This window comes from Nuphar pumila, chromosome 15 (assembly GCF_984573655.1).
Source record: "Nuphar pumila chromosome 15, dmNupPumi1.hap1.1, whole genome shotgun sequence".
Taxonomy (NCBI): domain Eukaryota; kingdom Viridiplantae; phylum Streptophyta; class Magnoliopsida; order Nymphaeales; family Nymphaeaceae; genus Nuphar; species Nuphar pumila.
The window spans coordinates 62,897,009-63,185,366 of NC_143263.1; the positions used below are offsets into that span (position 1 = coordinate 62,897,009).

Here is a 288,358-nt window from a genome sequence, read left to right on the forward strand (position 1 = left end):
CGGGTGAGCTTTAAATGATTGGTATTCTAACTGTTCTGAACTGGCCAACGAGCTTGGTTGACTCCGACTGACTGGGGTCTGGGATGACCTAGGGGTAAAATGGTAATTTTCCTAATAAAAATGGGTGAAATGGTGATTTTCTGAAACTGACTCGGGGTTTGACTCCTACACTGACCTAACAGGGTTGGCACTGCATGAGGAGGGTTGTTTGAGAATGGATGTAGAAAATTTGGGGTGTTTACACACGTGCATATTTATTGCAAACTGACTATATCTGATTTTTTCATATATATTCAAAGCAATGCAACAACCAATACAAGATGCGTCGTTGTGATCATCGCAAAATTTTTCCTCTCGTTCCTCTTTTCCTTTCTCTTCGCCTTTCTAACCTTTGTTCCCTTTTTGAAGGGGAATAAAAAAAGATAGAAAAGAAGAGAGAAATGAAAAAAGGAAGAAGAGAGAGGAATTCTTTTGCAAAGCCTCACTTGACCTTAATTTTGAAAATATTTTAGGAAATTACTCGCCTCTGTTTTGAAATATTTGCGGGAAAATTAGGAGACGGGATTCGCTCGTCGGTACGAGGTTCGATCGTTCCTGGTGCCTTTACCAAGGGTAATCAAACCAAGGATCGAATTTATGCCTTTTACCTCTCTAAAATATTGTCTAAGAATTTATTCTAAGTCTAAATGCACAAAGAATCATGCTTGTGCAATGCAAAAAATACAAAAATGTATGTTTTTTGAGAAAATACTTTTGGAAATCAGAGATTTTCTGAAGTAAATGTGATGAAGAAATAATTTCTAAATAGTTGAATCTAACTTAGAACTTGAGATAGATCATAAAAGATATTTTGAAGTTCAAAGTCTTTGAAATAATCAAAGTTTGGGAAAATAAATCTGGACTTTGAAAGGAATGATTTGAAGCTGAGATAAAAGAAAAGGAAAATGAAGTTTCAAAGTCAGAAATGGACTTTGAATTTAGACTTTTGAACCTGGATTTTAGGAGAGGAAATAAAATTTGAAATGGAATTGAATTCCAGATTCGAAGTTTGAAATTAGAATGGGACTCGAGAAATCCAAATTGAGTTTGAAAGATAGAATTGGTTTAAGAAGGCCTGACATGATTTGAAAATGGAATAGGTTTTGAAATCTGGAATCCTACATGGAATTGGATCCGAAGTCTGAGATCTAAAATGAAGTTTAATTCTGGGATCTGGAATCCTAAATGGAATTGGATCCGAAGTCTGAGATCCAAGATGAAGTTGAATTCTTGATCTAGAATCTTAAATGGGATTGGATCTGAGGTCTGAGATCCAAAATGAAGTTGAATTCTAGGATCCTAATTGGATTCAGAATATGAGATCTGAAATGAAGTTGAATTCTAGGATCCTAAATGGAATTGGATCCGAAGTTTGAGATCCAAAATGAAGAGTAGATTTGGAAATCTGGACCTACAGTGGAATTGGATTCTAACCAGAAAGCCCAAATGGGACTTTTGAAGATGGGTCTGGGTTTTGAAAACCCAGATTGAATTTAATACTTTGAAGAATAATCGAATTTTGAGATTCAGAGTCAAACTCAAAACTTTGGTTTGAATTTTGAGAATCAAGACTTAATGAGAAATAAAGGATGATCTTGATTTTAAAACATGAGTTTTTGAGATCAGAAGATGAATCAGAGATTTTCAAAGTTAGATTGAACTTTGAAATTTAGACTTTGAGATGTTGATCTGAATTTTGAATTTGGTTTTTGAATTGAATTTAGAATTTCAAAGTCAAAATTGAACTTTGAAAAATTGGATTTGAGATGTTTAATTTTAATTCGAATTTGAATCTTGAAAATGAATTTTGAAATTTCAAAGTTGATTTGAACTTTGAAATTTGACTAGAATTAGAATTTTGAATTTTGTATATACAAATGAATTTTGAAGTTAAACTGGACTTCGAATTTGAAATTTGAATTTGGAATCAGAAGAGAATTTTCTCTTTTCCAAGCAGGAGCAGGCTAGTGGATGTTGTTATCATCGCAAAATTTTTGCTTTTGCAAGTCAAACTGACCTTTGAAAAAGATTTTGAAAATAACTCGCCTCCATTTTAAAATGCAGGATAATTCCGAAGAATGGGACTCACTTGTCGGTACGAGGTTCAACCGTTTCTGGCGCCTTTACCAGGGGTAATTGAACCAAGGATCAAGAGTGTGCTTAGCTTTGCTCAACTTGTCTAAATCGTGTTATATTTCCTAAATGCACAAAGAATCAGACATGTGCTATGAATTTTCAGAAAAATGCAGATTTGAAAACATGATATTTTCTTCTGAGATTTGAAATACTTGGAAAATTCTTAGAAAAGATGTCCTTTGAAAATCGTGAATTATGATTGAGAGAATGTTTCTGAGAAAGTTGAAATCACTTTAGAAAAACTTGATTTCTTTGAATTCAAACTTTGAAATTGAAAATATAACTTAGAAAATCGAATTTTGAACTTGAGAAACACTTGAAATATCCTTTGAAAACTCAATGTTTTTGAGAAAATCGATTTATATATAAAACTGATAAAATTTTGAGAAAATCGATTTCTTGGAATTAGAATTGGGATTTGCAAATGAATGAAATGAATGAATATTGATTTGAAAGACTTTATTTTTGAGGAATTAAGAAAATCCTTTTGTATTTTTGAGAAATGTAGTGCATTTTGAAGTTAGCCTAAGAGTGTAGGTTGAATGTGGCTAATATGAAGATCACAAATCTGAGTCTCATTCGTATTCTGACTATGGCCATAAATATGAATTTCACTGAGTTTGTCAACTCCATAAGAGCTAGTGCACGTTCCATTTGGGTTGACCATAGTGAATTTATAAAGAATGTGCATGAATTGGCATACATAGCAGTTATATATCAAAGTTTAAAACTATATGTAATGTAAATCCTAATCTAAGCAGAAATTGAAATTCTTATTCCAAATTTAATTACAATTTACATCACTAATTGAATTTAAATACAGGAAAATAAAGTCTTCAATGTCCCTGTAAAACTAGAAAAATGGATTAGTGAAGATATGTTGGCTTTTCTAGGTTTATCCAGCAATATCTGGAAATTCCTGGATTTTGCTAGATATAAGCCTTTTCCCATGATTTCTTGATATAAACTTAATGAAATATAAAATAAAACTAAATAAATAATGAAGATGAGATTTGAAAATTCGAAATTGGGGTCAAAATGACCAAAATACCCCTGATAGCAAGACTATGGCCTTGAAACCAGGGTTTTCAGAAAGATATTTTGTAAAATGCAAGTTTTAAAATTCAAATAAGGATAAATTGAACAAAAAATGATATGGTATGATTAAAAATATGAAAACTAGGTTTTAGAATTTCGAAATTGAGGTCAAATGACCAAAATGCCTCTGATAGCAAGACTATGACCTTGAAATCAGGGTTTTCTGAAATAAATTTTGGTAAAAACTTTGGGTTTAGGGTTTAAATGAAGTCAAATAAGCACAAAATTAATCATGAAACATCCTAATATGATTCTAAACATGAACAAACCCTAAAAAAATGAACTTATACACGAAAAAAAAAATATCATGAAAATCATAATTTTTTCAGTGTTTCTAGATCATGCAGGTACCCTATTTTGTAATTTGATCCATTCAAGCATCAAATGGATTCCAAAATTCAGAAAAATTGACACCTGCACTTATTATAACCCTAAAATCAGATTGGAATTGTAAAAATATATTTTTATAATTATTCCAACTCGAAAATTGCATTAAAACTCTAAAATAAGCTATTTTTACCCATGGTCACAGACCAGTTTTAGTGTTAGACCCGAATCATGGGTCAAAGCACCATAGAAAATTCTAAAATTTTATACAGATAAACTAGACATAAAAATAAAGAATGTCCCTTTTATATATTGAAAAAATCATCTTTGATGAGGAAGAAACCCTTCCGGCAATCCAGACTAAAATTTAATGAATATAAAATTGGTTAAAACAGTTACTTCTGATTTAAAATACAGAAATAAATATCAAACTTAATAAAAAAATTCTGAAATTTCATAAGTGAATATTATACATAAAAATAATGAACTTCCTTTTTTACAGATCTTGAATCGGATCTACGGTTTGAGATCTATGATCAACACAAGTCAGATTAGGGTTTGGTAAACCCTAACGAGTTTTAAATTTTAAATCTGATTCTCTGACAGAGTAAAAATACTAAACAGAAGCAAAAAATTATCAAAATTTTACAGTAAATAGTTCACATCAATATGAAGCCACTTCACTTTACGGATCTTGAATCAGATATCGGATGAGAGAAATAACACAATTGAAAGTTACCTATGAATTTCAACAACGATTCTAAATAATTGAAAATTACGGTTTAATCTTTTATTTTTTTAACAGGGTTTCCGAATCTCAAAACATCTGATTTTTTTACAGTAGTTCACTGACATATCCCTGTATCACATATAAAAAAATCAGAAATTTACAGTGAGTACTTCAATACGAAATAACATGCTCTTTATTGATCTAAGCTTAAAACACACAGAAATTTAATAAAACTTAATAAAACATGCATTAATCAATGAGAACAAATAAAATAATATCCAAACAGTAAAAGAAAATTAATTTCTATGCTGGAACACATGTAATAAACATGAATAAGTAAAAAAATAAATAAAACACAGAGAATCCATGGCTGGAATTAATATTTACCTTTGAAATCATGGATTTAACCCATTTAACGAGTAAATCTCATGTTTTCATGGTTAAGAACATGAAAATCAATGCAATAATCAATTCTAACGGATTAAAATCCCTGAAAAAACAGTAAAACAGGGTTAGATTACCTTCTTGGACCGTTCTTGAGGTTCTTGAGGTTGAATCCATGGTTTAATCCAAGCAATAGAAGGCACAAATGGCTAAATCCATGTTAAAATATGAAAAAGCATTAAATAAAACTAAAAAAAATTAAGAAATTATTACCTTGAGGTTGCAGCAATGAAGGAAGGGCTGGAGAGGAGAAAGAGGCTCCAAGAATCCAAGAGGATAGAGATATAGGGAGGTCGACCCCCTTATAGAGATTATTTATAGAAAAATTTTTAGGTTTAAAAATTAAGAGTTTTGAAAAATTTGGACTTCGAAAGGGGGGCGATTTTTGGGTAGAGTTACCTATATACCCCTAACCTAATTAACCCTAATTGACCTCTAATTAAACTCCTAATTAACCCTAAAGACCCCCAAATGTGGCACCCCAAATGGTAAAACGAGTTAGAAAATACAGTCAGGGTTAGACTCCTAACTCGATCAGAACTCTGAAATAGAGTCCTGGATTAACTGGACTCTACAAAATGACCTAATTTTTGAAACCAAATAGAAAGGAACAAAAATGAAAGTAAAAACAGACTTCAAAACAGACTCTTGACTCGACTAGGACTCTGGGACAGAGTCCTGATCGAACTGAAACTCTAGATTTTTTTTTGGTATTTTCTGAAAAACAAACAAAGAACTTGTGAAAACAATAACAAATATTGAAATAAAACAAAGTTCTGATTCAACTGAGACTCTGGGACAGAGTCCTAATTAAACTAGGACTCTCAGATTTTTGGATTTTCTGAGAAACTAAATAAGAGAATTTTGAAAAACAGTTAAAAACAAGATAAAATTGAAGTTTTGGTTTAGAGTCCTGATCTGATTAGGACTTTGAGAAAGAGTCCTAATTCGATCAGAACTCTAAGAATTTTTGGTTTTTCTGATAAGCAAATGATGAAATTTAAACAAAAATTTTGAAAATCAGTGAAAATGGAGTGAGAAAACAAACTTTGGATAGAGTCCTGATTTGATCAGAACTTTGAAGCAGGGTCCTGATTCTATCAGGACTCTAGAATAAAATCCTAGAATTTTGAAATTCTTTGATAAAAGTGTAATAGTTTTGATAGATAAAAAGATTTTTGAAAGATTCTCTAAAAATTGAAATCAGGATCAGAGTCCTGATCCAACTAGGACTCTCTGAACAGAGTCCTGTTTTGACTGAAACTCTGAGTTTTGACTCATTTTGAAAGATTTGGTTAAAAACAGGTAAAAATAGTGACAAAATACAGAGTCCTAATCCGACTGAAACTCTAAAGAAGAGTCCTAATCTGACTAGGATTTTTAAAAAAGAGTCTTAATCCAACTATAACTCTGGGATTTTGGCCAAAATAGAAGATTTTGAAAGGTTTTCTTCAAAAACAGGTAGAAGAGGTAATAAAAAGTAGAGTTCTGATCTGACTGGACTCTGGAAAAAGAGTCCTGATCCAACTAGGACTCTAAGATTTTGGCAAAAATGGAAGAAATGGACAAGGGATATGACCATAACTCGTTTAAAATCAAAATGGAGTTTTGAAAATACTTTAAAAGGATAAAAACAGATGAAAATACAGAGTTCTGATCCAACTAAAACTCTAAATTTTTTGAGAAATTTGATAAATGAAGGAATACAGAAGCGACACTATTTAAATGGGTCTCTTCTGAGAATTAAAATTAGTTGAAAATTGAGTTTAAAATGAATCCAGATTGTTTTCTAAGAAAATATTTCAAAATATAAGGTCCTGAGGGTTGACAAATGACAAAATGTCGATTAAAAACCCATGTTTTAAAATTGATTTTGAAAGAAAAGTTTTAAAACTTGAATCTGGATTAAATATTTTGAAAACAAGAGTGCTGGATCTCGATAATGAGATGCAATGACATGCAATGCAATGAAATGATATGTCAGATACATGCAATGACCTGCAGTGAAATGTAAGTACTGGATGAGGGTGAAAATTTGGGGTGTTTACAGATGTTCCACTGAACTCCTACTTTTGTCTCCACATGCTTCAGGTAATCTGGAACACCTGACTGCTGCATATATTTTACACTTTCAGCGGCATAAAACTTTGAAGTCCCCTCAAGAAATGGTTTCTCAAAGCTCTCAGTGTAGATTCCTAATGTTGTAAACATCCTCAATAGATGGTTAAGAAGACTCTTGTCGATAGCCTCACCTAATAAGGACACAATTCACACTTTTAACACCCCACTGCAACTTAAACCCACTTATGTAATTTTCTCCTTGCTGCTCATACTTGCAATAAAAACATTCACAACCCCACGGTTCACAGTTGCAGTCCCACAGTCACAGCTAGCCAAAAACAAAACTTGATAGATTAGCATGGAGCTTTGTCACTGACGAAAATACCCTTAAAAAATGTTGTTGATAATGATTAATATTACAAGCAAGAAATCGCCAGAACTTCTACATATATGCAATATAAACAGGTCAAATGTATCCAAAATAACTTTAAAATTAGAGTAACATATATCTTACAAAACATCTTCCTTATTGTTCTCATAAGTATGTTTTTTATTAAAAGGTATGCCTTTACTAGTAGCTTTCTGTTGATATCTTGGCATTTGAATTAACTATCTAAGAAAACAATAGACAACCTAAATTCTCAGAATAAAAAGCAATGCAGGAATTGAAGTTTATGTATCCCTCACAGCTGCAGTTACAAACATCACTGCCACCAACAAGAAGATGTCACCACTAAATGATTGCACATAAGAACTTACTTAGTGATTGTTCCATCAACATCTGAGATGACTATCCTTGTGTTTCATCTCCACAGATAAATTCTAGCATCAACCTGCTCAATAGAAAACTATATGTAGACATACCAGGACACAGAAACTCAACAGACTAGAAAAAAAGGGGGAATAGCTTACCATCAAAGGAAGGAATATATCCATTCTGCTACCGTAGCACTTGAATTTCCATATGTAGGCTTTAGCGTTTGAAAGAGAGCACAATAGAATTTTATCTGTTCCCATCATGGCACCAACAAGACTTGCAATGATGATTGAATGTGAGGAATGTTATTAGACTGGCTGTTAGTATGGAATTCAGAATCATCTTTCATATCCGTGCTAGCATTGCATCAAAAGTAGGAAATTAATCCCATCAAATGAGAATATATTACAGAACTTGAGAGAAAGAGACATAAAATGATGATGATAGCATTGCATCCAAAGTAGGGAACTGTTGCTGCAAATATAGAAAACAAATGTTAACATGAATTACCCATCAAATGAAAATATATTACAGAACTTGAGAGAAAGAAAAATATAAAATGATGATGATAGCATTGCATCCAAAGTAGGGAATTAATCATCATTCGTTGGAGCATTTTGCATAGAGTTAGCAACATGATTAGAGAATATCACTTATCTGGGCCTGAACCATCTTAAAGAATGACAAATTCTGAATATTTCTTTAAACAGGCACCAGCTCCAGCTCCAGCAACATCAAACTTGTCAAGCAAAAATAAATGAGGCGGACCACGACAATACTTATAAGAATCTGTTGTAAACCCAGGCAGATCACCCCGAGTCAGGTGATTTTGTTTTGTTTTAACACTCTAAATGTTGTATGTGGGTCATCATATCCTAGCCTCTTGTAGCAGTGACCGTCACTTGGGCATACAAATCTTGAAAAGTTTCAGCAGCAAATCTTTTTGCGAAAACATAAAAACAGAAGCCTATGCTTTCAAGAAAATGGTGGGAGAGTCATGCCATTTCATGAGTGGACCCTCAGCCATGAACATATAAACAAGGATCATTTTAGAGAGCTTTTCACAGTATCCAATAAGAGATGTGAATGATGAACCTTTGAGAGCATCTATAGCCACAACCAGCATCTCCCTGTAAGGAAAATGTCAGCTATTGGAGTCACATCTGTAGTGGTTGTTGTGCATATCTTCCACTATGTAATTCCCGAGTCTCTAAGGTACAACCCATGTTACAGAAATCATTTATAAAAGAATTGTAATAAACAAGATCAAATGACACCACCTGAACATTCCAAACAGATCTACAGAATTACTGATATGGCTTCGATGGTAAATCAATCAAAAATGAAGATGGAGATTATATACTACATAAATTGCAGTCACTGGAATAACATTGATAATCAGAATGAGCAGTAAGTGGTTTTGACGATGCTCTGATTGGGTTCCTGCTTGAAGTGGCAATGGTGTAGAAACCATAATTCCATTTAAGACCTAATCTAGCAAGATATGATCGAGGTTTCTTATACTTACCTGCCGGTCTCTCTAGATCTATGGTACCCTTTGACTTTAACATTGCATAGGGTAATGAAGAAGGCTAATTTCAATCCGACAGACCTCAGGTTTCTATCATAATCAGAAGCTCTGGTTATGAGCCCACAGGACACCCGACTTCAGCTCCCTATGAAAAACAATCCAATGTGAGGATGTATCTAAATTCAAACAGAGAGATTTGATACAAAGAATAAACAATGACCAATGTAACAATCAAACCACTTACCGAAGATGTAGATTAATTGATTGAACTCACTAGTATGAACTATACATAGGAAATGATAATTCCAGAGATCCAGAATTAATTTCATGGCAGATACAGATAAAATCTGTATCACTGGTGAGTATCTGCAAGCGCATTTCCTTGGGGAATGATCATTCACCATCCTCAAGAGGTAGAATCACGCCTTATGATAGGCACACCTGTACCATATTCTGTATTTACAAAAAAAATCTCTTGCCCACCATGGTTCAAGCATATGATGCTGATTGGAATCTGATCCACATTGCTGAGATACTGAAATCTTACTTCAGCTAGAGATGGTTGAGTGATTGACGCAGGGGAGGGAGAGATTGTTGTAACTGATAACCAATGCTAGATAGAGAAGGAAAATGTGCATAACAAAGACATTGTACCAACACTACTAAAGCTCCCAGGTACAGAACATGCACGGGATGAGTAGCACAATAACAAAACAAAGTGGAAGAAATAAAATGGGATACGCTGAAACACAGTACTGGAAGTTGACAAATGATAACAGGTGCAGCAATATGAAGCTATGTAGGTGAGGTTGTAGCAAGGGTCTTGGTTTAAAAGTATGAATGCTCAGTTACACAGAAACAGACACAACAACTTGTATATAATAACTATTCAATCTGCATATTAATACAAGAAAGCAAAACAAAAGCCAATAGCCTTCAAAGAAAAGACATCAGAACATGATGACAAGAGATCTTACCATGGATCCGAAGGTGGACCAATTTGTTTTGCAAAATATGATCAGAATCTTTGGCAAATAACATCCACTTCATGTTTGAAAATACAAGGTTCTAACTGATCCCAGAATTAAAGCTAAATCTTGACAATGGCCTAGGATCCACTTCAGTGGTCAAGACCACAATCATCAACCAGGGCAATTGAACAGAGAGTCTGTTCATAAGGTGGTGATATCTCTTGCTGTCATTTTGTGCTGGCTAGAGGCATGCAATAATTCAGAAGATTATCCTTAAATCAGCAAAGCATCTGATTTTTTTTTTACTTAGCAAATCCCATACATTTTGATAGATCAGGAAGCTTGGTTTTGGGCCTACTGAGCCTCTGATCTTGACTCATCAAATCGCATGCTTCACCAGCCAGTCGCAACAAGACTTTATAGTGACCAAGCGGGTATCTCCCAAAATCATTATCTGGATTCGTATATTTTCAAGGCAAATACGATTTCTGACCATTGAACCAAAATCTTTCACAATGACGATCAAGTTAATACAGGCAAGTATGAAAATGAGAAAGTACATGACATTTTACAGTATAGTTTGCATGTTGACTTGAATACTGCCAACAATCAAGTCTCAACAATTTCATCGTGACATAGACAGTCAATAATGGAGATAAACAAGCAAATGGATTAGAGCAACATAGATTTCGGATGTCATTATACATAGGATATAGCAGAGAGTTAATTCAGATATAAGCACTTACCAGGATTTTAAGAAGATAAACATTGTATTGTTCATTTAGCCCAAAGCCTGTAACATAGATAAAATACAGAGAATTCTATCTGAATAATTCTAACTACTTGAAGCATGTAATCGAATCGAACACAGAGGGGAGAAGCAGGTAAAGAGATTAGATGATGACTTCACGTGAACTCCAGTACAAATGTTGGATTCATGACAGCCTATTCTAATTTCGCAGTGTGATCTAAAGAAGTAGAAGGAGAACCTTAATGCTAAGGAGTCAAACAAGGATGATCCGATTACTAACCTGTAGCAATCCCAAATCACAGAATCTCAAATAGATCAATGAAAAACGTTCACCAAAACAGATGTAAATCCAGAGATAAGTTAAAAATCTAAAAAAAAAACTACCAACAGTATTATATCTGAACATCGAAAGGGATAAAAAATAGATATGTTGTACAATAGATATAGATGCAGAACATAATCGGAAGGGATAAAAAATAATTGTAAAAACTAAAATCCAATGCCAAAGAGTGAACCGACACATTAAAACCAATATGGAGGTTGAAAGAGAAAATCTGGAATATGCTTTATTGAATAAAAAATGCTCAAACATTAGAATGAAAGTAAGAATATACATGATTTTTAAAGCTATCAATTAAATACAAACAAAATCAATAAAAAACAGATGCTAATGCCGACCTCCAGAGGAGGAAAACATATAAAAAATGATAAGGCATTTGTGATCATCGCAAAAAAATTTCCTCTCTTGTGGTTTCTCTCTCTTCCTTCTCTTTTCCTTTCTAATCCCTATTTTCTTCCTTTTTGAAGGAAAAACAATAAAAGACAGAAAAGAAGAGAGAAGAAAAAATAAAAGAAGAGAGAAGAGGAGAGAGAAACTCTTTTGCGGGGTCTCACTTGACCTTGATTTGAAAAAATATTTAGAAAATTACTCACCTCCGTTTTGAAATATTTGCGGGAAAATGGAGAGACGGGATTCGCTCGTCGGTACGAGGTTCGACCGTTCCTGACGCCTTTACCAGGGGTAATCGAACCAAGGATCGAATTTATGCATTTTTACTTTGCCTAAATGTTATCTAAGAATTTATCCTAAGTCTAAATGCACAAAGAATCATGCTTGTGCAATACAAGGATGTATGCTCTTTTCAAAATGGTTTTCGGAAATCTCCAAGTGTTCCGAGATAAACTTGATGATAAAGTGAAGAAATGGTTTCTGAAGGGTAAAATCTAACTTAGAACTAGAGAAGTTTTAAGTTTTTGAAAAAATCGGAGTTGGGAAATAAATCTTTTGAATTTGAAAAGAATGGTTGGAAGATGAGTGAAAAGGAAATGAAGTTTCAAAGTCAGAAATGGACTTTGAATTAGAATCGATTTTCAAGGATCGATTTTGAATTTGATATCAGAATAGGAACTTGAATTTAGACTTGAGAAATAATTTTGAAATTGGCTTTGAGAATAGGAGATGGAATTAGATTTGAAATAAAAAACTAATATCTGAGATGGAACTGGATTTAAGATTTGAGATCCGAGATAGGGTTGGACCCGGGTTCTGGAATTCTAAATGGGATAGATTCGAAGTCTAAGATCCGAGATGAAGTTTGAATTCTGAATCATAAATTGAATTGGATCAGAAGTCTAAGATCTGAGATGAAATTGGATCTGAAGTCTGGATCCTAAATTTGATTTTAGATTTGGAGTCTAAGATCCAAGATGGATTTGGTTTTCTGAATCCTAAAGGGAATTTGATCCCAGATCTGGAATCCAAGATGGGATTAAACTCTGAATCCTAAGATGAATTTTGGATCTTAAAATGGTTTAGGATCTGAAATCCAAGATCCAAGATAAAGTTGGACTCTGGACCCTAAGATGGATTTTGGATCTGAAGTCTGAGATCCAAATAGTGGAATTGGATTCTGGATCCTAAAATGGAATTGGATCTGAAATCTGAGACCCAAAGTGGACGTTGAATTCTAGATCCTAAATGGATTGTGGATCTGAAGCCTGAGATCCAAAAGTGGAGATTGTACTTGGAAATCTGGATCCAAATTGGGATTAAGATCTAACTTTGGATTTTGATTTTGAAAGTCCAAATGGGACTTTGAAGATGGATCTGGGTTTTTGAAAAACCCAGATTGAATTTAAAATTTAGGAAAGGTCAAGCTTTTGAGATTCAAAATCAATCTCAAACTTTGATTTTTGAATTTGAAGATAGGAAGATAAACTTGGTTTTGAAGATGAATCAGAAACTTCAAAGTTAAATTGAACTTTGAAATTGAATTTTGAATGGAGTTGGAAATTTGATGCTTGAATATAAGATGATCTTAGAATTTCAAAGTCAAATTGGAATTTGAAATTTGAGATAGAATCGGAATTTGAAATAGAAAATTTGAAGAAAAAGAGGTTCAAAAATCACTTGAGTTTTTGAAAAAGATTTTGAAAATATGATGCAATTCTATCTTAAATGATGAATGAAACTGAATAGTTTTGAAATTGGATTTTGAAAATCATATTTCATTCTTTAAATGAATCAAAAAATGAGATTGAAGATATAATACATCCCTGACTATGGTCATTGAATGTATTATATAACAACCACATTTAAATTCAAGTGAAGAATAAAATACATTCAGGTGCTTTTATAGAGTTGAGAGTGAAATTAATTCTCAATATATCCTGACTATGGTCATTGATATATGTATTGAATCAATTTTAGACTAAGCTCTGATAAAAGAGAAAAAACATTTAGGAAAATATGATAAATTTTGGAAAGGATCCAGTGTGGATCCAGTGTTATTTTATAAAAGATAAAAATACTAAGTTTTGTTTACATGACTATGGCCATTGATGTAAATCATCAACTTAGGATTAATTACCGCTTACGAAATGGTGCATGTGCCATTCGTGTTTCACCATTCGTGAAATTTTGAAAAAAAAAATGAGATGAAACACATGATTTATGGGATGCTCATACATTCTAATCTAATGCAAGGAATATAAATTCTCATTATATCTAGCTATTATGATACATGAAATCAAATTCACAACTCCAAATAATGACCTTTTCCACATATTTCCTGCAAAACAACTGGGTTAATGAAAATAGAGGAAAAATTGTTCATATCACATGGAGGTCAATGGTAAAATGCTCATACGCCAAGATATATATGATGGAAAGATGAAAAATGATATATATATATATATATACGTATATGTGTATATATATATGGGTATATATATATATATGTATGTATACATATATGTATATAGACATATATATATATATATATGTCTATATACATATATATATATATATATATATATATATATATATATATATACAGAACATCTAGAATCAATGAGAACCTATATATGAAAAGACATTCTGAATTTTGCCTTGAATGAATGATAAAATGAGCATTTACACAGTTTGTTTACTGTATGGTGAATGATATACTATGCATATGCATAGTGATTCAGCAAATGTGTAAAAGTAACAAATGTGCAAGTATTAGAGAAGATGCCTGGGCATTAGTGGTGGATGAGGGTGAGCATGCAGGTGAACATGCAGCTGTGATGGATGCTGGTGGCAAATGTGTAGAAGTGTATTGATAGGAAGTAATGGTTGGTAAAAGAGCGTGTGATGTGCTGAAAGAGGTGTTGTGATATGGCTGGGAAGGAAGTGTTATGCTGTGAGGTGCGTATGAAAGAGGTACAAGAATTGGCTGAGGGAGACCAAAACAAGTGGTAGAGTTGCAAGGGGTATGATTTACATCAAGGGACAAGTGCGTGAGAGTGTTGTAAAGGGGAAGGTGAAAGTGGGCTACAGCCAATAAACATGATTGGTAACTGTGGTTTATATGCATTATGGAGTGAAATGGAGGTGTCCTACCGCAGATTATACACAAACCTCGCGAAAGTAAAAGCAACAGCTTGTCATCCTGTTTCAATCCTATCACTTGAACTATACACGTCCGCTTTGATTTTAACAAACCGATTGACCGAGGAGGTTTACAATGGTCAGTGATGAAGAAGGCAGTGTGAAGGTTTCAGCAGATGGTGATTGTGCATAACCGTTACAGGAACATATGTTATGCAGAGGCTTGGTACCTTTTAAGGTGATTGTAGCAGCAGAGCAAACATTACCTTGCGTGATATGCCATCAGACTTATGGCTTAAAGCAAGTGACACTGATTAAAAAAATCATTTGACATAATAGAACATCCAGAGCTAGACTTTTGTGATTTTTCATGAGACCTAGAGAAAGCTAATAAGCGACATCTGAAGTATTGAATACACTCATCCCCAAACAGTAGATGTGCATCTTTCCAGGAGACTAACCAGGTAATCGAGGTCAGTGAGTTGAATTTATAGATTTTAGTGAGGTGCCAGACCCACATGCCACTGAACTTACATAAATTTGATAAAATATAGCAGCCACAAGCTTTCAACAAGTGTAAGGATGTGGAAATGTGAATGCTAAATACAGTGGCTGAAGGTGAATGTATTACTGTTGGGGAAATGGAGCATCAAATTAACAACTTCTACAGCCATAACAGATTTTTCATGTCCCAATCTCTACATAAAAACGGCTTGCTGAGGCTATCACTTATAAGCTTACCTCCGGCATCATAGGAAATACCCAACAAGCCTAAATTTATCAGAATTCACATCCAGTGCATCAGCTCTAACCGAGGTATTTCATCCCTTTTGAGTTGCCTCAGCAGTCTGGAACCAAAGACCGATACTGATGGGTCATAATTGGCTGCCAAATGGAATCAACTCGCCGGACTCCAGTGATTCATCATGGAGTGACCTCATTTCCCCAGGTCCGAATGATCCATCTGCAAATTCCCACCTGAAGGCTAAAACCGAAAAAAAAAATTAGAGAAGACCATCATGAGAATCGTAGCCTTCACCAACAGATCACTTAAAATTATATGATATCGTTGGAACTCTATATTCATTACTGATCCAAAATGCTAATGACTGCCATTTTGAGCTATCTGAGCTCATCACCGGTTTAGGTTGATTTTGAGTCACTAACCGGCTAATCACCAATGAAAATCTGACCATATTCCTGCGTGATGCATCTACCTTCAAATATCATTTATAATAAACTAGTATAATGAGGCTTGAAGCAACATATGTCAAAATAGACGTAATTGCATGAATGACTGAAGTGGAAAGATTCATGTAAAGGGCCACATATATATATATATATATATATATATATATATATAAAAAGAAAGAAAAAAAAACAGAAGAGGAAGAAAGCACAGGCATTCAACACCATGCATAAGTGATTTACCAGTAAGGTGCACAAGGTCTCAGGATAGCTAAATACTCATCATCATACGGACTCCTTTTTAAGGTCTTCGTTGGGGAGCAGAAGTGAGCAAAGACAGAATTATGCTTTGATATCGAAACACTGCAACCCGTAGTCTGGGCATAGGACGATCGGTTTCCTTCAGTGGTTTAGGGGAAAAACCGGGAGAATACGAAGAAGATGAAGAGGAGTAAACGAGGAAGGGGGAAGTCTTTCTTCACACTGCTATGGGAATCTCCGATTGATCGTTGATACTGGCTGCAAGATGCTGCCAAGGTGTTGGCCGAATGGAGCTCTTCCCTTTTGCGATGGAAATCCTTGGCTATCGAGGAGAAAGAGATGCTTACTTGCAGGAGTTTCGGAAAGGGGAAGTAGGCTCGGGGAGGAAACCGAAGGAAACAGACCCACAATGAGGACCAGAGCCGATGGGAAAAACTCGATGGTTGATGTGCAAAGCTCAAGACTGCATATGCTGTGTTACTCAAAGAAGGTCGATGATCTGAATAGTCTCCTCTCTCTCGATCATCCTACGCCCATTTTAAAAAAGGGTTGGAAGGGTTTGGAAGAGGAATGGTGGTTTGGCATCGACGGACTGGGGCAAATCAACGTGATCGAAGGGCTGATGATGGGGGAAGGCCTGCGAGGCCGTTGGGGAGATCCTTCCGGAAGAGGGGTGGTGACCATGGAAGCTTTCCGAGATCGTTGAGGATCAAGGGTTTAAGAGTTGGTGAGGGTGGATGGGCGGTGGAGAAGGCATGAGAGAGCCTTCGTAACCCTAAAGAAAACACATTTTTTTCGTTAAAACCCTCCCGTTTTAAAGATTTTCAAAAGGCCGGTTCTTTTTCAAAAGTTTTTTGCAGAAAACTGGTTTTAGTTAAAAGAGTTTTCAAAAAGAGTTTTTCAAAATCCGATTTTGTTTCCTTTCTATATTTTTATTATTTTTTTGTTCTTTTCTTCATTATATATATATATATATATTTGATATTTTTGGAATAAAATCCTAAAATTTATGAGAAGACAAGGATTTAAACTAATAATTTTTTTTTTGTATTTTTGAGAAATATTTACAAAAGAAGGTTTTCAAGGCTATTTTGGGGAAATTTCTTCAGAAAATGGGTTTGGACCCAAGTTTTGAGAAAATATTCAAGTTTTAAACCTCAAATTGAGAAATACAATTCGATGGATCCAAATGGATACCGGACTAACTGTCTGAGCTTTTCAAAAAGTTATTTTGGAAATTTTGAGAATTTGATTTAAAAATTGGATAACGAAGCTCAGATTTGGATCTTGACAATGGATTCGGATCCGAAATTGGGTCAGATGTATAAAATGATTTAATTTCAGTAAAACCTGAGAAATAAACTGGCATTTTAGATTTAAAACTGACTCAATGACCCCGAAAATGGGGTCAAAGGGCAAAAATGGAATATTTACAAAATTTTGAAAATTTTGAGGTGTTTACAGATGCCCCTCTTTGCTACTAAGCCGGTTGAAAGCCGAGCTTAGTGGCAAAGAAACACTCCAAATTTTGAAAAATGCCCCAGTTAGCAAACCTGAACTGGGTGTGGAAGAATTACTTCGAAAACATGGCTTTTCAGGCTTAAAACCTTATCCTGAATGGTTCTGGGGGAACAAAATCCTCGACAATGATATGACTGAATAATAGAAGTGAGGAAATCGTGATGGGACTTTGGGCAAAGATCCCGAAATGATGAAGGATAAGAGTTTTGATCAAGTCTCATGGGTGAGACAAGATCAACCTGTTGGAATGACTCAGGTTTAGCCCTTAACCTGTATGGGACGAAGATAGATCGAGGAGATTTGGATGGGGAAAGGAATATAAGCAGAGCTCGATGGGACATTTTGAGAGAAAACACCTTGTGAGATGAAATTCAAGTATGATCCTTTCCTGGATGGATGTACAGAGCATGGATTTCTTTGTGGGGAACAACCATGATGGGACATGGGAGGATTGCCTTGTCGAAACGAGGCTTAGGTTTAACCCAAACCTGAACGGAAGGTACCTCATGGAACGAGGTTCATGCTTCACCCTTAACCTGAAAGGGGATAACCATACAGAATCCTTGGATGAGGAAACCGTGATGGGATAATAAAATGCATCGCTAAAGCGAGATTCAGGTTTAGCCCTTGACCTGAGTAGGGGGGAATCACACGAAGTCTTCAAATGAAGAAACCGTGGTGGGACTAGAAAGGATATCTAGTCGAAATGAGACTCAGGTTTAACCATAACCTGAATGGAAGGATACCTCGCGAGGCGAGGTTCAGGCTTAACCCTTAACCTGAAAGGGGCAACCATACGAAATCTTTGAATGAAGAAACCATGATGGGACCTTCAGAATTTGGACGAACAAATCCGAAAGGGGTTTTGCGAGAAGAGAAAAGCAAGGGATTCCCTAAAGCTTGGAAAATGGATGATCTTGGGCGCCTCATTGCTGAGACTAAATCAGCTTTTAAAAACAGACGACCTCTCACAGAAGGTTTGGGTGATACCTCGAGGAGCGAGGTAACAGGTTTAATCCTTAGCCTAAATGGATACAGGATTCTCGAGGAGCGAGAAAAACTGTGATGGGACCTCTAGACTTCGCACAACAAGTCCAAGAGGGGTTTACAAAAGGATGAAAATGGGGGTCCCTAAAGCTTAAAAAGGATTGTTCTTGAGCGCCTTATTGCTGAGACTGAAAATAGCTTTTGGCAATAACAGACCTTTTGCAAAAAGTTCAGGTTTAACCCTTATCCTGAGCGGGAACTGTCTATGGCGGGACAGTGGGGATCGCAGGGAAGTGTGTGTAAACACCCCAAATTTTCCACATCCATTCTCAAATAACCCTCCTCGTGCTGTGCCAACCCTGTTAGGTCAGTGTAGGAGTCAAACCCTGAGTTAGTTTCAGAAAATTACCATTTTACCCATTTTTATTAGGAAAATTACCATTTTACCCCTAGGTCATCCCGAACCCCAGTAAGTCAGAGTCAACTAAGCTCATTGGTTAGTTCAAAACATTTAGAATATCAGTCATTTCAAATTCATTTGAGCTCACAGATAGAAAGTCATTTTCATTTCTGATCATTCCTGCCAAAATGGGATCATTTCTTCAGAAATGAGCTCATTTCTTGCTCAAATTCAAGCCAATTGTCTCTGAGTCAGTCATACTCCCACAGTCTAACTTGAGCTCACCAGAAGTTCAAGCACTCCAGTTTTAGTTCAAAATCATTTCCAAGTGTCCAGGAGCCCATTTTAGTCCATTTCAGCTCTTTCAGCTGAAATTGAGCTGAGTTCAGCCAATTGAGCTAGTGTTTGAGCTTCAATTTTAGTTCATGTCAGTATTATTGACCTTTTTTTTTAGCTCAAAGTCAGCTCAAGTTCATAATTCACTTCACCCCAGTGACCATTCCGTACCCTTTCTCTAAAAATGGCAGCTTTTCTTGAAAATTCAGTCGGAAAGGTCAGTTGAGTCAGTGCCTGGTCAGTTCATTTGAGTTCTGAAACTCTAAAACCCAGCTCAATCTAGCTCATCTCAGTTCAATCTAGCTCGAACCCCAATTTTCAGTGTCACTCTGACCCAGTAGAGTCCCGAAAATCATTTCTTGAGCTATTTTGCAAATTTTATCAATTTTAATGCTTTTTAAACTGATACAAGTGTCAATCGGGGTCTGACATCCAAAATTCTTTAATCAAGGTTAGCATTTCACATAGCATTTCATGGCATTTCTCACCATTTCATATAATTTCTCAGCATTTCATAACATTTCATCACATTTCATTTCATTTTCGAAGTCCAGAACTCCAGTTTTATAAATTTCAATCTAGATCGAGTTTTAAAAGCTTTCAGAAATCAATTTCAAACCCTGGGTTTCCAAAATTGACATTTTTACCCCCAGGAGTCTAAATTTGGAAATATTTTCTCAAGAAAAATAATATGGATTTATTTCAAACTCAAATTTTTGAATTCTACACTGGATTTGCTTCGCAACGGGGTATTGAACTTCAAAATCCGAGCTCATTTCAAAAACTGCCAAAAATAACTCATTCGTTTGGAAATATTTTCTCAAGAAAAACAATCTAGATTTCTTCCAAAATTGAATTTTTAAATTCTACATTGGATTTGCTTCGCAACGAGGTATTAAACTTCAAAATCTGAGCTCGTTTCAAAAACTGCCAAAAATAACTCGTTTTGTCTGGAAATTTTTGAAAAGACTATTTTACCCCTTTAATCATCAAAATGAATTTCAAAAGTGGAATTTGGATCCGCTCTGAGATGTCCCATCCATTTGAATTTTATTGTTTTAATTTATAAGAAAAGAAAAAAATTATCTTTTTCTTTATTTTTTTGTTTGTTTTATTTTATTTTTTTTATTTTATTTTTCCTAAGGTGGGACCCACAAGGGGGTCAACCACCCTAGCCCTCATTCCAGCCCACTTCCTTTCTTTTTTCTAGTTTCTTTTTTTTTTATTTCTTTTCTTTCCCTCTTTCTTTTCTTTCTTTCTTCTTCCTTTTTCTTTCTTTCTTTCTTTCTTTCTTTCTTTCCTCCTTTTTCTTTCCCCTCTCTCCACTTACGTAAGCTTCTTTTCCAGCCCCCTCCTTCTTTCCTTCCTTCCTCCCTTCCTTTCTTTCTTGCCCAACCATTGACGTAAGGGCTTTCCTTCCCTAATTAAAGCTAAAATTTAGGGAAAGATGTGATCTTCCCTAAGTTAAGAAAATGAAGAAAAGCCACTTACGACTGGCCCTTTTTCTTCAAGCAACTCACGCCTCTCTCTCTCTTTCTCTCTCTTTCTCTCTCTCTCTCCCTCTCTACCTTAAGCTCTTCATCCCCATTACACAGTTCTCCCTCACCTACGTGCATCAACTGGGCCTCCATCACAGCCACCTTCCACAGCAGCAGTTGGGCCTCCATCGCAGCCACCTTCCACAGCATCAGCTGGGCACCTTCCACAGCTCCACCTCAATCTCCAAGACAACCACCTCCTTGGCAGCATCTCCCAGCCACTGCAGCACCCTCAAGTTGGTGCAGACACCAAGGTGACTCTACCACCATAGCTGCAGCCTTGAAGCAGCACCTCCAACCGGCGTCACCTCTTCCAAGAACACCTCCAGCCTTCATCACTGTCACCTCCTCTGGCCGTAGTATTTCCACAGCAGTAGCCTTACCTCTACCAGTGATACTTCCTCCAAGAGACATCCAGCAGCAACAAGGCAGCCTTCTCTGTTTTGTGTAGCAAGCCTTCTTCATTTGGCGTAGCAAGCCTTCTCTAACCATTGCAGCGGTTGATTCACTTGCTTATCATCAAAACCTTGTACTTGAAATATGATGTACGACTTCATTATCGTAACAATCTCCCCCTTTTTTATGATGACAAACTAATCAAAGATGAAGCATTTAGATGCATAGATGGAGATTTTACTCCCCCTATCAATATGCTGTAAAACATTAAAAGTTAGTACATTCAAAGCACATATATCACATATTGATTGGTTTGCATTTCCATTGTTACTTCATGCATTTTTAAAACTTTTTCATAAATGCAATTTTCAATGCTTTCACATGATGTAATTTCCATGTCATAATGCAATATGCAATTTCTATCTTTTTCTCTTAATTTCTCATGCAAGTTCTATCTTTATGCAATTTTTCATGTAATTTCCGTCTTTTTTCTCCTACAATTTCCATCATGTGTCTACCAAGAGACACCAAGTTCTATCTTTTTCTCCCCCTTTGTCATAATCCCAAAAAGAGTAAGGGCAGTCATAACATAAGCAAAATGTAAATTCAAGTTCAAAATATTACAACCCATAAAGTATCAAAGTTCAGTAAAGATAGAAAACAAAGATCAGAATAGTGAGTTGAGCAACTCCTTAATTGCAGTAATATCTTTCTGAATTGAAGAAAGTTGTTGAGTCACATCTTCACGAAAAGTGTGTTGATGCAGCTTCAAAGCTTTCAGTCGCTGCAAAACTTCATCATTGTCTTGACTAGTAGAAAATTTCTTTCATTTTGCTTGAGATGAAGGTGTCACAGAAGATGGTGAGGGTTCAGAAATTTATGGTTCAGTTTGATCAATATACCAGTTTAAAGTTGGCAAATATTTGATTTTCATACGTTTAAAAATAGTTTGATCAAAGAACTCCTTTTGTTCAATATATTTTTCATTGGTTAAGGGTACTTTGAAATATCTGAAAATACGAATAAGAAGACATCCATACGAAAGAAAAGGTTTTTGTTTCCACAAATTAGTAAAATACACATTGGCCCAAATTACAGAAATATTTCCAAATAAGACATAAAGAGCCGTAGATAGATCTGTGGAATAGTAATCAAAAGATTCAGTTTTAGGTAGAACATTGTGGGCAAGAATTTGTCCAGCAATGCGTGCACGAGTTTAAAGATTGGTTTTTTTTAAAGGAGGGCAATGAGGTGCACCGGAAAGAAGAATTTGTTTAAAAATTCTTTCATTATTAAGTTCAATAGTATTGAAAAGAGTGTCTGAAGGTGGAATACCTAGAATTTGTCCAAGCAGTTTAGAATCAAACTCAATTTCAACATCGCGAACAAGAGAGAAAAGAATTTCAGTTTCATGATCAATTTGTAAATTTGTGTAAAACAAGTGGATCAGAAAAGGATAATGAAGGGGGTCTGCTCCGACATAAAAAAGATGTGAAATACCTGGAAATAATTCTTTGATTTTGTAACGAGAAAACAGGTGAAAGAGGACATTTCGGCCTGGTAAAATAGGAAGTGCATAAATCGATCCAAAAGTATCATATAAAAGAGAATTTCAGAGTAATTTGAGAGAAAATCCATGTCTTGCTGGAGGTGTAGTTGAAGGAGAACCTTGTGCGAATGCAGTCTTCTCACGAGGCATGGTTGAAACAGATTCACCCAAAAAAAATTTCAGTTGTAGAGAATGATTGATCAACACAGTCGTTGAGAAGAACAGTTGAAGATGGTGTTGATGTTGGCTTACAAATGACGTTCGGTGGAGGAAGATATACGTCGTCATGCAACAGAAACACTTTGTGCAAAGTGAATGATGTGCCTTCAAATTCGTTGGTAGTGGCCAAAATAATCAACAGTAACAACCCATTGAAAAGGGATGTCGATTTTCCGCATATTTTAGGCAAGAGGGAAGAGACGAGGAGGAGTCCGCGGTGGATGACGGCAGGTGAGAGGAGGCTGCCACAAGGGGATTCCGGTGAGGACTGAAGAAGCACCGGTCACGGTAAGAGGATTCTGGCAAAAAATCAAGAGACTCTCTGTCACGGCCAGAAGATTCTGGCAAGGAGAGGTTCGAACGGCACTCCGAGGGTTTTTCGGAAGAGAGAGAAGAGAGAGAAGAGAGAGAGAGAGAGGGTTTCGTTTTTTAAAGGGTTTCGTTTAAGAAAAACGAAAAGGTGCATAAAAATGAAACGATGCGTTAAAAACCAAGGGGTATCGGGTCCTTTAAAAAAAATTAAAAATATCAGTCGACTAGATTTTTATCGGTCGACTAATAAGGTGCGACTCATTCCGTAAAATTTTTAAAGCATCAGTCGACTAGAAATTTATCGGTCAACTAATATGGTGCGATTTTGAGATTTTGTTCAAAAATCAGCATTTTATAAATCCAAAAATAAGCAAATGCCTAGTTCTCTCCTAATTCTCATAAAATCTTCATTTTTAAGTGGTTTAGTGAAGATATTGGCATGTTGTTCATTAGTGGAAATAAAATTTAATGAAATATCTCATTTTAACACATGACCTCTTAAGAAATGATGTCTAACTTCAATATGCTTAGTTCTTGAGTGCTGAACAGGATTTTTCGAAAGATTTATAGCACTAGTGTTATCACAATAAATAGTTGTTGTGGAGTAATTCAAACCAAAATCTTTTAAGGTTTGTTTCATCCATAGTACTTGTGAACATGCTAAAGTAGCCGCTATATATTCTGCTTCAGTTGTTGAGAGTGACACTGAATTTTGCTTTTTACTAAACCAAGAGACTAAGGAATTTTCTAAGAAATGACAAGTTCCGCTAGTACTCTTGCGATCAGATTTACTTCCTACAAAATTTGCATCACTATATGAAACTAAATCAAAGGAAGATGATTTTGGGTAAAACAAACCAAAATTTGAAGTATCTTTCAAATAACGAAGAATTTGTTTTACTGCAGTTAAATGAGATTCCTTTGGATTAGCTTGAAATCTAGCACACATACAAACGCTAAACATAATATCAGGTCAACTAATAGTTAAGTATAATAGAGATCCGATCATACCTCTGTAGAGCTTAGTATCTACATTTTTACCATTTTCATCTTTATCAAGAGAAATAGTTGTACTCATAGGATTTCTTCTTGATTTCGATGTATGCAGGCAGGATCAAACAAATCTCTCATTTTGCACGCATGTGCACCCATTTACATTCATTTGCATTTGCATGCATTCATTCGCATTCATCTGCATTCGTCTGCATCAATTTGCATTAAAATTCCCATTTAGGATAAGGGATAAAATCCTGAGACCCCGGCAAGTCATCCGAGTCATTGTCAATTTTTTTTAAAACCCAGTGCTCGTGCTGGTAAACTTTCAACATCCAGTTCTCGTACTGGTAACCATTTAAAATCCAGTGCTCGTACTGGTAATCTTTCAAAAACCAGTGCTCGTGCTGGTAATCTTTCAACATCCAGTGCTCGTACTGGCAATTTTCCAAAATCCAGCGCTCGTACTGATAGCCTTTTAAAGTCCAGTGCTCGTACTGGTATCCTTTAAAAATCCAGTGCTCGTACTGGTAATCTTTCAAAATCCAGTGCTCGTACTGGTAATCTTCCAAAATCCAGCGCTCGTACTGGTAATCTTCCAAAACCCGGTATTCGTACTGGTAATTTTTCAAAAAATAATGCTTGTATTGGCACATTTTCAAAATCCGGTGTTTACACTGGTTAATTTTAAAATTCAGTAGCCCCATTGATTTAGTTTTCCTTTGGGATTCGAGTTCCGACTCGAATTTCCTTTCCTTCTAATTAATCTAGTTTTTTTCAAGAATTCGAGTTCCGACTCGAATTTCTTTTCCTTCTAACAGACTTTTTCTGGATATTTCTCATTTTCAAAGCCTGGAGGTTGCTCTACATAAACTTCTTCATTGATGTGTCCATTTAAGAATGCACTCTTAACATTAATTTGATATAACTTAAAGTTCATGTAACTAGCAAAAGCAAGCATCATTCGAATTGACTTCAATCGAGCCACTGGTGCATAGGTTTCATCAAAATCTATGCCTTCTTCTTGATTATACCCTTATGGTACTAGTCTTGCTTTGTTTCGAATGACTTCACCGTTTTCGTCCAGCTTATTTCGAAGACCCATCTTGTTTCAATTATTGTATGATCCTTTGGTCTATCAACTAGATCCCATACATCATTCTTAGTAAACTGGTTAAGTTCTTCAGACATGGCCAAAAGCCAAAATTCATCATCACAAGCCTCATTGATATTCTTTGGTTCTATTTTAGATATGAAAGCAATATTTGCAATATATTGCAATTGCCTTCTAGTTTGGACACCACTCTTTATTTCTCCAATAACTTGTTCATGTGGATGATTGGGAACTTCTTTCCAAACCGGTTGAAGAGGAACATTTTCTTGAGAAGTACTCTCTATCAAAGGTTCTTCTTGAAGTATTACTTCTTCTCCTTCGCTTAGAGGTATAACCTGCTCACAATTCTCATCAAATGCAACATGTAAAGATTCTTCAAAGCAAGATGTTCTTTTATTAAAAACACGATAAGCTTTACTTCTAGAAGAATATCCAAGATATATTGATTCATCTGATTTTGAATCAAACTTATCAAGATTATCTTTGGTATTTAACAAGAAGCATTTACTACAAAAATTTTGAAATATGAAATCTTTGGTATATGATCATAATACAATTCAAAACATGTTTTATGTAAGATTGGTCGAATAAGAACACGGTTTAAAACATAACATGTTATATTTATTGCTTCAGCCCAAAAGTATTTTGGTAATTTTTTATCTTGAAGCATGGTTCTAGCATATTCTTGCAAAGTTTTATTATTTCTTTCAACAACTCCATTTTGTAGAGCCGCTCTAGGAAAATCAAAGTTGTAAGATATACCATGTAAATCACAATACTTTAGAAAAGATTCATTTTCAAATTCACCACCATGATGAATACGAATTTTAATAATAGATGTAGATTTTTCATTTGTAATTCTTCTACAAAGTTTGGAAAATTCAGGAAAAGCATCATTTTTGCTTTTTAGAAAAATTACCCATGTAAATCGAGAATAATCATCTACTATAACAAAAGCATACTTGCTACCATTCAAACTTTGAATTCTAGATGGTTCAAATAGATCTAAATGTAAAAGTTCAAGAGGACGTTTTGTTGAAACTATATTTTTTGCTTTAAAAGAACTCTTGATTTTTTACCCATTTGGCAAGCATCACATAAAACTCCGCCTGTGTAGTTATACACTGCCGGTCCCAAGCCCGGATAAAGGAGGAGGGTTGCGGTAGGCCTGTGACAGCCATCATAAAAACTTTGTCATATCCTATGAAAATGAACCAATATGAGAATTTCGTTGGGACGTTCCCTACTGAGCGACGCGTTGTACTCTCTAGGCCCGGAGGCAGTGATAAATGTGCAAGGGTTGCTAGGTCGTCGCCCAGAAGCGACGCGTCACATCGGCGCCCGGGTGTGGTGTCAAATAGGCAAGGGTTCCCTCACTTTGTTGGACGGGTGGGGGTAAAGAAGTTAGTCCAAGACCATAAAATTAGGTTAGCCACTTGGAACATAGGGTCTTTAACTGGTAAGTTGGTAGAGTTAGTAGATGTTATGTGTAGGAGAAAGATTGATATTTTATGTCTTCAAGAGACCAAATGGGTAGGTGAGAAAGCTAAAGTGATAGAACCTTGGGGATATAAGATTTGGTATACAGGAATAAATTGGAATAGGAATGGAGTAGGGATTGCTATGAGTCGTCAGTTTATAGATAATGTAGTTGAGGTCCGTAGGAAGGGTGACAGAATTTTACTTATTAAATTAGTATTAGGTACGGATATTATTAATATTATTAGTGTTTATGCACCTCAAGTAGGTTTAGATGATTCCATTAAGCATCAATTTTGGGAAGATTTAGATGGAGTAGTACAAGAGACATCTTATGGAGAAAAGCTTTTCATCGGCGGTGACCTTAATGGACATGTAGGCATTAGTAGGGATGGATTTGAGAATATCCATGGAGGCTATGGTATAGGAGAAAGAAATGAAAGTGGAGAAAGGATTTTAGATTTTTGTTTGTTCTATGATATGATCTTAGCAAACACTTGGTTTAGGAAGAGGGAGTCTCACCTAGTAACATTTAAAAGTGGGGTTAATACGAGTCAGATAGATTTTTTCCTACTTAGAAAGAGAGATAGGGGTTGTTGCATCGATTGTAAGGTTATACCAGGAGAAAGTGTAGCTACACAACATAGAGTCTTAATTTTAGATCTTAGAATTAGACAATGCCGCAAAAGGGATAGACATAGGATAGATCCTAGAATTAAGTGGTGGGCACTGAAAGGAGCTAAACAAGGAATGTTTGTAGAGCAGGTAGTTAAGGAAGTTGATTGGTGTCTCGATGAGGATTCAGAATCAATGTGGAATAAGATAGCGGGTGGTATGAGAAAAGTAGCTAAGGAGGTATTGGGTGAGTCTAAAGGCGGTGCACCACTAGGTAAGGATACATCATGGTGGAACGAGGATGTCAAATTAGCTATTAAGGTTAAAAGAGAGTGTTATAGAAATCTAAGTAAGAGTCGTGATAATGAGAATTTGGAGAAGTATATGATAGCAAAGAAGGAAGCTAAAAAAGTTGTTCGAAACGCGAGGGCTAAGGTATATAAGGAGGTTTATGACAAGTTGGATACCAAAGAAGGCGAGAAGGATATTTATAGGCTTGCAAAGATGAGAGATAGGAAATCGAAGGATTTGGGTATGGTTAGATGTATCAAAGATGAAACGCAAAGGGTTTTAGTCAAAGATGAGGAGATTAAGGAGAGATGGAAAGATTATTTTGATAAGCTATTTAATGATAGTCATGCTCAAGATCTTGGAGACTTCTCCATTCCTTTTCATGAGATAAATCGTGACTTCATGCGCAAGATTCAAAAGAAAGAAATTGCAGAGGCTTTGAAGAAAATGAAATCAAGAAGGGCAGTTGGCCCAGATGGTATACCTATCAAGGCTTGGAAATGCTTGGGAGAGAAAGGTTTAGAATGGTTGACAAATCTTTTTAACTTGATTTGGCGAACAAATAAGATGCCTAATGAGTGGATGAAGAGTACTTTGGTGCCTTTATATAAGAATAAGGGTGATATACAAGATTGCACAAACTATCGTGGTATAAAACTCATGAGTCATACTATGAAACTTTGGGAGAGGGTGATTGAGTCTAGGTTGAGGAAGGTTGTCATGATATCGGAGAATCAATTTGGTTTTATGCCTGGAAGATCAACTATGGAAGCTATACATCTTCTTAGACAACTTATTGAAAGATATAGAGAGAGGAACAAAGATTTGCATATGGTTTTTATTGATTTAGAGAAGGCATACGATAGAGTACCTAGGGACGTTCTCTGGTGGACAATGATGAAGAAAGGTGTTTCTCTCAAGTACATTAGTATAATTAAAGATATGTATGAAGGAGTTGTAACCAATGTCCGCACTTGTGGAGGGGTGACAACCAATTTTCCGATAACGGTTGGGTTACATCAAGGATCTGCTTTAAGCCCTTTCCTATTTGCGATAGTGATGGATGAGCTTACGAGATCAATTCAAGAAAATGTACCATGGTGTATGTTGTTTGCTGATGATATTGTTTTGATTGATGAGTCTAGAGCTGGGGTTAATGCTAAGTTAGAATTATGGAGACAGACATTGGAAGCTAGAGGTTTTAAGTTGAGTAAGAGTAAGACTGAATATATGGAATGTCGGTTTAGTAAGCAACGAAGTAGTGATGGGAGTGTAGTGAAGCTTGGTGAGCAAGATATACCGGTGAATGATTATTTCAAATATTTGGGATCCATCATTCAAAAGTATGGAGAAATTGATGGAGATGTAAATCATAGGATAAAGGTTGGGTGGATGAAATGGAAAAGTGCTACTGGAGTGCTGTGCGATCGTAGAATGCCATTGCGGTTGAAGGGAAAGTTTTATAGGACGACTATTAGACCCGCTTTACTATATGGTACGGAATGTTGGGCTGCCAAGAGACATCATATTCAAAAAATGAGTGTAGCTGAGATGCGGATGCTTAGATGGATGTGTGGAAATACAATAAAAGATAAGATTCGGAACGAAGAGATACGTAAGAAGGTAGGTGTTGCACCCATTGAAAATAAGATGCGAGAGAATCGTTTACGGTGGTTTGGACATATTCGGCGAAGGCCTAATGATGCTCCAGTTAGAAGGTTGGAGAAATGGGAAAATATATTAGTTAAAAGAGGTCGGGGTAGGCCTAGGAAGACTTGGATGGAGATGATAGGAAAGGATATGAATGCTTTGAACCTCACCGAGGACATGGCGTTGGATAGAAATGATTGGAGGAAAAGGATTCATGTGGAAGACCCAAAATGAATTTCTTTTTTGGTTCATATCGCTGACCCCAATTGTTTTGGGATGAAGGCGTAGTTGTTGTTGTTGTTGTTGTTGTTTGGCAAGCATCACATAAGTGATCCTTCTTATATGGTATTCTAGGTAGGCCTCTAACAAGATCATTTTTGGATAACTTGGAAATAATTTTAAAATTAACATGTCCAAGTCTGTTGTGCCATAACCATTGAATTTCATTTGAAACAATAAGACATTTTTCATTAAAAGTGGGTAACTCATCTAGATAAAGTTCATACACATTGTTCCTTCTTTTACCTTTAAAAATGATATTTTTAGATTGAAAATCAGAAATTAAGCATAAATCATGTTCAAAAGAAACAAGAAAACCTTTATCACATAATTGGCTAATTGATAATAAATTATGCATTAAACCATCTACTAAAAGAACATTTTCTATCAAGGGAAATTTTGGATTACCAATACCTATTACTTTTCTCTTGTTATTGTCACCAAAGGTGACGGTTCCTCTATCCTTATTTTGGAGGGTGAAAAATAACTCCGGCCTTCTAGTCATATGTTTGGAACAACTGTTGTCCAATATCCATTTGCTTCTTATTTTGTGTACCTACAACAAAATTAAAAGACAAAGCATTTGACCCATTTCTATTTTCGGGTCTATGAGAGTTAGTCTTAGGAACCCATGTCCATTTGGATTTTGGTTTCTTTTGATAAAAAGTATTTTTTCTATAACAAGATTTAGCATTTCTAGAGTAATCATGTCTCTTATAAGCATTACAAGTTCTATGATTAGATGCATTTCTATTATAACTAGAAAATTTAGTTCTTTGAACAAATGGTTGAGAATATTGTTTTTGATTCTTCACCACATAGTTTGGTCTATTTTGAGTATCAAAGAAGCTATATCCCAATCCGGTTTTATTAACCGAGCATCTTTGAGAACCAAGAAGTCTTTCTAGATTCTCTTGACCATTTGTGAATTTGGTCACTATAGAAAGAAGATCATTTGATTTTTTTTTAGACTAGTTATTTCTTTTTGTAAAAGATTAGTTCTAATTTCAATTTCTTTTATCTCAAATGCTTGACAAGAGTTTTCCTTCTTGAGATCTTCTATCTCTTGAAGTAACACTTTGTTTTGAGAGTCAAGAGTTGAATTTTCAGTTTTTAACTCTTTGTTTTTAGAAGTAAGACTCTTAAATTTAGCATATAAATCATTAAATGCTTCTAATAAATCATCATACTCAAATTGACTTACCGAGTATTCTTATGCTATAAAGCACATGTTGGCGACTTCTTCATTTGATTCTTCATCGGAAGAGGAGTCACTATCATCCCAACATGCTTGAAATGCCTTTTTCTTCTTGAATTGGTCCTTGGGCTTGATTTTGAGAAAAGGACAATCTTTCTTGATGTGTCCTGCCTTTTTGCAGTTAAAGCACTTGACTTCATTAGGATTGGAAGAATCCACTTTCTTTACCTTTCTTTGAAATCTTTCCTTTTTGATGAATCTTTTGAATTGCCTTGTGATAAGGGCAATATCTTCATCTTCATCTTCATCTTCATCTTCTTCTTCTTCTGAATTTTCAGAGTCAGAAGTAGCCTTAAAATCAAGAGATTTCTTCTTGGGTTCTTCTTCTTGTCTATCTTGAAGTTGGACTTCATATGCCATTAAGTTATCAACCAAATCTTCAAAAGTGAGAGTGTTTAAATCATTTGCTTCATCAATAGCAGTGGTTTTTCTCTCCCATTCAGGAGTTAAACACCTTAGAATTTTGCTGACTAAATCCACTTGTGAATATTCTTTTCCAAGGGATTTCAGAGTGTTAGTGATATCGGTCATTCTTGTTACCATGTCCGATATAGATTCATTTTGCTTCATTTTAAACAATTCAAATTTATGAACTAAAGAAGCGATTTTAGATTCCTTTACCTTTGACGTACCTTCATGAGTCACGAGAAGAGTATGCCAGATTTCATTTGTTGTAGAGCATTGAGAGATGCGATTGAACTCTACCTTGTCAATGGCACAATGCAATGCATTCATAGCCTTGGCATTAAGTGAAGCAGTCTTCTTTTCTTCATCGGTTCATTGACTAAAATCAGTTGATGGCATTTGATATTTTTCTGAAACAACTCTCCAAATTTCGAGATCCATGGATTGTAAAAATATTGTCATTCTCACTTTTCAGTATCCATAGTTTGTTCCGTCGAAGATAGGAGGAAGAACAGATGAGCATCCTTCTTTGTGCTGAGATATTGTAGTTGTCATGCTAGATGATGATCAAATCAAAATAATAGCAAACCGGCTCTAATACCAAATAAAAGTGTAGTAGGATCGAGGCAACGAGCACTAGAGGGGGGTGAATAGTGCTTTTAAATATCGTCTGCGGAATTTTGATGGATTTTGCAATTCGCAAAGCAATCACATAAAGAACACAATAATTTATCATGGTTCGGTCTTTCTCGACCTACATCCAGTCATCAAGCAAAACCAGCTTGAGATTTCCACTATCAACCTTGTGTAACTACAAGATCATATAGACCAAATCCGGTCCCACTTTCAGTAACACACCTACTGAAAGCAAACAACTCCTTTAAACCAAGGAGTTCTTTCCTTTTACAGAAAAATAAGTAACAACTTACAAACAACCTACGAGCCCTTCTTATGAATGTAAATGAGATGCAATTGGCTTTTGAGATTGTTGAAATACTCTACTCACGAATTCATTGTCTCTCAAAGGAATTTGAGTGAAAAACTGAAGTGAAAAATATCACGTGAGTGAGAAAATGAATATGAGTGAAAAGCAAAGAGTAATTGATTCAAATTGATTGAATTGCAGTGCTTTTGAGTGTAAAATGCACTCATATTTATAGTTGAAACATTTCATACGTTGAGGGTATGAAAGGGTGTCAAAACAGTCCATTTTAAACGATCAAAATGTTTGAAAAATGAAAAGACACGCCTTTTTAAAGTTTCAGGAAAAATGGTAAAATTAGTCGACTGGAATAGTAGTTAGTTGACTGATAATTAGCTATTAGTAGACTGACAGTTATCGTCGGTCGACTGATCTGTTTATCGAACTGTTTGAAAAATCTAAAGTTTTAAAACTTAGTCGACTAGAGAAAAAATTAGTTGACTGATAATATCATCAGTAGACTGAAAAACCTTTCAGTCGACTGCTGCTAAACTTTTCTGAAAATACATGTTTCGTTCGGTCGACTGATAAAATCATTAGTCGACTGCTGCTAAATTTCCAGAAAACAGACATTTTGTTCGGTCGACTGATAAAACCTTCGGTCGACTAATTTGACAAAAATGACATTTTGTTTAAAAAATTTGGCGCGAAAGGATTAGTCAATTGGTGAGTCTATTGGTTGACTAATAAACATGAAAATTTAAGAAAAGAGTTTTCTAAAAAGATTTTCATAAAGGGTTCTTTTAGAAAAGTTTTTCTAAAGACTTTTTAGGTGAAATGCAACCGAAATATGCACTCTAAGTAAAACTCTTACAAGAATCTAAGACATTAAACAAAATTTTATATTTACACATAAGTCTTCAAAGATTCTGCATCGAGTTCTTCAATGCTTGTCATATTTCTTCATTGCCTTAGCTGAAATGCGGTTGATTCACTTGCTTATCATCAAAACCTTGTACTTGAAATATCATGTACGACTTCATTGTCGTAACAATTCTATGGACAATCAATGACTTCCCTACATATGGTATGTTATCTGGTTGGAGCACACATAGGAGGTTGGCATGTCCGTACTGCATAGAGGATACAAAATCTTTTAAATTGACGCATGGAAGGAAGTCGTGCTGGTTTGATTGTCACCGTTGATTTCTACCTAGCAACCATTCGTTCTGACAACAAAGAAATGTGTTTCGAGTAGGCGCAATTGAAATGGAAGGTTCACCCACAAGATTGTCTAGCATAGAGATTTTAAGAAGATTGTGATACTTTTTATATGGACTGACAGATGCCCGTAGCTCGATGCCCTTCCTTAGATTTGGGAAGGATCACAATTAGACAAAGAAATCTATATTTTGGAAACTACCATATTGGTTGACCTTATTGATATAACATAATTTGGATGTGATGCATGTGGGGAAAAATGTGTTTGATAATGTGTTCAATACAGTAATGAATATGAAAGAAAAAATGAAGGATAATTCGAAGGCCCGTATGGATTTAAAAGTAATATGTAAAAGACCAGATTTGGAACTCAAAGAGTACAATGGTAAAGTACTGAAACCAAAGGCAAGGTACGTGCTTAGACCAGATCAAGTAAAGCAAGTATGTCAATAATTGAGACAGTTGAGATTTCCATATGGATATGTCTCTAACATTGCTTGGGCTTTGAAGATAGACGAGAGATAATTATATGGGTTGATGTAATATCCCGGATTCTCAAAACAAAGTTAAGTTAAAATTTTCATGAATTTCTTTTTTTTTTCTTTGCAGCGGAACTTAGAAAAAGCTTTTAACAGCGGAATCAGACGATAATGAGTCATCAATTTTAGAAAACTCTAGGCACATTACAGGTGTGTGGCCAAGCAACTCATTGACCACCAAAGTGTTCCATTTTATCGAAAATTGCATGTTTATTATAACATCACTGCTTGAAAAAGCAGCATAGGTTCAATAAAAAGGAAGCAGTACAACTCTGTCTAGAAAACCCTGAAACTTGATGTCGCCTTGTTCCGTATATCGCAATGTAGATCCAACATCTGAAATCCCTATTAAATGGGGTCAGAACCACTAATGGTCTGGTAAGCAAGCATTATACATCCATTCAATTCAAATAAATATGTTGACCACTCAGGGTCGCAGTTCGCAATAACGACGCTCAAGTCCCCCTGACTTAGCGTATATCGCAAGAACCTCCTAAGGGCTATGAGTTGAACATCCGCTCAAGTCTTCAAGACTTAGCGCAAGCCTCTTCAGGACTGTGATTTGAATCTCTCACTCAAGTCTTCATGACTTAGCTCAAGCCTCTTTCGGGCTGAATGTCGTGCTCAAGTATTTATACTTGGCACATCTGTATCCCACATATCTAAGGACAGCTCCTCGAGCTTCGCTTAATCGTGTGGATACAACACGGATATTTGTCCAGTCGTATACCGATCATGATACATTCACAAAGGTTATGCAGGACTTGACTCAACAACGTCCATCCACTCATACATTCAAGCATCATTGAACCTAGAGCTAATGCATTATTTCAATATTTAACCTCTTCCACCCTTGGTACATGGGCAAAGCATTGTTCTGCCATCAACTCAATGTTCTGAGGGTTGATTATTCCATGAATTTTAGATATCTCAGAGGCCTGTTGACTCTATCCATAGTAGGGCGGTGTATTTCAACCAGGAGAACCCTACTAGGCCCATATTCAGATGCATCATCTACTTGAGTTGTTAGGTTCAATCCTTAGATCTTAAGGATAACCACGACTTTAAAACCCATGAGTGACTGAGGCCATCGTGGACTCTATCAAGTCCAAAGTTAATATGTGTCACTCAAGGTTATATCATCTTTGTCATTCCACAGTGAGCATGATTTCTGTACGGGTCTACCAGTCTTACGATTACTTGGTCATATATTGCATACCATTTTAGGCAGCCCGTACCTCAACACTATAGAGATATGTACCTGACCCCATTCAGTATGCCCCAATCACGGTCATCAACCGCGGGGTATATGCGACCTTAAGTTTTGTTCATATGCATGCTTAACTCTGCTCTTGGCACTGCGGCCATCATGAGCATCTCACCTCTTTCGGGTGGAAACAACACACTCTGGCTCTGCGACCCTTACGAGTCTGGTTGTATAACAGTTTTCAATGGACATGCATATGACTCGATCTCAATGGATCGGTCACTCGACATATTTTTACGCAAGGAGCTCATAACCTAGTTAAGGTGCAACCACTACTCTGGTGCAGCGACCCTTACGAGTAAGGTGCCCTTACAAGTATCAGGGAGATGAGTCATTCTGGCATCATTCCAACAACGGGCATCGTTGTGTCATTTAACTAGTTTTGGCAGCTCTTCTGCCAACCATTTCGCCAGCACCTCTCCTCCTCCAATAGTAGGAGTGTGACGATCCTTTCTACATTGTAGAAAGTGTTCAACGAACTGGGTAGCAACTCCTCTGTATGACGGAGTGACTAGCTACATTTTTTATGAGCTATTTCTAGCTTCTTTAGAAATTCTAGCAGCACTTCCTCTCTTTGATGGAGAAAGTGTGTGTTTCTTTTAACCATTTCAGCAGCATTTCCCCTCTTTGGCAGAGAAATTGCTACGCTTAACTCGGAGATAGATGCACACTATCGTGCTTACTCCGCATCCATCAAGGTTGATTGGAACCTTGGGCCATAGTCAGATCATACGTAAATAACTTAGTCTTTACGAAAAAGCAAATTTGCGCAAAAGCAAAGCCTTTCCAATAAGGGTTTTATTCGTCAAGCAAAATCTTGATCGAGGAGCGGCAAGAAAATCGCATCGGCGATTTGGACTTGATCTCCATTTGAATGCTCATTTACGTGCCATATATGTAATATAAGCAGAAACTTGTGCTTTATATGGCGGCGGCGTAAAGGAAATACATATACTTATTATTCGGGGTGTGTAACTGAACGAAATATTCTACATATATATTTGCAGAAATCAGGAGCCTTTCGTCATTCAATGCGACAATGTAAGTTAAATGCATAATTGGAAGTGCATAATCATAAATTGTAGAAAGCAAGGAGCCTTGGCATCATACAATGCGACGACAAATGGTAAATTACACAAGCCTTGGCGATATAAGATGCGACGGCCATTTTCAGATGATATACAACATGTTTGATATCCAACGATAGTTATAAGGCGAGTGAGTGAACATCGAAGTGTCCTGAAGGGCTCAACCAAAAACTAGGGCGAGATACCATTTTTAAGAATGCATATATTGCGTATTCAACATATATATCTGACGATAGTTATGAGGCGAGCGATTGAATACCGAAGTGTCCCAAAGGGATCAACCAAGAACTCGGGTCAGATACTACTTCAGAAGGTATATGCTATATACAAACAAGCAAATACTTGAGAGAGATGGATCAACGAAGCGAACTTACTTCAAATCGCAAAAGAAACGGCTCTGAGGTGCTTCGTCTGCTTTGAAGGCTTTGATCCTCCTTTCGAACAGTCAAACCAGGTCAGATGAGGTCGACCTAGTTGAGAAAAAGGTAGAGCAGGTCAAGCTGCTCAACCCAAGTGGTTTGAACCAAACTGGGTTTGGTCCAAGTCAACTGGGTTCAGTAGGTTCAAACTTAGCCCAAGCAGGCTAGGTCTGGGTTTAAAAAATTAAACCAAGATTCAGGACGAAAAGGGACTTTGACTTGACTTTAAACCCAACTAGGTTCAAGTCAAGTCAACTGGGTTTGGATCAGGTCAAGTGGGTTCAGACCAGGTCACGGGAGCTAGGACCAAGTCAAGCAGGCTCAGACCAGGTCAGGTAGGCTCAGGCCAAGTCAAGTGGGCTAGGCTCACTAGGGGAGGTTCTAGAGAGAGAAAGGGGGCGGGGGGACGATTCTTATAAAAGGAGAGAGAGGGCACCTCTATTTATAGCCCATGAAACTTGCGCCCCAAGTTTTCCTTTTTACCATTTTGCCTTTTTCAAAAGGAATATTCCATAAAATATGTTTTTTCAAAAGGAATATCCTATGGAATATACTGTAGAATATTTTGTGGAATATTCTTTAGATATTTTTTGAGGAATATTTTTGTAGGTCCCACCAAGATTCCTCTGGGTCCCACAAAAATATCAAGTTTTCGGTGATTTTTTTTCTAAAAAAATCTGAATACGCCATTCTCTTCGTATCGACGTAACTAAGAAAGTTGGCTCATCGAAATCTCTTAATTTTGTTCAGGTAGGAAGTTATGACTTCCTGACGGTTTGAGCATATATTTGCGAAGATACAAATATCCTAAGCATATCTGGCTCGCAGGAATCGATCGATTCGCATTTTGAGTATAAATACTATTTTCACTTGGAAATGCCGCATGAATTTTATTCAGGAATTGTCTAAAAATTTGTGAGTCTTACAGTTGAAGAGCCATGATTGTCATGTCTTTATGCAACGGTTGATACCCCTAGCATTCCATGATATGTTAGACAAACCTATATGGGGGGTATTATCCAAGTTGAGTAGTTTTTTTAGAACATTGTGCGCATCAAAAGTCGTAGTATCTGAGGTAAAGAATCTTGAGAATTTTGTTTTTACTACTATTTGTCAACTAGAGAAGATATTTTTGCCAGTATTTTTCGATGTTATGGAACATTTGATCATACAATTGCCATATGAGCTAAGGGTTGGTGGTCCTGTGCAATATCGGTGGATGTACCCATTTGAAAGGTATATGTTTTCTTATATTTTTCTCTTTAATGCTATTAAAAAATTTATTGTAATCCGAGATGTATATTGTTGACAGATGCATGTTTGACCTCAAAAAAAAAAAAGGTTCAGAATAAAGCAAGAGTAGAGGGCTCTATTTGTGATGCATACACTTTAGAAGAGATTTCAAATTTCTCATCTATGTACTTTGAACCTCACATTCCAACATGTTATACATGTCCACCTCATAACGATGATGGAGAACAATTTATTGTAGCTGACAAACTGTCGATATTTCAACCACTTGGGCATGCCTTTGGTAGTTGCCAGTCAAGACTCTTGGAAGATTGAGAGCAAGACGCAACACAAATCTATATCTTTTTAAATTGCTCAGCAATCGACCCGTACATCGAGTAAGTATTATGCTTTTAGGTCCGCCATGGTGATGTTAAAGATCAAGGAATATATGATTTACAAAATGGTTTGACGAAAGTTATGCAATGTTACAACGAGTACATCGTAAATGGTTATCGATTCTATACAAAAGACTACAGTGTAAACAAGTCAACGATGAATAGTGGCGTGTGTCTCAAGGGTAGCAGTTACGATGAAAATGAATATGACTACTACGGTGTTATAGAAGAAATAATGGAGTTGACTTACTTAGGCATAAATAATAGGGTAACTTTATTCAAGTGTCATTAGTTTGATCCCACTACAACAAGAGTCGACAAAGCCTCAAGCATTGTGGAGGTGAATCATAAATCAATATTCGGAACATATGAACCATTCATATTAGCCTCGCAAGCTCAACAAGTTTACTATACTTCATATCCGAGTACAAAGAAGTCAGATAGAAATGAATGGTGGGCAGTTTGCAATGTGAAGTCCAAACTATACCCCGAGTATGATCAGTTGCAGGAAGACAAGTTAACTGAAGATAGTGATTACTATCAATCATATGATATGTATGACTTCTCTTATGGTCACGATGTCGCACATGGTATGCATGTCATATCTCCATTGGTCGATGGAACATTCATGGAAGAATGTGATCCAAATGATATACCAAGTGGATGGGTGGCCAATGAAGATGAAGAATGTATTGTATGACATTTTTTATTCTTTGATTATATATCTTTAATACATATAGAGTTATGATTTGAATGTATTGTAACGTGTTTGAATGATTTGAATGTATTACAATATTTGATGTGAATGATTTGAATTATTTGAATGTATTGAAATGTATTGTAATGGTTTGAATGATTTGAAGGTATTGCAATGTTTAAATGTATTGCATGGCATTTTTTATTCTTTGATTATGTATCTTCGATACGTATAGAGTTATGATTTTAATGTATTGTAATGTGTTTGAATAATTTGAATGTATTGCAATATTTGATGTGAATGATTTGAATTGTTTGAATGTATTGAAATGTATTGCAATGATTTGAATGATTTGAAGATATTGCAATATTCAAATGTATTGCATGACGCTTTTTATTTATTAGAATATGGTTTGTGGAGGTTACAGTGGTCGATCACCCAGTGGTAACCAGTCTCAACCTTCATCTTCATGGGCTGCTTTGATAGGTATATCATTTAACTAATTGTATACTTGATTAGTTTAAATGCGCATTATGTGAATTTCTAACTCATTTAACTACATATGATGTTTTGCTTGCACATGACCCACCTACATCAATTGTTTATATAAGTCACGAGATAATGTTGGATGCAGGGTCTTCTCAGTCTGACACAAGAAGACTCATTCAAATAGTGTATATCGATAATTGACCGTAAGTATTTTATTTTTATTTATCCTATACTTATCTTATAAATATTATATATTGATAGTTAATGTGTACCAATTCATGTGCAGTGCGAGGTTTGAGCCACAAGTAATACGAGAGATTAGGCATTAGTTCAACATCTACCAGGACCGGTCGCTCAATGAAAAGAGTACCCGAAGGAAGTGTTGGACAGATTGTGGTCCTCATTCATGGTATATAATTGTTTCTCATGGTTAATGTGTTTCATATTTAATTTTTTGTTATAGTCATGTCTACTAACTTTCTGAAAGTATTTGTAGGCTTCGAATCGCTTTGCGACTATGATGGAGGAGAAGGACGCAAGAAAGGTGTGGCAGAAGGTGTGTCAGTCGATTTGCAGACATGCTGCACAATATGAAGACTGCAGCAAGAAAAGCATCTGGCGGGATAGATGATCTACTGCAGTGGAAGGGCCATGGACCTCCAACTATCAGGTCAGATGTTAAGTATGCAATGTGCGACAAGTTGGTGGGGCATGAATTTTGAAACCGCTCAACGAAGGCTGCACAAAACCGAGCGAAGATGCCCGATGCCCATCTACACACAGGTGGATCTCGGACTTTTGGGAGTCACCTGAAGAAAATGGTAACTTATCAATATATATTGTCAATTTTATAAGTATTGTTGCGTACATGTTAAATAATTTGTTTATTATTTAACTTCACAGGAAGCAGAAAAAGGAGGCATTGTGCCATACAAGGATGTATTTATTGAAACACATAAACGTAAGACCACGAGAGAGTTTGTATCAGAGAAGGCGAGAACGACAACAGTAGGTATTTATTGTACTAATAAACATTATAATACATAAGTTATCATAAACATTTTAATTATTAATTCATACTGTAATCTTTACTTTGTAGGAGTCATATGGGCAACATATGGTAGACCGATATGGCGATGACTCTACTCAACGTCCATCTTTTGATCCTGCAGCATGGATGACTGCAACAGGTGAACCCAAAAAGGGTCGTGTGTTCGGGTTTGGGAGTAATATGAACACCTTACCAGTCATTGCCTCCTCTAGTCACGACTCATAGAGTTCTCCCACCAGCATAAGCTCCAAGCATCCGACTGACCTACCTAATTCTTAGGATGGTGTCCGCCTGCTTGTTAAGGACACAATGCGTGACTATTTACATGAAGCAATTTTTGATGTTGTCCGTAACAAGTTGTGCAGCTTTTTTCGGGACAGGGAAACTTCGTCTGCAGGTGCCTCTCAGGTATGAAAATTTCATGTGATTTGTTTCATGTCGTTAGATTTCAAGCTAGTATATGCATGATTAAAACACATATTTGCATGATTGAATCATTATGAATTTTTTATGTCAGCCTTAGAACACATCTGAATTCTGTTAATATCCTTCACTTTATTGCTAGCTAGATTATGTGTAATTCACTTATGTTACTTTGATTGCCTTAACTTAGGTGCATTTCATATAATTTATTTCATTATATTTTGTTTATCAATACTAACATTTCTTTTCTCTTGTAGGATGCTAGAGATAATCAGCATAGAGGAGCTGAAGGGGCAGATTGAGACAATGAAGAAGATGATGCACAGAATCTTGGGGATGATTAGATTCATGTGTTGAATTTATTGTACCTTCTTGTTGTTTCAAAAGAAAATCTTTGTAAATGTTTACTTGTAAATAATTAGAACTTGGCGAGGATTATAGTGGATCACTAAATTGTTTTAGTTGCTTTTTATATGTATTTTTTATGTGTACTTTATTTTTTATACATAGAAAATATAAATTGTACAGGAAATATAAATTGTATCACAAGAATTTTTTCTTGATATTTATGTTTTAAACAGTTATTTTAATTATTTTTTTATTGTTTGCAACATATTAGCGACGAATATTATCCGTCGTTATTTAGTATCGGCGTCCAATTTAGCGACGGATTAAGGATGAATATTTATCCATCGCAAAAGTGAATCGGCCAATGTTTTTTAGATGGATTTTAATTCATCACTAATTCTGTCGCTACAATAGCGACGGATTTTAATCCGTCGCCAAACCAAATCTCTGCATATTAACAATGACCTTGCGATGAATCATGGCATTCTCTAATTCATCGTAAATTAGCAACGAAACTTGCAACAAATAGTTTTCATCGCTAATTAACGACTAGAATTTTGCGATAGAAGTTATCCGTCACTAAGCCGATGCTAATCCATCACTAAACTGTTTAGCGACGGATTAACTACGGATTAAGGTCGTTGCTAATCCACATATTTCTTGTAATGATAAAAGGAGAGATCATTGTTAGCCTGCTCCATTGACAGTGAATTGCTTCAAAAAGTGAGTCCAAAGAAACACTTGTGATTATGAACATCAGTTTTTTAAACTAGCAAGCCTAACTAGTTTGGCTTTAGAATGTTTAGAATGTAGCTACTACCTTAAGAGTGTAACAATCATTGTCACAAATATTGGCAATATTTTGAAATATCACAAAAAAATGCTAGACATTATATAGCCATTTTAAACTTCAAAGTATCACGGTATTTTTGGAAATTTTAAACATCGCATTTTTATCATAATATTTAGGATTTAATCACGATATTTAGAAAACCAGAGAGATAGTTAAAATTCATTAACAATGTTATCATTGGGTGAATACTGTCCTTTAATGCATCTCTCTCTCTCTCTCTCTCACACACACACACACACACACAATACTATTCAACCGCCCTCTCATCTAAGAAGAACACCTAAAATTGATCTTGGAAATTAAATGCCTTAAATGTGCTGAGAATAGAAAGGTTTCCTAAAATCTATCCAGCCTAGAAATTAAAAGTTTTGAATTATTTAATTAGAAGTTGATTTTTTTAACAATACCTTAAACATATATCATTTTTTAAGATTTTTATTTTGCCTTATTTTTTAAAAACTTGATTTATTTATGTTAGCCGATATTTTCCCCAAAATACGTGAGATAAATAAAATTTTTCAAAATCTCACGAGAAAATTCATGGCGATAAATTGCCTTTTTAAACTTTTTGTCACTATGGTAACAATAAATTTATAGGTTACGAGATGCCCCGAGTATATTTCCACGACTAGGTATAATATATTTTAAAAGTCCTTTTTTTCATCAGAATCTTGTTAATAATATAGCCTAAAAACTCAAGCTTGCATTGTTGTCCTGCCACCTGTTAGGAAAAAGATGGAAAATTTTCACTTAGATCCAACTTTTTGATTGATATTTCAAAAAGGTCTCATTTTTTAAAGACATTTGACGACATAACTTTTGATTTAAACTATCAAGTAGAAACCTTAGTTAGGTATAAATCATGTTTAACTGTAGGTTGTCTATAATAAGCTCACTAAACTGCCCATGTTGCATAATAAAATAAGCAAAAAAGTACCTTTTCAAACGAGAGGTTAAAAATGATGTTTTATATGAATCTTAACCATCAAATTAACTTTTGGTCCTTATTTGACAGTTTCATTGAAAAGTTAGGACATCAAATATCTTTTCAAAAAAGATGAGACTCTTTTTGAATAACCAGCAAAATCCATGTCTCTAAATGGAAAATCATTCAAAAAGATGTCATGCCTTATTTTGGAACACCTATTAGTCATGAAATTAATTTCTAAACTCTAGGATGATCTAATTTGGTACAGTTAGACAGACTAAGAGAAAGAAAATCACCACAAATACTTGAAGGGAGGTGCCATAAGGTTGTAGCAAGAAAGATCGAGATTCGCTTGCAGTATGAAAGATATAGAGATGGCACAATCATAATGATTAAAGTTCAATTTCTTGTAAAAATTCAATTTATTTTGCAAACATACATCCACAAAAATAAATGAATTAAAAATGAAAGAGTAAAGGATTTTTTTTTTAAAATGTAAGAATATACAAAAACCATTTTGCCCCCCCCCCCCCCAAGATTTCACTTATAAAGTAGTAAGAACTCATATTCATATAATGTGGCTTGAGTTTCATGGCCCTTATCTTTCTCCTTTATCCAGGAATATCATTTAAATGCCTGATATTTTAGATTAAACATGTCAGGGTTTTCTTAAAATATAAAAACCTACTTTATTTTGTATTTAATATGGGTGACAGGATATTGTGATATCTAAAAAATATCACGATATTTGGCTCAACTCCAACTCCCCCGTTTGTGTCATGCCATATATGAGGTTAAAAAACAAGCGAAATTTCCTGATTTGGACCCACCTTTTACCTGAAATTTCATGTATGCTATCAACTTTTCAACAATTTCAAATCTATGACAAGGTTTTACAAAATTGTTAAATAGGTTGGAAACATTTAATTTTTTTGTAAACTTTTTATTTTACCCTTACTAAAACGAATGTTTGCCCTTAATATTATTTATAGTGGGAAAGGAGAGAATGGTAATTTCATCATTTAAAAGTACTTAATTGAGGTTAAGTGTCAGGTCACGGTAGGTCTCTATTTGATAATTGTTAGAAAATACCAACTGGGTCTCGGCTTGTTTTGTAAGAGCTGTTAGTGCACGTCACCATGTGTTGGGATGTTGCAAGTTCAAAACCTAATGGTATTATGTAGAGTGTAACTGGTGGGGTCTGCCTAACCCCAGCTTGCCTATAAAAAAAAATATTTACGTCCATATTAGGAAATTTGAAAGTGACCAGTCTTTGAAATTATATGAATAAAAGGTCGGTAGCTAAATCAAAGTCTCTTCAAATAACCACCTAAGTCATATCAACAGCTCCAACTGTTCTCCATGCCTTTGATCACGTCTATCCAACGGCTAAAGAAAAGACTAAAAAGAAGAGGAGGAGAGGCGATTTAGTGCCAAGCATGATGTCATCCCTTGCATAGCTTAGACAAAGTTGTTTGTAATGAGTGAAGACTTAAAACTTATTGGTGTTTCTTTTTTTAAGTTGCTAGCGATATTCCAACTCTTAAGAGGAGGGGGAGAGTCATATTTAGTGCCAAGCATGATATCATCCCTTACATAATGTAGGCAAAGTTGTTTGTGGTAAGTGAAGACTTTAAACTTTTTTTTTAAAGGGAAGCTGGGAATATATATATATATATATATATATATATATATATATAGAGAGAGAGAGAGAGAGAGAGAGAGAAAACATTCTTGACAAGGAATCAGATCCCTTCCTTTCACAAGTGGTACCACATTCCACAAATTTCTCTCTCCCAAAAGTTGAAAGAGAAAAGGGTAAAAGAATAGTTTTACAATATGAAGAAGAGAAGAACCACAAACACTACCTTATCAAGCTGACCAAATGTCAGAGACTTTTACTCATTTTAGTAAAAAAAAGGTCATTTCAAATCAATCAAAAAATGTGAAAAAATAATATGCTTTATGATTTACATAAACTTACTTACAATAAATATTCTACCCTAGTCAAAATTAAAAAAGAATGCAGAATTGAAGAAATTCTATGGTTTATAAAGTTTGAACTGCAAAAGAAACTATATTTTCAGTCATATACAGTAGGGGAGCCTGCTATTTAATAGATGACAAATTGGTTATTTCATTACAAATTCTAAAGCTAGTATTCAAGCATGTTCAACTTGAACATTTCTACATATTAACTTATAAAACATGTAAACAACTTAAAATCGACCCGAGGGATTAGCGTAGTTGGAATGGGCCTTGGCTGTCACACGGGCAGTCAGGGTTCAATTCCGGTAGGCGTTATCAGTAGTAAGCCAAAGCTACTGGCTCCCTAGAGTCGAGGGGTGCACCCGGGTTTACACCTGTCATTTAGGAAAAAAGTAAACAACTTAAAATCAATATATAAAACTCCTCTTGAATGAACATTATGCAAAAATTGGAAATACCTTTCAGTTAACACCAAATACCAAGAGCCAAGCTTATCCTTCATCGGGAAAAGGCTATGTGCACCCTTTACTCTATCGATTCACGCAACTGCAAGATTCGCAAATCAAAATACATTTATTGTCAAGTATTTTTAGTAACTATGGTTAGCACATGAAGGCGTAATCATGTAACCATAGTTAATGAGTGGTTGAGATTTTTCTTCTCCATAAATAATAAAACATATGAAAAATTTGATACCCAAAGCCCACAGTAGAGACTATGACATAGGGGAGTGCAGCGCCTCTCTCTCTCTCTCTCTCCTCTCTCTCTCTCTCTCTTATCTTTGTCATTGGGAGCTTTCGTCCCCCTAGTCCCAAGGCATCGGAATGCTTGTAAGAGAGTTTGAAACCGGTATGTACGAATCAATCTAATGGAAAATACTAGAAATTTCCACCACAATCTGAAGAAATCCGACGTAATTCCTCTTGTTTTCTATCCGGTCATCTCTTTGGATGATTTGGGTGCCGGAAATATTGGAGAAAGATTGATGGGTCGATCTTAATTTTGTCGGATTTACGTCAGAATTGGAGTATCTACCTCGCTTCCTTGTAGAATTTTAGTATATTGTTCATCGAGTTTGATTATTGTATATCCTTCATAATTTGTTGGTTGCAGGCTTTTCTTATCTGTATTTTGATTAATGTTGGTGTTCGTAACTAAAATTATAGTGTGTGCTGTTAATTTTCTGCTATTTTGTTTTATTTATACTCGATTTTGTTCGTGGGTCATGCTGTTTCTTGTGGATTTTGACGTCTGATTAGTCATCTCTCTCTCTCTCTCTGTGCTTTTTTTTCGGAATTTTTATTGACCAATCGTGTTTTTCATCAGAACTAGAAATTGGGTGGTGGTGGATTTGAGGATTTGCTGAGAGCTATAAGAACAGGGCATATCCGATTTTGTGATTTTGAGTATAGAAATGGCAGCGATGGTTGCTAGAGGCAGTCAATTATCACCAACTATTTCGGTTCAAGAGAGAGGGAGTAGGAACAAGCGGAAATTCCTCGTTGATTCCCCCCTTGTTTCTTGCACTGACTGTTATCCCAATGCTGGTAACTATGTCAGCAATCCTACTAAGTGTTCGTCGCCGATGGTGGAGGTTCCAAATTATGAGATTCTTGACGGAAGGAATGTGAACGACCCTCACATTGATAAAGACAGTTGCTGCAATTTGTGTGGCTTTGCTCAGCAGCAGATTGACCTTGTTAAATCTGCTTCGGAAGCATCCACTGCAAGATTAGGTTTAGTTCATAATGAATTCTTGCAGGTGGAGGAGTCTCGAGAAGAATTGGAGAAAAATGAATTCCAGGATGCGGATTGGAACGAACTTACTGAGGCTCAGCTCGAGGAGCTGGTCCTTAGTAATCTCGACGTAGTTTTCCAAAGTGCAATTAAAAGCATAGCTTCATATGGATATGGCCAAGATGTTGCAAAACAGGCTGTGTTGAGGTGCGGGCGTTGTTATGTTTGTAAAGATCCAGTGTCCAATATTGTTGATAATGCACTTGCTTATCTTAAGAATTGGCAGGAGTTGGATTCCAAAGATCAGTTCTTTCAAGACTTGCCACAGTTGGAGAAGTATATTTTTTATGAGATGGTCTGTGTCTTGAGGGAAGTGAGGCCGTTTCTCAGCCGAGGGGATGCTATGTGGTGCTTGCTTATTTGCGACATGAATGTTGCCCATGCATGTGCAATGTATGGTGATGCCTTGGGCAATTTTGGTACTGATAATTCCGAAGGCTCTTCTGTTTCAACAATTCCACAATCAAAGGATGAGGAGTCTGCGAGCTTGCCCGAAACCAGTTGTTCAAAATCAAATCATTTGAATGATGATTGTGCTCCACCATCTGTGATGCATGTTTCAGGTGGAATCCCCAATTTACCACCCACAAAGTCTCCCTTGTCAGCCAATGCATCTTCCACTATTCAAAACACTGAAAAATTGTGTTCTTTAGATCGGCTGTCCAATGAGACAGCAAGTTCCTCGTGCTGTCCTTTTTCTGCAATGTTAAAAGATGAAGATGTTGTTTCTAGAATTTCTTCATCTTATCTTCCGAAGGAGTCATTAGCTATTGGCAAGAAGAAATTTACAACACATGTATCCACACCAGATCCAAAATCTGCATTGGAAGCATTGCAGCTGGACTCCTTTGGAAAACACCATTCAAATAATTTCGGAAGAGTACATTTTGGACCGATATCTGATCAAGCTGAAAATAGACACCGAAGGAATGATGCTAAGGTTTCTTCAAGAGCAGCCAAAAGCAGTAAATCTGGTGTAGCCTTTGATAGAAAACGGAATTCTGGTTCTAGTTCTGGTGTCATGACAACAAGAGGTTCTACACAGGCATACACTTCCGCAAGCACAGGAAAGCCAAACTTGTTGACAAGTGCTGGAGTGTCTGTTGATGGAGGATGCATCCAAAAGACCGTGAATGGCCCACCAGCATGTCCTCTGACAAAAACAGACCTTTCTTTATCACTCACTTGTAAGGGAAATGAGGAGCTAGAATCAAATCTAAAGCTCCCTGATATTCAGGAGGGGGCTGAAAGTTATGATTTCTCACACCTTTCAGCAAACCAAATCTTTGGCCACAGTGCTGTACCTGATGCAAAGGATGAAAAGCTACTGAGATTGGTATACCATGCACGAGATTTACAAACTCAATTGCAAGAGTGGACCGAATGGGCACATCAGAAGGTAATGCAGGCTGCTCGAAGGCTGAGCAAGGACCAAGCAGAACTTAAGTCTCTGAGGCAAGAAAAGGAAGAAGCAGCTCGCTTGATGAAAGAGAAGCAAACACTGGAAGAGAACACCATGAAGAAACTTTCAAACGTGGAAACAGCATTGTTTAAGGCTAGTTCACAGGTTAGGCATGCTAACTGTGCCACACATAGGCTAAAGTTGGACAATCTAGAGTTGAAGAAAGAGGTGGAGGCTGCAAATCTGCATGCTGCAGAGGCAGCTGCAAATTGTCTGGAAGTTTCAAAGAAAGAGAAGAAAACCTTGGAGAAGATCCATTCTTTGGAGAGGCAGAAAGAATTGTTTCAAGAGGAGCTCACAACTGAAACACGCAAACAATCTCAGTTACAGCGCCAACTTATGCAGGCTAAGGAGTGTTTGACGCAGCTTGAGGTCAACTACTCACGATTATTTTCGTTTTTGAAATATTTTGTTTTAGCATGCATTTATGTTTACAATTCACACCCGATATTTAAATTCTAGTCTGTAAGGTTTTACCAGAAAAAAGTTATCACATCAGGATATTACATATGATGTCTTATTTGTAAAACTTACAGGATAGGTGGAGACAGGAAGAGAAAGCAAAAGAAGAAGCACTCAGGCGGGCCAAGTCTGAAAAAGAAGAAAGGAGGCAACTTGAGTATACGGCAAAGTCAAAGGAAGATGTAATACGATCAAAGGCAGAAGCAGATTATCAGCAATATAGAGATGAGATTCGGAGGCTTGAGAGTGAGATCACTCAATTAAGATTGAAGACTGATTCATCAAAAATTGCTGCACTTACGTGGGGTGTGGACCACAGCTATGCCTCTCGTGTGGCAGACACTAAAAGTGTTAAACATCTTAAAGATGGCAATCCTCATCTTGCTTATCATGTAGGTTTCCAAGAATCACTAGATGGAGATGTACAACGTGAGCGGGAATGTGTCATGTGCTTGACTGAGGAGATGTCTGTCGTTTTTCTTCCTTGTGCACACCAGGTCGTGTGTATGAATTGTAACGAGCTTCATAAAAAGCAGGGCATGAAGGATTGCCCTTCTTGTAGGACTCCCATCCTGCAAAGAATTTTTGTGCATTTTTCTGACTCTTAGTCTAACTCCGCCTGTGTAGTTATACACTGCCGGTCCCAAGCCCGGATAAAGGAGGAGGGTTGCGATAGGCCTGTGACAGCCAGCATAAAAACTTTGTCATATCCTATGAAAATGAACCAATATGAGAATTTCGTTGGGGCGTTCCCTACTGAGCGACGCGCTGTACTCTCTAGGCCCGGAGGCAGTGATAAATGTGCAAGGGTTGCTAGGTCGTCGCCCAGAAGCGACGCGTCACACCGGCGCCCGGGTGTGGTGTCAAATAGGCAAGGGTTCCCTCACTTTGTTGGACGGGTGGGGGTAAAGAAGTTAGTCCAAGACCATAAAATTAGGTTAGCCACTTGGAACATAGGGTCTTTAACTGGTAAGTTGGTAGAGTTAGTAGATGTTATGTGTAGGAGAAAGATTGATATTTTATGTCTTCAAGAGACCAAATGGGTAGGTGAGAAAGCTAAAGTGATAGAACCTTGGGGATATAAGATTTGGTATACAGGAATAAATAGGAATAGGAATGGAGTAGGGATTGTTATGAGTCGTCAGTTTATAGATAATGTAGTTGAGGTCCGTAGGAAGGGTGATAGAATTTTACTTATTAAATTAGTATTAGGTACGGATATTATTAATATTATTAGTGTTTATGCACCTCAAGTAGGTTTAGATGATTCCATTAAGCATCAATTTTGGGAAGATTTAGATGGAGTAGTACAAGAGACATCTTATGGAGAAAAGCTTTTCATCGGCGGTGACCTTAATGGACATGTAGGCATTAGTAGGGATGGATTTGAGAATATCCATGGAGGCTATGGTATAGGAGAAAGAAATGAAAGTGGAGAAAGGATTTTAGATTTTTGTTTGTCCTATGATATGATCTTAGCAAACACTTGGTTTAGGAAGAGGGAGTCTCACCTAGTAACATTTAAAAGTGGGGTTAATACGAGTCAAATAGATTTTTTCCTACTTAGAAAGAGAGATAGGGGTTGTTGCATCGATTGTAAGGTTATACCAGGAGAAAGTGTAGCTACACAACATAGAGTCTTAATTTTAGATCTTAGAATTAGACAATGCCGCAAAAGGGATAGGCATAGGATAGATCCTAGAATTAAGTGGTGGGCACTGAAAGGAGCTAAACAAGGAATGTTTGTAGAGCAGGTAGTTAAGGAAGTTGATTGGTGTCTCGAGGAGGATTCAGAATCAATGTGGAATAAGATAGCGGGTGGTATGAGAAAAGTAGCTAAAGAGGTATTGGGTGAGTCTAAAGGCGGTGCACCACTAGGTAAGGATACATCATGGTGGAACGAGGATGTCAAATTAGCTATTAAGGTTAAAAGAGAGTGTTATAGAAATCTAAGTAAGAGTCGTGATAATGAGAATTTGGAGAAGTATATGATAGCAAAGAAGAAAGCTAAAAAAGTTGTTCGAAACGCGAGGGCTAAGGTATATAAGGAGGTTTATGACAAGTTGGATACCAAAGAAGGCGAGAAGGATATTTATAGGCTTGCAAAGATGAGAGATAGGAAATTGAAGGATTTGGGTATGGTTAGATGTATCAAAGATGAAACGCAAAGGGTTTTAGTCAAAGATGAGGAGATTAAGGAGAGATGGAAAGATTATTTTGATAAGCTATTTAATGATAGTCATGCTCAAGATCTTGGAGACTTCTCCATTCCTTTTCATGAGATAAATCGTGACTTCATGCGCAAGATTCAAAAGAAAGAAATTGCAGAGGCTTTGAAGAAAATGAAATCAAGAAGGGCAGTTGGCCCAGATGGTATACCTATCGAGGCTTGGAAATGCTTGGGAGAGAAAGGTTTAGAATGGTTGACAAATCTTTTTAACTTGATTTGGCGAACAAATAAGATGCCTAATGAGTGGAGGAAGAGTACTTTGGTGCCTTTATATAAGAATAAGGGTGATATACAAGATTGCACAAACTATCGTGGTATAAAACTCATGAGTCATACTATGAAACTTTGGGAGAGGGTGATTGAGTCTAGGTTGAGGAAGGTTGTCATGATATCGGAGAATCAATTTGGTTTTATGCCTGGAAGATCAACTATGGAAGCTATACATCTTCTTAGACAACTTATTGAAAGATATAGAGAGATGAACAAAGATTTGCATATGGTTTTTATTGATTTAGAGAAGGCATACGATAGAGTACCTAGGGACGTTCTCTGGTGGACAATGATGAAGAAAGGTGTTTCTCTCAAGTACATTAGTATAATTAAAGATATGTATGAAGGAGTAGTAACCAATGTCCGCACTTGTGGAGGGGTGACAACCAATTCTCCTATAACGGTTGGGTTACATCAAGGATCTGCTTTAAGCCCTTTCCTATTTGCGATAGTGATGGATGAACTTACGAGATCAATTCAAGAAAATGTACCGTGGTGTATGTTGTTTGCTGATGATATTGTTTTGATTGATGAGTCTAGAGCTGGGGTTAATGCTAAGTTAGAATTATGGAGACAGACATTGGAAGCTAGAGGTTTTAAGTTGAGTAAGAGTAAGACTGAATATATGGAATGTCGGTTTAGTAAGCAACGAAGTAGTGATGGGAGTGTAGTGAAGCTTGGTGAGCAAGATATACCGGTGAATGATTATTTCAAATATTTGGGATCCATCATTCAAAAGTATGGAGAAATTGATGGAGATGTAAATCATAGGATAAAGGTTGGGTGGATGAAATGGAAAAGTGCTACTGGAGTGCTGTGCGATCGTAGAATGCCATTGCGGTTGAAGGGAAAGTTTTATAGGACGACTATTAGACCCGCTTTACTATATGGTACGGAATGTTGGGCTGCCAAGAGACATCATATTCAAAAAATGAGTGTAGCTGAGATGCGGATGCTTAGATGGATGTGTGGAAATACAATAAAAGATAAGATTCGGAACGAAGAGATACGTAAGAAGGTAGGTGTTGCACCCATTGAAAATAAGATGCGAGAGAATCGTTTACGGTGGTTTGGACATATTCGGCGAAGGCCTAATGATGCTCCAGTTAGAAGGTTGGAGAAATGGGAAAATATATTAGTTAAAAGAGGTCGGGGTAGGCCTAGGAAGACTTGGATGGAGATGATAGGAAAGGATATGAATGCTTTGAACCTCACCGAGGACATGGCGTTGGATAGAAATGATTGGAGGAAAAGGATTCATGTGGAAGACCCAAAATGAATTTCTTTTTGGTTCATATCGCTGACCCCAATTGTTTTGGGATGAAGGCGTAGTTGTTGTTGTTGTTGTTTCTGACTCTTAGTCTCTCTTGCTGTACGAACCCAGATGCATAAAAGAATTTCAATAATGATTGTGGGGTGTTGGAAGTGGATAATGAAATAGAATCATTTCCTCCCTCGGTGAAAAAAGGAAAGAACAAGAGATTAAAGAACTCTAAATATCTAATTTGATATTTTAATCTCAAGTAATATCATTACATGCTTATTGTTTACTAGAAGATTTCATTGTGTGGCTTCGTTGTTAATTGTGATGTTTCTATATTAGGGGATACCGTTTTGTTATTATGCTCCTTGGGGTTCTTAACTTTTGAACCATGTATTATGTCAGCTTCTTTACTGCAAAGGCTTCTATGATTTAGATCTCCATAACTTGATGATTATTCTTTCTAGCTTCTTAGTGTAGCTTATAACTATATAATAAGGATATGCCATATGCATTGCCCCATGAGAATCTTCCAGAAGGTCCAACTAACTTCTCATAGAAGGGCACTTTGGTTGAATAAAACCATTGAGATGAACATCAGTTTTGATGCAGGCAATTTCAGATTTCAGCCCTTGTATCCTCTGTTATTTTTCGACTTTTATGTGATGCAAATTTCTTTCTGAATTGTTAAATTCAGTTTGCATTGTTGCAATCTTTATCCCATCAATGTCATAGTAGCAGATTGGAATGCTTAAGGTTCATAGGTTTTGGGTGTATTCAACCCCCTCTCAGCAACATAAGATCATTTTTCTGCGGAGTATCTTTTTCTCCTACTTTCTAGCACTGTTGTTCTAATCATCACATCCTTGCTTCTTTTGGCTTTACTATCTCCACATATTTTGGCTGCTTCATATTTTTTATGAAAATACGACTATGTTACATGTTAAATTAGCATTCCAACTCTCATTCCTAGTATCTAAAATGCAGAACAAATAGAAAAAAGCGAGTTTGATATAATTATTTTTTCTATATTTCTAAGTATTGTTCCAAAACCATGAAGAAGAATTGGTTTGTCTTTGATGCCTGTTAATATATATATATATATTTCTGTTATTGTAATAAGGATTACCCATTAGGGGTATTTATGTAAATTACCTCAATGTAATAGGCTGTGTTCATTAAGAGCACAAGAGTCTTTTTATTTTTTTGTTTTTTATTCATTTAATGCATGTCCTTTAGCCATAGCTAAAGGGCTGTTGGGCTAGTCCCAACCCATGTGCATTGTATTGTGCCTATTTAAAGGCACCTTCTCCCCTTGTAAAGTTAATGTTTTCACTAAGCATTTTGCATAATAAAGATTATTATTTTTTATGTTCTTGGCCCTTGAGTGGCCACTTGTGAGTGTTCTTAGTGATTGACCCATAAGCGGTCATTGTTCTTATATATTGTTCTTGCCCATAAGAGGCACCTCTTGTATACTTTTTTGTGTTTCATTACATGGCATCTGAGCTTTGATGCTCTATTGTTGTAAGCTAGATTGGAAGGCTTCTTGGTGGATAGTGAGTATCGAAGGAGCATCGGTTCATTGCCTTGGGAAGTATGCCACGTCAACTTTCTTCCTTTTATCTATCTATCTTTTTATTCTTCTCTCCTCTCTTTGTGTATTCATAAAGGATGAACGGGAATTGATCGTCACCATACCCGTGAGACTAAACAACTATATGACGTAGGCATCCATAGTCAAGCACAAAATTTGAAAAAAAGGTCTATGGAGCTTGGTGGATGGATCTTTCAAAGAATCAAAACGACAAAGAAATTGCGCTACAAGGAATTGAGATGAATAAAGCCGTTGCCGATTATGAGAAAAAAATGAAAGGAGTGGAAAATGTGTCATTTCAAAATCATTGGATGGCTCATTAATAATGTAGACATCAAATAATGTTCTAGCTTAACAAAGTTCGGAAAAGCTAGTGATGCTTAGAAATATCTACAAGATATGTATTCTTTAAAGGACATAGTGCATACATGTAATCTTCAAAAGAAAGCAAAAACTATGACCCAAGGCAAGATGAGCATTAGAGATTACTACACTTCCATCTCTCTCATTTGGGATGAGTTAGCTCTTTTAGAACCTAAGTGGCATTGTCCACTTGATATTTATCTTCGAGAAAAACAAATTAAATCATAGTACTTTTATTATTTTGTAAATGGTCTTAGACTCAAATTTGAAGAAACCAAATCAGACTTTCTTCATAGAGGAGTTCCCTCAATAGTAGAAACTCTTGAAGAGTTAACTATGGAGGAAAATAGGTTGAAAAAACCTTCCTCCATCAAAGACGAAGAATTTGTGCTTGCTATGTCAAGACTCAGAAATCACAGGACATACAAACATCCTTATTTTGGAAGAAGCACAAATGAATACAAGTATAAGTCTAAGAAGAAGATCATTTGTCATTATTGTAACGAATTGGGTCACATCACGCCATTTTATCCAAAGAGATAAAAAAAAGGTAGCTTCCGTAGGACCATTGTATGAAAGAAATGGTGTAGATGGAAGCTCCAAAAGCATTAGAACGATGACATTAGCTCAACTAATAGACGCTCTACAACCTATGTTCAAGAACCAAAGTTCTTCCCTCTCTGATGTGACTGTATCATCATGCATTGATCTTGTTAAGACTTCTTGGATTCTTGATTCTGATGTTTCTTTTCATATGACTCAAAATGAGTTAAATTGATCTATGCTTCCATCCGCCTTGTACTTAATTTTGTATACCCAACAACAACTGAACATGTTGCCGCTAGACATCACATGAAATAGGCTGTTGTTGAACATTACCTTCCAACTAAAGATTAGTTGCTCTTCTTGAATAAAACTATGAAAAAAACTGAAAATCCACCGATAACTATTGGTTATGATTTCAAACTGTGACTTGAGGAACTTCATTAGAATGAACAGATTGAGATTGAGAGGGTTCATAGATGTTCCTCTCATTTTGGACAACATGATCATCATGTTTTAAGGGAGCATCACTTGGCCAAAAAGACTTGAAGTCACCCTCCTTTACCTGTTTTTCTGAATCAACATTTGACATGCACTCATCCTCATGAAAAGTCACGTCTCGAAATCACCAGCCTTTGAGTTACAAGATTAAAGCATCGATAGCCCAAATATTCATTGTCATAACCAACGAACTCACACTCTTGAGCCTTAGGTGACAACTTATTTTACAATGATCCATGAATATGCACAAAGCATCTACTTCCGAAGGTTCACATAATAGAGTAATTAAGATGTTTTCCAAAAGGCAAGGAGTATGGTGATTCACCTTTTAGATTCAAAACTTGTCATACGATTAATGCAATACTCGGCTGTGTGAAATGCTTCGGTCCAAAGATATTTTTTAACTTTTGAATCAATTGGCATGGTCAACCCTATCTCAACTATATGTCGTTGCTTCCTTTCAACCACCCCATTTTGTCAGGATGTCTTTGGGTAAGACATCTCTCATAATATACCATTCTCGTGCAAGTAATTAGTAAAGGTCACATATACATATTCACCACCACCATCACTACAAAATTGTACATTTTTTTTGAAAATCTGGGTTTCAACGTAATACTTGAATCTTCGAAACACTTGGAATACTTTATCCTTGTGTTTCAAGAAATATCTTCAAGTATATTTAGTGAAACCATCAACAAAAATTACATAATACTTGGATTTAAACATAGACAAGGTTGGGGCTGCATAATGAATCAACTCAAAAGGAAACAAAACTCTTTTATTAGAGGAATCAAAAGCGAGTTCATGACTCTTACGCAAATAACAGTTCAAACATAAGAAAGATACTTTGAAAGTCTTGCCTCATAATGAGATAAGACATTCATTACATATAATTTGAATAAAACTGGAATTATAATGACCAAGCCTAAGATGCCAAAGTTCAGTTTATTTATTAACTTCATAGATTTTGATGAATATTTGGAGTAAGAAAAGTGTTGGAAAGACTAAGACAACCATGACAGATAGGAACAATGGCAATTCCTATGTGTGTGATGGGATAATGTTTCCCATCACCCGTGACTATTCTACCATTACCACAATAAGGCATTAGACTCGAGGGTTTACCAGAATCCTCCGTAACGTGGTGTGCAGCCCCTGAATCCACAAATCATGTATTGGATGCTCGTATTGATCTTTATCAGTGATGACTCAACTGTTATTTGCTTATGACCATATTCGTCCTTATGGATTAAATCTCGTAATATTACAAAATTTATTGTGTTTGCCTTGATTTGAATATTATTTTCACTATCACCGATATCGGCAATATTTTGAAAATATCGCAATAAATATTGATATTTTAAGGTAGCCGATATTAAAGGTAATATATCGTGATATTTTTAAAATATCGCCAGAGGACAAAATATCGTAATATTATTACAATATTTTTGAGAAAAATACCTTTTTTTTTTAATTTTAAGTTTGTATTTTCTGTTTTTTTGTTTCTTTTATATTTTAAAACCTTCAAAACACATTTCTTTATATTTTTGAAAGAAAAATAATACAAAACATATTATTTTCTTAACTTTTTTGTTGTTATTCATATTTTTTTCAATTTTTTAAACTCCCGAGATATTCTCAAGATTTTCTGACTTTTGAAAATCTCTCTGAGAAATACCCTCACCGAGAAATTACCTTTAACGATACAGGTGACTATGATTATTTTAAATCTTCTTGCTTATTGACATCAGTTTGATTTCATTACAATATTTTTGCCTCTTGTTTTTCCACTTTTCTCTCTTATTTGAGTGTCATTTTTCTTTGGACAAACGATCTTATTTTTTATCAATTTACAATCATGGTTGTGGTGAGTTATCTGCATCAGTTGTACCTTATGGTATTGTTTGCAATTTTATAATCATTTGTGAGGTGAGGTATGTGCATCTCTTGTGGTTGTAGCTGATATTCAATTGTCAGTTTAGATAGCCGGTATTGCTGGTGCATTGTCACTAGTATGGTTATTGCTAACATTTGTTTTTGATCTCTTGTGCTATGTGCCGATACACTCGAATTTTGAGGGTGTTGAGATGGAAGTCAAAGAGGTGAATTACTTGTGGTGAGCAAACTATTGTTAAAATTTGCAAATATCATTTTTTTTGCTATGATTTGTTGTTATGGGATTTTTAAAATCTCTCTATATTTTTTCTAATTTTTTCTGCTACCTTTTTTTGCCCTTTTGTGGAAAATGGTTATTCATTGAAAATTTTTCATGAATTATTATGTGCATTAAACTTGCCTTAATTGCATGTTGGATATATATGTTGAGGATATTTAGATTTGTTCCATGATGGTTATCTTGCATTTTTTTTGTATGAATTTAATTAATTAATTCTTTCTTTTTTGTGAGCTCCTTTGATCTCTTACATTTAATATACATGGATTTTGTTTAGTATAATCAATGAATCATACCTTTATTTGAAATGTTTACCTAAGCCTCTAGAACTTTATTTATGCATAATTGTTTATATCTTCTTGACATTTTATGTCTAATATATGTTTATCTTTTGGACTTTAGTGGTCAAAATTCTACTATGTTTAGTATTTTTCTTGAAAAATATGCTGATTTTATGGTTATGATTGTCTAAACGCGAATTCTTAAAAAATGTTCATTGTGTCTATCTTAATGGCTATTGTATCTTACTTGAAATGTTGTTGTTTTTTCTAAAATTTTAAAATTATTGCTTAAATTTTTTTGATACACACTTTTAAAAATGTTTAGTTTATATATTACCTTTATGTTTTATTGGTGTGCTTAACCATCCTCTCTCTCTCTCTCTCTCAATATATATATATATATATATATATATATATATATATATATATATATATATATATATATATATATTGTAATGAAGTATGCAGAAGAATCAAGAATGCAAATATATTCACAATGTCCAACAATGGACTTAGCACAAAGAAGAAATTCACTAAGGGATAATACAAAAGGCTTTGTAACAAGGCTACACATATAAAATAATACTCTTTTTATTAAAAGAGGAGCTCACAAAAGCAATACAAACACAAGAGGGGAAAGCCCCTATTTATACACTTCAAGGGGGCTCCCATAGAGTCGTTAGGAGCCCTCAATGGTCACATTTGTGACCGTTAGGGGCCCCAACGACTCTATGGTGGGGCCTCCTATGTGGCTTCAAAAAAGAAAAGAAAAGAAAAGAAGAAAAATAAATACCCCTATCAGGTATTATGTGAAAGACCATAATACCCCTATCAGGTATTATGGGTATTTGAAGAAATACACATATATATATATATATATTGATACATATATTTTAATACCCCCCTCAAACTTTATGGGGGAGATGGCCGAAAGTTTGCCGAGGAGAAACAAGAAGCGGGGAGCAGGAAGTGCTTTAGTAAAAAAGTTTGTGAGTTGATATTCGGATGTGACGTATGGCAGTGTAACTGTCCCATGAAGATACTCATCACGAAGATAATGACAGTCTATTTATATATGTTTGGTCCGCTCATGGAATGTGATTGCTGGCAATATAGATGACACTTTTGTTGTCACAGCAAAGCTTCGAGGCACCGAAAATTTCAACTCCCATATCTTGAAGAAGACTTCGAAGCCACACAAGTTTCATTATAGTGGTTGTCATAGCTTGATACTAAGCCTCAGTAGATCACAATGAGACTTTTTATTGTTTCTTGCATCTCCAAGCAATTAGCGAATCTCCTAAAAAGACACAAAAACCAGTAGTTGAGATTCTATCATTTGGGTTTCCTCTTTAGTTAGCATAAGTATAGGCAAGCAAATTTAATGAAGAGAGTGATGATAAAAATAGCCATTTAGTTATAGTGTTTTTTATGTAGCGAATAATCTGAAGCACGACACTCATATACACAGTTGTAGGAGCATGTTGGAATTGGCTAGCAGAGTAAACAACGTGAGCGATGTCTAGTCTGGTGATGGTCAGATAGGTGAGAGATCCAATGAGTTGTCTGTAGGGTGTAGGGTCATCCAGAAGAACCCCATCCTCCAACCGTAGTTTAGCATTGATAACCTCTGGAGTCTCCACCTTTTTGTCATCTGAAATTTCAGATTTGGAACATATATCTGCAGCAAGTTTCATCTGTGATAATATATACCCTCGAGAAGAGTATGCAACTTTAATACCAAGAAAATATATGAGGAATCCCAAATCAGACATATCAAAGTTATCTTTTAACATATTTTTAACATTAATAATGCCACTTTCATCATTGTCTGTGATGATCATATCATCAACATAAAGCAAAAGAATAACAATACTATTACCTGCACTTTTAATAAAGAGAACAGTGTTAGTATAACAAGAATGAAATCCCAACTTGACTATGATAACACTAAATCTATCATATCAAGCCTTAGAAGCTTGTTTAAGATCATATAAAGCTTTTAATAATAAATAATTTAAGGGTTTGACCTTGTTCAAGAGTAATTCTCGGCGGGGGGTCCATATATACTTCTTCGTTTAATTGACCATTAAAAAAGGCATTTTTAACATCTAATTGGAATATAGGTCATTTCTTAGATGATGCTACAACATTGAGGGTTCGAGCACTAGTCATTCGAGCAACATGAGCAAAAGTCTTCTCATAGTCAATGCTGTATTCTTGTGAGTGTTCCTTAGCCACTAATCTTGCTTTATATCATTCTAAGGAACCATCACTTTTTGTAATAACTTTGTAAACCCAATGGCATCCAATAGCTTTTTTATTTGGAGGAAATTGAACTATTTCCCAAGTTTTAGCCTTCTTTAAGGCATCTAGTTCTACCCTCATTGCTTCAATCCAATGCGATATATTTTTTGCTTGATTATAATGAGAAGGCTCATAGTATGAATGTAAGGCTATTAGAGAAGCTCTATAATTTGGTGAGAGATTCATATGAAACAAACCTATTAGGTGGGATTGATTCTCTAGAGGAGCGCCTAAGGAAAGTTTCTTCTAGAGGTTCATTAAGCCGCAAGAATTTTTCTAAAGTACTAATAGGTTTCTCTTGCTCACGCCGAGTGTAAACATGTAGATTGTCATCATTAGTTGGTGATGTTTCAATATTATGTGTATCTTCTAATATTTCTTAATGACTAGAAGTTTCATCATGTGTATCTTCTAAAAGATCATTTAAAAACATATATTCAATTTCATTTTATTTGTCTAATATTTCAAATCTGTTCTCATCTTCTATAAATGTCACATCTTTTGAGATATATAACTTATTGTTTTTATAATTAAAACATCTATATCCCTTTTGATTTTCACCATATCCCAAGAATACACATTCAATAGCCTTTGATGATAATTTATCTCTTTTATGTAAAAGAACAAAGCATTTACTTCCAAAAATACGAAGATGATTGAAATCAGGTATAATTTTAAAAAAGTTTTTCATAAGGAGAGATATTATTTAATTTTGAGGATGACATTCGATTGATTAAGTAGAGGTTAACACAACTTCAGCCCAAAAAAATTTAGGAATATTTTTAGAAATAAGTAATGATATAGTGGTTTATGAGATATGCCTATGTTTTCTTTCCGCTAGACTGTTTTATTGTGGAGTTCTTGGACATGATCTTTGATGGCAAATTTCATGTTATTTTAATTATGCGTGAAATTCATTTGATAGGTATTATCCTCCAGAGTCAGATCTAAGAATAGATATGTGACTTTGAAATTGATTTTGAATTTTTGCATAAAATTCTTTAAAAAAGGTGAAAACTTCTTTTTTAAGATTAAGAAAATAAATCCATGCATATCTAGTATAATCATTAATAAAGGTCACATAATATGAGTAACCACCTTTAGATAGAACTAGAGATGGTCCCCATACATCAAAATGCACCAATTCAAAAGGCCTAGTTGAAATAAAGGTTCTTGAAGGAAATAGAGTAGGCTTCATTTTTTCAAAAATACAATATTTGCAATTGATATCTTTTTCTTTACAAAACTTGTTTTCAAAAGGAAAACGATATATTTTAAAATAACTTGGATGTCCAAGTCTTTTATTCCAAGTTTCAATACTTTTATCTTGGACATAAGTACAAAAAGAGTTTGTAGGGAGTGTCAAGTGATCCATGTAGTAAAGATCTCCCTTTCTATGGCCTTGCCCAATCCGCTTTCCGGATTGGAGCTCCTGCATAAAGCACCCTTGAGATGAGAAAGAGATTTCACATCCATGGTCGACAATTTGGAAAACAGAAAAAAGGTTGATATTTATTTTAGGAACTATTCTTACTTTTGGAACAAAAAAAAACTAAAACTTTTTAGGATCTAGAGTTCCAATTCCATTTATTTTGAGAAACGTTTCATCGTCCGTAGAGACACAAGATATTTTTGAATTGGTGCATACATTGGTTAAAGCATTTTCATGGGGAGTCATGTGGAAAGAAGTTCCGAAATCTAAAATCCAAGAAAACGTACCAAGAGGTGATGAAGAGGCAATGGCGGCACCGAAGGTGGAGGAAGTAACCTTTAAGATTTGTTAGAGAGCCATGGATATTTGACCAAGAGTGTCCTTGAGATCCCGGTTTTGCCTTCATCTTCTTTACTGAAGGATTCATCAACGAAAGCCACCTTAGGCTTGAAAGTCCCATTTAATGATGACATATTATCATCTTCCTTCCACCATTCCCTTGTTTTCCAAAATGAGGTGGCTTGTATATTTTAACATGATTGTCGGGTTTAGATACGGTAAGAACTTCATCCATGCTTTTACTCATGCCATGTCAAGTTCCTTCTTGAGTAATTTCGGCAATGACATCTTCTAATGGAGGAAGAACGGACTATGAAGGAGTGAAGATCTCACTTGTTCAAATTCAGGACGAAGCCCAAATAAAAATTAAAATAATATATCTTGTTTTATTTGTTTTTGTCTAAACTCAATATCCTTTATAGCCACCTATTTAGGCTCTAAAAGAGCCAATTCATCCCACAAAGGGTTTAGAGCACTATAGTAATCTTGGATGCTCATATCCTCTTGTTTTATAGTTCTAACTTTTTCTTGCAAGAAACAGGCTCTTGCAAGATCTTTTAGGGTATACATACCCTTCATAAAAAACCAAGCTTCATTGGCTCGGCGAAATTTAACAATATTAGCACATACCTTTAGTTCAACATTATTCATAAACCATATTAGGATTTTTGCATGGTTGCTCTCCCGATCTTCCACTTGTCGTTGATGGTCTTCTATTGCTTTGAGGTGAGCATCTCCCTCAAGAGCTTTTTCTTGACCTCCTTCCATCTTTGTGAGCTTAAGTTGAGGTTCCAGAACGATCCCCATTACATAACCCCAAAGTTTCTTTCCTTTGAGATTATTTTTCATTGTGGATGCCCACATCATGTAATTTTTTCCATTGAGCTTGAATGATAGGTCAATCTTGGTCTCCATTGCTTCAATAAGAGAATATATAAAAGTGGAGAGAGCGACAAACTTTCACCTTGAAAGAATCAGATGACTCTGATACCATGTAATGAAGTATGCAGAAGAATCAAGAATGCAAATGCATTCACAATATCCAACAATGGACTTAGCACAAAAAAGAAATCCACTAAGGGATAATATGAAAGGCCTTGTAACAAGGCTACACACATAAAATAAACACTCTTTTAATTAAAGAGGAGCTCACAAAAGCAATACAAACACAAGGGGGGAAAGCCCCTATTTATACCATTCAAGGGACCACAAGGGGGCTCCCCATAGAGTCGTTGGGAGCCCCCAACGACTCTATGGTGGGGCCTCGTATGTGGCTTCAAAAAAAGAAAATAAAAAAGAAAAAAGAAAAAAAAAAAGAAATACAAAAAAGAAAAGAAGAAAAATAAATACCCCTATCGGGTATCATGTGAAAAGACCATAATATCCCTATTAGGTATTATGGGTATTTGAATATATATATATATATATATATATATATATATATATATATATTGAAACTATATATAATCTATAGTTATTCTTAAGTTTTATCGTGTTAAAACTCATTTTTGTTTAAAACTATTTAGTTAGGATGTTTTGTTTTGTGTAGTTGGAACCTTTGCCTTTTGTTCTCTCCATAGGTTCTTAAAGATAAGATGGGTTGAGAAAGTAATCTCTTTCATATATCATATCATGAAGATGGAGATAGCTAATGAAGGCATTTAGTGATAATCACCAATGAAGATATTCTAAGACTTGTATTTGCAGACTTCTAATTATCACACTGTAAGTTTAAGGGAGAGTGTTAAGTTGTACATGTAAGTATATATATATATATATATACATATATATATATATATATATATACATATATATATATATATATATATATATATATTAGGGGCACATCAGTCCTTTTGTATTTTTTAATTTTTTTCCTTTTTTGTAATTCTCTTTTAATATAAGAGCTTTATGGTCAAATGACCATAAAGTCATTGGGAGCTCCCAACGACTATATGGGGCTCCCTTGGCCCCTTTTGAGATATATAAAAAGGGACATCTTGTCCCTGTTTTTGTGAATGCTTTCCTAAGCATTCTAACTCAATAAAGATTTATTATTTTTATGTTTTGTATTCTTTTGTGTATGCCCATTGGTGGCTCTTGTGATCTTATGTATTTTTCATTGATTGGCTTGTAGGACTTGTGCTTGTGCACTCTATTTTGATCATTGTACACCCTTTGTGGCTCTTTTGTACTTCTCTAGCTTTCATTACAGACTACACCATCAATAGATGCTTAATTTTCAATTTTGAGAGGGAATGTGTTATGTTGCCTTCTATGAAGTCTTTGCTCTAGTTTTAAGAATTATGTAGCTTGATTGTTGTACATACTCCTAGGGCTTGAAACTATGTTTGATTACACCTGTAATTGGAGGGTGTTTTTGTCATCTGTGTATAGATTTTTGCTCTGTAAATGTGTTTGTGCCTGATATTCCTGTGAAATTTCTCTGACATATCTAGCAGCACTGTTTCTATTTGGTTTGTATCTACTAGTCCTTAATTTATAGTCAAAGATCACCAATCTTAAGGGTGATTACCAGTAGCAACGTTCATCTCTTTTTCTGATGTCAAACCAGCAAACACCTCAACTATTTTATGTCTTCTCCAAGATATAAACCTTTTTTTGGTCAAAATAATGATTGTTTAAATTAAAACAGTATCTTATGTTGAGCTGGAGGGATGTTGGAGGAGCCTTTTGGAATTGCAGATGTTTAGGAAAGGGTGTTCAGGGTCATGGGAATGACTTTGACTAAAGGACAGAGGCCACAAAGTTAATGTCTGCATATGAAGGTTCCAGATCTCTGATTATTCAATCATATGTTTTGCAACGTGAGATTGATTGGGGTGTTGGGAGGGAGGAATACCATCATAAGTGGGGCTAGATATGATGATGGCAGTGTGATACTACTCCAGGAGAATAGATACTGGATTCATTTGCAGGAGGCCGAGATGTCCATCTTAGTCTTGAGTCTCCAAGGATATCTCAGTTATGGTATATTGACATTTAATCACTTTATTGTTGTGTTAGGTGGCTTTGCGCTTGCCATTGAAGAACAGTTCAGGCTTTGTGTTTGAATGACTTTGTGATCTTTTAAAGATTGAAGAACAATGCTACATTCTAAGGCTTTTAAACACCAAAAAAATTTTGTAAGCATTGTGGATGCCCATCGCTTTATTCTGAAGTTTGATCATCTGTCACTGCATAGATTTTGAAATGAAATCTGCTAGTGATTTTTTAGAATACTAAAAGTTACAGAAACGTTTAAAGAAAATGTTTGGCTATATCAAATGTGAGCTTTCAAGGAGGCAAGGCAAGCTAATCCTAGCTATTAAGGACCTTGATGATAATGAAAAGGAAAATGTCATCAACAACGAAAATTAGTGCATGCAATTCTAGACTTCTAGTCCATGTTCTGGCTTTTTTTGTTCTTTGTTCAATGTGGTTCTTAGGTGTAAATATTACATTTTTGTGCCTTGATCTGGATGTTGTTTGAAGATCGATATATCTTATCATAAATCCGTTGTGACATCCTTGATGCTTTAAAACTCAAGTTGAAATTTTCATGTATCATCTGATTCAATAGATGAACTCCAATCTTACATTTAGGGCAGGCTGCGAAAGTCATACACATGTTAATTAGTTTTAGATGTTATGACAAGACTAGCTTTTCAATGGTTGGTTTGCATCTGCATGAGCTCGCATTTTCACCTATTAGTTTCATTATTATCATCTCCAGAGCTACATATGGTAAATGAGGCCCCTTTTGTATTCTATTCGAGGAAAAGGTTTGATTGTGGTATAACTGCTTGTTGGGGTCCTTGAAACATTTATTTTTTGAACTTCCCTTAAATGCTATCACTTTCTCATTTATTCATGTAATCAAGTGTCAGTTTTTTCTCAAACTTAACTTAAATGTTCACTTTCTCGTTTTATTCATGTAAATCATGTCTTTTTTCATTGTTTCCCCATATTATTAGATCACATATCTCAACTTCATCTTAGATCTTTTCCCTGTGCACATACATTAGGAGAGAATCAGAGACATACATGGGAGAAAGCCATAGTCTCCTGCACATAATCCAAATAAATGAAGAAAAAATCCAAATAATTTCATCTTATATAAACATATTCTGCATGGACCTAACATGCATATTAAAGGAATATGAGTTGGAGGAAGTAGTACCATGAAAATGACACTAAGGAATGTAGGTAATTTAGAACTTGGAATGAATGATGAACATAAGTTGGGAGGCTAAGCCATGTGACTGGGACAAGATGACGAAGACCTCATGTCCACTATATACGTAGAGTGGAGAGGAAGCAGCATGGTAGTCCTCTTATTTAGATGCAACAAAGTGTGATGCATTTAATTGAGTACCTACATGTATATACTTATGCTTTTGTACAAACACATGAACAGATATTTGGCACAGTTTACATTATGTATTTCTTCCCTGTTGTAGTTATCAGATAAAGCAACAAGAATAGGTATTGGTTTCTCTATTGATCATTTTATACAATATATATAATTTATTAATATTAATTATAGCCCACTTATGCATATGTGAGTTGGTTCTCTCTCTCTCTCTGGACCCTACACGTGATCTGCATGGTTTGTTTAGTAGTAAATAGGTTTTGAATTATGTGATTATAACATGTAACCAGGCTTTTCATGAACCTCAAAAATCAATGGTTCACAATGTACCAAAACTTCGTCACTCAGAAAATGGAATTCTTAAACAAGGTTGCCAAACTAGGAAGTAGGAAATGATACGGAAAGTGAAAGTGAGAAACAAGGCATTTTAAAATTTATAGAAAGCGGGAGGCGAAGTACCAATTTGAAAGCGAAATATGAATAAAAAATGAAACAATATGGTAACTGAATAAGAATCAAACAAGAAACAAATAAAAACTAAAATAAAATTGATCATTTTTATATTTCATAATTTTTTAGTAAAAGAGTTAATTTTTTGTTAAAATTTAAGTTACCAATTTAGAGAAACTACATGGAAAGTGAGTGGAAGCGTGAGAAGAAATACATGAAAAGAAACATGAGAAATGTAATGACCCCAACTCATACCCCTTGAAAATGCAGATTTTTTTTTAAAACCATTGCGAAAATCTTCCCAAAAACCTGGGGCCTTTACAGTTTCACTCCTAATTGGATAAACAACCAACCATAATAGAGCTTACAATTATCATTCATATCAAACCAAACCTTTATTGAAAAAATGAGTAATAAGTTTTAAGACAAGTGCATAAAGGAAATGTGCAGAGTGCAATATCAACTAAATGAAACAAAAGGAAATAAAAAAAACCTGAGTCACATTGTCCATGTGTGATCTGTCTAGTAAGTGTGTGATACCCGTGACTCTCCCAAAAGCCAGTCACTTCACTGAACACTTGCGACTGCGAAAAAAATCACAGAAAGAGGGGGTCAAAAATTCAAAGAATTCTGCGTACAGATCCCTCTAATGAAATAAATGAGCATAAAGAACACATATACGATTTCATACAATAATTCAGAAGAATGCAACTATGATAATTATATAATTCAGCTAAGCATTCATGAAACATGAAACATTTATTAAGCATGAAAGAACATAAATCTTTAGCAGGAATTACAATTTAAGTAAGCAGGATGTTTCACATGCATTAGAAATTAAACATTATGTATCCACCAACATATAACAATTAAAAGAACAGATAAAATATGCATATCCTAATGCATAGCAGGATTATGCATGATTTATGTGAAATGCATGAACATTTTATTATTTATCATTGAAGTTTTCTTTTCCATATGCATGACCTGTTAAATGCATACAATTTAAGTTCCTCTTTTTTAATTACCGTTGCCCGCGGATACACCACACAAGTAAAATCTCTGAGGTCAAGTTAGGTTTTCATGGTAGCTTTACACACAAGTTGTATTTTATTACTGGGTTCCAAACTTAGCTCTCGATCGAATCACCTTCGAAATATTAGACATTCATATCTAATGTCGGGGATACTAGAGACACTCCACGCTCACAAGTGCTACTTCCTTGGTATACCAAAACAACAACTGTATCGAACATACCACTCTTAGGTAAAGTGACGGACTCTCCCTAAAACCGTGGTCAGGAGAAAGAACCTCAAAATCGAGTTCAGGGGTCAAAGTAAAACACACATAGTTTTTGTATCCTTGTGGTCCCCTAAAACTGAACCTCTAAGATGCCCATTCTTCAGATAAGAGATCTCAGTCCATACAATACATTGTTTCTTTTTTATTATCTCTTTATTAAATGCCAATTATTAAGTTTTTCAATTCAGCATGCAAAGATAAGGGCAAAAACTCGCATCCACCCCTGCGAGAACCATCATGGGACTCCCGCCCATTGAAACACATACAACAATGTGAACATAATGCAATAAAAATAAGTATGATTTTCGTGATGCATTTGAGATGATTAAAGAAAGAGCAACCCAAAGCTTAGGGCCTGCCAAGCTCACGGTGACTCATTACGATCATCAATGAACCTTAAGCAAAAACCATAACAACATGCCGCAATTCACATGCTTTCTAAATGCACATTCATAAATGGGGTTCTCAGTTGTGTGTATGGAACAAAGATATTTAGAAGCATGTTTAAATTTAATTCATGTGATAATGACAAGTGCACACATTCATTTAATGCACGTTTACATGTTTTCATCGTGTACATATTTATGTCAATACACATTTTCTTTGAGTGTACACATCAATGATAATGCATGTTCCCACTTATTATTCACATATGTGCACATTTACGCAACTACATAACCGTATGACCATATAAATCCCATGTATACTCATGCACCATGAGTAGGCTCCCTATTCAATATTATACATAGGCATGACACATGAAAGGTTATGCCCATCCCTCAGATCAAAATCAAAGTACATGCTTTCATAATAAAGTTCAAAAAAAAAAAAATCTGTGTACACATGTGATTCAATAGATTATGCCCATCAAAAAGCATACACTCAAGAAAAGGAAGAATGTATACCTGTTTGACTAAATTTCCTGGACTTAACACACACACACACACACATTTTTTTTTTCAAACATGTCAGCATTGGGCTCGGCTCTAGCCCAACCGAGCTGAGTTGACTGGGTGACCTGAACAGGCCCCCATACCAGCCCAACTACTCGGTTGGACATGTCCCTGGCAGGTCCCAGCCTGCTCCAGTCCAGCCGAGTGGCTGGACTGGGCTTGATGGGGCCCAAATCAAAGCCTAGGGCTGCCAAGCCAGCCCCAACTTGACTGCCGATACACAAGCCCCAACTCGGGCCTGTGTGGGAGGCTATGCCAGGGCCTGGCAGTCAGCCAAAGTCCACTTGGCTGGCTGCCAGTCAGCCCAAAACCCGCACCCAAAAAAAAATTATCCTTATTATTTGTTTTTAAACAAACTGCCCACATAGCTCGGCCTGTCAGGCCTACCGAACTGGGTTCGACTAGTCTGACAGCCGGCCTACAGACAAAGAAAACTCTTCCCTTTTTTTTTCTTTTGTAAGATACTGTCAAGACCCAACCAACTGGCTGGGTTCTGATCCAGTCCAGCCGGCTGGGCCTGACAAGGCACAGCAGGTCGTAGTCCGAGCTTGCGCATCACTTGCTAGCGTCAGGCAGTCAGCTGAGTATCACTCGGCTGGCTGCCAGCCAACCTGTGCCCCAAGACACATTGTTTTATTTTTTATTTTTAATGTACTCTTAAATAACTTTCAGAACCCCAAGCATGCTTAACCCAATACAAACAGATTTCAGTAAGCACGTACATAAAAATTAAACATAAAGAACCCATGCCTAGAACGAGTATACTCAAATTTATAAGACATACCACATGGATATGCAATAAACATCTTTTATTTCATAAAAGAACATACAACCAACATGCTTATACAAAAATTATTTCTACTCATAATACTTGTACATGCATCTATTATCATATGCATATTATGCAATAACCTAGGAGTCAAATTCACCATATAACAAGTGCTAAAAAGCTCACTTAACATGACCTAAAATTCTGTTTTTGTTTAAAAAATCCATACAAAAATTTTTTTTATATGAAAGGGATCGAAAATACCCATGTAAAAGAGGATCTATGGATCCTCATTCATGTATTCATGAAAGAACACATAGATTTAATTCTTAACCATGTATTTAGATCATGGTATAGCATGAGAATCAAATCGGTATTCGATTTCTCACTTATGACAAAAGAAGAGACCTGTACCTTCGATAGAAAATGAAAAATAGAGAAAAACCAACAGTGAAAAGGGCTTGAATGGGTTGTAGAAGAAGATCCTTTTCTTCTTCCTCCTCCTTTCTTTCCTTTCTCTCTCTCCCTCTCCTCTTTTCCCTCTTTCTTCTCTTTTTTCTTTCTCTCTCTCTCTTTTTTTCTCTCAACAAAGAGTGGGAGAGGGGGTGACACCCTCCACCCCCCTTTTTCTCCGGCTCTCTCTCTAAGAGAGAGTTCCCAAGAGGTGGAACTCTCCCTTAAGTTTCCTAATTTTTAGAAAAGAAACTACCAAATGTTGACTTTTCTACATTTGGTAGTTTTCCAATTTGTTTAAATCTTTTAAGACTCTATTAAGTAGGTATGAGGGCCCTCTCTTAAGGAGTCTCACTCAGCCATAAACCAAAATTCAGAATTAATATTATTTAATTAATTAATTATTAAATATTAATTAATTAGAAATATCTAAAAATTACCAAATTAATCCAGGAGGCTCCCTAACCTTATTTAACCACAAAATAAAGCTTGATATTCAATTTAAAGCTACAAAAACGTTGAGCTTGGATTTGGATTCGGATTCAAGATCCAAACCCATACCCAAAAAAATTGGAATAAGACCCAGATTAAATCCAAATTTACGTAGAACCCATATAGAACCCAAATCCATAAAAAATTAGATCCTAGGCCTTGGATCCAATCTGATCCAACTCCGGACCCAATTCAACAAATTGCTCAATTTTTAGAAAAATGCAATTTTTGAGCCAACCAGAACTCGAATTTAAAAAAGTAGAATATCATCGCGCTCAGAATTTTGAGACGCATCCAATGATATATTACACGAGTACCAAAATCTGAATGTTGCCTAAAAATAACCTGAATTTCGCTTGAATTTAAAGATCAAATTTAAAACTCTTTCTCACGCTTCGTTTGGCTCACCTTGACCTTGTCAATGAGATCTGGGTCAAGCCCAGACTAAAAGGCTTCACCCTAAAAAATCGTGCTTCAAACAATTTTCTCCCAGAGTTAGTTAAATTTTTGTCAAGATTATAAAATGACTAAGTACTAAAATACGAGATATTACAAGAAAAGCATATAAGAAGCATAGACCATGCATATAGGAAGCATAGAAAAAGCATGGAAAATCAAGATTCTCATGAAGTTTTGGAAGCAAGGACTATCACGCTTCCGAAGTGGATTTTCGAGAAACGAGCTTCCCACTTACCTAAGAAGCTTCTGATAACTCTGTTCTTACATCAAAAAAACACAATCCAAGGTCCTATCTTTAGGAAACAAATCATGCTGATGGCATCTGTGGTCGGATAGAGTTGATACAATCTGCGCCTATGATTTCTAGCTCAATAGTCATGTTCATTAGTACCAAATATTAACCCCTACACTACAAGAAAATTGTTAATTAGCGACGGAAATTAGCGACGGATTTTTTCCGTCGCTACTTAGCGACAGATTAGCTAGAGATAGAATCTGTCGCTAATTCACGACGGATTAGCGAGGAAACGACTTTTATCGCTAATCTGTCGCTACTTAGCGACGGATTCGCGACTGCATGTTTTTGTCGCTACTTTTTATTACAAGAACACCATTTTAGCGATGGATTTAGAGAGGGAACTCTGTCGTCGCTAATCCGTCGCTAATTAGCGACGGCGTAGCGACAAAATATATTCCGTCGCTTTTTTGGTATTTTGGTTTAGCGACGGAAACATTCCGTCGCTAAGCCATCGCTAAATGTCGCGTAAATCCCTAATCCCATCCCTCTTTCTCTTTTCCCTGTTTCGCTGTATTGCTCCCTCCCGCCGCCCGTCGGCTCTCACCACCGTCCGGCCGCCGCCGCTCGCCAGCCGCCGCTCCCCGTCCACCGCTCGCCAGCCGGCGCTCGCCAGTTGCCGCTCCCCGTCAACCTCCCGCCACCGTCCGGCGACGCGCAGGTAATCTTCTTCTTCTTCTTCTTCTTCACGCTGTACGCCCCTTCCCTGCCGGAAACGCAGGGGGTTTAACCCCCTGCCGTGCTTTCCGGCAGGGGGGGTCGACCCCCTGCCGGAAAGGCATGGGGGGTCGATCCCCTGCGTTTCCGGCAGGGGGGGTCGACCCCCTGCCGGAAACGCAGGGGTCGACCCCCCCTGCCGTAAAGGCACGGCAGGGGGTCAACCCCCCATGCCGGAACTGCCTTTCCGGCAGGGAAGGGGGTTAAACCCCCTGCCCTGCTGGAAAGGCAGTTCCAGCATCTAGTTAGAGTAGTTCATAAATTTTTATCGATTTGTTAGTTTGTTAATGTCTACTGGTAGTTAGTTTTACTTCAATTTGTTTTCTTGAAATCTGGTTAGTTAGAGTATTTCAATCTATTAGTCTTTTATAATTATATTTTTCTTAGATAGATTGGTATTTAATGTTCTCACAATCAGTTAGTTAGATTAGGGCTATTTGAATTCTTTATGATAGTGGTGGAAATATCAATTTGTTGGAGTTCGGAGATCATGCTGAGCATGATTTTAATGTAGGAATATGGAAGTGTTCTTATTTTTGGAGTACGGAGTCCATGCTAAGCATGGTAGTAGTTAGTGAGATATTGAAGTGTGTTTGCTGCAGGTACATGTTTGCCATTTATTTGATATGAATGATTATGATGTATTGCAATGTTTGATGTAATTGTATCCATGCTTGCATGTAGTTACTTTCAATTTGATTTTGACTTCCATGTGAAATTTTATAATAAAAGCATGCTTCAAATGATTGTATCGTGTCATTAATAGTTTGCACATGAAAATATTAAGTTATCAATGCATGCATCAAAATTCTTGTTATTGTTTGACATAGTATATTGCATGATAAATTTGATATTTTCTTCATCGTAGCATTCTGATTGTTTTTTTCTTAATTCGTTAGGATACTATTCGTAACATCATACGACAGAATGACTGCAAACCGTGAATGGATGTACCGTAGGATAGTGGACAATGAGTTATCGCATGAATATATGGATGGTGTCGATAGTTTTATTGAATTTGCAACGGCGAGTGTCAGTACGGTAGATCCCACAGGTCGGATTAGGTGTCCCTGCAAGATTTGTAAGAATAATCGATTTGTAGAACCTCATGGCGTTAGACATCACCTATACAGGAAGGGTTTTGTGAGTGATTATCAGAACTGGACGTTTCATGGAGAAAAATTTAGAAACGATTTTGATGCACGGGTGAATGTGGTGCACGATAATCCATATACGAATTTGATATTTGATGCACCAAGTGGATGGGCAAACAATGAAGAAGAAGAAGAAGAAGAAGAAGAAAGTCAAACTAGTGACGAGGAAGAATTCTCAAGCTAGTGAGCAAAATCTTATACTACAAACCTCTATTTAAATACATTGTAATACTTGATGTGAGTTGTATTGCAATACTTGGTGTGAATGATTAAAAATTTTATTTGAATGTATTGTAATACTTGATACGAATGATTCGAATGCATTGTAATACTTGATGTGAATGATTTCAATTATCTGAATGTATTATAATTTATGCAATTAACGAATGATTTGAATTAGTGCAATACTTGATGTCAATGATTTGAATTATTTGAATGCATTGCAATGCTTGATGTGAATGACTTGAATGCATTGTAATACTTGATGTGAATTATTTGAATGTATTGTATGACATATGTTATTTGTTAGAATATGGTTCATGGAGGTTATAGTGGTCGCTCATCTAGTAGTAGCCAGGCTCAACCTTCATCTTCACGGGCTCCTGTGATAGGTATATCATATAACTAATTAGATGCTTGATTAGTTCAAATGCACATTCTGAGAATTTCTAATGTATTTTTTTACAGATGATGTTGCGCCTGTACACGACCCACCTACACCAGTTGATCACACAAGTCAACAGCCAACACAGGAAACATGGTCTTCTTAGGCTGGCACAAGAAGACTCATTCGAATAGTGTATATCGATAATCGACCGTAAGTATTTTGTTTTCAATTATTGCATATCTTTTAAATATTTTATATTGATATTTACTGTGTAACAATTCATGTGCAGCACGAGGTTTGAGCCACAAGAAGTAGTACGGGAGATTAGGAATTCACTTCTTCAACATCTACCAGGACCAGTTGCTCAATGGAAAGAGTACCCAAAGGAGGTGTTAGACAGATTGTGGTCCTCATTCATGGTATACAGTTGTTCCTCATAGTTAATGTGTTTCATATTTAATTTATTTAAGCAATGTCTACTAACTTTCTGAAAATATTTGTAGGCTTCGAATCGCTTTGCAACTACGGTGGAAGAAAATGATGCAAGGAAGGTGTGGCAGAAGGTGGCTGCCAATCGATTTGCAGACATGCTGCACACTATGAAGACTGCAGCAAAAAAAGCATCTGGCGTAGTAGATGATCCATTACTGTGGAAGGGCCATGGTCCTATTACTATCAGGAGAGATTACTTGGATGAAATGTGCGATAAGTGGGCGGGAGATGCATTTAAAAATCGCTCTGCGAAGGCTTCACAAAATCGATCGAAGATGCCCGAAGCCCATCTACACACAGGTGGATCTAAGACATTTGGGAGCCACCTAAAGAAAATGGTAACTCATCAATATATAATATTAATTTTATAAGTATTGTTGCAAACTTGTGTACTAAATCTTTTGTCATTTAACTTTGCAGGAAGCAGAAAAAGGAGGCAGTGTACCATATAAGGATGTGTTTGTAGAAACACATAAACGGAAGACCACGGGAGTCTTCGTATCAGAGAAGGCGAGAACGACAACGGTATGTATTAATTCTATTAATAATCATTGCAATATATATGCAAGTTATCATAATGTTATCTTTAATTATTAATGAATACTTTAAACATTATTTTGTAGGAGGCATATGAGCAACAGATGGTAGAGCGATATGGCGAAGACGCTACTCAGCATCCATCATTTGATCCTACAGCATGGGTGACTGCAGCAGGTGAACCCAAAAAAGGTCGCGTGTTCGGGTTTGGGAGTAATATGAACACTTCACCAGTTATTGGTTCTTCCAGTTACGGCTCACCGACTTCTTACGCCGACATAAGCTCCAAGCAGCCGACTATTCTTTCCGGTGATGATGTACGCGAGATCATTAATGAATCACTGAATAACTACTTCCAATACACCGTCGCCCCCTTTCTCCGAAATGAGATCAAGGCCGCTGTTCAGGATAGGGGATCTTTGATTCCAGGTCCCTCTCAGGTATAATCACATATATAGTTTTTTTTACTGTCTTAAAGCACATCTGAGCATGGTAGAATCACATATAGAGTTTTTCTAGATGCCTTAGAACACATATGAACATGCTATAATCACATATTCAATTTTTTTACTGCCTTAGCACACATATGAGCATGATAGAATCACATATAAAGTTGCTTTGCCTGCCTTAGAGCACATATGAGCATGCTATATTCACATATTCAATTTTTTTACTGCCTTAGCACACATACGAGCATGATCGAATCACATATATAGTTTTTTGCCTGCCTTAAAGCACATCTGAGCATGGTAGAATCACATATAGAGTTTTTTTACATGCCTTAGAACACATATGAACATGCTATAATCACATATTCAATTTTTTGACTGCCTTAGCACACATATGAGCATGATAGAATCACATATATATATATATATATATATATATATATATATATATATATATATATATATATATATATATATAACTTTTTGTCTGCCTTAGAGCACATATGAGCATGATAGAATCACATATAAAGTTTTTTTTATTGCATTAGAACACATATGAGCATGCTATAATCACATATTCAGTTTTTTGACTGCCTAATAACACATATGAGCATATTATAATCACATATTCTGTTTTTTGACTGCCTTAGCACACATATGAGCATGCTATAATAACATATAGAGTTTTTTATCTGCCTTAGAACACATATGAACATGTTATATATCATTTATGATAGAATCACATATAAAATTTTTGGCTTTGCCTGCCTTAGAGCACATATGAGCATGCTATATTCACATATTCAATTTTTTTACTGCCTTAGCACACATACGAGCATGATCGAATCACATATATAGTTTTTTGCCTGCCTTAAAGCACATCTGAGCATGGTAGAATCACATATAGAGTTTTTTTAGATGCCTTAGAACACATATGAACATGCTATAATCACATATTCAATTTTTTGACTGCCTTAGCACACATATGAGCATGATAGAATCACATATATAGTTTTTTTATTGCCTTAGATCACACATGAGCACATGATAGAATCACATATAGTGTGTAATTTATTTCATTATATTTTGTTTATCAATACTGACTGTTCTTTTCTTGCGTAGGCTGCTAGCGATAATCAGGGTAGTGGAGCTGAAGGGACAGATAAAGACAATGAACAAGAAGACGCACAAAATCTTGGGAATGATTAGAGGACTGTGTTGAAGAAGTTCTATTTTTTTTATTTTTCCTAATTGTAATTGTTGAATTGTAAATAATTAAACTTCTTAATTTTAAGGTGGAACGATTAATTATTATAGATACTTGTTATATGATTTTTTTTGTGTGGTTTGTTTTTTATTTACAGGAAATATAAATTGTACAGGAAATAGAAATTGTACAGTTCTCGGTAATTAATTTTTAAATAATTTTTTTTTGATTTTTTTTCGTGTTTGCGACGGATTAGCGACGGATGATTCCGTCGCTATTCATATTAATCTAGCGACGGAACCATCCGTCGCTATTCATATTAATCTAGCGACGGAATTAAATCCGTCGCCAAGCCGTGGTCGCCGTTTAGTACCGGCGGATTGGCGACAGAATATAGCGCTCGTTATTCCGTCGCAATTAGCGACGGACCTGGCGACAGAATTATTCCGTCGCCAGTTAGCGTCGAAATATTCGCGACGTAAGCATACTGTCGCCTCGTTGTCGCTAATCCGTCACTAACATAGTTAGCGACGGATTCGCGACGGAATGTGGTCGTCGCTAATCTACTGGTTTATTGTAGTGCTAGAGGCTTGTTTTATGCGTCAGCAATGTTCTGCAGTTTGGTTACAGTGGATGCAGATGTTGTCTTTTTTATTCAGACTTTCATTAGAGTATATTTTTCTGCTTCTGATGCCAACTGCACCCTAAGAAACTTTGATGAGGTAGACTAGATGAGTCGCTCATAGCTTGGCTCGTCCTTTCCTGTTAAAGAGCTTGTCCTAACTCATGAAATAGTAGTGTAATAAACATATATTTGGATATATTTTGCGTCACATAATGTAGTCTAGAACATGGTTGATGATTTTGGCCTGCAAGCTTCTAGGCTTAGAGTCAAAATCCTATTGTTTTAGCTTGTAAACGATGTGCCTGCCTCTCTCTCTGTGTGTGTGTGTGTGTGCGTGTGTGTGTGTGTAAACAAGCCAGCTTGAACTTAGCTTGTTTGACTCAGACTCATCATGATATCAAGCTGGGCTTGGCTGATCGCAAGCCAGACCGAGCTTGAACACTTCAAGCTCAGCACATTCGGCTCATTTAGCATCACTAGTTTCATCTAGTATGGATCTGACAATGGTAGTTGAACCTCATAGTTCTTATTGGAAATATGCTGAACATAGTCTAAGCTGAATCAGAGTAATCCTTCCAGCTTGTGCAATTCCAGTCACCTTCATGTCTTGACCCAGATGCAGTCAAAATTTAGGTAAGTTGAGTAGTATCTAAACCGTGCTAGGTTGTGGTCAAGCAGGATCAACTAATTTTTGTGTATGTGTGTTTAATTAGGAGAGCACATAGGGCTGGCTCAACCTGAACTAACCTGAACCGATGTTATTAGGACCCGATAGGCGCAAATCCAACATCAAAACCCAACAAGACTTTTATCAGGTTTGAGCTCAGTCTGGTCTTACAAAGATCAGATTGAATTAAGAACATTCTTGGGCTAGGCAAGGTTGGGGTCCATTGAGATGTTTTTCACCCACATGGTGATCGAATGTGCTTATCGCTATGGAATCCAACTAGATGGGTTTGGATTTTGTGGGATATCCGAACCAATTTTGAACTGTTGACATCCCTTTAACCCTCTAAACAGAGCTTGGTGGAGCACAATAATTCTGTGGTGGTGACTTGATGAGGTACCAACTCTCGGTGATGAGTCATCTGTGACCATGATTAAGCCACGTGGCCCAACCAGAACGTTCGTTACCTATCATAGGCATCAATCTTTGGGTCCTACAGTACATGAGAAAAAAGAAAAAGTCTCAAATGTGCTTCTGTTTTTGGTCAATGACTAAAATGGATTTTTTTTCTCGTCAAGAGCTCTTCGACTTTAGGTAGCAAGCAGACTTGCACATAAGGGCCTCACTAGGGTTTCAATTTTCAAGTTTCAAGACTGATTTTTTGAAGTGTTCGCTGAGACTAGCTAGCTTGTGTTAGACTTGGTTGACTTGGGCCGTCTGAATTGGTTCAATCAAGCAAGCATGACTTGGCCGAACCATGCCTAGTCAAAACATGCACGGTCAAAGGCCCTCCTCGAGCGTTGCATACTTAGCCAAGTCATGTAGTTTTCTCTCCTGATTTTCAGCTACTTGATTGTGAAGTTAAAATATGACTTAACACAATCTATGGCTTGAACCAAGCCAGTCATTTTGAGGAGAGCCTAGCTTTTATGCAGCCAGGTTTCATTTAGCTCGGTTCATTCAAATGCAACAACTCTCATACAACCAAAATGCCGTGATTCAATCGTTGGCTAGGCTATGATATGTACTCAGTACCATGTTCAGTGAGCCAATATCTCGGCTAGTTTGCCAAGTCTACGTGGACTTGCTCTGAGTTGCACTGAGCCACTAGAGAACCAAGTTCTAGCCAGCTATGGACCCATTTGGGTATTCGATTCTCAAACTTTGCTACAAAAGGGCATGCTCATAGTAGCTAAAATTAAGACGACGAGGAGAAGAACAAAAGCAGAAGTTATGCAACATTAGTTTTTTGCTTGCGACTTATCCACATGGGCCTTTTTCATAAGTTGGTTCTATGACGCACAAAATTCTGAAATATTTAACGTCCTAATGTGATTTTTTTAGGATCTTCCAAAGTCGTGATTTGGTGAAGTTTGGCCTCGACCCAGGCTAGGATGAAAACTGGACCTGGTATGGGTATCAGAAGTACCGAACCTACCTTCCGGACCATGAATGCTCGAGCATTGAGCATAGCTCTAGATGGACTGAACCTATCAAGAGTCCACACCATATGAGAAAGGCTTTGTTCGACCAGGTCCGGATCTGTATTAGTCATTGAGGGGGAGTTAGGATGCTCTGCATCGCTGGGAGATCGCGGGGACAAGCAGATCAAAGCATGGGCTCCATGACTTCATCTAACTCGCTTTCAAACGATCTGATGACCCAAGATCCTTGTTTTAGTCTGAAAGACCCACAAATCCATGGATCTCTTAAGAATGGATCTTGTGTGCATGGATCAAATATGCTACCGATTGGACCCTCATTAACATACTCAAATGGTGATTTGATAGAATAGTTGGATGTGCAAGTGTGCATGTCGTGTTGAATGTGTCCATGAAAGAGAAAAAAAGACCACATACCAACCCAAAGATCAATATAGTCAAATTGAGAATACTACCTTGGATCAAGTTATTGTCTTGTTGGGCACTCTTAGAAGTTGCATAAACACGGTTAACTGCCTTCTTTTGCTCTCCTGATTTTGAGGTTGCTTGCCTTGCTTAATTGTTTTCTTTTTATAGTTCTGTTTCAGTTCTGAATGAAATGGCCACCCTTGCCACAGTAATGACAATTTGTTGAAGTTGTGGGACACAACTTACCCATATGAATACGAGAGTACCTATTGCATCTCTCATTATTAGCAGGCTGCCTCTGAATATGTTGCTGCTTACCTCTAGCCCTCATAAAAGGTTTATTTGCAGGAAACATGAAACTTGGTCTGCCATGAAAAATTTTCTTCTATTGATACTGTCCTCCCTCAGACCGATGCCCTACTACCTTGCCTTGGACCTTTGAATTGGTTGTCAGTCCTCTTTAAGCACAATAGCCACCTCAATAGCTTTGACAAGGGTCTCATGTCCCTTGATAAGTATCTTAGTTCGAAGTGCAGACTTTAAACCTTGAGTAAACTTTGTCGCTCTTTTTTCATCAATGATATACACATGTGGGCAGAATCGCTCAAGTTCTCTGAACTTGAAGATATAATCTGTAAAGGGCATAGCTCTCTGCTGGAGCTTTAGAAATTCTTGCATTTTTTTGGCCTTCTTATGTTTCAGGAAGTAAGCTTTGAAAAACACATATGTGAAATGTGTATGTTTGACTCTCCAATTGGACCTGGTGGACCGTCTCTCACCATCACAAAGCTTATTCCTTCAATCAATAGGTGATAAAATTCACCTGTCGATCCTCCAAAACTCAAAGAACTCAAAAAATCCTTTCCATTTTTTTTATCCAGTTCTCAACCGCAATAGGGTTCACCTTACCCTTGAAAATTGTCACCCGGAGAAACTGCACCCGATACGAAGACCTGATCATGATGGCTCAGCCTGCCATACCTACGATGGTCATGCCTACAGTGTAAAACTTTGAGGCTAAGACCCCTGCCCCCGATACCTATGCTACGCATTGGCTTGCGTAGAGAGGCGACACTCATGAGAATCGAACCTTGACTGCCTGTCTAACAGCCAAGGCCCCACCCCACTACGCCAACCCAACTTGGGGCATGTCTTTGACACTTGATCCTGTATTATAGTTGATAGTTAATACTTTTAATATTATAGTGTAGCATAGGATGGGATTATATTGGTAACCTCATCACCTAATCCTAATAAAACATCTCAAGATATTCATTGCAACATTTCTTATGTTTCCCATGCCCAACCAACAAATTTCATGATAGAAAATATGTCTGTGTTCATTTGCACTTTGGACATTTTTTTTCACCAACGACATGATTAATGCTCACGAGGGCTTCGCACACTTGACTAAGCAGTTCGGTTTAAGGTGTTCAAGTTGCAAGACATCACAAGTTCGATACCTAAGGTCTGCATTTCTTACCATAAAATAAAAACTAATGGGAAACTACCCAAGTGCATGGGCGAAAAGTACTCGTAGAGTTTTACATCACAAACAATGAATGAGATCATGATTAATGTGGCGCATCTCAACTCGTAAGTGACCCTCCAAACAGTAACAATGGTTTCTTGAAAAGTTTAGCATCTCCTATACAAGAAATTCTATTACAGCTAGTGCACGTCACCTTGTGTTGGGATGTTGCAAGTTCAAATCCCAATGGTATCATTGTATAACTGGTACGGTCTACCTAACCTCAGCTTGCCTTTCAAACAAAAAAAAAATCTATAATACATTTTAGGTTGTATGGAAATTCTAACACTCAAGTATTACTGGATGCTTTGGATAGCCAATGGCAAAGTATCTTTGTAAAGGTTATTTTAGTAATTTACTTACACTTATCATGGCTTGACAAGTGGTCCAACTGCATGAAATTTTTTAATGTTCACAAGCTCCCACAATAATCTACGGCCATAAATAAATGCCACAAGTTAGGAAAAATTAACAATTTAAGGGCATTGGTGTTCATATATAAAGCAGCTGCTATTGAATTGTGAGCGACCATACTTGCTTCGTGAACTCTTGGATAGCGTTTCATCACTTGTCCTGGATTTCTTGGTGCCGAATTTTGGAGGTCTCGCCGGAAAGATTTTCCGGCAGTGCCACGCGACAAGTGTTTCTATTGCATAAGGTACGATTATGCTTATATACCAAGTAAAATTTATCAACGCGTACTTAAAAGAGTTTCACTCCCTGTCAGGCCCTCCTACTTTGGATTTCTATACGTTTTGATCTTTGTATAGGATTTGGTAGCAAGCGAAGACGTGTGAATTGTGTTTGGTTATTGGATCATTCAAATGATGAATGAAGAACGTATCCTGATCACAGTAATTTGCTTCTCCCTCAGAATTTGGAGTGTCAATTCAGGTTAAATTGAGACAGATATAGCCAAATCATCTGACATTTTGCCTATTTGTTTGATTCTAGAATATTAATTCAACTTGAAGTAACTGAAATATGTTTACCAACCAAATATGTTTACTGGTATGAACCAAGATTTTCATAGTTTTTTTTTTCAAAAATTCCATCATACATATGTGATCTAGATGCTTGATTTTATAGAAGGAGACTCTTGGATCATCTAATTACTAATTACTATGTATAAGAATCATCTAATTACTCTGTATAAGAAGGATCGTTTAAGGATGGAAAATCAATGACTTAGAATTTTCATAAATATTCAAGCATAAAAAATCATATTTCTTGATCCAATTACGATGATTCAATAGCCAATTCCTAGCAAATGAACTACACCGAATGCATCTGCAGGGTTAGATTTGCAAAAAAAACCCTAAAAAAATCTCAATTCATATCAGCAAACATATTTGGTTGGTTAACATATTCCAGTTTCCTTATATACATAACCATACCGTAGTAGTCGTGTACTGATATCATGTGATCAAAATCGGGTCTGCTGATTGGATGTCTAATCAAGGTGATGAAAATCCCTTTCTCTCTCTTTCTTCTGTTTTTAACCTAAGAAAATCTCTATTCATACCAGCAAACATATTTGGTTGGTAAACATATTCCAGTTTTCCGTATATATATAACCATACCATAGTAGTTGCATACCGATATCACGTAATCAAAATCAGGTCTGCTGATTGGATGTATAATCAAGGTGATGAGAATCCGTCTGTCTCTCTCTCTCTCTTCCATTTTTAGCTAGTGCAGTTGCTAAACCCTTGAGGTCCCTCCTGCCCAGTTAAAGTACATCCAGCTTCAACCTTGTGGCAAAAGATGTCTCTTATGGGTTTCGAACTGCTGCCATCTCATATCAGGCGACTAACCATGATTGCGTCTAATTAGCTAGGAAGACAAAGCCCTTGTAAACATTGAGAATCCTTCTTTTGATTTGCCCAATGTGCATAACTCGTATAAATGGGTTGAATGCTAGATGAAAAGAAGATATTTTGTGCTTATCCAAAAATGGGTTACATGTGTGTGGTTGTAGTTGCACCTAGCTAATTGGCAATGCACACAACATTAATGAGGGCAAGCTAGTAAAAGAACTATGGTCACAAATGTCGACCATATTTTGAGAACACCACAAATTTATTACTATATATTCAGAAAAAATAAATTCTCGATAAAATGATTGTATATTCAAGGTATCAACTATTTTCAAATTATTTTGGTTTTATCAAAGGGTTAATGATTTTTCTGATTTACAGTTGTATATATTTTCTAGAGAATTGTCTCGAAAACCTGCTTTTTTATTTTATATCAAGAATTTTCCTTGTTGACAACAGCTTATGACATTAAAAAAAACCCTAACAGTTTGACAAAGTCATCCATTTTTAAAATAAATAATGGACTAAATAAAAAAAAAAGGAAAAGCAGGAAAGAAGAAAATATCAGATATACATGGTTTAACCAAAAGCTTATACATCCACTAGAAAAAAAAGCTGGGGTTTATCTTTTTGTTCAATCTCTCTAGTTACTTATTTATAGAGGTTTATGATCTAAATGAGAAATTCAATTTATAACAGATAAGAGAATCCATCTCAAATAATGTGATAGGATAGAGATGCATGAAATCTCATCTAATCCATCAAATCTTGAAAAAGACTGTAACTGAAAATCTTGGGAGGGATAATTTTAACACATAAAAAAACGATTTTTAAGCTTATGTTTGAAAAGATTTTTTTTTTGAGAGAGATGAAGAAAAATTTGCAACTGTTTTGTGCCGTCACGTGTAAAGTTGACTTTGTCTGTCCCCGACGTGTATGGGTAAGACATATTGCAAACAGAACAAAAAAAAAAAGGACAAAACTGACAACTAAAATTTGTCAGCAACCAATCAATCACCCGCCAGAAGGGGGGGGGGGGGGGGTTGGCGTAGTGAGTTGGGGCTTTGGCTGCTAGACGAACAGTCAAGGGGGGGGGGGGGGGGTTGGCGTAGTGAGTTGGGGCTTTGGCTGCTAGACGAACAGTCAAGGTTCGATTTTCATGGGTGTCAATCGTCTGAGTAAGACAACACGTAGCATAGGCCCTCAGGACAGGGGTCCTAGCCTCAAAGTTTTATGCTGCTGGCACGACGACAGTAGGTATGGCAGGCTGAGCCAGCACGGCCAGGTCTTCTTCCTGAGTGATGTTTCTTCGGGTTATAAATCTCCCAAAAAAAAACAAAACAATCATTCACCATTACCTCCATCGATGGATATCGGATCTAATAGGACCCTGTTTTGGCAATAAACAAAACTCTGATTTGGAATTTGGGTTGGACGCATAGGTTTGGATTAATATTCGGAGTCCAGTATGGTTTATAATCAAGTAATCCACGCCCAACCTAAGTTTCGATTAAAATATAAAAATTTTCAATGTAAAACATATAAAGAATATTATTTCCCAAGTCTGATTTATATAATTCTTGAAGAACTCCTGTATGGTTTTGCCAATGGTAGGTCTGCTCTAACACAAATCCAGCACCTCAAAGTCCAAACTAGGTTCAGACCCAACTAAGTTCAGTGAGAGTCCGACCGGTTGGCAAAGCATTTTTATTTTTCATCTTCGACTTGGTATCTTTTGATCAACATTTCCAAAGCCCTTTGGTTCACCACTTTATTCTTCACAAGGGTTTGCCTTCATACTTATGAATGGTAACCTAAGGATGCGTTTGATTCACCAGATGAACCTGGATGGGGTTGTCTCGGGCGAGTTCAGACTCATGAGTCACACCCCTAGGGGTGCAACTTAGAGTCCTAAACAAACATTGGTCGAGAAGTTCGGGGGTGACATTTGTCCAGGCAATCAAACGTTCAGACATAATTGTGTAGAACAGAGGTGTCTTTGGATAAGCCAAGTTTTTGTTTTAAGTGTTTCGTTCTTTTTTTTTCTTTTTTGGTCTTAGGTGTTCCGAACACCATTGCTTCAGATAAAGGATGCAATAGGTGTCCGGCAGAATGCTTGGGATGCTGTTTTACAGCTGTCCCGCACGGCTGCTGTTTGCGTGAGACACGTACAGCAGCAACCCGCGGATGCTGCTGTCCGCGCAATCAAACGCCCCCCAAATAGAAAAAAGTCAAGTCTCCCTTGTCCAGGCTTTACAATCTTAACACTTGGCAGGAACAATACTTGGACCAGCAGAACCATGTCTCTTAAGCAAATGGCCACATGTTCTGGTTCTTCCCCTAACTTGGCCCATAAAAAGAGAAAGAACAGTAAATAGAAAATCAATAAAACCTGGATCCAATCTCACTTCTCTCTAGGGCTGGTAAACGAACTGAACGAGCCGAGCCTAACCTGTTCAAGCTCTGCTCGTTTACTATTTTTGTCAGCTCGATCTCGAGCTTAGCACTGCCAAAATAAGATTTGAACCTCAAACCTCATTCTCACTGTAACCAGTTGTATAAAACTAGTTTTTATAACAAAAGTTTCACTTAATTTCTATATGGTATATACTTAAACCGAGCACCCTTGCTCGGTTAGTTTTTGGCTGCTCATGGCTTGGTCTGCTACACGAACCAAACATGAACGAGTTTATGACGAGCCAAACCGAGACGAACAACGAGCGGTTCGGCTCGTTTCCCAGTCCTCCCCTCCCCGTGGTCAGTACTGAAGTTTGAATCCTATTGGACAATCGGTTCAAATAAGAATGGGTTTGGTTCCGGGTCCGGGTCCGTTTTACATCAAGCCCGATCTGTTACGGCCGCCAACTCTTTAAAAGGCCCGACCCGCGCAGCGGCGCCCGCGCGACGGAACACGTTGTGGACAAGTGGAGGAGGAAGAACTTTTTGCGGTTACTTCCTCTCGATTCTCTCCCGCAGCAATGGAGAATCCACAGGGTAAGCGAGATCTCAAAGCCCTAATTCTTCTCTCGATATTGTTTAGTCGTGATTCGGCTGAATCTTATACTCCTTTTGCGATCGCTAAACGAAATGCATGAATCAAGAAAAAAAGCAGAAAGATAGAAGAACTAGGATCTTCTTTGGAATAACAGTTGGTTTATTTCTCTCGAAGATTTGTCATTCATGCTTGGCAAGTTGAGGTTTCGGTTGAGTGAGTAATTCGCTAAATTTTCGTGGTTTTACTTCTTAATTTCGGTTATCCCAGGTTGTTTTTCTTCTTCTTTGAAGAAGTATGTTTTGAGGCTACTTAATCGGTTTGATTTACTACTCAATGTCGGCCATTGAATCGTGGACAGTCGTGGAACGTGAAATGAGAATTCGATGGTAGTTATTTAGATACATCATACATGGATGGGTATGAAGAGTTCTAAGACCACTGCTTGGGAGCCGGAGATGGTATTTAATGAGGGTGTAATTGACACCACCTACGGCCACTGGTGTTTGGGAACCCTGTTTTGGGAGATGAGAAAGGTGTTGAGAGTGGAGATGGGTCATGTTCAACTACATCATCACAAGGATGTTGTTGACAACTCCAGCCTCATCTCCCATTTTCATCTCCACTCCCATGACCCCTCTCATTCTCCTCAACACCAGCTTCCAAACAGTAATATGATCCGGTTTTCAACGGTTGTGAAGTACACCTAGTAACACCTACATTACCCAATTGCTTTCTCATACAAGTCCCACTGTCATTAACGTCCAGTGTCTGCATTGATGAACATTAGCTGCCACCTTTAAATGGGCACTCAAAATTGGCTTAACAAGTACTGCTTGAACACTACCCCGAAGGATTTAAGTAAGAAGCCACCTCACATCTTAGGCAGGTCTTTCCGTTGGCAAACTCTATTAGAGAGGAATTTTGTGTGAACTTTCATAAGGGTGACATAATTGGCAATACAAAAGAATCCTTCTTGTTGATCTTTGTACTTATATTAAGTCATTAGCGTGCACCTGAGATTCTAACAAAAGCTGCAACAACTAATTGTTTTCAAGGTGGGAAATGGGAAGAAGCTTGTAACGAGAAGAAATGGTTTCTCAAAGAAAAGATTTCTTTGTTTGGATACCCTAGAAATGGAAATTTTTTTGTAAGGCCTTGTGGATTTGCCTACCTTTATGGACTGCCTTCCGATTCCCATGTAGTTTTGAGGTGCTCCCTGTTCAAATTTGACAAGCTAGATGTTTTGGATCTGATGCGTCTGATTGGTAAAGTTGATATGATGCTTCTTATCGTAGTAATTGACTAGGGTTTGTGTAGGGACTATGTTTTGTGTATATAAAATCTCGATTACTTTATGGAAATAGCAACTATAATGCACATTTTCCTTATTTTTTAAATTTCTTAGTCAAGGATCTGTTTCCCTGGAAAAAGAAAACGCTATGTTTAGAAAACAAAGTTGTGCAATTTGAAGCTATTATTGACAATGCAAGGAAAATGACTGTTTTTAATATAATCAGTGCCATATTTTCCATTAATTTGGTCACTTTGTTGAAGAATCATGGAGGAATTTATAGTTCTATTGATTCTTGACTTTCTCCAATATTTCACATGTTGGCCATCCAAAGAGATGGAGAGTTCATTGATGCAAGTTGTATGATCTGTAAAAGAAAAGAGTAATTGGGGATGTTGAAGCTTATTAAATGGAGTACGCCCTGATAATGTACAATGATTTTTGAAGGACTAAAAGGAGGTTATGCTACGAGTGCAGCACTCAACTAGCTTGAAAGGAAAACCAAAATATGTGCATGACTCTCTCTCTCTCTCTCTCTCGCTTGCTTGCTTTATGATGCCAACTGGTCACCATTTGGGCGATGATGCTAAATAGGCTGCTCTGTATTGGAACTAGGACAATATGCCTTCAGCATTAAGGAGCAGTTTCACACAATCAGCATCAGAAGTCTATGAAAATCAGCTGCTGAAGGACACACTTCCAAATCAACTTGGCATTAATGAAGTGAAACAACTCAGTGGCCATATTTCTCAGCAAGGCTCCAATGCAGCTACAACCCGTAGTATATCCACACAGGCAACACTTTATTACATTCAGAAAGGCTATTTGGACTCGACACAAAGAAAATCATTGTCGAGGCATGGCCAGACTTCTGGGACCCTCCATGCTGTTGCTATCCAAGCTCAGAAGACGAAGGTATGACCTTTGGAATTCTTTTTCTAGGATTATTATTCATATTTGAAACATATAATGCAACTTCTTCCCTTTTACATCCAGAGAGTATTCACCTTTGGTAAAGGAAGGAGTGAAGGCAACAAGGGCATGAAGTCTTTGGTGAGCTTGCTTGCTTTTTTTTCACTTTTTTAGAATAACATTTATAAAGGCTTAATTTTATCCTTGCATGAATTTCTGAAAATGAAAGGGGGCTCATAAAAATTCAAGATCTAATGATCCAAATAATTCAAATGAATTTCCAAATTAAACAGTCTTCGGTTCTTGAATACCCAATTGACCAATTAATTCCCTACAATGCACTCAATTTTTCTTTGATAAATAGAAATTTCATTAAGAAATAATCTTTATGTAACCTTTTTTGTTCACGTCTTGTGGAAGATCTTGTTATCAATCCTGAGTAAATCAGTTTTAAGACATTGCAATTGTTACTAGGTTTAAAAGATTTGAAAAAATAGCAACTCTTTATTACTTGTGAGATACAGGTAGTTGACAAAAATGGTTTGTAAGTTATTCTACTTGCAGAGTGCATGTCCTTTTGCATTGTATGCCTTTTGTATTTTGTACACACCTATTCTTGTGCACATGGTTGCATTTAAATGTGTAGATAATTATAATTTATGGAGCTATTTTTTATTTTTCTTGTTTTTCACTATTTGAAAATTGAAACTTATTGGATTCCATGGATTTGCATTTATTCCCTAGTTGGGAGGAAAAGGAGCAAATCTTGCTGAAATGGCAAGTATAGGTTTATCGGTTCCACCAGGATTAACAATTTCAACTGAGGCTTGTCAAGAATACCAGGAAAATGGTAAGAAACTTCCAGAAGGCTTATGGGATGAAATATTGGAGGGCCTGCAAACAGTTGAAAAGGATATGGGTGCTTTCCTTGGTGATCCTTCGAAGCCATTACTCGTGTCAGTTCGCTCGGGTGCTGCGGTAAGGACAGATCAGTTCTAACATGAAACCTGTCAAACCATAAAACTTGTGTTTTGACAAAACCTTTTGTTGTTTAAAGCATGCATCCTGTTTATTGAAGGTGATTCCCATGTGCAGAAATTCCAGTTCCCATGTTTGTCTAAGCTTGCTTCCAATGACTCTTGGAGTGGGCTTTGGGAGTCTTTTTCAAGGATATGTAGAAGCTTTTGGTAACTGTCGTCCAGATCTAGCGCTTATGCAATTGATTGGACAAGTCATCAGTTGTAAAGTCAATATCAAATCACATTATTATGAAGAGTAACTTCATGCACAAAGTGCCCATGTGCTTGCATGAGCCTGTCATTTGATGTAAATACTTATGGTCAGAACTTTAATAGAACTTGCATATCCATTTGAAAGATGATCCAAAATACAAGGTGATAAGTCTGTCTGATTTTGAAAATTGGATGTATATAGGCTTATCAAGGGACATGACCAGAAGCTCATGAGATCATTTTAGTTTCTATTTAATTAGCAGAGTTACAACTTTTTAAATGTGGCAAATGATACAGTTATTTTTACCATTGTATGCATGTCAATAATCATGGATCTTTTAATTAGCTTTATGATCCAGTTTTAATTTTGTTCTTCTTATTCCTTGTATTTAGATCTCCATGCCTGGTATGATGGACACAGTGCTGAATCTTGGCCTTAATGATGAAGTTGTCAGTGGATTGGTTGTGAAAAGTGGTGAACGCTTTGCATATGATTCATACAGACGTTTTCTGGACATGTTCGGCAATGTGGTATGCTGATTTGAAGTTTTTTTTTCTTTTTCTATGAAAGATTTGGTGCTTCTGTGTGCACAGACAGGTCGTTGGCAGTTGACACACTCATGTACTTACAATTTATAAATGCCCTTCACTTATTTATGATGAGAAATGCTACCGTGCTCCAGGGGCACCTACTCCCACATACTAGAAATCATAGTTGTAGGCTATGTCACATGGGTGTGGGTGCGGGTGCGGGGGTGCGGCAAAAATATAAAAAAACTATATATATATATATATATATATATATATATATATATAAAGTCCAAAAGTTGAACATAAATGACCCTGGGTGCGTTGACTGCACCCAGGGTCAGGTTGACCGCATCAGGTGTGGGTGCGACACGGGTGCAGCACCTAGTTGGAGAATCCCTGTGACATACAGGGCAAAAAAAAATTTCTTGGCAAATTTTTTTAAGTCTGAAAATTGGACCAAAATGACCTTGGGTGCGTTGACCGCACCCAAGGTCGGGTTGACCGCACCTGGTGCTGCACCCACACCCGCGTAGCGTCGACGCGGGTGCGGCACCCTGCTAGCCGAATCCCTGTGACATAGGTTGTAGGTTTTAACTTTTCAATCAGACCTTATAGATGTACTTAACATAGTTTATTTGATAGGAATCATGTTTTGGATAATGTTTTTTGGACATAAAAATAGGTTTTTTTAAGTCATGAAATTTTGGTACATTATGAGCCATTGATTTTTGAAGATCTTAAAAAACCTACATGTATGCCATAATCACATGATCCAATTTTTTTTTTCACTAAATAATGATTGTAGATCATATCCTATGTCACCTGGGTACAGGTACGGAGGGTACGACATGGCAATTCCAAAAAATGTGGGTACAGGGACACAACTATATATATATATGTATATATATATTAAATATCATATAAATACAAAATAAACTGAATATAATCTAAATATATATGTTATATCTAAAATATATATAATATACTGAAAATATAATTATAAATTATAAATTGAATGCAAACTTGTATGTACGGAGGAGGGTAAAATGGCATGTCTAGGTGTCGACGCATGTCGACACGGGTACAGGAGGGCAAAATGGAGTGTCCAGGTACCATAGATCATATATATAGGGTCTGATCAATGAAAAAAGCTCAAAGATTTTGAAATTTTGAAGCTTCTATTAGGTGGGAGTAGGTGCTCCGGGAGCACCCTATCATTACTAATTTATGATTATCCATGCTTTCTGCATTTTGCATACATGCTTAAAATTGAATATCTTAAGTTTCGGTGTTTTCTGCTGAAGGTAATGGGGATTCCTCACTCCTTGTTTGAGGTGGAATTAGAAGAGCTGAAATCTGCGAAAGGTGTAAGCCATGATACTAATTTGACAGCCAGTGATCTTAAAGAGTTGGTTTCAAGATATAAAAAGGTGTATCTTGATGCTAAGGGTGAACAGTTCCCATCAGGTACATGAGCACTTCTAGGAAACTATTTTTGTTATTGGTTTGTTGCATTACTTTTTGCCTGCTAGTACAACTTTTTTAGGGAATAATGACAGGCTCCTATAATCTGCGGGATCTGTGTGTGTTGGTTGCTTTATGACTTGAGATGCTAGTCAACTTAAACAACTAGGTTTCAGAAAACTGAGACTTAGCTCATGGCTCATCTAGGACAATAATTTGATTATTTTTGTTCACTGAGTTTACAAGTATCGAACAACCATTTACCAAAACTTCTTATCCTCAGTACTCACTCACTCGATGCCTGACGAAGAAATAATTATTTCCAACATGTGATAGCTAATTGAACCATCTCTTAGTTTTTCTCAGGGAAATAATCTTGACTCTTAGAAAGAAGGGCCTTAATGAAGCAAAACAGTTAGATTTTTGTTTTTTTTGATAAATCATTTGTCATGGATGATATGATCCGTTTCAAGGTAAACAAAGGCAGGAGGAATGAACAAGGAAAGAATTGGTGATAGAATGTCAAAAACAGGGAGCAAAGAAGGATACTGAAGACATGAAAGAAGATGGTGCTGGTAGATGGTAAAATGAGTGGAAACATGGCAAGAAAATGAGAGTAATGTGGAAAATGAGGAAGCAGTCAAGTGGTGGATTGCCTATGATAAGCCAATGTGTAATTTTATGATCTAATGTTCTGGTATTATAAAAGAAATCCAAAGTGTAGATGACTTCTATGTAAGGAGAGCGAAAAAGGGTACCATAATTCATCAGGCTTCATTTATTTGCTATAATGTATACTGTTTCTAGACTGGATAATCTACTTGATGTGTAACTACTGTGTATTTAATGATTAAAAGAAGTATTCTACCTGACACTCATCAGATCCCCGGAATTCATAGGGCTGGATTAAGGCCTTATGACCATCTTTAATAGACAAACTGTTGGTGATTTCTTAACATGTATATATATTTTAACTTGTAAGCAGTGGAGGGTTGTGGAAGTACCTAAAATGCATACTTGTTCAACGATGTCCTTTTATTTTGATATCACAATGGATGTATAAGCTTGAACAAAACTTCATGAATTTCATAAGGTAATGAAATGCACATTAGATAGTGAATCATATGTGCATTCGAGTAACAAAATCTTTCTATTTAAGTACCAAGCATCACCTTTCATATGTACTGTAGGTTGGCTTGGTTTATTTGTGGATAATAGTTTTTCTTTTTTCTTTTGTATGTTTTTAATTTGCAGACCCAAGAAGACAACTCTATTTGGCTGTTTTAGCTGTTTTTAATTCATGGGATAGCCCTAGAGCAATTAAATACAGGAGCATCAACCAGATAACTGGGTTGAAAGGGACTGCTGTTAATGTGCAGTGCATGGTGTTTGGTAACATGGGAAATACTTCTGGCACTGGTGTACTATTCACAAGGAACCCTAGTACTGGGGAAAAAAAACTCTATGGGGAGTTTCTAATTAATGCACAGGTTTGTTCAGTTGCTTTCTTCTTTGTTTCCTTTTTTTTTTTGCCGCCTGGAGGTGCTGACTGTTTCTTCTTTTTCTTTGCTTTATGATAATGTTTCACTTCCAAATGCCTATGAATTTTCTGTACGAGGGTTCCATATTTCTGGCTATATAATGATGCTGCAATTTTTTCCATAGATATCTCCTCTTTGCAAGCAAAATTATGTTCTCCTTTAGGTCCTCCATGTGCATTCAATATCATTTGAAAGACGTGGATATAGAAAATGTGAAAATTGCAGATTTGGTGGTTGTGAATGTAACAACCCCAACTCATCCTCGTTGAAAAGTGATTTTTTTAAACAATTGCGGAAACCAAAACCCAATGTTCCGAGGCCTCACAGACTTAACAACTTCCAAACCACAAGGGATCTCTACATTGAACCATTCAAACAAAATAAATAACTTTATTAATAAAAAATCGAATATGAGAACAGAAGTAAATTAAAGTTTAAAATCATAAAGCCACATTGTCCAAGAATATTAGTAGTCATGTAGGCTCGTAGGCTTCCTGTGACAGTCGTCCTTATTACTGAGCTTCAGATCTTGTGAAAAACATAGGAAGCACTAGGTACGAATCAAAGATTCCTTATACGAATTCCTCTAAAAATCCAAATAGGCAAGAAAAAGCATAAATCAAATTCATGCAAGTTTTCAGAATAATATAACTACAACAATCTTATAATTCAATTATCATTCAAGCATTTAAAAACAATTATCATACAGTAACAATATCTCACATGAAACAAAATAAGTACAAATACATAAACTAATACAAAAGAGTAGATATGCATGATTCCAATGCATATGCATAAATAACTTATTAAGTTATTATCAGAGTTCTCTTTTGCATGCATGTCCCTATTAAATGCACACAAGTTTAGTTTCACTTTTTATTAAACCCCGCGGATACTCAAAACGGGCATAACAAATTTCTAAAAATCAAGATAGGTTCCCAGTTGTAGCTTACACACAATTTGTATTTTATTATTGAGTTTCACACTTGTTCCTCGACCGATATCAAGAATCAACACCATCCATCAGAATATTAAAAATCAACATCTAATGTAGGGACACCAGGGAAATCAACATCCACTGATGTCATTTTCTTGGTATACCAATAACAACAGTTGTGTCTACAATAGCACCCCTAGGAAAAGTGACGAAAAACTTTTTAAAACCGTAACTGAGAGGTGAACCACCATATCGGGTTCAGGGGCACAATCACACACGTAGTTTTAGTATCTTCACGGTTTTCCCAAAATCACCATCCAGTATTTCCACACTATGGAAGGGACATTTAAGAAGAAAAACATTAATTACATTGTTTATTTCTTTTATTTTTTTATCAAAAGTTAAATTCTTTACAAAAGAATCATTTTGCAAATCAACATGCAAAACACAACACAAGACCTAGTCTACCACAATTTTTAACAGTGCAATTAATTTAAAAGCCAATAATTTCAGAATTGATTTTGCAATGCATAAAACAAACCTTGGAGCAACACATGCTCCTGGCTCACATGACTTACACTGGTTCACATCTGATCACCAATGCATCTTATGCAAAATTCTTAGTAAACATGCACATATACAGTTATTCAAACATGTTCACAATGCACATTCATTCACACACAACAAGAATGTACATATAAAACAATTTACATATGCATATGAACACTTGCTTACAACATGCATTTTGCTTTCATGATTTATCTCATGCATAATATCCAAACATACATGATCATGTTAATGCAACGCTAAAATAACTTTAGAAATTGCGTGTTCATGATATGCACCTTTATGCCAACATAATATTCAATTCCATAAGCATATATAACCAATAAGCACCTTTGCCAATTCGGGCATACTCAGGATATATAACATAACTACCGAGCAATAGATATGCTGCCTCATACACAGGACAATACTAGCATGCTATTGGCAACATGTTTCTTATGCATAAACATGCAGCCAATGGTATTGGATAACAGACAGTCTTGCACAAAAATGTGCAGCACTACCTGCCCTATAGCAACCCACAACTCATAAATATAACACTTAACACCATTATAACAGATCATATGGCAACATTTAAAACCAATTCGATATTCAACTCATATATATATCCTTATTTCCAAATGTAAATAATAAATCATGACATGTATAAGGTACACTTCCATGAAGGTGCATGAGATGCAAAGTATATCACAATCGATGCCTGCTGAGACCCCAATGAGCGCTTACTCAGTATTAGGAAGTGAGTTTCTATTTTTGCATAAACTTGTGGAATTAGGGAATTCCCTTGAGGCGTCAATGGGCCAGGTTCAGGTAGGTCATGGTCGGTCCTAATTCCCTAATCCAACTTTCTTAGTCGGGATTCTGGTTCAAATCAAATTCAAATCAGGCAGGGTTGCTGATACATCATATAAATTTTGTTGCTTTTCTTTAGAAATGTCACTAGAAACTGACCGAATTTTACTAGAATTTAGTTTTAAAGTGAGATATCTGAAATGAAATGGGGATCTTCGAAACACGAGCTTTGATTAACAAGAGCAAGTGTCAAGAATGACACTAAAGCATAACCCTTAAAAAGGGTATAACTGGAAACAAAATAAAAATAAAAATGTATTCTTTATTGATATGAAAAACCAATTGCTTAAGAAGCATTGGAGTAAAATACAAGAGGGGCTGCACCCCTTTATATACACAGCTGAAAGAGGACTCAATAGAGCTGTTGGGCACAGTCCAACAGCTCTATTTAGAGCTGTTGGAATGTGTCAGTCCAACAGCTCTATTAAGAGTTGTTGGACTGTGTCAGTCCAACAGCTCTATTGCTAGTCAAGTCTGGACAGGACTTGACTAGCAACAGTCATTCTAGTTCAAACTGAACTAGATGACATAAAGACAAAAAATAAAAATAAAGGAAAAAAAATACAGAAAAGAAAGAAATTAAAATGTATTTATATATATATATATATAATAATATAATATTATTATATATACATATATGTATAGTTTTACATTTTAACACTCCCCCTCAAACTTACGGTACAATGAGCGAAAGTTTGTCTAAGAGAAAGTGAAATCGGGGAGCAGCGAGAGGCTTTGTAAAGAGGTCTGCTAACTGATATTCTGAAGTGACATATGGCAGATCAATTATCCCGTGTAGATATTCCTCTCTGACGTAGTGACAATCCATTTCGATGTGTTTGGTGCGTTCGTGGAATGTTCTGTTACTGGCAATGTAGATCGCACTTTTGTTGTCACAACACATTTGTGAAGCCTTTGTTGCTTCAACTCCCATGTCAGCAAGCAGTCGTCGGAGCCAAACTACTTCCATGGTCGTGGTTGCCATGGCTCTGTATTCAGCTTCGGTGGATGAGAGAGATACCTTCTGCTGCTTTTTACACCTCCACGAGATTAATGATTCCCCTAAAAAGACACAAAAGCCAGTGGTTGAGTGTCTGTTATTGGGATCACCTCCCCAATCAGCATCAGTATATGCAATTAAATCAAGAGAAGAGGAGGAAGATAAGAAAAGTCCTCGTGAAAGAGAGGACTTGATGTATCTGATAATACGCATGACTGCTCCCATATGAACAGAAGTAGGAGCATGTTGAAATTGACTTGCTGTATGAACAGCATGTGCTATATCTGGTCTGGTAATGGATAGATAGGAAAGTGCCCCGACAAGCTGTCTGTAAGGAGTAGGGTCTGCAAGAAGTTCTCCATCATCAATCTTCATTTTAACATTAACAACTTCTGGAGTGTCAACTTTCTTATCATCAGTAATACCAGACCTGAAAACAATATCAAAAGCAAATTTAGTCTGAGATAATAAATATCCTCTAGGAGAATAAACAACTTCAATGCCTAAAAAATATCTTAACAAGCCCAAATCAGTCATTTCAAAATGAGATTTAAGAAGTGTTTTGATTGTTTCAACTCCCTGTTTATCGCTTTCGGTGATGATCATATCATCCACATAGAGAAGAAGCACAATGATCCCTGCATCAGAATTCTTAATAAACAAAGCAGTGTCAGTTAAACAGAATTGAAAACCAATATCAATCATAACACGACTAAACCTATCATACCAAGCTTTTGGTGCTTGTTTAAGTCCATAAAGAGCTTTTTCTAAGCGAAGGACTTTACCCTTAGGAATACTTAGACCAGGAGGGGGTTCCATATATACTTCTTCAACTAGCTTTCCATTTAAAAAAACATTTTTGACATCCATTTGAAAAATAGACCATTTTTTGATAGAAGCTAAGGCAATTAAGGTTCGGACAGTAGTCATACGAGCCACCGGAGCAAAGGTTTCTTCATAATCAATCCCATATTCTTGGGCATAACCTTTGGCTACTAAACGGGCTTTATATCTTTCAAGAGTACCATCACTCTTGGTTTTAATTTTATAAACCCATCGACATCCTATAGTTTTCTTCCCTGGAGGAAGATCTTGAATATTCCATGTAGAAGCCTTTTCAAGTGCATCTAATTCAACTTTCATGGCTTCTATCCATTTGATATCATTTTTTGCTTGAAAATATGTGGATGGTTCTTCATATGAGTGAATTAATGCAATAACTGCCCTATATGTGGGTGAGAAAGACTCGTATGATACAAACTTTTCTGGAGGCCTCGAGATTCGGGATGATTGTCTAGTTGGAATGTTAGAATATTTCTCAAGTGCACATGGAGTATTAGACTCTTGTCGCCTGGAATATTGAATACTAGTATCTCTATGAACTTCTTCATTTTCAACATTAAGATCAATAATTCTTGGATCATCATCAAAGTTACAATCAAGGTCATATTCATCAGATGTTGATGTTAGATCTAGCAAAAAGGAGTACTCAGTGACGTCTTTTAATTTTCTAAAATCAAAGAAGCTCTCCTTTTCAAGAAAGGAAACATTTCTAGACACATATAGTTTATTATTTTTGAAGTCAAAACATCTATAACCTTTCTGGTTTTCAGCATATCCTAAAAAGGCACAGGGAATCGCACGAGGGGAAAGTTTATCATTTTTGTCAGTAAATATGAAACATTTGCACCCAAATATTCTTAATCTAGAGTAGTCTGGAGAAATGTTCATAAGTTTTTCAATGGGAGTGATATTTTGTAACGAAGAAGATGACATCCTATTAATGAGATAGGTGGCAGTTAAGGCAGCTTCTGCCCAAAAGTCTTTAGGGACTTGATTTGCTATTAATAAAGTTCTAGTGGTTTCTATAATATGGCGATGTTTTCGTTCTGCCAATCCATTTTGTTGAGGTGTATAAGGACAAGATCTTTGATGTGTGATGCCATGCAATTTAAGATAATTTTGAAAATCTGTGGATAAAAACTCTCCCCCTGAATCTGTGCGAAAAATAGTAATATCATTTTGAAATTTGTTTTTAACCATATTATGAAAAGTTTGAAAGTATGAAAATACTTCAGACTTATGTTTGAGAAAGTACATCCACGTATGTCGGGAGAAATCATCGACAAAAATAACATAGTAAACAAATCCTCCTTTAGAAATTACTGGTGCAGGACCCCAAACATCCGAGTGTATTAATTCAAGTGGTCTTGAAGAGAAAAAGGTTCTGTTCTGAAATGGTAATCTTTTCATTTTGCCGAGAATACAATCTTTACAATCAAATGATTCAGAGTTACAAAATTTCCCTAGATTTGGAAAATGTTGGATTTTGGCTATATGTGGGTGACCAAGTCTCTTATGCCACAGTTCCAACTCTATTTTTTGAATATTATAACAAAAAGCTTTCTTCGGCATTTCCAAAAAATCCATGTAATAGAGTCCTCCTTCTCTATGGCCTTCCCCAATCAGCTTGCCTGACTGGCGATCCTGTACCCAACAACCATGAGAAGAAAAAAAAATATTACACCCATAATCAGAAATTTGAGATACAGATAAAAGATTTAAATTTAATTTGGGAACATGTCTAATTTCTGGAATAAAAAAATTTTTTGTTTTATAAATTTTTTCAAAATCTCCTATTCCTTCTATTTCAAGAGAAGTCCCATCAGCAGTAAAGACCTTTGACACACTTGTTTTATTTTTAACACATTTGGATAGACTTTGATTATTTGGGGTCATATGAAAAGATGCACCAGAGTCAAGAAGCCAAGAAATTTTACCTAAATCAGAAAAAGATGAGGCTGCTGCGCCGGTCGAAGCTTCAGATGAGGAAGAGGCACCTTTGATGAGAGGTTGAAGGATCTCCATTAGTTGGGCCAGGGAAACTGGTGCATCCTGATCTTTAGGCTCCGATCCAGCAATTGCAGCTCTTTTTTCTCTCAGCTCCTTAAGTTTGGGACATTGTGGCCTGTAGTGTCCCGGTTCATGACAGTGATGACAAATAACTTTCTTCTTATCATAGTCACCATTTTGTCGGTTAAAGTGAGGAGGCCTATATGATCGAACATGATTCCCTGGTCTAGACACGGCTAAAACGGAATCATCTTCAATTTTTAAAGAACCTTTCCGGAGACGATTTTCTTCTATTGTTAACTCTTCAATAGTTTCAACAATAGAAGAAATTTTTCCCCGGTGAAGTAGGGCCGATTTAGTGGTTTCAAATTCCGGCCTTAATCCAGTGATAAACTGGTAAAAATGTTCAACATCGAGTTGTTTCTGACGAAGCTCGATGTCTTCGGCACAATGCCACTTTGGTTCTAAAAGGGAAAGTTCTTCCCAAAGTTCGGACAACCTATTGTAATATTCACGAATAGTTTTGTCTCCTTGTGTCATCATTCGAACTTTTTCTTGGAGGTTGCACACGTGTGCAATATCTTTAAGGGAATACATATTCTTAAGGTATTCCCATGCCTTATCGGCATGATCAAATTTGGCAAGACTTGAGCATTTTTTAATGTCAACGCTATTGATAAGCCATGACATTATCTTCGCATGAGATATTCTCCATTCTTTCCATTTCTTCTCGTATGAGGCAATAGCCTTGATTTTCTCTTCTTCCGATAGAGGGACGTCTTTATCTCCCTCCTTTTTAGTAAGAGATAGCTTAGGTTCCGAATCGGAACCATCCACAATCCCCCATAAGCCTTTTCCCCATATATGGTGCTTCATGATTGAAGCCCATGTTACATAGTTCGTATCGCTTAGTTTCATAGGCATGATGGTGACTTTATCATTGTCATCCATCGATTACAAGGAGAGAAAGAATAGGGATAGAAGAGAAACAAGAAGGAAAATGAGAAAGAAAGAAAAAAAAAACAATACAACAAGATGTGAAATCTTCTCCAATGAAGTGATAAAACACTTCTCTTCAAGTGGCGAACACTTTTGCAAACGGGCACGGAAACCGAGGCAGCTTTTCCTCAAGATTTAGTACTTCCGCGACTCTGATACCATGAAATGAAATGGGGATCTTCGAAACACGAGCTTTGATTAACAAGAGCAAGTGTCAAGAATGACACTAAAGCATAACCCTTAAAAAGGGTATAACTGGAAACAAAATAAAAATAAAAATGTATTCTTTATTGATATGAAAAACTAATTGCTTAAGAAGCATTGGAGTAAAATACAAGAGGGGCTGCACCCCTTTATATACACAGCTGAAAGAGGACTCAATAGAGCTGTTGGGCACAGTCCAACAGCTCTATTTAGAGCTGTTGGAATGTGTCAGTCCAACAGCTCTATTAAGAGTTGTTGGACTGTGTCAGTCCAACAGCTCTATTGCTAGTCAAGTCTGGACAGGACTTGACTAGCAACAGTCATTCTAGTTCAAACTGAACTAGATGACATAAAGACAAAAAATAAAAATAAAGGAAAAAAAATACAGAAAAGAAAGAAATTAAAATGTATTTATATATATATATATATAATAATATAATATTATTATATATACATATATGTATAGTTTTACATTTTAACAATATCTGCCCATTCCAAAACAAGAATGATGGTATATCAAGTTTCTTTGTTTTGAAAACAAATTTCGTCACAAACAAAATATTGTCATTGTATAGGTATTCTGGCTGTATTTTGCAGGCTCTGCATTTAAATCCAGGTGGCTATAAACGCAAAACAATAAACATGGTCCATACAGGTCCAATGCCCCACCTTGTTGTCTCTTAGTGTCCCAGTTTGATCTTGTGGATAAATTAAACCCTTATCATAACCAGTCATGGTTAAGGTTCTAATTTTATTTGCATCTTTTTTTTTTTCAAATCATAGTATGCAAACTTGAATTTAACCAATTTGGATAGACTGATAAAGTCCATGTTGGAGCCTGATCCAGACAACCTTAATCTCTCATGTTTTGCTACTTTGATAAGTTAAACACGAGAATAAAATCTTTCTTTTGATCAGGAAATGCCTTTCATCATTAGCGTCAAAATCTTTGACAGTAGCCAGGTTCAATCATGTTCAGATCTGTCCACTTGTACGGTCAGACAGATCTCTCCAGATTTGTCCACGTGAACAATGGGATAGATCTGTCCACACGCACGGTGTGGCAGATTTGTCCATATGCGCGGTCCAGATCTGTCCACATGCACGGTGGGACAGATCCGTCCATATGGACAGTAAAACAAATTCAATTATAAGCATGAAATCAGAAAAATCGAATACATACCATGATGGAAATAAATGGCTGATTTAACATTATATATATATCGGCTGAAAAAGAAAGGAAATGATATCATATATATGTGTGTAGATATATATACATAATCAAAGTAATGTTATATATATATATATATATATATATTCTTGTATTTTAAATCAGATTTTTTCCCTTTTTTTTTTCTTTTCCACCAAAAACATTACATAAACCTAATTTAGGCTATTTCTCCCCGTTCGAATCGATAGAAGAACCCAGTGTTATAAAAAACGCACCTTGAGGCACGACCCTCTATGCCTCAAGGTGTAAGCCTGAGGCATAAGGTACAAAAAAAGCTGTCACATGGGTGCGGGTGCGGGTGCGGGGATTCGGCACTTCCAAAAAACCCGGGTGCGGGGATTCGACACTTCTAAAAAACCCGGGTGCGGGGGTGCGGCAGGGGCAAAAATGTAAATATATATATATATATATATATATATATATATAAAGGGGGTCCGGGTGTAATGCCCCAAAATTTTGATTTGTGATTTCGAAAACCTTATCGAAAAACCTTTCAAAGATTTAAAGTTTTAACTTTTAAAAACGACAACGGAAGATATTTAGAAAGGAGCACAAGTCAACAATCCTGAGTACGTTAGCTGAAAAAAAACTATTATTCACATGAACAACAACTTAAAGGAATTGAAGAAATAAGGCAATAGATTAAAATCTGCAGTTTATTACAAAATGAGCATTTTGTTCCAAAGTTCAATAATCTAAAGAAAACTCAAAAAGACTCAGAGTCAAGCCGCCAACAGAAAGGAGATAAATCTTGATCCATATTGCACCACGCCATCGGCCGCCTGTGCAGTCCTACTCCTCACCTGCCCATGAAATGGGTCAGTTTCATAACAAACCAGTAGCTGCACGAACAAATAAGTAGAATGAAAATAAAGCAAGACATTAATGAGATAAACAATTATGATATTTAAACAATCAATACAATTGTAATCTATTCTAACAAGTGTAATATGTGCAAAGAGCTGCTAGTTGAAGCATTTCAAGCAGTGTAAGTCTCAATCATCTACAACTATTCAAGAAGATATCTTTTAAGTTATGATATTAACTGGCCTGTGGGTACGCACAGACGCGAAACGTAGAAACAGCCGAGACCGATCCGGGGGTTTATTATGTCAGGTGTTTTCATTAACCCGGATGGCTGACTGAGTCTGCTTCTAAGGGGACGGTCAGCGACCAAGAGAGTAAATCCCCAAAGGCATTCGTGGCCCATGGATGCATCCAACTTCTGCAGAAGTACTTGGGAGTTACCACCTAGGATAATTTATGGTAATCTCAATTCCCCTAACTCCGATGACTAGGGAAGCCGAGTCTTTTGCCCGTGGGGTGGTTGTTAACAACCTGTCCATCGGAGTTTTTGTACCATCCATCCTCTCCCTTGATGAACCGTGAAGGTCGAATGGGTACGACAGAGGTTTCTTAACCGCCGCCCCATCCTACATGCTCTGGTCTATTAGACCCACTCGAGCATCTTGCCTGTGAAGGCAGATTGTAACGACCCCAACTCATACCTTTGAAAAATGCGAATTTTTTTTTTTCTAAGAGTTGCGGAAAACTTCCCAGAGACCTTGGGTCCCTACAGTTCCAATTTCAGTTGGATAACCACACACCACAAACCAACTTACATTTATCATTCATAACCAACCAACTGAACTCTTTTATTAATGAATCAATAAAAGTCATATTTAATGTCAAAAGTCAAATAGCAATTTGTAAGAAATAAGAAAAACTAAAAGAAAACAAAAGTAGAGCCAGTCTGTCTGTAAGTGAAGCCGTCTGAAGTAAACGTGACCCTCGTATCCCCTTAGAAGCGAGTCGATTTCACTGATCATCTGTGTTTGGGAAAAACCAATAAAATGAGATGGTCAGAAATCCGAAGAATTCTGCGTACAAGTTTCCCTAATGAATCAAATAAGAAAAAAAACATAAATAAGATCCATGTAATATTTTAGAAGGACACAATTATAACCAAATTATAAGGCGATTAATCATTCATGCAACAATAAAATAAACATTAAGCATGAGGGAACACTAAGTAAGTAACAATGATTATAATTTAATCAATAAAGCAATTAAATGCAAAAGAGATCAATATCATGCAATGATCAATATCTAACAATCAAGTGAACAGGTAAACATGCATGAACTAATGTATAGCAAGAATATGCATGATTTATGTGCGATGCATGAACCCTTATTATCTTTCATTTAAGATCCCCTCTTTCCATATGCATGACCTATTAAATGCACACAATCCTTAAGTTACTCTTTTTAACTTATCATTGCCCGCGGATACACCAAACGGGTACAATCCCCGAGGTCAAGTAGGGTTCTCGGGGTAACTTCACACACAATTTGTATTTTGTTACCGGGTTCCAAACTTAGCCCTCGACCGATATCAGGAAACAACACCATCCATCGGAACCTTGGAAAACAACATCCAAAGTCGGGGACACCAGGGAAAACAACATCCACTGGCGCCACTTTCTTGGTATACCAAAACAAACTCACAGTTGTGACTAACACACCACTCCCGGGTAAAGTGGCGGATTCTCTTTAAAACCGTGGCCAGGAGAAGAACCTCAATATCGGGTTCAGGGGCAACAAAACGCACACGGAGTTTTTGTATCCTCACGGTTTCCCCTAAACCGCAACATCCAAGATTCCCACGCTAAAGCAGGGACATCAATGAGAAAGTGAATTACACTATTCTTTATTTTCTTTTATCTGGTTATTAATTCATCTCTCTTACATTTGCAAATTTACATGCAGAATTAATCATATAAGCTTGCACATCAGCATGCTAAGCTTTTCACGGGTCCACAGCCCGTGACAACATAGAACAGTGCGGTAAAACAATAATATCACATTTGATTTGTTGCAATGCATCAAAATAATTAAAACAGAGAACAACTGGTTCTCGAGTCTCACCCAGCCCCTAATGATCCAATTTGATCATTACTACATTCATAAGCAAAAATCATAAAGAGTATGCCATTTATGCATTCTTTTCACATGCTTTTCAATGCGCATTCATGTATGCAAGTTGTGTATGAAGCAAAAATTTCATAGCATACGCATAAATTCATACACCCACGTTATATGCATGTTTTCATGACATGCACATACTCATGTCAAATGCAAGAGTTCATTCATGAATCGATCAAATTAAAACATACAAACAACCATGCCATTTTGACCCTGTAAAAGCATCTAAATTCCATATGGGTCTATGCACAAGTACACTCTCTTACAACAATAATTTAGAACAAGCATTCACTTCCCATGTTTCGCGATGCATATTTATGTACTCAAACTTTTGAGTTATGAACTAGAAAAGCTTCATATGCATGTGATCACATAATCATGCCAATTAAATGCCTCTATTCCTGAATCTTCTCAAATAACCAAGTGAACCATGATGCAATGTACACACATGCATAAGATGCAGCCTTGTGATATTAATTTAATTCAACATATTATGTCAAGTAAATGCATCTGAAAATAATCCATTCTATAGCCTGTAGATGGCTGGTTTAATACAAGAAAGCAAATTCTGGAATTTGCATGCTAAGTGGGTCTTTTGTTTTAGATTCGATCCAACGCAAGGACTATTCCTATTAGACAATTTCCTCCGTAACAGTGCAGCCTGCCATACCCATTACAACAAAAGCAATATGTTAACTGCACCCAACCCAAAATGAAGACACACCGAGCCCAAAAATCATTGTTCAGCCGACATGTAATCAGCTGGGGCTAAGGCCGAAAATGCCCAGCCTAATGCACTCGGCTGAGGCTCCACAACCACTAGGCTCAGCCCCTATTAGCTTCAGGTTTAATTAAATGTCTAAAATGAATAAGCTTTAACAGTTTCTAAACTAAAAATCAAAATTTCAATACATTATTTAGTTAACCAAGACATATCAGAGTTTAAAATGGATGAAATCTCGATTCGTTCTAACAAATCAGGTTCAAATAACTGATTCAGATTGATATAATAAATTTGGAGTAAACTTTATTAACCCCCCCCCAAAATTCCCCGTCAGTATATATAGCCATAACCAGAAGTTCGAAATCAATTTAATTACATGCTTTGAAATATACCCAGTTAATGAAATCTGGAAATTTAGAAAACACCACATGTATCTTAAAATTTTGAACAACTGCCTCAGCCACAACTGGGTCTAGCACACCGCCAGACCCACCCAGCCGACCCAGTTGGCTGGGTCTAGTACACAGCCCATCCGACTTAATACCTGGGCCCTATTCATAAAAATTTATTAACTCTGTTTTTTTTTCTTTTCTATTATTGCTGACAGCATACCAAAATCCCAAAAATTTGCAGAACAGCAGGTATTCTTGCATAACTCAAACATACTCAGGTTTATAAAGTTCATAACTTACGTTCGCCCATGTTTTTGGCTTTATTTCCAGATTTACAAGCATTAATAATCCCTAATATGGGTTTTTCATAAGGATCAGAACTACTAGCCTGCACATTCATAAGAAAGTCAATTTATTTTTATTTTTATGGATCAAACCTCCTGTTTTAATGTAAAAACACCACTACACGAGTATTATTCCGCAATAGCAAAAAAAAAACATGAATACACATGGATTTCATCCATGGATCCTAGAATAAATGCTTGGATTTACTCACCCACATGCTTCCACCCTAAAATACTTCATGGAAATCGAATCCATGTTCGTTTTCCTCACTTAACCCAAAAGAAAAACCCGTACCTTTTTAAGTTTTTTCCGGCGATTGAAGGCTGCAGTCGCGTGGGTAGGGCCGGCTGAAATCACCCCTTGCGGCTGCTGTGACGAGGGTACCTACCGTGGCTGCGGCTTTTCGGCGACCTCCACCTCCCCAAAGCACGCCCACACGAGAGAGAGAGAGAGAGAGAGAGAGAGAGAGAGAGAGAGAGAGAGAGAGAGAGACGAGGGAAGAGGCCCCCTCTCCACTCCCTTTTATGTCCCCCCCCCCCCCCCCCCCTCCATGCCGAGATGGGTGGGGATCGGTTACGCCAGCCGACCCCCCCTTCCTTCCTTTCTGGTAACAGCAAGAATCGTGCCCTAGGCACGATTCTTGCTTTTTCCCCCTTTCTTTAAAACGCTGCAGCCCGATATAGGGTTTTAAAAACCCTATTGGGTTACGGATCCGGGTCGGGTCCGACCCGGGTCCAAGAGTTTTTCTTGCTTTTAAATTAAATTTTATTTTATTTTTTTTCGTTACCTACCTGCTACAGGGGACATGACTCGGGTCCGAACCCGGGACCCGGTGCATATTCACCTGATTATTAGGGTCCACAAGTTTGGACCCGCAACCCATTGCGAAGTGGATCCATAGGCTGGGTCTAAATGGATCCAACTATGGATCCCTTGCATATTTTTATAAATCTTTTTATTGATTTATTAAATTACATATATATATTTTAAATATGATATAATTTACATATGAATCCTGGATCCGAAAGGTGGATCCCAGGTCCATAACACATAAGTTATAAAAAAAATTGTGGTCATTACACGGATGGTCACCATTTATGTGATCTCAGCATTGTGCTAAATGCACGCATCGAGGTTGCTACAACCTCATCATTCAACCATCGTAACCCACATGGGACGTACTTGTCCAAAAGTACGATCGTACCTTCCTAGAGGTACAACTACGATGAGAGGGCAACATAATATTATATGATTGTTTTGGTTCATACACGACATGTATTGCTCTTTAAGCAATTGGCCTGTGAAGGCCGACATTTTCTCATCTATATCAATAAAGTGTTGAGTTCCCACTTCAAGGTTCTCCATGACCTCTCATCAAATTTATACCATACCTGCCTTAAGGTTCAGTTATAATAGTAATTGCAGTGAGTTTCTCTCCAGAAATGAGTCTATTCATTAAGTATGAAATTTCAAAAGGATAAGCATGCAGGACAGACAATCACAAGTCAAGAAGTCCTACAGGTAAACAGGTATACCAATTAAACTACTTGATTCTCTCTAGAATGAGTCTACCCATAGAGTTTACTCTAAACATGTAGTTTCAAAAGAACCAGAACGAGTAAAACATTAACTAGCAATTCATAAATTAAATACTTCTTCAGATAAGCAGGTATGTAAAATAACTATTCTATCTCAGAAATCTTATTTTTATTTTGTTCATACAAACTCTTCGTGCGACTTTCCCCTACCTCGGGATGTCGTGCAGCTGCGTGCGTCTACGAGTGCAGATGATACGAGGCTCAGGCCGCAGAGCCAAAGCGGGGTTCGATGCGAAGTCTGCAAAAGTGTAAGTATTCAGCGCTACGTTAATTATCATGCGAAGAATAGAAGGTCAGGCCTGTCGATCGAAAAAGAGAGAGGCAGCAGGGGTGTGCCCCTGCTGGCCGAAAACAAACAAGTGACAGGGGAGCGAGCCCATGCCTGCCGACAACAGCGGGGCGACAGGGGATGAGCCCCTGTCGAAAAACAGCGAGGCGACAGGGGGGCCAGCCCCTACCGACAACAACGAGGCGACAGGGGGCTTGCCCCTGCCGACAGCAGCGAGGCGGCAGGGGCTCAGCCCCTGCCGACCGCAACGAAACAGCAGGGGCTGAGCCCCTGCCGACAACCACGAAGCGGCAGGGGGGGCAGCCCCTACCGACAACACGAGATGGCAGGGGACCAGCCCCTGCCGGCAGCATCGATGCGGCAGGGAGGCAGCCCCTGCCGATAACCATGAAACGGCAAGGGATGAGCCCCTGCCGCCAGCCAAGAGACGGCAGGGCTAGCCCCTGCCGACAACAACAAGGAGGTAGGGGCCAGCCCCTACCGACAGTCGAGAGGCGGCAGGGGGCCAACCCCTGCCGACAGAGAGAGGGAGAGAGCTCAGAACGGGGGGGTGACAGGGGGACAAGCCCCTGTGTGCTGAGAATCAAGGGGCAGCAGGGGGGTTATCCCCTGCCCTCCCAGAAGCCAAGAGGCGACAGGGGGTGAGCCCCTGCCAGCCCAACAAAATAAAGGGCGACAGGGGCATTGCCCCTGCCAGCCGAGACAGGAAGGCGGCAGGGGCACTACCCCTGCACGCCAAAACCCTAGAGGCAGCGGGGCGAGCCCCTGCCTGCCGGGAAACATGAAGCGGCAGGGGCATTGCCCCTGCCTACAGGTGATCGAGAGGTGGCAGGGGGACTGACCCCTGCCAGAAAGAGAGACCGGGGCGGGGGTGACAAGGAGGGCAACCGACCTCCCGTCGGTTTCCCTATCACCCACAGGGGGTGAGGGGGGGTGTCGCAGGGGCCTCGGTCCCCTGCCGACACTCCGGCAAATTCCTTGAGGGAAAAAGGGAACGACAGGGGCCCCATAGGCCACCTGTCGGGCCCCCGGTGGTCACAGGGGAGGTGGGAGGCCGCGGCAGGGGCTGTGAGCCGCCTGTCGGCCTCCCGATGAGGTGACAGAGAGGGGGGGTGAGGAAGAGAAGAGGGAGGAGAACGGCGTACCTGGGAGGCGGTGGCCGGCGTCGGCGGCGTGCGCAGTAGAGGAGAAGGGGGGATCGTCGCGAGGGGATCGAGGGCGGCGCTGGAGGCGTGCGCAGGGAAGGAGGAGGTCGGCACAAGGGGGGGGCGAAGGGCTTCGAGAGGGAGGCGTGCCTCCCCTCGCCCTCCCACGAGGAACTTAAAGGCCCCAGGGGGCGATGAAAGGGGAAACCTCGGTGGGTTTCCCCAATCCACCCGAAAACGAAGGGGGGGAAAGGGGGTGCGGCGCTCGGGAAGGGGTTTTTCTCAAAAATCCCCTTCTCGAGTCGGGTTATTAAAACCCTAAAGAAAAGGGACCCGGGTCGGGTCCAAAACAAATTTTTTTTTTAATTGCGGGTTTTACACCGGGGGTTCCCCCCGGCGCGGGTCCCGCTGCGCGGTCAGCGGGCGGGGGTCCAAGGGGGCCGCCCCTGGCGGGGGGTTATAGGGGGGCAGCGCCCCCCCCCCCGCCAGAATTTTTTTTTTTAAATTCCACAACCCATTTCATAGGGCAATTTTTAAAAAAAAAAAAAACAAAAAAAATGGACCATCCGCAGCCCATTTCATAGGGCAATTTTTTTTTTTAAAACAAAAAAATGCACCAAAATGACCCTGGGTGTGGTCAACGCACCCAGGGTCAGGTTGACCGCACCCAGTGCCGCACCCGCACTCGCGTCGAGTCGCGTCGACGCGGGTGTGACACTCTGCTAGCCGAGTCCCTGTGACAGAGAAAAGAAGAAGGAAGAAACGCAAGAAGAAGAAGAAGAAGAAGAAGAATTTTCTATTGCTTATTGGTTGTAGGACACTATATTTTTCAATTATATAATTAGTTTTCCAGTTTTGTAATAAGTTTCTTAGTTACTTTTATATGTTAATCTCATATTTTTTAGTACTTATTTGAGATTTTCTATTTCTTATTGGTTGTTACTTCATCAATAAAGCATTTCTTTATTTATTTGTATTTTTAGATATTTTTTTATAATTTTTAAAGTTTTCAATTTTTTTTTTGAGGCTTACGCTTTACGCCTCGCCTCAGTTTTTGGTGGAGTGCCTCGCTATGCCTCAACGCTTTTCACAACACTGGAAGAACCTGTACCTTTGCTCGAAGATGAAAAAGACCGAAAATATACGTCGGATGCCCGGAATGGAAGGAGATCCCTCTCCTTCTTCTTCCTTCCTTCCTCTTTTCCTCTCTTCTCTTTTTTTTTTCTTTCTTTTCCCTTCTTCATTTTCTCTCTCTCTCTCTAGAAAATGAAATCTAGAGAGAGGGGCTAGTTAGACCCTTTTATAAATTTTTTTAGTCTTCTAGAGAGAAGGTAACGTCCCTTCTCGAGTTTCTCACCCATTTGGCTTGGAGATAGAGTTCTACTTTAACCTCTTTTCCACTTTTTAACAAATTTATTACTTTATGTTTTTACTTTTTACTACATGTGAGCTCTTCTAGAATCCCTACATATTAGGTAGAGTTCCACAAATGTAGAACTCTGTCATACCAAAATTAAATTTTCGGAATTAATTAATTTTTAATATTTATTTATTTATTTATTTATTATTAAATAATAAATTTCTAGAAAGTTTCAGAGAGTATCTCACCCCTCTAGGAGTCTTTTTAACATGGATTTTAACTTAATTTAACCTTTATTTTGAATTTAAAACTTTAAATTGATTGAAATTGGATTTCGGATCCTGATCTAAGGTTCAAATACATGCTCAATATCCATATGGACCTCAAATTAGACCAGATCCTAATTAATATGGGTCTTGGACTGGGTCCAGATCCATATTAATTGGGTCAAACAGATTGGATCCGATCTAATCCAATCCAGAACTGGTTACATCAAGGTGGGTCATTTTTGAAAAAATGCGATTTTTGGGCCAACCGTAACTCAAATTGTAATATCACGTATTTTCATACTTAGTTAAATTTGAGATTTTCGAAAAATTGGCTAAGTATAGAAGAAAAATCGGTAGGTTCTCGATTTTAGACCGATGCTTTGGAGTTTGGGCTTGGCCCAAGTCTCATTGTCAAGGCCTAAACGAGCCACTTAAAGTGTGAGAAAAACTTTTATTTTTTACCTTTAAATTCAAGCGAAATTTAGGTTATTTTCGGGCAAATTTTGGAAGTGAAATTTGAATTATATATCGTTGGATGCGTCTCGAAATTCTGAGCGTAACAATATTTTATTCTCTTTGATTCGGGCTAAGGTTGTTCCGAAAATCGCATTTTTTAAAAAATTGAGCAGTTTGTCGGTTCGGATCCGGATTTGGATCGGATTGGATATGATGGATTTAATCCAAATTAATATGGATTTGGAATCTATCCAAGATCCATATTAATTTGGATTTGATCTAGCCAAAGACTCATTTGGATTTTTGGCGATGGATTTGGATCTGGATCCAAATCCTGGCCTAACGAATTTCCAGCTTTAAATTAGAGTTATTTAGTGTTAAGAAGTCTTCTATGTTAGATATTTATTAGCTAATTAATAATGAATTAATTAGTTAATTAATTAATTAATTTCAATTTCGAAATTTGATTTAAGTTTTGGTTTAGGACTCTAAGTAGAGCCCTTAAACTTATGTAAAATCACTTAATAAGTGTCCTAGTTCAATAATATATTTTTTGGACACTTCTAGGTATTTATTTATTTATAATAATAAATAAATAAATAATTTTAATTAATTCCGAGATTATTTTTTTTAGAGTATTTAGGACTCTTAGTAGAGCCCTTAAACACACCTAGAAGCATCTAAGAAGGTTTTAAAAAGCCTATTAAAATGAAACTTTGAAAAAGTCAATACATGGAGGGTTTCAAAATTTTCGAAACTCTAAGAGAGAAGAGAGTTCCAGCTGGGGCTGCACTCTCTTCTCCAGCCCATCTAGAGCTCTATAAATAAGTCCAAAAAAAGGGGAAGAAAGAGAACGAAAAGGAAAAAGCGAGAAAGAGAGAAAAGGAGAGGAAAAGAGAGGAAGAAGACGGTTTCATTCTTCAATCATCCGTCGTTTCCACCATTGTGTTCTTGTTTTCTTTCGATCTTCATGTAAGGTATGAGTTTCTCTTTTGTTTCGAGTGAGAAAAAGAGCATGGATTCACATTTCATGCAATGTTTTAGTGAAAACCATGAGACGTGAGTAAATCTGATTATTTACTCTAAAATCCATGGTTAAAATTAATGTATTTGCATTGTTTTTGAAATTTATTTTGGGAATATATATATATATATATATATATATATATATATTGGATGAGCCATCGATTTAGTGTGTCAGTGTTTCAAAATGATTTCTGTGCAAGTCTATTCACACGTTAAAAACAAAAATTTGTGCTTTGAATTCAAGTTATAACAATATATTAAGTTACATGCTCTTTTTAGTTCTATGCAAAGACACGTTGAAACATGTTTGAGATTTGAAGGTGTGAAGGCATGCTTATTGGGTTTTGAATTTTTCATATGCCTGCTTGTTTAACCTGTAAATCTGAAATTAGTTATCTTGTATGGCTCGGTGTGGAAGGACTGGACCTTGCCTGGTCCAGCCCATCAGCTGGACTAGTGTTGTCTGACAGCGCCATGTCAGGCCCAGCCACGTGACTAGGCTGACATGCTGTTAACACAAACAAACCAATACATGCATGAACAACTGCAAGATTATTTGTTTATACATGCTCACAAAAATGAAATTATGCATATGCATGACTGTTAATGGGTATTCATATGCATACTTAAACATAAAGTCTAAAGTCACATGATTATTTGTAAAACTTGAAAATTTTATAAAATTTTGCAAATTGGGCCTGGATCCAAATTACAGATCCAGGACCCATAAAGGGGTTTTTTCGCGTACATTTACCTCGTAAATTTGATATATACGTATAAGTACAATAATTTTTAATTTATTTAATAATTCAGAGAATGATCATTCAATTAGGGTGCGTAGATGGGTATGGGATCCATATACCGGATCCATGTACATATATATATATTTATATATATCTAAATATATATATATATATGTGTGTGTATAATCATAAATAAATAATATTAATATGGTTTTACACCGGGGGTTCCCCCCGGCGCGGGTCCCGCTGCGCGGTCAGCGGGCGGGGGTCCAAGGGGGCCGCCCCTGGCGGGGGGTTATAGGGGGGCAGCGCCCCCCCCCCCCCCGCCAGAATTTTTTTTTTTAAATTCCACAACCCATTTCATAGGGCAATTTTTAAAAAAAAAAAAAACAAAAAAAATGGACCATCCGCAGCCCATTTCATAGGGCAATTTTTTTTTTTAAAACAAAAAAATGCACCAAAATGACCCTGGGTGTGGTCAACGCACCCAGGGTCAGGTTGACCGCACCCAGTGCCGCACCCGCACTCGCGTCGAGTCGCGTCGACGCGGGTGTGACACTCTGCTAGCCGAGTCCCTGTGACAGAGAAAAGAAGAAGGAAGAAACGCAAGAAGAAGAAGAAGAAGAAGAAGAATTTTCTATTGCTTATTGGTTGTAGGACACTATATTTTTCAATTATATAATTAGTTTTCCAGTTTTGTAATAAGTTTCTTAGTTACTTTTATATGTTAATCTCATATTTTTTAGTACTTATTTGAGATTTTCTATTTCTTATTGGTTGTTACTTCATCAATAAAGCATTTCTTTATTTATTTGTATTTTTAGATATTTTTTTATAATTTTTAAAGTTTTCAATTTTTTTTTTGAGGCTTACGCTTTACGCCTCGCCTCAGTTTTTGGTGGAGTGCCTCGCTATGCCTCAACGCTTTTCACAACACTGGAAGAACCTGTACCTTTGCTCGAAGATGAAAAAGACCGAAAATATACGTCGGATGCCCGGAATGGAAGGAGATCCCTCTCCTTCTTCTTCCTTCCTTCCTCTTTTCCTCTCTTCTCTTTTTTTTTTCTTTCTTTTCCCTTCTTCATTTTCTCTCTCTCTCTCTAGAAAATGAAATCTAGAGAGAGGGGCTAGTTAGACCCTTTTATAAATTTTTTTAGTCTTCTAGAGAGAAGGTAACGTCCCTTCTCGAGTTTCTCACCCATTTGGCTTGGAGATAGAGTTCTACTTTAACCTCTTTTCCACTTTTTAACAAATTTATTACTTTATGTTTTTACTTTTTACTACATGTGAGCTCTTCTAGAATCCCTACATATTAGGTAGAGTTCCACAAATGTAGAACTCTGTCATACCAAAATTAAATTTTCGGAATTAATTAATTTTTAATATTTATTTATTTATTTATTTATTATTAAATAATAAATTTCTAGAAAGTTTCAGAGAGTATCTCACCCCTCTAGGAGTCTTTTTAACATGGATTTTAACTTAATTTAACCTTTATTTTGAATTTAAAACTTTAAATTGATTGAAATTGGATTTCGGATCCTGATCTAAGGTTCAAATACATGCTCAATATCCATATGGACCTCAAATTAGACCAGATCCTAATTAATATGGGTCTTGGACTGGGTCCAGATCCATATTAATTGGGTCAAACAGATTGGATCCGATCTAATCCAATCCAGAACTGGTTACATCAAGGTGGGTCATTTTTGAAAAAATGCGATTTTTGGGCCAACCGTAACTCAAATTGTAATATCACGTATTTTCATACTTAGTTAAATTTGAGATTTTCGAACAATTGGCTAAGTATAGAAGAAAAATCGGTAGGTTCTCGATTTTAGACCGATGCTTTGGAGTTTGGGCTTGGCCCAAGTCTCATTGTCAAGGCCTAAACGAGCCACTTAAAGTGTGAGAAAAACTTTTATTTTTTACCTTTAAATTCAAGCGAAATTTAGGTTATTTTCGGGCAAATTTTGGAAGTGAAATTTGAATTATATATCGTTGGATGCGTCTCGAAATTCTGAGCGTAACAATATTTTATTCTCTTTGATTCGGGCTAAGGTTGTTCCGAAAATCGCATTTTTTAAAAAATTGAGCAGTTTGTCGGTTCGGATCCGGATTTGGATCGGATTGGATATGATGGATTTAATCCAAATTAATATGGATTTGGAATCTATCCAAGATCCATATTAATTTGGATTTGATCTAGCCAAAGACTCATTTGGATTTTTGGCGATGGATTTGGATCTGGATCCAAATCCTGGCCTAACGAATTTCCAGCTTTAAATTAGAGTTATTTAGTGTTAAGAAGTCTTCTATGTTAGATATTTATTAGCTAATTAATAATGAATTAATTAGTTAATTAATTAATTAATTTCAATTTCGAAATTTGATTTAAGTTTTGGTTTAGGACTCTAAGTAGAGCCCTTAAACTTATGTAAAATCACTTAATAAGTGTCCTAGTTCAATAATATATTTTTTGGACACTTCTAGGTATTTATTTATTTATAATAATAAATAAATAAATAATTTTAATTAATTCCGAGATTATTTTTTTTAGAGTATTTAGGACTCTTAGTAGAGCCCTTAAACACACCTAGAAGCATCTAAGAAGGTTTTAAAAAGCCTATTAAAATGAAACTTTGAAAAAGTCAATACATGGAGGGTTTCAAAATTTTCGAAACTCTAAGAGAGAAGAGAGTTCCAGCTGGGGCTGCACTCTCTTCTCCAGCCCATCTAGAGCTCTATAAATAAGTCCAAAAAAAGGGGAAGAAAGAGAACGAAAAGGAAAAAGCGAGAAAGAGAGAAAAGGAGAGGAAAAGAGAGGAAGAAGACGGTTTCATTCTTCAATCATCCGTCGTTTCCACCATTGTGTTCTTGTTTTCTTTCGATCTTCATGTAAGGTATGAGTTTCTCTTTTGTTTCGAGTGAGAAAAAGAGCATGGATTCACATTTCATGCAATGTTTTAGTGAAAACCATGAGACGTGAGTAAATCTGATTATTTACTCTAAAATCCATGGTTAAAATTAATGTATTTGCATTGTTTTTGAAATTTATTTTGGGAATATATATATATATATATATATATATATATTGGATGAGCCATCGATTTAGTGTGTCAGTGTTTCAAAATGATTTCTGTGCAAGTCTATTCACACGTTAAAAACAAAAATTTGTGCTTTGAATTCAAGTTATAACAATATATTAAGTTACATGCTCTTTTTAGTTCTATGCAAAGACACGTTGAAACATGTTTGAGATTTGAAGGTGTGAAGGCATGCTTATTGGGTTTTGAATTTTTCATATGCCTGCTTGTTTAACCTGTAAATCTGAAATTAGTTATCTTGTATGGCTCGGTGTGGAAGGACTGGACCTTGCCTGGTCCAGCCCATCAGCTGGACTAGTGTTGTCTGACAGCGCCATGTCAGGCCCAGCCACGTGACTAGGCTGACATGCTGTTAACACAAACAAACCAATACATGCATGAACAACTGCAAGATTATTTGTTTATACATGCTCACAAAAATGAAATTATGCATATGCATGACTGTTAATGGGTATTCATATGCATACTTAAACATAAAGTCTAAAGTCACATGATTATTTGTAAAACTTGAAAATTTTATAAAATTTTGCAAATTGGGCCTGGATCCAAATTACAGATCCAGGACCCATAAAGGGGTTTTTTCGCGTACATTTACCTCGTAAATTTGATATATACGTATAAGTACAATAATTTTTAATTTATTTAATAATTCAGAGAATGATCATTCAATTAGGGTGCGTAGATGGGTATGGGATCCATATACCGGATCCATGTACATATATATATATTTATATATATCTAAATATATATATATATATGTGTGTGTATAATCATAAATAAATAATATTAATATGGGTAATACTATAGAAATATATATATATATATATATATATATATATATATATATATATATATATATATATTAAGCGGATTCGAGGATCCACAGTTGGATCCACTTGGATCCAACTTGCGGATCCATTTTGGTGGGGGTTAAGATTTTATAAAATGTGAGATTCAAAATGAATAAAATTTTTATGTTTTTAAAATTTTATCCAAGGATCCACAGTGGATCCATTTGGATCCACTTGTGGATCCATATTTGTTTTGGGGCCGGGTTACGGGTCCCGAGTTCGGACCCGAGCCCCACCCCATGACAGTTTTTTTTAAAAAAAAAATAAGAGGAAAGGGCACCCGATAAGGGTTGCCCGATCCTGTTGTAACAGGAAAAGGAAAGGGGAAAAAGGGGGGGGTTACGCAGGGCGTAACCGACCTCCCCCATCTCGGCGATAAAAAGGGGAGGCAGAAGAGGGGGTCTCACCCTCTTCCCTCATCTCCCTCGCGTCTCTCTCAGTCGGTGCGCGCGCCGGTGGAGTTCGAATCTCGCCGACGAGCTGCGGTCAGCCACCACCGAAGGCCACGGCAGCAGTGAGGAGCATCAGCCGCGACCCTGCTTTCGCGATTGCCGCCGGGGATCGCCGGAGAAATCTTCAATAAGGTACGGTGCTTCTCGGATTTCGGGTGAGGGATCGAACATAGGTTCGATTCCATGTGGGGGATTTGAGAGTAGGATTTGGGGTTTACATCAACCCTAAACCTAAAACCCCAATTCGGTGATTTGGGGGTTTCGGATCTTTCCAGGTGTGGGGTGTTTTTCCTTTGTTTTGGTTGGATTGTATATTGGTTATCTCCTAAACTTAGTTCAGATTTAAGATAGTTATTTTATTTAGGTGGATGTCAATATTTAGACCTACTATTCCTTCTCTTGATTTGGAATTGAGGCATGATATGTGTTAAATTCTGTTTGGGGTTATCGTTCTGGCGAATTCAATATAAATATAATGTGCATTGAGGGGTGACCGGCCCAGCCGACCCAATCGGCTGGGTGCTGTGCATCTTTTGAACCAGGCCATAGCAGGCCCAGCTGACCCAGTTAGCTGGGAGCTGGCCTCTAACTCGATTGAAAAAAAAAAAAAAAAAGGGGAACCCTGGCCATGTCCCAGGCTGGGGCAAGACAGTATGAACGACACTAGTTCCTCGTTGCTTGGTGTGTGATTCACACTTTGTTTTCATTTTAGAGCACCAAGGGGGCTTTAAAACGTATATACTGAATATAGGTTTAATATGAAAAACATTTAATCTGCACATTTGAACTTTGTACTACCTGTTTATGAAATTACTCAATGGGTATGGGTTGGAAACTCTTAATGCAAAGGTATGACCATCTGGGACCTCCTCAGGTATAGTATTAGGTTCACCAATTTGAGTAATCATTAGAGGTATATTTTGATAAAATAAATATCGGTTAGTGATAATTGCCCACACTATTATGTTATGATCAATTTGTGTTAATCGAACAGTCTTTTAATGTTAACAGCATGCCTCTATACAGTTGTGTCAATGGAATACCTTGGTGTATGCTGACCAGTTAAAGGAATTGTATACCCTGTTACATTCTGATTATCATACCCCATTTTTCTAGCATACCCTGTTATCCTCTGCAGTGGAACAATATTGCAATAGTAGGGCCTGCTTTCGCCATACTGACTTTTATTGCACCATTATGAAATTTTTTCATAGCTTTGATTTTCTTGAAACAGTAGGAATTGACTTCACTTGATTTAAATAACATTGACTATTGGATTTTGTATTAGGTTACACCAGATCGTTTACTTTTCCTTATGAATGAGTGATATAGTTTCTCTTGAATGTCTTGTAATGTCACATTGTGATGTGCCAAATCGGAGGACAGCATTATTAGGTACACATAGCCGACCTCCACTCTTTTGAACAGTTCCCCATTCATATTCGGTAAACTGGGCACAACTGTTATCATTGGAGAATGGGTTCATTAGTATTTACTGTTAGGCAATATATGAATAAAATGAAGCATGACTAACTAGTATACTTTTTAGTAATTAGTAATGGGTCAGTTGTGTATAACAGTGCTCATGTTACACTGTTTAGGGAGAATGGATACATGAAACTGAAATTGTACATATGGAATGGATCTTGCTTGTATGTCCCTAGATGAACATTATATTTTTGGCTAGAATCCATGTGTTATTTAAAAGCTTGTGTATTGGATTGAGAGAAAACACTTGCCGTGAAGGTTATGCTTTCACTAACTGTTATGGTTTTATTATGTGATGCTCCGATGGCCAAATTGGACCATCAGCGGCCTGGAGTGCCGTGGGTTGGTTTTCTTTTAGTTATGTTTCTAAATACATCACTTGACACATTACTACACTGCTCTAGTGGTGGTTACGGGCTGGAGTCCCGAATGGGTCCCCTCAAGGGAGGATGCGGGGTTTTCACTTTACTTTTGCATAGGGTGTTGCAAACTTAAAGAAATTGACTTAATTAAAAATATAATGAATAAGAACAGTGTAAATTTACTTTCTGGGATATCTCATCTGGAGTATGAGAATCTTGGATATCCGGTCTTGGGGAGACTGTAAGGATACAAAAACTCCGTGTGCGTTGTTGCCCCTGAACCCGATATTGAGGTTCTTCTCCTGGCCACGGTTTTAGGGAGAACCCGCCACTTTACCCGGGAGTGGTGTGTTAGTCACAGCTGTGAGTTTATGGTACCAAGGAAGTGGCACTTGTGGGCGTGGGGTGTCCCTTGTGTCCCCGACATTAGATGTGGAGGTCTAATGTTCCGATGGATGGTGTTGTTTCCTGATATCGGTCGAGGGCTAAGTTGGAACCCAGTAATAAAATACAAATTGTGTGTTAAGCTACCCTGGGAACCTACTTGACCTCGGGGTTTGTACCCGTTTGGTGTATCCGCGGGCCACGGTAATTAAAAAGAGGAACCTAAAGATATGTGCATCTAATAGGGCATGCATGTGGAAAGATGAAACTTAAATGAAAGATAACAGAAGAAATCATGCATTGCACATAATCATGCATTTTTCTGTTATGCATTAGATCATGCATGATTGAATCATTCTTGATATCATGACATCATTTGGTGGTAGCATATGATTTACTTTGTGAAATCATGCTGAAAGGTTTGATCATTTAGTTATCAATATATGACACTGTTTACTGTTCTTGACTAGTGAGTAAATACAAATATTGATAGTTATGGATATTTAGATGTTGCAAATTTTACTTAAGCACTCACTCGAATCACTGCATGAAATCTTATCCATGTTCTTTCTCTCACCTGGTTTCTTTAGAAGTAGCTGTGCTCAGAATTTTGGTTCTGACACCCTACTTTGTTGGTTTTTCACAGGAAATGGTGAACAGTGAAGTTGGACATGCATCTGGGATGGATGAGTTATACTTGGGCTTGTCAGCTTCAGTAGAGGACTTAGTGGCTCTATCTTTTGCCTTTTAGTTCTTTTAATTTCTGAAATCGTAACTTTACTTTCTGTTGAATCAAACACTTTATTTGGAGATTAATTCTTAAATCATAAATAAAGGTATTGGTTAGTTTATGGATGATAATTGCAAGTTCTTTTGTGGTTTGTGGCTGTCCAGTTGGAATTGGAACTGTGAGGACCCCGGGTCTCTGGGAAGTTTTCCGCAACTCAAAAAAAAAAAAGAAAAAAAAAAAAAAATCCGCATTTTTCAAAAGTAGGAGTTGGGGTCGTTACAGGTTTGGTATCAGAGCCACCACGAATACTTGCAATTTTATCGTCTTTTAATGTTTAATTTTCATAAATGGTATGTGAGTCCTGTCCTGAAGCGTCGACAAGTTGTGACTCGTCCTCCAGAGCAGTCTTCTTCACTGGTATGTTGCTTAATACTTTTGCTTACTTTATATAAGTCCTGTGTGATATGTTACTTAAAAAAAAAAAAAAAATTTTTGATGTTATTTGGTGAGGATTAAAAATCTGACGCGATTCGGGAACGAATACTGTTCGTGATCAGCCCTAAAGGGGTAGTATCAATAATAGCCTAATTTTGAAAAAAAAAAAAAAATTGGTGCATTGTAGATGTCGCACTATACCCGTAGAGGCGCTTCGTCTTCTGCTGCTGCTCCCACGAACTGGCAGGAGGAAAGAGATTTCATGATGGAGACCATCCATACCCTGACAGAGACTATGGCGGCACAAGCTGCACAAACGGCCCAAGCAGCACAGGCTGCACAGGCAGCTGCACAGGCAGCCGTGCAGGCAGCGACTCGTGACCCTCCGGTCAACATCATTCCCAACGCAGGTGGCGTTTCGTTCGAGAGGTTTCTGAAGTTGGACCCGCCTTCCTTTTCAGGAAAGGCAGACCCAGAGGCTGCCGAGAGATGGGTCGAGGAGATTGAGCGGGTGTTTGACGTCTTGCTTGTCCCTGAGGAGAGAAAGACACCCTTTGGCTCGTACCGCTTAAAGGGCGATGCCATGAACTGGTGGGACACCCTGCGAAGGGTGAAATTTGCTGATTGGGATGAGATTCCTTGGGAGACGTTCAGGGAGGAGTTTCTGGACGCCTACTTTCCCCCTTACGCCGAGGAGCAGATGCAACAAAGGTTTCTCGATCTGACTCAGGGGACCATGAGTCTAGTGGAATACACTACTAAGTTCCGGAGTCTTGAGAAGTATAGCCCAAACCTCTTCAAGAATGAGAAGGCAAGGGCGGCTAGATTCGTGCGTGGACTGAAAGACGGGTTAAGGACTCGTGTGCTCGGGGGTCGTCCTTCTACCCTGGCCGAGGCGATCGAGTCGGCCACCGTACTGACCGAGGATTGGGAACGATCCAAAGGTAGTTTTCAGAAGAAGGGTGGCAGCGGAGGAGGTCCTTCAGGCGGGATCAGGAAGAATCCTCCAGCAGGAGGGGGAGTGCAGAACGGGAAGAAGCAGCGGACCTGGGAAGGGCGACAGCAGGGCGCGCAACAGGGCCGACCTCAGCCGCGGAGACAACAGGGGAAGGCCCAACCGGCATGTCGCAGATGTGGCAAGAATCATCCATTAGGTTTTTGCCCATCGTTTAAGGGGGTATGCTATCAGTGCCAACAGCCAGGGCACATTGCCCCCTTCTGTCCGAACAAGCCTGCGGTTCCGGGTGGACAGCCGCAACAACCACAGCAGCAAAGACCTCAACAGCAGCAGGGTCAGCGCAAGAACAATGGACGGGTCTACGCAGCGACAGCAACCTCCCAGGATGATCAGGCTGATCTGATCGAAGGTATATTCTTAGTCGCCAAACACTTTGCACGTGTTATGTTTGATTCGGGTGCAACTCACAGTTTTATTTCCTCTTCGTTTGCAAAGTTGCTTGATGTGGTTCCATCTAGCCTCGAAAGGGCTCTTGATGTGATGTCACCTATGGGTGCATCCTCTTCCTGCGGGAAGTATTTTCCGTCCGTATGCGTGGTGATAGAAGGCCATGAGTTGTCGGCCGATTTGGTCATTTTGGATATGACATTCTATGATGTCATCTTGGGCATGGACTGGTTGTCCAAGCATAATGCGACCCTCCAGTGCCGGGGCAGGAAGGTGATCTTGGAGCACCCCAATTTGTCTGTATTGTTGTGCCATTCAACGAGACCAACCGATGGGGTGAAGATCGTGTCAGCTTTGAAGGTCTCCAAGTACCACAAGAAGGGTTACATGGTATTCTTGGCCTGTGTTTCTGCTCAAGACAGTCAGGCGCCGTCGTTGGAGCAGTTAGACGTTGTCCGCGAATTCCCGGATGTTTTTCCCGAGGATTTGCCGGGTTTGCCTCCGCATCGAGAAATTGAGTTCTCGATCGAGCTAGTGCCTGGTACAGCCCCAGTTTCTCGCGCTCCGTATCGCATGGCACCTGCTGAGTTAGGGGAACTGAAAAAGCAGTTGCAGGAGCTTCTTGACAAAGGATTTATTAGACCGAGTGTATCCCCTTGGGGTGCCCCGGTCCTCTTTGTTAAGAAGAAGGATGGTTCAATGCGACTTTGTATTGACTACCGCATGCTGAATCAAGTAACGGTGAAGAACAAATACCCTTTGCCTAGGATCGATGATTTGTTTGATCAGTTGAGAAGGGCCAAGGTGTTCTCGAAAATCGATCTTCGTTCGGGATATCATCAGCTGAGGATTAAAACCGAAGATATTCCTAAGACAGCGTTCAGGTCCAGATATGGGCATTATGAATTTCTAGTGATGTCCTTTGGACTTACGAATGCCCCTGCGGCATTTATGGATCTGATGAACCGGGTTTTCAAGTTGTGGTTGGATTCTTTTGTCATCGTGTTCATAGATGACATCCTGATATATTCGGAGAATGTGGAAGATCACCGAGGGCATTTGCGACTCGTGCTACAGACACTGAGAGAACATCATCTTTACGCTAAATTCTCAAAGTGTGAGTTTTGGATCGATAGAGTAATGTTTCTGGGTCACGTAATATCTGAGAGGGGTGTGGAGGTTGATCCAGCCAAGGTGGAAGCCGTTTTGTCATGGGGACAACCAAAGACGGTGACAGACATTAGGAGTTTCTTGGGATTGGCGGGTTATTATCGTCGTTTCATTCAAGATTTCTCGCGTATAGCGGCTCCGATGACTCGGTTGTTGCAGAAAGGAGTAAAGTTTGAATGGTCCTCTCGCTGCGAAGGCAGTTTCCAAGAGTTAAAAAGAAGGTTGACCACAGCGCCGGTGTTGACATTGCCTTCCGGGGCGGGTGGTTTTGTGGTATATAGTGATGCGTCAGGGACCGGACTGGGTTGTGTCCTTATGCAACATGGAAATGTCATAGCATACGCTTCCCGACAGCTAAAGGTGCATGAGAAGAATTATCCCACACACGACTTGGAGTTAGCGGCAGTAGTATACGCGCTGAAGATTTGGCGCCACTACCTTTATGGAGAAACGTTTGAGGTCATGTCTGACCACAAGAGCCTCAAGTATATCTTCACCCAGAGGGACTTGAATTTGAGGCAACGTAGGTGGTTGGAATTCCTAAAGGATTACGACTTCTCCATCGCTTACCATCCGGGTAAGGCGAATGTGGTGGCTGATGCACTTAGCAGAAAGGCGTCAGTCACAGCAGCTAGCTTGATTGGACACGGTTGGAATCTGGTCGAGGAGTTCGTACGATGGCAACCTTTTTCTGATGACTCTGAACGCATCCTTTGTGCTGGGATGCAGGCACGACCAAAGATCATAGATCGAATTGAGGAACTCCAATCAAAAGATCCGGACTTTGAAAAGTTGTGCGAAAGTGCTCAGAAGCCAGAAGCGCAGTTTCGCCGGGAGGAGAGCGGAACCATCATGTTCGGGGACCGATGGTGGGTCCCAAAAGCGTTGCGTGAAGAGCTGATGAGTGAAGCTCACAGGTCGAAGTATTCCGTTCACCCTGGTTCCACCAAGATGTTCAAAGATCTTCAGAGGACGTACTGGTGGAATGGGATGAAACGGGACATCGCGGAGTTCGTATCCCGGTGTCTTACGTGCCAACAAGTGAAGATTGAACACCAGAGACCGGGTGGACTTTTGCAGCCTCTTGAGATTCCAGAATGGAAGTGGGATGATATCTCAATGGACTTCATTGTAGGGCTGCCTAAGACCCGACGACAACGAGATGCCATATGGGTGATTGTGGATCGTTTGACGAAGAGTGCTCATTTTCTTCCGATCAGGATTAGTCAAAGCTTGGAAAGCTTGGCCGAGCTCTACGTAGAAGAGATTATTAGGCTTCACGGAGTACCTCGTTCGATAGTGTCAGATCGGGATCCGAGGTTCACATCTCGATTTTGGCGCCAGATTCAGAAAGCTCTTGGCACTACTTTGAAGTTTAGTACTGCTTTCCATCCGCAGACAGACGGGCAGTCAGAGCGAACGATTCAGACGCTCGAGGACATGTTGAGAGCGTGCGCTTTGGATTGGGCCGGTGATTGGGACAAACATGTGAAGCTTGCAGAGTTTTCCTATAACAATAGCTTTCATGCTAGTATTGGTATGGCCCCGTATGAAGCACTGTATGGCCGACCGTGTAGATCTCCGGTTTGTTGGGATGAAGTTGGAGTAAGAGCAATAGAGTCTCCAGAAATCGTCCAGCACTATGCGGATCAGGTACGTTTAATTCGACAAAGGTTGATTGCAGCTCAAAGTAGGCAAAAGAGTTATGCCGATCAGCGGCGTAGAGAGCTCAGTTTTGAGGTAGGCAATCACGTGTTTGTTCGAATCTCGCCTACGAAAAGTATCTTCCGGTTTGGGAAGAAAGGCAAGTTGAGTCCTAGGTATGTCGGACCCTTCGAAGTCCTTGGGCGGGTCGGAGAGACTGCGTATCTTGTAGCCCTTCCTCCTCAGTTTTCGCAGATTCACGATGTTTTTCATGTCTCGATGCTGAGAAAGTACGTGCCTGACCCCTCACACGTAATTCACTATGAGGCGATCGAGGTACAACCTGACTTAACTACGGACGAGAAGCCGATAGAGATTGTGGAACGCCAGGAAAGGGTACTACGCAGTAGGACGATTCCATTTGTAAAGGTGCGATGGCAGCATCATGGACTAGATGAATGCACTTGGGAGCCTGAGGCGGATATGCGTCAACACTATCCTCTTTTATTTGGTACGTTCTAATTTCGAGGACGAAATTCTTTTAAGGGGGTAGGGATGTAAAACTTGAAAATTTTATAAAATTTTGCAAATTGGGCCTGGATCCAAATTACAGATCCAGGACCCATAAAGGGGTTTTTTCGCGTACATTTACCTCGTAAATTTGATATATACGTATAAGTACAATAATTTTTAATTTATTTAATAATTCAGAGAATGATCATTCAATTAGGGTGCGTAGATGGGTATGGGATCCATATACCGGATCCATGTACATATATATATATTTATATATATCTAAATATATATATATATATGTGTGTGTATAATCATAAATAAATAATATTAATATGGGTAATACTATAGAAATATATATATATATATATATATATATATATATATATATATATATATATATATATATATATATATATTAAGCGGATTCGAGGATCCACAGTTGGATCCACTTGGATCCAACTTGCGGATCCATTTTGGTGGGGGTTAAGATTTTATAAAATGTGAGATTCAAAATGAATAAAATTTTTATGTTTTTAAAATTTTATCCAAGGATCCACAGTGGATCCATTTGGATCCACTTGTGGATCCATATTTGTTTTGGGGCCGGGTTACGGGTCCCGAGTTCGGACCCGAGCCCCACCCCATGACAGTTTTTTTTAAAAAAAAAATAAGAGGAAAGGGCACCCGATAAGGGTTGCCCGATCCTGTTGTAACAGGAAAAGGAAAGGGGAAAAAGGGGGGGGTTACGCAGGGCGTAACCGACCTCCCCCATCTCGGCGATAAAAAGGGGAGGCAGAAGAGGGGGTCTCACCCTCTTCCCTCATCTCCCTCGCGTCTCTCTCAGTCGGTGCGCGCGCCGGTGGAGTTCGAATCTCGCCGACGAGCTGCGGTCAGCCACCACCGAAGGCCACGGCAGCAGTGAGGAGCATCAGCCGCGACCCTGCTTTCGCGATTGCCGCCGGGGATCGCCGGAGAAATCTTCAATAAGGTACGGTGCTTCTCGGATTTCGGGTGAGGGATCGAACATAGGTTCGATTCCATGTGGGGGATTTGAGAGTAGGATTTGGGGTTTACATCAACCCTAAACCTAAAACCCCAATTCGGTGATTTGGGGGTTTCGGATCTTTCCAGGTGTGGGGTGTTTTTCCTTTGTTTTGGTTGGATTGTATATTGGTTATCTCCTAAACTTAGTTCAGATTTAAGATAGTTATTTTATTTAGGTGGATGTCAATATTTAGACCTACTATTCCTTCTCTTGATTTGGAATTGAGGCATGATATGTGTTAAATTCTGTTTGGGGTTATCGTTCTGGCGAATTCAATATAAATATAATGTGCATTGAGGGGTGACCGGCCCAGCCGACCCAATCGGCTGGGTGCTGTGCATCTTTTGAACCAGGCCATAGCAGGCCCAGCTGACCCAGTTAGCTGGGAGCTGGCCTCTAACTCGATTGAAAAAAAAAAAAAAAAGGGGAACCCTGGCCATGTCCCAGGCTGGGGCAAGACAGTATGAACGACACTAGTTCCTCGTTGCTTGGTGTGTGATTCACACTTTGTTTTCATTTTAGAGCACCAAGGGGGCTTTAAAACGTATATACTGAATATAGGTTTAATATGAAAAACATTTAATCTGCACATTTGAACTTTGTACTACCTGTTTATGAAATTACTCAATGGGTATGGGTTGGAAACTCTTAATGCAAAGGTATGACCATCTGGGACCTCCTCAGGTATAGTATTAGGTTCACCAATTTGAGTAATCATTAGAGGTATATTTTGATAAAATAAATATCGGTTAGTGATAATTGCCCACACTATTATGTTATGATCAATTTGTGTTAATCGAACAGTCTTTTAATGTTAACAGCATGCCTCTATACAGTTGTGTCAATGGAATACCTTGGTGTATGCTGACCAGTTAAAGGAATTGTATACCCTGTTACATTCTGATTATCATACCCCATTTTTCTAGCATACCCTGTTATCCTCTGCAGTGGAACAATATTGCAATAGTAGGGCCTGCTTTCGCCATACTGACTTTTATTGCACCATTATGAAATTTTTTCATAGCTTTGATTTTCTTGAAACAGTAGGAATTGACTTCACTTGATTTAAATAACATTGACTATTGGATTTTGTATTAGGTTACACCAGATCGTTTACTTTTCCTTATGAATGAGTGATATAGTTTCTCTTGAATGTCTTGTAATGTCACATTGTGATGTGCCAAATCGGAGGACAGCATTATTAGGTACACATAGCCGACCTCCACTCTTTTGAACAGTTCCCCATTCATATTCGGTAAACTGGGCACAACTGTTATCATTGGAGAATGGGTTCATTAGTATTTACTGTTAGGCAATATATGAATAAAATGAAGCATGACTAACTAGTATACTTTTTAGTAATTAGTAATGGGTCAGTTGTGTATAACAGTGCTCATGTTACACTGTTTAGGGAGAATGGATACATGAAACTGAAATTGTACATATGGAATGGATCTTGCTTGTATGTCCCTAGATGAACATTATATTTTTGGCTAGAATCCATGTGTTATTTAAAAGCTTGTGTATTGGATTGAGAGAAAACACTTGCCGTGAAGGTTATGCTTTCACTAACTGTTATGGTTTTATTATGTGATGCTCCGATGGCCAAATTGGACCATCAGCGGCCTGGAGTGCCGTGGGTTGGTTTTCTTTTAGTTATGTTTCTAAATACATCACTTGACACATTACTACACTGCTCTAGTGGTGGTTACGGGCTGGAGTCCCGAATGGGTCCCCTCAAGGGAGGATGCGGGGTTTTCACTTTACTTTTGCATAGGGTGTTGCAAACTTAAAGAAATTGACTTAATTAAAAATATAATGAATAAGAACAGTGTAAATTTACTTTCTGGGATATCTCATCTGGAGTATGAGAATCTTGGATATCCGGTCTTGGGGAGACTGTAAGGATACAAAAACTCCGTGTGCGTTGTTGCCCCTGAACCCGATATTGAGGTTCTTCTCCTGGCCACGGTTTTAGGGAGAACCCGCCACTTTACCCGGGAGTGGTGTGTTAGTCACAGCTGTGAGTTTATGGTACCAAGGAAGTGGCACTTGTGGGCGTGGGGTGTCCCTTGTGTCCCCGACATTAGATGTGGAGGTCTAATGTTCCGATGGATGGTGTTGTTTCCTGATATCGGTCGAGGGCTAAGTTGGAACCCAGTAATAAAATACAAATTGTGTGTTAAGCTACCCTGGGAACCTACTTGACCTCGGGGTTTGTACCCGTTTGGTGTATCCGCGGGCCACGGTAATTAAAAAGAGGAACCTAAAGATATGTGCATCTAATAGGGCATGCATGTGGAAAGATGAAACTTAAATGAAAGATAACAGAAGAAATCATGCATTGCACATAATCATGCATTTTTCTGTTATGCATTAGATCATGCATGATTGAATCATTCTTGATATCATGACATCATTTGGTGGTAGCATATGATTTACTTTGTGAAATCATGCTGAAAGGTTTGATCATTTAGTTATCAATATATGACACTGTTTACTGTTCTTGACTAGTGAGTAAATACAAATATTGATAGTTATGGATATTTAGATGTTGCAAATTTTACTTAAGCACTCACTCGAATCACTGCATGAAATCTTATCCATGTTCTTTCTCTCACCTGGTTTCTTTAGAAGTAGCTGTGCTCAGAATTTTGGTTCTGACACCCTACTTTGTTGGTTTTTCACAGGAAATGGTGAACAGTGAAGTTGGACATGCATCTGGGATGGATGAGTTATACTTGGGCTTGTCAGCTTCAGTAGAGGACTTAGTGGCTCTATCTTTTGCCTTTTAGTTCTTTTAATTTCTGAAATCGTAACTTTACTTTCTGTTGAATCAAACACTTTATTTGGAGATTAATTCTTAAATCATAAATAAAGGTATTGGTTAGTTTATGGATGATAATTGCAAGTTCTTTTGTGGTTTGTGGCTGTCCAGTTGGAATTGGAACTGTGAGGACCCCGGGTCTCTGGGAAGTTTTCCGCAACTCAAAAAAAAAAAAGAAAAAAAAAAAAAAATCCGCATTTTTCAAAAGTAGGAGTTGGGGTCGTTACATTATTGGCCACATGAAATAGTCATGTATGCATATTGAGGCTTAATTCTTGTACATTGAAGTTTTGCGCATGTTTTTATATCATTACTGGGCTGGCTGACAGCCCAGCTGACTCGGCTGGCCTATCATGCCCTGGCAGACCTGCACAGGCTCGGCTTGTGCAGGGTTTTGAAGACCCCAGCCGACTGCTAGTCGGCTGGGTGTTTATATTTTACATTTACCTTGGGTCAGCTGGCAGCCCAGCCGAACCGAGTTCGGCTGGCCTGTCAGGCCTTGGCCTCTCGGTTAGCCCAGCCATTCATTGGCTGAGCACGATATAAAAAAAAAGTATATATATGTATATATATGTAACGACCCCAACTCATCCCCTTTGAAAATGCAATTTTTTTTTTAAACAGTGCGGAAAACTTCCCAGAGACTCGGGGTCCTCACAGTTCCAATTCCAACTGGATAGCCAGATACCACAAAAGAACTTGCAATTAACATCCATAAAACTAAACCAATGTCTTTATTCATGAATTAAGAACTAATCTCAAAAACAGTGTTTCACTCAACAGAAAGTAACGTAACCACTGATGAATAATAAGTGACAAGAACACTAGACTGAAGAACCAAAATAAAGAGCCACTCTGTCCATAAAGGAAACTGTCAAAACTCATTGTGACTCTCGCGCCCTCACAGTAGCTGTCGACTTCACTGATCACCTGTTCCTGCGAAAAACCAATGAAGTAGGGTGTCAGAATCGAAATCCTGAGCACAGCTACTTCTTAATGAAACAAGTGAGATAAAGGGTTAAGATAAGATATCATGCAACAATTGAGGAAAATACATACAAGACAGTTTATAACATTTGGGAATTTGTTCATGCAACAATCATAAATGCTAAGCATGCAAAGACAGTAAAGCAGTAGCATGTAATAAAACTTCAGCATGCAACAAGAAATAAACATTCAACACTTACCATCATGTATTGATTAAGGGAACCCTTAAAGTATGCATGATCTAATGCATAACAGGAAAATGCATGACTTTTGTGCAATGCATGAATCATTTTATTATCTTCCATTTAAGTCTTTTGTTTCCTTATGCATGCCCTATTAAATGCATACAACTTTAAGTTTCTCTTTTTAATTATCGTTGCCCGCGGATACACCAAACGGGTACAAACCCCGAGGTCAAGTTAGGTTCCCAGGGTAGTTTAACACACAATTTGTATTTTATTACTGGGTTCCAACTTAGTCCTCGACCGAATCACCTTCGGAACATTAGACCTCCACATCTAATGTCGGGGACACAAGGGACATCCCACACCCACAAGTGTCACTTCCTTGGTACCAAAAACAACAGCTGTGTCAAAACACACCACCCCCAGGTAAAGTGGCGGACTCTCCCTAAAACCGTGGCCAGGAGAAGAAACCTCAATATCGGGTTCAGGGGACCAAATTAAGCACACAAAATTTTGTATCCTCACAGTCTTCCCAAGACCGGATCTCTAAGATCCTCATTCTCCAGATGGGTGATCCCAGAAGGTATATTACACTGTTCTTTATTATTACTTTTTATTAAAAATTAATTTCTTAAGTTTTGCAACATCATATGCAAAAATAAAGATAAAAGCTCGCATCTATCTCGCGAGAGCCATCACAGGTCTCCGGCCCGTGGAAACATGTAGAACAGTGCAATAAAATGAAATATTAGAAAAACATGATTTTTTTGCAATGCATTGACAGGAATAAGGGAAAGCAACCCTCAACTCGGGCTTACCAAGCCCTCGGTAATTCACTTTGTTCACCGATGTACATTATGCATAAACCATAACATATTGTATGTGAAGTAAATCATGTATTTTCAATTTGCACATTTTTCAAGTTAGTTACAAGCTCACAACCCATAAGCATAACCACAAAAATTTTCAGAATTTCCCTATATGCAAACTCAAGTGGATGCGTGTTTTCTTTTAAGTGAGCTTCCTTATGTGCATACCTATTTTCCAACTGTGTATCTACTCATGTTGATTGCAAACCTTAACAAGAGTCACATATGCATGTCACTATATGTTCATATCATGTGCATGCCCACTGGTAAATGCATTGTTATGTTAAAAGAAACATCAACATATATGTATTTTCACGTGTATGCAGCCAACAATGAAATGGGTTTGTTTACAATAGTCATAGACACATCAACACAACTACTACCGTTCTACGTGACAGTCAAATGCAAATTTTTTAAATAAGTGCATGCTTGCTGTTACATGATTTGATTCAATCAATGCATGTCTGTAAGTGTCTATCATTAACTGTGACATGCATGCCTTAAGGAAAAAATTATGTTTGTCAGTACTTCAACATCCATTCCATGTCCAGCCAACACCCGGATGGTTATGACAGCGTGTACACAGCCCCAGCAGCATAGGAGTCGAAGCTGGACAGCATACAGCATGTACACAGTCCCCAGTCCGGCCTGTGTAGCCTGTCGAAGATGGACAGCATAACAGCAGCATAGGAGTTTAACAGAATTGTTTAAACCCTATACATATCTCACCTTATATATATATATCCTCTGATTTACTTTTTTTTAATTTATGCAGCTACAGATCCATACCCAGGCTCGGCCTGTCAGGCCAACCGAGCCCAGCTCAAATGGTCTAACAGCCAGCCGAACCCTGGGTACATACAAAAAGAACTTGTCTTATCTTCTTCCTTTTTTTCTTTGTTAAACAGCCCAACAAACCCATAGCTACATAATTTATTTTATATTAAGAATAAATTTTTTTTTCTCTTATCTGAGTCACCCAGCCCAGCCGACCCTGTCGGCTGGGTCTGACAACATATCCACAGGCCCAGTTTGGGCCTGTGTATGCTGTCAGGAAACCACATCATATACAGACATAAATAAATTTTTTTTCAATGCCCAAGACCACAGGCCAGCATCCAGCTGACTGGGTTAACTGGGCCTGCCGTGGCCCGGCCCAAAAGAGCACAGCACACAAAACAGCATATTAACATTTTTTTTGTTGTAATGCATCAACACATGCCATAACTATTTGTTAATACATATATATATATTGAAAAGAGTAAGTCCAGCCCAGCCGACCCTGTCGGCTGGGTCCAACCGCATATACACAGGCCCAGTTTGGGCCTGTGTTTGCTGTCAAAAACGACAGCATAAGCGTTATGCAAAAACTGTTTGATATTTATTATTATATACCCCTTTTTTTGTTAAGAAACAATAAAAATACAGAATATACGAATGGGTAACAGTGAAAATCGTGGGTCCACTGTTCCTCCATGGATTTCCATCAAAGATGCATGAAAATCAAATCTCTACCCGATTTCTCATTCGTTTCAAGAAGAAGTACCTGTACCTTGACCAAGATCGTGATAATGGAAGCTGTCAAAAAGCTTGGGCTGAAGATCAATGGCCTCCTCTTGTACCTCCTCTCCTTCTCTCCCTTTCTTTCTCCTCTCCTTCCCTGTTTCTCTCTTCTCTTTTTCCTGTTTCCTCTTTTTTTTTTCTACAACCAAATGAGGGAGAAGGGCTGCCCCCCCCTCCCTTCTCTTATTAATAGCTGGATTCCAGAATTAGGTCTCTCCCTTTAGGGAGTTTCCAGATTTTTTTTTGGACTCCTTTACTTATTATTATTTTGTTTGACTTTTTGACCCTCATTTCCTAAAAGATATGGAAACCTCTAAACCCTTTTTAATTAGGGAAGAGGGTTAACCCTAAACCCTCTTAACCCAAATCCAGAAATTAATAAAAACAATTAAATTAATAAATTTATTTTTTTGAATTTACTTATTATTAAATATTCAAAGGTTCCCAAAATTGGTCATGTTGACCATGGAGACTTTTTATATGATGTTAACCTCAATTTAAAGCTCCCAGCTGAATTTAAAGTCATAAAAATGTTGAGCTTGGATTTGGATCCGGATTCGAATCCAAGATCCAAGATCCAAACCCATACTCATACAAAAATTTGGATTAAGACTTGTATCAACTCCAGATTTTTATAGGACCTAACTAGGACCCAAATCCATAGAAATTTGGATCCTACGCCTTGGATGCAATCCGATCCAATTTCGGATCCGTTTCAACAAACTGCTAAAATTTTAGAAAAACGTGATTTCTGAGCCAACCAGAACTCAAATATGAAAAAGTAAAATACCATTGCGCTCAGAATTTCGAGGCGCATCCAATGATATATTACATGAATATCAAATTCCGAATTTCGCCCGAAAATAACCCGAATTTCGCTTGAATTTAAAAGTTGAAATTAAAACTCTTTGCCACATTTTGATTGGCTTGTGTAGACCTTGTTGATGAGACTTGGGTCAAACCCAAACTCTAAGACCTTGGTCTAAAACTCGAGCCTCAAACGATTTTCTTACCAGACTTAGCCAAATTTCAAAATTTTCATGAATTGACTAAGATCCGAAAACACGAGATCTTACAATATATGTATACAATTTTTTTTTTGAAAATCTGGTTCTCTAAGTGCCCCAGCCAACCTACTCTTGGGTGGGCAACTGGTCCTAACAGAGCCCAGTCAACTGAGTTGGCTGGGTAGGGAAACTGACCCCGCCAACTGAGTCGGCTGAGTTGATTTAACAGGCCCAGCCACTTGTCTGCTGGGCGGGGTATTAAAAAAAATGAAAAGGGGGAAAACAAATGTTTTGAAAAGATTTTTTGTTTATGTACTTAATGAAAACCGTAATAAAGGTTTATGTTGTCACATGAATGATGATATTAGATATAGTTGTATTCACGCAAAAACTTGCACTTATTATATCATGCATTAATCAAAGTATTAATGCATAATTGTTCTCATGTTCACATGCATACATGGAATTAATATGTTTTTGCATATAAATGATTGCTTGAGTGTTCATGTTTGATTAAAATGATTCATGAATGAAAACATGCATTTGACATGAATATGCGAATTGAATGAAAGCATGCATTTAATATGAAGGTTTGAACTCATATACATGCATATGAATATTGTTGTTTTATGCACATCTCTATATTGGCATACATGATTACGCATGAAAAGGCATGCAGAATGAATGAATAATGGCATGTGATTTATGATTTTTGCATAAGAATGCATAGATGATTAAAAGGGATCATCATGGGTTGTGCGAGCCTTGAGCATGTGTTGCTCTTTATTTGAGATGTTATGCATTGCAAAAATCAAATGTGATATTATTGTTCTAATTGCATTGTTCTATGTTGCCACGGGTTGTGATCCCGTGAAGAGCTTCGCATGTTAATTTGCGAGCTTGTGTTATTAATTCTGCATGTTGAATTGCAAATTAAAGAAGATGAATTAATAACAAGATAAAAGAAATTAAAAGAACATGTAATGTACGTTTCCTTGATGTCCTTTCTATAGTATGAGAATCTTGGATATTGCGGTTTTGGGGAACCGTGGGGATACTAAAACTCTATATGCGTTGTTGTTGCCCCTAAACCCGATATTGAGGTTCTTCTCCTTGCCACGGTTTTAGAGAGAATCTGCCACTTTGCTTGGGAGTGGTGTGTAGACACAACTGTTGTTTTGGTATACCAAGAAAGTGACACTTGTAGATTTGGATGTCCCTGGTGTCCTCGACATTAGTTTTGGATGTCTAATGTTCTGAAGACTGTTTCGGTTGAGGGCTAAGTTTGCAACCTAGTAATAAAATACAAATTGTGTGTTAAGCTACCCTAAGAACTTAACTTGACCTCAGAAATTTTACCTGTTTGGAGTATCCACGGACAACGGTAATTAAAAATGAGAAACTTAAATTGTGTGCATTTAATAGGGACATGCATATGAAAAAAAAAACTTTGATAAAAGATAATAATTGATTTATGCATATGCATTGAACTCATGCATATTCCTGCTATGCATTAGATCATGCATATTTATTTGTTCCTTTAATTGTGATATATTAGTTACTACATGATGTTTGTTTCCTAATGCATGTTAAATATCTTTATTACTTAATATGTGGTCCCTATTGTTTATTAAATTGTCCCTCATGCTTTATAAATGTGCCCTATTGCATAAATAGTTAATTGAGTTATGGATTTGTTATAATTGCATCCCTCTAAAATATTGTATGAATCTTATTTATGTTCTTTTTACTTATTTGTTTCATTAGAGAGATTCGTACACAGAATTTTTGGATTCTGACATCCCTACTTTTGTATTTTTCACAGTCTCAGATGCCTAGTGAGGCGACTTGCTTTGAGAGAAGCTACGAGGGGGCTACACGACTGCTTGACAGATACCTTTGGACAATGTGGCTCTTCTTTTGACTTTATTTACATTTTATTTGTTTATGTCTTAAACTTTGTGCATTTGAATAAATAGAGTTGGATTTAGTTTGGTTTGAAAGATGAGTATAAGATTCCTTGTGGTGGCGGTTGTGTTTAACTTTAAGGCCCTCAAATTTTTAGGAATGTTTCTGCACTTGTTTTAAAAAAAAATGGCCACTTTTTCATGGGTACGAGTTGGGGTCGTTACACAAATTCAAAATATCAATGTTTTCAGAATTTCGAGATGCATCTAATGATATATTACATGAATTTCGCCTCCGAATTTTGCCTGAATTTCACTCGATTTTAAATGTCAAAAATAAAAAAGTTTTACCAAATCTTAATTGGCTCGTTTAGGTCTTGTCAATGGGTCTTGGGCCATGCCTAGACTCAGCTGACGCCACCTAAAATAGAAGATTTTATCAACTTTATAAAACACTTAGCCAAATTTTTAGAAATCTCAGAATTTAAAATGGTAGAAAAACACACGATATTACAGTGAATTCCATTGAATTGATGAATTTAATGAGAAGTAAGAATTATGTTTATCTTCAAGAGCTATGAGGATGAGCACAACCGATGAGGATATAGACCATGATGTATGCCATTTTTAGTTGAAACTGTCGAGATAGGCCATGACCAAGGTTGCCAGACTAAGAAGTGGAAGCGGGAAACAATACGGGAAGCGAGAAGCGATGCATTTTAAAATGTATAGGAAGCAGGAAATGAAGAATAAAAAAAAACAATATAAGAATTGAATATAAATCGAAATGGAATGCAAATAAAAACTAAAATAAAAGTGATTATTCTTAAATTTCATGATTTTTAGCGTAAGAATTAAATTTTTAACAAAATCTAAAAATGATGACGCCAATTTAGAGAAAGCACATGGAAGTGAGTGAAACATGAAAGGAAACGCATAAAAACATGAAAAGTAGAGTGAGAGAACATATAAGAAGAGTATATTAAGCGTGTGGAAAGCATAGGAGAAGCGTGGGAGAATCGAGATTCTCATCAAGTTTCGGAAGCGAGGAGTATCACGCTTTTGAAGCGAGTTTCCGAGAAGCGGGCTTCCCACTTATCTAAGAAGCTCCCGGTAACTCTGGCCATGACCCATGATATATGCCATTTTCAGTCATTGAGGTTTTGGGGGAAGGGAATAAGAGAGATGGTGTTCATATTCCTGATTGGCATTGCTTTATTCTTCAATTGCTGCACCAATGACAGCATAACTTTGTGTTACTTGGTGAGCTGGAGGGTAAGGGGCTTCCTAGGCATTTAACTGGACATCCTTTAGTTTTATGATGTTTGTTCATAGCAGGAGGTTTGGTCTTTCATAGCCTCTCAAATTTGTACCAAAAATCAAGCCTTCGGTGGATAATCAACCTAACCTAGATGGTGTTTCTTGTGGTAGTCATGCAATTCTTCTATTGGAATATTGTTTTTAAGGGGCACTTTTATCCCTTCCTTACCTGCTTAGTTCTTTTATTGTCTTAACTCTGATGATCTTTTAATTACAGAAATATGTTTAAATAAATCAAGATATTAGAAAGACTTAACGGTTTACACTGCATGGTTCTTTTCCTTTTTTTTTCTTTTTGGTAGTTGTATGGAAGCTATGTTTTACTGACAATGCTTTGACAAATTAAATGAAATAGTTACTACTGGTTTCTAATGATTTTAATGGTTCATTTAAGCAGGGAGAGGATGTGGTGGCTGGCATTAGAACCCCAGAGGATATTGATACAATGAAACAACATATGCCTGAACCATACAATGAACTTGTGGAAAATTGTAAAATTTTGGAAAGACATTATAGAGACATGATGGTAAGGGGTTTCTTCTTTGAATGAAGGAAATGCCTTGTTTTCCATTTTTTCATGCCTTCGCCTTTTTTTAGCACTACTGAAAATTTATTGTGCTTGTAGAGTCTGTTTGATGGATCACAAAATCACCAATTTCTTTCAACTTTCAAGAGACAGTTAAATACTATATGAATATTGATTTAGGGCATGTGCTTTCTAGAGGTTGGCATCACATGTCTACCACTTCAATGAATTCTTTCATGTAGCCTGATCATCAATAGAGAAAATTAATTGATTGGACTTTGAAAGCCTTAGGTGATTGTACATGTAAAGTTTGCAACCATTGATGAGTTTGTGCAGGTTATTTTGTGACCAAGTGCTAAATAGAAGTTCATAGTGCATGAGCCTGCTCTTGATACCCTTCTTTTATATTCAATTCCATTCTTATTAATCCTATTATCTTGTCCCTCATAGCCTTTATATTTATCTTTTGGGAGCATTTGCATTTTGTGGAAGCCCATTCATGGAACCAAGACTGACCTCTCACAATCACCATTTGCAGTGCCCACTCTCCTCCCCAATTTCAAGAGAAAAAATCCTATTATGTTTTCATCATACTTCCATGCCATTATTATGTAAATAAGTACAGAGACTGGATGGAAAACATGAGCAAAGCTCACATAGCTGAGGAGAATCCTCTTGGCCAAACATTGATACGAGTGTTGGTGCTGAACTGCACTGTAATGTGAAACCTTGAGAAAATAGATATGTGATCATACACACACACACACATTAGTTAGAAGACATAAAGTTGAGAGCCGAAAGATAAGAAACAAAATATTTTATCGAGGTTGAGAAAGAGATATATTAAAGAAAAAAGCCTAAAGTTTTTATATCTTGATTAAGAAGGTGCTGGGATTTTTAAGCAAACCCTAGATTTTTGCTAGTTTTAAGGAAAAAAAGAATATCTGTGTACTGGAGATTCCTTCAAGATTTCAATGAATTTCCAGTGAAAAATGAAGCTTGCAGCAGTTGGAGGGTGTTGAGAGCCTTGCAACACTGAGTACCTTACAATTTACTGTTCTTAGTATTGAAGAGGGGAAAATTTTATATCTCAAGGATTGGACGCTTCTTTCTAACCTCAAAGAAATGTACATGCTTTTTTTGTGGCATGTTTGGCAGTCAACATGCATGTCCATTGAACATTTTTTTTTGGATAATCCAAGGGACCCCCCCCCCCCCCCCTCACCGACCGCACCTTGGCTGGCCTCTGGTTGGTAAAACCCTTAAGGTCCCCCCTGCCCACCGGGAGTACACCCATGTCCATTGAACTTTGATGTTAAAAAAGTTGCATATCTCAGCCGTGCCAAGTGGTGTTGGTGTTGATCAGTATCCAGCTATATCCAACATCAACACTGTAGATCCTCCCCTGAAGTGTCTACACCAAGGTTGTAAGTATCATGTCGTTACCCATATCGGTCGGGCCCAAAAAAGATATGTATCATTGAGTATCATATCATATTGTAAAAAAATCATAAATTTTTAATAAATTTTTTCAAAAAATCCAAAAATATCAAGAAAAAACAGAAAAAATTCTAAAAAAATCATCACATGAAACAATGATGAATTCCATAAAATCACATATGAAGCATTTATGGCTCTATAAGTTGCATAAGACATCAACAAACAATGATGAATTGCATAAGATAAAACTATAATATTACATATCAAAACAATTATGTGCTATGATGCATAAGACATCGAACATTAAATAATCAAGATAATATGCTATAAATGGCATGTATATCTCACAAGAAAAATGCAAACTATGAAATAATATGCATATTAAATAAAGAATCTAAGCTAATAATTCTCAAGATTCATAATAACGTGTTTATATAAACAAAAAAAATGCAGTGTTTTTTTAATGCTTAAAATTTTTACATAACTATTTTTTTAATTAAAAAAAAAATGAATTAGATAACGTCAACCATTGATATCATTCATCAACATCATATTTTTTTTTGGAAAAAAAACTTTCTAAATCACTCTTAAGCTCTTAAGGGATGATATGAACTAACCCCACGGCCCTTATATGTTTTCGAAAAAAAATTGAAATAAGTGCATTTAAACTGCATTTATAGCATATCTTAAGATATGCCCCGTATCGGAGTGTATCGTAAGATACAAGCGTCTATCATAAGATATGCACCCATATCGAGATACGGGTGTGTATCGTATCAGAACACCCCATAGATATGTTACGTATCGTAGTGTATCACAACATTGTTCTACATGACATAATTGTTACAGCAAACAGTGAAATGGTACATGTGCATGATAATTAATTCTTTATTATATCTACATTGCATCTGCTTTTTCTTGGCCTTTTAAAATTTTAAGTAATATGGCATTCTAGTATGGATATATAATAACAGATATTTTCTTCCTTATTTGCAGGATATAGAATTTACTGTACAAGAGAATAGGTTATGGATGCTGCAATGCAGGTCTGGGAAGCGCACGGGGAAATGTGCAGTAAAAATTGCAGTAGATATGGTGAAAGAAGGACTTATTGATAAACGATCATCCATCAAAATGGTGGAATCTGGTCACCTTGACCAACTTCTTCATCCACAGGTAGATCCTACAATATTTGCTAAGAGAAGGGCCAGTCTTCCTGAATAACTTGCAGTCTCTTTTTCTTTTCTCTGCTTCTTTCTATCTCCTCTAAGCTCCCATCTTTTGTACTGAAGATATCATTCTAGGACTCCTATCTTGATCTTGAACCTACTCTCAATGACATAATCATATAAACTTCAGCTTCACTGTTTTGGACCCAAAATATATGCCATGTCATAAACTGATTGCCATTTCAGGCATTCCAGGCATGGCCTGGCTTACTGATGAATCCAGCACATGATCGTGATTTCATGTGCTTCTATATTATTGAGATTTGTCATAAGTTTTGGATTGGGATTCAGTTGGTTGGAGTATTTTTGACGACTGAGAATTCATTCTGAAACACCCTTGAATTTTTTCTGTTAGGCAATTTGTTAAAGTAGCTGTGATGCAGCATATTCTAATATAAAAAATCAATACCTTCCAGGTTTTGGATTGTAGTGTTCTTTGGTTTGAAGAATAAGTACTGTAAACTTTCTGGAAAAACTGAAATTTTATTGATCAAGCCTTCTTAGTTGATATTTTTCAGTTCAAACAAATTGTAACTCTTTGTAATAATGAAAAATGTTCTCATTTTCTTTAAAGGTAAGAAAGATACCTTCTGATCAACTTTCTTCTTCTCACCTTTTTGTATGGCATGCCACTATTTGTACTGGTATAGTCATGTAGTCATATGTATATGTTGTTGCTTTTTGGGTCTTGTTTGCACATTCTAGCTTCTTTCTTTTATGCACATGTGACTTCTTGCCATATGAAAAGTGACTGTTTTACTCTTGGTTCTCATGTGATTACTTTAGATGCATGCCTGCCAGTGTCCATATCCCCCTGTTTGTATGTGTGCTGAAGACTGGACTTTAACTGGGTCTCATTACTTGGCCTTTGCGTCATTTTTATCAGTTTGAGGACCCAACAGTATACAAAGATAAAGTTCTCGCGACTGGATTGCCTGCTTCTCCAGGTGCTGCTGTGGGTCAGATTGTTTTTAATGCAGATGATGCTGAAGCATGGCATGCCCAAGGAAAGACGGTCATTTTGGTATTTCCTAATAGACTTTTTCACTTGTAACTAAATTCATACTTTTATCATATGATCTAGTAATTTCATTAATTCATCAACCTGTTCATTTATTAATTATGTTATTTAATTGACTTAATTCAATTTTGATTGCATAAGGGAGCAGTTTCCTGTACTAAAGAGACAAAGATTTTAATTGCATATTAGTCTGATATAGTGCAAAAACTTTTATTAGAACATAAACATACATGTGCATGAGCAAGCCCAATCTGCAGTTGCTGTATTTAATGGCTTTCTTTTTGCATTGTCATGGAGAATACAAATAATGCTATTTTTCATCTTTATGATAATTCAGTATGTTGTTTTGGTTTGCAAATTTATTGTGAGATGGTCTTAATTTCGGTCATCATAAATAGGCACTTCATGGAAGCATCTATCTTTGAGAAGGATAGTTAATAATTGCTATTAAATATGTCCTTGCAATCTAATGGCATTTTTTTTGCTTTATGCTGACCAAATGCATTACTAGGGTTATGATTTAAACTGACTGTAGATTGTGTATGATGAAGGTAAGGATGGATACTAGCCCAGAGGATGTTGGTGGTATGCATGCTGCTACAGGAATACTGACGGCAAGAGGTGGCATGACATCACATGCGGCTGTTGTTGCTCGAGGCTGGGGAAAGTGTTGTGTTTCTGGATGCTCAGATGTTCGTGTGAATGATGCTGACAAGGTATGGAAACTCTTATGTTTCAGTATGGCATATGTAAACGTGTAGATATGTAAATGCTTGTGATATCTTTATCAATATAAAAATGAAACAACTTTGGGAGTAACAAGATTTTTCCTTTCTTGGATTAAATTTAGCCCAATATGTTTCAGCATGACACTTGAAAACACACACACATATATATATATATATATATATATATATATATATATATATACATGTGTGTGTGTGTGTTCAAATTTAGGAAACAAAGATATGAAAGTTAAACTAGAGAGTTGCAATGTAGTTTCTTTGTTGTTGGCTCCAATCCTCCAATCTATCATAATGTCACAAAATGGTATGGATACCAATGCACTTCGAAATACGTCCTGTGAGCCAAGAATACAACGTAGTTAAACACTTATTCACAATGGAAATACCCATAGAACACAAGACTTAAAAATAAACAATTTCATTAAGTATGAAATTCAAATAATACAAAAGAATGAAAAAATTACAAAAGAGCCTCACTACAACACTCAAAACCTAGAAAACTGCCCATCACTCACTCACAAATACAAAGGCACACACCCACCCTTTATATAGAGAATAAGAGAGAGAAGAGAGGGATTAAAAGGAGAGATAGGGGAGCCAATCTAACCGTTGGACTAACAGTCCAACAACCAGCCATCTCCAAGTCAACCAATTGACTTGGGTATAATATATATATATATAAATATATATATATATAAATATATATATATATATTATACAAATATATATATATATATATATATTATACAAATATATATATATTATACAAATATATATATATTATACAAATATATATATATATATATATATATTATACAAATATATATATATATATATATATATATATATTATACAAATATATATATATATGTATATATAATATATATACATATGTACATACATATACAATATGTATATGTGTATACATGTAACGCCCCAAAATTTCAACTTGTGTTTTCGAAAACATTGATGAAAAACCTTTCAAATATTTAAGTTTTTACTCTTAAAATCGACAACGGAAGCAATTTAGAAAGGATCACAAGTTACCAAATTCTAGGTACGTTAGAAGTAAAATCATCATTTCACATAAAACAACTATTTAAAGGAAGTGAGAAAATAAAACATTAGATTATTAATAAAATTTGCAGTTTATTACAAAATGAGCATTTTCCCACTATCCAATAATCTAAAGAAAAACTCAAAACTCAGAGCCAAGACACCAGCAGAAAGAAGGAAAATTTTAAGCCATGTTGCATCGCGCCATTGGCCGCCTGTGAAGTCCTACTCATCACCTGCCCATGAAATGGGTCAGTTTCATAATAAACTAGTAGGTGCACGAATAAACAATGTAGAATAAAATAAAGTAGGACATTCATGAGATAAGCAGTTTATTACATTAAAAGCAACAAGCACAATAAGTAATCTACTCTAGCAGGTACAACATATGCAAAAATCTATTGTCTTGAAACAGATATAGCAACAACATTTCGAGTAGTATAAATCTCAATCATCTACATCTTATTATGAAAATGATATTCTTTAAGTTCTGATATTAACTGGCCTGTGGGTACGCACAGACGCGAAACATAGAAACAATCGAGACCGGTTCGGGGGTTTATTATGTCAGGTGTTTTTCATTAACCTGGATGGCTGACTGAGTCCGCTCCTAAGGGGACGATCAGTGACCAAGAAAGCAAATCTCCAAAGGCATTCGTGGCCCATGGATGCATCCAACTTCTGCAGAAGTGCTTGAGAGTTATCACGTAGGATAATTTATGGTAATCCCAATTCTCCTAACTCTGATGACTGGAGAAGCCGAGTCTTTTGCCCATGGGGTGGTTGTTAACAACCTGTCCATCGAAGTTTTTATACCATCCATCCTCTCCCTTGATGAATCATGAAGGTCGAATGGGTACGATGGGGGTTTCTCAACCGCCGCCCCATTCTACATGCTCTGGTCTGTTAGACCCACTCGAGCATCTTGCCTGTGAAGGCGAGTTGTCACCATTTATGTGATCTCAACATTATGCCGTATTCATGCTTCGAGGTTGTCACAACCTCATAATTCAAACATCGTAACACCAATGTGACGTACTTGTCCAAAAGTATGGTCGTATCTACCTAGAGGTACGACTACGATGAGAGGGCAATCAATTAATATCTTGCAATTCCTTTAGTTCATACATGATATGCATTGCTCTTTGAGCATTTGGCCTGTAAGGCCGACATCATTATTTCCTTTATTTTAATAAAGTGCTTATTGCACACTTCGAGGTACTCAATGACCTCTCATACTTCTTATCGCACTATATATACCGTACATGTCTAAAGGTCTGGTTACGATAGCAATCTTGTGGGTTTCTCGAAGGATAACCCATCACAGTATTTCATAAAATTAGTAATATACTTGGCATGCTCAATTACTAAGAAACAAGAAATCTCAGACAAGTCCTGGGATCGCTGTGGTTCCAATCATTTCTTCCGAGTAACCTACTCGGGGTACTTTTTGTAACGACCCCAACTCCTACCTTTGAAAAATGCGGAATATATTTTTTTTTCTAAGAGTCGCGGAAAACTTCCCAGAGACCTGGGGTCCCTACAGTTCCAATTTCAGTTGGATAACCACACACCACAAAGCAACTTACATTTATCAATCATAACCAATCCACTGAACTCTTTTATTAATGAATCAATAAGAGTAATATGTTCAATGTCAAAAGTGAAATATCAAATTGCAAGAAATCAGAAGAACTAAAAGAAAACACAGGTAGAGCCACTCTGTCCGTAAGTGAAGCCGTCTGAAACAAATGTGACCCTCGTATCCCTCAGAAGCGAGTCGACTTCACTGATCACTTGTGCCTGGGAAAAACCAATAAATAAGAGGGTCAGAAATCCGAAAAATTCTGCGTACAGGTTTCCCCTAATGAATCAAATAAGAAAAAGAGCATAAATAAGATTCATGTAATATTTTAGGAAGTTACAACTATAACCAAATTATAAGGCAATTAACCAGTTATGCACAATAAAATAAATATTAAGCATGAGGGAACGCTAAGTAATTAACATTAATTACAACTTAATAAAAAAGGAAATTAAATGCAACAAAGATCAACATCATGCAATGATCAATGTATAGCAACCAAGTGAACAGGTAAACATGCATGAACTAATGCAGAGTAAGAATATGCAAGATTTATGTATAATGCATGAACCCATATTATCTTTCATTTAAACTCCCATCTTTCCATATGCATGACCTATTAAATGCACACAATCCTTAAGTTACTCTTTTTAACTTATCATTGCCCGCGGATACACCAAACGGGTACAATCCCCGAGGTCAAGTAGGGTTCCCGGGGTAACTTCACACACAATTTGTATTTTGTTACCGGGTTCCAAACTTAGCCCTCGACCGATATCAGGAAACAACACCATCCATCGGAACCTTGGAAAACAACATCCAAAGTCGGGGACACCAGGGACAACAGCATCCACTGGCGCCACTTTCTTGGTATACCAAAATAAACTCACAGTTGTGACTAACACACCACTCCCGGGTAAAGTGGCGGATTCTCTCTAAAACCGTGGCTAGGAGAAGAACCTTAATATCGGGTTCAGGGGCAACAAAACGCACACAGAGTTTTTGTATCCTCACGGTTTCCCCTAAACCGCAATATCCAAGATTCCCACGCTAAAGCAGGGACATCAATGAGAAAGTGAATTACACTGTTCTTTATTTTCTTTTATCTGGTTATTAATTCATTTCTTTTACATTTGCGAATTTACATGCAGAATTAATAACATAAGCTTGCACATTAGCATGCTAAGCTTTTCACGGGACCACAGCCCGTGACAACATAGAACAGTGCGGTAAAACATCAATCTCACAATTGATTTGTTGCAATGCATCAAAATAACTAAAACAGAGAACGACTGGTTCTCGAGGCTCACCCAGCCCCTTATGATCCAATTGACCATCAATGCCTTCATAAGCAAAAATCATCAAGAGTATGTCACTTATGCATTCTTATCACACACTTTTCAATGCACATCCTTCTGCGACCAAAATCAATAATATTTTAATGCATGAGCACGAGTTTCCACACCAACAATGCAATGCATACTTTCATTCATTGCACAATTCCTGCCAAATGCATGATTTAATTAATGAATTATTTCAGTTAAAACGTACGAACACTCATGCTATTTTGATCTTGCAAAAGCACCTAAATTTCGTATATGTACCTGCACAAGTAAGCCTGCTTGCAACAACAATTTTGAATAAGTATCACACAACAAGTTCATTCACGTAAGGAAAAGCACCCCTTTTGTATGCATATGATTAAGCCCAATACACTTAACATAATCTGAAATATTTGCAGGCATAGCCTAACCAATTCATTTTTCATAAACAGAGAATTTGGGTCTGTCCAATACCAAACAGCATATATCTTTTATATATATATACATATATGTATATATACATATATGTATATATATATATATATATATATATATATATATGTTTTTTTTTTTTAAAAGGGAGACTGCTCCAACACCCAGCTGACAAACAGTCGGCTGGGACTCGGCTCCAGCCCAACTGACTCGGTCGGCTGAGCTTGGCAGTCACCATACACGCCCAGCTGGGCCAGTGAGCACCCTGCTAAGGCCTGGCAGAATGCTGCCCAGCTTGCACCAGTCCAACCGGGTTGGACTAGGCCTGACAGGGCCTGGCATGCCCCAACCGACCCACTCGGCTGGGCTGCCAGGTGTCCAGCTGGTACGAAGATGGGTCTGGTTCAGCCTGACCAGCATCCATCCTATGATGTTCAAGGAAGGGATTTAAGTTAACAACGAATAAGTATGAACCATACAGAAAAAAAAATGCTATATGTCTAGAGAAATAATGCAACTTAGCCTTTAATATTAATGTACAAAACAAGTTCAAGAACAGTAATGTGGCCCAACATATGTGTATGCCCAGTTTACATCCTAATCAAAATCGATCTCAGCCTATGTCACATGGGTGCGGGTGCGGGTGCGACACGGGTGCGGCACAATTTTAAAATTTTTGGATACGGGGACTCGGCAAAAAATATATATATATATATATATATATATATATATATAATTTTATTTTATTTTTAAAATGCCACAGGTGTCTGTGCCGTCACAGACTGTGACTGTGCACAGGCACAGCACTGTGCACAGTCACAGACTGTGCACAGTGCACACTGCAAAGACTGTGCACACTGCAAAGACTGCACAGTCACAGTGCCTTTTTTATATATATATTTTTTTAAATAAAAAATATAAAAAATTAGTTTTTTAGAGACATTTTTGGACTCGGTCAAAGTTGACCGAGTCCAAAATGTGGACGGACTCGGCCTGGACTCGTTGACCGAGTCCGACTCGGCGTTGACCGAGTCCGGGCCGAGTCCGAAGCCGCACCCGAGTCCGCACCCGTGTCGGGGCGTGTCGACTCGGGTGCGGCACCTCCTTAGCCGAGTCCGTGTGACATAGATCTCAGCAAAAGGAGAATGATTCTTGTAGATTCACAAACACTAGACTGTCCTTTGCCTATAGAATCTCATGAGAAAAATCATACAACATGCCCATTATGAAAATAATATAAATATATAATAAGACTCATCTTACAACAAATTCTAGCGTACACAAATGAGAAACGCAGTTCGTGAATCAAATACATATTTGCATCAAATTAAGCATGCTTTTGCCAGGAGAAAAGGAGTTTAAAATCTGAAATACACATGTCCCGCATATATCAAATATTACCTAGGTTGATTTTGGGGAACCTAAATCAAATTCATTGTTTCCTTCTAACATATCATATAAATCAGATTTAGGCACTATTCAACATTTGAATCAAAAGAAAGAAAAAACCCGTACGAGCTGAAATTCCCCTAGCTTACTGAACCCAAATTCCCCCTCAAGGAACAATGTGAAGATATGAGCATGGAAAAACTCACCATTTAACCTCCCTGTGATTCGACCCACTTAAAGCCCAAAAGAGAAAAAAAACAGGAATTTCAAGATGGTTTTTTTTCCCAAAAGATTACATTGAAATCCAGTTCATACCCATTTTCTCACCCGATTTCAAAAGAGGAAGAGCCCGTACCTTATTTCGCTAGTTTTCCGGCGATCTTCCAGCGATCGGAGGCGGCAATCGCGAAAACAGGGTCGCGGCTGATGCTCCTCACTGCTGCCGTGACAGGCTGCTTGATGTGGCCTTCAATGGCAGCCGACAGTCCCCCCGCTATCCGGCGTAACTCATACCGAGAGAGAGAGACAAGGGAGACGAGAGAAACGAGAAAGATGAGGGAAGAGGGTGAGACCCCCTCTTCCTGTAACGCCCCAAAATCGTGGACTTGAAACCATTTATGAAAAAGGTTGAAAGCTTTGAAATCAATTATTTATCAGAGTTTAAAACAGAAGTTCAGCGGAAGATCAGGTTCAAAACAACAAGTCCCTAGACCTTGGGCACATTACAACCAAAAAGCAGATTTCCCTTTTACAAACCGACTTGCAATTCAAATATATATTTTATTGAAATGAAAAGAAGAACCACATTTTGGTAATACAGTTTTAGAAATCCAGAGTTCTAATCAAAGGAGATGTTTTCTAAGAAACCTTGTACCAGGTCTATCAAAAGAGTCCCCAGGAGCGCAACGTTAGGAAAGGGCATTGCCTTGAGTGCATCGCGTCATCATGCCATCGCAAGCTGTCTCAACCTGTTCACCACCTGCCCATGAAAATGGGTCAGTCACACAACAGACTAGTAGGAGTGCAAAGGACAAGAAAGAGCAGAAGCTGCAATAAGTAAGATAAACGCTAGCTCAAGCAGGAACAAGCAAGACTAGCAGATCTAACCAAATGTGCTGTGGAGTAAGCAAAGCTCTAGTAAAGCAGACAGCTACGTAAAAGAGCAGGAAGGATCAGAGTGCTTTAACAGACCACTATAGCAACCTCACAAATATAATAGGTGAAGAGTAACTAACTCTATCCACCAGCCAAGCAAAAGCAATTGCAAAAGACAGGTATTCATAACAACACTCGTAATACATCCAAGTACCATAGGAAGGCTCAGCCTATCGGCCAGCAGCTACATTAATCGTGAGGCACAAGCTATTGCATCACAAGCAATTATAAGCTACACAAGATAAGCAATCAACTAGTATGAGAAACTAGTTATCATCAAGCACAGAACTGCGTAAGCAGTTTAACCAATAAGGGTAACGCCTCGACCGGCGTACCTAGCTCAACGAATAGCATACCGAACTACCGAGCTAACAAGCAAGCAAGCAAAGCACGTCACAACATGCGTATCTCATGATCATGTGTATAAGTTATATCTTGTCTCATTACTGAGCAGGCCATTGTGGGTACGCGCAAGGCAAAACGTAGAAACAGCCGAGATCGATTCGGGGGTCCATTATGCTATGTATTTTATTATACCCCGAATGACTGACTGAGTCCACTTCCTAAGGGGACGGTCTGTGACCAAGAGAGTAAATCCCCAAAGGCAAACAAAGGCCCAATGGATGCGCATCCGTACTTCTGCAAAAGTGGCCCAAAGGATTTCCCCTAACCTCCGATGACTGGGGAAGGTCGGATCTTTGCCCGAGATTGCCATATATGACTGTCCATCGGAGTTTTGTACCATCCATCCTCTCGATGAACCGTTCCGAATGAGCGCGACGGAGGGTTTCTTAACCGCCGTCCCATTCTCATGCTCTGGTCTTTCAACCCAATCGAGCATCTTGCCTGTGAAGGCGCATGATTATTATTTAGGTGAGTTATACGCGCCATTGCGCGTTCGAGACAAGCACACAATTCACATCTTACTCACAGCAGTACGCATCGTAACTATTCACATATACAATCATAATGAAAAAGGGGTCAATCCTCAATGAGGGTAGAAACATCACTCCTGTGATCTCAAACACATGCCATTGCATGTTCGAGGCAGACATAGGCCTCTCATCCTACTCATCGTAGTACGAAACGTACCTGTTCAAAAGTACAACCACGATAAGAGGGGTATGGATCTCTCGCAGGAAATCCCAAAGCTTCTACTTTATAGAAACCCACAGTGAACTTATTCCAGTTCCAACTGATCGTGCTCGGGTCCTTTAGACAATCGCGAGCAATCGGCCTATTAGGCGAAAACAACATAACAAGATTAGCTTAATGTGTCAATACACGCTTAGAGGTTACTGTAGACCTCTCGTTCTGCTCTCGTAGCCCAAACATATCGTATGTGACTTAAGGGTACAACTACAAGAGGAGGAACATGGATCCTTCGTAAGAGATCCAACAATACCTTCACAAAGGAAGGCACTACGATCTCGGTTGAACCAGAAAGGCCTAGAAACTAGGTCTTGTATCAGAGGTGAGGTAACGCCGATCTAGTGATGGCGCAAGTACCTTGCTAGGATTCCCGCCCCTACTCGTGCACAGGCTTTTAAACCAGGCTATCTGAGTCAAATCGAATAGGTGAACTAAGGTTGTAACACACCTATCCCGAATGCACCGATTTGGGAGATCTAGCCGCTATCACTTTACAAGCGATACATTCCTGAAAATAGGATCGCACCTAAGACGATGTCTTTTGAGAACTGAAGTGCATAAGTGCGTGTCGTGGCTTGTAAGCCAAGTGAGACGATATACACTACGCACTCGAAGTTGCACTCAGAGAGTGCAAGCTGACAAGAGGCAAACTCATGCACATACTAATACAAAGGTACGACGAGGGACAAGCCTCGGGGGCGAAGCCGCACCGCGAGGGCAGAACGCTAAAGCTCCACACGAGGTATGAGATCATACCTCGATCATCGTAACGCACAAGCAGGCAACTACACAAGCAACTCGTGAGGTAAGAGATCTTATACTGACTACGCAAGTGTAAAGGACGACTTACGGGACATAGGGTTGCACCTCGATAGATTGATAAGCGTAAGCAAGAAAGAAAGCATACGACACAGATAATAATACATGCATGAAGGGCAACGGCAAGGTAAGAACAAACACAAGCAAAAAGGCAAGTGCAAGAGCAAGCACGACAGTATAAGAAGGTAAAGCGCGAGAAGTAAAGCAGGAGCAAGGCCATGGCGCATAAAGCGCGGGGCAACAAATAAATGCAGGAAGTAAAGTGCAAGAACGTAAAGAAGGACCAGGATCTACATCCTGGAGAACAAGGCAGACATAAGCAAGTAAATGCCAAGGCGCAAAGCGCGGGGCAGCATGAAAGTAAAGTGCGAAAAAGTAAAGAGGACAAGGATCGCGAAACCGCGTCCTTGAGTTAAAAGACATGGAATGTAAAGACAGGAATGGAAAGCCTAGGCACATATAGCGCGGCGGCGACAGAAAGGAAAGTGCAGAAAAGTAAAGAGGACAAGGATCGCGAAACCGCGTCCTTGAAGGTAAAGACATACGTATATATATTATACGTATACATATATCATTCTCTTTTAGTTATCTTTCTTATTTTAGCATTTATCAGTTCATTGTCCTTTCACGCAAGAATCCCCTACCTTAAGGGGTAGCGGGTCCTCGTACGCATGTAGCATAGGCAAGCAAGAGCTCGAGCCACAGAGGGCTAGCGGGATCCACCGTTCAATCTGGAGATCTTAGATAGTTAGCATATGCCGAAATAAACAAGCAACACAAGGCAGCAAGGCCTCCTTGCCGGCAGGAGGCAGATGCAGAAACTCTGCATCCTGCAGAGTGCCAGAGGCAGGGGCCTCAGCCCTGCTTGGCAAAAGCTGCAGAGGCAGGGAGCAGGAGCTCCCTGTCTGCCAGCACAAAGAAAGACAGGGGAGGGAGCAGAAGCTCCCTGCCACACCTGCCACAACAAGGCAGGGGGGGGGGACACCCCCTGTCGGCAGCAAGAACAAGGCAAGGGGGCAGAGCCCCTTGCCAGAGAACACGGAGATGCAGGGGGCAAGCCCCTGCTCGAAAACAGAAAAGCAAGGGGGGCTTCGCCCCCTGCTGGCACAACGCAGGAGGCAGGGGGCCTCGCCCCCTACCGGCATAATGCAAGAGGCAGGGGGACAGAGCCCCCTGCCGAGGAGCAACAGAATGGTGCAGGGGGGGGGGGGCTCTGCCCCCTGCAGGGGAAACAAACGAAGGCAGGGGGCCCAGCCCCCTGCCAAGAGGCAACATCAAGGCAGGGGGGACTCCTCCCCCTACCGAAAACCAAACAAAGGAGCAGGGGGGCTCAGTCCCCCTGCTAACCCACTGCAAAAAGGCCGGGGGGGGGGGGGGTAACCCCCTGCCAAGCAAGAGGCGACAGGGGGGCTCGACCCCCCTGTCGAACAACATCAAAAAAAAAAGGAGAAGGTGACAGGGGGCGGAACCCCCTGCCAAGCAAACCAAAAGGAGGCAGGGGGCAGAACCCCCTGCTGCAGGATAATAGGAGAGCAGGGGGGCTCGCCCCCCACCGGAAAGCAAAAAGAAGGCAGGGGTGTGAAGCCCCCTGCCGAAGGTAATCACAAAGGCAGGGGGACTCCGCCCCCTACCGAGAAACAAGGGAAAATGACAGGGGGTGGAACCCCCTGCCAAGAAGAGTCAATCGACAAGGGGTTCAGCCCCCTATCGACCAACAGCAAAATGGGAGGCAAGGGGGTTTTTAACCCCCTGCCAACAAGCATTAATGACAGGGGCTCAGCCCCCCTGTCGATCCACCCTGCACAAAGAAGGAAAAGGGGAGGGTTTACCTCCGAGAACGACAGCAACAGGGGAGTCTGCAGGCTGGAGGGCCGAGGGCCACCGAGGAAGAGGAAGATGCTCGGAGGCTGCTGTCGATCGAGGTCACCGAACGGAGGGTGGTGGCGCTGCCGAGGCTCAAGGGCTGTCGAAGTGTCTGCCAGACGCAGGGAGGAGCAGCAGAGAGGGGAAGAGGTCGGCGGCGAGTCGCCGGTGCTCGGAGGCCACAGGGTCGCCGGAACTCAGAGGGGAGGCGAAGAGGTGGCCGCAGGGAGGATCGCCGGTCGGAGAGGGAAGGTGGCGACGCCGAAGCTCGCAGGCTGGATCGTCGGACTGATCTACTCGTCGGCAGCAGCGCGAGGGATGGAGCGGATGAGAGAAGGGGCAGCGATCGGGGACTCACCGGAGCTCGAAGGGGGGGAAACGCCGGTCGTCAGGGAGGCCGAGGGGTGCTCGTGTCGTCGGGAGGCCCGCCGGACCGAGAGAGGAGGCGGCCGGACGGAGCCGCTCGTCGACGTCTCCGATCGCCGGCGACAGCTCGAGGGAGGCGGAGCAGAGGAGAGAGAGAAGGGGTGAGGGTTTTGCCCCTCTCCAGAGACGCCTGTGACTTAAAAGTCACAGGCTTCTCGATCATTCGAGAAGCCGGGTCCGAGTTCGGGCTCGGGTCCGGGTCCAGCTCGGATCCGGGTCCGAAACGACGGACCAACCTTGACAAGCACGTGTCTGACACGTGTCCGACACCGATTTTTTTTTTTTTCGGGCTTTACACTTCCACCTCCCTTTATATTGCCGAAACCCCCCTCTTCCGAGAGGCGCGGGGTTTAGTTACGCCAGCCGACCTCCTTTTCCTTGTACGCGATCGGGGTTAAGGTTCTCTCAGAACCCTAACGCCTGCTAAAGATATCGGGCTTCTGTTTCACGCCCCCCCCTTAATAAGCGATATCGGGTCCGGGTCCGAGCCCGTGACGTTGGGTCCATTTTAATAATGGACCCGGTTTCGCCTACGAGTGTCGGATCCTCAGTTGGATCCGTGGATCCAACTGTGGGTCCGACGCTATATACTAAAGTTTATTTATTTTTATTTATTTTTATTTTTTTCTTTTCGTAACCTACCTGCTACAGGGGACATGACTCGGGTCCGAACCCGGGACCCGGTTCATGTTCACCTGATTACTAGGGTCCACAAGTTTGGACCCGCAACCCATTACAAAGTGGATCCATAGGCTGGGTCCAAATGGATCCAGCTATGGATCCCTTGCATAATCTTATAAATCTTTTTATTGATTTATTAAATTACACACACACACATATATATATATATATATTTCAAATATGATATAATTTACATATGGATCCTTTATGGATCTTGGATCCGAAACTGGATCTAGGCCTAATTTGCATAATTTAACTTATTTTAAAATAAAAATTTCGGGTTTTACACTTTTAGTTGCCTCTAGCAACACACAGATGAAATATTCATTTTTAAAACAAGTTATCGTGCTCGAGAAGTCAAGCCTTGCACTAAGAAGATCCTCTTCAAGAGATTTGATGCATATACCCAAATTCCACACCTTTTCGAAATGCACAAAATATGGTACGTGCACCTGCATACCCCACGAGACTTGCCCGAGGGTGGCAACAAGATTTATCATGCATTAACAAACAAGGCATCTACAGTATAATCACAATGGTGAGCAAGTACAGAAACACAGTAATAAGAATTTCTGTAGAAATGAGCTTACCCATACAATATACATCAAGCATATAATTTTTGAAGAGTAGGAACAAGAAAACACAAACAGGTAATCACAAGTTATATTGTTCTACAGGTATGCAAAATAAATTATTCTATCTCAGAATTCTTATATTTTATTTCATTCATCCAAAATCCTCGTGCGACTTTCCCCTACCTCGGGATGTTGTGTAGCTGCATGCGTCTACGAGTGTAGATGATACGAGGGTCGGGCTGTGGAGTACGAACGAGACCTGTTGTGTAAATTTGCAAGAGTGTGAAAGCTATTATGCCATAGTTGTCAAAAAGAACAGAAGGGTAGTGGTCCTGTGATCATCGCAAAATTTTTCCTCTCGTAATATTCTCTCTCTTCCTTCTCTTTTCCTTTCCAACCTCTTATTCTTCTCCTTTTTGAAGGGAGAAAGATAAAAAGACGGAAAGAAAGAGGGAAGAGAGAAGAGGAATTACTTTGCGGGTTTCACTTGACCTTAATTTTGAAAATATTTTGAAATAACTCGCCTCCGTTTTGAAATATTTGCGGGAAAACTGGGAGACGGGATCCGCTCGTCGGTACGAGGTTCGACCGTTCCTGGCGCCTTTACCAGGGGTAATCGAACCAAGGGTCAAATTTATGCCTTTTGTTTTGCCAAGAAATTATCTAAGTGTTTATCCTAAGTCTAAATGCACAATGAATCATGCTTGTGAAAATGCAAAGATGTATGCTCTTTTGAAAATATTTTGAAGAATTTCCAAGTGAATCTGATAAAGTGAAGAAATGATTCCTAACTTAGAACTTAAGATTAAAGTTCTAAGTTTTTAGAATAATCAAGAGCTTGGGAAAATAAATCTGGAATTTGGAAATTGATTTTGAAGTCTTGAGATAAAAAGAGAATGAAGGAAATTTTCAAAGTCACAAATGGACTTTGAATTTAGAAATTTGAACTTGGATGAATATTTGGAATGGAATTGAATTCCAATTTTGAAGTTTTGGATTTAGAAGAAAATGTAGGAAATCAAAAGGAATTGAGAAATGAGATTTGAAAAAGTTGGAATTTCAAGATGAAATCCGAATCCAAGTTCTGGATTCTGAATAGAGTTTTGAGTTGATTTTTTGGATTTAGGATCCGAAATAGGAACTTGGTTTGAATGAAATGGAATTGGCTTTAAGAATTGGAATTAAAGTAGAATTTTGGATTTGGAATTTTGAAGGGAATTGGATTCAAGACTTGGAATCCAAGATGGTATTTGGATCTGAAATCTGAGATCCAAGATAGGGTTGGATTCCGGACCCTAAGATGGAATTGGATCTGAAGTCTGAGATCCAATGTAGGATTGGATTCTGGATCCTAAAATGGATTTGGATCTAAAGTCTGAGATCCAAAGTGAATTGGGTTCTGGATCCTAGAATGGAACTGGATCTGAAGTCTGAGATCCAAAGTAGAATGAGGATCTAGATCCTAAGTGGAATTTGGATCTATAATCTGAAATCCAAAGTAGAGTTGGTTCTGGATCTTAGAATGGATTTGGATCTGAAGTCTGAGATCCAAAGTAGAGTTGGGTTCTGGATCCTAAAGAATGGATTTTGGATCTGAAATCTGAGATCCAAAAGGGGAATTGAGTTTATACTTGGAAATCTGGATCCGAGTTAAGATTAAGATTTAACTTTGGATTTGGATTATGAAAAGTCCAAATAGGACCTTTAAAGATGGATCTGGGTTTTAGAAACCCAAAATTTAAGTTTTTGAGATTCAAATCCAAACTTTGATTGAAAATAAGAGGATGAACTTGATTTTGAAATCAGAAGATAACTTCAAAGTTAAATTGAACTTTGAAATTGAATTTTTGAATTGATTTTGGAATTTGGAGTTCGAATATGAAATGATTCTGAAATTCCAAAGTCAAATTGGACTTTGAAATTGAGATAGATTTGGAATTTGAAATAGAAATTTGAAGAAGAGATATTCACAGTCACTTTGGGTTTTTGAAATAGAATTTTGAAAATATGATGCAATTCTACCCTAAATGATGAAATGAATTTAAAGATTTTGAATTTGGAATTTTGAAAAGCTATCCCATTCTTTAAATGAATTAAAAATGAGGTTGAAGATATAATATATCCCTGACTATGGTCATTGGGTATATTATATAATAACCACATTTAAATTCAAGTGAAGAATGCAATACATTTTGGTGCTTTTATAGAATTTAAAATGAAATTAACTTTCAATATACCCTGACTATGACCATTGGTATATATATTGAATTAATTCTAAGTTAAACTCTGATAAAAGGTAAAATATTTGAAGAATATGATGATTTTTTGAAAGAGGATCCAGTGTGGATCCAGTGTTATTTCATAAAAGATAAGAATACTAAGTCTTGTTTACACCCCGACTATGGCCGTTGGTATAAATCATCAACTTAGAATTAACTTACCTTTTATGAAATGGTGTACGTGCCATTCGTGTTTCATCATTGTGAAAATTTGAGAAATAAAGGCCCAAAAATGCATGAAAACAAGCAATTTACAATGCTCATTCATTCTATCTAAAACAGAAATGTAAAATTTCTCCTCAATATCTAAGTTGTTACAATCTTGGAATTTGAAGTAACAACATCTCTAGTCTAAGAGAGTAATACAAGTTTTCCATGACTTCCCTGCAAAGAAATGAGTTAGCATATTTATAGAAGAAAATATTTTCTTGAAAGCTAGATTGCATGTGATTGTATTAATCCCAAGGCAAGATGCTATGCTCATACGAAATGAGAGAGTTGTATACAATGGGTGAAGCCAAGAGCCAGGATGGTCCAAGATTAATCAACCTGAAATCTGATGGTTCCTGATGACCCATCATAGGAAAGAAGGGACACGGTGGTTCATTGCGAACCACTGTGAGATATGGCAGCTATGGTAGTTCTTGATGAACTACCATAGAGGAAAGGGGACACAGTGGTTCAATGTGAACCACTGTGAAATAGTTATGGTAATTCATTATTGAACTACCCTAAAGGAAAAGAAGGCATAGTGGTTCGTTATGAACCACTGTGAAAACACAGCCACTGTGGTAGTCCATTATTGAACTACCATAGAGGAAAAAGAAGTCACAGTGATTCATTACGAACCACTGTGAAAACACAGCAAGGTGCTGAGCATGGGCACTGCTTGTGATTTTCATAGGTTGTCACATATGCACATACCAGCATAGGAGGGATATGCTGGAAATAGTAGAGGGCTGGAGTGTGAATGATGAAATGTTTATACAAAAAATGATAATGGAGATGTATGCATACTAATGAAATGGAATTATTGTTAAAGAATGGTATACAAGTGCTGTATAACTGAATCATTATTCATGGAAATTTAAAGCAACAGTATGCATGAAATTTAGACATATCAACTAGATGTCAATCAATGAATTGAGGCAGTGACCCAAATGTATATGCATATCTTGCAGAAAATGTTCAAATGTATAAGTGGGAAAAAGAGAAGCTTTACACAACAAAAATATATACACATTGGAGCATACAGGGACTAACTGGGATATGAATCCTTGACAGGGTACCGCATGTTATAGGGGAAGACTCATGTACATGGAAATTGAAATATTTGACGCAGGGGATAGTGTGTGATTCAGTGCATAATAGAAGCTAAAGGTGATAAAAGCAAGTATTTCATTGAGCTAAAGAGACTTACCTGTCCTGCTGAACTTGAGCTTTTATCATTTAAAGTCTTATCATATGAAGTTCTTTGGAAAACCGAGATAACCAAAGAAATACCTCATTCGATATTAACAACCAAGCTTCAAGAAATCCCTTTGACATTTGAGCTATCTCTCTTAGAACTGAGACATTGACCTCCTTTGGGGCAGGTTCAGATTTCCTGGTAATCATACACTCAATTATGTGACTGAGTTCCTACAAGACCATGCCATCATCAGAAGCTTTTGAACCAGAGCAGATTTTCAAGACATCACCAGGCTGAATCAATAAAGAGTCACTTTCGCATTCTCCAGTGCACTTCCCTTTTGAGATTGAATGAGGCTATAACTTCCAGTCGGAGAACAAATCCCATAAACAATTGAAAAGAACTAGAATTATCATGTAAACCATAAGCTCATGTCGTGTATTTTTTTTTTTTTTAATCATGTGAGATGTAAATTGCAGATGATTATTCAATGGTACAGCAGTGACAGTATGCAGGTGAATGTGAGTAGAAGAATGTGTATAGGGTAGGGTGACCATAGTGCAGGGTATGCTGCAGGTGATCCTAACCGTCTGACATTCCATAGCAGCGACTGCTACTGCTGCAAGTATTTTGCAGTAACTGGAGCTGAAGTTTTTGAACAGATAATGCTCTCAACAGGATTTTGTCCATGTGGCAAACAAAGGGAATAGGCTTCCCTTCTCGAAACCTGCAAGATATCCAGGATTTCCAGCAGTAGACGGCATATGTGATGGCTCTAAATGTGGTGGATTTACCTCTGACTGAGAATTATAAAAATTTGGGCAATCTGGAAGCGATAGTATACTGCGGAGTCAACTTCATTTGTCAGAACCCAGCCTATTGGTTCTGCCTTGAAACATATAATATATGCTTGTGGGAAGATTAGATACAAACCTTGTGCCAGGAGCGTGCAGCTCCATACCAGAGCCTTTGGCAACTGCACGTCAAGTTAACACATCTGAAATGCATCATTTGATGTACAATTTTGTGGTGCATATGCTTAAACCTGGTAAATCTGCTCAAACCAGCAGATAAACCTACATCACGCACAACTTACCGACTTAATATCAACTATTTGATTGGGCGGTTGCAAAAACTGCCAATCTGACACTGTAACCAACATCATAACTCCTCATGTTGATTTCTCTTGAGAAATGCCGAAATGGGACAACTCATGACTAATGGGACACCCAGCCTCCGTACTATATTCAACTATCTCTCCCCAGCAACTTTTCTGTTTCTCTCCTTAGGCTCTTCAGATAGGGAAAGACCTGTTTGTAGTGCCGCAACATAAAATGTAACACATGACATCGGCATAGATACACTCAATCCACCTCCCTTCATATACGCCCTTGCCAAAGAAATCTTGAATGTAGTGATGTAAAATAACGCTGATGACCACCTGTGACAGCTAAAGCTAACAGAAGCTTGTTTTGCAATGAAATAAATATTGAAGAAAGACAAGCAGAAATGAACGCAACACAGAGAAGATGTAGTTAATAGATCGATCAAACATGGCCCAGAATAAGTAAAAAAAAATCTAATGCAACTGGGAAATGGCATGTGATAGATCATCCAAACAGTCAGAGCAATTGCATAGGAATCAACATTGGTCACATGCGATGCAACATACAGAATAAAACAGGGAGGGTGTGAATTTATGGCTAGAACAGATTGGAAATCAAAACAAGAACAACAAAGGGGAATCTATAGCAACACAGATGATTAAGTTATAATGAACATCAAAATTAAATCCGTGTCTGATGATGTTGATATCAAAACATCAGAGCCAACAGAGACGATAAACCCAAACATTTACACGAGAATTCTACAGAAAATCTGAGACCTAGCAGTAGTTTAAGAGAAAAAGTAAATCCCAGCATGCAAAATTAGACTGGAATTCAAATTGACCGTGTCGGATCATTGAATCCGAGCCCTAAAAAAAATCGCAGCATAAAGAGGCAGATAGAAGAAATAAAACGAGATATAGGAGTGGTTATTCCATTGCTATCGCACGAAAGGTAGGTTGGTTTTACTAAAAAGCAAAAACCAGGGCTACCGTGGTGCTTCAAAAGGGGTTAAACCAAGAGATAAATAAAAAAAAAATCCAAGATAGTGAGAAGAAGAAAAAGAAGAAAAAAAAGAAAAATAATAAAAATAATAAAAATAAAGAGGAATTGAAGAAAATAAGCAGATGAATGATACTTATTAAACGATGCTACTAGGAGGGAAAATTAAGCAGGAAGGATGACTTACCTTGTTGAGGAAGAAATCGGATGGATCTCTTTGTTTGCGGGTCCCCTAATGAGGAAGGAGGATTTTCCCTTTTATCTCCTTCGAAGCTCTTCTTCTGATCAAGAAGAACAGGTATGAAGAAACGGATATTGGAGAGGGAAGGGAGAGATGAGAGGTAGAAGAAGAGGCGATGCGATGGTGAAAGCGGATCTTCTGTGGGGCTCCCTGTAGCCTTGCTGAAGAGAATCGTTGGCTTTCTTCGACCAGTTGGGGGAAAGCCAGGGAAATCTGAAGAAGAAGAAGAGGAACTGAAAGGAGAGAGAAGGATGTTGCTGGGATGAAGAGGCGGGGGTGAAGAGCGATCGTTGAAGGCCAAGAAGGAGAAGGTGCAGGGGTGAAAAAAAGAAATGGTCCCCTTAGGGTTTCCTTGAGTCCCCTTTTAAGAAAGAGCAGGGAAGATTCGGGAAGAGGAGGTTAGAGATGAAGGGTGATGGGTAATGGGTTCGAAGATGGGTGGTTTTGAGGAGGAAGGGTTTAGGGAAGTCGAGAAGGGGAGAGTGCGGCGAAGAGAGAATGGAGAAGGCACCAGCCATCCTCTTTTTTTTTTCGAGGTTTTCCCCAAGAGAAACCCTAAGAAGGGTTCTTTTGTAAAGAATTTTTGGTTTTTCCAAAAAGAGACTCCGCATAAAAAGATTTTTCATAAAACGGTTTTAAATTGATTTTTTTTAGCAAAATTGATTTTAAAAGCGTAAACCCATTTGTTTTTCTCATAACTTTCCTAATTTTTTGGTTTTTGTGTTATTTTTCAATTTTTTTATATTTTTAAAATAAAATCCTAAGGTTTTGTGAGAAAATAAAGGTTAAAACCAATTTTTTGTTGTTTTTGCAAAAAATATTTACAAAAGGAATTTTTCTGAGAATTTTAAAAGCTATTTTGAGGAAATTTCTTTTGAAATGGGTTTTGATCCGGATTTTGAGGAAATATGGATTTAAAGTGCTGGATTTGGATCCGAAGTTGATTTTGAATATATCAATATGGATTTTAATTCAGAGAATATGAAGAAATGACTTCATTTTCTCAGAAAACGGGGTTAGGGGCAAAAGGGTCATTTTTACAAAACTTTGAAAAATTTGGGGTGTTCACATAAGGCTTGCCCTGTCGGTGGAAAGCATGAGCGGCAAGGGTTGAGACTCCTGCTGTACGTAATCTGATGAGTGGCAGAGGTCAAGGCCCCTGCTTACTAGGAAAGAATTGAACGATAGGGGCCCAAGACCTCTGCCTGACAAAATGGCGAACAACAGGGGCCTCTGCCCCTGTCTGACGAAACAACGAACGACAGGGGCCTCGACCTCGGCCCTTGCCTGACAGAACAACGAATGGCAGGGGCCTCAGCCCCTACCTGATAGAACAACGAATGGCAGGGGCCTCAGCCCCTTCTTGAGAGAATAATGAATGGCAGGGGCCTCGGCCCCTACCTGACATAACAACGAATGGCAGGGGCCTCGATCCCTGCCTGCCAAAACAACAAACGGCAGGGGCATCAGCCCCTGCCTAACGAAAGTAACGACTGGCAGGGGCCTCGGCTCGTGCATGACAAACATGGAATGGCAGGGGCCGAGGCCCCTGCCTGACAAAATAGCGGCGAAAAAGGTGGGAAAAGAGCATGGCAGGGACCACTGACCCCCTGCCAGCCCAAAGAAAGGAAGGGGGGGGGGGGGCGACCTCCTGTCGGCCTTGCATCAACAGAGGAAGAAGGATAAGAGAATAAGGGGGAAAGGGCGTACTTGAGAGAGGATCGGCGGCGGCCGACGTCGTCGGGCTATCGCGCGCAGGTTACGAGAGCGGAAGAGCGGCGACTCGAGAGGGAGGGGAGGAGAGAAGAGAGACACGTCCACCCTCCCCTCCTGTGATGCTCTTAAAGAGCTCGGGGGGGTGATCTTTGGGGAAACCCTCAAGGGTTTCCCTTATCCAGTCGAGAGGGTAGAGTGGCACGGGCGGGGTGCGGCACACAGGGGAGAGGGTTTTGTTTTAAAACCCTTACCTTGCGTCGGGTTTTTAAAACCCTAACGAGAACCGAGCCCGGGTCGGGCGATTTTTTTTTTAGCGCGGGTTTTACAATACATATATAATATTATATACATATCTTAGCACCCCCCATCAAACCTACAGTGACTCACCGTAAGTTTGTAATTACAAAAAAATCCCAGTACATAAGATATCAACTTGTTCTTCATAATGCAAATTCTTGAAGGGGCTTCTAGAGCTTCCTTGATATGCTCGAATTGACTTTAGAATTATCAATGACTCCAATTTTTTGAAAACTTGTAAAGAGAGCAAAACAAGTGCAATCTAACAAGAAATAACTATATATTATCGAGAGAGGATGGCCAAGCACACAAACATACAATATTTAAAAGATATTTAATGTCAAATTAACAATTTTCAAATCATCTAAAGTAAGAATTAATTTCGAAAAATTTCAAACACGATAGTCATTTATCACTTTAATCATTCATGAAAATCATGCACATATTCATCTATTATAAAGGCATATTAATGTATAACAATCTTATATTTTCATCATTATTAATACTATAAAGAAATAACTCAATAATAAATCATTTTTACACAACAGAAGATATAAATAAGCATGGATCAATTAGAAGCAATATTTAAACTAACAACTAATGCATATATGAATGAATCATGCAATAATTTAGAACTAATTAAGAAGTTACATATGGACCAATAACAATAAACAATCTTTCAACAACACATGCTTGGAAATAAGCGGGAAAAAGGGATCTCAATGAGGATCCACATAAATACAATAAGAGTGCCCAAGCACCAGTTTTACCAAAAAGTAATACAAAGTGAGATCAATCTCAAGAGCAATCAAATGTACAAAATATCCATTATGGGCATACACATAAGAGATTTCACTAATGAAATGCTTAGAAAAACCTGTAATGAAATATGCGGAATTACAAAAACAAAGTGCAAAAGCATATACAAGTCTAAGCATGAACAACACAAACACGAAGGCACAATACAAGCACAAGGCTGCTATGGGACAATACAAAGAGTCAAGGGCAACAAAAGTAAAAAAGAATATATATTTGTTTATTGAATATATGCTTGAAAAAACATAACCTTATGCAAATTATGCAAAACAATTAATCATGGAATAACTCATGCAACTAAAGCATATACAATGCAAAATGCATGAAAATATTTCAACAACCATTTTTCATAAAAGAGCAAATGAGTTTAAAAAAATTACGAAGAGATTTTAAAAATCTCATACATCATAATGAATGAATTTTGCAAATTCAAATACTAGTTTGACCACCACAAGCAACCACCTCCTAGGCCTCAAAATCTCAAACATCAAGTGTATCAGCGACTGGTACAAGAGCATAATCATCATGCCACTAAAGGGTCAAAGACACACACGAAGGTGTGTATAAATATCTTTTGTCTACATATAATGACACTTAAAAGCAAGTGTATCAACGATTAGAACAAGAGCATAATTCCAACGAAGGGCTAAAATCACACACAAAGGTGTGAATAAACATCCCTTATCTACATATAATGACACTAAAAAATCAAGTGTATCAGTGACTAGATCAAAAATATAATGCCAATAATGGGCTAAAATCACACACGAATATGTGAATAAACATCTATTGTCTACATATAATGACACTTAGATAAGAGGTATAATAAGAGGAAACACAAAAGGTAAAAGAGCTTGTTATGAAAACACACTAATGTTATCAATAAAATTATCAATTTTAACCATCTTTCGAAACACTATGGTTTCAAAAATAGATAGTCATTCACAAATAAACAGAGTTACAATCATCCTTAATAACAATGATCATACAACAAATGAGTGATACAACACACTCAGATTCAGAGATCAAACAACTGTCAGTTAGAGTCAAACCATAAGTTGACAGTATAAACTGACATAAAACGAGGTGCACACAACTCACCCCAACATCTCTGAATAAAAAATAACAAGGCCAAGAGAAATAATGCATCATATAAAATTTTGTGATGGACACAACAAATGCCATAAAAATTTAATAAATACTCACAGAAATCATTTTTCAAATAGGTGAGGTCATAAAAGGAACTGATTTGAAAAGACAAAGTTTCAAATAAAAAATCCAATAAAGAAGATGAAATCTTTGAATGAATGTAGTGTAATCATATGCCCAACAATATGTCACATAACAATTTTTACAATCTTTAATAAGCAAACAAGAATCATGCTTAATATAAGCAATTCTTCAAAAATGAATTCATAAATCCACCAATCAAGGAATAAGTGCAATAAGGCACATCACATACAAAGGATCCAATAACTCTCAAAGAGAAGACAAGAACAATATATATGATCTAAAAAAAAGCCTTTTATATTTAAATCATAAGTCTACTATGAAACAACAATGACATGTAACATTAAGGAAATAACACATATAGAGATTCTTGAAAAAATATTTATAAACCCAAAAGCATACATAATTATCACTAATTATGAATACCCAAAGCAATAGGATAATCTAATACCTTATAGCCACATAGGCTATACAATGGCTATAAATTTTAATATTACATTACTAAATATCACTCATAATGCATCAAATATAAACCTTCTAAGGGGCAAAATACAATCCATAAGGAGAAAACAATTTGATATTATGACATACAAAATGCATTCAAGTATATGTGAACAAAACATCCAATGCAAGAGTCATTTGTAATACGAATGACAGAGAAATGAACACAAGTCATATATAAAATATCCAAGATCATTCTCAAGCATAATCAATCGAGGATATTTTTCAAAGAATTAATTTAGCATAATGAGAGCAATATCTTAAAGTCAATTATTGAAGCCACATAAAAATATGGGACATGAGCATGTCTATACGAGGGCCTACAAGATAATCATGGTATTACCAAAGAATTAAAATATGATGGCTCAAGATATACATTATACAAGAATCTAAATTTCTTAAGGAATACATTATTAACATAAAATTCACATAATATACCTAATAATCATGCTTTGACACATGCTTAAGGGTACCAATGATTATTACAATAAAACAAAATACATACAACAAAAAAATTAATATTTTACAAACAACATGAAAAATATATACGCATAGTATTTAATATTTTAAAGAAAACCACATACTCTTGTAAAATATAATTTTCATGATGACATTTTTCAAAAAATATACATATTCATAATCAAAACATATATTTCATGTAAACATGCTTACACAAAAACATATATCAAAAGTCAATATTTTTGTACAAGTTCTAATTTTAATTACCTTGAAAACACATTCATTTTTAACATATTGATAAATATCTACTATATTTCAAACACAAAAATTTTAAATATATACCATAAATATTTAAATTAGAGAATCCAAAGAAAATACATACTGGAATACAAGATCTTTCTTTCGAAGTACAAACACAAACAAGATACCAAGTCCAAGATACCTTGCTCTTATACCATGTCATGAAATAGTACGGATCCCAATGCACTCTGGAATACGTCCCATGAGCCAAGAGTACAATGTAGTTAAACACTCATTAACAATGAAAATATCCATAGAACACAGGACTTAAAAATAAATAATTTCATTAAGTATGAAATTCAAATAGTACAAAAGAAATAGAAAATTACAAAAGAGCTTCACTACAACATTGAAAACACTCAAAACTATCCATCACTTTCTCACAAATATAAAGGCACCCACCCACCCTTTATATAGAGAATAAGAGGGAAAAGAGAGATATTAAAAGGAGATATAGGGGAACCAATCTAGTCGTTGGACTACAGTCCAACAGCCAGCCAGCCCCAAATCAATCAACAGTTGACTTGGGTATAATATTATATACATATCTTAAAACGGAAGGGAGCATGATGTATATACTTTAAGAACAAGAAACTATTCATTATGGCTGAAAGTATTCAATGCACTTGAAAAAATTATTATTCACTGAATGGCCTTCTCAAAAGATTTCAAGAACTCCATCTAATATACTACCAGGTTCTATTTTATGGGACACAGAAGCAAAAATTGTGATGTCATAAATGAGGAAATTTCTCCATCCATATCAGATCATGCTGCTCTAAGTTGGTAATTTGATCTAACCTGGCTTGACACAGAGCATGCATGTGATTGTGTTGCTGCTGCATTGAACTGAGTTCCTGTGAGCTGAAAAAGTGAACACATGAAGTGCATCTTTTATATTTCAACAAATAAACATGTTAGTATGATAGATATATTGAATTCTAGTTGTACAACACATACTCACATGTAGATGATGACATCATGGTCCTTTCATCATCTGAATTTGGATCCAGGGGGTGTTTGTTAGGGTCATATTGGGGTTGAGAACTTGAGATACTGTCCATTTTATACCCCGAGGGCTCAGTACCGTGGTTACATATTTGTTGAGTAGCCTTTTGGTGAAATTTCAAAGGTTCCTCATTCTAAAATGGAAACACAATGATAACTTTAAAAAAATAAAGTAACACTTTTACTCCAAATTTTGATGTATTATTTCCCTTAGTTGTTGAAGTTGCCAAAATTAGGATTATTTACCAAGGATTATCATGGTATAGAGAATTAGAGATTATTAATCCACTTTCTTTCTGTTATATGTGTTATAAAAGCTTCAATTAGGGTATATATTTATTTTTGTTTCTACTCCAAACAACGACTTTCTTAGGGCCTCATTGCAGGATCATGAAGGCTAGGCTCATTTGAAAAGTAGTATCTTTGATTAGGGCTGGTAAATGAACCGAGCAGCTTGTGACTCTGCTCTGGTCGACTCGCCACAAACTTGTTCGCAATCGGTTCGTATAGCTAGCGAGCCGAGCCATGATTAACATGTTTAGCTTAGACGAGTTGAGCCCAAACAGAGGGTGTTCGGCTCAGCTTGGCTTGGGAGAGCTTGTTTATATATATATATATATATATATATATATATATATATATATATATATATATATATATATAAACATGAAATGTTTTTACATGAGCCAGCTTGTTTTCGGCTAGCCTCATTTTCGGCTAAACATGAACACGAGCTGAGCCACAAGCTCAATCCACTGGTAAACAAGCTGAGCCTGAACATGCCTTGTTCGGTTCGTTCGGCTTTTTTACCATCTTATCTTTGATCACATTCCTTCTTTCTATATTTAGGCAGCTATCAAGATTCTCTGCTTATTGAATTTTAGTTACCCTTCTTGGTCATTGTCAGTTTGGACCAGGGTTACCAGAAGTGCCATAAGGCAAGGGGAAGTGCGCTTCCCCAAAGTACGTTTCTGAAGCGCGAAACGTGGCACTTCCAAAACATGCTGGGAAGCGCCAAAAAACATTGGGAAGTGCACTTCCTCCTCGCTTCCCCTTCTTTTTTCATTTTTTTGTGTTTTCATTTTTATTTTTATTTTTTTTCGCTTCCCCTCACTTCCTAGGTCGCTTCCGAGACGATTTTTGGTTCGCTTCTAAGTCATCCCGCGCTTCTTGCTTCTTAAAATTTTGAAAGTGCCTCGGTTCCCATTTCCGCTTCCCAAATCGCTTCCTACTCCCGCTTTCCCAACTGGCAACTCTGGTTTGAACAACCTTATGATGTGTATGTAATTGAAGCAGTCTTATTGCAGCAACAATTTCAAGTTTATCATTTACGCTTGGTAACCTGTGGGGCAATATATATAAAATCAGGCCTCAGATTCAATATTATGTTATTGTATCCGGTGTCTTGTATTTTACAGAGATTGTCTTTTCTTGTGTTTGGTTGGCTCGATCTATGTAGTAAAAAATGCTAGGCACCAGCCCCCTAAAAGGTCTAATGAGTGCTTAGGCGGGATTAATCGGTCGACTAGAGACCCAAAAATTTCCTTTTTAAGAAATTTGATGTTTTTTGAAATCACAGTGAATCTATTATATATATATATATATATATATATATATATATATATATATATATATATATATATATAGAGAGAGAGAGAGAGAGGAGTAGGTCCGAAACAATCTTATCTCCTAAACCATCATGAATGGCTTCAAAAGGCAAACTTTTGGGCATTTAGTTAATATAAATTATGGATTTACTTTCTATGGCTTACTTAGCAGAAATCGTGTACTAAATTAGAATTTTTTATGTTAAGATATGCTTTTAGAGTGATAAAAATCAACAGCTCATATTGCACTAGAAATTGATGAAATAAAAGAAAATTGTTCTCATTAAATTGATTTGATCTAAAGAATGGTTTTTAGTAAATAAGCAGTGATGAACACATACACAGGTTTCAATTGAGTAAAAAATGCCTGCAACTATGTTTTCTAGAAGTGTTTAGGATATTTAAACTTACATATGTATGCATACATAGACCGATAATTCCTGCAGAGACTAGTCGCTGATCACTAACTAGTCAGGATTAGTCGATCGACTAGGATAGGTGCAAGGTTGCGCCTAGCTCGAATGGGTACCTAGTCCCACTTTTGACTACCAAGGGTTCAATATAATCACCACTTTCACTTTACATAATGATCAACATCAGGTTCTCTCGAACTGCAACATTGAATGGCATTGTGCAAATTTAACTGGTGAATCGGTGATAGATACCTTCTTTCATCACCTTCCACCCTCTTTTCATTTTTTATGATGACTTTCCTATGTTATTTGGACATGTGATTCATTAGTCCTTGTTGACTTATTTATTCTATCATTGTTCCAAAGCTCTTTTGCCTATTTTGCTTCTTGTTCTTCAATTAACTAATAATATTTGCACGCTAATGATTCACTTGTTAAATACATACAAAATTTACTTTTGCTTGCTTTTGCAGACTGCGGTGATTGGGGAGAAAATACTTCATGAAGGTGATTGGTTATCACTTAATGGTTCTACAGGTGAAGTTATTTTGGGGAAGCAGCAACTATCTCCCCCAGCTCTTAGTGGTGATCTAGAATTTTTTATGTCCTGGGTGGATGAATTGAGACAGCTGAAGGTATGCTGCAACAATTTGCAATAGTTTCAAATTCTCACATTTATGACTGATTGTCCAAATGAAATTATTAAGTCAAATGTTGGCAATTCTTTTAGTTGTGTAGGCTGACACTAATATCCTCGGCTTATATATGTCCCTAATGGCAGTTCCAATTGGAGCATTTTTTTTCATTTAGATAAGTTTTGGGAATTTCAATTTTTGTTTTCTATCAAAATGATTTGTTAATTGCTGGGTGGTATTGAAAATGTCTTCATCCTTGCTGAACACTTTTGGTCTCAGGAATGCTTTATTTATATTTTTTGTACTTATTTTGGTGATAATATTTACTAGATGACTGTTCAAAACTTATACTAGTCTACAACTCTTACTAGTGGTGGAAAGATGTAACAGGTAATGGCAAATGCAGACACCCCTGAAGATGCAGTAGCTGCCAGAAATAATGGTGCACAAGGCATTGGACTCTGCAGGACAGAGCACATGGTGAGTGAGACCATGAATTGCAGCACCTATAAGTGTTGAACAAGTTTTTTTCTTGCAAACTATTGGTGGAAGGAATTTATGATCTGTTTGACATTTAATTCAACTTCAAGGAAGGAAAACCGGTGGCTTATTATTAAAATCAACGGAGTAAAAAGAATCTATTAGTGTGTGAGGTGATGTGAGCCCAAACTTCTAGGCTATCCTAGTGGACAAAATAACAGGGTAGAGAGTAGAGTAGAAGACAAGTTGTGACTATATTTCTTGCCCATTGCTTGTTTACTTAGAACTGCCTGCATATTCCTCTCTCCTTTCCATCTTAAGGCAGTGGTTGTAACGACCCCAATCCATACCCTTTAAAAATGCAGAATATTTTTTTTTTCAATGCGGAAACCTTTCCAGAGATCTGGGGTCTTCACAGTTCCACTTTCCATTGGATAGCCCAACCACCACAAACGAAGTTGCAATCATCATCCATAAAAACCAAACCAATTCCTTTATTTATGAGTAAAGAAAATTTCAAAGACAAAGTTTTATTCAACTGAAAATAAAGCGACAACTGGAAAGAAGCAAAAAGAATTTAAGAAAGAGTCCCTCTGTCCTCAGTTGAAGCCGTCAGGCTCAAGTATGACTCTCATCCATCCCCAGATGCATGTCCAACTTCACTGTTCACCATATCCTGTGAAAAACCAACAAAGTAGGGTGTCAGAACCGAAATTCTGAGCACAGCTACTTCTAAAGAAACCAGATGAGACAAAGAACATGGATAAGATTTCATGCAGTGATTTGAGTGAGTGCAGATATAAAATTTGCAATATTCAAATATCCATAACTACCAATAATTGATATACTCACCAGTCAAGAACAGTAAAGCAGTGTCATATATCAAGAACTAAATAATCAAACCTTGCAGATGATTTCACAAAGTAAATCATATGCTACTACCAAATGATGTCATGATATCAAGAATGATTCAAACATGCATTATCTAATGCATAACAGAAAAATGCATGATTATGTGCAATGCATGATTTCTTCTGTTATCTTTCATTTAAATTCCATCTTTTCATATGCATGCCCTATTAAATGCACACAACCTTAAGTTCCTCTTTTTTTTTATTTACTGTTGCCCGCGGATATACCAAACGGGTACAATCCCCGAGGTCAAGTAGGTTCCCAGGGTAGCTTCACACACAATTTGTATTTTATTATTGGGTTCCAACTTAGCCCTCGACCGAATCACCTTCGGAACATTAGACCTCCACATCTAATGTCGGGGACACAAGGAATACCCCACGCCCACAAGTGCCACTTCCTTGGTACCATAAACAACAACTGTGTCAAACACACCACTCCTAGGTAAAGTGACAGACTCTCCCTAAAACCGTGGTCAGGAGAAAGAACCTCAATATCGAGTTCAGGGGACAAATTTTCAGCACACGGAGTTTTTGTATCCTCACAGTCTCCCCAAGACCGGCTATCTAAGATTCTCATACTCCAGATGAGATATCTCAGAATGTATATTACACTATTCTTTATTCATTATATTTTGATTAAAGTTTATTCTTTAAGTTTGCAACACCATATGCAAAAGTAAAGTGAAAAACCCGCATCCTCCCTTGCGGGGACCCATTCGGGACTCCAGCCCGTATAAATCACTAGAACAGTGTAGTAATGTGCCAAACCATCTTATGTGGTTTAAGTGATGCATTTAAAAACATAAATAAAAGAAAACCCAACCCACGACTCTCCAGGCCGGTGATGTCCATTTAGGCCATCAATGCACCACATAATAAAACCAAATTAGTGTTTCATTCGTAACACTAGGCCAATAGTGCCAAAAGCATGTGCACTTATGCAATCATACACCCAAACATATGCATGTCATAATTCATTCATATGCGTTTTCAATATGTGTGTGTTACCTACATCACATACGGGTATTAACCAATCCATGGTTTCTTTAAATGTATGAGTGTACATGTACCATTTCACATATAAATCAAGCATACATGTTCAAGAAGACTTACTAATAATTGAATCATGCTCACACTCATGCGTACCATAATCATAACAGTCAAGTGAAAGCATAAACCTCCACGGCAAGTGTTTCTATACAATCCAATACACAAGCTTTTAAATAACACATGGACTCTAGACAAAAATATAATGTTCAGCTAGAGACATCAAAGCAAGATACATTACATATATAATTTCAGTTTTATGTATCCATCCTCCTAAACAGTGTAACATGAGCACTATTATACACAACCTAAAATTTTTAGGTTATGTTTCAATGATCCCACGCTGCATCTTACAAATTTTGAGCTTAACCACACTCAAGAACCAACTTGAGCTACTTTAGAACAACTCAATTTACTTCAATTCATCAAATTGCACATTCTCAGACCAAAACTCAATTCAACATAAACTTTCAGAACACAGACTGATGAAATTCAATCATGTTCATAGAACACAGCATGCCTAAACCAAAATTTAACATAAACCAGCCCCTGTGGATTTAACACACATACAACATGTCTAAACCAAAATTTAACATACACCAAGATATTCAACTGACCCATTAATGATTACTAACAAGTATAACTAGTTAGTCATGCTTCATTTTATTCATTTAATGTCAATAGATTGCCTAACAGAAAAATACTAATGAACTTATTCCCTAATGATAACAATTGTGCCCAGTTTACCGAATATGAATGGGGAACTGTACAAAAGAGTGGAGGTCGGCTATGTGTACCTAATAATGTTGTCCTCCTATTTGGCACATCACAATATGACATTGCAAGACAAAATTTGAAATAGATTTATGAGGCTTGATAACCCCAAATGAAAACAGCAAGAGCAAAACAAATCATTCTTCACATGAAACAGGTTACAAATTAGTTTAGTAATAATCAAGCACAGGTAAAAAGAATAAAGGAAGCAAGAGTGTGAAAGGACAATATGATTTCCAGCTTGACTCAAGTGAAAACTCCATTCTGACAGGTCACGGTCTCACTATCAGTCCAGTGAAATTTCAGTACAAGAATACAAGGCAAAATACGCAGGCCAATATACACAGTTTTAAGTCTTAAACCGAACACACGTTGAGCTGTGTAATGGCATTCCAACATGGGTTCACATAGACCCATTACTTGCTGAAACCACAATCAACTTGAACCCCCACGACTATGGATCTTATACCCTGGCGTAAATCCCTTCCCAGAATATGGATCCTAACCAAGAACCTGAATCCGACCCACTTTTGAAAGTTACTGACATACCCGCGTCAATGGGGTTTGATCTGGTGCTTTTGTCTCAGCACCCTCTCAACCACCCTGCTGGCCATGTGGTCGACCACCCCAGTGAAAATCCCCAAATCATCTTAATGTCTAAACTAACGTGTAAATGAAGCGATTTCTTTTATTCAACTAAACAGTATCAAATGGCTTTTAACACAAGAATACTTCAACATTATCACAAGAACTATCTTCTTAGGACTGAATGACTAACGACCCTTTGAACAAAAGTGTAACAGCCTCATCATAACAATAACAAAATCGATAATGCCATAGCTTCTCTTGAGCCGCCCCTTTTTCCAGAAATCCAACAAAAACAAAAGAAAACACCCCTCATTAGGACAGGTCCCAAACCCCCAAATCACAGATTTGGGGTTTTAGGTTTAGGGTTGATGTAAACCCCAAATCCTACCCTCAAACCCCCACATGGAATCAAACCCATGTTCGATCCCTCACCTCGGTTCCAAGAAGACCCATACCTTATTTCGCTGGTTTTCTGGCGATCGGAGGCTGGGGACGAGAAGGCACCGACGCTCCTCGCTGCAGTCGTGGTTGTTGGTGGCCGAAGTTCGCCGGCAACCTCCCTGCCTCCGGCGCACGCACACAGACAGAGAGAGAGACGGGGAGAGATGGGGGAGGAGAGAGAGCCCGAGTGAAGAGGGAAAACCCCTCTCTCCACTCCTTTTATCGGCCCCCTCCATGCCGAGATGGGGGGGGGGGGGGGTTGGTTACGCCTTGCGTAACCCCCCCTCCTGCCCCCCTTTCTTTTTCTGTTACACTCTATCGGGCAACCCTTATCGGGTTGCCCTTTCTTTCTTTAAAGAGCCTGTTACACAGGGTGGGGCTCTGGTCCGGACCCGAGACCCGTAACCCGACTCCAAACCATATGGATCCACAAGTTGGATCCGAATGGATCCAACTGTGGATCCTCGGATAAGTTTTAAAAATTAAAATTTTATTTATTTATGATTATACATATATATATAGAGATATATTAAAATATATATATATATGTATATGGATCCGGTATATGGATCCCATACCCATCTACGCACCCCTATTAAATAATTATTCTCCGAATTATTTAATTAATTAAAAATTATTGTACTTATACATACATATCAAATTTACGAGGTAAATTTATTCGGAAAACCCCTTTATGGGTCCTGGATCTGCAATTTGGATCTAGGCCCAATTTGCATATTTTAAAATATTTTGTAACAAATTTTTTTGGGTTTTACAGTGGTTGATAGTGATATGATTCCATCTGCATGCATTTGTAGCACTTAATATCCTTATAAGGTTGTTAACAGGTTGGGTATCTGACCCATCATGGTGCACAGAAGCTGCCCAAATAAGAAGTGAGGTTTGAATTCTGTCAGGTTGAGAAATGGTAGCCCAAACCTACCCTTATAATCTAAAGAGAATTTAAACCATATATATTTATACTTAAAACATATACAGTTCTCAGGTCATCCTGGTTGGCTTGGATATCTGGCAAAAATCATATATCAGAATCAACCTACATTTTACTTGGGTCAGGTTGGGGCCGATCTGAATCCTATCCAGGTTGACACTTTATGTTCCCATATGGCCATACCTGGTATTCTCATTTTGATCAGGGAAGGTGTCCTACACAAACCCAAACATTAGCAGCCCTAGCTATACGTGGACATATTGTTGCTTATCTCAAAAAAGAAAAGATCTAAATTTTTCAAGCACTGCTGGAGACCATTACAGGCTCTCATTCAATAGAAATATGCTGTACACACACCTGTTATAGTCCAATTCAGCAACTTGTTTGAGATGAGTAGTCCACGCAATTTCCTTATCCAACACCAGTTCTTGGAAAGAAGAGGCAAATGCCTAACCCTCTTATTGAGAAGACTGAAAGTTGGAGTATACTGAATTCTGGATCAATACACATGTATGTATATATATGTTTATAAATATGTTTGTCTATCTACCTATCTATTGTCTATGTATGAGATCTAGCAAAGTTTTTGTTTCTGATACATATAAAGGTGATTTTTGCAGTTCTTTGCATCGGATGAAAGGATTAAGGCTGTGAGGCAGATGATTATGGCAGTGACTCCTGAGAAGAGAAAGGAAGCTCTTGACCTGCTTTTGCCTTACCAACGGTCTGATTTTGAAGGCATTTTTCGTGCAATGGATGGTATGTTCTGTTACCCACCCTGTTTATTTACTTCTTCGGTTAAAAAACATTTAAATATTTCAACCAAAAGAAATGAATTATGTCATTTTTCTCTTGTATTTATGGTTTTCGTTATCACTATTTGCCATAACATGAAAAAAAATATCCACTAAGTGTTACTCTTCTTTCTTTTGTTCTCTATAATCAAATATGTCTTGGCAGATACTACCATTCTTTTGGCAGGAATTCTCTTAGCCTAGTCCATCACACTAATGGCTTATGTCCTATGTAACACGGACTCTTCTTGTAACGCCCCAAAATTTCAAACTTTCGAACCTTTCAGAAAACAGGCAAGAGACTAAAAGAAATCTCTTTATTACAAAGTTGGTTTATGAAATCAGCGGAAGACCATCCTTTTGTTAATTTTAGAAAGGCAAGCTGACCACTTTGGGTGCGTTAGCTGAAGAACCAAAACAAACAAACCATGCTACTTGAAAAAGACACTTCCATTAAAAGAAGGTTCCAAAAGTACAAAATTCGGATGTCCCAAGGAAAATCCGTTACAAGACCCAAAAACATCAGGACGCGAGCTAAGAGCAGGAAGAAGAAAGTCTTGAAGCCATCTTGCCATCGCGCCATCGCCCGTGGAGTACCTATTCATCACCTGTACCCATAGAATGTGTTAGTTTCGCGAAAAACTAGTAGGTACACAAGAGAGACTACAAGGAAACTGAATTATGTATATTTAATTCAGTAGGTTACGCAATTTAAAGCAGATATGCAGTTAAACAGGTAAGCAATGCAAGCAGGTAAATAGTGCAAATGCGTAAGCAGTGCAAGCGAATCAATAGTGCAAACGAATGCAAGCGAGTCAGTGGTGCAAGCGAGTGCAAGGGAGTCAGTAGTGCAAGCGAGTGCAAGGGAGTCAGTAGTGCAACCGAGTGCAAGTGAGTCTCACTACTCAACAACCAGTGTGAACAGACTTTATGTTTCGATATTACTGGCTTGCGGGTACGCGCAGGAAAAACGTAGAAACAACTGAGACTAGTTCGGGCGTCTATTATTCTATGTATTTTGAATAACCCGAATAGCTAGTTGAGTCCGCTCCAAAGGGACGGCTTTAGCCGAGAGAGCATTCCCCAAAGGAGGCAGTGCTACGGATGCATCCAACTTCTGCAGAAGTGTTGAGCTAACTATTGTAGCCCCTTTCCCCTAACTCCAATGACTGGGGAGGCCGGATCATTGCCCGTAGGGTGGTTGTTAACAACCTGTCCATTGGAGTTTGTACCGCTCTGTCCTCTCCCTTGACAGACCACTAGAAACGAATAGGTACGTTAGGGGTTGCTTAACTAACGACCCATTCTATGTTGTGGTCTTTAAACCACTCGAGCATCTTGCCTGTGAAGGCGAATGTGAGGTCATTTATGTGATTACAGCATTGTGCATTTCACACTTTTCGAGGTCGCACGACCGTCTCATTCGATCATCGCAGTACTAGATGTGTCGTGCACGACTACAAGTACTCTAGGATGAAGGGGTATAGCTCCTCAATAGAAGCCTCAACAAGAGTGTTTCACAAAGATGTAAAGTTTATCAACTTTACTATATCGTTTGAAACAGCAGTACCTTGTGCCAACATTATGCCTGCGATTTTCTAGAACCTCATCCGCTATCGGGGTATCTACATGCCTCGCATGACTCGACACCGACCTCGATAGATGGGATACAGGTTTCTCAACAGAACCTCCAACTCGTCTGCAGGACTGCATACTCAAGGTGTCAGGATCCTTGCAAGGTATCCCCCTCCTTAGACGAGGATGTAACGCTAGCTCCTATCTTAACTCTCGCCGCAAGAGAGAGAGGTGAATGCCTGAGGATGCCTTTAAGGCATATGCAAAGAGCAAAAACCTGTACGGCATCTGCAATAGCAAAGCAGTAATAATACATACAAAAACAAGAGCCTAGGCGCAAAGCGCGACGGCAAGGTAAAGGCGGTAAGCAGAAGTGCAACGCTGAACCTCGCCACGATGCGTGACGGCACATAAAAACCATAAGCAGGAATGCAACACGAGATCTCGACGCGATACACGATGGCAAGTATAGACTGACATAAGGTAAAGGGCAAGGATCGCGAAACCGCGTCCTTGAGTTAAGTGCATACTCGTATAAATATATATATACTTGTATATATATATATATTCATTTAATGATCGTTTTTAGTTTAATTGAACTTAATTCAATTATCCAAGTCTTCCGTACAATCTTCCCCTACCTTGGAGGGTTACGAGCTTGCTGGCGTCTGCGGATGTACACGACTGACGGCTCGGGTCGCGGAGCGCGAGTGGGATCCGTTGTAGCTGCAAATATGCGACAATCTTAGCACGCTAACAACAAACCAGAGGGTCGGAGTCATTGCCACTGACCTAACGCGAAGGAAGCAGAAGCAGGGGCAGCGGGCCCCTGTTGACATGCTTTCGTCAAAGTACGAGGAAACAGGGGGTTGTACCCCTGCCCTCAAAGAGCGAGGATAGGTAGGGCTGCGCCCCTGCTTGACGAAAAAAAAAGAGAGGCAAGGGGCTTCACCCCTGCCTGACGAACATGCACAGAGGTAGGGGCTTGGCCCCTGCCTAATGAAATGCGAACAGGCAGGGGGCGAAGCCCCTGCCTGATGCCAAAGAAGAACAAGGCGAGGGGGCTTGCCCCTTCTCGTCGAAAACTAACGGAGGCAGGGGCGATGCCCCCGCCTAAAGAGTGAAGAGGCACAGGGAGGCGGCTCGGCCCCTCCCCTGCCCTGCCATAATAAGAAGCAGGGTGGGGGCCAACCCCCTCCCCTGTCGTAATAAGTAGCAGGGAGGGGGCCGACCCCCTCCCTTGTCGTAATAAGTAGCAGGGAGGGGACTCAGCCCCTCCCCTACTTACAAGGGTGCAGGGAGGAGCTGGGTCCCGCCCCTGCAACGTGAGGGTATCGGGAGGGCTCAGCCCCTCCCTTACCCACCACAGCACAGGGAGGGCTCCGCCCCTCCCTCGCTAAAAAGAATCGCAGGAAGGGGGGCTTTGCCCCTCCCCTGTGATTCAATGGGGCAGAGAGGCGGCCTGCACGAAGAAACGAGGGGGGAAAGAGAGAGAGACAGACGAGCGAGGGAGAAGAAGGGGAGGAAGAGCGTACCTGGTGGTCGGCGGCGGAGAGAGTCGCCGGCGGTGATCGGCTGACGCTGGTCTTCGGCGAATCGAGGGTGACGAGAGGCGGTGGGTGTCGGGGAGAGAGATGAGAGAGTCGAGGTGGAAGGGCGGTGAGGAGGGTTTCGTAACCCTCCTCCCGCCTGCCTCGTTGTCTTAAAAGACAGTGAGAGGCGGTGGTCCGGGTCGGGTCCGGATCCGGCCCGAATCAAAACGTTTTTTTTTGTTACATCCTACCCTCCTTAAAATAATTTCGTCCGCGAAATTTCTATTTCATGCATTGGTCAAAATACAAGTCAGGGTATTTTTCCCTGATATCCGACTCAGGCTCTCATGTACATTCATTTATTCGATGGTGTTGCCAACGTACTTTTACAAGAGAAATCGTCTTCGATCTGAGCACTTGGTCTCGACGATCAACTATTGCCACTGGTCTTTCCTCGAACGTCAAGTCTTTTTGGATATCCACGTCATCATAATGAATGATGTGTGATGGGTCGTGAACGTATCTTCTCAACATAGATACGTGGAAGACGTCGTGGATCTGAGCGTACTGAGGAGGCAGCGCAACACGATAAGCCGCCTCACCGATCCGATCCAGGATCTCAAAAGGTCCGATGAACCGGGGACTCAGCTTTCCTTTCTTCCCAAAACGGAAAACGCTCTTTGTAGGAGATACCTTAACAAAAACCATATCTCCTGTTGAGAACACGAGCTCTCTACGTCGACGATCGACGTAACACTTCTGCCGACTCTGCGCGGTACGCAGACGTTCCCTGATCATCTGCACTTGCTGAGTATAGTGCTTTAGCACTATAGGTGAATCTAGCATCCGTTCACCAACCTCATCCCAGTAAACAGGTGATCGACAAGGCTTCCCGTACAAAGCTTCGTACGGGGCCATACCGATACTCGCATGATAACTATTATTGTACGCGAATTCTGCCAACCCGGTATGAGAATCGCATTTTTCTTTCCAGTCTAACATGCACGCTCGCAGCATGTCCTCCAAAGTCTGAATCATGCGTTCAGATTGTCCGTCGGTCTGAGGGTGGAAAGCGGTGCTGAATTTCAGTTTCGTGCCCAAGGCCAACTGCAGTTGTCCCCAAAACCTGGAGGTGAACCTCGGGTCACGATCGGAGATGATTGACACATGAACACCGTGCAATCTCACAATCTCCCTAACATAAAGGTCTGCCAAGCTGTCCAGTGACTGACTGAGCCGAATAGGGAGGAAATGCGCCGATTTAGTGAGTCGATCCACGATCACCCAAATCGCATCGTGTTTTCTCCGCGTCCTCGGCAAACCGACGATGAAGTCCATCGTGATGTCCTCCCACTTCCATTATGGAATTTCCATTTGCTGCATCACTCCGTCTGGTCGCTGGTGCTCGATCTTCACCTGTTGGCAAGTCAAGCACTTCGAAACGTACTCGGCTACATCCCGCTTCATTCCACTCCACCAATATCTGCGCTGCAAATCTTTGAACATCTTTGTGCCGCCCGGGTGAATCGTGTACTTGGACTTGTGGGCTTCAGCGAGAATCTCATCTCTCAAAATAGGGTCTTCTGGCACCCAGAGACGATCCTTACGCCATACACCTCCTTCCTCACTCAGACGGAAGGGGGTATCAGCCCGCTGCGCTAGAGCCTTCAGCTTTTCGTACCGCTCATCGATCTTTTGACTAACAAAGATCCTTGATAATAGCTCAGGTTGAGCTACCATGCTGGAAAGACTGATCGAAATTGGAGTGACTGCAAACGGTTCCCACGATATCAGATCCTCGATCAGCTTCCACCCCGCAAATAACAAATTAACGGAAACGCTGGGAGACTTGCGGCTCAGAGCGTCGGCCACAACGTTTGTTTTTCCCGGGTGGTAGGACAAGGTAAAGTTGTAATCCTTGAGGAATTCCAACCAACATCGCTGCCTCATATTCAGCTCCTTCTGCGAGAACAAATATTTTAGGCTCTTATGATCTGTAAAAGCCTCGAACCGCTCCCCATACAAATGGTGCCACCATATCTTCAATGCGAAGACCACCGCTGCTAACTCTAAATCATGAGTCGGATAATTCTTCTCATGTATTTTAAGTTGGCGTGATGCATAGGCGATCACTCTATCGTTCTGCATTAAGACGTAACCCAAGCCTGTCCCGGAAGCGTCAGTGTAAATCACGAAGCCGCCTTGACCCGAAGGTAATGCCAAAATAGGGGCAATCGTAAGACGTTCCTTCAACATCTGAAAACTGCTCTCGCACATGTCGTCCCACACGAACTTAGCTTCTTTCTTCAGGAGTTGCGTCAAGGGTAGAGAGATCTTAGAAAAGTCCTGGATAAATCTTCAATAATACCCAGCTAATCCAAGAAAACTCTGAATGTCACGAACATTCCTCGGTTGCTGCCAACTGAGTACAGCCTCGACTTTCGCTGGATCCACGGACACACCTTCCTTGGAGATGACATGTCCCAAAAACATGATCTCCTCGAGCCAAAACTCGCACTTAGAGTACTTAGCGAACAAACGCTCCTTTCACAAAGTTTCGAGAATAACTCTCAAGTGCTCACGATGTTGCTCCCAGCTATCGGAATACACCAAGATGTCGTCGATGAACATGATCACGAAGGTGTCCAAGAAGGGTTTGAACACCCTATTCATGAGATCCATGAACGCTGCAGGAGCGTTAGTGAGTCTGAAGGGCATGACCGTAAATTCGTAATGCCCATACCTGGTCCGGAAGGCCGTCTTAGGGATATCATCTCCCTTAATTCTGAGTTGATGATACCCAGATCTAAGGTCAATCTTTGAGAAGATCTTGGCCCTCTGCAACTGATCGAACAGATCCTCGATGCGTGGCAACGGGTACTTATTCTTTATTGTCGCCTGGTTGAGCATCCGATAGTCGATGCACAATCGCAATGATCTATCATTCTTCTTCACGAACAAGACAGGAGCTCCCCAAGGCGAAACGCTGGGGCGGATGAATCCCTGATCTATCAACTCCTGCAACTGCTTCTTGAGCTCTTCGAGCTCGGTTGGTGCCATCCGATATGGAGCCTTAGAAATTGGCGCAGTACCCGGCAACAACTCGATGCTGAACTGCACCTCACGAGGTGGAGGAAGGCCTGGCAGTTCCTCCGGGAAGACGTCTGGAAAATCTCGAACAACCTCCAAGTCTCCCATCGAGACTCACGTCGGCTCGGACTAGACGACACTAACCAAAAAGGCAGTGCATCCCTTCCTGAGGTAGCTCTGCACCTTCAACGACGAAATCAACTTGCTCGCCCGAACAGGTTTCACGATCTTGAATTCCACCTTGGGCATTCTTGGGGGAGACAAAACAATCCTGCTATCTCGGCAAAAAATCTTGGCATGATACTTGTGCAGCCAATCCATGCCTAGGATGGCGTCAAATTCCGTCATCACTAGCAGGATAGCACAAGTCGGTAAATGTCAATATGCCAGGACTACGTCCAACTCTGGTACGTAGGTCGCACAAACAATATTTTTCCCAATCGGGTTATACACTTCAAGGGTATTATGCAAGAGTTTTACAGGTACGCAAAAAAACTCGGCAAAATTTACCGAAATAAAAGAGTGTGTGGCACCACAATCAAAAAGCACAAAAGCAGCCTGATTAGCGACAAAAAGGGTACCTTGCACAAGGTCGCCCTTGGTCAACTGCTCGGCCTTGGCTGAGTAGAGGCGCCCCGGCGCCCTCCTCTGACCGCTCGACTGCGGTTGTGGCGACTGATACTGCTGTTGCTGTTGTGGTGGCCGAGGGAGCAGAGGTGCTCCGCTGGTCTGCCTGGCATCGTCAGCCGCCTTTTTGCGACAGTCGGCGGGCGTAGTGGCCCATCTTGCCACAATACAGGCATCCGCCTGTGTCGAGCGGGCACACCTGCCCAATGTGGGATCGACCGCACCTGGGGCACACATTGCCTGTCTGCTGCCTGGCTGGAGGGTTGCCCTGAGGCCACTGACGCTTCGAAGGAGGATATCGTTTCCTTCCTCCTTCGCTCTTCACAGGAAGGAACGATCATTTACCTGGGTCACCGGAAGGTGTCTTCGGCTCACCACCCGTAGCGGGTGGCCTCCTGCCCTGAGTACTCTTAGTGCGCTCCCAGACCTCACTTAGGAGGGTGGCAGCAGCAACTACAACAGAGAAGGGCGAGGGCATGCTAGTTAGGACCCGATGCATGAGCCCCTCCTTCAGCCCCAGAACAAACTTTTCTGCTCGCTCGCGATCATCTGCGAAAAGGTTGGGACAATAGGGTTCTAAGCGCTGGAATTTGGCGATATAATCCGTCAAACTCGAATTGCCCTGGCTGAGCTCCAAGAACTCCACCTTCTTCTTCTCCCTCGCATGAGCTCCAAGGACAATAGTAGTTCTCCAAGAAAGCCTTTCTAAAAGCTTCCCAAGGAATGGGCGAAATTCCCGAAAACTGCACACTCCGGGCCATGTCCCACCAACTGCGGGCATTCTTCTTCAGCCTAAAGGTCCTGAATAACGTCTTCTTGTCATCGGGCACTGACAAGACCTCGAACACTCGTTCCACCTCCTTCACCCAGTTATCGGCCATGTTTGGGTCGGGCTTGCCGTCGAAGGTCGGGGGGTCAAGCTTCAGGAATTTCTCATACGTCACTGCGGTATGCGGCTTCGGCTCAAGAACGGACGCTGGTTCCCTTGGAGAACGAATCTGGTCTCGCATAGCCGCTGCTAGGGAACTTATGGAATCCAACACGAATCCCCGCTGATCTGACCAATCGTCAGCAGACCCATCATTTGAGTTCCTTGCCATCCTTGGAGTAAACAAGGAATACCAATAATTAGAATTTTCAGGAAGCTCGAAATAGGCCAGAAACATAAGTACTATTCATGTTTAACATGAGTAGTTTAGGAAAACCCAGCAATGCTGGTACATAAGCAAAACGCGTCAAGCCTCTTAGCTTAACAATGCAAAATACACCTACTAAGCAAAAAGAAAGGTATACTCACAGCGCGATGCGGATGCTCAATGGTCAAGAATCCTTGCTTCCCTTAGCTCTGATACCAAGTTGTAACTTCCTAAAATTTCAAACTTTCGAACCTTTCAGAAAACAGGCAAGAGACTAAAAGAAATCTCTTTATTACAGAGTTGGTTTATGAAATCAGCGGAAGACCATCCTTTTGTTAATTTTAGAAAGGCAAGCTGACCACTTTGGGTGCGTTAGCTGAAGAACCAAAACAAACAAACCATGCTACTTGAAAAAGGCACTTCCATTAAAAGAAGGTTCCAAAAGTACAAAATTCGGATGTCCCAAGGAAAATCCGTTACAAGACCCAAAAACAGCAGGACGCGAGCTAAGAGCAGGAAGAAGAAAGTCTTGAAGCCATCTTGTCATCGCGCCATCGCCCGTGGAGTACCTATTCATCACCTATACCCATAGAATGGGTTAGTTTCGCGAAAAACTAGTAGGTGCACAAGAGAGACTACAAGGAAACTGAATTATGTATATTTAATTCAGTAGGTTACGCAGTTTAAAGCAGATATGCAGTTAAACAGGTAAGCAATGCAAGCAGGTAAATAGTGCAAACGCGTAAGCAGTGCAAGCGAATCAATAGTGCAAACGAATGCAAGCGAGTCAGTGGTGCAAGCGAGTGCAAGGGAGTCAGTAGTGCAAGCGAGTGCAAGGGAGTCAGTAGTGCAACCGAGTGCAAGTGAGTCTCACTACTCAACAACCAGTGTGAACAGACTTTATGTTTCGATATTACTGGCTTGCGGGTACGCGCAGACAAAACGTAGAAACAACTGAGACTAGTTCGGGCGTCTATTATTCTATGTATTTTGAATAACCCGAATAGCTAGTTGAGTCCGCTCCAAAGGGACGGCTTTAGCCGAGAGAGCATTCCCCAAAGGAGGCAGTGCCACGGATGCATCCAACTTCTGCAGAAGTGTTAAGCTAACTATTGTAGCCCCTTTCCCCTAACTCCAATGACTGGGGAGGCCGGATCATTGCCCGTAGGGTGGTTGTTAACAACCTGTCCATTGGAGTTTGTACCGCTCTGTCCTCTCCCTTGACAGATCACTAGAAACGAATAGGTACGTTAGGGGTTGCTTAACTAACAACCCATTCTATGTTGTGGTCTTTAAACCACTCGAGCATCTTGCCTGTGAAGGCGAATGTGAGGTCATTTATTTGATTACAGCATTGTGCATTTCACACTTTTCGAGGTCGCACGACCGTCTCATTCGATCATCGCAGTACTAGACGTGTCGTGCACGACTACAAGTACTCTAGGATGAAGGGGTATAGCTCCTCAATAGAAGCCTCAACAAGAGTGTTTCACAAAGATGTAAAGTTTATCAACTTTACTATATCCTTTGAAACAGCAGTACCTTGTGCCAACATTATGCCTGCGATTTTCTAGAACCTCATCCGCTATCGGGGTATCTACATGCCTCGCATGACTCGACACCGACCTCGATAGACGAGATACAGGTTTCTCAACAGAACCTCCAACTCGTATGCAGGACTGCATACTCAAGGTGTTAGGATCCTTGCAAGGTATCCTCCTCCTTAGACGAGGATGTAACGCTAGCTCCTATCTTAACTCTCGCCGCAAGAGAGAGAGGTGAATGCCTGAGGATGCCTTTAAGGCATATGCAAAGAGCAAAAACATGTACGGCATCTGCAATAGCAAAGCAGTAATAATACATACAAAAACAAGAGCCTAGGGGCAAAGCGCGACGGCAAGGTAAAGGCGGTAAGCAGAAGTGCAACGCTGAACCTCGCCACGATGCGTGACGGCACATAAAAACCATAAGCAGGAATGCAACACGAGATCTCGACGCGATACACGATGGCAAGTATAGACTGACATAAGGTAAAGGGCAAGGATCGCGAAATCGCGTCCTTGAGTTAAGTGCATACTCGTATAAATATATATATACTTGTATATATATATATTCATTTAATGATCGTTTTTAGTTTAATTGAACTTAATTCAATTATCCAAGTCTTCCGTACAATCTTCCCCTAACTTGGAGGGTTACGAGCTTGCTGGCGTCTGCGGATGTACACGACTGACGGCTCGGGTCGCGGAGCGCGACTGGGATCCGTTGTAGCTGCAAATATGCGACAATCTTAGCATGCTAACAGCAAACCAGAAGGTCGGAGTCATTGTCACTGACCTAACGCGAAGGAAGCAGAAGTAGGGGCAGCGGGCCCCTGTTGACATGCTTTCGGCAAAGTACGAGGAAACAGGGGGTTGTACCCCTGCCCTCAAAGAGCGAGGATAGGTAGGGCTGCGCCCCTGCCTGACGAAAAAAAAGAGAGGCAAGGGGCTTCACCCCTGCCTGACGAACATGCACAGAGGTAGGGGCTCGGCCCCTGCCTAATGAAATGCGAACAGGCAGGGGGCGATGCCCCTTCCCGTCGAAAACTAACGGAGGCAGGGGCGATGCCCCCGCCTAAAGAGTGAAGAGGCACAGGGAGGGGGCTCGGCCCCTCCCCTGCCCTGCCATAATAAGAAGCAGGGAGGGGTCGACCCCCTCCCCTGTCGTAATAAGTAGCAGGGAGGGGACTCAGCCCCTCCCCTACTTCAAGGGCGCAGGGAGGAGCTGGGTCCCGCCCCTGCAACGTGAGGGAATCGGGAGGGCTCATCCCCTCCCTTACCCACCACAGCACAGGGAGGGCTCCGCCCCTCCCTCGCTAAAAAGAATCGCAGGGAGGGGGGCTTTGCCCCTCCCCTGTGATTCAATGGGGCAGAGAGGCGGCCTGCCCACCCCCCCCCCCCCCCCGCGCGCAACGAAGAAACGAGGGGGGAAAGAGAGAGAGACAGGCGAGCGAGGGAGAAGAAGGGGAGGAAGAGCGTACCTGGTGGTCGGTGGCGGCGGCGACGCTGGTCTCCGGCGAATCGAGGGTGACGAGAGGCGGTGGGTGTCGGGGAGAGAGATGAGAGAGTCGAGGTGGAATGGCGGTGAGGAGGGTTTCGTAACCCTCCTCCCGCCTGCCTCGGTCTTAAAAGATAGTGAGAGGCGGTGGTCCGGGTCGGGTCCGGATCCGGCCCGAATCAAAACATTTTTTTTGTTACACTTCTAACAGGACACCACTCCCGCATTGCACCCGCACTCATACGGGTGAGACACTTTGACACGGCTTCCTTTGTGTTCGGTGAAGTCAACCACACTAAGGTCCATTTCTGTCCAAAATTAGATTCAGTTAATCATAACCAAGTACAGTTTTTTATATATATATATATATATATATATATATATATATAAATACATAAATGCACACACATACACGTAGTGTTAACTTAAAACTGTTAAAAATTATATATATACCCTCCCCACACCCCTGCACCCAAGTTTTTTTAAAGTGCCGCATTGCCGCATCTGCACCCTTATCCGCACCCACACCTATGTGACATAGCTTATGTCATTTTGCTTGCAGGATCTCTCATGCATGAGCTGTTGTGATAGCTTTAGTTTTTTTACTTCATATGCTTTAAGATCCTGTTTTCACCAGAATCTATTACTTTCAGGTCTTCCGGTGACAATACGACTATTGGATCCACCATTGCATGAGTTTCTACCAGAAGGCGATATCAATGAGATTGTTGCAGAATTAGCTTCAGATACAAATGTCACAGAAGAGGAAATTTTTAGCAGAATCGAAAAACTATCAGAAGTCAATCCAATGCTAGGTTTTCGTGGTTGCAGGCAAGTATTGCGCTTTTTAATATTTAAAGCAAAAGTGGCATGAACCTACAAATGGAAAAACAGAAAAGTTACTATCATCCAAATTGTTGTTGAGTGTCAGAATATCAATATCCCCACTTTGGAATTGTGAGTATGCTGTCTATGGTCATAGCAGGATAGGCAAAGCACCATTCATCAGTGTGTGTGTGTGTATAGAGAGAGAGAGAGAGTAGCACCGAGACATGCATATGTAACATTACTAGTGGCAACACTTTCCAAATGCATTTGATCCTTACAAGAGCACATTAATCATGGTGATTTTGACATGCTCCATGGGTTAAATAAAAGGTCATATCAAGGCAACCTATATTCTGGACTGGAGGGCTGCTCTCAGGACTCAAGCCCCATGTTTCCATGCTGACAGGCTGGGCACTTCACTGTTGCTCCCTTATTTATCATCTTAGTGAAAGGGGGATTTTGTACTTCTGCACAAATCCTTGGGAAGTTTATTTAATTCTTTTGCATCCTAGAAAAAATCAATGGACTTTCCAAGTAACAGAGAAGTCCTTAACTGATAAATTAATTGTTTTACCTTAGCTTTCTTACTCTTCTGTTTTCTTTCTTATTATTCTTTGCAATTATTATTTCTCATGTAATCATGCGATTCATAATGCTTCTATAGTTTATGGTTCCAACACAAGCTCTTATTTGTATACTGCTTTTTTTGTCTGAAAACCTGTTTGAACTTGTTATTCTTGAACATCAAAACTTTCCACTCTTCTGTTTGGCCAACTTAAACATCTAAAGTCTTTTTTGGTTCAAGATACCTTTCATTTTGATTTCCTATGGAACCCATTGAATTGCTTAAGAAGATATTTTCTCTTGCTCAATTTTTTATTAACTAATATGTGCCAAAATATCTATGTAGTGATAACAAATGGGAGGGAACATTATACTAATAATGAAAACAATTTCAATTTGATAGGTTGGGCATTTCATACCCTGAGTTGACCCAAATGCAAGCACGTGCTATTTTTGAGGCTGCAATTTCTATGAGCAATCAGGGTGTCAAAGTTCTTCCAGAAATAATGGTTCCTCTAGTTGGAACTCCTCAGGTATGATCTATTTGAAGCCACATCTAGTATCCACCACCACCTATACTTCTATGTAAAGCATGATTTTATAGATATATAGTAGGTTGGAAGTGTAATCCCTTGGAGTTTTATGCTGCCAGGACAGCGACCGAAAGTACGGCAGGCAGAGCCAGCGTGACTAGGTCTTTGATCCTGGGGCGGTTTCTCCAAGTAAAAATAAAAAAAAGATATATATTAGGTTTTCATTTGAGAATGATTAGAGCAGTCAATGTCAAATAATAAAGCAACATTATGGAGGCATTGTAAAGAAACTGAGGTAACATGATCCATCACTCTTGATGGAAAGGAAAATCTACTAATGACGCTAGTTCCTTGAATTTGCATTTATTTTACATTTTATGAGAAAAAGTTTTTCTTTTTTTTTGTGTGTGTGTTGGGTTTTGTGGTGGTAGGTTCAGGGGTGTCAAAAGGGTTAAATGGATGAGTATGCATCATGTTTTTGGTTCTATTATTTTCATCAACTTCATTCTCTACAAGATTTCGTTTTTTTATCCTATTAAATTTTGAAAGGAACATTTATTCATTGAAAGTAGTTCCTTGAATTGATATTGCATTTTATGGACAAAAAGAGGGCATTTTTAGTTGGAGGGACACCCCTGGTGGTGGGGGAGTGGGTTGGGATGCACAAATGTGGGTAAATGGACGGTCACATTTCTTATTTGTATGCTTCTCCTTTCAACTCCATTTTATGGAGGATTGCATTTGTTTATTGTATTAAATTTTCATAGGTCACCTTAAGCAATGATTCTGGACATAGGTAAAGGGTCGTAAGTTGAAATCAATTTGAAATGACCACAAAGTTGCTTTAAAAAAATTTGGTTGAGTTTGAATCTTTTCCTTTTCTTTTTGTGATAGACCTTCTTTTCCTAATTGGTGGATGTTGTTACATGGCAGGAATTAAAGCATCAAGTTGGGTTGATACGTCAGGTTGCTGAAAAGGTGTTTGCAGAGACAAGCACTTCCTTAAGTTATAAAGTTGGAACTATGATTGAGATCCCTAGGGCGGCACTTGTTGCGAATGAGGTGAAAATTTAATCAGTTTTCTCCTCAAGTGATGTTAAAGAAAAAAGTATTTTCATTACAACTAATATTGCTACTAGTAGGAGGCGAAAATCATTTCTACTAGCATAGAGGTGGGAGAGGGTATAAACTGGTATCATCTAATATGTGCTCTTCTGTGCTATTTTAAATTCATTTCTTGAACAAATTCTCAAAAATTGGGACAATCATATAAGTCATCCAGTTTATTATTATGGCAATACAACACCCTTCAAATCACAAGCACTACATAAGGATTTTTCTTTTCCTGAATGGTGCTCTCTCTCTCTCTCTCGTACAAGGGAAATGATTGATAATGTTTGGTCCATACATGTATGTAATAAGCTCTTGGCCATAACTGTGAGTTAGAGATTGTGTAGAAACAGTCTAAATAAATGAATTTATTGAGATCCAGATTTATTTCTATAATGGGATCCAAGTCTCTTTTGTCACGTGATTCTTCTGTTTCTCCAGTTTCATACTCATATTTGTCTCCTGTAGCTTTTGATGTGCTCTTGTTTGATATAAACCTGAGTTGAATTTAAGTCAAATCCACTGAGTTCTCTAAGCATGGGCCCTGTCTTTGGGCTGTCAAGATATAGTCTGTTAATCAAACCTCTTTTCATCTGTTGGATGGTTACTATTCACCAAGGATGTTGCAAAAATGAACTCCTTGGTAGAAAATAGTACCATATGCTTTGTCAGTGACCAACTAAATGACTAAGCACGTTTAGACTTTAAGTTAATCCATTAGTCGTTCTCAACTAGTATCTGAACTGCTGTCTTTTGTGACTATTGATAGAGGAATATGCAAGTGTAAGGTGATAAAACATGTTCAAATTTCATATGGAAAATGTGTGACTTTCCTCTCAACATTAAAAGCAGCATACTCTATGTTGATCAATAGTATAAAGAAAAAAAATGGTGTAGTGTCTAATAAAATTAGTCTAAAGACTAAGATGAAGGCCAGATTTTGTCAATTTGTTGTTTACAAGAAATCTCTCTCTCTCTCTCTCTCTATATATATATATATATATATATATATATATATATAAACCTAGCTTGTGTCAACTGCTGGACTGAAAACTTGATTTAACTTGCAGATTGCAGAGCATGCGGAGTTCTTCTCATTTGGGACCAACGATCTTACCCAAATGACTTTTGGTTATAGTAGAGACGATGTGGGAAAGTTTCTTCCTGTATACCTATCCAATGGCCTTCTCCAAAATGATCCTTTTGAAGTAAGTTGTTTAAATCTCTTCTTTTCCAATTCTTGCTGGGTCTTTCATTTTCTAAATCTCAATGTGCTAGAGTTTCCCTCTTGATTTTGCATTCCTTTATAAGTGGCATGATAAATTGATTATGAGTGTGTGTGTGTGTATATATATATATATATATATATATATATATATATATATATATATATATATATATATATATATATATATATATATATATATATATATGGAGTATATAATTTTGTTCTCTGACAGCAAGTTACTGATGCTTTGCTCTGCTATACATACAACATGTTTGATCAACTGGCTCATCAGCATACGTTGGTCCATGTTCATCAGTATAATTCTGACCTCAAGATTAATAAACACAAGTTGATAGATTTGAAATTTCACAGATTCCTTGTGAACTACAAAGATGACATTCCAATGATACACCAGCTTCAAGCCATTTAAGCATCTCATTCTAGCATGCAGGGGCACACACACACACACACACACACACACACACACAGAGAGAGAGAGAGAGAGAGAGAGAGAGAGGATTGCTGAAAGGCTAGGTGCCTGGACATATGACCTTCAATCCATGACCACTACACACCTGGGTGTGTGCAGGTCCTGACAGACAGCTTATCTTTCTACATGGCTTTCCTCATCAGTTGCATAGAGTGGTTTTGTGGCTTTTTTTGCCTATGATTTCACTCGAACTCCAAGCATCTTGGGGCCCAAATGTGAAGTCAGTCAACTTGATTTTTTGTGAATTTCTTTCATGTTTTTTTTTGTAATTCAAAGATTGATTTAACAAATTTTCAGGTGCTTGATCAAAAAGGCGTTGGGGAACTGATAAAAATTGCTACAGAGAGGGGTCGTAGGACTAGGCCTGATTTGAAGGTTAACCATATTTAACGTCCCAGACTTTTATGTTATTGAATGTCTCGACAGGTTTTACTAAAGAATTTTGTTTTCATGAAACAGATTGGTATATGCGGGGAGCATGGTGGCGAGCCTTCATCTGTTGCATTCTTTGCAGAGGCGGGATTAGACTATGTATCATGCTCACCATTCCGGTAATCATAATTATACTGGTGGTTTGATTTTTAGATGTATATTTGTTATTAATTCATTAGACGATTCTTTTAGATTCCACTCATGGTTGATTTCGGCTCACTTTTCCTTCCAGGGTTCCAATTGCAAGACTAGCTGCAGCTCAAGTAGCAATCTAACATTATGTAAATTGTAATAAATTCAATGGCCCAAAATAAAGAGAGCGGCTGCAGCTTAATGCTGATGAATATTGTGTGCATGATTAATGATCAAATGCTGCTTTTTTATACTGCACCCTGAAGCAGAGACTGTATTATCTTGATATATCATCCTTGGTATTGGCTGAGAAAATTTCTTTTTTTCATAAGAAAATACTGTTGGTTTATAATGGAAAGAGGGCATTTTTTATGCAGCGGCACTGCATTATGCAGCTGCTGCTGCCGCTGAAAGCCACCCATCTCAACATTTCTCAAGACGGTGACCGCGTCCATCGCGAGAAATGCCAAGATGGGTGGATGGCAGCACCACTGCATATAATGTGATCACTAATGGAAAACAGGAGGAAGAAATCGATCTAAAATGGAAGCCCAATGCAAGTGTAGTTACAATTTTTTAAATGATCCATATTATAAAGTAGACGTTTGAACCAGAGTTATCAGTCGAGGAAGCGGGAGCGGGAAACGATACGGGAAGCGGGAGCGGGAAGCGAGGCACTTTAAAAAATTTAGGAAGCGTGAGACCACTTAGAAGAAAATTCTGAACCGTCTCGGAAGCAAACCGGAAGCAACCTAGGAAGCGAAAAAAATGAAAAAAATGGGAGAAGCAAGGGGGAAGCGCGCTTCCCAAAAAAGTGGGACGCTTCCCCTCACGCCTCAGAAGCGCTCCCCTCACGCCTCGAAAGTGCGACGTTTTGTGCTTCCCCTTTTACCTAGGTGCTTCCGGTAACTCTGGTTTGAACTGATTTTCTAAGTAGATTTGTTAACGGGTTGAGTTGGGGTTGACCTTAATTTGCATATGTACTTCATTGTCAAGATTAAGTTTTGACCCAATCTGATGGGTGGGTGTGACCCAATGAAATATGCATGCGTACTTGTATCATATACTTTAGTTGTCAAAGGTGCTAGGTGGAGCTTAGGCGGTGAGCTCTTAAAAAGACTAGGCAAGGCTTAGGTGGTATCCCAAATAAAAATAAATAAATAAATATACAAAATATGTAAACATGCTACTAAAATTAATAACAAATACAACATAAAATCAATCTTGAACACTATTAAGCAATTATATTCCATAAAAAGATAACTCATATGCTTATAAATTATATATGAATTAAGTACAGATATGTATATATATATAATATAAATACATAATGTTGTAAATTTATAAAATAGATAACTTATACACTTATATATGAATTAAGTACACAAAAAACATATATGTGTATGCAACTGCGCATCAGACCGAGAGACTATCTCGGCTAGGCCACCTAGGTGGCACCTAAGCTCCACTTTTGACAACTAAGCGGACGGGTGAAAGGAGGAAGAAAAAAAATAAAGCAAAAAAGAAAAACAAAAGAAGAAAATGAGAATAAAAAAAGTAAGCTTTTGGGTGTGAAGAAAAAGAAAAAGAAAAAAAGAAAGAAAAAAGGCAAAATCTTTTTATAAAAGCATGCTTAGGCATGGACAGCTAGATAAAAAGATAGGGCCCTACCGCTTAGACCATAAGCCTAGGTGGTAAACCTATGCCTAGCCAGCCTAGGTGCAACTTTTGACAACGAAGTCAAATACGATACATCTGATGTTTCATCTTGAATCTGAACTAGGGGTGTCAGAGGCTTAGATTTACATCTGATACCCAACACAATTTGAATCCCATTAGTCGGATTTGGTAAAACAAGCTGAATCCAATTTGCATCTAAATTCAAGCTTGAGTCCGAACCGGATCGACATATGATGCTGGATATGATCCTTCTTCTGGCGAGGTACCGGTGTTTTTTTGGATACATGGTGTGTTTGGATCATCGCTTTATGTAACTCCTGATGCTTGTGGTTGTATTTGGATAAGAGAGGAGGTACAATGCTTTGTGTTATGGATGTATCCAAGCATTGTGTGCATTTTTGAATGCTGACATTGCAGATCATCATCCAATACATATCAGTTGCCAAGGGAATTCATAGTTCTTGGTGTTCACTCTATGGGTCATTCAGAAAGTTGGTGTAGTACATATTTTATATATTCTAGAACATGTGAATGAATTCATATTATTGTGAATGAATTCAGCCTGGCATGGTATGAGCAGGTCGTTACATGACAAGCTGCAAGTGACTCGTCCTTTGCAAAAGTCAATAGTTTCATTCATGTTCATGAGGAATCACTAGTCAGACTCCCATGAGCATACCTTCAATAGTTTATCTCTTCCATTACCATTTAAGACTTGCATCTTTCTCTTACTTCTTTCTTGCAGCAATGGCCTGACAACCTAACAAGTAATCATGGTTTGCCCATCTTTGGAACTCTTATTGGTTGGCATTGAGGGAAAATGGTTTGCTGCTAGGTAGCTCAAGATTCAAGCTGAACCAAATGGGATCTCATGACTTCAAGAGTTGTAGGTTTAAGTTTCTCTAGGCTTTATCGTTCACTTACATGTCCCACTCCTCTTGATTGTGTTATAGTTACCGCTTCAGATCACCCTATAGCACTGGTTCTTGTTGAGTTGAACGATGTGCACTGTCATTTCTCTCTGCTGGTTCTGTGTTAAATGTTCTATGGCTTTTCCATGGAAAATTCTACTAGTTCTAGAGCATGATTGTTGAACACAAGGCTTTTCTTGATATCGATTACTGGCAGTGAGTGAAACTATGTGTATTACTTTAGCTTTAAGTGGTTGGTTACAGAGAGAGGGAGAGAGAGTTGGTTTTGCTGTGTAACAAAAAGAGCTAAAGAGATTTATCAGAGTCAGTTGCTTTACATAACATACATGAAGAGTCAAATTGCCAAATAGCTATGATACTAATCCAAATCTCATAATGAACCACCAACAATCTTCTCATTATCCAGTTAACACCTGTATAGTCTGTAGATATTAAAAGAGTTCTATCTGCAATGAAGGGATCTCATACAAGACAATGTTTGCAGATACAATCCTAACCTTGTAATATTGACATTCCAAGTTGAGATGCCTTCAGAAGGTTCCCAAGAAGTTTCAATTATTTTATGTAGACAATACTGACAGTGATTGTAAAGCCCTGAAGAAAAAAAAAATGTGTCATACATGTGTCAGTCGAGGTTTGGTCCGTTGTGTCGGACCCGAATCCGGGGTCCAAACCGGACCCGAGCCTGACCCGACCCTGGTTTCTCGAACATTCGAGCGACTGCATCTTTAAAAAGATGCAGGCTCAGTCGGGCGAGGAGTAAAACCCCCTCGCCACTCTCTCTCCTCTCTACCTCTCCTGTCTCCATCCCTCTCTGCGGCCACTGACGTCGGCGACTCGCCGTCGGCCACCGCCTTCTTCTCGAGTGTTGCAGTCGCCGACCTTCGAGCTCCGACGACCAGAGATCCCCCCCTCTTTGTCCCTTGTGTCGCAGGACGCCGACGATCGACGCCGACGGTGGCCTCTGAGCTCCAACGAACCACTGTCTCCTCTCGTTTCCCTTGCGACATCTTCGGCGACCTTAGACTTCCGGCGACGCCCTGTTCTCGGCTCCCCTTTGTTGGAGGTTGACACTGGTGACCTCGAGGGCATCCTCTACTTCTCATCGTTCTTCCCCGTTGTCGCGATCTTCTGAGGTAAAACCCTTCCCTCTCCTTCTCCTTTGTATAGGGTTGATCGACATGGGGGCTGAGCCCCCTGTCCCTCTTGTCGGCAGGGGGTTAACCCCTGCCTTCCTTTTGCAGTCGGTCGATAGGGGAATTGAGCCCCATGTCGTCGCCTCTTGTCGGCAGGGGTTTAACCCCCCTGCCTTCCTTTTGCTGTCGGTCGACAGGGGGGCTGAGCCCCCTGTCGTCGCCTCTCATCAACAGAGGGGTTCCACCCCCTGTCACATTTTTTGATAGGAGGTTCTGCCCCCTGCCTGCTGTGGTCCTTCGGCAGGGGGCTCTACCCCCTTGTCCCCATCCTGTTTTTGACAGGGGGCTATGCCCCTCTGCCTTGTGTTTCCCGGTAGGGGGCAAGCCCCCTCTGCTCCCTTGTTGTTTCCCGATAGGGGGAGAGGCTCCCCCTGCCCTCTGTTGTTCCTCAGCAGGGGTTGAAGTCCCCTGCTCCCCTGTTGCTTCTTGGCAGGGAGTTCTGCCCCCTGTTTCCTACGTTTTGCCAGCAGGGGGCAAAGCCCCCTATACCTCTGTTGTTCTCCGGCAAGGGGCTTTGCCCCCTTGCCTTGTTCTTGCTGCTTATCTCATGTTCCGACAGGGGCTGCGCCCCCTGTCTTGTTGTAGCAGGAAGCCTCTGCTCCCTCCCTTGCCTTTCTCTGTTCTGGCAGACAGGGAGCTCCTGCTCCCTGCCTCTGTTGTTATTGCCAAGCAGGGCTGAGGCCCCTGCCTCTGGCACCCTTGTCTGCAGGATGCAGAGTTCCTACATCTGCCTCGTGCAGGCAGGAGGCCTTGCTGCCTCTGTCTTTCTCCTGCAGGGAGATGAACTCCCTGCCTGCTCTCGTGTTTGGGGTTCGGTACTACTACAGGTCTTACCGGACCCGCTTTTCGTTTATATTACAACATATACTAACGTTCCAAGCATTGCAGGTTGAACGGTGGATCTAGCTCGTCTTCTGTGACTCGAGCTCTTATTTGTTTATGCCGCAGGCGTACGAGGACCCGCAACCCCTTAAGGTAGGGGATTCTTGCATGAAAGGGCAATGAATGGATAAATGCTAAAATAAGAAAAGATAACTAAAAGAGGATGATATATATATATACATATAATATATATACGTATGTCTTTACCTTCAAGGACACAGTTTCGCGATTCTTGTCCTTTTTACTTTCTTGCACTTTCCTTTCTGTTGCCGCCACGCTATATGTGCCCAGGCTTTTCATTTTTGTCTTTACATTTCATGTCTTTAACTTAAGGACGCGATTTCGCGATCCTTGTCCTCTTTACTTTTTCGTACTCTACTTTTCTGCTGCCCCGCGCTTTGCGGCATGGCATTTACTTGTATGTCTTTTTACTCCAGGATGCAATCCTGGTCCTCCTTTACGTTCTCGCATTTTACTTTCTTACAATTACTTGTTGCCTCGCGCTTTATGCGCCATGGCCTTGCTACTTGCTTTACTCTTCGTACTTTACTTTTCTATTGTTGTGATGCTGGCTGTTACACTTACTTTCGTATGTGTTCGTCTTTACCTTGCTGCCGTACTTTGTGCATATGCTTTGCTCATGCATGTATTCTTATCTCTATCATATGCTTCTTTACTTGCTTACGCTTATCGTTTAATCGGGGTGCAAACTCATGCCTCGTGAGTCATCCTTTACACTTACGTAGTCAGTATAGGATCTCATACTTCGTGACTTGCTTGCGTAGTTGCTTGCTTGTGTGTTTCGATGATCGAGGTATGATTTCATACCTCATGTGTAGCTCTAGCATTCTATCCTCGCGATGCAGCTTCGCACATCGAGTCTTGCCCCTTGTTTTATCTTTGTATTAGTATGTACACGAGTTTGCCCTTTGTTAGCTTGCACTCCCTGAGTGCAACTTCGAGTGTATAGTGTATATCATTTTACTTGTCTTAAGAGTCACGACACACACTTATGCACTTCGGTTCTCTAAAGATGATGGTCTTAGGTGCAAACATATTTTCAAAGATGTATAGCTTTGTAAAGCAGAGATAGTGACTAGATCTCCCAAGTCGATGTATTTGGGAGAAGTGTGTTGCAACCTCAGTTTGCCTATCCGATACGACTCAGATCACCTTGTTTAGGAGCCTGTGCATGAGTAGGGCGAGAATCCTATTGAGGTACTTGCGCTATCGTTAGATCGGCGTTACATCACTTCTGATGGGAGACCTAGTTCTAGCTTTTTGGTCAAACCATGATAGTTGGCACTCTTCCTTCTCTCACGAGATTGTTGTTGGATTTCTTATGAAGAATCCATGTGCCCCCTCTTGTAGTTGTACTCTTAGTCATGTACGATATGTTTGGGCTACGAAGAGCAGGATGAGAGGTCTATAGTAACCTCTAAACATGTATTGACACATTAAGCTAAATCATGTTATGTTGATATTCGCCTAATAGGTAGAATGCTTGCGATTGTCTAAAGGACCCAAGCACGATAAGTTGGAACTTGAATGAGTTCATTGTGGACTTTTGGGATTTCCTGCAAGAGATCTTTACCCCTCTCATCGTGGTTGTACTTTTGAACAAGTACGTTGCGTACTGCGGTGAGTAGGATGAGAGGTCTATGTCTACATCGAACATGCAATGGCATGTGTTTGAGATCACAAGAGTGACGTTTCTACCTTCACTATGGGTTGACCCCTCTCATCGTGGTTGTACTTTTGAACAGGTACATTGTGTACTGCGATGAGTAGGATGAGAGGTGTGTGGTTGCCTCGAACGCGCAGTGGCGCGTGTAATTCACATAAATAATAATCATGCACCTTCACAGGCAAGGTGCTCGATTGAGTTGAAAGACCAGAACATGTAGAATGAGATGGCGGTTAAGAAACCCCCCGTTGTGCTCATTCGGGACGATTCATCAAGAGATAAGATGGATGGTACAAAACTCCAATGGATAGTCATTAATGACAATCTCGGGCAAAGATCTGACTTCCCCAGTCATCGGAGGTTAGGAGAAATCCTTCATGCCACTTCTGCAGAAGTTTGGATGCGCATCCATTGGGCCTTTGTTTGCCTTTGGGGATTTAATCTCTTGGTCATTGGTCGTCTCCTTAGGAAGTGAACTCAGTCAGTCATTTGGGGTATAATAAAATACATAGCATAATAAACCCCTGAATCGATTTTGACTGTTTCTACATTTTGCCTTGTGCGTACCCACAACGACGAACTCATAATGAGACAAGATATAACTTATACACATGATCATGAGATATACGTGTTGTGACGTGAATTGATTGTTTGCTTATTAGCTTGGTAGTTCGGTACGCTACTCGTTGAGCTATGTACGCCAGTCGAGGCATTACTCTAGTTGGTTAAACTGCTTACACAATTCTTTGCTTAGTAATAACTAGCTTCTCATGCTAGTTAAATGCTTATCCGTTGGTTTGCGTCTCTTATGATTGATGTGATTGCAACTAGGACTGATGTAGCCGCTTGTCTTATAAGCTGCTTACATATTGTGATATAACTGCTATCGTATGATTGCTTATTACGTGTAGCTTATGAATTGCTTGTGATGCAATAGCTTGTGCCTTACGATTAACTTAACTACTTGCTGATGGAATAGCTTGTATATATATTACGAGCATTGTCATGAATGCTTGTCTTATGCAATTCACTTGCAACAGGAAACTCTTTAGTTTCCAAGAAATGAACCACAAAACATTTTAACACATAAACTTTCACTGTTACCATCTTACAAGTGGAAAGTATGCTAAAGGAGAATACAATGCAAAACATTCCAAGCAAAAAAAATGTGCACCAAGATCAGAACTTTCACTGCATCTCTACCATTTCAAAAAATTGAAAACAAAAGAAACCAAATCAAACCACAAGAGAAACATATAGTAGAACCCAATTCCTCCTATCAGTTCTCTAAACAACCCACATCCAAAATTCACAAGAAAAACAAAGAAAACCCACAAAAAACATTTATGGGTATCAAGAAAAACCCAAATTTATGCTCAGAAAAAACATATTTCCTAAGATCCAGATCATGGATACCTCAGAAAATCATGAATCGTATCAAACTAACTAGAAACATGAGATGAGTCTTTGAATTTCCCCCCATATCCCTCGGCACTGACGTCTTTCACCAGATATACACAAGCAAAGCCACCTTCTCCGAGCTGCCTGACGATTCTGAACCTGTTCTCATTGATCCAAACGTCCCCACCTTCATTAACGACGTCATAGAGATCATTCAATCCGGAAAACGAGCAACCCATCTTCTCCCTAGAGAGTCCAAGAACCTAAATCATCTCAAACCAGTCCAAGATCTAGCCTTGCGATCAATGTAGACCTACCCAATCTCGATGAATGTTCCCCTCGAATCATGAACTCATTATGGGAGCTCGGTGGGGTGCCTCTGTGAAAGCAAGCATACAGGAGAGAAGAAGAAGGCACAGGCGAACGCCGGCCTCCCGTGAAACTAGGCAATGGAGGATTCGATAGGGTCGCCAGCTGCTCAGAGAGGAAACAGGGACAGTGGCGTTGATGCGTCTGCTCACCGAAGAGAGAATGGGGAATCAGACCGATGAGAGAGAGATGCATTGACGGGTGCGGCGCGCCCGTCGATGCATTTTTTTTGGTTCCCTTCGTTCCTGTTCATTTTGTAACAGGGGGGAGGTGAATCAAAAATTACACAGTATAATGAACGCGGCGGACGCGTGGAACGCCGTCCACTGCGTCCAACGTTTGTTGAAAATTACCATTCCCAGCAAGATTTTTGTCTGAATCACGCTAGGAACGGCGCATCAAACATGCCCTTAGCACTTTCATAACTAAGTATACATGTTTCAAGTGTTTTTTCTATGAAAAACTATAAACTAATATATCATCAAAAAATTATAACATGAACTTTCTTTAAAGATGTCATTCATGGTTCTTTGAAAAGTGGTTGGTGCATTGGTTATACCAAATGACATTACTAGAAACTCATAGTATTGGCTATGTCTTCATTAGTCATCCTTATTTGATAACATCCGGCTCTTAAAGCTAGTTTAGAAAAATACTTAGCCCTGAACAACTCATCCAAAATTTCATCAATTACAGGTATAAGATGTTTGTCCTAACCTAATTCAAAGCTTTATAATCTATACAAAATCGCCAAGTGTTGTCTTTTTTGCGCATAGAAAGAACTGACGAAGAGTAAACACTTAGGCTTGGGCGAATGATGTCACTTTCTAATATTTTTTAAACTAGCTTTTCCATCTCACCTTTTGTGTAAAAGTATATTGATATGGTCTCACACTAACCAGCCTATGCCTGACAATAACAATATGTGGTGGTCTTGAGTTTGTGTAGGAGGTAACCCCTTGGGTTCTCCAAAAACATCTTCAAAAGTGCGTAGCAAAGAACTCATATCCAATTAAAGCTCACTAATGGAAGGTGACACTTTACTTGGAACAACTGAATAGGCTACGCATAGGAAAGTCATATGAGTGACTCAGTATATTTTGATAGCCTCTTAGCTATCTATGACCTTCCCATCTTGTGTGGGGTTGGCTCTCAAAGCCATGGGTTTGCCCATTTTATCTAATGACATTTTTATATTTATAAAGTTTCAAGTTACGCTTCTCAAAAATCATAACCAACACATTCCAAGCACAATGTCGGTCCTATGCATAGGTAGAATAAATAGGGCCAAAGTGAACCGTAAAGGTTAATCTCTACATCTGTGCATAGTTGCCCACATATGAGATTGCTACTATATCCCACCATTACATCGAACCGAGGATGCGAGTGTTGTCTAAACTTGAACCTTGACACTAAGTCATTTCACACAAAATTGTGGGTAGTCCCCATGTCAATTAATACCTCAACTCTTTTACCCGAAAGAGTGTCGAACACTCTCATAGAATTGGGTGCGCGTGGCCTTGCTCCCTAGAGCATAGCATTGACTACTTGGCTCTTGCACATTTTTGGTTTTTCCAATGTCATGTTCATCCATTGGTTTATCTTCATCCGAGTTTGTTTCAAACTCTTCTTCCGTGACAATTAAGCACTTGAGTGCTTTACAGTGGCCGGACATCCACTTCTCTTTGCACACAAAACATAGCCCCTTTTTACTCAACTTATCCATCTCATTCCTTGAGATGTGCTTGGTCTTAGGGGTTGAATCACCCCAAAATTTGATTCCTTGTTAGGCATTGGCCTAGGTATAAATTTGGCTCCGTGACTTACACTTGTAAAGCCTTTGCGAACACCATAACCCTCACAAGTAACATTCTTGAGTGTGTGTAGATCTTGGGCTAGCAACTCATTTCAGATTTCTTCTCTTAATCCACTCAAGAATGCACTCAATAGAGCATCATTGTTCCATATATTGTATAATGAACAAAGATCCTCAAGTTAAGCTTAATACTCTTGGACCACACTCATTTGCCGTAGTTGTTTCGTTTTGACACCATAATTGGTATAAGGTGTTGGTCCAAATCTTTTGAACAATTCACGTTCAAGCATATCTCATGTTGGTTGATGCCTTTGGTCGGACCAACATAAATAACATAGTGTTTCGCCTTCAAAGTTCATGACCACACATCTAACCTTGGGATTGGGGTTCACATCATGGCTTATGAAAAATTGTCTAGCCTTGTAAACTCAATCCAAAAGCTCTTTGCCCGCGAATATGGGAAAGGGCATTTTGACCATTTTTGGCAATGTTTGTTCATGCTCCATGTCAACAAATTTGGGCTGCTTGCACACACATGTGCTCGGGTGTGCAGTCAGCATGCACTTGTAGGGTCAGCTAGCGCCCGCACCAGCACTGGCATATGTGTCATCCTCACACATGGGCAGCTCAGTTGTGCGCGCGAAGGGGCGGCTAGCGCCAAAGTGTGCAACATAGGCTGGTTGCTCAGGCTGTTTGCCTTCAGCCCAGAAGTGTGACTGCATTTCGATCATCATATGTGACAGTTGTTGCTGAAGCACATTCAGTTGGGGCTCAATCCCCGTCATACACTCCATCAACCACAGAAATTTTACCATCAAGGGCATCGACGTGCGCAGCCGTGTCACCAAATTAGGTCTCCACGTTTTGTTCCAGCTGCGCATGTCCTTCATCAGGGTTGACTTCGGCGGTGTCACGGGCTTAGAAGCAAAGGCCCCCGCGACGTAGCTTCGGGTTTTTGCAAACACCAAAAGTAGACCTTTTAAGCGTACAAGCAATGCATAGCACACGCGCACGAGCAGAAGTAAGAGTACGCGCATGCACAAACACAAAGAGAGCAAAGAGACAAGGATGCAAAAAGCTTCTTTATAGATACTTGAAAGCAAAGTACATCAAGAGGGTAAGAGAGGGTCTGAATACATGAGGTTCTTAAGCCGTAAGGCCTTGTGGGGCACTCTAGAGTGCCAAAGAGGTGTATACATCAGAGCAAAAAGGTGAAAAACATGGCGGTCTGAAACATGCTCCCCCGCCTAAGTTGGCGCCGTCCTCAACGCCAATTGTTCATGGTAGCCTCTACAAGCTGTCGATGCTGAAACATGCTGCTGGCCTTCTCCCAGGTGGCTTCACATTCTGGCAATCCTTTCCACTACACTAAGTACCTTTTGACTTCCCATAGGTAGTTGTTGGAATGGTTGAGGATGACCTCTGGCTCTCTGCCTGGTACACTGACTGTTGAGGGAGCCCGCTACGGGATCAGAGCACGTTGAGGCATGCGCTGTTGAGGATCTCCTTCATCTTCGTGGAACAACTTCAGGTTACATATGTGAAATACCGTATGCATTTGAAAGTTTGCTGGCAAGTCCAGCCGGTATGCCAAGTTTCCCACACGTTTGATAATGGTGAAGGGGTCATCATACGTGCAAATAAGACCTCGGTGGTGGCCCCGAAAGATAGTTGTGCGCTCGGGAAAGAGCTTGGCCAACACTTTGTCTCCAACATGAAATTTTGTTGGACGATGCTTCTCATCTGCCCATTTCTTCATATGCTTGGTCGGCTTGTTTAGGTATGCCTTCGCCAACTCTGTCTGATCTTGCCAGTTCCTAACGAACTGGTATGCATAAGGTGCTTTGCCACGCCCTCGCTTAGCAAGGGAGTGTGGAGTCTACGACTGTTGTCTGGTTGCGACTTCAAATGGACTGTGGCCAGAGGACTCGCTCTTTTGAAGGTTATAGCAGAATTGAGCCGCATCAAGTAAATCAACCAACTCTCTTTGGTTGGCACTGACAAAGTGCCATAGGTATTTCTCTAGCATACCGTTTATTCTCTTTGTTTGTTCATCAGTTTGGGGGTGAAAACTGGTGTTGAAATGCAAGTTTGTCCCTATTAAGCGAAACACTTCTCGCCAAAACTTTCCAATGAAACGTGCATCACGATCGCTGACGATGCTCTCAGAAATGCCCCAATACTTAATTACGTCCCGCATGAACAATTTTGTAGTATCTGCAGATGAGCAGGTGGCAGGGATAGGCATAAAGACAACATACTTCGAGAACCTATCCACAACCACGTAGATCGAACTACAACCTTGTGCTTTCGGCAAGCTCACAATGAAATCCATGGTTATGCACTCCCACAGATGACTTGGCACAGGTTGTTACGACAATGAAGCCATACATGATACTTTAAGTACAAGGTTTTGATGATGAGCAAGTGGAATCAACTGCATTTCAGCTAAGGCTATGAAGAAAATGAAGAATTTGATGAAGAATCTTTAAAGACTAGTGTACAAATGTTAAATTCATTAAAAGTCTTAGATTCTTGTAAGAGCCTTACTTAGAGTGCATATTTAGGTTGCATTTCACCTTAAAAGTCTTTAGAAAAACTTTTCTAAAAAGAACCCTCTTGAAAATCTTTTTAGAAAACTCTTTTCTTAAATTTTCATGTTTATTAGTCGACCAATAGACTCACCAGTCGATTAATCCTTTCGCGCCATATTTTCTAAAAAATCATTTTTGTCAAATTAGTCGACCGAAGGTTTTTATCAGTCGACTGGACAGAATGTCTGTTTTCTGGAAAATTAGCAGCAGTCGACTAATGGTTTTATCAGTCGACTGAACAAAACATGTGTTTTCTGAAAATTTAGCAGTAGTCGATTAATGCTTTTATCAGTCGACCGGACATAATGTTTGTTTTTCAGAAGATTTTAGCAGCAGTCGACTGAAAGGTTTTTCAGTCTACTGATGATATTATCAGTCGACTAATTTTATCTCTAGTCGACTAAGTTTCAAAAGTTCAAATTTTCAAATGGCTCGATTAACAGATCAGTCGACTGACGATAACTGTCAGTCTACTAATAACTAACTATTAGTTGACTAACTAATGTTTCAGTCGACTAATTTTGTCGTTTTTCCTGAAACTTCAAAAAGGCACGTCTTTTCATTTTTCAAACATTTTGATTGTTCAAAATGGACTATTTTGACACCCTTTCATACCCTCAATGTATGAAATCTTTCAACTATAAATATGAGTGCATTTTACACTCAAAATAACTTCAATTCAATCGATTTGAATCATTTACTTCTTGCTTTTTACTCCTATTCATTCAAGTATTTATTTTCTCACTCACGTGATATTTTTCACTTCAGTTTTTCACTGAAATTCCTTTGAGAGATAGTGAATTCGTGAGTAGAGTATTTCAACAACCTCAAAAGCCAATTGCATCTCATTTGCATTAAAAAAAAAGGCTCATAGGTTGTTTTGTAAGTTGTTGCTTATTTTCTGTAAAAAGGAAGGACTCATTGGTTTAAAGGAGTTGTTTGCTTTCAGTAGGGTTGTTACTGAAAGTGGGACCGGTTTTGGTTTGTATGATCTTGTAGTTAACAAGGTTGATAGTGGAAATCTCAATCGGGTTTTGCTTGGGGACTGGATGTAGGTCGGGATAGACCGAACCAGGATAAAATCTTGTGTTCTTTGTGTGTTTGCTTTTCAAATTGCAAAATCCTTCAATATTCCGCAAACAATTTTTAAAAGCATTATTCACCCCCCCCTCTAGTGCTTGTTGCCTCGATCCTAGTACACTTTCATTTGGTATCAGAGCAGGTTTGCTATTATTTTGATTTGATCATCATCTAGCATGGCAACTACAACATCTCAACACAAAAAAGGATGCTCCTCTGTTCGTCCTCCTCTCTTTGACGGAACAAACTATGGATACTAGAAAGTAAGAATGACAATATTCTTGCAATCCATGGATCTAGATATTTGGAGAGTTGTTTCAGAAAAATACCAAACTTCATCAACTGATTTCAGCCAATGGATGGATGAAGAAAAGAAGACTGCTTCACTTAATGCCAAGGCAATGAATGCATTATATTGTGCTGTTGACAAGGTAGAGTTCAATCGCATTTCCCAATGCTCTACAGCAAATAAAATCTGGCATACTCTTCTCGTGACTCACAAAGGTACGCCAAAGGTAAAGGAATCTAAAATTGCTTCTTTAGTTCATAAATTTGAATTGTTCAAAATGAAGCAAAATGAATCTATATCAGACATGGTAACTAGAATGACCGATATAACTAACACTTTGAAATCCCTTGAAAAAGAATATTCACAAGTGGATTTAGTCAGAAAGATTCTAAGGTGTTTAACTCCTGAATGGGAGAGAAAAACCACTGCTATTGAAGAAGCAAATGATCTTAACACTCTCACTCTTCAAGATTTGGTTGGTAATCTTATGGCATATGAAGTCCAACTTCAAGACAGACAAGAAGAAGAGCCCAAGAAGAAATCTTTTGCTTTTAAGGCTACTTCTGACTCAGAAAATTCAGAAGAAGATGAAGATGAAGATATTGCCCTCATCACAAGGCAATTCAAAAGATTCATCAAAAAGGAAAGATTTCAAAGAAAGGTAAAGAAAGAAGATTCTTCCAATCCCAATGAAGTCAAGTGCTTTAACTGCAAAAAGGCAGGACATATCAAGAAAGATTGTCCTCTTCTCAAAATCAAGCCCAAGGACCAATTCAAGAAGAAAAAGGCATTTCAAGCATGTTGGGATGATAGTGACTCCTCTTCCGATGAAGAATCAAATAAAGAAGTTGCTAACATGTGTTTTGTAGCACAAGAAGATTTGGTAAGTCAATTTGACTATGATGATTTGTTAGAAGCATTCAATGATTTATATGCTAAATTTAAGAGTCTAAGTTCTAAAAATAAAGAGTTAAAAACTGAAAATTTAACTCTTGACTCTCAAAATAAAGTGTTACTTCAAGAGATAGAAGATCTCAAGAAGGAAAACTCTTGCCAAGCATTTGAGATAAAAGAAATTGGAGTTAGAACCAATCTCTTACAAAAAGAAATATCTAGTCTAAAGAAAAATCAAATGATCTTCTTTCCATAGTGACCAAATTCACAAATGGTCAAGAGAATCTAGAAAAACTTCTTGGTTCTCAAAGATTCTCGGTTAATAAAACCGGATTGGGATATAGCTTCTTTGATACTCAAAATAGACCAAATTATATGGTGAAAAATCAAAGACATTATTCTCAACCATTTGTTCATTGAACTAAACTTTCTAGTTCTAATAGAAATGCATCTAATCATAGAAACTATAATGCTTATAAGCCTAGACATGCTAAATCCTTTTATAGAAAGAATATTTATTATCAAAGGAAACCAAAATCCAAATGGATATGGGTTCCTAAGACTAACTCTCATGGACCCGAAAATAGAAAGGGGTCAAATGCTCTGTTTTCTAATTTTGTTGTAGGTGCACAACATAAGGAGCAAATGGATATTGGAGAGCGGTTGTTCCAAACATATGACTGGAAGGCCAGAGTTATTTTCCACCCTCCAAAATAAGGATGGAGGAACTGTCACCTTTGGTGACAATAACAAGGGAAAAGTGTTAGGTATTGGTAATATTGGTAATCCAAAATTTTCCTTGATAGAAAATATTCTTTTAGTAGATGGTTTAATGCATAATTTAATATCTATTAGTCAATTATGTGATAAAGGTTTTCATGTTTCTTTTGAAAATGATTTATGCTTAATCTCTGATTTTCAATCTAAAAAGATTATTTTTAAAGGTAAAAGAAGGAACAATGTGTATGAACTATATCTAGATGAGTTACCCATTTTTTAATGAAAAATGTCTTATTGTTTCAAATGAAATTCAATGGTTATGGCACAAGAGACTTGGACATGTTAACTTTAAAATTATTTTAAAGTTATCCAAGAATGATCTTGTAAGAGGCCTACCTAGAATACCATACAAGAAAGATCACTTATGTGATGCTTGCCAAAGGGGTAAACAAATCAAGAGTTCTTTTAAAGCAAAAGATATAGTTTCAACAAAACGTCCTCTTGAACTTTTACATTTAGATCTATTTAGACCATCTAGAATTCAAAGTTTGAATGGTAGCAAGTATGCTTTTGTTATAGTAGATGATTATTCTCGATTTACATGGGTAATTTTTCTAAAAAGCAAAAATGATGCTTTTTCGGAATTTTCTAAACTTTGTAGAAGAATTACAAATGAAAAATCTACATCTATTATTAAAATCCGTAGTGATCATGGTGGTGAATTTGAAAATGAATATTTTCTAAAGTTTTGTGATTTACATGGTATATCTCACAACTTTTCTTTTCCTAGAGCGGCTCCACAAAATGGAGTTGTTGAAAGAAAGAATAGAACTTTGCAAGAATATCTAGAACCATGCTTCAAGATAAAAATTTACCAAAATACTTTTGGGTTGAAGCAATAAATACAACATGTTATGTTTTAAACTGTGTTCTTATTCGACCAATTTTACATAAAACATGTTTTGAATTGTATTATGATCGTATACCAAAAATCTCATATTTCAAAATTTTTGGTAGTAAATGTTTCTTGTTAAATACCAAAGATAATCTTGATAAGTTTGATTCAAAATCAGATGAATCAATATTTCTTGGATATTCTTCTAGAAGTAAAGCATATCGTATTTTCAATAAAAGAACATCTTGCATTGAAGAATCTTTACATGTTGCATTTGATGAGAATTGTGAGCAAGTTATACCTCTAAGCGAAGGAGAAGAAGTAATACTTCAAGAAGAACCCTTGATAGATAATACTTCTCAAGAAAATGTTCTTCTTCAACCTATTTGGAAAGAAGTTCCTAATCATCCACATGAACAAGTTATTGGAGAAATAAAGAGTGGTGTCCAAACTAGAAGGCAATTAGAAAAATATATTGCAAATGTTGCTTTCATATCTAAATTAGAACCAAAGAATATCAATGAGGCTTGTGATGATGAATTTTGGCTTTTGGCCATGTCTGAAGAACTTAACCAATTTACTTGGAATGATGTTTGGGATCTAGTTGATAGACCAAAGGATCATCCAGTAATTGGAACAAGATAGGTCTTCCAAAATAAGCTGGACGAAAATGGTGAAGTCATTCGTAATAAAGCAAGGCTAGTAGCACAAGGCTATAATCGAGAAGAAAGCATAGATTTTGATGAAACCTATGCACCAATGGCTCAATTAGAGTCAATTCGAATGATGCTTGCTTTTGCTAGTTACATGAACTTCAAGTTATATCAAATTGATGTTAAGAGTGCATTCTTAAATGGACACATCAATGAAGAAGTTTATGTAGAGCAACCTCCAGGCTTTGAAAATGAGAAATATGCAGAAAAGTCTACAAATTGAAAAGAGCTTTGTATGGACTCAAACAAGCACCAAGAGCGTGGTATGAAAGACTACGAAATTTTCTAAAACAATCTGGTTTTTCCATTGCTCGGGTAGACTCCACTTTATTTATTAAAAATCTTAATTCAGATATTCTTATTGTGCAAATTTATGTTGATGACATAATATTTGGTTCTACTAATGATTCTCTTTGTAAAGAATTTGCTAAAGCTATGCAGGAAGAGTTTGAAATGAGCTTGATGGGCGAATTAAACTACTTCCTTGGACTTCAAATAAAGAAAACTGAAGAAGGAATCTTCATCAATCAGGCTAAGTATACAAAAGAACTTCTCAAGAGATTTGGGATGGACTCATCGAAATCAAGAAGAAATCCTATGAGTACAAGTACTTCTCTTGATAAAGATGAAAAATGGTAAAAGTGTAGATACTAAGCTCTACAGAGGTATGATCAGATCTCTATTATACTTAACTGCTAGTCAACCTGATATTATGTTTAATGTTTGTATGTGTGGAAGATTTCAAGCTAATCCAAAGGAATCTCATTTAACTGCCGTAAAACAAATTCTTCGTTATTTGAAAGATACTTCAGATTTCGGTTTGTTTTACCCAAAATCATCTTCCTTTGATTTAGTTTCATATAGTGATGCAGATTTTGCTGAAAGTAAATCTGATCGCAAGAGTACTAGTGGAACTTGTCATTTCTTAGGAAATTTCTTAGTCTCTTGGTTTAGTAAAAAGCAAAATTCAGTGTCACTCTCAACAACTGAAGCAGAATATATAGCAGCTAGTTTAGCATGTTCACAAGTACTATGGATGAAACAGACCTTAAAAGATTTTGGTTTGAATTACTCCACAACAACTATTTATTGTGATAACACTAGTGCTATAAATCTTTCGAAAAATCCTGTTCAGCACTCAAGAAGTAAGCATATTGAAGTTAGACATCATTTTTTAAGAGATCATGTGTTAAAAGGAGATATTTCATTAAATTTTATTTCCACTAAAGAACATGTTGATATCTTCACTAAACCTCTTAAAAATGAAGATTTTATGAGAATTAGGAGAGAACTAGGTATTTGCTCATTTTTGGATTTATAAAAATGCTGATTTTTGAGCAAAATCTCAAAATCACACTATATTAGTCGACGGATAAAGTTTTAGTCGACTGATGTTTTAAAATTTTAGAATGAATCGCACCATATTAGTCGACCGATATATTTCTAATCGACTGATGTTTTTAGAATGAGTCACACATTCTTAGTCGACCGATAAAGTTTTAGTCGACTAAAATTTTTTTTTAATTTTAAATGAAGGGACCCGATACCCCTTGGATTTTTTTTTAACACCCATTTTTTTTTAAAAAAAAGGCATCGTTTCATCTCATTTTCACACCTTTTCGTTTTTCTTAAAAATGAAACCCTTTGAGAAAACGAAAACCCTCTCTTTCCTCTTGCCTTGGCCCGCATGTACCTGCAGGATAATTAAAGATAAGTATTTGAATTAGATCATCTTAGGTATCACATATGAGTAGTTAATAACAGATTTACAATTTTATACATATACAATTACTTGTGACATGTGAACATTTAATTTCAACATGCAATGAAATCTGTCTATGAGATATTTAAATTATGCTAATAACGTTACTTGCTAGTTAGCTTCTTAGAAATTGTTGACTATTATAGTGTAGATTTTTTACTTGTTCTTGTATATGTTGGAGATCACACACGGCACCCTCATCTTAGTTAGATTCTGCTATTGTGCACATATGTTAGTTAAATTCTTAGAATTTTTTGATGTAGTACTTCAGTTCATGTTATTTACCTTGCGTTTTCACCTCTCTTTAGTTAACTTAGCATGAAATAAATTCTTTACTCCTGTGATTGTTGATTTGATCTTGTTAGTGCTCATATATACTAGTTAGAAACTTAAATTGACAATGTGCAGTAGATTAGTCATGTTCAGATTCTCATGATATGCTTAGTGTCATGCCTTATTGTCTGTAATTAAACAAATACCTTGCATACTTGTTACTTAGTATATTTGTCGAATTCACAGTAATTACCTACTTAGACAATTGTAGTCTAATTCCTATAAATTTATCGTTTTTTAGGTGAAGAATAGAATATTATAAGTGGATGTGGGATGGGGTGGTGATCGAGATGTTTGGTTTATTGTGTTCTCGGGACAATCTCAGATTAAATTTCAATTTATTATTATTCATGTTATTTGAAAACTTTGATGTCTTTATTTATTTAGAATAAAATAAATGGTGTTGCTTGAACACTCCTGTAGTGCTTAACCCAATGAAATGGTTGTTTTCGCTGTTATAAAGAAAAAAAATTCTCAAAAAATTGGGTTAAATTTCGGGGCATTACTGGTGGGGGATGTTTTTGTCGGATTATCGATGGCGTGCGGCAACCCTATTTTGTAAAAACCCCCCTTTACCCCTCTTATCTATTTTACCTATGATCATTTGGCTGGAAAGGGGTTTACCTTCGCCTGAGTTATCACCTGGAGCGTCGCCGCAAACGTCGTCGGAGCGGGGGGTGTTTTTTTATCGGATTGCCATCATCCGTTCGACGACGTGTGGCATCCAGGGTTGAAAACCCCCTTTCTCTGCTCCTTCAGCCGTGGGGTTGCTGTGGAGTCTGCCATCGTCGGAGAGCAGAAGGCTTTGTCGCCATGAGTAGCCAGGCGATGTGGGTCGCCGACAGTGGCAGGCGACGCAAGTCACCGTTGAGGATGAATGTGTGTGTCAGTTTCTTAGAAACCGAACACACGTTTTGTTTTTCTCTTAAAGTAGTAACCTGAGTTGGACTGGGTATTTCGACTCGGTGGAGACCTTATCCGACCCATTTTGGGTGGATTGGACCTGCCCGGATCCACCTGGTTCCAGTCTGAGGTTTTGTCCCTGGACCAAACCCATAAGGCATCTAGGTCTGGGTTTGATCTTGTGGACCTGGACCCATTTAGTAGTGGGTATGGGTCTGGGTCTGAACCAGTGTTTGGATCGAATCTAGACCTATTTGGTTCTGGGTCTGGTCTGATCCGATTGAACCAGGTTAAGATCCAAAACTATTTGGAATGGGTTATGATCCGAACCCATCAGGTATTCGGGTCTAGATCTAATCCGTATGACTCAGATTCAGTTTTGGATCGGGTCAGACCCGGATCCCGTTTGGATCGGATCAACCCTGGATCCTCTTTGGATCGGGTCAGACCCATATTTTTTTCAACCTGATAGGATTCGTAACAGGATCCAAACACTATTTAAAACTGAACTGAATTAGGAATTGGCACGGCCCTTTCCGGGACTGGTTCAGAGCCATTTTTGATAGGTTCTTTTCAGTTTTTCAGCGGTTTCGAGATGTAGAGACTCTGTTTTCATGAATCTATACAAATATAGGGATTTTGTCATTCAATTATAGGGTTTTATGAGCTTTTGTTTATGTTATGCATCTGTTTATTAGGTCCAGAACTGGTTCAGACCCTTAGATGACCGGTTCGGGGCCGTTTTAGATCGATTCAGAGTATTTTTAGACCAGTCCAACTTGAGGACCCCGAGTTTTACCCATATGAGCTTGATTTTGTTATTTTTCATGCTTTATAAGTGTTTATTATTAAGAAAGTATGACTTAAGCATATTAATTTATGTGTTTTATGTTGGTTAAGTTATGCATTATGTTTTAAGCATGAATTATGACTAAATTCATAATATTTTATCACCAAAATTAGTTTATGCATATAAGTTGAAGCATGAACTTGTATTTTGACAATATAAAGTATATTTTATCATGAATATGATGCATTAACATGTGTGTATGGGCATGCTCCATAATACAAATATATTTTCGGTAAAAGATCTTGATTGACCAATTCATGCAATCACCAAAGTGATCTGAGTTTTTTTTATTAAGAATTTTTTAGACCGTATTAAGATTCATTATTGTGATTGTGTGTGAACTTATGAAACATCAATTATACCCAAAGGTAGGTCATTGTGTTTCAAATTCACATAGGGTGTAATAGTAGATGTATATTTCAGCTCATGAAACATGTTTGTACCTAACAGTACAATACTGAATTGCCTCTGGTAGCATGATCTGCTAGTTTCACTAACTGAAGTCAATTCCTTGAAAATTGAAGGGACGGAGTAACTATGAGTATTGTTATTTCCACCAAAGTGTAACGATAATGGCTTAACTATGCTTGTCTCAAAAAGGTGAAAATAAAGGGTCTCAATTTTACCTTTTCATCACGAGTCTCGTCTGCGCAATAATAATAATGTTATTCTTTTTTCGTTCCTTGTTGTATCAGGTTCCTTTCTTATTGACGATTCTAGTAATATCCCTATTTTAGATGAATCAATTTTTTTTTATTAGAAAGAAATTATGTTATTCACTTTCGGCTATATGGATCTAGATCTGACCCTTAGAATTGATGAACCTCCCGCTCTTATAGAGCAGAGCACAACCAAATAGAAGGTTGCCCCTGAGAAGTGGGAGCGTTCGAATAGACTTAGCATGTTGCTTTTGCAATCAAGAGTGGCTAAAAATATTCAATGTGTTATTCCTCACTGCAGGACAGTGAAGGATTTTTTAGAGCCATTGAGGCTCAGTTTGTTAATTCTAATAAGGCAAGGGTTAGTATGCTCATATCCAAATTAGTGTCTATGAAATATACTAGTGACAGTAACATCCGACAACACATTTTGGAAATGAGGAACATTGCATCTCAACTGAATGACATGAAGTTCGTCATCTCTGACTCCTTCTTGGTTCATCTAATCTTAACCTTGTTACCTACTGAGTATGAACCCTTCAAAATCTCCTATAACACAGATAATGATGAGTGGTCTTTTAATGACATCTTGGCCAAGTGTGTTGAAGAAGAGGAGAGAATGAAGAGTGAGAGGCTGCCAAGTGCACATATGGCCTCTCATAAGAATAAAAAGAATTCAGGGCCAAAGAAAAACTCCTTCAAAATGAAGAATAAGAAGAAAGCCTCTGAAGAGAGTTTCAACTCTCAAGCGAAAGCCAAATCCCAGTCAGGAGGCTTTTCTATGAAGTGTTTTCTCTGCAAGATGAAGGGGAATAAGAAGACGAATTGTTTAAAGTATAAGAAGTGACTAAAAAATAAAGGTAATGAGTCATTTATTTCTCATGAGTGTAATTTAATTCATGTTCCATTACGTAGTTGGTGGATTGATTTTGGTGCCATGGTACACATTGCCAACTCTTTGCAGACATTTCTGAACAAGAGGGAACCAACCGAGCATGAAAGAAGCATCTTTTCATAAAATAAGATATGTTTGCATGTTAAGAACGTTGGGACCTGCAGAATTGTATTGGAGTCAGGATTCATATTGGATTTGGTCAATACATTCTATGTTCTATCCTATAATCGGAACCTCATTTCAATTTCAAAACTTGATAAGTTTGGTTTTATATTTAAATTTGAAAATTCCAAGCTTATTATTATGAAAAATTCAATGAATATAGGTTCTGCATATATGTGTGATAGTTTGTATAGATTAAGAACCAAATTCTAAATTCGAGAATCTCACTATATTGAGAACACAATAATTGGCAATAAACGTGACCTAAAGGATGATCAATTCTGTTTGCTTTGACATCGAAGGTTAGGACATATCTCGAAAGAGAGAGTCCAAAGACTTGTGAAAGAAGGAATTCTTGGATCCCTTGATTTCACAAATATAGAGCCATGTGTTGACTGCATAAAGGCTAAGCAGTCTAACACGTATAAGAAAGATGTCAAATGCAGCAATGAAAAGTTAGAGATAGTGCATACGGATGTTTGCGGCCCTTTTTCACCATGTTATATGAGTGAAAAGTATTTTATCACCTTTATAGACGATTACTCACGGTATATGTATCTCTACTTATTATTAGAAAAATCAAAAGTCTTTTAGGTTTTTAAGGACTTCAAGAAAGAAGTAGAGAAACAAACAGGTGAAGTTATTAAGGTTATCAGGTCTAATAGAGGTGACAAATATTTTGGTTATTTTACTAAGATGTAACAAAAGGAATGGTCATTAGCGTGATTTCTTAAAGAGGAAGGCATTGTACCTCAGTATACCATGCTTGGTAATGCTTACCAGAATGATGTAACTGAAAGAAGAAACCGTACGCTTAAAGAAATTGTTCGAGCGATGTTGAATCACTCAAACATTCCCTTGACCATGTGGGATGAAGCTCTTAGGACAACAGTGCATATTTTGAATAAGATTCTTACGAAGGTTGTTCAAAGAACTCCTTATGAGTTGTGGATAGGTAGAAAACCTTTTTTGTCATATATGCGCATATGGAGATGTTCGGCAGAAGCTAAATTATATATCACACACATAAAAGCTTTTAATCTTAAGACAAGTAGTGAATTTTTCATTGGTTATCCAAAAAAGTCAAAAGGCTTTAGGTTTTATTGTCCATCTCATACACCACAGATAGTGAAAACAAATAAAGTTAAATTTATGAAAAGTCATTTTGTTGGGATAGATGTGTCTCAAAATATTGATTTTGAGAAAGTGCATGATTTAAGTTTCATACCTACTAAGGATAAAGACCTGATTCTTCCTATCATTATCCATTTGGATAATGTAAGAGAAAGTCTGATCAATGAACATCAATCCGAAATAGATCTGGTTGTTGATGAGGATATACAACAACAACAGGATACATAGGCTCATTTTGAACCACCTGTAGCACATATTTAAAGGTCCACAAGAATCAAGAAATCTGCTATCCATCCAGACTATGTAGTGTATTTGCAAGAGTCTAATGATTTTATAGACATTGATGAAGATCTCTTTACATTTGCAGAAGTCATTGGAAGTGATAGATCAATACATTAGATCAATGCCATGAAAGAAGTGCTTGACTCTATGACAAAGAACCAAGTGTGGGATCTTGTACCTCGACCTAATGGAGTCAGATCTGTTGGTTGTAAATGGGTCTATAAGACCAAAACAGATTTTAAAGGTCATGTAGAGAGGTACAAAGCTAGGCTTGTTATAAAAGGTTTCACACAGATAGAGGGCATTGATTATAATGAGACTTTTTCTCTTGTCTCAACTAAGGAATCGTTGAGAAAAATCATGTCGCTTGTAGCTTATTTTGATTTAGAGCTACATCAGATGGATGTGAAAACAGTCTTCCTGAATGGAGATCTGGACCAGGAGGTATACATGCAACAACCTCCTGGTTTCAGTGTAGATGACTTGAATAATTTAGTTTGCAAATTGAAGAAGTCAATTTATGAACTTAAACAGGCCTCCCGTCAATGGTATAAAAAGTTCAATAAGGTAATTATGAACTTTGAATTCACTGAAAACATTGTTGATCAGTGCATTTATATAAATACTAGTGGGAGTAAGTTCATAATTTTGGTTTTATATGTTGACAATATTCATCTTGTAACTAATGATTTTAGTCTATTACATGAAATAAAAAAAAATCCTATATCCTTAAGGTTCTTAAAAGATATGGGATGGAGAATTGTTCTCCTAGTTTGACACCCATAATAAAAGGGGATAAATTGAGCCTGAAAGACTGTCCTCAGGATGATATTACGAAGGCTCAGATGGCATATATCTCATATGCCGTGGCAGTTGAAAGTTTGCAGTATGTGCAGACCTGCACTCAACCTGATATAGTGTTTGTTATAGGAATGCTTGGTAGATATCAGTTAAATCCAGACATTGCGCACTGGAAGGCAGCAAAGAAGTTCATGCACTATTTACAATGAACAAAACATTATATGTTGACCTACAAGAAAGCTGACTACCTAGAGGTTGTTAGATACTCTGATGCAGACTTAGAATGGTGTATTGACAGTAGAAAATCCACTACTGGATACATTTTCCTACTAGCGGGTAGTGTTGTCTCATGGAGAAGTGGAAAGCAGTCTACCACTGCTGCTCATACCATGGAGGCAGAATTTATTGCTCTATACGAGACTTCGTCACATGCTATTTAGATAAGAAACTTCATTATAGGTGTTGGTATTGTGGACTCTATTGAGAGACCACTAAAGATATTTTGTGATAATAAAGTAGTCATGTCCTTTTCAAATAACAATAGTTTAACCTCGTGTTGACACATGAAGTTAAAATACTTTATTGTTAAAGAAATGACTAAGAATCATCTAGTATATATTGATACAATTGGGATGAAGGAAATGACTGCGGAAAGGGCTAGCACTGAGATTGTATTCCCAACATATAAAGTAGATGGTTCTTTTTTATTCCTTCTGATGTATGACAATACATTATGTGATCACATTTGTGTATATGAATTTGATTCTCTATGGCTTTGTATATTATTGATTTTGCATAAAAGATCTCTCATATGGGTTAGAGAGAATAACAGAATAACAATATTTAAAGGACCAATAGAATAGGTAAAAGACCAACCTATTCATAAATATAATTTTAATATGCTAAAGCACTGAAAGTGAATTATAATGTAGTGCATGAAAATATGACATTTCATAAAGGAGTATTCATTTTCACGACTCATATGATTCATTCTTGTGATAAAGGGTAGCATGTGAACCCACATGAAACATTAAATCGAGATAACGGTATAAACTTTGATTTAGTGCACTTTTGGTATCAATGGGTCAAGTGGGGGAATGTTGAACATAACAGATATGGGTCCAACCCATTGGGTGACCCAGTTTGACACCATTAGTGGGCCACATAATAGGGGAGTTTGTGGGTGAGAGTTATGTGAATGTAGAGAGACCGCATTCAGGTAACTGCCTCTTTCCCCAATTATATAAAGGGGTAGGCTGCCATGAAAATGATGAGAGATTCATAACTATTAGCCTACCCAAATTCCACATAAGGTTTACGTGGTATAGGGTCATACTCATTGTTGACCTAAGGTCTAAGCTCATCATGAGCGTCGACTGACTGAGGAGAACGCCGAGCACCCACACTCGCACACCATGGCATTTTCAAGTATGTTTTCTGTGTTTGATTCTGCAAATACACCAATAGAAAGAAGAAAAGAAATTTCTTTTATAGAACTCAAAATTCTAAAGAGCCAACCAATCTCTAGATCTAAAGTCAATTGAAATTTCATTCAAAATTCACATAACCAACAATTTACAAAGGAGATCACTATTTATAGTGATTAAAATTGAAGTGGCGCTAAGCCTTGGGTGGCCCACACATAAAACCCCCCTGGAGAAGTCCTTATGATGTGTTGTTGAGACCTCGCAAGCCCTTGGCTCATGCCTTGTGCTATCACTTGGAACGCCATGCATGCAGTGTGTGCGTGTCGGGTGCACACACACAGTTGGGTTCGGGGCGGGTGCATTCGATGATGCAAGCCGTGTGTCTGTGACCGAAGGTGCAACACATGTGTGTATGTATGTGTGTGTACGAGTGCGCAATTCATTAAAGTGTGCCTCTAATGTACATTTGCCAATAGTCTCTTATCATTATCATCATGCCTTATCTCAACTAGAGCTACATCCGGTGAGAACAACCTCTTCTTCTAGACGAAGAGGGAGGCTAACACCATTGTTTCTCTTTTCTTTGATCTTCAATGGTTTTTTTGTTATTTTCTAATTCCTTCTACTTGTATCATGTTAACCATTTTTATTGGTGTAATAATTCGAGGTCGTGTTAGCCTCATGGTAAGTGAAGCTAAATGTAGTCTCATCTTACTCAACTCTCCAACCTATGAAACCAGGTTTGTAGAATCTTTTTTTGGTTGTCGAGCTTCCAATGAATTACTTGGACTAAAAAATAGCAAAAGGCCGCACCGATCAAGTTCTTTGGGAATCCCTCATGCAAAAAGTTTGATTGGAAGGAGTTGTTAGTGCACGTCAACTGATGAGGGGTCTGCCTAGACTTAGCTTGCCTTTCAAAAAAAAAGGGTTGAATCTTGGACTGCCCCATGCCTATCAAAATCCGATAGGGTCACTTTTATTCATCATGTGTTTTGTTGTTTGCCATTGTTATGCTTTCCAATTTTCATATGATAAAAGAAATAATAAATTTCAAAAATAATCTTTAGGAGATGGCCGCATTTGGCAACTGAAGACTCGCCATAGTCCAGGAATTCTTCTTGTAAAAAGGGATCTTTGGTGTGGATCCACTAGAATATGTTAACTGAAAATATGTCAATTAGAGTATGAAGGGACATTTTTATGGGTTATTTTATTTTATTTTCTTAAAATTCAGCGTATGGATGTAATTTAAGATGATTGGTTTTATAAAAACAAACTCTTGGGACATCTGATTAAGATGCATAAGAAGGATCTTTTAAAGCTTAAAAATCAACAACTGAGAATTTTTGTAAGTATTCAAGCATTCAAAAATCATATTTTTTCATTGAAAATACATGATCCAACAGTAGATTTCTAACAAATGGATCATGCCAAATGCATCTACCGAGTTGAATTTGCAAAAAGAGTGTAAAAAATGCCTAGTTCACACTCTGATTCACATATTTTTAGTTAACATATTCTAGTGACTTTCCTAATATAATTATGTCTAATCTTATCTTTATGAAAATTTTTCAAATACCCCCAAACATTTTGACCTAATTCATGTGCACACCAAAAGTTTCAAAGTTTGCAAATGTCCACTAAAGTTTTTACCCGAGTTAATCAAATGACCCCTAATTTAATTACTTTAAATTAATTTGGTTATACATTTTTAAAATGACCATGCTACCCATATGTCTTGCCACATAAGAAGGCCTTGTTTTTTAGAAACTTTCTTTTTTTTCACTTATCACAAGTGAGTCATGAGGTCTCTCTCTCGAAAAGCCCTCTCTCTTACATCTTTGGGTTTTTGCTATTCTTCTTCTTACCCCTTGTGATCATGCAAAATTTTTCCTCTCGTTCCCCTTTCTCCTTTCTCTTTGCCTTTCTTATCTCTATTCCTTTTTTTAAAGGGGAATAAAGAAAAACAAGAAAAGAAGAGAGAAATGGGAAAAGGAGAGAAGAGAGAGGAACTCTTTTGCAAGGTCGCATCTGACCAAAATTTTGAAAAATATTTTAGAATCACTCGCCTCCGTTTTGAAAATTTATGGGAAAATGGAGAGATGGGATTCGCTCGTCGGTACGAGGTTCGACCGTTCCTAGCGCCTTTACTAGAGGTAATCAAACCAAGGATCGAATTTATGCCTTTTTGCTTTGCTAAAACATCATCTAAGAATTTATCCTAAGTCTAAATGCACAAAGAATCATGCTTGTGCAATGCAAGGATGTATGCTCTTTTGAGAAAATGTTTTGAAGATTTCCAAGTTTTCTGAGATGAACTTGATAATGGAGTGGAGAAATGATTCAAAGGATTGAATTTGAAGTAGATCTAGAAGAAGAGACTGGAATTTTCAAGTCTTGGAGTGATCAGGATTTTGGAGAGATAAGTTTGTGGATGAAGAGAAAAGGGTATTTAGAATTGGCATTTTGAAGTAAGAAATGATTTTTAAAGTCATAATGGATTCTGAACTAGGATCGATTTTCAAGAATCGATTTTGAATTCAATATCAAAATAGGAATTTGAATTTTAGACTTGGGAAATAAATTTGAAATTGGCTTTTTGAATTGGAGATGAAATTGGATTTGAAAATCTAGAATGAAATTTGGATCTGAAGTCTAATATCCAAGATGAAACTAGGTCTGAGATCTGAGATCCGAGATAGGGTTGGATCTGGTTTCTGGAATTCTGAATGGAATTGGATCCGAAGTCTAGGATCCAAGATGAAGCTGAACTCTGGAGTCCTAAACGGAATTTGGATTTGAAGTATGAGACCCAAGATTGCATTGGATCCAGAATCTGAGACCTAGAATGGTATTTGGATCTGAAGTCTGAGATCCAAGATGGAGTTGGATTTTAACTTTGGATTTGGGTTTTGAAAGTCCAAATGGGACTTTTGAAGATGGGTCTGGGTTTTTGAAAAACTCAGATTGAATTTTAAAACTTTAGGAAGAGTTAAATTTTGATATTCAGAATCAATTTCAAACTTTGATTTTGAATTTGAAGATGAGAAAACTTGATTTTGAATCAGAAGATGAATCAGAAATCTCAAAGTTAAATTTGAATTTTTGAAATTGGACTTGAAAAATGGAATTTTAAATAAAACATTGAAATTGAAATTTCAAAGTCAATTGGACTTTGAAATCAAAATTTTGAATCTTTGAAAACAAGAATGAATTGATTAAAAAAAGATATCTGAGATCGCTTGGAGTTTTGGAAAAGGAATTTTGAAAATATGATGCAATTCTATCATGAATGATGAAATGAATTTAAAGAATTTTGAAATTTGATTTTTAAAATCATACTTCATTCTTTAAACGAATGTGAATAGGATTTGAAGACACAATATACCCCTGACTATGGTCATTTAGTATATTATATAAGAATCCTATTTGAATTCGGGTGAAGAATGAAACATATTTTATTGCTTTTATAGAGTTTTAATATGAAATTAACTCTCAATATATCCTGACTATGGCCATTGATATATATTTTGAGCCAATTTTAAATTAAACTCTAATAAAAAAAGAATATTTGAAAATATGATGATTTTTGAAGAGGATCCAATGTAGATCCAATGTTACTTCATAAAAGATGAAAACCCTAGGTTTTGTTCACATCCTGACTATGGTCATTGATGCAAATCATCAACCTAGGATTTAATCACCTTTTATAAAAATGGTGCATGTGTCATTCGTGTTCCCATTTGTGAATTTTTGAAAGAAAAAAAAAAAGACGCCATGAAAACAATCAATTTCTAAGATATGTCCATGCTCATACATTCTATCCTAGTGCAGAAAAATAAAATTTCTCATTGATATCTAACTATTACATTATTGAATTTAAAATCATAAGGGTTTCTAATTCTAAAAAAAAAAATAGACATTTCCATGTATTTCCTGCAAAACACGCATTTAGTACAAGAATATAGAGAAGATATCATGAATGACGAAGTGCTTATGTAGATATCCTATTCTAATTCAATGCCTTATGTTTAAGGAGGGAGCATATATGGGAATGCATATTGGAGATGTATGTGAATTATCTTAAACTTTAGACAAGAAACTGTAAACACCCCAAATTTTCACTCACCTCCCCGACATCTTCACCAAGCATCATCATCCAGCCTTTTTGAAATCGCCGAAGGGCAAAATGGTCATTTTCTGAGCTCGGACCTTGCAAAAGTCTAATTTTCATCTGCAACTCTCAAAATTTCTCTATTTTTAGCTCAGATGTTCAAAATTTTACTCCTGACAGGAGACAGACATCTCCAAGTCTTGATTCAAGATTACATTTCATAAGACATGACATTGCATATCATTGCATGAGCATTTCAAATCACTGCACTGCACATCATGTCATTTCGAGGTCCAGAACTCTTGATTTCAAAATTTTCAATCCAGATTAGAATTTCAACTCTTTTCAAAATTGATTTCAAAACCCTGGGTCTTCAAAATTATCAATTTTTCCCATTTTACCCCCAGGACTCTGAATTTCAAAATATTTCCTCAGGAAAACCATCTGGATAGTTTTCAATATGGATTTCAGTCACTTCACCTCAGATTTTGCCCTTTTTGACAATTTCAAATATCTTTCTTTTACAAAATCGCCCTACAGGGGCCAACTCTTTCCAAAAATTCTTGTTTTACCAATTAGTCCAGATTTTATGAAAATTCCAAAAAGTTGTTGTTTTATCCTGATTTCAGTAAATAAGCAATGTGGGACCCACACTGAGGTGGTGTCACACAAGCTTTTCTTTTGAAAATTTGAATTTTGAAAAACCCAAAAATATAGGAGCCTTGTCCCCTGGATTGGTGTCACTTGTCCTTTCTCTCTCCTCCCATTTACATGCCATGTGTCAGCATAGGGTTCACCTAGAGTTGGTGCCACATGTCACCTTCCCTCTTCTGCCACGTGTCAGTGTGGGGCTACCTTCAGAAGCCGCCACATGTCATCCCATTTATCTACCATATGTCACCCTATCCATCCTGCGCCATGTGTCATTTCAAAGACTACCAAGAGATGCCAAGTGTCATAGGTTGTCCTGTCTAGAAAAAGTGGAGTTTGTCTCCTCTGAGGTGGCGCCACTTGAAGTGTGTCTCCTGCAGGGGACATGTGTCAACCCCTCCTTCCTTCTAAAAAAGTAGCCTGACACATGTCCTCTCCCTATTTTTTCAGAAAAGTAGGAGACATGTGTCACTCCTAAATTCCTACAAAAAAGGTAGGCTTGTCTCCTTTGAGGTGGCGCCATCTGGAGTGTCTCCTGCAGAGGACACATGGCAATCTCTCAGTTTCTCAGAAAAAGTAGACGCCATGTGTCGTTTTCTGCTTTCTTCAGAAAAACTAGAATTCAAAAGTTCAAAACTCCTCATAGGTGGCGAAAATCCTGAACTTCTACCTTTTCCAGGTTGTCTGAGATGGCGCCACATGGCCTGGCCCACCTTCTCTTCCTTCTGCCACGTGTCATTCTTTGCTTCTTTCAGAAAAAGTAGAGGACACATGTCTTCTCCCTATTTTTTTCAGAAAAGTAGGAGACACATGTCACTGCCCTCTTTTTCCTCCCTCTTGCCACATGGCATTGTAGGAGCCACCCTGAGGTGGCGCCACATGTCCCTCCTCCATTCCTCCAGGGCCAACCTCCATTTGAAATTCGAATTCTCCTCTGAGGTGGCGCCATCTGAAGAGCCACACCAGCAGGCTGACACTTGGAACCATCCTGGACTGCCACATGTCCAGATCTCCTTTCACCAGAAAAAGCAAAATTCAAATTCCTCTGAGGTGGCGCCTTCTGAGCCCACTGCTCTGACCTTCTGACATGTGTCAAACACCTTTTGAGGTGGCACCATTCCAGGACTCCACTTGGCTCCATTTTTATTTTTTATTTTACTTTTAATAAAGGTAGCCCACCATGAGGTGGCGCCACCTGAAGACTCCCTACAAAAAGTGAATTTGAAATTCAAACTCCAAGAGAGCACCCTCTGAGGTGGCGCCTCCTGGGAGTTCCCTGCAGAGAGAATCAAGCAAACTTTTAAAAAATTCCAAATTCCCCCTGCTGAGGTGTCTCACCCACAAAATTTCCATTTTTTATTTTTCTCAAAAAGTCAAAATAGCCTTTTGAGGTGGCGCCACCTGAGGGCTCCCTGCAAAAGACAAATTTGAATTTCAAACCCCTCAAATGGCACCCCCTGAGATGGCGCCACATGGAGGGCTAAGATCGAGCCTGTTTGAATTTCAAAATTTTTTCAGAAAAGTTATAAAAACAAGGGTTCACGCCCAGCCTAAAGGAGATCATTTTTTTTAGCTCTTGTGAACTTGGAAAATCCGACCTAGCCTTCCTAACATCTGATTTTGAACCTTGGAAATCGTGCCCCCTTTGGCGCATTGAAGAAGGTGGAGTAAAGTTCGTGCCGTGGCCAATCCGATTCCAACAGAGCTCGATTTTGGTGGACCATCCGAAGCTCGGAGTGAAGGACGAAGGAAGCTCGTGATAGTTGCCCCTTTCAAGAGCTCCTACGCTGCGTACCGAAGCAAGGTGCACTTTTTTTCCCCTTGATGTGATGCTATAATCCGAATCGGGAGTCGTTTGAAGAAAGAGCTCATCCGAGGGATGGATTGAGCTATTCTCATAAAACAACATATATAAAAATGTTTTGTTATGCTTCCTTGATGATTTTTAACATTCATATAGTTAGCTAGGTTTAATTTGCATTTTATTTCATTCATTTAGCATATTTCATGAATTAATTAGGATTAATTTAGCCTTTATTTCAATTCTGCTTATTTTCAGTAAGTCTCTGTTTTTGTCAGTCAGTCCATACGTCATTTCATGCATTTGTTTTTTATTAAAAAACCCAAAAAAATCACGGAATGCGCCCTTAGGTGTCCCTAAAATTTTGCCAAAAATTCGGAGCCATTTGAATTTGTTTACTACGGTAAACATTCAAAATGGCAAGTCGGGTTTTGTTACCCGGGATACGTTTTGAAAATCATTTGCCGACTTATAAAATCGAGATATCCCTCATGGAATATCCGATTTTCGATCCGAAAGATGTTATGAACTCGGGAAAATGTCTAGTTTGTAATATGAGTTTTTTAGATTTTTCTGATTTTTTTTATGTCTGACAAAAATTCGAGAGTTCGGGACACGTGTCAGAGCCTAATTTGGGCCTCTGAGATCTTGGATCGACTTAGGGCTATGGTTTCTCTTTGTGTGTTGCTCCAAATCCAAAACTATAAAAAGTGAAAGTGGTGTCTGAGATGTCCTTTGTTTGAATCTGAAAGCCTGTAATTTTTAGAACAGTGTTGGCCCCTGCTTCGGATTTTTTTCGTCAGTCCCTTGTTTTGCTACATTTGTCTGTTCTGTTGATTTAGGCAGAAAAAGTTATATTTTTATATGTGTTTCTGTTGATCAAATGCCAAAGTCACGAACATAAAAGTTGTTCATGTAGGTGTCGTTCATAACTCTGATTAATTTCATAAATTTCCATGGCCGTTTTGTATTTCTTTAGCATTTTCATCAGATTAGTGTAATTTTTACCTCTGTCAGAACTAAATCTTTGTTATTGAACTCACCATGGCTAAAATCCCGAGGCTATAAAAACAAAAAATGTTCCATTTCGGGTCTTTTAGCAGTCTGCAAAATATCAGAAGTTTCCATGGTGTAAATCTTGCATTATCATATTAGGCATTGCATTTGGTTCGGATCCATAGGCAAAATCCATCATTTTTAGGACTTTCCTTGAATTTTAGCATTTAAATCATATCATTTCGTGATTTTTAGCATTCTAGGTTGTTTATCAGAGTGTTTAGATGCTTCATACCGAATTTGGTGCAATTTGGAATCCATTTGAGGTTCGGATCATCCATAATACCAAAACAGGGTCCCGTAGGACCCGGATCCAAGCGAAAAACAAGCGAAAATCGTTATTTTGGATAAATTGCAAAATACCAAATTCTGATTTTACAGTCTTAATGTGTCTAGCAGCATGTCATCATATCTCTTACTGCATTTCATCATCATTTGATTCAATTTGAACTTCAAAATCTCAATTTTACCAAGTTTTCCTTCAAAAAAAAACCTGATTTTAAAGGTATAACTTTATAATTAGGGGTATTTTGGTCATTTTGACCCCAATTCCGAATTTCAAACTATTTTCTACTGAATTTCCTGCATTTACATCATTTCAAATATCAAGGAAGCATAAGATTAGGGTTTATATCCAATTAAGTCCAATAATTTCCTGATATTATTGGAAAATCTTGGAAAAACCCACATATTTGAGCTAACCCTATTTCAAGTTTGGCAGGAACATTCAAAAGAAGGAGCTGAAGTCTGCAAATTTCTTTTATTTCCTTTATTTAGTGATGTAATAATGTAAATTTTGGAATAAGAGATTTAATTTCCTGCTTAGACTAGGATGCATATCATATAGTTTGAATTTATGCAATATCATGTTTCTATGATTCATGCATTTTATTTCAAAAGCACTATGGATGTTCACGAATGGCACGTGCACCAACTCTTAGGGAGTTGATGGACTCGGTGGAATCCATATTTACGGCCCTAGTCAGAATATGGACGAGACCCAGATCCGTCATCTTTCTACTAGTCACATAGAGCCTACACTCTTAGGCTATCTTAAAATGCACATCATATTTCCAAAGTTTTCAAAATCATGTGCATCAAATCAACTAAATTCTGAACATATTCATGGCCACAGTCAGGATATGTGAAGGATTTATCTTGACTTAATGCATATTTTTCCAACAAATCTCTTAGAAAATCTTTTCAAAGTGCATTCATTCACTCATGTCATTTGCATCATAAAATCATTGATTTTCTCAAGATTTTCTCAAGAAAACTTCATTCTCAAGAAATCGATTTCTCAAGAAATTCTAAGGATTTTTCAAAATCGGTTTTCCAAAGACAAAGTTTTTCACAGTTTTCCTTGGAAAATGATATTTTCTTAAGAGATTCAAAAGAGTTTTCCAATCTTTCTCCAAGATCCAAAATCGATTTCCAAGTATTTCAAAAGGGTAAAATTCCCAGGATTTCATCTTCCCAGGTTTTGAATTTCCTTCCCCAATGAGTTTTCCTATAAATTTTCCATTATTTTCCTAAGAAAACTCTCAAAGTCCAAGTTTTCCTAAGAAGTGTTTCCCTTTTCAAAAGGTTCATCTTTTCTCAAGAACCACTTCCATTTTCCCAGGATTTTCAACTATTCATGATTTTCTCACATCTTTATAAACTTTCTCATGTTTTCAAAAACCCTTTTTACATGAGTTTCCTGAGAAATTGACCTTTTTTTTTCTGAGAGATTCTTTCCAACTCCAAATGTTTTCTAAGCATACATCATGTTTTCCCAAGCTGCATCTTCCAAAATCTCATAGCACATGCCTGAATTCTCTGTGCATTTAGGATAGAACATAACTTTGATGATTTAACTAAGTCAAGCACGATTTTGGTCCTTGGTTCGATTACCCCTGTTAAAGGCGGCAGGAACGGTCGAACCTCGTACCGACAGGTCGAGCCCCATCCCATGGATTTTCCCGCAATTTTCAAAAACGGAGGCGAGTATTTCAAAAACAATTTTCAAAATCCGGTCAAGTTTGAAGCGCGAAAGCGTTTCTTTCTCTCTCTCTTCCGCAAGGAAGGGAAGACGGGGGAAAAATTTCGCGACGAAAACAGGTTTGGCGACCGTGATGGGGACCTGTCCTCGTCTGGTCAAAGTAGTGCTTGACTTAGTTCAATTATCAAAATTATGTTCACAAAATGTCAGCTCTTTTATTTTGATATCATGCGAACCTAGGAGCCTAGATTCTGACCTAGCTGACATTGATTGCATATAGACTAGGCATGGTTTGGTAGGACCATATTGAGGAGAAATTTTCATGCTCACATAGACTTAGGTCTAAATACAACTCTCCTCAATTTAGGATCTGAATGCAAACAATGTATGTTTCTTCAAAGATTTTCAAAAGCTATCTCTCTAGGATTTAGAGCCCTCTATTTCTTGCATGTGATCATTTTTCAAAATCTCCATTACCTACCATTACCCGATCTTCACGTTGCTGGGCTCTCTTCCAGAACCATAGTTCGGGATAGAGCCCCACAACTGGGCCAACTATTTGGGTTAACACCCCCCTACCACGTACCGCGGGCCACAGTCCGAAGTATATCGGTAGGCGCTCAAGGATGTTGGAAAACCTTACCTTAGAACCGGAGTTAAAATTATATGCCACGTACCTCGGATTTCGATTCGGCTATATTGGCATAACTGGATTGGACAAAGATGATCTGAACCTAGAGTTAGGATTAAGGTCCTACAGCTGTTTTCAAATGGATGCATCTAGAGTCAGCCTTTTAGGGAGTGCTGAATGTGCATGAATGTTTATGCAGGATGTGATTGTATGTGTATGATTTCCTTAATTTTTTATATTTCCCAATGTTTTCCAACTTCTTAGGCCTTTTTCAAAACATCTTTATTTTCCCACAAGATGTTTTCTTAAACCCTGGATGATTTCCTCAAATATCCAATTTCTTTCAAAACTCCAGGCGATTTTCCATTCTACCTTTTCTACTGGATCTCGAATTTCTAGCTGCATTTTTATCCTGCCTGCAAAATTTTTCAAAATTTCTCATATTTTCTTAAGTCTCATTCTGAGTCTTTCTCTGTTTTCAGTTCGATGGCATCCAGTCAAATCGATCCTATCTTTCCTGAAGGTCACATCTCCTTCGAGGTGCGACAAGGTCATCCTGAACATCGAGCCCTTAGCACCGGAACTTTCATTCCCCGGTGGTATTACTCCTGGCTAAAGAGCTTTTCCCGAATGTTCCCGGACCATTTGAGTGAGTGCGGATTAGAGCTGGCATCAACAGTCATAAAGCAGACCATCAATGGCAACCTGATCCATGCAATGGCGGAGCGATGGAATCCTCGGACGTGTACCTTCTGGTTCCTATGGGGAGAGATGACCGTTTTAATGGATGAATTTTCAGAAATCATGGGGTTACCAGAACCAGCCGGTCAACCAGGAGACCCATTAGAGCATCAATTCCTTATTAATGTCAAGGGTTTGGACCCCCGAGACTCCTTAGCTCGTATGACAGGCTGCCGATCTTGGCCCCTAATCCAGTTAGAAGGAAATGAATATGTTGACCTACTTGAGTTATACCGCCAGTACGGGACCTTCGTCGAAGTCAGCTCGCTTTCAAGAACAGCCAAAGAAAGGATTCAGAATGCAATGGTTCTGTGCACTGTAGGATTATCCCTCTTCCCAGATGGACAAAACTACATGGACATCAGAATAATCCAACTTATGAGAAGATGGGGAAGTCGGCAAACCAATCGCCTCTCCATAGCCATGGCAGCGCTCGCCTTCCTTTATCGAGGTCTGACCCGATTCTCACTTGGAGAATCCATTTTAGTTGAAGGATGCATCTACGCACTTCAGTCCTGGTTTTTCCAGCATGTTCCAGCCCGAGCAAGCTCTTTTAGATACAATGGTCAAGAACTCCTTCCAGTGGCGCAGTACCGGTCTATGATCAACAACATTCAAGAGGATGACGTTGTTTGGGACTATTTTGATCGGCAAATATCTCCTCCCAGATATACCTACGCTTATGGCAAGCGGTTCAAGTTGCTAGGACCATTCTTCTGCACTTACTACCAACCAGAGAGATGTGTTCGGCAATTCTCTCAAAGGCAGCAGTATGTTGAAGCCTGCTTGTTATCAGGAGTTATGGCAGAGTTTGATCTCACTTCCGCACAATGGTCCGGGGCATATCATTCTGCCCGCTACGGCTGGGATTCCTTTGTCTCTCTCAAAATCTTTCCAGGTCCTAGAGTGTCTGCCGACTATCGTGAATGGTGGCAAATTGTTTGTCCCCCACCTCTTTGTCAAGATCAATAAAGTCATGTTTTCCCCATTTCAATAAAATTTTCTTTCTCTTGTGGTTCGACGACCTCGCCTAGGTAACAAGGCATATTTTCGTTGTTTATTTCTTTTGCAGAAGGAATGACAACACAATTGTCGTGATTCCCACGACGACTCAGTCCCTAGTAATGGGACATCTTTTCCAAATTGTCTACCATATTTTCAACAAATATTTCTTCCAAAAGCTAATTCCCTCATAATCTAATCAGGTCTTTTGCCCTGCAGAGAGCATCCATACCATTTGATGGTTGAGACAAGATCAGGCAAAAGAACCACGACATCCCAATACTCGTCAGCCTCGGAAGAAGAGATGAGTTCTCCTCGATCTGAGAAGAGTCGAGAGTAGCAGCAAGAAGACGATGGCATAGACCCTCAAATGTATGCCATGTTCAGAAAAATGATGAACAAAATGATGAATGAGCAGCCCGGGACCAGCTCAGAAAGAAATCCATTCAGAGAAAGGTTCCATGGTCGCAGGGGTAAGAAGGCTCCCAAGAAACAGATCCAACCAGAAGAGATTTTAGATGAATCAGATTCCACTGAAAACACAGATGAAGAATATGAGGTGCCTCCGGCATTTCAGAAGCGTGGCCAAAGTAAAAGCCGCAGATCAAAAAGCAGAGATAAAAAAGAGCCTTTGCAAGCGCAGTTTAAAGAAATGGCCCGAGTTGTCAAGGATCTCCAAGCCCGCGACAAGGGAAAGAAAGTCTTCACCAGTGAGGACTTCTATGATGGCTTAGAAGGGGATGATGATCTGGAGAATCTCCCCCGAAAATTCATCAAATTCGATGGTTCTGGCGACCCAAAAGCGCACCTTGCCACTTTCTTTGCTGAATGCTCTCGGTTTAAGAGGGATAACCGAGCATTGTTTCTATGCTTCCCCCGCAGCTTGGAAGGAGTTGCAGCCAAGTGGTATGCTGAGCATATCAACCCCATCGAGCTCAAGGAGTTCGATAAAGTTGTAAATCTCTTTATTGAACGCTTCTTTTTCAACACAGAAGCGCTGCCTACACTGAGTCATCTCTGCAATTTAAGGCAGAATGAGAATGAAAAAGCACGGGACTTCATTCACAGATGGAGATCAGCCTGTAATAAGATGAGAGATCCTATCTCGGAAAGGCATGCATTGTCCCTAATCCTCAACAATTTCTCGCAGCCGTTAAGAGGATTAATCTCCACAGCGCCGTCCAGGACCTTCATTGAGCTGACTGAACGAGCTGAATGTCTCGAACTAAGTGTGGAAAATGGAGTCTATGAAGGCTTCACCTTTTCCAAAAACAACTCCCATGGTGAGCAGAAGAAGAAAGCTCACTTCACTTATTCTGCTAACAACAACAACAAAGGCCGAAAACGATACAAAGGGCAGAAGAAAGATTACTGCTATGACACCGACAGTTCAAACAACAAGGACCAGAAAGCAAAGCCTGCTCCTCAGTACAGCAAGCCTCCTCAGCAGGATCAAGGGCCAAAACTGCGTGAGAAGACCAAACATGAAGGATGGAGTTACGACAGAAAGTTTACTCCCCTTGACCAATCACTCGAGGATGTGCTCGAGTACATGCTATCGAAAGAGATGGTCAAATTGCCCAGATTGGCCGATCCCCCTGTGCCCATGGGAAAATGGAAAGATCAGTTCTGCAAGTTCCACAGGACAGTGGGGCACAACACCGAGAACTGCTTTGTTCTAAAAAACATCATACAAGACCTCATTGAAAAAAATCTTCTAGTGGAAGGAGAAGAAGAAGAGAAAATGAACATTCTCAATCACCCCTTCCCTTCACACACCACAGCAGTAGTGTCTGCACAACCATTTCTACCGCATGAGCATATCAAGCCATGTTCTGCGCAAGATCTCTGAGTTCAGCATCAGGTGACGGTGCTACGACAAGCAGCTCCAGATTCCAAGAAGATGGACTTAATTTCAACATTCGACAAAATGAAAGTTGCGGAAGCACCGGTGAAGTCAGTTCCCAAATCAAAAGGAACTCCTGACTTCTTCAAGCAAATTGTTAAACCTAGGCCAGAAAGGTCAAGTCAGAAGCCTCTGACTGCTCTATCCAATGTCTCCATCCTTGACTTGGCCAAGAATTCTAGCAAGCACCAGCAAGTACTGGATGATCTGCTCAGAAAAATCAAAGTTAAGCCCAGTACCACTCCAGAAGACATGGCACAGATTGTGAACTCTGCCATGACCAATGCGCCAATCACCTTCTCAGATGAGGACCTTCCAAAGCCTCATTCCTTTCATAATAATGCTCTTTACATTGTCGTTCGAGTCAGAGGAATGACGGTTCCCCATGTGCTGGTCGATGGAGGTAGTAGCCTCAACATATGTCCCGAAATGACCGCAAAAGCGTTAGGGATCAAGGATGAAGAATATATTCTGGATCCCATCACTATCTATGGGTTTGACAATCATGGTCAAACGGCCAAGGGCAAGATATTCCTAGAGGTGTTCATTAATTATTCAGTGCATTCAGTGTTTTTCCATATGGTTAACGTACCACCAACCTACAACTTGCTGCTCGGAAGGACATGGATTCACAACGCTAGTGCAGTGCCTTCTACCCTCCATCAATGTGTAAAGTGGTCAAAAGGTGGAATGATTACCACAATACTGGGAGAAGACCCAAAAGAAAGGCTCCCGCAACCCATGATTCCTCGGCCATCATTCAATGCAGATATTCCCAGCATCAGGGAAAGTGAAGAGATCAATCTCGGGGAGAATCGAGAAATACTTCAGGCACCATCAGAGCCATCTCTGCACACAGTAGCCACGACATGATGGAAAGGTCCTCAATTCTTCAAGGTTGGAGGTCGAATCGACTACAGCGCAATTAAGGATCATCCATTGTTTCCACAATTCATGAAGTCAAAAAAGGGATTTGATTTACTCCTGAAGCATGGCTATCAACCCTTCAAGGGACTCGGCAAGAACGAAGATGGCCGCATCGAGCCAATGATCCAGAAACATCGTCCCCACAGGGCAGGATTGGGGTTCTCCGGAAGAAGCTCATCAAGGAAGACTGTTTTTGTCAAAGGGGCACAATGAAGACCATTTGTTATTTTCTTTCTATTCTTTTCCAAATAAATGTCTCATTTCACCAATGTCATTAATCAATTCAATCAATAAAATTCCCAGTTTCTTTGTCTATCCGGATGCCATCTACTCCCTTTCTGTCTATCTCATCATTTAATAATTCAATGCTATTTTATGCATGATTCTCTTCAAATGATTGCTTGTCTTACTATAGGCCGATTTGTCTGAACCATATTTCTTCTCCAAAATTTTAGAATGACTTCTCGGACAATCAAGAAGCTCGTTCTCAATCCCAAGGCCCTTCAGAAGTCGACAGCAATTCACAGAATCAAGGCAAGCACCAGAAATGATAAGAGTGCAAAGCAGTCTGATGATCGTGCAGAATACGATCAGTCTCTTCAAGAATTACCGGATTTCGCCGTAGTTCAGAAGCAAGATGAACCATCTCCTCTAGTATAAGATCCAACTGAAGGTGTCAATATCGGTTCAGAGGAAGATCCAAAAATTCTCCGGATCGGAACCAGTCTGAGTCCGAAAGAAAAGAAAAGGCTTACAGATTTTCTCAAGCGGCATGAAGAAGTATTCGCATGGACATATGAAGACATGCCAGGCTTAGACCCCAAATTAGTCGAACACCGTCTTGTCTTAAAGCCGGATGCTAAGCCAGTCAAGCAAAAGCTAAGAAAAATGGATCTCAGAATAGAACAACAAGTCAAAGAAGGACTTGAAGATTTGCTCAGAGCAGGATTTATTCGAGCTATTGACTACCCAGATTGGTTAGCCAATATCGTCGTCGTCCCAAAGAAAAGTGGCAAAGTAAGGATCTGCATAGACTTCAGAGACCTCAACAAGGCAACTCCGAAGGATGACTATCCACTTCCAAGCATCGATCTTCTAGTCGATAGCACGGCAGGACATACCATGTTCTCTTTCATGGATGGATATTCCGGCTACAATCAGATTAAGTTGGCCGCTCGCGACCAATCAAAAACTTCCTTTACTACGCCTTGGGGCACTTTTTGCTATACGGTTATGCCTTTTGGGCTCAAGAATGCTGGAGCAACGTATCAACGGGCAATGGCTGTCATCTTTCACGATCAGATGCGCAAAATCATGGATGCGTATGTTGATGATATTCTCGTGAAATCTGAAGAGGGAGAGGATCACCTCGAAGCGCTTGATCAAGTCTTTAAGCGGCTCATCCTTTATAAGTTACGGCTTAACCCGCAAAAATGTGTCTTTGGAGTCGAATCAGGCAAACTGTTGGGTTTTCTGGTAAGCAAAAAGGGAATTGAAGTTGACCCAGCCAAAGCCAAGGCTATCATTGATATGCCACCCCCAAAGAATCTCAAAGAACTACGTAGCCTTCAAGGACGTATGCAGTCAATCCAGCGATTCATTTCCAATTTGGCGATGAGATGTGAGCCCTTCAACCACTTACTCAGAAAAGGAGTGAAGTTCGAATGGGGACCAGAATGCCAGCAATCGTTCGATCGAATCAAGAAGTATCTTCTTAATCCTCCCATCCTGAAGCCGCCAGAATTGGGAAAACCTCTTCTGTTATACATCTCAGTCAATCAAGTCGCATGTGGCGGATTCTTGGCACAATACAAAGAAGGCAGCCTGATAGAACACGCCATTTATTACGTGAGTAAGACTTTCATAGATTATGAAAAGAGATACTCTCAAATAGAGAAGACCTGCCTAGCTCTGGTATGGATGTGTCAGAAGCTAAGACACTACCTGCTAGCATCTGAAGTCAAAATCTTGTCTAAACTCAATCCTCTCAAGTATATTTTAGAGCAGCCTTTCCTCAGCGGACGAGTCGCAAAATGGCAAGTCTTACTGATGCAGTATGACCTAGAATATGTCTCGCAGCAATCAATCAAAGGCCAAGCAATTGCAGATCAATTGGCGGATTTTCCTTTGGCCGAAGAAGTGAAAGTCGAAGATGACTTCCCTGATGAGCAAATATGCAACATCCAGCGATACCCGATCTGGAATTTGTTTTTCGACGGTTCCAAGAATATGGCTGGAATAGGCATCGGAATCCTATTAATCACTCCTGAGAAGGAGATGATTCCATTTTCCCTCAAGTTAGATTTTCAATGTACCCACAACATGGCTGAATATGAAGCCCTGATTCAAGGTCTAAAGATTCTACTAGACTTCAATGTTAAGAGAGTACATGCCTACGGTGACTCATTACTCGTTGTTAATCAAGTTCGAGCCGAATGGCAGGTCAAAGATCAGAAGCTATTTCCCTATCAGAAAATTGTTTCAGCTCTTATCAGCAAGTTTGAAGAATTCCAGCTCTTCCATATCAAGAGAGATTTTAATCAAGTGGCCGATAGCCTAGCCAGTTTAGGCTCCATTATGGCATTCAAGAATGGAGAATCTTGTCGCTCTTTTGAAATTGGCAGACTTGACCAACCTGCCTTCATTCCAGCGGAACAGGTAAACCAGACTGAACAAAAGAAGAAGCCTTGGTATTACAACATCAAAACTTTCATAGAAACTGGCGAATTTCCTCCAGAACTCTCAAAGAAAGAGCAGCGAGCAATCCAGCGTATGTCTACTCGATACTTCATTTTGGCCAATGTCCTCTATCATCGTGGATTCAGTTCAGAGTATTCCAGATGTTTAGATGAAGACGAAGCCAAAGAAGTCGTGCGAGAAGCACACGAAGGCATCTGTGGTGGTCACGTTGGCTACCAAACCCTTGTCAAGCAAATCATAAGAGCAGGGTACTATTGGAAGACTATGCAACAAGACTGTTATCATTATGTGAAGAAGTGTGTGCAGTGTCAGATACATGCACCTTCCATCCATGCTCCAGCAACTTATTTACAGTCTGTTGTTTCTCTATGGCCGTTCTCCATGTGGGCCTTCGATGTCGTAGGTCCCATCACTCCTTCAGCTTCAAATGGCCACAAATATTTCCTTGCCGCAACAGAATATTTCACCAAGTGGGTAGAAGCTATCACTCTCCGCACAGTAGAAGGCCGACATGTGGTCTCTTTTATTCACAAGAACATCCTTTGCCGTTTTGACATCCCACATGACATTGTGTCAGACAACGGCAGTCATTTCAAGAATGAAAAGATGAAGACATTCTGCTCAAAATTCAAGATCTATCACCATTTTTCCGCTCCATATTATCCTCAAGGGAATGGTCAGGCAGAGGCCACCAACAAGATTTTAATTCGTATCCTGGAGCGAACTGTGGAAACAGGCCGTGACTGGCATGAGAAGATCCACGATGCACTATGGGCCTACCGGACCACTATTCGAACTCCAACGAATGCTACTCCATCAGAACTGGTCTATGGAACTGAAGTAGTATTGCCGCTACATGTTCAGAAGCCCGCTTTGAAATTTGCTTCACTTCTGCAATTACCTCTTGATCAATACCAGCAGCAGCGACTAGTGCAGCTAGACTTACTCGACGAGAGAAGGCTGAAAGCAGCAGAGCATGCTCAATCCTATCGCCAGAGAGTAGCCAGGCAATATGCGAAGTCTATCATCGAAAGAAGATTCAAAGTCAATGATTTAGTACTTCGATCCACAGCTTATCTCAAGCATCGTCCCAACGGCAAATGGTCGCCAAATTGGGAAGGTCCCTATGTTGTCAAAGAAGCATTACCCCGCAACTCATATCGGCTCATCAATGCTGATGGGGTAGAATTGCCAGATCCTATTAATGCTCGACACTTGAAAAAGTTTTATACTTGAAACATTTATCCTTCTCTTGTAATCCTTCCTGTTTCCTTCAAATAATGATCCAACTTTCTTTCCCAGTTACACTGGGGCATTTTAAAATTTTGTTCTATATGCAAGCAGGATAAACAAATTCCTCATTTCATGCACGTATGCATTCATAAGCATCAATTCACATTCATTTGCATTCAACCACATTAACAACCATCTGGTCAGTATTGGGATTTCAACAAACGATCTCATCACGATTTCTAAATAATTCAAAATCGAAAGGTCATCACCAATACTGAACCAAAACCCAGCGCTCGAACTGGTATTATTTCAAAATCCAGTACTCAAACTGGCACATTTTCAAAATCCCAATTTTTCAGAAAACCGAGTTCCGACTCGGGTTTTTTATTCAAATCATGTTCTTTTGTTGATCCGGGTTCCGACTCGTGATCTCATTACCTTACTCGAGCCCTGACTTGAGCTCTTCATTTTTTCTTTTGTTGATTCGGATTCCGACTCGAGATCTCTATACTTTGAGCTCAGATGCGAGCTCTCCATTGTCTTTTGTTGATCCGGGTTCCGACTCGTGATCTCATTACCTTACTCGAGCCCTGACTCGAGCTCTTCATTTTCTTTTGTTGATCCGGGTTCCGACTCGAGATCTCTTTAGTTACTCGAGCCTTGACTCGAGCACTTCATTTTCTTCTGTTGATCCGGGTTCTGACTCGTGATCTCTATATTTTATTCGAGCTCTGACTCGAACTCATCATTCTCCCTTGTTGATACAAGTCATTTTGATCCTCAGGGTCTGTCGATTGCTCAAATTTGACATTTTGACCTCCAAATTCCAATTTAAATCTTTAAATCAGGCAATTCTCCAATTTCGACCTCTGGGTCACCCAATTTCCAATTCTCAATCTCAATTTCCAATTTCCAAATTTCGACCTTTTGGTCAAATCAATTCTCAATTTCGACCTTCGGGTCACACAATTTCGACCTTTAGGTCAATCAATTCTCAATTTCGACCTTTGGGTCACACAATTTCGACCTTCGGGTCAATCAATTTCCAAATTTCGACCTTTTGGTCAAATCAATTCTCAATTTCGACCTTCGGGTCACACAATTTTGACCATTCGGTCAACCAATTCTCAATTTTGACCTTTTTGGTCAAATCAATTCTCAATTTCGACCATCAGGTCATCCAATTTCGACCTTCGAGTCATTCAATTTCCAGCAACCAATTTTCCAATTTTCAATTTCGACCTTTGGGTCAATCAATCTCAATATCCAATTTCAATCATTTTCTCTTGCGAGAGACCCTTTTTAGGGAGAGTTCGAGGGAGCTCGTTCTTTTCGCATGCTATCCAATTCGTTCACTTAGCCCCTTTTTAGGGAGAGTTTGAAGGGACTCGCGTCTTTGTGAACCGTTTGCAAAACAATTTCCAATTTCACACGAGGAACCCTTTTTAAGGGAGAGGCTCGACGGAGACTCGCTTTTCTTGTGACCCCCCCCCCCAATTTCATACTAGGCCATTTTCGTCATGAAAGACCCTCTTTGCAGGGAGAGTGTGATGGACTCGTTCCTTTCATGACCCAATTTTCAGACCTCACTATTATCGGCCCCCTTTCCATAAGAGAAGCCTAATATTAGGGAGCTTTGACGAAAGCTTAATTTCTCTTCAAAAGTTCGTTTTGCAAACACCTCCTCTTCAGGGAAGAGAGGAGTATTTCCCAATTCCCATTCAGGTAAGGGCTAAGCCTGAGTCTCTCTTTTTGGGGAAAAAGAGAGGAGAATTTTCGTCACGGATGTGTCGAGCCGGATTTCAAATACTCACTTTCACCAAGGATTTCAAGAAAATTTTGTCAAATTTGTCAATCAATTGTTGATTTCAGAATCTTTATTGCACTAATCAGTTTACCTTCAGCATTACTTCCAAAAGAGCGAAGCTTTTGCGAAAAGGGATTCAAACTTCAAATTCTTTCTATTGGCCAACCAAAAGGATGAAGGATAAGTCCTCGATATGGCCAGAAAAGAAGATTCAATGTTATTGAAAATCGTAGATGATTGATATTGATCGCAGTTATGGCGCATCTTTAAAGGCCATTCTTGTAAAGACGAGGCAGTGGAAATATCCTGAGCGCTAGAAAAAGAGAGCATTCATCAAAACCCTGTCTCCTCGAAATTACCTAAGCCGCAATTAAATATCCGCAAAAAGGATCTCTCACCTGTCGTCAAGATGAAGGCGAATTAGGCGAGTAGACCCCCGGGGCCAAAGAAGATTCGAAACATCTCCAAGATGACGGAGTTTGTGACGGATCCTTCCAGGGAAGGTCCAAAGCACTGTCAAGATGAAGGCAGATGCGATGAACCTCTCGACAATCCCTAAAAGATATTTAATTTCAGCTATCACCCAAAGATCTCCAAACCCATCGCCCAAGAAGGATCGAAACATCTCCAAGATGAAGGAGTTTGTGACGTACCCTTCCCAAAAGAGAGAAAGAGAGGAAAAAGAAAGAGAAAAAAAGTAAGAGCATCTCCAAAATGAAGGAGAATATAGCAAAAAAAACTCAAAGAAGAGCCAAAAGAGTGCAGAAAGACTATCATGAGAGGAGCTCTCAGGATATCAAACTGCCAGATCTATCAAGAATCCTCTTTAATCTTGTGAAATTCTATTATCAATACTCTTTCATCAATTGCTTTCATAATATCAAATTTTCTTTCCTGCTCATATCAAGGAAATTGATAACTTCCTTGAAGAAGGTCAATTGCGAGCAATTTGGATTTCAAGTCTCGATTCTACGAAGTGAACCTTGTTTGGAGGTAATGCTTTAGGTAGAAAAGAAGGAATATCTTTGCAACAATGTGCAACATTTTCAAAAATTTCGAATCAACAGCAGAATTTCCAACATTTTGACAATATTTTCTAGCTATCCTGACATGAAGTGAGAGCTTGATGTCCACTTTCGATGCATCCTGACACCAATTTTAAATCCCTCCTAAGGACTTGATTCCTTCCCTTCTTTGAGAGCATGAACTCTCAGATTGCACACTTTCCTGTGTCCCCACTGTCCCACCATAGACAGTCCCATTTCGGTTCGAGGTCGAACCACCAATTATTTTCTCGCAAAAGGCAATTTCAAAAGCTGATTTTAGTCTCAGCAATGAGACGCCCAAAACCAATCCCTTTTCAAGCTTTAGGGACCCCATTTTCCTTCCTTTTGCAAAATCCCTGTCGGATTTACTGTGCAAAATCCGAAGGTTCCATCATGGTCTCTTCCTTCGAGGATTCCATTCCATTGTCCGCCCGATCAGGATAAGGGTATAAACCTGAGCCTCACTCAAAGAGGTATTCCATTGTCCACCCGATCAGGATAAGGGTATAAACCTGAGCCTCAATCAAAGAGGTACTTCATTTTCCGCCCGATCAGGATAAGGGTACAAACCTGAGCCTCAATCAAAGAGGTATTCCATTGTCCACCCGATCAGGATATGGGTATAAACCTGAGCCTCAATCAAAGAGGTATTCCATTGTCCACCCGATCAGGATAAGGGTATAAACCTGAGCCTCAATCAAAGAGGTACTTCATTTTCCGCCCGATCAGGATAAGGGTACAAACCTGAGCCTCATTCAAAGAGGTACTTCATTTTCCGCCCGATCAGGATAAGGGTACAAACCTGAGCCTCAATCAAAGAGGTATTCCATTGTCCGCCCGATCAGGATAAGGGTATAAACCTGAGCCTCATTCAAAGAGGTACTTCATTTTCCGCCCGATCAGGTTAAGGGTACGAACCTGAGTCTCATTTCGATGAGATATTCCATTCCCCAATCAGGTCAAGGGTTCAAACCCGAGCTTCATTCCATGCGAGGTATTTTTGTCCCATCCAGGTCAAGGGCATAAACCTGAACTTCGCTCTCATAGAGCAAATCTTTCCTCTTCATTCTTCGCTTCATATCTACCATCTTCCTCGGGCTAATTCCTTCACACCCAGTCAGATCCTTCTAACTGGGGCATTTTTTTTATATAGCCCAAATTTGGCGTGTTTTTCTTTGCCACTAAGCTCGGCCATGAGCCGGCTTAGTAGCAAAGAGGGGCATCTGTAAACACCCCAAATTTTCACTCACCTCCCCGACATCTTCACCAAGCATCATCATCCAGCCTTTTTGAAATCGCCGAAGGGCAAAATGGTCATTTTCTGAGCTCGGACCTTGCAAAAGTCTAATTTTCATCTGCAACTCTCAAAATTTCTCTATTTTTAGCTCAGATGTTCAAAATTTTACTCCTGATAGGAGTCAAACATCTCCAAGTCTTGATTCAAGATTACATTTCATAAGACATGACATTGCATATCATTGCATGAGCATTTCAAATCACTGCACTGCACAGCATGTCATTTCGAGGTCCAGAACTCTTGATTTCAAAATTTTCAATCCAGATTAGAATTTTAACTCTTTTCAAAATTGATTTCAAAACCCTGGGTCTTCAAAATTATCAATTTTTCCCATTTTACCCCCAGGACTCGGAATTTCAAAATATTTCCTCAGGAAAACCATCTGGATAGTTTTCAATATGGATTTCAGTCACTTCACCTCAGATTTTGCCCTTTTTGACAATTTCAAATATCTTTCTTTTACAAAATCGCCCTACAGGGGCCAACTCTTTCCAAAAATTCTTGTTTTACCAATTAGTCCAGATTTTATGAAAATTCCAAAAAGTTGTTGTTTTATCCTGATTTCAGTAAATAAGCAATGTGGGACCCACACTGAGGTGGTGTCACACAAGCTTTTCTTTTGAAAATTTGAATTTTGAAAAACCCAAAAATATAGGAGCCTTGTCCCCTGGATTGGTGCCACTTGTCCTTTCTCTCTCCTCCCATTTACATGCCATGTGTCAGCATAGGGTTCACCTAGAGTTGGTGCCACATGTCACCTTCCCTCTTCTGCCACGTGTCAGTGTGGGGCTACCTTCAGAAGCCGCCACATGTCATCCCATTTATCTACCATATGTCACCCTATCCATCCTGCGCCATGTGTCATTTCAAAGACTACCAGGAGATGCCAAGTGTCATAGGTTGTCCTGTCTAGAAAAAGTGGAGTTTGTCTCCTCTGAGGTGGCGCCACTTGAAGTGTGTCTCCTGCAGGGGACATGTGTCAACCCCTCCTTCCTTCTAAAAAAGTAGCCTGACACATGTCCTCTCCCTATTTTTTCAGAAAAGTAGGAGACATGTGTCACTCCTAAATTCCTACAAAAAAGGTAGGCTTGTCTCCTTTGAGGTGGCGCCATCTGGAGTGTCTCCTGCAGAGGACACATGGCAATCTCTCAGTTTCTCAGAAAAAGTAGACGCCATGTGTCGTATTCTGCTTTCTTCAGAAAAACTAGAATTCAAAAGTTCAAAACTCCTCATAGGTGGCGAAAATCCCGAACTTCTACCTTTTCCAGGTTGTCTGAGATGGCGCCACATGGCCTGGCCCACCTTCTCTTCCCTCTGCCACGTGTCATTCTCTGCTTTTTTCAGAAAAAGTAGAGGACACATGTCTTCTCCCTATTTTTTTTAGAAAAGTAGGAGACACATGTCACTGCCCTCTTTTTCCTCCCTCTTGCCACATGGCATTGTAGGAGCCACCCTGAGGTGGCGCCACATGTCCCTCCTCCATTCCTCCAGGGCCAACCTCCATTTGAAATTCGAATTCTCCTCTGAGGTGGCGCCATCTGAAGAGCCACACCAGCAGGCTGACACTTGGAACCATCCTGGACTGCCACATGTCCAGATCTCCTTTCACCAGAAAAAGCAAAATTCAAATTCCTCTGAGGTGGTGCCTTCTGAGCCCACTGCTCTGACCTTCTGACATGTGTCAAACACCTTTTGAGGTGGCACCATTCCAGGACTCCACTTGGCTCCATTTTTATTTTTTATTTTACTTTTAATAAAGGTAGCCCACCATGAGGTGGTGCCACCTGAAGACTCCCTACAAAAAGTGAATTTGAAATTCAAACTCCAAGAGAGCACCCTCTGAGGTGGCGCCTCCTGGGAGTTCCCTGCAGAGAGAATCAAGCAAACTTTTGAAAAATTCCAAATTCCCCCTGCTGAGGTGTCTCACCCACAAAATTTCCATTTTTTATTTTTCTCAAAAAATCAAAATAGCCTTTTGAGGTGGCGCCACCTGAGGGCTCCCTGCAAAAGACAAATTCGAATTTCAAACCCCTCAAATGGCACCCCCTGAGATGGCGCCACATGGAGGGCTCAGATCGAGCCTGTTTGAATTTCAAATTTTTTTCAGAAAAGTTATAAAAACAAGGGTTCACGCCCAGCCTAAAGGAGATCATTTTTTTTTAGCTCTTGTGAACTTGGAAAATCCGACCTAGCCTTCCTAACATCTGATTTTGAGACTTGGAAATCGTGCCCCCTTTGGCACATTGAAGAAGGTGGAGTAAAGTTCGTGCCGTGGCCAATCCGATTCCAACAGAGCTCAATTTTTGTGGACCATCCGAAGCTCGGAGCGAAGGACGAAGGAAGCTCGTGATAGCTGCCCCTTTCAAGAGCTCCTACGCTGCGTACCGAAGCAAGGTGCACTTCTTTTCCCCTTGATGTGATGCTATAATCCGAATCGGGAGTCGTTTGAAGAAAGAGCTCATCCGAGGGATGGATTGAGCTATTCTCATAAAATGACATATATAAAAATGTTTTGTTATGCTTCCTTGATGATTTTTAACATTCATATAGTTAGCTAGGTTTAATTTGCATTTTATTTCATTCATTTAGCATATTTCATGAATTAATTAGGATTAATTTAGCCTTTATTTCAATTCTGCTTATTTTCAGTAAGTCTCTGTTTTTGTCAGTCAGTCCATACGTCATTTCATGCATTTGTTTTTTATTAAAAAACCCAAAAAAATCACGGAATGCGCCCTTAGGTGTCCCTAAAATTTTGCCAAAAATTCGGAGCCATTTGAATTTGTTTACTACGGTAAACATTCAAAATGGCAAGTCGGGTTTTGTTACCCGGGATACGTTTTGAAAATCATTTGCCGACTTATAAAATCGAGATATCCCTCATGGAATATCCGATTTTCGATCCGAAAGATGTTATGAACTCGGGAAAATGTCTAGTTTGTAATATGAGTTTTTTAGATTTTTCTGATTTTTTTTATGTCTGACAAAAATTCGAGAGTTCGGGACACGTGTCAGAGCCTAATTTGGGCCTCTGAGATCTTGGATCGACTTAGGGCTATGGTTTCTCTTTGTGTGTTGCTCCAAATCCAAAACTATAAAAAGTGAAAGTGGTGTCTGAGATGTCCTTTGTTTGAATCTGAAAGCCTGTAATTTTTAGAACAGTGTTGGCCCCTGCTTCGGATTTTTTTCGTCAGTCCCTTGTTTTGCTACATTTGTCTGTTCTGTTGATTTAGGCAGAAAAAGTTATATTTTTATATGTGTTTCTGTTGATCAAATGCCAAAGTCACGAACATAAAAGTTGTTCATGTAGGTGTCGTTCATAACTCTGATTAATTTCATAAATTTCCATGGCCGTTTTGTATTTCTTTAGCATTTTCATCAGATTAGTGTAATTTTTACCTCTGTCAGAACTAAATCTTTGTTATTGAACTCACCATGGCTAAAATCCCGAGGCTATAAAAACAAAAAATGTTCCATTTCGGGTCTTTTAGCAGTCTGCAAAATATCAGAAGTTTCCATGGTGTAAATCTTGCATTATCATATTAGGCATTGCATTTGGTTCGGATCCATAGGCAAAATCCATCATTTTTAGGACTTTCCTTGAATTTTAGCATTTAAATCATATCATTTCGTGATTTTTAGCATTCTAGGTTGTTTATCAGAGTGTTTAGATGCTTCATACCGAATTTGGTGCAATTTGGAATCCATTTGAGGTTCGGATCATCCATAATACCAAAACAGGGTCCCGTAGGACCCGGATCCAAGCGAAAAACAAGCGAAAATCGTTATTTTGGATAAATTGCAAAATACCAAATTCTGATTTTACAGTCTTAATGTGTCTAGCAGCATGTCATCATATCTCTTACTGCATTTCATCATCATTTGATTCAATTTGAACTTCAAAATCTCAATTTTACCAAGTTTTCCTTAAAAAAAAAACCTGATTTTAAAGGTATAACTTTATAATTAGGGGTATTTTGGTCATTTTGACCCCAATTCCGAATTTCAAACTGTTTTCTACTGAATTTCCTGCATTTACATCATTTCAAATATCAAGGAAGCATAAGATTAGGGTTTATATCCAATTAAGTCCAATAATTTCCTGATATTATTGGAAAATCTTGGAAAAACCCACATATTTGAGCTAACCCTATTTCAAGTTTGGCAGGAACATTCAAAAGAAGGAGCTGAAGTCTGCAAATTTCTTTTATTTCTTTTATTTAGTGATGTAATAATGTAAATTTTGGAATAAGAGATTTAATTTCCTGCTTAGACTAGGATGCATATCATATAGTTTGAATTTATGCAATATCCTGTTTCTATGATTCATGCATTTTATTTCAAAAGCACTATGGATGTTCACGAATGGCACGTGCACCAACTCTTAGGGAGTTGATGGACTCGGTGGAATCCATATTTACGGCCCTAGTCGGAATATGGACGAGACCCAGATCCGTCATCTTTCTACTAGTCACATAGAGCCTACACTCTTAGGCTATCTTAAAATGCACATCATATTTCCAAAGTTTTCAAAATCATGTGCATCAAATCAACTAAATTCTGAACATATTCATGGCCACAGTCAGGATATGTGAAGGATTTATCTTGACTTAATGCATATTTTTCCAACAAATCTCTTAGAAAATCTTTTCAAAGTGCATTCATTCACTCATGTCATTTGCATCATAAAATCATTGATTTTCTCAAGAAAACTTCATTCTCAAGAAATCGATTTCTCAAGAAATTCTAAGGATTTTTCAAAATCGGTTTTCCAAAGATAAAGTTTTTCACAGTTTTTCTTGGAAAATGATATTTTCTTAAGAGATTCAAAAGAGTTTTCCAATCTTTCTCCAAGATCCAAAATCGATTTCCAAGTATTTTAAAAGGGTAAAATTCCCAGGATTTCAACTTCCCAGGTTTTGAATTTCCTTCCCCAATGAGTTTTCCTATAAATTTTCCATTGTTTTCCTAAGAAAACTCTCAAAGTCCAAGTTTTCCTAAGAAGTGTTTCCCTTTTCAAAAGGTTCATCTTTTCTCAAGAACCACTTCCATTTTCCCAGGATTTTCAACTATTCCTGATTTTCTCACATCTTTATAAACTTTCTCATGTTTTCAAAAACCCTTTTTACATGAGTTTCCTGAGAAATTGACCTTTTTTTTCCTAAGAGATTCTTTCCAACTCCAAATGTTTTCTAAGCATACATCATGTTTTCCCAAGCTGCATCTTCCAAAATCTCATAGCACATGTCTGAATTCTCTGTGCATTTAGGATAGAACATAACTTTGATGATTTAACTAAGTCAAGCACGATTTTGGTCCTTGGTTCGATTACCTCTGTTAAAGGCGGCAGGAACGGTCGAACCTCGTACCGACAGGTCGAGCCCCATCCCATGGATTTTCCTGCAATTTTCAAAAACGGAGGCGAGTATTTCAAAAACAATTTTCAAAATCCGGTCAAGTTTGAAGCGCGAAAGCGTTTCCTCTTTCTCTCTTCCGCAAGGAAGGGAAGACGGGGGAAAAATTTCGCGACGAAAACAGAAACCAATAATGCATGTATAACTATCTACAATTTATAAATGGAGATCATTTTCAGAATGATATTGTTTGACACTTGGGTAACATTTCATTAATAAACTCTGAACTTGTATTTTGAAAGAATGATAGTATTCAGCTACTTTGGGGTTTTGTGGCAAAATTTACGAATGAACCGGGTTACCGGTCAAAACAAAGGGGATTGACACTACATTAGGTCCCCAACATCAACAGACCAGCAGGGTGCAGTAGACCAATTGATGGGATTTGCTTTGGAAATTATTGGATTGGTGGTTCACTGATTCGAACCATAACAAACAAGAAAATCAGACCAAAAGCAAATGTTCACTGATTTAACTCACCCAACTTATGATAATCTTACTTGACGCACCTCTAATGTTCCACTTGCTATTATTCATTTATTCTACAAACCTCACTATTCACCTATGCCAATGTTCATGATCTTCATTTCCAACACATCAGGCTATCAAAGATTGATAACATGCTAACATAGACTGTTAATAAAGATTGGCACTTGCTGAGGTTAGATTTAACACCTACCCAACATGATTATTAAACATAGACTACTTAGTCAATATTGGTGCCCCATCGTTAACACATTCTGTAATTCAGGTTCACTAATGACATGTTAACTCACCGACCATCATAGACAAGCAAAGTATGTTATCTAGTTTAGCATCTAACCAGTCTGGCGACTGCAATTATTTGGTGAATTTAAAGAGTAGCATCCGATCCAGACTCAACATCCTATCATTCAAAGATTAAGCATTGAACTAACTTGATAATGCAACCATTAGTGAGAAAAGCAGTTGTCAAAGATGAAGGTGATCCACTGATATCCAAGCAACATTCAGATGCTTTTAACATTATATTCAGATGCTCTAATGTTCATTTACTTTGCAAGACCGATGATATTCAGAATCATTTCAAATTTCAGCAGATAACACCCTGATTAGTCTAGAACTCAGTGACTTATTTTGAATCTCAATAAATAATGCTTAAATCAATATACTGCTAACTGAGATTCCAGACAGTGGCCACTTACTGGAAGGTGATGATGCTGATGATCAAACTCACTCAACGGTTGGGCAGTCTATAAATGAGAGGACGCCGAGTATGACAGTGTGATTATCCCTGTAAAAAAAAAAATTGAAGACGTATCAGTTCTGGATCGGAACATGCGACCATCAATTATTGATTATGGATCGGCTACTGCCACAGATCATTGAGGTGGTCGTCCCGGGACTACAAAATTAAGGTGAACTGAACTCCGCGGGGTACATCGAACTTGTGAATCTTTCCTTGACAGCAGGATGTTCACGAAAGTTGCATCCTTTTGATTTCACAGGGTCACCCCAAAGCACAACCTTCAGCAATAACTGTTGCCAATATCTACTGAAAGGTTTGCAAAAGGATTCGGGTAACAGAGGCAATTTCCAAACGGCATTGTCCCTTAATGGCCTTATAAATTGATGGTATACAGCAAAACAGGTAAATTAAGCATGACATACCAAGTAAGCTACAGCAAAGTAATAAAACGTGAATCAGATAGTCAACAGAATAAACAAATGATTCAGTTTAGTGAACATCATAAATGACATATAAATGCTAAGCAATACTATGTAATATACATATGATACATGTGATAGTGTACAATCTTTGCTGAAAATGCAAGTACACAGAGACTATATGCAAGTGTCAAAAAGATGATGGGCAAATAGTGGACGGATACACAATGAAGATGGGTTTAATGGGTAAACATAGTGCAATATAAGATATATATCAAGGAAATGTATGCAGATGACACATTTGTAACAGGGAATATGTTTGGTGGAATGTGCAAACGTGGTGTTATGAAGTGACAATCTGATATATGCCGTATTAATGGACACAGTTGATCTAACACATGCTATATACACACGAATCAATACATCTGAAAACAAAACTAAACACACATCATTTCAGAAAAATGAAACTAATGTATCTTTAGGAGAATATTTAGGGAATGCAATGATGTTGAATGTAACCAACGCTGCCAGTAATGTCCGAGAGCTAGCAGAATAAAAAAAAATGATGCAGTAAACCTACAGGTAAGTAGAAAGCAGAAGATACTAGAATATTAGGAAACGATAACCTATTGAATCTGTGAAGCATACAAACGCTCCTGGGTGATGATGATATCTTGTGATTTCAGATGATAATGAGACAACCAAAGTCTCAAGGAATTTTAGAATGGTAATGAGGATGCTTTGATCAGAAGTCACACGACATTGCTCTCTATTAGCCTTGGAAATATCAGATACAAGGCCCTGAATTCAGCAGGTTTATCATCTGCTTTCATATAACCTTTAATTGGTTTGATTTCACAAAAAGAAAGAAAAAAAATGGACTGAGATGCAGGTAACAGATAGATAATGAATTGCTATTTTACCCAAATACTTCTTTATGAGTGATCATGAAAATCAAACTATATTGTAATAATGGAGAGGATATCGAACAAAATATGGTAAGGTAATGATGCTAAAATCGCAACAGAGAATAAAATGGAAATACAATACACTCATGAGATATAACATAAATCAAACAGAGAAATAAAAGGGAAAATTGAAGTAATATGGTGAAATGAGAGAAACGAAGCAAGTAAAGTGAAATAAAATTGGCTGATAAGATGAATTGACAAAAACGAATGGACGATACATTTCCATAGTGAATGCGACTCAGGATTTTACTGTGAAATCAATGAGAGTTAAGACTTCATCGTGAAATCAGAGACAGAGGGTTAAATCGAACCACTATATGACAATAGGGAAAATTAAGGGAAAGACGAAAGCAATGAACCACAAAAAAAAATGCGTGGAATGCAGCAATAAACATATACATATATGAAAAAAAGAAGCAAATACGATACAAAAAGTGATAATGTTGAAGATGATCTTAGACAAGCTATAGAAAAGAAAATATCAGGAATAGAAGGGAACCAAAAGAAATTTAAAACATAAATTACAAAGAAAAAAAAGAGAATTGTCGAAATAGAGATATTCTGTTGATTTCGCACAGGGGTGGACTGAAGTTGCTATAAGCAACTCAGAGCCACGAGGGTGCTTTCATGGGGCGATAAGCAAGAGGAATCAAGACAATCGAAAATAACTGAGAGAAATAAAAGGGGGGGGGGTGCTTACCGTCTCTTCACTTTAACCGATCCCCTTCAGCCGGCGTGGCCAAACTCAGATTGGGAGAGGAGGAGATGCCAATATCAGAAGACAAAGGGTATGTGTCGGTTTTTCCTTTTTCTAGCCGTCCCCTGCAGTTGTTTATATAGCAGATGGAGGAAAGATCTAGAAAAGGGGGATACCGTTGTGGATCCACGGTTGAGATGAAGGGGGATGTTGATCCAATGGTGGATCGAGCGAGTAAGAGGGGAAGCAACGGATGGGGGGTGGTCGTTAGGGATGAAGGGTTGAGGAAAGGCCATGGGGGAGTTTGAGCGAGAGGGAGGAAGAGGAAACTTCTGGAGGGAGGGTTTTGCGAAAAAGAGAGAGAAGAGGCGCCGTCACCCTAGAAAAACAAAATTTTTGTTAAAAAGGGTTTTTATCAAAAAATTTCAAAGGCCGGTTCTTTTCAAAAAGTTTTTTGCAAAAAAAAAAACTGGTTTTAGTTAAAAGATTTTTTTTAAAAAGAGTTTTTCAAAACCGATTTTTGTTTCTTTTCTATTATATATATATATATATATATATATATATATATATATATATATATATATATATTCTTTTTCTTTGTATTTTCCATTTTTTTTGGATTTTTTAAAATGAAACTAAAAAAATAAGGGATTTAAAAACCTTTTTGTAACTTTTGAGAAATGTTTATAAAAAGAAGGGTTTTCTGAGAAATCAGGGTTATTTTAGGAAAATTTCTTCAGAAAATGGGTTCAAGGGCAAAAAGGGAATATTTTCAACATTTTGAAAATTTTGGGGTTTTCACAGATGCCCCCCTTTGCTACTAAGCCGGTTGAAAGCCGAGCTTAGTGGCAAAGAAACACTCCAAATTTTGAAAAATGACCTAGTCAGCAAATCTGAATTGGGTGCGGAAGATTTATTTTGAATGCATGGCTTTTCAGGCTTAAGACCTTATCCTGAATGGTCCTGGGGGGACGAAATTCTCGACAATGATACGACTGAATGATGGAAATGAGGAAATCGTGATGGGACTTTGGGTAATGATCCCCAAAATGGTGAAAGATAAGAATTTTGATCAAGTCTCTTGGGTGAGACAAGATCGGCCTTTTGAATGATTCAGGTTTAGCCCTTAACCTAGATGGGATGAAGATAGATCAAGATAATTGGATGGGGAAAGAAATATAAGCGGACCTCGATAGGACATTTTTAAGAGAAATGCTCTGTGAGATGAAACTCAAGTATGATCCTTTCCCAGATGGATATACAGAGCATGGATTCCTTTGTGGGGGAAAGACCATGATGGGAATGAGAGGATTACCTCGTCGAAACGAGGCTTAGGTTTTACCTAAACCTGAATGGAAGGTACCTCGCGGAATGAGGTTCAGGCTTCACCCTTAACTTGAAAGGGGTGACCATACAAAATTCTTAGATGAGGAAACTGTGATGGGACAACGAACTGTGTCGCCAAAGCGAGATTCAGGTTTAACCCCTGACCTGAGTGGGGAAAACTGTACGGAATCCTCGGATGAAGAAACTGTGGTGGGACTAGAAAGGACATATAGTCGAAATGAGACTCAGGTTTAACCCTAACTTGAATGGAAAGATACCTCTGTTATCATCGCACAATTTTTACTTTTTGCGAGTCAAACTGACCTTTGAAAAAGTTTTTGAAAATAACTCGCCTCCGTTTTAAAATGCGGGATAATTCCGAAGAATGGGACTCGCCTGTCGGTACGAGGTTCAACCATTCCTGGCGCCTTTACCAGGGGTAATTAAACCAAGGATCAATCTACTGCTTTGCTTTGTTCAACTTGTCTAAACCATATTCTAATTCCTAAATGCACAAAGAATCAGGCATGTGCTATGAATTTTCAGGAAAATGCATATTTGAAAACATGATGTTTGCTTTGAATAACTGAAATATTTGAAAATTTCTTGGAAAATATAACACTTGGAAAATCGTGAATCATGATTGAGATATTGAGAAAGTGAAAATCGATTTCTGAAGAATCTAGACGTTTTGTGAAAATCGATTTTGAGAAATGTGAAATAACTTTAGAAAACTTGATTTCTTTGAATTCAAACTTTGAAATTGAAAATATAACTTAGAAAAATCGAATTTGGAACTTGGAAAATACTTGAAATATCATTGGCAAATCCATATTTTGATAAAATCGATTTTTGAGTAACTTGGGAAAATTTTCAGAAAATTGATTTTTTTTTATTTGGAATTTGAACTTGCAAAATGAAATGAATGAATATGGATTTAAAAGACTTGATTTTAAGGAATTGAGAATTTTTTTTTTGTATTTTTGAGAAATGCAATGCATTTTGAAGTTAGCCTAAGAGTATAGGCTGAATATGGCTAATACGAAGATTACAAATCTGGGTATCATTCGTATTCTGACTATGGCCATAAATACAAATTCTACCAAGTTTGTCAACTCCATAAGAGCTAGTGCACGTGCCATTTGTGTAGACCATAGTGAATTTATGAAAATATGCATGAATGATACATTCATCAGATATTTAATATTTGCAGAATTAAACTATATGCAATGCAATCCTAGTCTAAGCTGAAATTTAAATTCTTATTCCAAATTTAATTTAATTTACATCACTATTGAATTTAAATACATGAATTTAAAAGAAAAATAAAGTCTTCAATGTTCCAGCAAAACTAGAAAGCTTGGTTAGTGAATATATGTTGGCTTTTCTAGATTTATTCAGTAATATCTAGAAATTATTGGATTTTGCTAGATATAAACCTTTTCCATGATTCCCTTAAATCAAAATTGATAAAATATAAAATAAAATTGAATAAATATTGGAGATAATATTTGAAAATTCGAAATTGGGGTCAAAATGACCAAAATACCCCTAATAGCAAGACTATGGCCTTGAAATCAGGGTTTTTAGAAAGATATTTTGTAAAAATGCAAGTTTTAAAATCCAAATAAGAATAAATTGAACTAAGTATGATGTGAAATGATTAAAAGTATGAAAATTAGGGTTTTGAAATTTTGAAATTTAGGTCAAATGACCAAATTGCCCTTGATAGCAAGACTATGGTCTTGAAATTAGGGTTTTCTGAAATAGATTTTGATAAAACTTGAGATTTATGATAGAACTAAACACAAAATCAAACATGAAATATCCTAACATGATTATAAACATGAACAAACCATAAAAACATGCACTTATACACGAAAATCAAGAAATATCACAAAAATTGTGATTTTGGCAGTGTTTTTGGATCTTTCAGGTACCCTATTTTGCAATTTTATTAATTTAGACATCAAATGAATTCTAAATTTCATAAAAATTGGCACAGACACTTATTATAACCCTAAAATCAGATCAGAATTGCAAAATAATTTTTTTGACATTATTTTAATCCGAAAATTGCATTAACATCCTAAAATAAGCTATTTTTAACCTAGGTCACATACCAGTTTCAAAGTTAGACCCGAATAAGGAATCAATATTCTATAAAAACTTCTGAAATTTTACAGAGACAAACTAAGAAAAAAAACAAAGATTTCCCAATTTACAGATCGGAAAAAGCATCTCCGGTTAGGGAGAAACCCTTCCGGCAATCTGAACTAAAACATAACAAATTTAACAGGGGTTAAAACAGCTACTTCAGATTGCAAATACAGACATTAATAGCAAATTTAATCAAAAATTTCTGAGATTTTATCAGTGAATAGTTGACAAAAAAATAACAATACTCACTTTTTACAGATCATGAATCGAATCTGTGGTTTGGGATTTATAAACAACACAAGTCTGATTAGGGTTTTGGTAAACCCTAACGAGTTTTAAATTAAAAATCAGAGTCTCTGACAGAGGAAAAATACTAAACAGTGATAAAAAATTCTGAAAATTTCACAGTAGATAGATCTAATCAATATGAACCCATATCAATTTACAGATTTAAAATCGGACATCGGATGAGAAAACCCACACAAGTGCAAGTTACTTTCTTGATTTTAACACCGATTTTAAAGATTTAAAAACCCGATTTGATGTCTGATTTTTCTGACAGGGTTCCCGAAGTCCAAAGTCTCTGATTTTTTTACAGTATCTCCTTTACACATACATGTATTACATATAAAAAAATCAGAAATAAACAACAAGGATTTAAATCCGAAATAACATCATCTTTACTGTTCTAAACCTAAAACACATAGAAATCCAAGAAACTTAAGAAACTATGTATTAACTAATGTAAATCAATAAAATAAACCATAAAATAGTAAATAAAAATTATTCCTATGCTATACAACGTAAAATAAACATGAATAAACCATTAAATAAATAAAAAATCATGAAATCAATGGCTGAAATTCGATTTTACCTTTAAAGACATAGATTTAACCCATTAAAAGGGTAAATCATATGTTTTATTGGTTAATAATGAAAAGAATCATGCTCAAACAAATTCTAATGGATTAAAATCCCTGTAAAACACACAAAACAGGGTTAGATCACCTTCTTGGACCGTTCTTGATGGTTCTTGAGGTGAAATAATGGTTGAATCTTCATAAGGAGGGGCGCCCAAGCCTAGATCTAGGTTTAAAACATTAAAAAGCATTAAATAAGGTAATAAAAAATAAAGAAAATAATACCTTCGAGTTTGCAGCAATGGAGGAAGGGATGGAGAGGAGAGAGAAGCTCCAAGAACTTGCCAAAGAGAAGCCTTGAAAAATCGTCTCGTATGCGGTCTTTTTATAACTAAAAAAATTAGGTTTTAAAATGACTAATTTTAAAAAATTGGGACTCTAAGGGGGGGTGATTTTTGAGTGAAAAGACTATCCTACCCCTATCCTAGATTATCCTATTTAATACCTAATTAACCCCTAGACTCTCCTAAAAAATCCCCAAATGTAATGCCACTTGGCATTTTTAACATTTGAGTTTTAAAATACCTTTTAAAAACCTTTAAAAACACTAGTTTTAAAAATTAACTTTCAAAATGAGTTTTCAAAATAAATTTTAACTCTTCTAAACCCCTAACACTAACCAAGACACTGACTAACCCTAGTCTATCCCTGACTTACTCGAATATGGCGCCACCCCGAGTGGGCCCTACTTGAGTTTTTCAAAAAGCGATTTTAAAACTTGAAATTGAAGGAGTTTTCAAAAGGATTTTCAAAAGCAATCTTAAAATTAGAATTTTTGAAATGACATAGGGTTCTAACCGAGTCAGAACTCCTCTGGATATGGTGCCAACTGAGTGGGCCCACATCGAGTTTTGAAGAATTTTGAAATAAACACTGAAAATGGTTTTAAAAAGGGGTTAAAATCAGTATTTGAAATTCAAGATCTTTGAAAATAGGGTCTCAAGCGAACTGGAACTCTGAGTTAGAGTCCTGAACTCTTAGGATTCTGAGATTTTAGATTTTAGAATTCAAATAAAAGAATTTTCAAAAGATTTTATCAAAAATTGACAAAATAAGTCAAAAAAACACATTCAGGGTCAGACTCCTAACTCGACTGACCTCTAAAATAGAGTCTTGAATTAACTGGACTCTGTAAAATGACATAAATTTTGAAAACAATGGAAAAAGACTGACAATGGGAGTAAAATAGACCCCCGAACAGACTCCTGACTGGATTAGGACTCTAGGACAGAGTCCTGATCTGACTGAAACTTTCAAAAATTTGAGAAATTTGATGAATAAGAGGATCCAGAAGTGACACCACCTCAATGGGCCTCATCTGTGAATTGAAATCGATTGAAATTTGAAGTTAAAATGAATCCAGATTGTTTTCTGAGAAAATATTTTGAAATATGAGGTACTGGGGTTGGAAAATGATAGAATGTTGACTAAAAACCCAGGTTTTGAAATTGATTTTGAAAGCATGCTTTAAAACTCAAATCTGGATTGAATGTTTTGAAAACAGGAGTGCTGAATCTTGAAAATGAGATGGGATGACATGCAGTGCTATGCAATGCGATGAAATGATATGCAAAATGTATGCAGTGATATGCAATTACATATGAAATGGAAAAACACTGGATGAGGGTGAAAATTTGGGGTGTTTATAGATGCCCCTCTTTGCTACTAAGCTGGTATAGGGCCGAGCTTAGTGGCAAAGAAAATATACCAAATTTGAACCATAAAAATGCCCCAGTTGGATAAATCTGACTGGGTATGAAAGAATTAATTCAAATGATGATGGTAGATATGAAATGGAGAATAAGGAGAAAATTTTACTTCAAAAAGAAATGAGATTCAGGTTTTACCCTTAACCTGGATGGGACGGGAAATACCTCGTATGGAACGAAGCTCAAGCTTAACCCTTAACCTGACCGGGTTGAAAATGAAATACCTCATCAAAGGAGGCTCAGGTTTGTACCCTTGACCTGATTGGGTGGAAAATAAAATACCTCATCAAAGGAGGCCCAGGTTTATACCCTTAACCTGATCGGGCAGAAAATGGAATACCTCATCAAAGGAGGCTCAGGTTTGTACCCTTAACCTGATCGGACAGAAAATGGAATACCTCATCAAAGGAGGCTCAAGTTTGTACCCTTAACCTGATCGGGCAGAAAATGGAATACCTCATCAAAGGAGGCTCAGGTTTGTACCCTTAACCTGATCGGGCAGAAAATGGAATACCTTATCAAAGGAGGCTCAGGTTTGTACCCTTAACCTGATCGGGCAGAAAATGGACAGAATCCTCGAAAGAAGAGACTGTGATGGAACCTTCGGATTTCCGCACAATGAATCTGATAGGGGTTTTGCAAAAGGAAGGAAATTGGGGTCCCTAAAGCTTGAAAAGAGTTTGATTTTGGGCGTCTCATTGCTGAGACTAAATAGCTTTTGAAATTGCCTTTTGCTGAAATTGGTGGCTTAACCTCAAGCCGAAATTGGACTGTCTATGGTGGGACAGTGGGGACATAGGGAAGTGTGCGAATCTGAGAGCCCGTGCACTCAGATTATACCAAAGAAGGGAAGAAATCTTGAAAACTCCCGTAATCAAGTCCTAAAAGGGATGGTGTCAGGATGCGCCAAAGATGAACCCCAAGCTTTTGTTTTATGCCAGGATAGCTAGAAAATATTGTCAAAATGTTGAAAATTGTTGTTGATTCAAAATAATTGAAAATGATGCACATTGGTGTGAAAATATTCCCTCTTTTCTCCCTGAAGTATTACCTTCGACTGGGCTTAACTCCGTAGAATCAAGATTCAAATTCAAATTGCTTGCGATTGACTTTCTTTCAAGGAAGCTATCAATTTTCTTGATATGGACGGAAAAGAAAGTATTCTTGATATTGCGAGAGCTATTGGTGAAAGAATATTGATAAAAGAATTTCACAAAATTAAAGAAGATTCTTGATAGATTCGGCAGTCTGATATCATGGGATTCTTTTCTCAAAATGGTCTTTCTGCCCTCTTTTTGATAGAATTGGAGCTCTCTTGGATTTTTCGGAAATTACATCATCCTTCATTTTGGAGATGTCCTGACTTTTCTCTCTTTTTGGGAAGGGTACGTCACAAACTTCTTCATCTCAGAGATGTTCTGATCCTTCTTTTCTCTCAGAGATTATCTTGACGATTATTGGCTCATTGGTTGAGAATCTCTTGATGATAGCAGAAATTAAATATCTTTTAGGGTTTGTCGGTAGGCTCATCACACTCGCCTTTATCTCGACGGTGATCTGAACTTTCCCTGGAAGGATCCGTCACAAACTCCGTCATCTTGGAGATGATCCAAATCTTCTTTGGCCCCGGGGGCCGACTCGCTTAATTCGCCTTCATCTTGACGACAATTGAGAGATCCCTTTTGCAGATACTTAATTGTAGCTTAGGTGATTGAGGAGATATGGAAATTGAGTGGATTTTTCTGTATCACCCAGGATATTTCGACTGCTTTATTTTTCAAGAATGATCTTTAAAACCGTGCCATTGACTACGATCAATATCAATCACTCATGGCTTTGCAACAACATTGAATTCTCTTTGCTGGCCATATCGAGGATTTATTCTTCATCCTTTTGGTTGGCCAATAGAAAGATTTTGAATTTTGAATCCTTTTTCGCGAAAGCTTTGTCCTTTCGGAAGTAATACTGGGGGTATTCTGAAGTAATAATTTTGTGCAATAAAGATTTTTGAAATCAACAAATATTTAATGACAAATTGGCAAAAATTTTCTTGAAATCCTTTGTGAAAGCGAGCATTCGAAGCACAACGCAACACATCCGTGACAGAAATTTTCTTCGCCTTTCCCCAAAAGAGAAGATTCAGAAATTGGAATTAGAAATTACTCCTCTCTTCCCTGAAGAGGAGGTGTTTGCAAAACGAACTTTCGACGAGAAATTAAGCTTTCGTCAAAACTTCCTAACATTAGGCTTCTCTTATGGAAAGGGGGCGGAATTGGTGAGATTGGTAAATTGGTCATGAAGGAACGAGTTCATCACACTCTCCCTGAAAAGAGGGTCCTTCATGATGAAATGGTCTAGTCTGAAATTATAGGGCCACAAGGAAGGCAAGTCTCCGTCGAGTCTCTCCCTATAAAAAGGGTTCCTTGTGTGAAATTTGGAATTTTGTTTTGCAAACGGTTCACAAAGACACGAGTCCCTTCAAACTCTCCCTGAAAAGGGGCTAAGTGAACGAATTGGATAGCATGCGAAAAGAGCGAGCTCCCTCGAACTCTCCCTATAAAAAGGGTCTCTCACAAGAGAAAATGATTGAAATTGGGTATTGGGTGATTCAAAAGGGTCGAATTTTGGAAATTGAAATTTTGAAATTTTGGTTCTGAAATTTGGTATTTGAAATTGAAAGTTGGAAATCTGAAAATTGGGAATTTAAAAATTGGAGATTGGAAATTGATTGGCTAAAAAGGTCGAAATTGTGAATTGGTTTACTGAGAATGACATGGGTTCTATAGGGATTCAGCCTAAGAACAACATTGGTTCTATTGAGAACGGCATTGGTTTCGCAGGGGTTCAACCTACGAACTATCAATTCCATAGGAATTCAACCTAAGGATCATAGCTTAAGAAGGAATGATTCCAACTTGTGAGCTTTGAATGAACCAGATGCTAAACTGGGTTTTTGAGGGAAGATTCGAATCAGAATTCAACTCTTCAAGGAAAACTAGATGAATTGGATTTTGAAAAAAAATTCGGGTCGAAACTCAGATCTTCTAGACCAACTTGCAGGGTAGTTTGAGTAGAAGTTCAAACTTGTAAAGGAAAGCTAAGCGAATTGGATTTGAAAGAAAATTCAAGTCGGAACTTGGATTTTCTAGACCAACTCTAAAGGAAAAGAAAACTCGAGTCGGAACCCGAATCTTTGAAGGAAAACCAAGTCCATTATGGAAGGAAAAGAAATTCGAGTCGAAACTCGAATCCTGAAGGAAAGGTAGATCAATTTGGAAGGAGAAGAAATTTGAGTCGGAACCCGAATCCCGAAGGAAACTAGATTAACTAGAAGAAAAGAAGATTCGAGTCGGAACTCGAATCCTGAAGGAAAACTCGACCGGTTGGAAGGAAAAGAAATTCGAGTCGGAACTCGAATTCCGAAGGAAAACTAAATCAGTGGACACCGAATTTTAAAGTGTACCAATGTAAACACCGGATTTTGAAAATATGCCAATACAAGCATTATGTTTTGAAAAATTACCAGTACGAATACCGGGTTTTGGGAGATTACCAGTACGAGCGCTGGATTTTGGAAGGTTACCAGTACGAGCACTGGATTTTCAAAGATTACCAGTACGAGCACTGGATGTTGAAAGATTACCAACATGAGCATTGAATGTTGAAAGATTACCAGTACGAGCACTGGATGTTGAAAGATTACCAGTATGAGCACTGGATTTTAAATGGTTACCAGTACGAGCACTGGGTTTTGAAAGATTACCAGTACGAGCGTTGGATTTTGAAAGGTTACCAACTGACGATGACTTGAATGCCTTGCCGAGGTCTCAAGATTTATCCCTTATCCTGAATGGGGAATTCGATGCAAATGCAAATCGATGCAGATGAATGCAAATGAATGCATGCAAATGCAAATGAATGTAAATGGGTGCACATGTGTGCAAAATGAGAGATTTGTTTGATCCTGCCTGCATACAGAGTATTTGTAGATAAAAATGAAATTTTAAAAATGCCCCAGTATAGCTGGGAAAGAAAACTTGATTATTATTGAAAGAAATTTAGAAAAATTACAAAGAATAGGAAAGGATTCAAGTATAGAATTTTTTCAAATGTCGAGCATTGATGAGATCTGGCAATTCTATTCCGTCGGCATTGATGAGCCGATATGAATTGCGAGGTAGTGCTTCTTTGACAACATAAGGACCCTCCCAATTTGGCGACCACTTGCCACCCGGGCGGTGCCTGAGATAAACTGTTGATCTGAGTACTAGATCATTGACTCGAAATTTTCTTTCAATGACGGATTTTGCATATTGTCTGGCTATCCTCTGGCGATAGGATTGAACATGTTTTGCTGCTCTGAGCCTTCTTTCATCGAGCAAATCAAGTTGTACCAGTCGCTGTTGCTGATACTGATCAAGAGGTAATTCTAGAAGTGATGCAAATTTCAGAGCAGGTTTCTGAACATGTAGAGGCAGTACTACTTCGGTTCCGTAGACAAGTTCTGACGGAGTAGCATTAGTTGGAGTTCGAATGGGTGTTCTGTATGCCCATAGTGCGTCATGAATCTTTTCATGCCAGTCACGGCCTATTTCCAAAGTTCGCTCCAGGATTCGAATTAAAATTTTGTTGGTGGCCTCTGCCTGACCATTCCCTTGAGGGTAATAAGGAGCGGAAAAATGATGATGAATTCTGAACTTTGAGCAGAATGTTCTCATTCTCTCATTCTTAAAATGACTGCCATTATCTGACATAATATCATGTGGTATGCCGAAACGACATAAGATATTCTTGTGGATGAATAAGACCACATGACGACCTTCTATTGTGCGTAGAGTGACTGCTTCTACCCATTTAGTAAAATATTCTGTTGCGGCAAGAAAATACTTGTGACCATTGGAAGCTGAAGGAGTGATGGGGCCTACAACATCTAAAGCCCACATGGAAAATGGCCATGGCGAGACGACAGATTGCAAGTATGTCGCTGGCGCATGAATGGAAGGCGCATGCATCTGACATTGAACGCACTTCTTCACAAAATGATAGCAATCTTGCTGCATAGTTCTCCAGTAGTATCCTGCTCGGATGATTTGTTTGACGAGAGTCTAATAGCCAACATGACCACCGCAAATGCCTTTGTGTGCTTCTTGCACAACTTCTCTGGCCTCTCCTTCGTCCAAACATCTGGAATATTCAGAACTGAATCCACGACGATAAAGGACGTCAGCAAGAATAAAATATCGAACAGACATACGCTGAATTGCTCGCTGCTCTTTCTTTGGTAATTTTGGAAGAGGTTTGCCAGTTGTAATGAAGTTTTTGATGTCATGATACCAAGGCTTCTTCTTCTGCTCAGTCTGGTTTATCTGCTCTACTGAGACGAAAGCAGGTTGATCAAGTCGGCCAATTTCAAATGAGCGACAAGAATTTTCACTCTTGAAAGACATGATTGATCCCAAATTGGCTAAACTGTCTGCAACTTGATTGAAGTCTCTGTTGATATGAAAAAGTTGGAATTCTTCGAATTTATTGGCGAGAGCTGAGACAATCTTTTGGTAAGGAAGTAATTTTTGATCCTTCACTTGCCATTCGGCTAGAACTTGATTGATGACTAACAAAGAATCGCCATAAGCATGCACTCTTTTGACATTGAAGTCCTGTAGAATTTTCAGACCTTGTATCAAAGCTTCATACTCGGCTATATTGTGAGTGCACTGAAAATCCAGTTTGAGAGAAAAGGGGATCATCTCCTTCTCTAGTGTAATTAGCAGAATTCTAATTCCTATGCCTGCCATATTCTTGGAACCGTCGAAGAATAAATTCCAAACTGAGGATTGTTGAATATTGCAGATCCTCTCATCAGGGAAATCATCCTCGGCTTTAACATCCTCTGCCAGAGGAAAATCTGCCAATTGATCTGCAATTGCTTGGCCTTTGATAGATTGCTGGGAGACATACTTCAGATCATATTGCATCAATAGGACTTGCCATTTGGCAATTCGTCCGCTGAGAAATGGCTGCTCGAGAATATACTTGAGAGGATTTAATTTGGATAGAATATTGACTTCAGATGCCAGTAGATAATGCCTCAAATTCTGACACATCCAAACCAGAGCTAGACATGTCTTCTCTATCTGAGAGTATTTTTTCTTATAATCAATAAAGGTCTTGCTCACATAATAAATGGCATGCTCTATCAAGCTGCCTTCTTCGTATTGCGCCAAGAATTCGCTGCAAGCAACTTGATTAACTGAAATATATAGCAATAGGGGCTTCCCCAATTCTGGCGGCTTTAAAACGGGAGGATTGAGAAGATATTTCTTGATGCGTTCGAACGATTGCTGACACTTTGGTCCCCATTCGAACTTTACTCCTTTTCTGAGCAAATGATTGAAAGGCTCGCATCTCATAGCCAAATTGGAAATAAATCGCCGAATTGATTGCATACATCCTTGAAGACTACGCAATTCTTTGAGATTAGTTGGAGGCGGCATATCAATGATAGCCTTGGCTTTAGTGGGATCCATTTATATCCCCCTTTTGCTGACCAGAAAGCCTAACAATTTGCCTGATTCGATCCCAAAAACACATTTCTGAGGATTGAGTCTTAACTTGTAAAGAATAAGCCGTTTGAACACCTGATTTAAGGCATCGATATGGTCTTCTTCTTCTTTATATTTGACCAGAATATCATCAACGTATGCATCCATAGTCTTGTGCATCTGATCATGGAAAATAACGGCCATAGCACGCTGATAAGTGGCTCCAGCATATTCGTCTCATTGCTGAGACTAAATCAGCTTTCTGAAAACAGACGACCTCTCGCAGAAGGTTTAGGTGATACCTCGAGGAGTGAGGTAACAAGTTTAATCCTTAGCCTGAATGGATACAGAATCCTTGAGGAGCGAGGAAACTGTGATGGGGCCTCTAGACTTTGCACAACAAGTCTAAGAGGGGTTTGCAAAAGGATGAAAATGGGGGTCCCTAAAGATTGAAAAGGAGTTGATCTTGGGCGCCTCATTGCTGAGACTGAAAATAGCTTTTGACAATAACAGACCTTTTGCAAAAAGTTCAGGTTTTACCCTTATCTTGAGCGGGAACTATCTATGGCGGGACAGTGGGGAACGCAGGGAAGTGTGCGAATCTGAGAGCGCTCAGATCAGACGAAAGGAAAAGACTTTCCAGTTCTAAGGAGGGATGACATCAGGATACGTCAAAACGAACATCAAATTCTTACTTCATGTTGGGATAACGAGAAAATATTGTCAATAAAATGCCAAATGTTGTAGTTGATTCAGAATGATTAAATTGTGCTTATATGTGTGAAAATATCACCTCTTTCTACCTAGAGTATTAACTCCAATGGGGCTAACTCTGTAAAATCAAGAATGAAATCCAAAAATTGTTGTTGTTAAGTTTCTTCAAGGAAGATATCAATTTCCTTGGTATGAAAAGAGAGGAAATATTCTTAGTTTCGTAAAAGCAATTGAGTGAAAAAATATTGATAAAAGAATTTCACATAGATAAAGATGATTCTTGACAGTTTTGGGCAGTTTTGATATCCTGGGCATTTTCCCATGATGATCTTTTTGCACTCTTTTGAGTCATGGAGCTTTCTTGGGCTTTTTACATCATCCTTCATTTTGGAGATGTCCTGACTTTTTTCTTTTTTTTTCAGGGAAGGGTACGTCACAAACTCCTTCATCTTGGAGATGCAACGATTCTTCTTTTTTCTTTCTCAGGAATTAGGCTGATGATATAGGTTCATTGGTTGAAATCTCTAGATAATAGCAGAAATCAAATATCTTTTAGGGTTTGTCGGGAGGCTCATCGCAGTCGTCTTCATCTTGACGATGCTCTGAACGTTCTCTGGAAGGATCCGTCACAAACTCCTTCATCTCGGAGATGATCCAAATCTTCTTTGGCCCCAGGGGTCTAGCTCGCATATTCGTCTTCATCTTGACGACAATTGAGAGATCCCTTTTGCGGATATTTGATTGCAGCTCAAATGACTGAGAAGATATGGATTGGGTAGGTCCTTTTTCCTGCCCAGGATATTTCCATTGTCTTACTGCCAAAAAAACGATCTTTAAGAATGTGACATAGCTATGATCAATATCAATTCACTTATGGCTTTTCAACATCATTGAATTTTCCTTTGCGATCATATCGAAGATTTTTCTTCATCCTCTTGGTTGACCAACAGAGAAAGCTTGAATTCAGTTCTTATTTCGCGAAAGTCTTGCTCTTTTAGAAATAATACTAAAGGTATTTCGAGGTAATTCTTGTGAAAGCTTTGAGATCAACAATGATTTTTGATAGCAAATTGGCAAAGTATTCTAGAAATCCTTGATGAATGTAATCGCTTGACGGCCGATTGACACGTCCGTGATAAAATTCTCCTCTCTTTTTCCCCCAAAAGAGAGACTCAGGCTTAGCCTTTACCTGAATGGGAAGTTGGAAATACTCCTCTCTTCCCCAAAGAGGAGGTGTTTGCAAAATGAAACTTTTGAAGAGAAATTAAGTTTTCGTCAAAACTCCCTATCTCTAGGCTTCTCTTATGGAAAGGCGGCCGAAAAACAAAGTTAAGAAAGTATCACAGAGGAACGAGTTCATCACACTCTCCCTAAAAGAGGGTCCTCTGTGAAGGGGTTGGCCAAAGATGAGAAAAATGGGGGCCACAAAAAGAAATGAGCTTCCGTCGAAGCTCTCCTTAGAAAGAAAAAAAAGGGTCCTTTTGTGTAAAGTTGGTTGTTGTTTTACAAACTGTTCGTGGAAAAAAAAATGAGTCCCTTCAAACTCTCCCTGGAAGAGGGTTCTTGCGAACGAAAGATGGTTGTATGCGAAAGGAACGAGCTTCCTCGAACTCTCCCTGAAGAGGGTCCTTCGCAAGAGAAAAATGATTGATTTTTGATAGAATGGTAACCCGAGGGTTGAAATTGAGAATTTAGAACTTGAATGTTGATGATTGGTTAGTACAAAGACTGAACCGGGAGGGCTAACTGATCAGTCAGCCAAACACTAGCACGAGTACTAGATGTACCAGCACGAGCACTGGATTTGAAGATGTACCAGTACAAGCACTAGGTTTTCAAAACACACCAGTACAAGCACTGGGTTTAAAAAAAATGCCCCAGTACGAGTGTTGGGTTTCGAAAATGTGCACCAGTACGAGCACTGGATTTTCGAAATGTACACCAGTACGAGCACTAGGTTTTCAAAAAATGTACACCAGTACGAGCACTGGGTTTTCGAAAGTGCACATCAGTATGAGCACTGGGTTTCGAAATTGCATGCCAGTACGAGCACTGGGTTTTCGAAAAATGCACACCAGTACGAGCACTGGGTTTTCGAAAAATGCACACCAATACGAGCACTGGGTTTCGAAAGTGCACACCAGTACGAGTACTGGGTTTTCGGAAGTGCATACTAGTACAAGCACTGGGTTTTTGAAAGTGCATACCAGTACGATCATTGGGTTTTCGAAAGATGCACCAGTACGAGCATTGGTTTTTCAATGGAGAGTTTGAGGAAGAGACCGACATCCGAAGAAACTTGAGAATTTAAGCGAGAATGGTTGTCGGTGTTTCAGGATTATCCCTTATCCTGAAGGGAAAGTTCAGGTTTGTCCCTTAACCTGAAAGGGAAGTTCAGGTTTGTCCCTTAACTTGAAAGGGAAGGCAAGGAGAACTTTGGTCAAAATACGATCATTGGATCAATAGGGAAATTCGAGTCGGAACTCGAGAAATTCAAAAATAAGAATATACAAAAGCGAAAATTCGAGTCGGAACCCGTTTTTTTCAAAAACAAAAGAATGAGTGAGAATCGAGTTTGAGAACTCGAATTCTTGACACAACGATTGGTTCCAACACGGGAATTGGATCTAAAAGGAAGCCCAAGTCGGAACTCGAAGCTTCAGAAGTAAGGATATACAAAAGGAAAAATCCGAGTCGGAACCCGGTTTTTCAAAATAAAAGAATGAATAAGAATCGAGTTTGAGAACTCGAATTCTCGACGCAACAATTGGTCCAATGTGAACATCGGGCCAAAAGGAAGCCCTAGTCGGAACTCAAAGCTTCAAAAATAAGAATATACTGTGAACACCCCAAATTTTTCAAAATCTTTTAAATATTCTCCTTTTGCCCCTAAATTGATTTTTTGAGTAAATAAGTCATTTTTAATCTAAATTCCAGTTCATTTCTCAAGTTTTATTGAAATTAAATTCATTTTATATGTTTAAATTGATTTTGGATCTGGATCTATTGCCCAGATCCAAATCTAAATCTCCTTGCTCAAATTTTAAATTAAAATTATAGAAAATACCAAAGATAGTTTTTAAATAGCTCAAACAGTCCATCTGGCATTCGTTTGGATCTATCACATTGTATTTCTCGATTCGAGTGTCAAAACTCGAACATTTCCTCAAAACCTGGGTCCAAACCCCTTTTTCTGAAGAAATTTTCCCCAAGATGGCCCGAAATTCCCGAGAGAACATTTTTTTAATATTTCTTAGAAAAATACAGAAATTTAGTGTTTAAACTTTAAATCTTAGTTTTTCTATTGCAAAAATACAAAAAAATGGAAAATTTCGAGAAAAATGAATAAATTTAAGCTTTTTAAAATCGATTTTGCTAAAAAAAAATCAGTTTTAAACCATGTTTATGAAATTTTCTTTTAGGGAGCCTCTTTTTGGAATAAACCAAAAAATTTTCACAAAAACAAACCCTAATCGCCCCCCTCTTTTTCACTCTTTTCGCTCTTCACTCTCTTTCTCTCCCGATTCTCTCCATGGGGAAACCCTTCACCATCGAAATCCCCCTCCTTCGTTCATCTTCAACCGTCGGCCCATTCCCGAACCTTCTTCCTCTCCTTTAAAAGATCGGTAGAGGCAAACCCCACGGACCGCTTCTTCACCTCCCCATTTCCTCCTTCACCACCCGTTATCACCCTCTCACCTTCTCCGATTACGATCCATCTTCACTTCTTCTGGCTTTCCTCCTTCTGCCCCTTTACATTTTCCTGGTTTCTTCCCCCTTTTGAGTGGCGGAAGGTCGATCGGGATTCACAAGGCTTCAGGTAAGCCACCGCCCTCATTTTTTCTTTGATCCTCTGTAAATTTTTTCCCTTTTGTTCCTCTCTGCATCTCTTTATCTTCTTTTCTTACTTTTTCGTATTTTCTTTCACAAAGCAAAATGATGAGACTGATCTGCGTATAGCAGGATCAGCTCACCCGATGCAACAGTAAATGGAACTCCATGTTCCAACATATCCTCTTCAATTTTTTTTTTCTTTTCTTTCTTTCCCTTCCTGTAAATCGCAATTAGCTGCGTGTGTTTGATGCTGTTTCTGTTGCACTTTCTTTATAATCTCATTTTGTGTATACTCTCTCTCGTGGTTGAGGTTTTCTCATGAATTTCCTAAGTGATATTCGGCTATTTGCATTTCGGATGAGGTATATCCAGGTATTGAGTGCCTGGTTACCAATGAACCATAGGATGCAGAGCAATATCTCAGAGAAAAATTATTTTCCCTTTTATCTTCTCCATAATTTCTATATTTGGTTTAACTTCATGATTTAACCTCTTGTTCATCTAGCTTATCTTTCATTAATTTCTCTGATTCATTGATAAACGTTGGATATCGTGTCAAGATTTCATGTATCCCCAAGGTTTCTATGGGTCTCGTCATATCTACCCCTCCCCTCTTTGCCTGATCCCATCTTCCCTCTCTGATTGAGCGAAGGAGACCCAAGTCTCCAGGGTGGAGTTTGAGGAGGGGGATGAATGACTAATTCGATCAGGATGAACTAACGTTAATTTGGGCCATAAGAGATGTGCTATGTGAGCTCCCTTGCTTCTGATAATACCAAATGCTGATATCCTGGAAAGTGCGAAATTTCTGTATTCCACGGAGAGGTATTGATCTGCTAAGTATCCAACATGGAAATCGATTCCCACAATTGATCAATTAAATAAAGTGCGTGATTATCATTGATCTCCACCTGCAAAGCCAACTGGTGAGATCCTCTCTATGGAATCAATGAAGGCCAGTGGTTTCTTAGTGATTAAGGTGTCTGCCAATAAATGAGAAGCAATTTGTGCTCCTGTGGATATCAAACCTGAGGCATGTTCAGGGAGGTCATTACCTTGAATACGATCATACTGTTTCTTGTATTCTGAAATTTGATATGTTGCCTGCATGGTTAATCAGAAACAGTTGCCGTGATGGCTGGAGAAACTCTGATAAATTGACTGAAGTTATATTGAGGCGTATCCACTCGAGGTATGTTGATATAAAATTGCTGTAGATCATATTCAGTCTTTGTTTGTACATTATACTTCTCATTCCCACATCATGTTGGTGCTTTTTAGTCTTTTTCTTAGCATGTTTGAATTCTGGTAGTTGCCTCGTTTTCTTTTCTTTATCTCTTTCTCATTTTTGCTCATAGCAAGCATCATATAATATGTCAGTGGCATCTGGACCCAACACCAAACAAATCCCAAAAATAATTTTCTTGTTAACATTAGTTTTATTGTGTACAGTTATTCTGCAATGAGGACTTCTGTATATCTTGTTAGGATGACATTTTTTTGATGAGGGTCCTATGTTCAGATGGGCCGAAACATGTGTAGCTGTGTATGTAAACAACCAGATATCGGGTGCTACCACATGATTAAAATAGAGAAATATTACGGGTTGCTATCTGGAGAAAAGAATTCCAGCCCTCCTGACTGTAAGAGTGGCAGTCATGTGATATCTTATTGTTTGAAGTCGGATTCCCCTGGTTTAATGAAAGGTTGTGAATATCCTATATGGCTGTGTAGTAAAGGTTCCCCCTATTAGTCAATCTTGAAGCCTGATGCTTTCATCAAGGTGATATTAATTAGCTGATTCATTTAGGAAGACCTGATCTGCTGAAGTTATTTAAGGATATATGTCTGCATCTGAATCACCGGAAATACCTCTTTTTCATTGGTTACCAATTCCTATTCTCAACTATTGTGAAAATTTTATGTGAAAGCACGTTCCAATTATCACTAAGGGAAGGCATTTATTTCCCAATAAGACTCAAGCGTGTCATCAAAGAGAATGTGATCTATTCTGATAACTTACCAGTTTTTTTTTTGTTTGTTTGTTTTTTAACCCAATGTGGATAGTGAAATCAACCTGAACCCACAACAGAATGAATTTGCCCTGAGAATGATCTACATGCCTGTATTAGGCTCACGGTGAAATAGCCTTGTCGAATTATTCAGTCCTACAAATGACCTTTTTTTTTGTGAAGAGCCGGACCATACTTTGCTAATGTAGCTGAGCTATTAGGTGTTTGCAGTACAATTGCTCCATTTAAAGAATATTGTAGACAGGTGTATCAACTTGTTATCCCTGATGCTGTAGCTCCTCTGGCTTTGAGTGGCTCAGTCTTGCTTGCAAACACCAACATACTTGAAGGAAATTCGGAAATGGTCAACAAAGTTTGTTCAGTGAAATCCAAAGAATCTGTTCTAATTGTTGAGACATGTAGTAATAGAGTTTCTGCAAATTCTTCTTGCTATAATTTTTCAAACCGCTATGCTGCATCCTCACAGAAGCAAATGTTGGCCACCTACAGGTAAGTATCAAGCTATATTGTATATATATATATATATATATATATATATATATATATATATATATATATTTTGGTTGCACCTATGACTTGAGTAATAATATTGCCATGCCATCATCACCACTCAGTTACCTGTCATCTTTATCCTGTAGATAAGCTTGATTCCATCCCTTTACAGGAAAGGCTATTGAAAATCCAATTGTTGCTAGGAGTAGATGAAGGTGTCGAGCCCAATAAATATTGCTGGTGGATTTCCTGCAAGATCACCTCAGAATGCTGCATAGAATTAGCTGGGTTGAAATCACCATCACTCACTCGTATTTTCACAAATGATGACCCCTGCCCGGCATATCACTTACACTTTGTTGCACAACACATTCATTCACCTCTTTAACACTCACCACAATATGTGTTGGTCTCATTTTCCTGCGACAATGTCATTACATACCCTGTGCACCTACTTGCATGCTGGCATTGTTTTTATTTTGTAAATTACAATGTTCACTGCATCTTTGCACGCCATTACAGCAAGTATCTACCTTTGTATATTGTTTCCATCTTCTGCTTGCATTCCCAATATTTATGCCCACCTTGCCATCTTCCAGCAACTCACCTCCTGCACAGCATATTCACTCCTTATAGCACAACTGCTATATCCACTTTGCGAACAACATTTGTATATCCATAAAATGCATATGCCATATCATCCACAATAACACCACTCATTGAAATCTCCTCCTTGTTGCCACCTTACATAAACATTTTGTTTACATCTTTCATAATACTCCACTTGCTGCACATTTCATGCAAATACCACTATTCACTTTCCAGCACTTCCACAGTCCACATTACACCATGTTTAAATACTATGTGTCACTTCACTGCACTATACAGGTATACGCGCACAGCATATCACTATGCACCTTTCTGCACTGCTTTGCATTTCTCACTGCATCATCATCCACCACCTCCAGCCAATCCTCATCACTTTCTGCTACTTCAGCATGTGCTGCAAAACGCACTTCACTGAATTCCCTTCATAGTAGCATCCTGCTGTACTCCATCTCCACCTATAGCAGTATCCATCTTCATAATATCTGCCATGTCATCATCACACATATATATATATATATACATATATATATAATATATATAAGTAGGTATACAAGTATATACATCCCTTCCCATCTTTCCACCATGTTATTTTAAAGCTTCCACTATGATATCTCTTATAATGTATTTGTCTCTTGCTTAGACTAACTCTGGTTTTGCAGGATTTCTACTTTGGTTTAGAAGCCTTGACATTTTAAATTCCAAATAATGTAATAGATAGAGTATAATGAAAGTTTACATTTTCTAGCCTTTAGATTAGAATGAATGAGCATTGTAAATATCATGAATTGCTTGTTTTCATGCATCTTTGTCTTTATTTCTCAAAATCTCACATTGGTGAAACACGAATGACACGTGCACCATTTCGTAAGAGGCAAATTAATCATAAGTTGATGATCCATATCAATGGCCATAGTCAGGGTGTGGACAAAACTTAGGATTTTTATCTTTTACGAAATAACACTGGATCCACACTGGATCCGTTTTTCAAGATTCATCATATTTTTCTTAAATATCTTCTTCTTTTATTAGAATTTAACTTAAAATTAATTCAAAATATATACCATTGGCCATAGTCAGGGTATATTGAGAGTTAATTTCATTTTAAATTCTATAAAAGCACCAAATGTATTTTATTTTTCACCTGAATTTAAATATAGATTATTATATAATACATTCAATGACCATAGTCAAGGATGTATTATATCTTCAATCTTATTTTAATTCATTTCAAGAATAAGATAGCTTTTTCAAAAATCCAATTTCAAAATCTTCAAATTCATTCATCATTCAGGATAGATTTGCATCATATTTTCAAAATGTTTTTTTCAAAAACTCCAAGTAATGTAAATACCTTCCTCAATCTATCTTCAATTCTTCTCAAACCCAATTCATTCTTTCAATTTCCAAAATTCTATTTCATTTTCAAATCTCAAAAGTTCAATCTAACTTTGAGATTTCAAACTCATTTTATATTCAAATCAGATTTCAAAGTTCAAGTTAACTTTGAAATTCCAAATTCATTTATATTCAAAAATTCCAAATCAAATCCAAAGTTCAAATTAACTTTGAGATTCCTTCCATCTTCATTTCAAATTTCAAATTTCAAATTAAAAAATTCAAGGTCTAAATTGACTTTGAAATTCGTTTTGTATATTCAATTTCTAAATTTCAAGTTCAATTTTAAAAGTTCTTGATTCATCTTCTGAATTTAAATCCACATCCATTTTAGGATCCAGGATTCAAATACTCATATTGGATCTCAGACTTCAGATCCAATTCCTCTTTAGGATCCAGACTCCAATTTCACTTTGGATCTAAGACTTCAAATCCAAAACCATCTTAGGATCCAGAATCCAATCTCACCTTGGATCTCAGACTTCAGATCCAAATCCATCTTAGGATCCAGAGTCCAACTCTACACTGGATCTCAGACTTTAAATCCAAATTCATCTTAAGATCCAGAGTCCAACTCTACATTGGATCTCAGACTTCAGATCCACAATCTATCTTAGGATCCAGAACCCAACTCCACATTGGATCTCAGATTTCAGATCCATTCCATTTCGGGATCCAGAACCCAAAAATCCATCTTAGATTCTAAAACCTTGGATCCCATTCCTTTTAGGATTCAGAATCCAATTCCAATTCTAGATTTCAATTCCATTTTCGGATCTAATCCGGATTTCTTAAATCCATTTCCATTATTAAATACCATTTGATTTTCTCAGACCCATTCTAAGATTCAAAGCCAATATCACTTTAAAATTTCATCTTCTTCTCCTAAACCCATGATTAAATTCAAAGTCCATTTCTGACTTTGAAAATTCATTTCCTTTTCATTTCAAAGCTTTAGATCATTCTTTCTCCAAGTCAAGATTCATTCTTCCAAAACTCTGATTTACTTCAAAAACTTAGAACTTCTCTGATCTATCCCAAGTTCTAAGTTAGATTCAATCATTCCTTCACTTCCCTCCCAAGTTCATCTCAGAATACTTGGAAATTTCCAAATCAATTTTCAAAAGGAGCATACATTTTTGCATTTGCACAAGCATGATTCTTTGTGCATTTGGAGTTAGAATAAATTCTTAGATTATATTTAGGCAAAGCAGAAGGCATAGATTCGATCCTTGGTTCGATTACCCCTGGTAAAGGCGCCAGAAACGGTCGAACCTCGTACCGACGAGCAAATCCCGTCTCTCCATCTTTTTCCCGCAAATTTTCAAAATGGAGGCGAGTTAAATTTCTAAATATTTTTCAAATTAAGGTCAAGTGAAAACCCGCAAAATAGTTCCTCTTCTCTCTCTTTCTTTCTTTCTCTTCTCTTCTCTCTTTCTTTTCTTTCTTTTGTTCTTCTCCCTTCAAAAAGGAGGAGAATAGAGGTTAGAAAAGGAAAAGAGAAGGAAGAGAGAGAAACCATAAAGAGAGGAAAAATTTTGCGATGATCACAGTTTTGGCGACCGTGATGGGACCCGTCTTCGTCCGGTTGGATCTATGCCTTTGCTTTGCTTTTATATAATCTAAGTCTTTATTCTAACATATGTCAGCTACATTTTCCATGCAAAACCTTAGGAGCCTAGATTTTGTCCTAAAGCTGACATCATTTCATATAGGATCTAAGTATGGTTTGGTAGGACCATATTGAGGAGATTATATCCATGTTCACATTAGACTTAGGTCTTAAATACAACTCTCCTCAATTTTAGGGATTGAATGCAAACAATGTATGCAAGTGTATGCTTCTTCTTTATTTAAATCTATCTCTTCAGGACTTGCATTAGAGCCTTCTGATTTTATTGCATGTTGATCATACTTTGAAAACATCCCTACCTATATTGTCCCGGTCTTCACGTTGCTGGGCTGTCTCACTGAACCATAGTTCAGGAGAGAGCCTCACAACTGGACCACCTATTTGGGTTCGCGCCCCCCTACCACGTACCTAAGGGCCATAGTCCGAGGTATATCGGTAGGTGCTCAAGGATGTTGGGAAGCCTTTACCTTAGAACCGGAGTAAATACTTTATATGCCACGTACTTCGAGCTTCGGCTTGAGTATATCGGCGTACCTTGATTGGAATCAGGTGATATAAATCTTAGAGTTAGGATTAAGGTCCTATCAGCCATTTCAAATATTACATATAGAGTCAGCTTTAGGGAGTGTTATTTGCGCATCCTTGCTTGTATATCTGTGATTGTATGATATTTTATATCTTCCTTATATTTTCCAAAACCCTGGGTATATATTTTAAAATTTCCTCTTTGATTTCAAAACCCAGGTGTATTTTTCTTTCTCTTCTTCTTCTCCTAAAATTTCTTCAAGATTTCTTCTGATCCTGCCTGCAAGTTCTTCAAAAGTTTAAATCCTTACCATTTATTCTTAAAATTCCATTTTTCCTTTTATTTTTTTCTTCTGTTTTTATATTCTTGTTTATATTTTCATAAAAATCTCTTTCCATCAAGAGATATCCTTTTCAAAAATAATATTTTCTTTTCATATTTTCAGTTGGTTACTCTCCCTCGTAGAGTAAACAACGCAATTATCACAAATTTGGTGGCGACTCAATCCCTAGTAATGGGATACAATTAAATTTTTAACCTAAATCCTTCCTCTTTGTCAAAATATCTCCAAAAAGTTTCTTTGGTCTAAAAACCTCCATTTTTCCTCCACAGAGAATTCTGATATTTCAAAAATGGTCACTACAAGAGGGGGAAAAGAAACAGTTCCTCAACTCAGCGACAGTGAGGCGGAAGAGATAAGCTCTCCTAAATCAGTCAGGGGACAGAGTCAGAGCAAGAAGGATGACATCGACCCCGCTATGTATGACATGTTCCAAAGGATGATGGCAAGGATGATGTCAGAGCAAGCCGAGGCTAAGCTGAAAGAGGCAGTTCCTAAAAGCAAGCTGAGGAAGAAGCCTGTAAAGAAGCAAGTCAGAATCATTAGAAAGAAGTTACAGCCAGACACTACTTCTGAGGAATCAGAGTCAGTCGAGGAAGAGTTAGAAGAGGAAGAGCAGATTGTCTACAAGCAGAATCCTCCGAGACAGTCTGTAAAGATAGTTGCGGAAGAGCCTGAATCTGTCAACAAACCCAAATCTGGGGCTCCAGCCGAGGACCTGTTGAGCAAGCAGATGAAGGAAATGAATCGAGCTATTAAGGATATTCAAGCCAAGGGTTAGGGCAAGCAGACCTACATCGGCGAAGATTTCTATGATGGTCTAGATGGGGACGATAACTTGGAGAATCTTCCCCGTAAGTTTCTCAAATTTGACGGGACTGGCAACCCTAAAGCCCACCTGGCCACATTTTATGCAGAGTGCAGCCGTTTCAGGAAAGATAACAGGGTTTTATTCATCTGTTTTCCCCGCAGTCTGGAGGGTGTAGCAGCCAGATGGTATGCTGATCATGTGAATCCTATCGAACTACGAGAGTTCGATAAGGTAGTAAATCTGTTCATCAAGCGCTTCTTATTCAACACTGAAGCCTCACCTACATTAAATCATCTTTACAACCTGAAGCAAGGAGAGAATGAAAGAGCAGGTGATTTCATTCACAGGTGGAGAAGCATCTGTAATAAGATGAAGGTACCCATTCCTGAGGAGCACGCATTGCAGGTGATCCTCAACAATTTCTCTCAGCCCATAAGAAGCCTCATCGCCACTTTCCCGGCGAAATCCTTCATCAAGTTAATTGAGCGAGCTGAATGGCTAGAAGCAGGAATAGAAAGCGGACTGTACGAGGGCATGCCTCTGGTTAAGAATGTCCAAGACCAAAAGAAGAAGGCGCAGTTTGCTCATTCAGTTGATGCCTCCTGCAATAATCTTGGTAGTAGCAGCAAAGGAAACAAGAACAACAGTGGCAGCAGTCTGAGAGTAGATCAAGGCAAGGGGCAGAAGGAGAGAGCGTATAAGAACAATGACAAGACGCTTCCAATTGGCATCCAACAGAAAGGGGATCTTCAAGAGAAGCCCAAGTACATCAAGTGGGAAAAAGATCGAGTCTTCACTCCGTTGTCTGAGAGTTTAGAGGTGATTATGAATTACCTTTTGAAGCACGGGATGATCAAGCTCCCTAAAATAGCAGATCCTCCCGTAATCTTGGGAAAATTCAAAGATCAATTCTGCAAGTTCCATAGAGCAACGGGGCATGACACAGAGCATTGCTTCGTCCTCAAACACATGATACAAGACTGCATTGACAGAAGTGAGCTGATAGAGGACGAGGAAGAAAAGCAGCCAGCAGTCCTGACAGAACCATTCCTGGACCACTCAAAGAATTGATAAAGCCAAAGTTTTGTTTGCTTTCGTCACTTTTTTTTCAGTTGTCCTGTAGGGGCTAGTCAGCCCAATCCTCTATGAGTCTTTTTCCTTTTCAAGTTCTTGTAAATATTCAGTTGTTATCAAAACTTCGCTTATCAAATGAAATGTCAATTTCCTTTATATCTTTTATATCCACTGCTTCTTTTCTCTTTGCCATACTGGGGCATTTTAATTCCCGTTCTTTTTCAGAATGCAGGGCAATCCTGAAATCATTCATGAGAGAAATGATATTACCTATGAGGGCTTTTTCAAAAATCATGAAATTTTAAAAAAATCTTCGTTATGACCAAGGAGTTCAAATATTCCTTGGTCTAACCTTTGACAAAAAAATCAACCCTCGTGTTGATCATGTCTTCAAAAATAAGTTTTTCAAACCATTATATTGAAAGATCAACCCTTGTGTTGGTCTTATCTCCCAAAAAGAAATTTAAACTTTTATATTCAAAGATCAATCCTTGTGTTGATCTTATCTCTCAAAATGGAGTTTAAATCTTTATATTCAAAGATCAATCTTTGTGTTGGTCTTATCTTTCAAAATGGATTTCAAATCTTTATAGATCAAACCTTATCTTTCAAAGTGGATTTCAAAGCCTTTATATTCAAACAATCCTTGTATTGATCTTATCTTCCAAAATGGCTTTCAAATCTTTTTTTCAAAAGATCAACCCTTGCGTTGGTCTTATCCTCCAAAATTGATCCCCAAGCTTTTCAAAGATCAACCCTGGCGTTGTTCTTATCTTTTAAAATGGATTATAAATCATCATATTCAAAGATCAATCGTTGCATTGATCTTATCTTCCAAAAATGGGTTTTAAATCATTATATTCAAAGATCGACCCTGTGTTGGTCCTATCTTCCAAGATTTGGTTTTTAAGCATTACCTTCAACGATCAACCCTTGTGTTGATCTTATTATCGATTTCGAACCGTTATTTTTAGAAATCAGATCTATTGTTGATCTTCTTTTTCAAAATTAGGTATTCAAAACCATTGCCTTCGAAAATTAACCCTCATGATGATCTCTCATGTTTGGTTTAAAGGATCAGTTCTCGCACTGATCACTCTTCTTACAGTAAATTTTCTTCCCAAAAATGATTTTTCACTTATCTTTTAAATAAACATTTTCCTTTCAAGATCCCATATGCAGGCAGGATCAGAAAAACTCCTTTTTCTCGAATCTTATAAATTTTCAGTTAAATTTGATATTTTTATCAGTTTCATTCATTTTATTCAAGTTTATATCAATTTTATCAAGTTTTTATTAAAGTTTATCAATATTTCCTCAATTCCATTAAATTTTATCAATCTTTTTACCCTTTCAGGTTAAGGGATAAACCTGATGCCTCTTTCCCATGAGGTATTTCCTTTATTCTTATTTTTCCCGCTCAGGTTAAGGGATAAACCTGACCCTCGTTGTCCGAGGTGTTCCCATTCAGGATAAGGGACAATCCTGAAACCCCTCATAGGAGCCACAATGCTACCTATGAGGATTCTTTCGTAAATACAAGTTTTGCCAATCTTTATTGATTCTCTAGATTTATATCAATTTTCCTTCATTTTACTTTTCTTAAAATCAGGATAAAAGGATAATCCTGAAACCCCTCATAGGAGCAACAATGCTACCTGTGAGAATTCCTTTCCAAAATAAATTTTCAAAATTTCTTTCCTTTCTTCTTCTCCATTTTTATAAATTTTATTTTTCTCCCCTTTCAGGTTAAGGAGTAAACCTGAATCGTTCCTTTTTTCTCATCAAATGTCTATTCCATTTCCCCTTCAGGATAAGGGAAAATCCTGAAAACGCCGACAATCATTCTTGCTCAAATCTCAAGTATCTTAAAGAATGTCGGTGTCCCCTTTTTTCTTCAAATCTCCATCAGAAAACCCAGTACTTACACTGGGGCATTTTTGAAGAATTCAGTACTCATACAGGTAAGCCTAGCATTCATGCTAGTGCCTGGCTGACCGATCAATTAGCCTCTCAGGATCAGTCTTTTGCACTGACCCTTCATCAAAAATCAGAGCTCTAAATCCAATGTCAATCTTCGGGTCATTCAAGTTTCAAATCTTTCCTCAAGTTTCCTTAAATTCTGCCAGTCTTCTTCTATCCATTCTCATCAACTCTCCTTTGAAGATTCGAGTTTTCGACTCGAACTTCCAACTCTTTCCTTTGAGATTCGAGCCTTGACTCGAATTTTTCAAGTTCTCCTTCGAAGGTTTGGGTTTTTACTCAAGTCTTTTGTTCCTTCACAAATCTGAACCTTTCCAAGTTTTCCCTTGAAATTTGGGCCCTGGCCCGAACTTTCCAACTTTCCTTCAAAATTTTGAGTTTTAAATTTTCTTGCCTTCAGTAAATAAATCTTCAAAATTTTGATTCGAGCCCTGACTCGAACCTTCCTGCTTCCCTTCGAAAATTTGAGTCTTGTCTCAAGTTTTCTTGCCTTCAATAAATGAACTTTCAAGTTTTCCTTTGAGATTTGAGCCCTGACTCGAACCTCCCTGCTGTCCTTCGAAAATTTGAGTTTCATCTCGAGTTTTCTTGCCTTAGATAAATGAACTTTCAAGTTTTCCTTTGAGATTCGAGCCCCGACTCGAACCTCCCAGTTTTCCTTTGAAAATTCGAGTTTTACTCGAATTTCCCTGTTTTCCTTGTAGAATCTGAGTCCTGATACTCTTTCAAAGGATTACCTTCAAAATCCAGTTTTGTATCAAGCTTACCTTCAGAACTTTAAATTCACATTTACCTTCAGAATTCAATCTCATGTTGGATTCTTCCCCAGAATCCCACTAATGTGTCAAATTTGATGTTAAGCAAAGGTTTCGTCATCAAAGGATTTCAGGAATATCTTGTCGAATTGCCATAAAATAGTTGTTGATCTCAAAGTTTTATTACATAAAGAATTTCCTCAGATCTCCTTAAGTATTCCTTCCAAAAAGGGTGAAGCTTCTGTGAAGAAAGGCTCAAACTCCAAATTTTCTGTTGGTAAACCAAGAGGATGAAGAAAAAATCTTTGATATGACCGGTAAAGGAAATATTCAATGATGCTGAAGAGCCATAAATGAGCTGATATTGATCATAGCTATGGCACATTCTTAAAGATTATTCTTTGGCATTAAGACAGTGGAAATATCCTGGGCAGTCAGAAAAGAACCTACCCAATTCATGTCTCCTCAAGTCAGCTAAGCTGCAAATCAAATATCCGCAAAGGGGATCTCTCAATTGTCGTCAAGATGAAGGCGAATTAAGCGAGTAGACCCCCGGGGCTAAAGAAGATTTGAAACATCTCCAAGATGACGGAGTTTGTGACGGATCCTTCCAGGGAAAGTTCGGATCACCGTCGAGATGAAGGTGGATGTGATGGACCTACCGACAAACCCTAAAAGATATTTGATTCCAGCTATCATCTAAGTACCTTTGAGCCAATACCATCATATATAATCCCTGAGATAAATGAAGGATCGGAACATCTCTAAGATGAAGGAGTTTGTGACGTACCCTTCCCCCCCAAAAAAAAAGGAAAAAAAGAGAGAGAAAAGTCAGGACATCTCCAAAATGAAGGATGATGTAAAAGCCCAAGAAAGCCCCATGACTCAAAAGAGTGCAAAAAGATCATCATAGGAAAATGCCCAGGATATCAAACTGCCCAAACTGCAAAGAATCTTCTTCATCTATGTGAAATTCTTCTATCAATATATTCTCATTTAATTACTTTTATGAAGCTAAGAATATTTTCTCTCCTTTCATATCAAGGGAATTGATAGCATCCTTGAAGAAGGCCAACAACTAAATTTGACTTTGATCCTGGATTCTATAGAGTTAACCTAGTTGGGGGTAATACTCTAGGTGGAAAAGGGAACATCTTCCAAAAAGTGCTTACCTTAAAACTACCTTGAAGCAACTGAAAATTTTATCATTTTGGCAAAATTTTCCAGCTTTCCTGATAAAAGAAATAAGAACTTGACATCTGTTTTGATACATCTTGGTGTTGCCTTCTCCGTCTTTCGCTTTGTCGAAAGACTCGCCTTCTCCTTGATGAAAGGATTGCCTTCTCCGTCTTTCGCTTTGTCGAGAGACTCGCCTTCTCCTTGATAAAAGGATTGCCTTCTCCGTCTTTCGCTTTGTCGAAAGACTCGCCTTCTCCTTGATAAAAGGATTGCCTTCTCCGTCTTTCGCTTTGTCGAAAGACTCGCCTTCTCCTTGATAAAAGGATTGCCTTCTTCGTCTTTCGCTTTGTCGAAAGACTCGCCTTCTCCTTGATAAAAGGATTGCCTTCTTCGTCTTTTGCTTTGTCGAGAGACTCGCCTTCTCCTTGATAAAAGGATTGCCTTCTTCGTCTTTCGCCTTGTCAAGAGATTCGTCTCCTTGATAAAAGGATCGCCTTCCCTATCTTTTTGCATTGTCAAAAGATTTGCCTTTCTCCTTGATTAAATGATCACCTTCCTCGTCTTTCGCTTTGTCGAGAGACCTGCCTTCTCCTTGTTAAAAGGATTGCCTTCTTTATATCTTACATTTCGCCTTCTCCTTGATAAAAGGATTGCCTTCTCCGTCTTTCGCTTTGTCGAAAGACTCGCCTTCTCCTTGATAAAAAGATTGCCTTCTTCGTCTTTCGCGTTGTCGAGAGACTTGCCTTCTCCTTGATAAAAGGATTGCCTTCTCCGTCTTTCGCTCCGTTGAAAGACTCGCCTTCTCCTTGATAAAAGGATCGCCTTCCCTGTCTTTTTGCGTTGTCAAAAGATTTGCCTTTCTCCTTGATTAAATGATTGCCTTCCTCGTCTTTCGCTTTGTCGAGAGACTTGCCTTCTCCTTGTTAAAAGGATTGCCTTCTTCATATTTCACATCTTACATTCTCCTTGTCAAAAGGATCGCCTTCTTCATATTTCACATCTTACATTCTCCTTGTCAAAAGGATTGCCTTCTTCATATTTCACATCTTACATTCTCCTTGTCAAAAGGATTGCCTTCTTGATATTTCACATTTTGCCTTCTCCTTGCCAAAAGGATTGCCATATTCACATTTTCATATTTTGCCTTCTCCTTACTATTGCCATCTTCATATCTTCATATCTTACCTTCTCCTTGCTAAAAAGGATTGCCATCTTCATCGTCATCTTCATATTTCACTTTTACCTTCTCATGTCCAAATGATTTGCCTTGTTCCATCTTTCGCCTTGTCAAGAGATTTGTCTCCTTGATAAAAGGTCCGCCTTATTCATCTTTCACCCCATCGAAAGATTCGCCTCCTACCTTATTCATCGTTCATTTTTCCTCACCTCTCCTTATTTTCCATCTCTCACATTCCAGAAGAGTTGCCTTATTCAGCTGAAGTATCTCTCCTGTCCCATCACGGTTTTGAGGATCCCGTATGGTCGTTCCCACTCAGGTTAAGGGTCAAAACCTGTACTTCCTGCGAGAGGTCTTTTAAATTCAAAAGCTGATTTAGTCTCAGCAATGAGACGTCCAAGTTCATCTTTTTTTCAAAGCTTTAGGGAACCCCATTTCCTTCCTCCTTTCGCAAACCCCTTTCGGATTTATTCGTCCAAACTCCGAAGGTCCCATCATGGTTTCTTCACTTGAGGATTCCGTATGGTCGTCCCCTTCAGGTTAAGGGTTAAGCCTGAACCTCGTACATCGAGGTATCTTCCTTTTTCAGGTTTGGGTTAAACCTGAGTCTCGTTTCGACGAGGTATTTTCCTCCAATCCCATCATGATCCTTCCCATCGAGGAATTCACGTTTTGTATATCCATCCAGGACAGGATCCTATTTGAACTCCATCTCACAAGGCCTTCTCTCATAAATGTCCCATCAAAGTCCTCATATATTCCTTTCTCCATTCAGGTTATTTTGATATATCTTTGTCCCATCCAGGTTAAGGGCCAAACCTGAGTCATTTCAAAATATTGATCTTGTCTCATCCACGAGACTTGATCTAAATTCTTACCTTTCATCATTTCGGGATCTTCACCCAAAGTCCCATCACGATTTCCTCATCTCTATCATTCAGTCATATCATTGTCGAAGATTTCGTCTCCCCAAGCCATTCAGGACAAAGCTTTAAGCCTGAAAAGCCATAATTCTTCCACACCCAGTTCAGATCTGCTGACTGGGGCATTTTTCAAAATTTGGAGTGTTTTCTTTGCCACTAAGCTCGGCTTTCAACCGGCTTAGTAGCAAAGAGGGGCATCTGTGAACACCCCAAATTTTTCAAAATCTTTTAAATATTCTCCTTTTTGCCCCTAAATTCATTTTTTGAGTAAATAAGTCATTTTTAATCTAAATTTCAGTTCATTTCTCAAGTTTTATTGAAATTAAATTCATTTTATATGTTTAAATTGATTTTGGATCTGGATCCATTGCCCAGATCCAAATCTAAATCTCCTTGCTCAAATTTTAAATTAAAATTATAGAAAATACCAAAGATAGTTTTTAAATAGCTCAAACAGTCCATCTGACATTCGTTTGGATCTATCACATTGTATTTCTCGATTCGAGTGTCAAAACTCGAACATTTCCTTAAAACCTGGGTCCAAACCCCTTTTTCTGAAGAAATTTTCCCCAAGATGGCCCAAAATTCCCGAGAGAACATTTTTTTAATATTTCTTAGAAAAATACAGAAATTTAGTGTTTAAACTTTAAATCTTAGTTTTTCTATTACAAAAATACAAAAAAATGGAAAATTTCAAGAAAAATGAATAAATTTAAGCTTTTTAAAATCGATTTTGCTAAAAAAAATCAGTTTTAAACCATGTTTATGAAATTTTCTTTTAGGGAGCCTCTTTTTGGAATAAACCAAAAATTTTTCACAAAAACAAACCCTAATCGCCCCCCTCTTTTTCACTCTTTTCGCTCTTCACTCTCTCTCTCTCCCAATTCTCTCCATGGGGAAACCCTTCACCATCGAAATCCCCCTCCTTCGTTCATCTTCAACCGTCGGCCCATTCCCGAACCTTCTTCCTCTCCTTTAAAAGATCGGTAGAGGCAAACCCCACGGACCGCTTCTTCACCTCCCCATTTCCTCCTTCACCACCTGTTATCACCCTCTCACCTTCTCCGATTACGATCCATCTTCACTTCTTCTGGCTTTCCTCCTTCTGCCCCTTTACATTTTCCTGGTTTCTTCCCCCTTTTGAGTGGCGGAAGGTCGATCGGGATTCACAAGGCTTCAGGTAAGCCACCGCCCTCATTTTTTCTTTGATCCTCTGTAAATTTTTTCCCTTTTGTTCCTCTCTGCATCTCTTTATCTTCTTTTCTTACTTTTTCGTATTTTCTTTCACAAAGCAAAATGATGAGACTGATCTGCGTATAGCAGGATCAGCTCACCCGATGCAACAGTAAATGGAACTCCATGTTCCAACATAGCCTCTTCAAATTTTTTTTTTCTTTCTTTCCCTTCCTGTAAATCGCAATTAGCTGCGTGTGTTTGATGTTGTTTCTGTTGCACTTTCTTTATAATCTCATTTTGTGTATACTCTCTCTCGTGGTTGAGGTTTTCTCATGAATTTCCCTAAGTGATATTCGGCTATTTGAATTTCGGATGAGGTATATCCAGGTATTGAGTGCCTGGTTACCAATGAACCATAGGATGCAGAGCAATATCTCAGAGAAAAATTATTTTCCCTTTTATCTTCTCCATAATTTCTATATTTGGTTTAACTTCATGATTTAACCTCTTGTTCATCTAGCTTATCTTTCATTAATTTCTCTGATTCATTGATAAACGTTGGATATCGTGTCAAGATTTCATGTATCCCCAAGGTTTCTATGGGTCTCGTCATATCTGCCCCTCCCCTCTTTGCCTGATCCCATCTTCCCTCTCTGATTGAGTGAAGGAGACCCAAGTCTCCAGGGTGGAGTTTGAGGAGGGGGATGAATGACTAATCCGATCAGGATGAACTAGCATTAATTTGGGCCATAAGAGATGTGCTATGTGAGCTCCCTTGCTTCTGATAATACCAAATGCTGATATCCTGGAAAGTGCAAAATTTCTGTATTCCACGGAGAGGTATTGATCTGCTAAGTATCCAACATGGAAATCGATTCCCACAATTGATCAATTAAATAAAGTGCGTGATTATCATTGATCTCCACCTGCAAAGCCAACTGGTGAGATCCTCTCTATGGAATCAATGAAGGCCAGTGGTTTCTTAGTGATTAAGGTGTCTGCCAATAAATGAGAAGCAATTTGTGCTCCTGTGGATATCAAACCTGAGGCATGTTCAGGGAGGTCATTACCTTGAATACGATCATACTGTTTCTTGTATTCTGAAATTTGATATGTTGCCTGCATGGTTAATCAGAAACAGTTGCCGTGATGGCTGGAGAAACCCTGATAAATTGACTGAAGTTATATTGAGGCGTATCCACTCGAGGTATGTTGATATAAAATTGTTGTAGATCATATTCAGTCTTTGTTTGTACATTATACTTCTCATTCCCACATCATGTTGGTGCTTTTTAGTCTTTTTCTTAGCATGTTTGAATTCTGGTAGTTGCCTCGTTTTCTTTTCTTTATCTCTTTCTCATTTTTGCTCATAGCAAGCATCATATAATATGTCAGTGGCATCTGGACCCAACACCAAACAAATCCCAAAAATAATTTTCTTGTTAACATTAGTTTTATTGTGTACAGTTATTCTGCAATGAGGACTTCTGTATATCTTGTTAGGATGACATTTTTTTGATGAGGGTCCTATGTTCAGATGGGCCGAAACATGTGTAGCTGTGTATGTAAACAACCAGATATCGGGTGCTACCACATGATTAAAATAGAGAAATATTACGGGTTGCTATCTGGAGAAAAGAATTCCAGCCCTCCTGACTGTAAGAGTGGCAGTCATGTGATATCTTATTGTTTGAAGTCGGATTCCCCTGGTTTAATGAAAGGTTGTGAATATCCTATATGGCTGTGTAGTAAAGGTTCCCCCTATTAGTCAATCTTGGAGCCTGATGCTTTCATCAAGGTGATATTAATTAGCTGATTCATTTAGGAAGACCTGATCTGCTGAAGTTATTTAAGGATATATGTCTGCATCTGAATCACCGGAAATACCTCTTTTTCATTGGTTACCAATTCCTATTCTCAACTATTGTGAAAATTTTATGTGAAAGCACGTTCCAATTATCACTAAGGGAAGGCATTTATTTCCCAATAAGACTCAAGCGTGTCATCAAAGAGAATGTGATCTATTTTGATAACTTACCAGTTTTTTTTTTTGTTTGTTTTTGAACCCAATGTGGATAGTGAAATCAACCTGAACCCACAACAGAATGAATTTGCCCTGAGAATGATCTACATGCCTGTATTAGGCTCACGGTGAAATAGCCTTGTCGAATTATCCAGTCCTACAAATGACCTTTTTTTTTTGTGAAGAGCCGGACCATACTTTGCTAATGTAGCTGAGCTATTAGGTGTTTGCAGAACAGTTGCTCCATTTAAAGAATATTGTAGACAGGTGTATCAACTTGTTATCCCTGATGCAGTAGCTCCTTTAGCTTTGAGTGGCTCAGTCTTGCTTGCAAACACCAACATACTTGAAGGAAATTCGGAAATGGTCAACAAAGTTTGTTCAGTGAAATCCAAAGAATCTGTTCCAATTGTTGAGACATGTAGTAATAGAGTTTCTGCAAATTCTTCTTGCTATAATTTTTCAAACCGCTATGCTGCATCCTCACAGAAGCAAATGCTGGCCACCAACAGGTAAGTATCAAGCTATGCTGTATATATATATATATATATATTTGGTTGCACCTATGACTTGATTAATAATATTGCCATGCCATCATCACCACTCAGTTACCTGTCATCTTTATCCTGTAGATAAGCTTGATTCCATCCCTTTACAGGAAAGGCTATTGAAAATCCAATTGTTGCTAGGAGTAGATGAAGGTGTCGAGCCCAATAAATATTGCTGGTGGATTTCCTGCAAGATCACCTCAGAATGCTGCATAGAATTAGCTGGGTTGAAATCACCATCACTCACTCGTATTTTCACAAATGATGACCCCTGCTCGGCATATCACTTACACTTTGTTGCACAGCACATTCATTCACCTCTTTAACACTCACCACAATATGTGTTGGTCTCATTTTCCTGCGACAATGTCATTACATACCCTGTGCACCTACTTGCATGCTGGCATTGTTTTTATTTTGTAAATTACACTGTTCACTGCATCTTTGCACGCCATTACAGCAAGTATCTACCTTTGTATATTGTTTCCATCTTCTGCTTGCATTCCCAATATTTATGCCCACCTTGCCATCTTCCAGCAACTCACCTCCTGCATAGCATATTCACTCCTTATAGCACAACTGCTATATCCACTTTGCGAACAACATTTGTATATCCATAAAATGCATATGCCATATCATCCACAATAACACCACTCATTGAAATCTCCTCCTTGTTGCCACCTTACATAAACATTTTGTTTACATCTTTCATAATACTCCACTTGCTGCACATTTCATGCAAATACCACTATTCACTTTCCAGCACTTCCACAGTCCACATTACACCATGTTTAAATACTATGTGTCACTTCATTGCACTATACAGGTATACGCGCACAGCATATCACTATGCACCTTTCTGCACTGCTTTGCATTTCTCACTGCATCATCATCCACCACCTCCAGCCAATCCTCATCACTTTCTGCTACTTCAGCATGTGCTGCAAAACACACTTCACTGAATTCCCTTCATAGTAGCATCCTGCTGTACTCCATCTCCACCTATAGCAGTATCCATCTTCATAATATCTGCCATGTCATCATCATCATATATATATATATATATATATATATATATATATATATATATATATATATATATATATATATATATATATATATATATATATATATATATATTATATATAAGTAGGTATACAAGTATATACATCGCTTCCCATCTTTCCACCATGTTATTTTAAAGCTTCCACTATGATATCTCTTATAATGTATTTGTCTCTTGCTTAGACTAACTCTGGTTTTGCAGGATTTCTACTTTGGTTTAGAAGCCTTGACATTTTAAATTCCAAATAATGTAATAGATAGAGTATAATGAAAGTTTACATTTTCTAGCCTTTAGATTAGAATGAATGAGCATTGTAAATATCATGAATTGTTTGTTTTCATGCATCTTTGTCTTTATTTCTCAAAATCTCACATTGGTGAAACACGAATGGCACGTGCACCATTTCGTAAGAGGCAAATTAATCCTAAGTTGATGATCCATATCAATGGCCATAGTCAGGGTGTGGACAAAACTTAGGATTTTTATCTTTTACGAAATAACACTGGATCCACACTGGATCCGTTTTTCAAGATTCATCATATTTTTCTTAAATATCTTCTTCTTTTATTAGAATTTAACTTAAAATTAATTCAAAATATATACCAATGGCCATAGTCAGGGTATATTGAGAGTTAATTTCATTTTAAATTCTATAAAAGCACCAAATGTATTTTATTTTTCACCTGAATTTAAATATAGATTATTATATAATACATTCAATGACCATAGTCAATGATGTATTATATCTTCAATCTTATTTTAATTCATTTCAAGAATAAGATAGCTTTTTCAAAAATCCAATTTCAAAATCTTCAAATTCATTCATCATTCAGGATAGATTTGCATCATATTTTCAAAATGTTTTTTTTTAAAACTCCAAGTAATGTAAATAC

The 288,358-nt window shown here is 38.3% G+C and overlaps 3 protein-coding genes and 1 long non-coding RNA gene across 6 annotated transcripts; all 4 read left to right on the plus strand.

The window, feature by feature from the left end:
• Nucleotides 1–46,795: 46,795 nt before the first annotated feature.
• On the plus strand, nucleotides 46,796–49,701 carry LOC149815449 (putative E3 ubiquitin-protein ligase RF298). The gene is made up of 2 exons (XM_089990548.1): nucleotides 46,796–49,003; nucleotides 49,168–49,701. The coding sequence occupies exons 1-2, from the start codon at nucleotides 46,796–46,798 to the stop codon at nucleotides 49,699–49,701; spliced, it is 2,742 nt and encodes a 913-aa protein (XP_089846674.1).
• Nucleotides 49,702–74,581: 24,880 nt separating this feature from the next.
• LOC149815450 (uncharacterized) lies at nucleotides 74,582–75,102 on the plus strand. Its single transcript, XR_016428066.1, has 3 exons — nucleotides 74,582–74,629; nucleotides 74,709–74,838; nucleotides 74,923–75,102. It is a non-coding gene; the product is annotated as an uncharacterized LOC149815450 (long non-coding RNA).
• Nucleotides 75,103–75,165: 63 nt separating this feature from the next.
• On the plus strand, nucleotides 75,166–77,199 carry LOC149815451 (uncharacterized). Its single transcript, XM_089990059.1, has 4 exons — nucleotides 75,166–75,249; nucleotides 75,332–75,436; nucleotides 75,535–75,888; nucleotides 77,020–77,199. Exons 1-4 carry the CDS (start codon nucleotides 75,187–75,189, stop codon nucleotides 77,104–77,106), a joined length of 609 nt encoding a protein of 202 aa, XP_089846185.1. The 5' UTR covers nucleotides 75,166–75,186; the 3' UTR covers nucleotides 77,107–77,199.
• A 5,104-nt stretch (nucleotides 77,200–82,303) lies between these two features.
• Nucleotides 82,304–192,794, plus strand: LOC149815452 (pyruvate, phosphate dikinase 2-like). 3 transcript variants are annotated; one of them, XM_089990109.1, is made up of 22 exons: nucleotides 82,304–82,435; nucleotides 88,218–88,393; nucleotides 88,499–88,798; nucleotides 88,880–88,936; nucleotides 89,540–89,773; nucleotides 90,421–90,558; nucleotides 91,863–92,025; nucleotides 93,277–93,512; nucleotides 138,190–138,318; nucleotides 140,755–140,934; nucleotides 141,874–142,011; nucleotides 142,560–142,724; nucleotides 170,069–170,230; nucleotides 170,621–170,710; nucleotides 176,047–176,185; nucleotides 187,873–188,050; nucleotides 189,015–189,144; nucleotides 190,078–190,206; nucleotides 191,325–191,462; nucleotides 192,270–192,347; nucleotides 192,432–192,523; nucleotides 192,637–192,794. In XM_089990109.1, the coding sequence occupies exons 2-22, from the start codon at nucleotides 88,346–88,348 to the stop codon at nucleotides 192,677–192,679; spliced, it is 2,967 nt and encodes a 988-aa protein (XP_089846235.1). In that variant the 5' UTR covers nucleotides 82,304–82,435; nucleotides 88,218–88,345; the 3' UTR covers nucleotides 192,680–192,794. The 3 variants fall into 3 exon arrangements, with proteins under 3 accessions (XP_089846235.1, XP_089846234.1, XP_089846236.1); XM_089990108.1 differs by having other exon boundaries at nucleotides 88,331–88,393; XM_089990110.1 differs by lacking the exon at nucleotides 88,218–88,393.
• Nucleotides 192,795–288,358: the final 95,564 nt, after the last annotated feature.

Coding starts and splice junctions, on each gene's coding strand:
- LOC149815449 (XM_089990548.1), top strand. CDS start 46,796: ATGGTTGCTAGAGGCAGTCAATTATCACCAACTATTTCGGTTCAAGAG. Junction 49,004..49,167: donor AGTGTTTGACGCAGCTTGAG/GTCAACTACTCA, acceptor TAAAACTTACAG/GATAGGTGGAGACAGGAAGA.
- LOC149815451 (XM_089990059.1), top strand. CDS start 75,187: ATGCCCGAAGCCCATCTACACACAGGTGGATCTAAGACATTTGGGAGC. Junction 75,437..75,534: donor AGAAGGCGAGAACGACAACG/GTATGTATTAAT, acceptor ATTATTTTGTAG/GAGGCATATGAGCAACAGAT. Junction 75,889..77,019: donor TGATTCCAGGTCCCTCTCAG/GTATAATCACAT, acceptor TTTCTTGCGTAG/GCTGCTAGCGATAATCAGGG.
- LOC149815452 (XM_089990109.1), top strand. CDS start 88,346: ATGCTACGAGTGCAGCACTCAACTAGCTTGAAAGGAAAACCAAAATAT. Junction 142,012..142,559: donor AAGGAAAGACGGTCATTTTG/GTATTTCCTAAT, acceptor TGTATGATGAAG/GTAAGGATGGATACTAGCCC. Junction 188,051..189,014: donor CTAGGTTTTCGTGGTTGCAG/GCAAGTATTGCG, acceptor TCAATTTGATAG/GTTGGGCATTTCATACCCTG.